Below are 288358 nucleotides of genomic sequence, written 5' to 3'. Positions count from 1 at the left end.
CTTTAGATGCCGCCCTCCATAATTTAATGAGAGGGCAGTGATTTGTTGCTACCATATAACATAATAAGTGTGTAATAGAAGACAATGGATTTTACCATACACTGTAATACATTAGTATTGCAGTGTATTGTATGAGTGATCAGTCCCCGGAAGGTTCAAGGTCCCTAGGTGGTCTAAAACTAAAACAAATAAATAATTAAAAAGTTTTTGAAAGTAACTTCCGAGTATATTGTACAGGGTTTTGAATGGTGCCTTTACAAAGTATAATTAGTCCCACAAACAGTAAGCCATCATGTGATTCTGTGAACCCCAAAAAATGTTGGATCTTGGAATGTGAGGAGGAAAAAAATTGACTGGTCCTGAAAGGGTTAAAGTGTAATAATTATACATAGTTGTATGAGTCAGATGTGTGTGCAAAGACTGTATTGTGCTTGTTTTCTGTATGTGCTGCACTTCTCTAATTTGTGTGATTTATGTATCCAGTGTGTTGCATTTGTGTGACGGGCGTGCTGCATAAGTCTGAGGTATGTATGATGTGCAGGGGACTATGACATTCTTCTTTGTTTGCCTCCGGTGCCATTTTACCCAGAATGTATTTGTCATAGTGGTTGTTTTGAGCAGCATTGTCCCATATATGTGAATAGGAAAATGATGCAATGTTTGAATAGCTGTGAAAAATATAAAATATAGCATATTGTAAAAGGCAAACGCCTTCACCCCAGGAAAATAATGAAGAGGCCATGGACTGATGCTTAAAGAGGACCTTTCATGTCCTCTGACATCGGTGGTAGAAAGCTGACAGCGCGCTGAATTCATGCACCTCTGTGCCGTTAGGTTTGGCACCAATATCCTTCCACTGTCAGAAGGGCGGGCCTTTCAGCTCAGCGTCATCGCTGAAAGAGTACTGTCAGGGGAATGTTTCTCACAGCCCAGTGATGATGCTGAGCTATAAGGCCCACCCTTATGATAGTGGAGGAATATTGGTGCCAAAACTAATGGCACAGATATCTCCGGCACTGGGGTGTTTACCGATAAAGTTGACAGTGCGCTGAATTATATGATACCACCAATGTCAGAGGACATGAATGGTCCTTTTTAAGGATAGGTCATAAATTATATTAACCTGAATAAGACTTTTAAGGTTGGTGCAAAAAAACTAATTTTGCACAGAGGCTCCCAGCTCTCAGTGTCCACCCCTGGTGCTACTCCACTGGTTCTAGCAGAATTGTAATTTTTTCTATAGTTCCTGAGCAATCGGTGCTGTTATTTTTAGCATCTAATATGCTTATGCTCTCTACTGAGAAAACAAAAAAGGAGACATCTGATTGGACACCTCCAACTGGACGAAATTTTGATCTGGATAATTGCATAGACTGTTTCAAACACATGGTCAAATCAACTATACTGGATACAAACAAAAGACTGCCATCTAACTTCAGTGCCCAGGAAAGAAGGGCCATACAATCCCTGAGAAATAACAAAGACTTCATCATTAAGCCAGCCGACAAAAGGTGGTGCCATAGTCATGATGAACACATCAGACTACATACAGGAAGCACACAGACAACTGACTGACACACACTAATACTCCAAGTTGGATTCAGACCCCACAGAGGAGTATTCCAAAAAAACTGAAAAAGGTGATCTCCGGCCTATCTGATGGAGTCAAAGGCCTAAGCGGCCTCATATCAGCAAGTGCAAGGACGGGGATCTTTTATATGCTTCCAAAACTGCCAGCCACCTTAAGGACACCACAGACCTATTAAATAAACTATCCACTATAGGTCCCCTTCCAGATGGAACCATCCTGGCCACTATGGATGTAGAATCCTTGTAATCCAACATCCCACACCAGGACGGTGTAAATGCCTGACAGTTTTTCATGGAAAAGCGAGGTATGAACGCTGAATTAGTGGTGAAACTGACAAAATTCATCCTCACCCACAAATACTTTTCTTTTGGTGACTACATCTATCTACAACAGACCGGCACCGCAATGGGGCGCAAAATGGTGCCACATTACGCTAATCTCTTCATGGCCAAGCTTGAGAGTGACTTCCTATCCACCTGCACCACCAGGCCTCTGGCCTACTATCGTTTCATTGACAATATCGTAATCATTTGGACGGGGTCTGAACAACAGCTGAAAACGTTCCATGAACAATTCAACCAGTTCCATCCCACCATCAACCTGATGCTTAATCACTCCTTCTCTGAAATAAACTTCCTGGACGCAGTCATCAAGATACAGGACAACAAAATTGAGACATTGCTGTATACGAAACCAATTGACCACCCTACCTACCTAAGATGAGATAGCTTTCATCCGAAACAGATAAAGAACTCCATTGTCTACAGCCAGGCCATCAGATATCATTGCATATGTTCAAACCCTGCAGATAAAGATAAACACCTTGGAGGCCTCAAAAACACATTCTTGAGGCAGGGTTACCATTCAAGAACAGTTGATAACCAAATCACATGGACCACCACAGGAAAACAATCGGGTGCCCCTGGTTGTCACATATAACCCACACGTGGAGACGCTGAGAGGAATCACACGCAAATTACATCCACTACTGCAAAAAGACCACCATCTAAAATCCATATTTCCAGACCCCCCTCTCCTGTGCTATAGACAGCCACCAAACCTCAGGAATATGGTTGTGAGCAGCTCACTGTCACCTCCAACTAACACAGGAACATTTCCATGTGGACAGAAAAGGTGCAAAACCTGCCCTCACATACTGACCACTGACAGGATAGAGATACCAAACTGTAACAGCGAATATAAAATCCCAGGTACATTCACCTGTAACACACCTAATGTAGTGTATTTAATAATATGCACCAAATGTTCCACTGAAAATCTGTATGTTGGAGAGATCGGCCAGAAACTCAGAATGAAAATTACTGTAATTCACATCACCATACAATTAAACAACAGAGAATAGACCTTCCCGTCCCAAAACATTTCTGCCAGGAAGATCATAATATCACCAATGACATGAAAATTTTGATTTTAAGAGGGAATTTTAAATCAAGAAAACACCGACTGATTCATGAATACAAGTGCATGACCCTATTTAAAACTCTGGATAATGGAATGAATGCATCACTTGGGTTCATGTCATTCTATATAAATCACTGAACTAAGACAACCATAAAGATAAAGGAACTGGGAATTGTTTATTTGTTTTTATCTGTATATAGTAATAAGCCTCTTCCCCCTCCCTCCTGAAATCCTATCCCTATGTTGTTATTTTTATTATTTATTTATATAGCACCATTAATTCCATGGTGCTTTACCCTATGTGTCCTATCCCTATGTGTCCAGTTGTATATAAATATGCAGCCTTTAGAAAGTGTTTTTAGATATATCTGAAGAAGAAGCCAGGAAGTTTCGTAACGTTATATTCTGTCTTCATTATGAGTTAGCAATTAAAAAAGGTATCCCCTAATGAAGATTTGCAAGTTTTTTGTTTTTTTTATATTTCATACCCACTGGCTAACACGGTACAAAAAACAAACCTTTTCCTTATACTGACAGATGGGTAGTCCTAGTGATGTGACGCACTAGTCACTGGCAGAGCAGATTGGGGTAATCATTTGAAGAGGCAGCAGCACTCACACTAGCATTGTAATTCCTTCAAAGTGCTGATCATCGCAGGCTCTGAGACCACTACTTATCTAAAATTCATGACCTCTCTTATGGATGAGCAATCAGGTTTAACCCCATTCATGATTTTCACCGTACTATTTCAGGCAGATGTGGGGTCTCTTAAAGAGGACCTTTCATGTCCTTGGGCACACACGGTTTTATATACCGCTAGAAAGCCTACAGTGCACTGAATGGTGAGGAATGCCCTCACTCCTGACTGTACTCGTCCCTTGACTAGTAGGGGGGGGGGGGCCTTCCTCACAGCTCAGTATCATACCCTCTGACAGTATAGCACTATGGGTTCTACTGTCAGGGGGGTGTTCCTCACAGACAGTCAGAAACGCCCTTCTGACAGTGAAGTGCTATGGTAACAGCACCGATAGCTCTTCACCAGGGACACATAACTGGAAAGCCTGTATTTCTAGTGATATATAAAACTGCATGTGTCCAAGGACATGAAAGGTCCTCTTTAAGATGGTGACCACTCTGCTGCAAAGTGGCCACCATAACAACCTGGTCTTCCCTGTAATGTACAGCAGAGACCCAGGGCTAATGCAGGAAACTCTGATCGTAGGCAATGCACTGCTCGGTGGCGCCCCCAAAGTAATAAAACAACCTATTCCTATGGCAGCCTGGAGCCTTATGAATGTTCCCAGGCTTGTCTTAGTAATATTACTATTGCGGCTGGTCCTTTCATGTCCTCAGGTACATGCGGTTGTATATACCACTAGAAAGCCAACAGTGCGCTGAATTGGTTTTCCTGTCATGTGCCCCGGGCTGGAGATATTGGTGCCATTAGTTTCGGTATCGATCTCTGCCCATTGTCAGAACAGAGTTTCTGAAAGTCTAGCTGGGCAGTAAGGAACACCCCCTCTGACAGTACTGGGCTATGGACGAGTACTGACTGGAGGGTAATTCCTCACAGCCCAGCTAGACTGTCAGGAACTCCATTCTGACGATGGGCAGAGATCGGTCCCGAAACTATTAGCACCGATATCAACAGCCCCGAGGCACATAACTGGAAACCTGACAGTGTGCTGAATTCAGCGCACTTTCGGCTTCCTAGTGGTATATAAAACCGCGTGTGCCTAAGGACATGAAAGGTCCTCTTTAAGTAAAAAAATAAATAAATACAAAATATATTCATACATATATTCACAGACACACACAAAGGAGACTTACCATGTCCTGTATTCCAGTTTTCTGGTGTACCAGGCATGTAAAAGTTACACAGATTTATGCTTGTGCCCCATTACATTATTTTTCTGCCTATAATATATATAATTTTCTAAAGCCGTCTTTATCCATTTCCCCCACAGGCGCTAGACGAGCCAGAAGTACAACATGCTCTGGCTCTTTAATAATGCATTTCGGGGGGGCCCTATGTACTTGTACTCAAATCTATACTAAACTGGTATAACTTGTGCCAGTTTACTGATGTGAGTTATAAACAGTCTCCTCGTCAGACCGCCATGATTCCTACTGTACTCCACACAGAAGATCAGATGCACAATTGTACACTTAAAATGCTCCAAGTTGAGGCATAGTATTAGGCTAAGGCCCCCATCATGGAAATATCTGCTTTTTTGTTGCAGATTTTGCTACTGTGTTTTTTTGAGCCAGAGCATACAGTATCTTTATCAGAAATGGGAAATATTGAAGCATCTCTTAGGCTCCATTCCCACGGAGTAACGCACTGCGCATTCAGACATGTATACACATGTCAGAGTGTGAGCGCTCAAGACAGATCCCATTCACTTCAATGTGTGCCAGGCGGTTACACATTGAAGTCAATGGGAGGTTTCTTAACCCATTGATTTCAATGTGTAGCGTGCATGAGCAGGTAGACATTGACGTCAATGGGATCTGTTTTGAGCTCTCACACTCTGACACGTGTATACGTGTCTGAATGCGCAGCGCATTACTCCGGGGGAACGGAGCCTTATACTTCCACCTTCTGCTAAATTTAGGCTTTGGCTCAAAAAATCTTAGTTAACAGGCTGAGACCCCACATTGTGGAAACGCAGCTTTCTTTGTTGCAAATTTTGCTATGTGTTTTTTTTTTTAGCCAAATCCAGGAGTGGATTGAGCAGAAGGTAGAAGTAGTGCTTCCTAAATATTGCCCATTCCTTTTGTATCTTTGGGTAAAAAAAGCAGCAAAATCTGCATCAAAGAAAGCTGCTTTTCCACAACGTGGGGCCTCGGCCTTAGACACATTTCAGGCACAGCCCGTCAGTAAATAAGGGCCTATATTTTCTTGTAACCAGAACAGAGTATTTAGTGTTTATGTTCAGATTTAAAGCTTTCAGTGTTTATGTTCAGATTTCTCATTGTCAGCGTGCAAGGATGAATACACAACATTGGAACAAATGATTATTTACCCAAGTCACCCGCACCTCCAAAACCTCACCTTAACTCAACAGTGCAATGACTAGAACATCCAAAGCAAGTATTAGCTGCTATGACCATAAATCTATGTTACAACATATAAAATCTGTTCTGAATGTAAGCGTAACACAAATGCTACTGTATATTAATGTGAGACAGTATGGTGGCAGATGGAATACTTACATTTTTGTATGTCTATCAGAATGTTGTAATACTGAGGCTCTGTCACCTGCTCCATACATTTATGGTACAGAGTAGGAAGGGTATCAAAACATATCACTGAGATATTTGACATAGAGCACTGTAATAATAAGTCATAGTGTCATGCACAACTAAATATACAACACAGAAAGTATGACAAGTATGTATAAACATTTTGTTGTTGGCTAAATACATCTAGTGTACTTATATGACAATTGAAATGTTACAAAATAAATAGTGAATGTGCGCTATTTTACCTTTACTTATGAAGAAACACTCCTACAGTCTATAGACCTTAGGTTATTGTCAGCTGAAGCCATAACAGTGATTGTCCAACTATGTAATGTTTATGGGGATGTTGCAACTTTCCCCTAAGCACAGATGCCAGAGGGGAAAAAAAAGTTCATGCATGTTAAAGATAAGCAGCCACCAGAGGTTTCTAGCAGCGGATTATTCCTATCTGCTCATTGAAAACACATCTATGCTTATATATAAAGTGTAACATTTATTGTGGGATGGGAGTTATCACTGGTAAATATATGAGTTCCCATCCTTTGTTCTTACTAGTATTTCACATACAGTACATATACTGCATTGGCATAACTAGGAATGGCAGGGGGCCCCGTGGCGAACTTTTGACATGCCCCCCCCCCCCCCCAACCGACACTGACGCCGAAGACCTCAACCGACCCCCTCCTCTGCACTCTATTATGTCCCTTAGTAAGCCCTGCACACAGTATTATGTCCATTAGTGGCCCCTGCACACAGTATTATGTCTATTAGTGGACCTGCACACAGTATTATGTCCCTTAGTGGCCCCTGCACACAGTATTATTCCCCATAGTGGCCCCTGCACACAGTATTATTCCCATAGTGGCCCCTGCACACAGTATTATGACCCATAGTGGCCCCAGTACACAGTATTATGTCCCCTAGTGGCTCTGCACACAGTATTATGGCCCATAGTGGCCCCTGCACACAGTATTATGTCCCCTAGTGGCTCTGCATACAGTATTATGACCCATAGTGGCCCCAGTACACAGTATTATGTCCCCTAGTGGCTCTGCACACAGTATTATGTCCCATAGTGGCCCCTGCACACACTATTATCCCCATAGTGGCCCCTGCACACAGTATTATGACCCATAGTGGCCCCAGTACACAGTATTATGTCCCCTAGTGGCTCTGCACACAGTATTATGTCCCTTAGTGGCCCTTGCACACAGTATTATACCCCATAGTGGCCCCTGCACACAGCATTATACCCCATAGTGGCCCCTGCACACAGCATTATACCCCATAGTGGCCCCTGCACACAGCATTATACCCCATAGTGGCCCCTGCACACAGCATTATACCCCATAGTGGCCCCTGCACACAGCATTATACCCCATAGTGGCCCCTGCACACAGTATTATACCCCATAGTGGCTACTGCACACAGTATTATCCCCCATAGTGGCCCCTGCACACAGTATTATGTCCCATAGTGGCTCCTACACACAGTATTATAAACAATTATTATACTCTGGGGTTTCAGACCCCAGAGTATAATAATCGGAGACCCGGGGGAGTAAAAACATAAAAAATTACTGTTTCTTACCTGTCCCCCGGCTCCTACGCTGACTTCTCCGCTGCCGTCCTTCTCCAGCGGAGAAGTCAGCGTAGGAGCCGGGGGACAGGTAAGAAACAGTAATCTTTTATGTTTTTACTCCCCCGGGTCTCCGATTATTATACTCTGGGGTCTGAAACCCCAGAGTATAATAATTGTTTATAATACTGTGTGTAGGAGCCATGGGCATTAGCTTCTCCAGCGCTAATGCCCATGATCACTGCCTGCACTTATTGCGGGTGTTAACGCCCCTGGTTCCTCGATGAGAGCTGACCAGCGCGCCATTTTGATCTCATGGGTGCTGCCATTTTACATGGGATTGGTAGCACCTGGAGCGAGCTCTGGGGCCAGCATCCCATCATTATTATGACAGCTGGGAGCCTTTTGAAGTCTATCAGGCCTGTCTTTTATTACTTTCTATTGTAGGCTGCTCTAAGCAGCCTGCAATGGAAGTACAGATATTTTTCAATGCATTAGCATTGTAATTCATTGCATTAATGATCAGACCCGTGGGGGGTCTATTAAAAGCAATGGAAAAAATACTTAAAAATAAAGTAAAAAAAAAATCACATATGGCACACATATAAAAGTACTTCAGTACTGTGAAACACATTAGGTATCCCTGTGAGAAAATGCCCGGTCTACAAATCTGTAAACATATTTTTGTATGGTGTATTGAAAGTGCTGAACTGTTTTGCTTCTGATAAAAGGTGGGAAAGAAAAATCTTTAGTTCTTGAAGAGGCTCTTCTGGATTTTAATATTTATGACTTATGAGGGATCAGACAATATATAGGGACCCTAAGAGCCAGGCTAGATGACAGCTTTGTACCAGTGTCATAACAAGTAACCATGGGGCCCAATTTCAGTACTTGGTATGAGGCCCCATTCCAGCATCTGCAGTAAGAAGGTAGTGAAGGACAAAGCCTATGGATATTTTGCTTTCCACTTTTTCCCCTATATGTTCTTTCTTTGATCATCTACTTATCTCCTTTCTCCATAGCCCTTTCATCCATGGCCATTTCAGACAAGGCTTCCTTTGGCAAAAATCAGTTGTTTCCTGAAGGTACCAGAAGCTGGCAACATTGCATTAAAGTTGATAAAACCCTTAAACTTTGCCTTCACCTTTGTAATACTTATGTCAGAAATGTGTGATTCATGCTCTGATGGGAAGTACAGAGTCCTTTGCAGCAATGGTGTAGTGAGACACCTATAGTTCCTTCCATTATAGTGAATGAGAGATACAAAAAGCAATACATAGTAAATTGTCAGTTTAAATAATTATCATAATATTGCTTTTCAGCTAGAAATATTTGTATCCTCTTTTATGTGAATAATTGTGTCATGATAGACTTCAGCCAGCAGAGGGCGCACAATACTAAATTACACAAAGGATACAGAAATACAGATTAACAGATTTGTGTTTTCTTTATGACTTTGTTTTTTTGCCAAGTGATTTGCATAAAAGTAAAATACTGTCATGGTGTGAAATCTTGGTTGCTAGTGTAACTATTTGGCGGCCAGGATTGGGCTGTCCACGAAGACAAAGAGGAGCACTCTTCCAGGACTGCAGAGGGCAGCACCTGCGGAAACCGAGCAGAAACCACACGGACCCATTATAGTCTATGACTTCCATGGGTAACTGATTTTTAAAGAAGATTAGGTTTCTATTTGTGGGGGTCCACAAGCGGAACCCTTGAACGGAAACCCGAATGCAGATGTGAAACTAGCGTAAGGCCCCATGCACATGATGAAGTTTTCACTTGGTTTTCACATGAAACATGTGGAGGGAAATGTGCTGCTTGCAGGATTTTTTTTTTCTGCATGTTTGGTATGGAATCCACATGGTCCCCATCATAGTCTATGGGGTCCATGGGTTTTCCTGGTAAGCACTTTTTAATGTGTATAGATTTCCGTTTGGGGGTCCCCAAGCTGACACCCCAAATAGAAACCCAAACACAGATGTGAATGGGGCCATATAGGTGATTGTATTTGGCCGTTTTGCAGATAGTCATAGCAAAAAACAAACAAAAAAACAATACTGCGAAGTGTAAAGATTCTGCTAGGGTTCACACTAAGTTTGAACGATCCTCTAAGCCGTGTGGAAGGTTCATTGATTCAGTTCGCTGACTTGGAGGTAGCAGAGCTGTGCAGCTGGCTACCAAACAAGCTGGAAAAATAGCCAAGTGGAACCAGCAGGATAGCGGAGGTGAGCCAGTGGTATAGGAGCAGTAATTATGGGCAGGGATAATACATAGCCACAAAAAATGCATATATATATAACTTTGAGATCTTTGGCATACATTTTGATGAAACTTCAAGCGTAAGTAAGTAACCGTAATTGCTTTCATGGCCCACTGAGCAGCAGTGGCTGCAGTCCAGAAACACAAGGCCAGATGCTACTGCCACCCCATCTTGTGAAGGCCCACTTCCAACGCCATCCACCGCCACAGATTCTTCCTTGCTAGACCACTCACCCCCCCTCCCCCCCAACTTTCCCCTGGTAAGCTGTTGCTTTCACTCCCCCTCCCTTGTTTCATGTACATAAGGTAAAGTAATGCCTTGCCGTTTTACAGCTAGTAAGCCTGGATCAGAATAGACACACAGTGCAGGAGTACCCTGCAGCATGTATCCTCCTGGATAGCTCACCGCCAACTTCAACTGGGGAGTATTGCCATCATCAATGGAATGAATATTGTTGCTGCATTGGAGTTGTGTAAAATAATAACTCTATTTTATTAATGCATATAATGGCTATAAGGGCAGCGCCGCACCTCCCATGAGGCGACCACTTCTACGTTGACTCCGCCCATTCCCAATCATCTTTCCATGTGCCCCCACAAAGTATAATCTTCCTACAGTCACCTGTACACTATATGCCCCCACATTATAATGTTCCCTTCCAACTGCCCCACAGTATTAAGCCCCTCTCCTGGTGCCCCAGTATAAACTGGTGAAAACTAGAGGGGACATGAAACTGGAGCAGCTGGAGGGGGACATTAAACAGTGGGGGTAGTTGGAGGGGGGCAATAAATTGACAGCTGGAGCGGGACATGAAACTGGGGGCAACTAGAGGGGGACATTAAAATCGGGAAGCAGACATTAAATCTTAGGTGTAGCTGGAGGTTGACATTAAACTGGGGGCAACTAGAGGCAGACAGGTCCCCCTACAGCTTCCTCCATGGTTTAATGTCCCCCCAGTCTAAGTGGCCTCTTCATCTACCCCCAGTTTCATGTCCCCCCCTCCATTTCTCCCTTAGTTTCATATCCCCCTTTATTTTCCCCATTTCATGTCCCCCCCTCCATCTCTCCCCCAGTTTCATGTCCCCCCTCCATCTGCCATCTCTGCCCTAGTATAACACTCCCCTTCCATCTCTGCCCCTAGGTTGCTGAGACACACAGACAGACACATATAGACACACACACATACAGACACACACACATAGACAGACACATATAGACACACACATATAGACACACATACAGACACACACATATAGACAGACACATATAGACACACATACATACAGACACACACATATAGACACACACACATACAGACACACACATATAGACAGACACATCTAGACACACACACACATACAGACACACACAAATATAGACAGACAGACACATATAGACACACACACACATATAGACACACACATATAGACACACACATACAGACACACACATACAGACAGACGTACATACAGACACACACATATAGACGCATACAGAAAGACACATACATACAGACACACTCATACAGACACACACATAGACACACATATAGACAGACAGACACATACACACACACATATAGACAGCCACATATACACACACAAACACATATAGACAGACACATATAGACCGTGGCGTAACTAGGAATGGCTAGGATTTTCACATGGGCCCCCCCCCCCCTGACCGACGCCGAAGACCTCGACCGACCCCCTCCTACGCATTTCTGCCCGTTCTATTATGCCCCATAGTGGCCCCTGCACACAGTATTATCCCCCATAGTGGCCCCTGCACACAGTATTATCCCCCATAGGGGCCCCTGCACACAGTATTATCCCCCATAGGGGCCCCTGCACACAGTATTATCCCCCATAGTGGCCCTTGCACACCGTATTATCCCCCATAGTGGCCCCTGCACACAGTATTATGTCCCACTGTGGACACCCATAAACAATTATTATACTCTGGGGTCTTTTCAGACCCCAGAGTATAAGAATCGGAGACCCAGGGGGGAGAAAAACATAAAAAAAACACTGTTACTTACCTGTCTCCGGCTCCTACGCAGTCTTCTCCGCTGCCTTCTCCTCTGCCGTCCTTGTTTAATGACGTCTGACGTCACATGACCCGGGACGCAGGCCGGGTTCATGTGACGTCAGAGACGTCAGAAAGGACGTCAGGCAGGATCGTGGAGAGGTAAGTAATGTGTTTTTTATGTTTCTTACCTCTCCCTGTTCGCCGATCATTATACTCGGGGGTCTGCAAAGACCCCCCGAGTATAATGATAGCAGCAGTAGTGGCTGTCACCGGGCCCCTAATGTCCCGGGCCCTGTGGCAGCTGCCTCCGCTGCTATGGCGGTAGTTACGCCACTGCCAGTGGCGTAACTAGGCATGGCGGGGCCCCGTGGCGAACTTTTGACATGGGGCCCCCCCGACACCGAAGATCTCGACCGAGTCCCTCCTACGCATTCCTGCGCGCTCTATTATGTCCCATAGTGGCCCCTGCACACAGTATTATGTCCCTTAGTGGCCCTTGCACACAGTATTATGTCCCTTAGTGGCCCCTGCACACAGTATTATGTCCCATAGTGGCCCCTGCACACAGTATTATGTCCCATAGTGGACCCTGCACACAGTATTATACCCCATAGTGGCCCCTGCACACAGTATTATGTCCCATAGTGGTCCCTGCACACAGTATTATCCCCCATAGTGGCCCCTGCACACAGTATTATGTCCCATAGTGGTCCCTGCACACAGTATTATCCCCCATAGTGGCCCCTGCACACAGTATTATGTCCCATAGTGGCCCCTGCACACAGTATTATACCCCATAGTGGCCCCTGCACACAGTATTATGTCCCATAGTGGCCCCTGCACACAGTATTATCCCCCATAGTGGCCCCTGCACACAGTATTATGTCCCATAGTGGCTCCTACACACAGTATTATGTCCCTTAGAGGCCCCTGCACACAGTATTATACCCAATAGTGGCCCCTGCACACAGTATTATGTCCCTTAGTGGCCCCTACAGGACTAAATACTGTCACCCGCTGACCGCTATACCAGGACAAATTGTGGATAAAAAAAAATCTGGTCCTGTGCATTACAATTTAGTAACTCCATGTGCCTCATATTAATAACAGTTAACCCCATCATCTCCCTCACATTAACCCCTGTCTGCCTCACCATAACGGTTACTGATATGTGAGAGACATGGAGGTAATAATAAAGTATCTTCATTATTATTACCCCCATATGTCTCACATATCAGTAACTCTTATGGTGAGGCAAACAGGGGTTAATGTGAGGGAGATGATGGGGTTAACTGCTATTACTATGAGGCACATGGAGTTACTAAAACACAAGTAATCCCCCCATATGCCTGATAGTAATAAGTATAGTAACCCCAGTACGTACCTGTGTATCTTCAGTTTCATTTTCCTGGAGCAGCCTCTTCCTCTTCTCTTCTGTGCTGGACGGCAGGGATAAGCCCCGCCTCCTCCTCTCATTGGTGGGCAGAGGACAGCAGAGAAAGGGAGGGGGGAGAGAGGGGGAACGTCCTGCAACGCTGACAGGAGCCAGAGATGCAGCTCCTGTGTCTCAGCCGTTGCTGCAGCTTCGGGGCCCCCTGTTGGTGGAAAGTATTCCACCAACAGGGGGCCCCGATCATTATACTCAGGGGTCCGAAAAGACCTCCGAGAATAATGATAGCAGCGGTAGCAGCTGTCACCGGGCCCCTAATGTCCCGGGCCCTGTGGCAGCTGCTACCGCTGCTATGGTGGTAGTTACGCCACTGGCCACTGCATATAGAAGGACAGACACATATAGACACACACACACTCTCCCCCCTGCATCTCACCTTACATCTTTCAGTACCTTATGACACACTCACATGTCTCCATCTTCTGCCGGCACTAATTCACGCCCCCATAGACACGCCTCCCTAGTCAAAGCTGTGCGGGCCGGACTGAATCAGTCAGAGGGCCGGATATGGCCCGGGGGCCGGACTTTGCCCAGGTCTGCTCTAAGGTCATGCAAGAGAAACTGGAGGAAGAAGTCTAGGTCATCAAGGGGGAGTCCCCGGGACTAATCCTCCTCCAACCTAGGAAGAAGACTTTCCTTTGGATGCAGAGGGGGTCCTTGATAGGGAGGCTTACCATTATTTATTTCAAGATGATGATGACAAAAAACCCCACTTGCCAAGAATACCAACCATGACTGGCCCCTGGGGTCATGCACAACCTTGCAACTATGGCCGGCTGCATGCTTCATTGCATACATAGTGACAAGTTTATTATTAGCATGAAACAGAGGAGTGAGTACTAGGGTTGAGCGATCGTGTTCGGAAAAGATCGGATTCCGATCGGCGATCGAGAAAATTTCTCAATCGTGATCGGAATTCCGAACACGATCTTTTTAGGTGGGATCGAGATCGGTGATCTTTTCCCACAATGCTTTGCTTAGCCTTCACACTGAGTATACGCTGTATACTCAGTGTGAAAGCTCCGCTGCAGGTCCATAGGAATGAATGGAAGCAGCCGACACACAGCCTTAACCCCCTGCATGCTGGCTGCCTCCATTCATTCTAATGGGAGACTAAACTAAACATCTGTAGTAACTACTTACCTGTAGAGATGGCTGGTCCGGTGCCCGGTGTGTTCTCCTTCTGCCTCTTGCTGCCGCTCCACGCTGGTCTTCTCGCTGCCCCGCCTCCTTAGTGTTTAAAGAGCTAGGAAGGCGGGGCTTGTGGCTTAGGAGAGTGTGGGCAGGTACAGGGCGGGGAGACGTGACGTCTCCCCTCTCAGTACCCGCCCACACTCTCCTAACCCACCCACACTCTCCTAACCTGGCAGGGAGGGGGCAGCGAAGCGAGAAGAACAGCGTGGAGCGGCAGCGAGAGGAAGAAGCAGAACACACCGAGCACTGGACCAGCCATCTCTACAGGTAAGTGGACACCAGGGGGGACTAAGTAGCTAGAGGATTAAAAAAAAATCCTCTGGCTACTTTAGTGATTCACTACACAGCGTGGATTCTAACAATTGTTAGATTCCATGCTGTGTAGTGAATAGGATTGCTTTTAAAATCTGATCTCCGATTAATAAAAAAATCCCATTGACTTGCATTGGGATCGGAATTGGGATCGAGATCGAGTTCAAATGAAAAATGATCGGAAATCAGATTTTAAAATCGATCCTGAAAAGTCAAGATCGGCTCAACCCCAGTGAGTACTGGATTGCAGTGCTTTTAGACCTTGTAAAACTAAACCAGGGTATTCGTCCTTGCTTCCCAGAGGAAGGAAAAATTGGCATATGAAGACCTGCTTTCCAGCAGTACATGGAACTGCCTGTGCCCAATCTGATGAAACGTCCTCTTTAAATGTTAAAAAGTATTAAAGAAAGTGGCAGGGTATTATATGGCTATACTAGGAGTTTGTATCCACAGACTGCTATCCATTTTGCTAGAGACACTTATGTCACTATAACTTTGTGTTTGCCTCATATAACTAGAAGTAAGTGAGATGGTTTTCTAGGAGCCCTGACTACGCCATACATTGTTTAAAGCTAATTTAAACTCTGGTTTGTTACAAACATATTTGATCTGAAACTGATATTGCACCGAACCACCAAAACAAAATGATTATTTAGCAGTTTCCCATCTCTATACATGTTATGCTTATACTGTTACTGAATATAATCCACTACTTGAAGGCCAATGTTACCAGTAATAACACTATGTGAGGGTCATATAATACCGCCAAGCCAATACCACCACACAGTGACTAAATATTACCACTATACTAGATAAAACACACTATATTGTTTTTTTACTATTCTAAGACTAACATTATCACCATACACAATACTGTCAGACCATGGACACAAATTACCTCCATGTGGTGACCACTACACTGCATAAAACATACAATACTGTTTTATTATTATACCAAGACCAACATTACCACCATATAGCAATTATATAGTGGTAAAGACCAGTTCTGCACAGACACTTTGAGACAAGAAAATTAATCATTGTATGGTTATATCCAGTAACTTACCCATGACAGTAAGTATAGTTATTCAGTTGTTTCTATCTTCCTCATCCAGCCCATACCTCCACGACAAGGTAATCATGACCATGACCATGACTTGTCTCTGCAGAATTTGACACACAAACAGACTTGGCCCTTTTATTTTCTAGCGTTTTCCTCATATATACCCATCTTCAACACAGAACACCCATCCATAGTGCCCAAAATTTTAATACTACCTTCAAAGCCCAACACAGTAATAGTACCCTACTTTTTGTAATGTCTATAAATCATGCACAATCAATCCTGCCCCACACAGTATAGTTTTTATAGTCTCTGGAGCAAATATCAGAAATTTGCAGGAACTAGCTGACAAAGGAGAGCAGTAGAACTGTTTAAATCTCACGCAGAGATTTTTTTCTTTAATCCACACCATTAATAATTTCTGTTAGTTTCAACATTCAATATGCTATTTAGTCTCTCTACTGTGAAATGTGTGGGCCTGGACTGGAGCAGACAGACAAGGACCATCCACCTGACAATACCGAGCCCAAATAGCATATTGGGTGCGGAAACTAACAGAAATGATTACTCAGGAATAGTAGGGGCTAGAAAAATCATCCAAGTATGGCACCTACTGAAGGATGCAAAGAGTTGGTAGATGTGGTGAAAGGTCCTCCTTAACAAACCGTGCCCATACAGCAATAATAGCCAGGAAACCATTTTGCATACACAGAATAATTTTTCCTCTAAACTGCACCTATTTTTTTACATATATTAATGCTTTCACACAATCTTTGAATAGATAGATAGATGTACTGAGATAATTAACCAGGAAGATATTTCTATCAAAAACAGTAAACTGTATGCGATTATGATTATTTGGCAAGTAAGCACAAGCTACCTTGTAATGAATGCACAATTGTGCCAAAGAAAGATTAGTGCCATTGCAACGTGTCTTTTGTGTTAAACTTCTTTATCGCCCACAGTAATTTCAGAATCCCCTCCCTCTGTTCTCTGCTGGGGTATGTATGCTGGTGGGGAGCAGGTAGGTACATGTTAGACAGTGCTTGCAAATAATGGGTGGTAGATTGAAATTACTAGAGATGAGCGAACAGTAAAATGTTTGAGATTCGATATTCGTTTCGAGTAGCCCCTCAATATTCGACTACTCGAATCGAACATCGAACCCCATTACAGTCTATGGGGGGAAAATGCTCATCTCAGGGATAGGCAACGTTCGATCAAATTACACTTACCAAGTCCACGAGTGAGGGTCGGGCTGGATCCTCCGAGAAGTCTACTCCGTGCAGCGTCCCCTGCGGCGTCTTCCGGCTCTGAATTCACTCTGCCAGGCATCGGGCCTGGGCAGAGCCGACTGCGCATGTCCGCACTACAAGCGGGCATGCGCAGTCGGCTCTGCCCAGGCCCGATGCCTGGCAGAGTGAATTCAGAGCCAGAAGACGCCGCGGGGAAGCTGCACGGAGAAGACTTCTAAAGGTAGGAGAAGAACCAGCGTTGATTGGCCGAATGCTATACAGTCGTTGGTTCTGCATCGCTGGTTCTGCATATGCTGGTTCTGCATCGAACTTTTCCATTCGAATAGCGAGTGGTACTCGATCGAGTATTTCGAATACCTTAGTATTTGATCGAATACCTACTCGATCGAGTACTACTCACTCATCTCTAGAAATTACCCTCTTCAATGTAGATAGATATAGGACAGCAGAGGTAGAGATTATAGGCCATGCAGAGTTAGCAGTCACAGCTGGGCACTGATATCTGAGGAAGACCAAATAAGATAAATAAGGACCACATAAGAAGTCACAATTATTATACATCCTACATGGTACGTGGGGCATCCTGGTTCAGACTTTAGTTTCAATAGGTTTTTATTATTCATATCTCAAAGGCACAATCCAACTAACATCCCCTTGCAGGGGAAATATAAAAAATATAAGAAAAAAAGTTACCTACAATATGGTGCATATTTCATAAAGAATATCTATTTCCTTCAGCAATTTTTAGGCTGTGCTCCTTATCTTCAATCTGTTTACATAAAATGTACAGTATCTTCCTATTCAGCCTCTTACACTGAGCTCTATGGAGAAGGGAGGGGTGGAGTAGGAGGTTACTGCCAGCTGGTTAATTGAGGTATTGCCTCATTCTGTATTGCAACAAATATTTGATGTTTGCATCCCCCTCCTCAGCCTCTTTATATCGTGAGTTCCTAGGTCCCAATGCAAAATCTGTAACAGGTCATCCATATTGCTAATACTAATAGTACTTCAACAGTAGTGTTTGCATTAGATATAGAAAAAGCTTTCCTCAGCACCTTTTCACATGGGATTGGCATACATGGCCCATTCATTTCTGCATTTGCCTCTCTTTAGTCTACTCCCACTGCTTCATTGAAAGTTCCCTCTACTGCTCCTATTTCTAGGCAGATTGCATGAGGCATAAGATTAAGGCCTCCATTTTTGAAAATGAACTTGTTGCCCAAGATCCTCTATTTATTCCTACTAGCTGGCGTTGAAGCACAAAAAAAGCATTCTCCGACTTTATATGGCTTGAGAAATGGCCCCATATGACATCCAAATTAGTGCATTATCACAAAAAAACTGGGTGGCATGTCGGTCTCACACATACTTACTATTATTATAAATGTGAAAGTTTGCGTGTTTATGTGTTTGATTCTCTTTCACGCAAAAACGGCTGAACAGATTTGGATGAAATTTGGCACATAGATGGTTTGTAACTTCGATTAACACCTAAGCTACTTTTTATCCCGGTAAATTACATGGCTTCACAAATTTTACGAATTTATGTTCACATACTATATTACACTGCCCTTGGCAGCAGCATTATCTCAGTTAATTGGAGGCTGCTGATAAAGCCAGGACTGTTACCTCTCTATATAAACACACAGCCAACCTTCAGTCCATTATGTACAAGCATCTGTGTATTATCTGATCTGCTCCAGGCATTGCTGACACACTGGATGGGAAAACACCTTTAATCCAAATTGGTAGTTTGCTACTTTTAAACATGCCTGGAAAAAGAAAATCTAATTTGATGCAAAATTCGAAAACAACGAGGGTTATGAAGGTAGCCAGAAGTCAACAGTGTTCTCCTCAAGAGGAGTTCATGGGGATCATCAATGTCAGTCGCATATGCTCATGGGATTAAGCCTCAGGTGAGGCAGAGATCAAGCTGGACCTTCAAGCTCTCTGATTGGTTATAGCTTGGATGAGGGGTGGTCCCTGGGCTTTAAAAGACTGGGCTCCTAGTTCAATGCTGATGGGGGGGGGGGGGGCTGGGGGCTATACTGAATATACAAAGCATACTCCAGTGTTAGAAAAAAAACAATAGAAATTACACCTCTGATGATGTGTACGATAGTAAAGGGACATTGAAACCAGTCAGGTGACAGATTGAGGTGGTAGAATGGACAAGATAAGAGATAAGTGTCTAGCTTTCCCTATTGTTAGTTCAATGATTCCCTGATAGGTGTGAGTCAGTAAACTTCTCTCTACTCAGCTATACAAACAAGTTAATGGCAGTGCACTATTAGCATGAGAAAAGGGTTAATACAATAGTGGTTAAGAAGGAGGAATTGGCTATCAGAGTCATATCAGAGGCATTTTTGATTTGATTTGATCAGAAAGCAAAGATTAGCCTAGCAGTACATGGATACCAGTGAACAGCCAAGTGTTAATAATATGTACACAAGTGCAGTCTTAGGAGTGTTGTGAGATTCCATACAAGTAAATCAGATTGCTCACTGTGGTTCTCTAGTAGCTGCTAGTTGTGAATGCTATACAATTGACATAGCAATTTCAGAGACACACTACTCTGTCTATTCTCCTTTCCTTTTTAATGGGAAAATTTTTGTTTGTTTGTTCCTTTGGGTATTTTAATTGAACCATTAAAGGCTATATTTTAATATGTCCCATTTTGGGTAGGTTATACTCCCCTACTCTGAGTTTACATGATAAAAAATTTTTGGGTACGCTACAAGAATATTGATAATCTAAAATAAAATAATGGATCATCAATGTCAACAACACACTCATTATATGGTGTCCCAGCGAGCTGTGAGATGCCGGAGCAATCACATGCATGGTGCAAGGAACAAGATCAGCGGCAGGCCAGCTTGAGAGCTGCTGAAATTCTGGAGCAGACAGATCATCAACACCAAAAAAACGCTCATTATATGGCATTCCAGCGAGCTGCTGAGATGCCGGAACAATCACGGGCACAGTGCGAGGAATGAGTTCAGTGGCAGGCCAGCTTGACAGCTGCTGAAACGCCGGAGCAGGTGGATCATCAATACCAACAACATGCTCATTATATGGCATCCCAGCGAGCTGCTGAGATGCCGAAACAATTACCTGCACAGTAATAAGCAATAAGTTCATCAGCAGGACAGCTTTACAGCTGCCGAAACGCCAGAGCAGGTGAACCATTGACGGCAGCAATTTGCTGAATATAGGCGTATCATCGACACCAACAACACACAGACAAAGTCATGGCAGAGGCTAGTACTTAAATATTTCCAAGCTACTTGGTTAGCCCACATGGTGGTTATAAATGTGGGATCCAACAGACCTCTTCGGGTGGACAGTGTGACTTTAGTTTTATTTCCACTCACTTTCCCCAACATATTCTGAAGCAGTAACCATGTGATACCTCGACTATGGGTTATGGTCCCATTTACCACTTATCGCTCAATTAAACTATAGAAGCAATTAAAAACTACTTACATACTGGCTATTGATCCATCTATCTTGCCTTATGTTCTCCCACATAGCGCCTTTGCCCCAGACATACACACCACTTTCTTTTGATAGTAATGTAAGGATTGGTCACATTTAAACATTTAATGACAGCTATCCAAATCATAGAGACCCACCAACCTCCAAACTCTGAAATATTCACACTCCACCAGGTCTTACATTTCTTTAGTCCCTGTCCTAACCCTTCCTTACTTCTTTTGAGCACTTAAATAGAATATTACTATTAGTCCACGGTCATATACGTGGTCTTGTATATTATATTTAACCAACCACCTCTTGAGTCTATATTGCCAAATATGATTAAGTGGGAACATGACTTTGGTTTTGAGAAGTCTTTGAGTGATTGTTCTACTACCATAGCAAAAGGTCATCAAGTGAATCTTGCTGAGACCTTAATTAAAATAAACCCAAAACTCACCTTGTTCCTTCCAGAGCATCATATATATATATATATATATATATATATATATATATATATATATATATACTACTTCCTACACTAATGCTTTGGGGCATACTGGCACCACTCTTCACATTTGGTGGATGTGTCTGTAAGCATCTACCTTATGGTCACATATCACCTTTATCATCTCATAGGTGACAGCTTGTACATTCCCAAAGAAAGCTAAGCCCCCCCCCCATATGTCCAAATCAAATACATAAACAAGCCCACTATATCTGCATCAGGACTTCCCTTGGCTATGGACGCCTAATGTGAATTCTCTATTTCAGGTAGTAACAAAGCACCTTAAAGCATACCTCCAGTTATATCATACTTAGCAACAGGCTCTTTGGAAATGGCACCGTGCACAACACAAAATTTTTTACTGGTGTAACACACTGCATTTATCACAGTCTACACCTCTTTATATGAACATAACTCTGCTCCATGAATATGGCTCCACACATAGAAAACTATGATGGCGAGTTGGTTTCCAGGTGGATTCTGGAGCCATGAGGTCTTCCCTTTTTCCATGAGCCTCTTCAATATTCCAGGAGAGTTAACAAGTGTTTGAGATAGATGGACATTAAGTACATAGACACATTGGCTGCCATAACTATGAGGTGTAAACTCATACATTGCATACACTCAGACAGAAAGATAAATGAATATGAGATAGATTAGATAGATATGTCAGATTAGATAAGACATTTCGATAAGTCTCTGCAAGTATAAAGTGTACAATAAAAAGCCTCACTTAATTTCTGCTCCAATAGAAAGTTGCACACCTCATGATGAGATTGCATTTCTTCTATGTCAGTCAGTGCCTCACAATTGTGTGACTATTATGCCAAGTAAACACGACGAGCATAGATTAATCCAGATCATCTTGGCCCCCTTCCTAAATACAGATGGGTGTATTTAGTTTCTAATTTAAACAAATGCTCAAATCACTCATTGTTGTAGCTGCCTACAAGGATAAATGGAAGAAGACATTCAGGTTTATGCGGGCAGGAATCCCATGACTGAAACAGTGACTTCTTAGTTGTTCTATTCCTACATAGCGCTCTTTCAGCTTGAGTCTGTAGAAACTCCAATGTGACGCTAAGATGTAATATAATACACACTCCAACTGCTGAAGAACCTGTTCAGAAAGCATTAGTTCTGAATGTCAGTCAGTATACTGAATGACAAAGCAGAAGAAACATCCTTTAAAATGGATGTTTCTGCAAGAAGAGAAATGGTGTTTATGTAGTACTACTCATTTCTGTATACCGGTGAAGTTCTGACATCAGAATGTGATACTTATGCATGTCATAAAAAAAGACAAGCAAATAAAATAGTTCAATTTATGAATACTGTACAATGTACTGTATGTATCCTATATACCTACAACTCTACTGAGAGTTTTTGGAATACTACTTATTTCTTAGAGTTCACAATCCAAGCAATTTATTGTACTGACATTATATATTGGGGGATGTTGGGGAAAACTGGGAATTTCAAAGTTAGTTTGGTGGTTGATTTTTATTTTTTTTTATGTAGATTGTGAGCCCCATATACATGTACATTTTTTTTTTCTTCATTTAAGTATGTCTTTGTAGAATGGGAGGAAATCCACTCAAACATGGGGAGAATATACAAACTCAATGCAGATGTTGCTCCTGGCGGGATTTGAACCCAGGATTACAGCGCTAACCAATGAGCCACCATGTTGCCCCAGTTTGGTGGTTGATCTTGTCATGTAAATATGAAACTTTGCATAAATTGATAGAACAAGTAAAAAAAAAACAAAAAAAACCTTTTTACTATATGTTATTACATATAAATGTCTCCGTGAGACTTAGAGATCTGGTTATAGTTGCTGCCCATGGAAGTCTATAGATTGGAGAGGAACAAAGAGGAAGTTATTGAGCTGTTGGCTCAAGTGTTTCACTGTCCTACCCCTGAACTGGATTCATAGTTGCATTTCTCAGTATTGCCGTATAATGTCCCATATGCTGCTGCCACTGATTCTTTTGTATGTAAAATGAGTTTGAGGAACAGGCTCTCCATTTCTCTGTCTGCTGTGTATGGGAGATATCGAGACAACTGACAAGACATACTGTGTATTCTGAAAATTCCCCTGAAAAGAAAAGTATGCTTTAAAGGGTGCCTGAGTTTTCATGAAAAGCTGCCATATCTGCAGGGTCTTGCTGGACAGTCATTTTCTATAATTGCACAGCAGAAGATGAACAGGAGAGAAGTCAGCCTTACATAGAGCAGAGACTCATCCTTCTTTCCTGTCTTATCTTATACTAGCCTCTGCCCACAACTTCGTCTGTGTGTTGTTGGCATCGATGATCCGCCTATATTCAGCAAATTGCTGCTGTCGATGGTTTGCCTGCTCCAGCGTTTCGGCAGTTCTTAAGCTGGCCTGCCGCTGAACTCATTCCTCTTGCCCGTGATTGTTCTGGCATCTCAGCAGCTCGCTGGCAAGCCATATAATGAGCGTGTTGTTGGCATTGATAATCCGCCTGCTCCGGCGTTTTGTCAGCTGTCAAGCTGGACTGCCACTAAACTCATTCCTCGCGCTGTACCCGTGAATGTTCTGGCATCTCAGCAGCGCGCCAATGATCCTGTCAGCTCCACTTGAGGAGAACTCTACCTTCATAGCCTTCGTTGTTTTAGAATTTTGCAACAAATTAGATTTTTCTTTTCCCCGGCATGTTTAAAAGTGGCAAACTGCCAATTTGGATTAAAGGTGTTTTCCCATCCAGTGTGCCAGCACTGCCTGGAGCTGATCAGATAATATGCAAATGCATGAACACAATCTACTGAGGGTTAGCATGTATTTCCATAGAGAGATAACAGACCTGGCTGAGATGAGCTGCTGCAAGAGCAGTGTAATATAGTATGTGATCATAAATTCATAACAGTCGTGAAACCATGTCATTTACCAGGATAAAAAGTAGCCTATGTGTTAATTGAGGTTACAAACTATGTGCCAAATGTCATTCAAATCCGTTCAGCCATTTTTGCGTGATTGAGGAAGAAACATCCAAAGTTTCACATTTATAATATTAGTAGGATAGGATAGTAGGATAGGCTAAGCACCAAGGAAACGTTGTGTAAACAATGGGAAGGATGATCTAACATAGCAGACAAGCAAAACAGCATTTCTAGAGCAGTGTATTTAGGAAAACTCTTAAATTTACATAAGCCAAAAGTATTGATAGGATCCTTGAAATGGGATTACTTTAACTCTGATGTATACTGTATCTAGACAGCATCTCCCTAGTAACAGCGAGAGTGAAAAGCAAATTAATTAGAAAGGAGACACCTAGTAGCAGGAACTTCACAGAGTTTTTTTTTCAGGTAGAGGGCAGTAACATTATTAATTAAAGTTAATACATTTTGGTACAAAAAATTCACATGCTCTATTAAATGAGACTAAGTTGTCTGACCACTTAAATAGATTTAAAAAAAAAAAAACATTTAACACCACAATGGTAATTTTTTATGTAAACAGGCCTTCCATTCTCAATTGTTTTATTTATATAGCCTCCTAGCAGTTGGTGCCCTGATTTTTTGTGAAAAGCTCAAAATTCTCTGCATTGGCATACAGGTGAACAATGAAATTTTTTTTTTTTTTTTAATGTAGATTGTGAGCCCCATATAGAGCTCACAATGTACATTTTTCCCTATCAGTATGTCTTTGGAATATGGGATGGAAATCCATGCAAACACGGGGAGAACATACAAACTCCTTACAGATAGTTTTACGCCCTTGGCGGGATTTGAACACCAGGACTCCAGCGCTGTAAAGCTGCAGTGCTAACCACTGAGCCACCGTGTGGCCCCTCAATGAAATTCTGTAGCAGATACCATTATGGAAGTCTAGTTGTTTACTGCTTACTTATACTTTGAGCATAGAGATATTTCCCTCACTCCTGTCTTCCTGCTGCATTCACCTTCATGAGACATTCTTAAACATCCGAGCCTCCCTGCTAGCCTACTCCCATAGATGTGAATGGCAGACATTACATCCATGGCCACATCTCAACTCACTGCAGCTGCAGGATAGTGGTTGGAGGACCCCTGTTCTTGGATATATAAAGATACTAGGGGTATATGCCATAAATATCCCAGATTGGAATTGTTGCGGACATTAAAGAGTCCTCATAGTATGTTGCAGAGCTCCAAATTAAATAATTAATTAACAGGCCTAGATGGACTGCAGCCATCTTCTTTTAAGCCTGGAGAACTGATTAATGACACAAGATGGCTGTGTATCAAGAGTTCTGATTTATTATAAGAAAAAGGTAGTTTAAATACATTACAGACAAAGAGCTGGCTTGGCTATTCTAATCAGGTACAACACGATTGGTTATAGAGATATAAGACAAGCCTGGCACATGACTATTGGCTGAGGTCTGCATATCATTATTACACTCCAACCTGGGATGACCTTTCTCATGACATGAAAAAGAATCTAAGATATTTATGTGTAAACCAACATCATACACTATTTCTAGATGTATATCACAGAAAGAGAGATAATGATCACGTACTGGTCCGCTCCGGCCTTGGGGCTAACGACCAAACAGGTTATTTGAACCTGTTTCTACACCCACCCTCAAAGATGACCACAAATAGATAAGGAGTTATAACCCAACCATTAACATTCCACACGCCTTATCCCCTAAAGGGGTCTCTTAGACTCTAAACAGACATCCTTATGAAGCTTAGAACAGAAAATGCTTACAAAATGGCTGACAGAATACAAGATGGAAGATGTGATCCTAACAGTTCCCCCATTTTGAGATAATTGGATACAGGAATTCATATTTAGGTACTTCAGTGACTTAACATCTACTGCTGGACCTTTCCAGATTCCCCTCATATGTTCCTGTATTCCAAATTAATCTCAATCATAGTTCTGGCCTGTTATTTTCAGTCTGCTTTGTATTTTTCAAACACATAAACATAAGATTATACATTCACTTGCGTATACTATGTATCATTACTTCCTGTTGTGTTATGAAAACAGCTATATAACATGACTGAGGCTAATATGGGGCTATGAGGACATATCCTACAGTCTGACACATTCAGATCTTCGTTCAAGATCATATGATGTTTAAAGAAAAAAACTTATTGTCCCACTCATCGTCAAATGTTCTATGCAGGCTTATCGCCAGAATAATCTATAACAGTAACATCAGGAGAATCTTCATCGCTGTTTGTGTAGAGACTTCTTTGCAATGTGAAGCATGGACACAATTAGGCTTTCCGTCAAGTTTCATAGAAGTATCAGTAGTTAGCAGCACTTGGAGCGAATCATCAAATCTTGTTTCAAGAGGATTTCTCACGTGTCATCAATCTCTTGGTTCAAATGAATAGGTCCCATCTACTTAACTTAAAATCTGAGAGGGAGGAGAAAACTCAAAACTATACATTAGTCAGATGTTTTTGCCAAGACATCACATAGTCAGTCAGTACACCATAATACAACCCTAACCTAGGGGCTGACCCAAAGAAAGTTTGGTATGGGCTAAAACCAATTCTTCTGTCAGGAGGGTACCTTACAGAAAATACAAATACAAGTGACACTCTACATCTTTCAATAGCCGTCTACCTGCAGCCCACTTGTGATGGCTTTCTTCACCAGATATGCCCCAGGCCATCCTGAAGAGAAATCACTATACACACAAGCACGTACTTATACCGTATCACCTTTAGTAGTTACTATAGTTATAGCATATAGTTATCCTGCAATCCCTGGAACGGGTACAAGGGCTCTGGGCATGGCTCAAAGACACTTTTCATTTACGACATGCCATGCAGGCTCAAATATATCTGTCAGTAGTGATACTAAATCCTGCAGCCGCCCATCCTCCACTCACCAGGTCACACATGGCTACTTCTACTCAAAGAAACTTTTCACTTTTCCTGAACTCTGCTCAATCCGAAATACATACATTATTTTATTCATTATTTCACCTGTGAAATGTGTCCCTCTATCAGACTCTATCATCTCAGGTATCCCCAATCTACACACAAGCTCAGATATCAATTTCTTGGCAGTTACCTGCGTCGTTACTCGGCTGATACAACCTGAGAACAAATACACAGACCAACACATTTGTACGTTCAGATTCAGGCAATTGTATGTAATGGATACAGGGGTTTTGGTGTGCATGCGGTGTGTCTTAACTACCTGCCCTGGATTGTGTAGAGCACCTATGTGACATGCTTTTACGTGATTCCCTGCAGCCCTTCCAAAAGCTGAGGCAAACTATAGTTTACCCACTCATGACTCCATGGCATTTCAAGAGGCATGCACCTTACCGTGGGCCAAACCAGCCATTTGAGGGTACACTGATCCCCCATTTTCACACTCCTTCACATTCTCTGGCACCAGCCTTTGTCCATTTCTCAATTTCCTCCCCAGTCACCTTAGAGTACAGCCCCTTGGGGTCTGCTATTTTTCTCACCTGGTTGAGACCCTTCCATGGTAGTAGTACCGCTGCTCAATCAGCCTTCTAATTTCCAATACTCTTAGGGTCTCTTCCCTTTGTGTGAGCTCTGACTTTCACAATTGCCAACTGCTTACGGAGCAATGTGGCCTCCATCAACTGACTTACTAAGTTTCCTTTCTTAATTGGTTTGCCTTGTGCCGTCAGGAAGTTCCTGGACCTCCATATTGGACCATAACCATGTGCAATGCCAAACGCATACCTGGAGTCAGTGTAAATGTTTGCTGTGCTATCAGGCTTCTATAAGGCTAGCCTCTTATACTGACATGTGTGGTGGAAGGGCTTCTTATACTATGGTGTCATGTATAATGACTACAGCATACCCTGTATTCAAATTTGCCTTTTTCTGTTAGGTACCTGGAACCGTCCACAAACATCTCATAGTCAGGATTCTCCAATGGGGCATCAGTGACATGACTGAAGCCGCCTCTTCTGAGAGGGAGTTTAAAAATATCTCATCTACTAAATATCTCATTATCTACTCCCCCCTTTTGAATCATGAACTCCTACTGGTAAAAGAGTTGCAGGATTCAAAAGTCAAATAATGCTGAAATGAGATGTTTTGAGGAGGATTGTAGAGCAAATTCCATGTTGCTCTATCTTGCCAAAGAAATATGACATCTGTCTATCTGTGTGAGGATTGCATAGATGTCATGTGGTTTGTATACCACCAGGGGGTGGTCTAGGACAATGTCTGAGCTTGTCTCAAGCAGGGCCTGTACGGAGAGTACAACCCTTGCACAAGAGGGCATTCCCCTTGCAACAGTATACAAATGTGTACTATAATATGCCTCAGGACTGCAGTAGCCTGTCCCTCCACCTCAGTGACATAGATTTGAAAAGGGTTTCTGATCTGTCAGGCAAGCCCTTGTCAAACAGGTTTTTACAAGCCCATTCACAGTTTATCTGATCCATGGCCAAAAAGGTATGTAACTGAGCATGGGGGGGTTGGCACCTGCAGCTCTCTCACCACTATGGTCTGTTCATTTGAAAGATGTTTGGTACTTTTGCTCAGACAATGACCTAAAAAACACCTCCTTTTTGCTTACAAAATTGCAGCTTGTCTTTACTGGCCTTACAACCGTTCTGGTAGAGGAAACACAGCAGGTTCATGTCTGTCTATCTGTGGCACAAAGAATAAAAATTAAAATTATCAACATATCACAATAATATTCACTTAATCTCCCATAAAACATTTGTCTAATCTTTTTCATACACTGGTGGTTTTTGCTATCACTTCTTTTGTCTAATTAGATTTCCAGTGTCTCACTTTTTAAGCAATACAGGGCAATACAATACTCTATTTGCCCTCAGCAGATATACAATAGAACTTTTGAGACCTAATTAAGACACTAATTAAGACACTGTAGTCTAAGGGTACAGCCATTGTAAGTCACTGGCTGGCTAAAACTTGCCAAACCTGTATTCAGACTTATTTATACAATCCTAAGTAAATTCAATTCTCTACAACTTCTAATTATTCCAGAATTACAACTAATTCATTAAATTCTCAAAATATATCAGCAGAGAAGGCAAAAACTTTAAGGGATCAATCTATCTCCCCCCCTCCCCCGTCATAACAAGAATTTATACACAAAAACACATTACAGAGCAGATATCCGAGTGCCTTCTGATCTACTTAGTCAGATGTCTATCACCTTGTAGCAAACAATGCCGCAGAAATACCACTTTTTGTTTTGCAAACCTACGATTTATCTTTACCTGCGTGTACATATTAAGATAGCTCTCATGCATTGCCTACCCCTTTATGGTGCCTAATCCCATATCAGAAGGATCAATCTGAATAGAAATGACCAATAACATTTTACAAGTATTAGATAAAACTTTTTCACAAAATAATTCCCGATTGTTAACATTCATGGGTTTATAGTATAAACTCATAACCAATAAACACTGATTACCTAGTACATGTACATGGTATATCAAGTACATCTCATATTCACCAGAAGACATATATACTGTATATATATATATTTTCAACGATGGAAAGGAACTCATATCTACTTGTCACCACCCTCTGTGGGACTATCAGCATTCAATTTCTTCATCTGCTCCCTGTGGAGACTAAAAATGTAACAATACAAACATGGATAAACAGAGCATGTGCGTATAGCAAATATATGTAACACATATGGGCCCATTCATTTCCATATACATGCAAACTTCACACTGGAGCTCCAGACACACACACATCCATTGAATCATATCTTGTCAATTTTCATATATTTTGTACAGTGATATCATCTTATTGTTCTTTTCCTACAAATAATCACAGGGTTAGTTATAATTCCTGCACCGCTGAATATTGAGGAAAAATAAACAAACAAATCATTAGATGGCTTCATCTTCAATGTATATAACTGAAAAATAAACATAATAATGATTATCTAACATTTATGCCATTAATCCAAATCTAAAGACATTTAATGTGATTTAAACAGCCAATACTGATACCAACATTACATATTAATATCTTTTTCTTTTCTTTCGACATACCATCTATATGACCACCTTACCCTATACAGTTACAAATTATTAAACCATATATTCATAATTCTCCATATATTATACCAATGGTGTTACAATGTTACAATCTCACTTATAGCTGACAACTTAGCCACCTGCTGTCTCCCCTTCCCCCTTCTTGCTGACACCTACCAAACCTGTATAACATGATACCTCTGCTGTGGATATACAGAGGACAATAGGAGGTGGGGGAGGGGCCTGACACTCATTGTGAATTTATCTGGTACCTGGGAAAGCTGGGTGGATTCCTCCTTAGTTAGTACAGAAACAGGAAATGACTCAGACAATGAGGCAGCCAGCATAGAAAATTCATCAATGGTAGTAGCTGATGTTTCCACTTGTACCTCCCCACTAGGATCAAATTTTATATTTGCACCAAACACCATTAACACCTCAGTACCAATAAGAGATGTTGGCACATCGTCACTAACAAGCAATTTGGTGACATTTTGCCCTCTAAATTTCACATTGAGTGGCACTGTTTCTTTTAAAATGATTCTTTTTCCTCGTAATCCAACACAAGATTGAGATTTATCAGTCCTCAGCTCATAAGATATGTGGCATCCTTTAACAACAGAAATGGCAGCCCCTGTATCCACTAAGAAGGGGATTTCTTCCCCCAATACCTCCCCTTTGTTTTATGTATTATTGCCACACCTCTTTCTGATGTTTTTGCAGGGAGGACTGGTACAGGGTTGCCAACTCCTCATTGAGGGGTGTTGGCACATTGGTCAGTGCCCTGAGCTGGGGGGTTTCTAGCTTTCAAAAATCTACAGTCTTTTCTAAAATGGCCTGGCTTCCCACAGTGATAACACTTGTAATTGTGTTTTTGTTTGCCTCCTTGTCTGTTGTGAGTTCTCTGGCCAGAATTTTTATTATTGAAGGCAAGCAATACCTTTTTCTCCTTCTCAGACCTGTGATCTAACTCAAGGCCCTTGGCAGCTTGTAATAAGGTAGGGGCTTCACTATGCTGCCATTTTGATTTACAGGCTCTTTTCTGACCACATCTAGCACATATCCACCCATCAGGATTACCTGGAGCAGATGGTGCAGAGTTTTGCCCATAGGGAGATGGGTTTTTCTCAGGGGGGGCATAATACATGACTCCCTCATGTTCCTTATTTCTATACCCCTCCCTTTCTATTTCCCTGCTTACCTGCGTCCAACTTTTCAATATCTCACCTAGCTTGTGATCCTGAACTCAGCCTCTGTATTGAGAGGCAAATCCTTCCCAATGGCTGCTGTTTAACACTCCATTTGCACTACATTTTGCTTTCTTCAACAGTTTATTGCATCCTCTTCCAACTGCTCTCTTCCCTGCTCTTTCTCTAACTATCTCTTGGGCCGATTTCCATACTGGCTGACTTTGCACTCCTCCCATTCTGTTCTGCGTGCTTTCCTACTACACACTGTCTCTTCCTGCCCCAAATTCCTATAAGACTTCCTCAGTATAACATATACTGTATCTTATTCAATGGAGACTTTCAAGATCAGTTTAGAGGATTTTTCTGCCTTTTTCTTGCCCTTTTTTTCCAAGATACTACTGTATCTAAATCAAAAGCGACTAATCAAGGTCAGATGGAGGGTTTTAGGGATCACTATGTCCCTTTGTCACGTGACTACTTACTTTCCACAGAACACAAATGAATACAATGAATGCACAACCACAATAGATCAGCTAACAATTTCAGCCCAAGTTCCTAGCTAGCAACACCCATACAACATACTGCTCTTAGGTTCTTTGCAAAAAGCTTGAGATATCTATATAAGGAACATATGTGTTTACCTCACACTCGGACAGGAGTACAAGAAGTCCTTAGGAACACAGATCAGATTGGTAAGAAAAAAAAGTTCTTACCTGCATCGCTGACTTTTGTTGGATCTGTGGTCCCAGGAACTTCTGTAATCACTGGTCGTCCGAGGGATCAGCAAACCGTCTCCTTATTTCTCAAGCCGCACGTTGGAAGCCAATTTGTTGCGGACATTAAAGAGTCCTCATAGTATGTTGCAGAGCTCCAAATTAAATAATTAATTAACAGGCCTAGATGGACTGCAACCATCTTCTTTTAAGCCTGGAGAACTGATTAATGACACAAGATGGCTGTGTATCAAGAGTTCTGATTTATTATAAGAAAAAGGTAGTTTAAATACATTACAGACAAAGAGCTGGCTTGGCTATTCTAATCAGGTACAACACGATTGGTTATAGAGATATAAGACAAGCCTGGCACATGACTATTGGCTGAGGTCTGCATATCATTATTACACTCCAACCTGGGATGACCTTTCTCATGACATGAAAAAGAATCTAAGATATTTATGTGTAAGCCAACATCATACACTAGTTCTAGATGTATATCACAGAAAGAGAGATAATGATCACATGCTGGTCCGCTCTGGCCTTGGGGCTAACGACCAAACAGGTTATTTGAACCGGTTTCTACACCCACCCTCAAAGATGACCACAAATAGATAAGGAGTTATAACCCAACCATTAACATTCCACACGCCTTATCCCCTAAAGGGGTCTCTTAGACTCTAAACAGACATCCTTATGAAGCTTAGAACAGAAAATGCTTACAAAATGGCTGACAGAATACAAGATGGAAGATGTGATCCTAACAGAATATACCTTTAATGTATACAGTATAGTTATTTAGCATTTAGCTCTGTGTCTATGGCATTTAAAACATTGCTACAAACTGCTATATATTTTTTTTTAGAAATGTGCAGATTGTTGGGCCTAAAAAAAGCCATTGTACCATAGAGTGGAGAGTCACAATTCTGGCGACAAGCACGCATAAACCAGTTGTAGCACACCTGGCCCTCAAGCTGGTTTTCATTTTGTAGATATACAGTGTACTTTCTCTGACTATCATGTCTAGAAAATCAATATTCTCTGTATGAAAAGCTAAAAATCCCTCTGTGGATCTTTTCCCGAAGAATCAGTCGAGTGCTTTTATATTGAACTCTGCTTTTTAGGATTGGTGGATCCTTTTATATAAGGCAAGAGGCTTTAAATTCAAAATACAGCCTGCTATCTTGTGTCTCGTAGGTATAATTTCATGTACGCATATATTTTATACATCTATGGCATAACTATAAGATATGTCCTTAAAGACTTATAGATGAAGCCCCACCTCTTCCCCCAGCCCACATCCTGTGGCTACACATCCAGATAGAAAATTATTTTAGGAGCATTCACACGTGTGCAGCTCTCCCCATTCTGTTCTATTGAAGTTAAGCTCTATTTACACTTGCATATTGGTTTCCATCATAAAAATGCAGCATACCTCTCTGGAATCCAGATTGGTCTATTAGAATTTACCAGTGATTCATAAATGTAAATATCTAGGCACATGTATTGCTAAAATAGCTAGTAGATTCCATGGGAAGAACATTTGCCCATTGCTCCACTATGTCGAATCTAAATGTAAAGTATGGGGGTCTTTCCCCTTATCTGCCCCAAGCTGTATTAACTTGGTCACAATGATCCTCTTTCGCAAAGGCTTATACGTATTGGCACATGCAGTGGGCCAGGTCCCCAAGTCCATCGTCATGTACGGGTCATCATAATGCGTGATGTGGGTGTGTCTAACGGGGGTCAACTCACTCCACTCCATCAATCTTGCACTTACCCATCACTCAGGCTGCAAATTAAGCAGAAAATCACACCCCAACACAGTCCACATACCCTAAATACACGCTGCCACTGACACTGATTTGGGCTCAGTGGAAACTTCGCTCACATATACATGCGTCTCTACAACAGTAAGACACAACCACACTTCTAAAAGGCAATAGGTTCACGGAGAAACACAAAGTAACCTCAAAATTAACAATTTAATAACCACAAGGTTCAGTGCTATATGTACAAGAAACAATAACAAGTTGCAAGCAGCCTACAATAAATTGGGGAAAAACAGAAAAATATTAAAATCCTTTTGTCCCAGGAGCTTGAGAATCTTCTACTGGAAATGAACACCCCCAGCTCTCTCAGCTGGCTTCCACAGATATGACATCAGTTGTAAGCTATCATTTTTTTTTTCTTTAATGTAGATCGTGAGCCCCACATAGAGCTCACAATGTACATTTTTCCCTATCAGTATGTCTTTTTTTTTTTTTTTTTTGGAATATGGGATGGAAATCCATGCAAACACGGGGAGAACATACAAACTCCTTGCAGATGTATTTTTGGAGTTTTTTGCCCTTGGCGGGATTCCAGTGGCTAACCACTGAGCCACCGTGTGGCCCCTGTTGTAAGCTATCATTGTCAGTTTAGGTTTGTGTGTAGCCACACCTCCCTGCCAGGGTGCCCACCTTCCTCTTAGTCCAGTGCTTATCTTCATCTGTGAAAAAGGAATTCCTTTCTTTGTCTTGTAGAGCTGAGTTGGGCTCTGAAGTTAGTCCAGGGTCACCAAACCCCCTTCCTCTGTCTGCTTGACCACAGCATCGTAAAACAATAAAAGACATTTGGTTGTGCACAGCCAGGAAAAGCAATTTCTCCCATGACACCCCCCCCCTCCCCTGCTTTGTATACTCGCATACCACTGAAGTGAATTGATAACGCAAACAAATCATTCACTAAAGATCTATATAACTAATATAATTAAGTAATAATACAGACAAAATAATACATTGCTTATTACATCAAATCCATCTTCGAACAACTCAATTCAGTTATTACTTCATATAGGGTAGCCTTAGACACAAGCTTAGCCTGAGTACTCTAGAGAGACCTAGAACCCAAGGTGGCATGGCACTTCCTGACTTTTACCTGTAGTTCCTGGCTGGACGTCTTTTTCTTATTCCATGGGCTCAAGAAGTGAATTCATCATCTATGGAATACTATTTAGTCTCATACTTGGGCCTTAATACACTATGGCCAGTATTGGAATGGCCATCCCTGCTTCCTCATTGCCACTTTTTACTTCATAAAGTAGTGGCACAAGTGTGAAGAGTCACTAAGAACACTACCATGTTTGCCTCCTGAGATACCTCTTTGAAGAAAACCTATGTTTCCCCACTTACAAACCATGACTTAATCTACCATATGGGTGCCTCATAATATACTCACACAGGGTGACCTATATCATGATACCACTTAAAAATCCTACTCCCAATTGCAAGACGCTTACCAACTGCCTCACACCCCATTCTATAGATATCTCCAACTGGGACACATGCTTAATAGTCAATTCCCTGCAAGGCAAGAACTAATATCAGATTACATCTTGATAGGGCTATTTACCTCCCAAGACTCACTGGGACTAATCTTGGTCCTGTACACTCACCTCCTGGGGACTAACCTGGAACGTGCAATGGAGGACAAATGGAGAACACAACTCTATGACTTCTCAGCAGGAGACTGGGACTTCTTGTGGGAATCTTTATTCCTTGCTAAAAAGGCCCTAGTCCTCAGGTGGATGAGTGACAAGCTACTGACTATGGGGCAATGGAAGAAACTAGTTAATAGTACCATCCAATATGTGACACTGATGTACATATATAGGGGCTGCTCCCAGACTTTTGCAATAATAGTGGAGGTATGGTATGATTTGCCATTAACCCATCCCTCTCCCATCTGTTGTGGACTGAACTTTCTGGCAGACTGAAAAGCTCCACATAATAGCTCATCTCCTCAGGGTCCATTCACAAGGAGGAAAATGGTGAGGAATTTGGTGTGGAATTTCAGAGCTAAAAAAAAGCCTCCCATTGACTTCAATGGGTTTCTTTTTCTGCAAGCTAAGAACTTATGTCTTTGTTAATTCCTCTAAGCGCATTGTCCATTTACTTCATTTAGTTCATTTATTACTTATGCAAAGGTTTATTACAATACCGTTACTTTTTAATTTCTTTCACCGTGTACAAAGTGCAACATGAGAATGGGGCTGATCCCTATATTCCCATACCATGTATTTTGTAACTATGTCGGGTTCCATACAAGTTTTCATTCGACTAACTTGTAAAGATGTTTCATTATGCAGTAGGTAACAAGATACTGTTTTATACAATGTATTGAGTGTTCAATAAAATGATTGAACAAAAACCCAAACAAAACAAAAAAACCATGCAGCGCTACGTTTCTCATGGAAAATAACAAAATCTGAATATAGTCTAATAGAAACAGTCAAGCACGTGTAGGAAATTTCAAGGATTACAGGATAGGGAACAACAATCTGATTCTACGGTCTAACTGCAAGGACCCCCACAATCACAAGAACGGTCCCATGTGCACTGTATGAATGGACCACAAAGTTACACATGTGCATTGTTATCTCTATAGAACTGCCAAAGATTTACCACAATACTAATCAAAGTGAAGACTGGGCATATGCATGGGCACTTCTCTATTCATTCTCTGCTTATACTAAGAGTTGTGCTTATACACAACTAAGAGTTGTGTTCTCTGGGTTTTCTGGTTTGCCAGAGGTCCAGAACAACAGGCTAATGGACTGCTAAAACAGTGGATGCATACAGAGTCTCATGGATCCCATTGACTATTATGGATTCTGTTGGGTGTCAGTTGTTTTTAACTGAAACTGCTGAACAAATGAAGTCATGCGTACTGGACTTTTTTGCCCAGCAGTTTTGGCAAAAAAAACAAGCAAACAGAAACTCCAACGCAGATGTGAAAGTAGCCTTATATGTGGCGACCAGCAGCCATGAGCAATAATCTCATTGTTTCTCATTGTACTCATTGTTTGACAACCCTATCTGAATCATAACAATCTGGTTTTGTGCAGGCCACCCAGACATTTGCTATTGGCAGATTTGGTTAACATTTCAGAGTCTGCTGTTATTCTGGATTCTAATAGTCATATTCATTCAGATGCAAGATTTTCATTTAAGCTGCAAATGTTATAATACTCACATAAAGACAGGAGTGGGTTAATATCAAATTGAAGGAAAAATAATTCATACCCGGTAAACAGGGCGTAGCTGGGTTCATGTAAGGATAGAAATTCACAAACAGTAAGGATAAAGGGAGGGGTCAAACAAAGCTGAGAATAAGTGAAATGTTTGTAGTGCCGAGAGCATAGGATACTTAGAGGGATCACTCAGAAATCTCGGCTTTCTTTCAATCCTTTTATCAGCTTGTACGTAAAGTGCAAAGTAGTCAACTATGTGCAAATGAATACTCCTCTTGGAGATACTTTTCGAGCCTGGAGAGTTAACACTCAGGTCTTGGAATGGCGAAGTGTGACCCACTGCATTGCCGCTCTCCTGGGGTTTATGAGCACTATTTCCTGGTATCTAAAGGGGTTGTCACTCTGCTTAAACCAGAAAAAAGTAATTAGGGTAATAAGCTCCAATAGTAGGAGGTGTAACAGAGGATTTTTAGTGGGGTGTGATGGTGGGATAGTGTTGGAATAAAAATATACAGTATGGATAGATTTACTAATCTTTTTGATTTGTAGACCGCACAATCTAGGAATGGACAGTAGGGTATTATGAAAAAGGTCATTTTTAGAAACCAAAGATGCCTGAATATGGAAAATGTTATACTACTTGATAGTATTTTATTGTCTAAATTTAATTTTCCTGGCTCAATATTCTACATTGCATCTGAAGTACATAACAACTTCTAAAAAGGCTTCAAGAACAAAATACTATATCAGTTTTAGAAATAGCTTGTTCCTATACACTAGGGTTGGATAGGGCACAGGTGGGACCTGCACTGCAGCCATCTCCTCGTGATGGTTTCTGGTTATCTTTTTTTGAAAATTTCCCTTGAAAAATGAAATAAGAACTAAGAGTTGCAGATTGGTATTAGAAAAATTCATGAAATATATGTATAATTGTTATCTATGTACTTCAGATGCCACTCTGGCTCAAATATTACCCATCTGCTTTCCAGAGGTGATGAGCGTCTCCCAGCTATCTTCCTCCTTCTATTTCTGTTTTTTTCAACCTCACTATAGAGAAAACAGAGTTCACCATTTTCCCCCACCACCCTCAGCTCCCCTACCTGACCTAACCATTAATACTAACGGTTCCACGCTTAACCCAATCCCACAAGCCTGTTACCTTGGGGTCATCTTTGATTTTGCCCTGTCCTTTAAACCAGGGATGTCAAACTCAGGGTACCCCGAGGGCCACATGAGTAACAAGAGGTTGTTGCGAGGGCCGCACACAGCAGGGGGGCTTCTGGATGTCTGGCCCTTCCTTGGGCCTGAGGACTGTATTTTCCCACCCACTTGCAATTCTTGCACTTGGGGGTTAATAGGAGCACTACAGACTGTAATGCTCCAATTAACCCCCAAGTGAAAGAATTACAAGGTGGGTGGGAAAAAAAACAGTCCTCAAGCCCAAGGAAGGGCCAGACAGACATCAAAAAGCCCCCCTCCCCCAGCACTCCAACCCCCCCATCATCATAAATCTAGTATTTATCCCCTATCCATAGGATAGGGGTTAAATACTTGAAAAATCACAATTTCTTCTGCAGAAGCTTACCTGCTTCTGCTCTTCAGCCTGCGCAGCGGTCTTGTGAGACCGCGTAGGACGCAGGCACATGTCGGGTGCGGGCCTGATTACGTGGCCACGTCAACCGGCGTGTGGGGAGGAGGGGGCGGAGTGGAGGGAGAAGGGGGCAGAGCGGAGGGAGGAGGGGGAGGAGCAGAGCAGGCAGAGAGCAGGCAGGGAGACCTGCTCTCTGTGAAGGGTGTGGGGCGGCCGCTAGAGCAGCGCTGCGTCCAGCAGGGCCGCCCCAATCCACCATTCACTTTCCTTGTACATCTCAAGTTTAGAGACAAAGTTTGAGACTTTTGTGCGGGCCGCAGATATGCCTGTAAAGGGCCGCATGCGGCCCGCATGTTTGACATGCCTGCTTTAAACCACACATTCAAGCTCTCAACATCTCCTGCCACCTCCAACTGAAAAACATTTATCAAATCTGCTCTTTCCTCACCCATGGCATTGCAAAAAATGCTCCCCCATGTCCTCATTATCTCCCATATAGATCACTGTAACATCCTTCTCTGAGTCCTCCCAACAAATGCTGCTCCCCTCCAATTAACCCTCAACTCTGCTTCCCAGCGAATCCACCTCTCCCCTTTGTCATTCCCTTCACTGGCTATTCATTGCCCATTGAATAGAGTCTAAAATGTTAACTGTGATGATATATACACTTTTGTATGCATTATTACTGGATTATATTGTTCAGTGGATATATTCTTAGTGAGTATATTGTTTATGCATGTGTCATCAGTTTATTCCATTGGTATGTGTGTATACAATCAAAGTTGGGGGGCAGGAGGGGTGAAATGTTTTGTCCTGCCATCAAGACCAGATACTCCAGGGCAAGTTAATTGCGTTAAAACTAGTTCCCTTTTACCAAGGTGCTGATGAAATCAGGCATTTTCCAGGCCCTCAAAATGTGGAAAGGCGATAGTTGGGGCCATCAGCAGGAGGTGCAGCTAAGCATAAACCACAAGAGATTATGTTTACTTTACATCATCTGGAGTTAGCAGGAAAGCTGGGTGTGCCCAGTCCATCAGATCCTCCAAGCTCCATGGAAACAAGGCTTGGCTCTATGAATCCATTACCTTTTTGAAGTGCATTTACTTCTTACTGTTGGAGAGATGCATGTATATGTGAGTGAGGTTTCCACTGAGCCTGTCAAGTCAGTGGTGGTGGCAGCGTGTATTTGTTGAGCGAGGACTGTGTTGAGGTGCAATATAAAACCCAGTTTGCAGCTTGAGTGAAGGGTGAATGCAAGATGAAGTTAGCATAGTGAGTTGACCCCTGACAGCTGCACCCATGTCACATGCTAAGACAACCCGTATATGACATTAATAAGGTAATCCTGTCCCAATTTGCATATCTCCGACCTATAAACCTATTCCCTCTCCACATGAAATATCTGATCCTTACAAGACCTCCTTTTTTCATCAATGTAAGTGTATTGCAGTCTAACAGTGCTCAATCTTTTTGCAACTAAAAGTCACAGTTGCTGCACCCTAAGGGATACCATGCAACTCCATTAATTTATTTACTCCATTAATTAATTTACATTAGTAAAATAGTCACTGAGTGAGAAGGGAGTGTTGGCCAAAGTCGCCAAGAAGCCCTAGCCTTATATATACTACCAAACAAGAATTAGAGGCAGAAATAGAAAATATTGTGCAGCTTGCATTACAAAACCACGCATGCTGGACCACACTACCAACTATAGCGTGCCTGACTGCTAAGGCTTGCTCACAATTTGAGAAGCGCTGAGCTAATGAATGTGACTAAACAGGAAACTGTTTATTATAGCTTATCCTTAGACTATACGCTGAAGCACTGAGTCTCTGGTCATGTGCTCCCTCCATCCACTATAGCAATCTAAAGTACTGCTATAATGCTTTGCCCTTACAGCCAATGGGATATATAGCAGTCATACAGGTACGCAGTCACTGTTCCCAATAACGTGCGTGCGTGGGCAGCCGTTCACCTATTGCAGCCGCCCCGCTCAGCCAGAATTAATGGCTGCGCACTCAACTCAGATCTGCGTCCGGAGGATGTAGATATGAGTTGAATACAGACGCGACTAAAGCAAGGAGCTGTCACAGTTCAGCTCCTTGCTTTGCCGCTGCGTGTACACTAGTCGCTGTATAGACGCGATGTGATGACGTCACATCGCGCCTACAACTGTGTGCGAGAGAGAGAGGCGCGGAGAGAGTGGCAGGGGAGCGAGGAGAAGGTAAGTTTAATGTATACACTGAGGTGGAACGTGAAACTGGGGGCAGATGAAGGAGGGGACGGCATGACACTGGGGGCAGAGATGGAGGGACATGAATCTGGGGGCAGAGATGGAGAGGACATGAATCTGGGGGCAGAGATGGAGAGGACATGAATCTGGGGGCAGAGATGGAGGGGACATGAATCTGGGGGCAGAGATGGAGGGGACATGAATCTGGGGGCAGAGATGGAGGGACATGAATCTGGGGGCAGAGATGGAGGGGGGACATGAATATGGGAGCAGAGATGGAAGGACATGAATCTGGGGGCAGAGATGGAGGGGGGACATGAATATGGGAGCAGAGATGGAGGGACATGAATCTGGGGGCAGAGATGGAGGGACATGAATCTGGGGCAGAGATGGAGGGGGGACATGAATATGGGAGCAGAGATGGAGGGGGGACATGAATCTGGGGGCAGAGATAGAGGGACATGAATCTGGGGGCAGAGATGGAGGGGGGACATGAATATGAGAGCAGAGTTGGAGGGGGGACATGAATCTGGGGGCAGAGATGGAGGGACATGAATCTGGGGGCAGAGATGGAGGGGGGACATGAATCTGGGGGCAGAGATGGAGGGAGGACATGAATCTGGGGGCAGAGATGGAGGGGGGACATGAATCTGGGGGGCAGAGATGGGGGGATATGAATCTGGGGGCAGAGATGGAGAGGACATGAATCTGGGGGCAGAGATGGAGAGGACATGAATCTGGGGGCAGAGATGAAGGGACATGAATCTGGGGGCAGAGATGGAGGGGACATGAATCTGGGGGCAGAGATGGAGGGGACATGAATCTGGGGGCAGAGATGAGGGGTATGAATATGGGGGCAGAGATGGAGGGGACATGAAACTGGGGGCAGAGATGAAGGGACATGAATCTGGGGGCAGAGATGGAGGGGACATGAATCTGGGGGCAGAGATGGAGGGGACATGAAACTGGGGGCAGAGATGGAGGGGGGACATGAAACTGAGGCAGATGAAGTGTGTATATGAAACTGGGGGAGAGTTAGAGAGGGGACATATAATTTACGGGTGACTGTAGGAGGATTATACTGTGTGGGAGCACATGAACAATGAATGAGAATAGGCGGAGTCAACATAAAAGTAGGCAGAGCAAATTTGTCGCGGCAAGTCAATTATATTTCCGGAAACGCCGGCGGCTTTCCCATAGATATAATTGTAACAGAAAGTCCGCGGAGGAAAACTCTGTGAACTTTCTGTTCAAATGCTGCGGGAAGAACCACAATGCGTTCATGCCGCGGTTGTTCCCGCAGCGCTTTAGCACAGCGGTTCCGGCCCGTGAGGCCTTAGCCTTAGGGTGCATTCACACGGAGGAAAATGATGAGGAATTTGGTGTGGAATTTCAGCACTGTAAAAAAAGCCTCCCATTGATTTCAATGGGTTCCTTTTTCTGCTACCTGGCTTTTTTTCAGCGCTGAAATTCCTCACCATTTTCCTCCATGTGAATGAATCCTAATAATTTTGCCACATCTTGCGCCAGCACCACCAATCAAAACATCTGACAACCTTAATAAATTGGCCCCCAATGTATTGCCATCTTTAGATGTTGTCTAGCTGAGGCTTGGTTCACATCTGCGTCGGTAATCCATTCAGGGAAATCCGCATGGGAACCCTCCCAAACGGACTACCGAACGCATTGGCAAGCAGTGTGCAGGGAAAGCACACGGACCCCATAGACTGTAATGGGGTCCGTGTGCTTTCCGCAAGTCCTCTGCATAGAACATGCAGACAGAAAGCAGATGAAAAGAACGGTCACTAACGCTAGGTTCACACCTGCGTTCTGGTCTCCGTTCTGTGGTTTCCGTCTTCTGCATGCAAGAAGATGGAAACCACAGACCGGGTCCGGCTGTGAGCGGCGGTGAGCGTTTTATGCTCTCTGCCGCGAAACGTTTTTTTTAAATCCGGACACAGAGTACTGCATGTCCGACTCTGTGTCCGTATTAAAAAACCCGGTTTCGCGGCGGAGAGCATAAAACGCTCACCGCTGCTCACTGCCAGACAGCTTTCTCACCCATTCAAATGAATGGGTGAGAAAGACTCCTGCAGGTTTCCGTATCCTGCTCTGTTTTATGAAGGAAACGGAAACCTGCAGAGCGGACACCTGGGCGCAGATGTGAACGAGCCCTAACTGATGCTAGTGTGTCCGTTTTTTTAACTTATCCATTAAATGACACATTAACATTAGTGTTAATTAATGCCCGTTATGATAGACATCTGTTTTTTTTATTTTAACAGACCCTATCAGAACTGACACCCAACAGTAGTGTGATGGCCCCCTTAAGCTGTAATGTGATTTTTGGATTCCTATTTGGAATAGTCTCTTTTCTCAGGTTACTTCCCCCTCTAGTTTAGGAAAACTTGATGCTAGAACCAGAAGATAACTATCCACATACCAAGGTTTTTGTAGTTAGCTTTATGCTAAGTATTGATTTGGCATAAAAATAATGTAAAATAATCTACTTTGTACTTGGACCCGTGGCGATGTTTACATGGAAATTCTTTGCTCTGAACAGCAGCCATCCATGTGTGATTTATTATCCTTATTATGCAGCATTGTTTCATTTGGACAGCAAAACATGGAAACATCTGACTTCATTACTTTAAGACATTGGCAAGGTACATTCCTGCATGGATTCGCAAGCAGTTATGGACCTCACTGTCTAGCTGTCTGAGATGAATGCTATAATACAGTTCTATAAAATAGCCTTGGTATAGATTTGCCACAAGTTTATAGACTGTTAAATATATTTGCCCACCATGTTTGTGTAAACTTTCACTGATACAATTGTTCTCTGAGTACAGCAGTTCAGTCGGTTCATCTCTCACTTGCCCAATTCATGGAGAGTGCTGTGAAAGAAGTATTATTTCGTATTTTCGTGCTCAAGATTGTGCTTTTTATCCTTTTTTCATTGCACATGCCACTTTGTATAACATGTGGGCAGGGGAGGATGGGACGCAGCATGGCTTCCATGGCCACATTCAATATAAGGGTCCATTCACATGGAGGAAAATTGTGAGGAATTTGGTGTGGAATTTCAGTGCTGAAAAAAAGCCTCCCATTGACTTCAATGGGTTCCTTTTTCTGCTAGCAGACCTTAAATGGTGTTAGAGTGCCTTCACATGGAGTTTACGCTCCGTGTATTCTGTCTACGCTACGTGTATTCTTTCCATTTTACACGTGTAAAAATACACGTGTAAAATGTAGTTAGCCATCGAGTTCAATGGCTTTTTTGTATAACGCGTCTTTTTGCGCGTGTATCTTTGCGCGCACGTCTACGCGCACGCAAAAAAAACGCTCGTTATACGAAAAAGCCATTGAACTCAATGGCTAACTACATTTTACATGTGTATTTTTACACATGTAAAATGGAAAGAATACACAAATCGTAGATAGAATACATGGAGTGTAAACTCCATGTGAAGGCACCCTCAGGCTGCGTTCAGACGGGGGTTTTTGGTCACGAATTTGGTCAGGAAAAATCCGCTTTAGGAAAATTCATGAGGTGTTTTTTGAAGCATTTTTTGTGGCATTTCTGCCTGAAAAACATCAATGCAAGTCAATGGGAGGTGGAAAAACTGCCTCAAAAACCACTAGCCGTTTTTTCCGCCTCCCATTAACTTGTATTGACTTCCTGAGGCGGAATCTGCCTAAAGAATGGACATGTCGCTTCTTTTTTCTGCTATCGGAAAATCCAATAGAGGATTTTTTCTGCTAGCGGAAAATCTGCTAGCAGAAAAAAAAATAATTACATAGAACTGTTGGTGAGGCGTTTTTTTGGCCAGGATTTTGAGGCAGATTCTGACCAAATAAACCCATGTGAACGCAGTCAACGCGCACAGAGTTTTTGGGTCAGGATTGGAGAGGAAAAAATCTGATTCAGGAATGAGGAAATGGTTTTTTGAAGCAGTTTTTGGATTGTTTTTTTTTTTAGACGTTTTTAGTTTTTTGTTTTTTTCCCACCAGCACAGTGTATGGACCTTGAAAAAACCGCTAGTGATTTTTGAAATGGTTTTTGCAAAAGAGGGAGCCTAACATAGCACGAGCCACAAGCAATACTATAGAATATAATAAGACACCACTGTCACAACCAGAGGGAGATAATTCCATAATATAAAACAACATATCGCAGAATGCAGTCACCAATTGAAAGCACCCACCCTATGTGAGAGACTAACATGTCACTGGCTGCTGCAACCACTAGAGGGAGCTCAGTTTGACACCGGCTGTCAAATTCACTGTATCTTATCTCTTCTTCCCTCAGTGGACCCTCTCTTATTCTCCCGCACAACTCAGCATTTTTGCAAAGCCTTACACTATAAGGCCGGGTTAACACGATGTCTTGTGGCATGTAATGTGCCACGTAGACACCGTGGGATCTTTTGTGGGCCGTATACGCTCCTATTGTTTTCAATGGGAGCCGGTACCGTATACGCGGCGCTATTTTGCAGCCGCCGCAAAATCACGGCCGCAAAATAGCGCCGCATATACGGTACCGGCTCCCATTGAAAACAATGGGAGAATATACGGCCCGCAAAAGCTCCAGCGGCGTCTACGTACCAAATCATCAGCCAAAATACTCCGTGTGAACCCGGCCTAAAACACGTTCAGAATCAGCGCGTATAAAGCAGTTCCCATTCATTTCAATGGGAGCGCTCGTAGTGAAAAAAAGCAGCCCATTCATTTCAATAGGGAGCGCTCGTATGCCGGCTCCCATTGAAATGAATGGGTACTGCTTTATACGCTCTGATTCTGAACGTGTTTTAACGTTCAGAATCAGGCAGCATATATCAGTAGTGTGAATGCACCTAAGGCAGCATTTTCTTTGGTGGACCTCCTGCAATTCGGCATCCATTCCCCTTCATAGGAAGCCAGAGTCTGAAGAAGGTCCTTACAGCCGAAAACATTCACATCTCTACATATTGTTGGATACTTCATTAAAACTGGACATTCATGAATGCTTTTTGGGTGTAATTCCAGATTATCACTATGTACACCAACTCTGTTGGATGCTGCACTTTTGAGTGTGAAGTTTCTTATGTACTAGTATCTCTTGAAATGATATACTTTCTATCCAGGCATCAGAGTAATTGAGGAGTGTTAATGTTCTTTATTCTACTCTCATACAAATGTGTGTTTGTCGGGTGACTATGTGTACAGTATATATATTTATATATACAAATACACACACACATATTGGCTTTCAGCTTTTTACACTATTTCTAATTAAAAGTTCTGTTTTCTGATACAGTTTACTCCATTCAGTGATACATGTTCCTGCTTGCACATGATATCCTGACCCTGGACGGTGAGCCTCAGGCTGCAGGCCTCCAAGCTCACAACAAACCCAGCTGCCAAGACAAACACTGGCAAGATGACACTGAAAAGCCGAGCCTGCTGCAAATCCGCCCGAACCGAGCAGAGAGGAGTCAGCAACCACACATCCCAATCCAGCCATTGGTTAGAGGCAGCAGGGGGCAGGGAAGTTGCCGACTCTTCTTATACCGGGCACCCTGGCAGTGCCAGCACTACAACCGTGCAGGAGTTTCGTACCAGTGCCCTAGCTTCCACCATGCCGTATGATATCAGTGAGTGGGATGGTCCTCTGCAACTCAGTGAAGTGGATATAAAACCAATGTTTCCTCTGCTTGTGAAGCATGAGAAAGTGTGCATTGATAAGCTGGGGAAAGTCCTGAAACCTTGTCAGGTAAGTACTTGGTGCTACCATCTCTGCACTGTGGTGACAGCTCCCCCTTATGTGAGTACATACGCTCAGGTTTACAGTGGGTTAATACAACTGAAATGTCCCTGTAATTATCTTAGTATTGCATTTAATTCTTAATCATTTATTATTATAGTTACAATACCCATTACCCATAGGTGCCCATAAAGATGCCCACACATAATAGTAATTTAAGCCCAGCGTCTCCCATATCTAGTGTTGGTTTGTATGTCAGTCAGATTTTAACCCCACTCTGCCGTAACTTTTGTGTTTGTGTAAGAATAAAATAGTATGCTGAACAAAACGGATGCAGAAAGTGAATCCTGTGGCTCCGTTTTTCCATTACAGCCCATCGATGCATTGTTGGATACATGTGAATACATTTTTTTTTTAGGTATTCATACAGGATCTCACAAAGGAATGCTATTAAGCAGCCAAACTAAGATGTGAACTGTGGCTTAGAAGGAAAAAACATTAATATAAGATCCTCAATCACTGAAGGATTCATAGTAAAATCTGCAACCATACTATACATTTCATGTCTTCTCTGTTGAAGTCAACTGGGAAAATCGGCAACAAATCCATGTCCATTTTGCAACATTAATTTAGAAAGCGACGTACGATTTAAGAACCTGCACTGCAAATTTGTTGCTGTGCAGAAATTTTTTTAGCCATGGGGATAAAATTGGTAAAATGTTGTCTACTTACTTTTAAATGATATCTGTTGAGGATGATGCTGAGTAAAGCCTATATAAACGTTTGATAAGTGACAGCATATCAGATGTTTTCTGTTAGGCTGAGTTGACATCTCGTCATGAGTTCAGTTTTCCTGCTTTATTATACCTGAGGAACAGAAAACTCAAATTCCAACGGGGTTGGATCTATCTTATGACTTACACAATGAGATCCTGATAGATCTTACTGACCATAATGGGGTCTATAAGGCTGCTTGCAGACAACTGTGGCCTTGGTCAGTGTGCTATCCGTGTTTCCCCCAATAAATAAAATTCTGGGTTCATCAGGAGATTCTACTAAATATAGATAGTGACAAATCTATGAAGATTTGCAGTAAAAACTGCAGTTCCCCACGCCCTGATGATGGATGTGGGTACTAATGAAACACAGCAAATGGCAGAGCGCACAGCGAATCCCTTTATACCTGGGACCAAGGTATAACTTACCTACCACAGTGCTTGTCTCTTCAGTGAGGGGTGTGTCCATCACAACTCCGCCTCCCTCCTTTGAGTGGATATTGAGAATGAGGTTGCCCTACCCAGAATTTTATTTATTGGGAGAAACACGTTGAGAGGCTATTTTTATTAGGCATGCATGTGTATATGATGTCTATATGGATGACAAAACTATCATCTGTTATGTAATTTTAGTGGCTACGCCTGAACTAGAGATTTATCTGTTATGTATCTCATATGTGAGCTACATCCTATTTTGGGACTATCGGTTCATTGTGAATGACGTCTGCTTTTGAAACTACCAATTCAGTGTTGTGGCACCCAATAATGTGATGCGTAGGTTATACTAAAGTGCATTCACGGTGGCTGCAATTGGATGACCTCTAGACATCAGCTGTGCCCTCCTTCAGATACAGACCATTACAACAATAGTGTGTTTGTATACTGTAACACACTATGATTAGAGAGGCCCATAGTGAAGGTTTTTGTTTTGAGAACCTTGTCGGTCTTGCAGAGTTATTCCTATTTGTACTCTGAAGACTGTTCATTTCTTAATCTTATACAAGCCTGTTGCAGTAAACCAGCTAGTGACACTTTATAATATTCATTATTCCTGTAGTGACCCCCAAAACAATTGCAAAAACTTATTACCGAAGATTTACTATTGTGTGTACAACATAACCCAATTATAAAATGTGGCAAAATGTGACACATTACAGTGTTTAGGATCTGAATTTTCTGATTGGCTCAGCAAGTGGGTGTGATTTTGAAGGAAAGGGGCTTGGTTTGGTGGGAAAAGGAGAAATGGCTTAAATACAATAGGGTGCACCAAAATTTGGGTGTAAAATTATCACTCAAAGTAAGTCAACCAGTAGGTGTTATAAGTTTCAGCAGTGTAAGGATGCACCAGATTTCTTATCCAGCTTCAGCTACTGTGATAAATCTGGTGTATTTTTCAGACCAAGTTTACACTTTCTGACTTTTAGTAAATGTGGGTCATTGTTTCTTTTCATCACCATTATTGTTCTAAATTTTTGTCTTTTAGATTATAGACAGACCAACTCTTGAATGGGAGAGCATGGATCCCAACAAGCTGTATACCATAATACTGACAGATCCAGATGTACCATGCAGAGATGATCGCTCACTTGCGTAAGTATGACAAACCATCTTCACATATATCTACAATATAACAGACATTGTGGAATATGTCATAGGAAATTTACAAAACTCCTGTTATACAGGGAACATATAGAAGTGTCATATGTTTGTTTTACCCACAAAATTCTGTAGAGTGTAAAGAAACACTCCAAGAAACAGTGGCCATTCAAGGAATGCCAAATAGAGAATCCCTTAGTTTTGTTCAAAAATGTCTATTGTAGATATTGTCAGATTTCAAAGCAAGAATAGCACTGCATGTAGTCCCATGGCAGAACCAAATGGAACTTCATTGTGAATGGTGTCCATCAGGAATGAATCTTGGTTAGTGTCATAAACACATGTGGTCTTTGTAATTGTGCTTCCGATCAGTCAACTTTTGTCGACCGATTATATCTATTTGTCATATCTTGTAATTTTGTATAAAATACGCAAGTTTATCGGTAGCATATCGTAGCATATGGAGAAAAACCTATTATATCTAGGGCACACTGAGTGATACATTATTTTGTTCTATGTAGTATACCATTAAGCCACACCAATAATAACACAAAACTAGAGATGAGCGAGTATTTTCTCGATCGAATACCTCCGCCGCATAGCTCCCGGCGCCAGGGAAGGTGGGAGGGGCAGTAAAAATTTGATGCCCCGGGAGTGTTTTTGCACTGGGAGCTATGCGGCGGAGGTATTCGATCGAATATACTCGCTCATCTCTACACTAAACGCTTTAAAAAAACTTGTTATACATTTTTATAAAAATTGCAATAAAAATAAACAGTGGGGGGGAATTCATGATTCCCTTCTATGCTAGTTTTCCGGCATAATGGGATGATACTGAGGTGCATGTATGAGACGTAACGGGCTTAAGTTTTGTGGAAATGAAAATATACAGATAGTGGAAAGAATGGATTCTTCCTACTGAAGAAACTGAAGCAGCTGGGTGCTATAAAATGACCAAAAAGATACTTTATAGTTGTGAAGATTTTGGAATGCGCATTCGTTACTCTCATTGATTAAAAATAATTTCGAAAATGTGTTTCCCCAAAAAATCTGGGCAGTGCAAGACAAGCAGAAAATTCTGAAGTAGGAGTATTCTGCATAGTAGAATAGGAACAACTTACTAAAACAAGAATATAAAGACTGTTAGCTGCCTATCAAGATTGTTTAGAAGGTTTTCATAAAAAATTGAGGGGGAGGGGTCAAACATTGATTGACAGGATACCCAGACATTTGCATATCCCACATTTTATGCTTCATTTTTACTTTGTGATAAATACTGTAAAAAGAATAATGCATAAAAATTTGTAGAATTATCACAGTTACTAACTGTAGATACTGTGTCACCAAACACCGCCATAGCTAAAGGCTCCCAGGCCCTGGTGCAATCGTTCAGCTTTCCATGCCTGTCATCTGCGGGTCAAAGCAGGTTCTTAGCTAGGGTCATAAAATATTACAGACACAAGTGTCAAGACATGAGTTACCTCCTCTCTCCCCCAAAAATATATTTATTGGAAACAGAATATCTAATTCTAGACAGCTTTTCTAGCTTGGCAGCCCAAGATACAGCAACTCAGGTCTGTGTGTGGTGTTTTACCTCTAGAACTCAATCACTAAATTGCCAGTTTCCTGATCTACGCAATACGAGGTGATAACCGTGCATTTACATCTGGTGACATAATCTATTTCCCCTTGTCTACTCTATCCAGGCTGCGACTGCCATGAATACTTCTTCCCCAGCCTCAACCTGTTTGTGCGCACAAGCTTCCCATCTTTGCGATCCCCAGTCAGTGTTTCCTATTGTGTCATACCTTCCTTTCTTGAGCATATCCTATCCACCTGTTCATTTTGGCATCAAAAGGTTCATTTTCTCCTTTCTGACAGGGAAAGGCTGTGTGTCATAAATCTTCTACCCCTTTCTCCTCCAAAATTTATGATTGGCAGACTGGCAGCCATCAAAGTAAATAAGAGAGGAGTTGAATGAAATACAGACAGCCTTAGCATGGGGATGGGGTCCTGTACATTCCCCTGACTTATGTGCACAGTTTCAATTGCAACCACTGTGACCCTTATAGCTATACCACTGCCATCAAGTGTGTGAGTTATATAGAGTATCTGTGTGTTCCTATGCACCTGTACAACATCATCTGATGATTTCTTTATAAATTGCTTTCTCTATAGACAATGGCATCATCTTCTGATGGTAAATGTTAAAGGTAATGACATGGACACTGGCGATGTTCTTACAGAATATGTTGGTTCAGGCGCAGGAAAAGATACAGGTATGTCATATAACTTCTGATTATCAACGTAGCCTATGGAAATGGTTTGTTTCCTATTAAAAAAGCTCTATGGCACATATAGCTCCTGCTCATTCCAGGGTCTTCATAGACCATACCTTGGTGTATGTTATGTCTGTACCTGGAACCTAGTTATTTAGGCACTTTGTAAAACATCTCATCAGAAACAGATATCCCTTTCTGCTCTTATCAGACTTTTTTCATGCTCCCTTCCCTCTGCTAAAACAACTTTCACTGTGAAAAATCACTGCTTTATCTATCTAGAGAGTCTCTACAGGTGACACGACTCAAATGACTTATGTCTATAGACTGTATTTAGAGGGGGGGAGGAAAGGGAAGGAAATAAGAGAAGAAAGATGCTGTTACTATAGCATGTAACTCACTGTACAATCAGTATAGGTCAGTACTTCTATATATGTTATGCATGGTCCTGGCATTATTTTGAATCTACAGAGCAGATTCTCCTCACGTTACTGTGTGCAGTGTATGGCAACAGAATGTAAGTCATATAATAGCCAGAAATCCTGTTACCCCCTATGCACACACATATAACAACTTTTCCTGAAAAAGTCAAATAATACGACAGGTACGATTTACAATGTAGTCTATGGGAATTCAGTTTTTCTTTAATGTAGATTGTGAGCCCCACATAGACCTCACAATGTACATTTTTTCCTATCAGTATGTCTTTTTTGGAATATGGGATGGAAATCCATGCAAACATGGGGAGAACATACAAACTCCTTGCAGATGGTTTTATGCCCTTGGTGGGATTTGAACACCAGGACTCCAGCGCTGCAAGGCTGCAGTGCTAACCACTGAGCCACCGTGTGGCCCCGAATTCAGTTTTTCAGTGGCTTCCCAGATGTTTAACCACAGTACTTTTGTATGTAAGGACATGTTTACACAATGCAGTTTTGAATGGGGGGCGGGGTTGTACCAGGATTGGGTCCAAAAAAAGAAAAGTTCCTGTGCTCTCATTAGTTTCTACCAGTTTTAGTTACATACACTGTGCTGCAATTTTACACTGCCACTTTCCCATACATACCAACTTTTCATTGGTAACTAAAAGTTATCAGTAACAAACTTTGCAAATTTGGCTTTATGGTTGAGGGAAAGATTGAGATTTTTCCAGGGTGGGGCTTAAAGTGCACCTCCAATTTTAAAGCAACATTTGATAAATGAATAGTACAGCCAAATACAAGAAATGTTGTAAAATATCTTCATTAAGATGCATTTCCTCCTCCTCCTTACCCTCACTGTTTGTTGCCATGGAATCTGCATACATGCCCAGCTCTCACACAGAAGTCTATGGAGAGGGGGAGGAGGAGGAGGCGGCAGTTGATTTATTGCCTCATGCTGTGTGCTAGTAGACTCTTATCTTGAAACATAGCAGTGTTAAAAGAGCTATCTGAGTTACAATATAGCAGAATGTAGCAGCTGTAGTTAATTGTGTGTGTTTTCTAGCAGTCTCCACCTTCCCCTCCCCTCTCCATGTATTAATATGTAAAAAGTAACTCAGCTTGATAAATGGAGAAGGAAACATATTTCTTATATAAGATATACTACAATGTTTATTATACTCACCTGTAATTATTTATTTTATGAAAATTTATTTTATAATTGGCTGTACACTTTGAGCCCCACCCTGGAAAAATCTCAATCTTTCTCTCAACCATAAAGTCTGTCCCTTCTAATAAGCCAAATTTGCCGAGATTGTTACTGATAACGCCTCCTCCTTCCTGAATATTGGGCCGAGTACTGACCTGTGATGCTGTGCTGTTCTAGTTGAAATCCCGGCCATGCACAGTATGGCTCCGGTCAGAGCCATACTGTGCATACTGTCTGAGCGGCCATTTTGGTGTGCTCAGTTCTTTTCCAAGCGCAGTACTCTGTAGTTGACCACAACAAAATGGCCACTTGGACATGCGCAGTACACTCTGACCGGAACGGTACTGTGCATGACCAAGATTTCAACTAGAACAGCGTGGCGTCAAAGGCCAGTGCTCGGTCCAATATCTGGGAAGGAGGAAAAGAGACGGAACACAAGCAGTGGAGGGGCGGTGTTAAAGGCTTGTCGCGAGGGGTGGTCGGAGGCCTTGGGGAACGCCCAGGGTGCTTCGTGAGGATCATTTGCGTAATGAAAGAAAGCGTTTTAACAAGAAACGGTGGGGACAAAACCAGAGGTGAAGGTAGTAGAAGAATAACCTTTTTAAAGGCTATTCAAATGTGTGTTTAGCTAAGTGGTATTGTGAACCCACCAAAAAAAGTACATTACATAAACTGTATTGCAGATAATCTTACCAATGGCTGTATTTGTGAGTTATCTAAAATACTTTGCCCATATGACTAGCAATAAAGCCCAGAAATGTCAAATTTTAGGTGTAGATGGGACATCAGTCTCTGTATTTATCACATTTATCACAGAAACTGACATCCACACATAAAGTACTGGGACACGTTAGACCAGGGGTCTCAAACTCGCGGCCCGCGGGCCGCATGTGGCCCCCCGAGCAATTTTGTGCGGCCCGCACAAGCCTAGGGACGCCGGATCCGCATTGAATACATTGCGAGATGATTATATCCACTAGCGGCTAGTGGATATAATCATCTCACAATGTATTCAACGCGGATCCGGCGTCCCTAGCGTGACTAGCCGCTATGTTCCGGCTAGTGGACATATAGGCGCGATGTGATGACGTCACATCATCACATCGCGCCTACAGGTCTATTAGTGAAACTGCAGCGCGCGGCGGGGGAGCGTTGGATGGTGAGTATAAGTGGTTTTTTTGTGTGTTAAAGAGGACCTTTCACCATTTTGCCGACAGGCAGTTCTATATACTGCCGGAAAGCTGACAGTGCGCTGAATTCAGCGCACTGTCGGCTTTCCCGATCTGGGCCCGGTGTGAAGAGCTTACAGTCCCGGTACCATAGCTCTTCTATGGTCAGAAGGGAGTTTCTGCCACTCAGTCAGAGACGTCCTTCTTCACAGCACAGCCAATCGCGCTGTACTGTGAGAGCCGGGAGGAACGCTCCCTCCATCTGCTCGCAGTACTCGTCCATAGACGAGCATTATCAGGGAGGGAGGGGGCGTTCCTCCCGGCTCTCACAGCACAGGGCGATTGGCTGTGCTGTGAAGAAGGATGTCTCTGGCTAACTGTCAGAAACGCCCTTCTGACCATAGAAGAGCTACGGTACCGGACCGTAAGCTCTTCACACCGGGCCCAGATCGGGAAAGCCGACAGTGTGCTGAACTCAGCGCACTGTCAGCTTTCCGGCAGTATATAGAACTGCCTGTGGGCAAAATGGTGAAAGGTCCTCTTTAAACATTAAGGTGGAATGAAGGGGCTCATGACACTGGGGGCAGACGAAGGGAGGGGGGAGAACGGCATGACACTGGGGCAGAGGTGGAGAAGACATGAATCTGGGGGCAGAGATGTGGAGACATGAATCTGGGGGCAGAGATGGGGGGACATAAAACTGGGGGCAGAGATCGGGGGACATGAAACTGGGGGCAGAGATGGGGGGACATGAATCTGGGGGCAGAGATGGAGGGACATGAATCTGGAGGCAGATGAAGGGTGTATATGTAACTGGGGGAAAGATGGAGGGGGGGCATATAGTTTACGGGTGACTGTAGGAGGATTATACAGTGTGGGAGCACATGAAAAATGAATGGGCGGAGTCAACATAAAAGTGGGTGGAGCTAAATTTGCTGCGGTGCGGCCCGCCGACTGGCTGGGATCTTGCTCTGCGGCCCACATGCTGAGTTGAGTTTGAGACCCCTGCGTTAGACACATAGAAAATTAAAGGGGTTGTCCAGTTTCAGACTAATATTGACAGACAAATGTTATTGTTATTATAATGAAAAGTTCTACAATTTTCCAATATACTTTCTGTATCAATTTTTCACAGTTTTCTAGATCTCTGCTTGCTGTCATTCATTCTGCTTACTACATGGCCATGTGATATACTCTACACACAGATCTTTATGCAGTTCTTCTGTGTAACTTCCATGTAACTTGCAAAATTAGACCTTTTTTTTTTAGACTTCTCAAAGATATTTCAAAATCTTGAGTATTACTTCATAGATGTGTGATGTTGTGATGATGGTAGATTTACCCAATACTCTGCATCTTTTTCTATGTGTGATGCAGGTCTGCATAGGTATACCTGGCTTGTATATGCACAGACAGCACCTCTCAAGTGTGATGAACCCAAAATCAATAACAGAACCGCTGAACGCCGAGAACGCTTTAATGCAGCTGCTTTTCGCAAGAAGTATTGCCTTGGTCAACCAGTCGCTGGTGCTTGTTTTCTGGCCGAGTGGGATGAATCTGTTCCTGATCTGTACAGACAGTTGGGGGTAGCATAAAACCCCGGGAACCCAGAAATAATTTCCTTCAGTGTATTTCTGTACATGTAGAAGAAATGTCTCTATTCTTGCTGTACATATGTTTAGTTTCTTGTGAGGATTTCATTGTTGTTTAATCATGTCATAGAAAGTACATCTATACAGTATGGACCAGTGAGTGCGGACCTTCACCTCCAGCCGTGTGGCCTTCCTATTGTTCTATACAGTATGTGGCCACTGTACTAAACATACCCAGCATTATAGAAGACGCTGTGCAGTGATTTACATCCGGCTGCCTATGTGAATTGTTGTTAACACAGAAAACTTGTCATAACTCTTTTTACATTTTTATCAGATATTTCATAGATATTAATAAAGATATAAAAACCTCAATTTATTACTGTGTACTATGTCTTTAAAAAGCTTCTTTATCACTATTAATACAAATATCTTCAAGAAAGGCTTGTGTCATAAATATGTGAGAAGGACAAAAAACATTCTTGTGCGGTAGCTTGCGTCATTTGTCTCTTGGTTTTGTTCATGGTTACCCTGTGGTCAATAATGAGAAATATCCCATAAATACTTATAAGTGAATTATCCTTTTTCCATGTTAGCCAGTGGATATGAAATGAAAGAATTTTTTCGAGAGAAGTCCTCAGTAGTTGATACCTTTTTTAATGGCTAACTTAAAAAGTTTTTTGATGAGATATTGAGCTTTCGAGACTCTATAGGTCTCTTCATCAGGATGGTATAACACAATTTCTGAAGGTAGGCATATATATATATATATATATATATATATATATATATATATATACAGTTATTTACATACTTCTATTCCCTCGCCTTGAAATAATAATAATAGATAGGCACCATTTCATGCAGGCTGTAAGTTCTCAGTTTCTGACATGTCAGTGTAAGGGGGAGTTCACACGATGTAACGTGCCGCGTGACGTGGCACGCATGCGGCGTCTGAGCCTTTGCGCGCCGTTAACGCTCCCATTCATTTCAATGGGAGGTAGGATCATATACGCCTCGTTATTTTGCGGCTGTGATTTTGCGGCCGCAAAGTCACGGCCGCAAAATAATGCGGTGTATACGACCCTACCTCCCATTAAAATGAATGGGAGCGTTAACGGCGCGTAAAGTCTCACACGCACACGCCGTATGCGTGCCACATCATGTTACATCGTTTGAACGCACCCTAAGGGAGCCGTCACATGGTGTAAACGCGCGTATATTTTTGCAAAATACACGTGTATAAATAAGACTCCCAATGATATTTTTTACACGTGTAAAAATACGCCTATAAAAATACACCTGTAAAATGTCATTTAAGTCAATGGGAGTCTTATTTTTACACGTGTATTTTGCAAAAATATACATGCGTTTACTCCGTGTGATAGCTCCCTAATATAGTGCAGGGAATTGCAGCAGTCTGTGTCTGCACTGCTGGGCATGCTGCTGTACCTGGCGCTTGTATTGTGCTGGTGCTACCTGCAGAGCATTGGAAGATAATACATCTTTTTATCTTCATTTGTGATTTACAGTACTATTTTGATATCAGTGTGACCGATATTACTGCTTTTACTAGAAACTGTTAACAAAGTTCTGTTAACGGATTTGTCAGTGGCTAGGTTCACACTGTGCTTTTTATATCAATAACGGCAGGATTTTTTTAATAGTAATGAGTAGCACATTTTATTAGGCATTTCAGCCAAACATCCCATTTACTATGCCAGGAAATCAGAGGTCCTCAATGTGATGGGCATTATCTTACAGGTGAAATACATAGTAACATGTGCTAGGCATTATAAAGGCACTGTATGAATCCAGCCTGCACACAATGGGGCACATTTATTAAACTACTTGAAACTTTTTGAGGTTTTTTTTTTCTGCACTACACATCATTTATGAAGCGTTTGCGCCTTTTTGCATGCTGCAATGCTGTTGTCACCAGTTTTGCTTTTTGTCAAGAAAAAGGGGTGTACATGAAGATCCTTTTCACACTGTATTTATGATTTGCGCCTTAAAGAGCCCATCAGGTTAGAACACATTAGAAAGGGGCAATTGCCCCTTTTTTGTGCCTTTTTGACCAAAAATGGGCAAAGTGCTCATGGCCAAAAAAAAGGTGATTTTTTTTTTTTTTTTAATGTAGATTGTGAGCCCCATAGAGGGATCACAATGTACATTTTTGTTTTTCATTTAAGTATGTCTTTGTAGAATGGGAGGAAATCCACGCAAACACAAAAAGCAGGTTTTCAGCAACGTGGGGCTTAGCCTTAGGCTTTATTTACATGATGATGACACTTTTGATGGCTGTTTTGCACCTATTACGTTTTTTGATGCTTCAGTGTGTCATCTGTTTTGCATCAGTTTTTTTTGTTTTTTTTAATGGGCTGATGAAATTCATTGGTTTCTCTTTTTTGACCCGGTCCATATAACTCAGACGACAATCCGTTTTACATCTGTGACATACAGACAAAGATAGTTGACTTTTTCTGTCCATCAATAAACCCAGGCGTGAATACACTCAATCTCACTGTTTCCTTGTTTTTCATATGTGAATACGGCCTTTGCTTTAGGACATGGTAACATCTAGCCAAAAGATATATTGCTAAACAAAGGAAGACCTTCACTAATAAAACACAGCACAGAGCGCTATCTACTGGCTATTAGGTGGTAATGCTTGTAGAGATAGAGCACATAGAGATAAAAAACAGACTGAAAACACAGTAGACAAGAACTATGGAATAAAACAAAAGGGCACACAAAACTCAAAACCGCCCAACAGGACATACAGACACCAAACTAACACAGAATGTAAGCATGGCATAGACACAACACACAAAGTCCTCAACCCTTCTCAGAGAAGTGGGGATGATCTTGAGGTGGGCAGAGAAGAATTTAACTCATCTCTCTGCCGTTCATACCAAAGGGTCACTGAACATAATAGCAGAACAATTGAGTGGAACTCTATATTCCAATGGTTTCTCCATCCATAAATCTTCCAAGCCATCAGCCAGAAGTGGGTGGGATTTGTCTACAGTTCTAAAAGGGTTGTGCAAACCTACGTTTGAGCCTCTGGAAAAAGTGGAACCTAAGTTTCTTACTTATAAGACTGTGTGTCTGCTGGCAGTAACTTTCACTAAAAGATTAGGGGAGTTTTTTCCCCAATCCATCAACTCCTCTCCAGACTTCACTCTTTAGATCAGGGGTCTCAAACTCAATTTACCCCGGGGCCGCTGGAGGTAGAGTCTGGGTGAGGCTGGGCCGCATCAGATTTTCCCCCAATTTTTTTTTTCTAAAAGTCGCCATATTCTGACACCCGTAAATTTTGGTATACTTCCGTGTACGGGGATGCATAGGGCGTCTTCTTTTGCGAGGCTGGGTGTACTTTTTAGTTCTACTATTTTGGGGAATTGCTTTTGCTTTGATCGCTTTTTATTAAAAATTTTATCAGAGGCAAAACAGTGAAAAAATGACACTTTTGACTTTTTTTCCCACTACGGTGTTTACCGTACAGGAAAAATATTTTTATTGATTTGTAGAGCGGGTGTTTTCGGACACAGGAATACCTTGCAATATGTACTTGCAATACATTGTAAAAAAATGTCATTTCTTTTGCAGACTGCATAGAGCAGCCTGCAAAAGAAAATCACTGCAGCCTTGTAAAGGCTCCCAGCTGTCAGGCCAATGTGACGTCGGCCATGGAGCATGCCTCATGCGCCGCCGGGAAAATCGTGCCTCGGTCAGTTTTGACCAAGGCGCCGGAGGGGTTAATGCCTCCGATTGGTGTAAACTGTAAAACAGTAGACACCCAGCAGCTATGGTGGCCGTCTGACTCTCGGGCAGCCGCCATAGTTAAACACCCGGCGTCCGCAAACTATTGTCCCAAGGGCCGCAGTTGGTCGGCGGGCCGCGAGTTTCAGACCCCTGCCTTAGTTATTGCAAGGTGCCTGAGGATCTATATTTATTATTATTAATTATTATTATTATTATCATCATTATCATCTTCATTAATAATAACTTTCTTTATATAGCGCCGACATATTCTGCAGCACTTTACACGTCAGAGGACACATGACCAGATAATGTGAGACATTAGAATGTGACAAAGAAATAAACATATCAAACAATAAGAGGGCCTTTCTAGGAAGCGCTTCCATTCTATGAGGAGATAGGGGGACACAAGAGGTCAGAGGGCTTGTTTGAAAAATATGGAACGCTTATCTTTGCCCTTCAGACAGGCAGAAAATCTGTTTCTCTCTTTTTTAGGGAAAAACAAGGGACTTAGAGCTTCCAAGACATCCCTGTCTAGAGGATCAAAGATACCATTAGATTGGCCTCCTTGATTTTGTTAAGGCGAATTCCATCAGATCTGTCGCAACGTCCTGGACCAAAAGAAATTTGGTACCTTTGGAACAGATATGTTCCACTGCTTCCTGGAGTTCACATCAGACCTTTGTGAATCATTATGGGTTGAATACTTCAGGGTTCAGAGGCCATACTGTACTTAATTGTGTCCTTCAAAAGGGCCCTCCCTAGGGGGTTCTTCTTGCTAAATTCCCATTTTATTGTGTTGCTGGTGGGACATCCCAGCAGCAACACAAGGCTCTCTCCATATATATATATATATATATATATATATATATATATATATATATATATATATATATATATATATATATATGCACACATATACACAGTACAGACCAAAAGTTTGGACACACCTCCTCATTTAAAGAGTTTTCTGTATTTTCATGACTATGAAAATTGTAGATTCACACTGAAGGCATCAAAACTATGAATTAACTCATGTGGAATTATATACTTAAAGGGGCTCTATCACTAGGAAAAGTCATTTTTAACTAATCACATCCTTGCATAGGCTTTAGAAAGGCTATTCCACACCTACCTTTAGTATATAGATTGCCTCAGTGGTTTCTGAATAAGTCAGTTTTTATTCATATGCTAATTAGACTGTTGCACGATACATCGTGCACTCCTCTCCTGTTGTTTCCTATGGGAGACTGCTGCTGCTGATGATGACTCAGCTTCCTGTTTGCCTCACACACATAGGAGAATAACACATAATAGGAGAGAGGAGGCTGCTGGGAATTTCCTGTGCTGGCTGGAGGCTCATTAGCATATGAATAAAAACGGACTTATTAAGAAACCACTGAGGCAATCTATATACTAAAGGTAGGTGTGGAGTAGCATTTCTAAAGACTATGCAAGGATGTGATTAGTTAAAAATGACTTTTCCCAGCCCCTTTAACAAAAAAATGTAAAACAACTGAAAATCTGTCTTATATTCTAGGTTTTTCAAAGTAGCCACTTTTTACTTTGATTACTGCTTTGCAAACTCTTGGCATTCTCTTGATGAACTTCAAGAGGTAGTCACCTGAAATGGTCTTCCAACAGCCTTGAAGGAGTTCCCAGAGATGCTTAGCACTTGTTGGCCCTTTTGCCTTCACTCTGTGGTCCAGCTCACCACAAACCCTCTCGATTGGGTTCAGGTCTGGTGACTGTGGAGGCCAGGTCATCTGGCATAGCACCCCATCACTCTCCTTCTTGGTCAAATAGCCCTTACACAGCCTGGAGGTGTGTTTGGGGTCATTGTCCTGTTGAAAAATAAATGATGGTCCAACTAAACGTAAACCGGATGGAATAGCATGCCGCTGCAAGATGCTGTGGTAGCCATGCTGGTTCAGTATGCCTTTAACTTTGAATAATTCCCCAACAGTGTCACCAGCAAAGCGCCCCCACACCATCACACCTCCTCCTCCATGCTTCACGGTGGGAACCAGGCATCTAGGGTTCATCCGTTCACCTTTTCTGCGTCGCACAAAGACATGGTGGTTGGAACCAAATAGCTCAAATTTGGACTTATCATACCAAAGCACAGATTTCCACTGGTCTGATGTCCATTCTTTGAGTTCTTTAGCCCAAACAAGTCTCTTCTGCTTGTTGCCTGTCCTTAGCAGTGGTTTTCTAGCAGCTATTTTACCATGATGGGCTGCTGCACAAAGTCTCCTCTTAACAGTTGTTGTAGAGATGTGTCTGCTTCTAGAACTCTGTGTGGAATTCACCTGGTCTCTAATCTGAGCTGCTGTTAACCTGCGATTTCTGAGGCTGGTGACTAAGATGAACTTATCCTCTGCAGCAGAGGTGACTCTTGGTCTTCCTTTCCTGGGGTGGTCCTCATGTAAGCCAGTTTCTTTGTAGCACTTGTTGGTTTTTGCAACTGCACTTGGGGACACTTACAAAGTTTCCCAATTTTTCAGACTGACTGGCCGACATACTACAGGTAAGTGCAGTGGGTACAGGGGGTTGGGGTGACCTGGGGAAGGGGGTGTCCCGGGGGGGGGCAACCACATTCCCCAGCTTCATGCCCCCCCTTCATTGGCCCCAGTGTAGTTGGACTCACCTTGCCACGCTCCGCCGACACTCTCTCCGCTCGCTCGCTGCACATAGGTGTCCGGCGGCTGGCTGCGTATGGCAGGTACCCTGCAATACAGGCGCCGGTATTCGGCAATGCACTGTATGATACCGGCGCCTGGATTGCAGTCTACCTGCCTAGGCTGCAATACAAGCGCACGCCTGACAGGCCAAGGAGGCAGAGCGAGGCTCCGGGTGTCATAGCAACCTGACGCCCTCGCTCTGCCTCCTATACGGCACACGCAGCCAGCCGCCTGACACTGATGTGCAGCAAGCAAGCGGAGAGAGCAGCGGTGGAGCGTGGCAAGGTAAGTCCAACTACACTGGGGACAATGTGGGGGGGGGGGGGCATGAGGCTGGGAGCAGAGATGGGGGGACAAAAAATTGGGGGCAGATGAATGGGGGACAAGAAACTGGTGGCAGATGAAGGGGGGACAACAAACTGGGGGCAGAGATAGGGGGGGACAACAAACTGGAGGCAGAAAAAGGGGGGCAACAAACTGGGGGCAGAGATGAGGGGGAACAAGAAACTGGGGTCAGATGAAGGAGGGACAAGAAACTGGGGGAAGAGATAGGGGACAAGCAACTGGAGGCAGAGATGGGGGGACAACAAACTGGAGGCAGAGATAGGGGGGACAAGAAACTGGGGGCAGGGATGGGGGGGACAAGAAATATAAGCGGTTCAGCGCCACCGCCAACCCGCAGACGAAGTCGCGGGTAACTGCTAGTAAGACATATTTTCAGCTGTTTCACACTTTTTTTGTTAAGTATATAATTCCACATGTGTTAATTCATAGTTCTGATGCCTTCAGTGTGAATCTACAATTTTCATAGTCATGAAAAATACAGAAAACTCTTTGAATGATAAGGTGTGTCAGAACTTTTGGTCTGTACTGTATATATATAAAATTGACTTTATAATCACACAGTTGGGGGTTGCTTTCTTCCTTATATTGAGGAACAGGAGGGTCTTATTAATATAACAATTTTATTTATTAAAAATTCCATTCTGTCCTACCAGCACACAGAGGCAGAAATACCCATTGTCAATATCCCTGTGAATCCGTGCCTCCATTGCTGAAATATCACCTTTTTGTCAATATGCAAATGAGGTCTTTGCTCCAAAAAGGTAAGCATTAACTCCCTTGTTGCTCCAAACAGCTCATTACATATTGACATAAACAGTGATATTTCTGCAACAAAGGCATCAATTTACTAGGGGTTGACCACATTGACTATAATTTTGAAGCTGAAAACGCTACAGAAAAAAGTGCTGTGTGCAGGACATTTTTCTCCACTGATTTTCAACAGACTCTGCAACGGAGACTCTATGACACCGACCTAGCGTAAGTCAGTTGATCCTAGCCTATCTATCTTAGTTGGGGTGATATTCTGGTTGCTGATTACAGACTCCCTTTAAGGTTTGAGTGAAGGTTAAGTTTCAGTAGTTCACCCATTTAATTTTTCTATTGAGTTTTGTATAGCTTTGGATTAGAGTCACAAAAAGATGTCTAACGTGACCCATGGCTCATATGCTGGATAGGAGCTATGAGGTCCGTCCAAAATTAACAATCATAGTCAGCATGTGATGGACCATGGCCCATCTCTCGACTTTAGTCAACAGACTGTCTACCTAAGCACTAACTCCAACTTACACTACTGTTGAGGGTTGTATCAACTGCTCAGCTTCATTCAAATACTATGTTCATCTTAAAGCTACATAGTTACATAATATGCATGACAGTAAGAAATATATGCAATTAGACCTGTTTCCTAGTGTTCCAATGGAATGCTACAAATACAATTGTCATGCGGGTTCCCTGTTGTGTTATGTGATCAGCAGCCTGATCTACCTATTCATACAGCATCTACTGTGTGGACTCAAAGATATTTTCTCTGTGCAAGTCTATGAATATGGGTTTCTCTTCCTCACTTTTAGTCAATCCTTTGAGCTGTTTGTATTTTTAGTTCTTTTTAACTTTCACTTTTAGACTTCTCCTAGGGGACTTGAATAGGTCAAACAAGTAGGAACTACACAATATTATAATATTTCAATATGATGGCCGATATATATTTTACAGTTAGTATTTGACGTGTTCAGTATCAAGCAAATGATGGTGTAACTGATGCCTTGTGTGATCATGTTCCAGCCTCATCTAATATACCACTAGTTAACCACATGTTGTTTCCTAACACAGCACATACTGTTACATGCTTGGGGTGTAATTGTCACTAAATAAATAATTTAGTAACCTCCTATAGGCTGGCAACAGTAACCATACATTGACATTAGTCAGTACTTGTGTTGAGATTATAAGTAGAACCTCAAGATGGCGTACATGCACTGCAGAGCACCTATCTATACTCAAGATGTACCGCGAAAATGTGAAACGAGGAGATCCCATGACATCAGAATGGTGACAAAATTACAAATTTCCCCATTATGGAGAAAACCTTAATGTTTACAGTACTTGGGAAATAAAGGATCACATATTAGTTTCTGATAAAAGGTAGACAATTGTGCATTTACATAGAATTTTTCCTAAAATAAGTGAAAATTATCTGAACATCTTGAACCATAAACCATGTTACTGGCAAAGCTGGGTGACAACAAAGACATCATTACAGTTCCATCAAGGGAGTTGTAATCCAGCTGTTCTACACTGGTAAATTGGACTAGTTATTAGTCAATGACATATACCAGGATTCTGTAGGATTGGCTGAATATTATTCAGTCCTATAATAAAGCTAGGAGACAGCTAGACCTGTGATCTGTCACCCATCTTCTAGAAAAAATAAATATATTTTTAACAACCTGAAAAAAAAAAGGCTGTCTCAGTGGCTTATACAGAGAAACCTCTACAGACCACTCCTATGAGAAGATCCCCCTTGAGGGTCCATTCACACGGAGTAAACGCGCTCATTTTGGCAAAATACATGTGTAAACAATACACGTGTAAAAATAAGACTCCCATTGACTTTAATGAAATTTTTTACATGTGTAAAAAACGCGACGCGTTTTTGACGCGTTTTTTGGCACATTTTTTACACGTGTAAAAAATGTCATTGAAGTCAATGGGAGTCTTATTTTTACACGTGTATTCTTTACACTTGTATTTTGCCAAAATAAGCGCACGTTTACTCCGTGTGAATGGACCCTTAAGGAGTGATTCTTTTCTTTTACCTCCCATTATTCTTTAGAAGCTACTTCTTTATAAGTAGACCACCCACTTATCCAACCAAAGATGACTTATTTGATCTAATTTTTCAGTGGAAACCTATTTGAGAAAAGACAACAAATTGGACTTCCAAATAATAGGGGACCAATATGGATGCTGTTCTGTGCTGTGCCGCATCACTAGATAGCAGCAAGCAGGAGCATGAAAACTATAAGCAGTGGATAAATTGGTCCGGAACGCCCTGAAACTCAGTTCCAGCAGAATTGCACAATGTCTTTCAGCTTTCCGGTAAAAATATGTCTGAAGCGGAACTTAAAAAACAGTTTTACTTACCTCTCCTGGCTCCAGAAGGCTTCGGGCTTACTTAGTGAAGTCCCAGACTTCACATGGGCTGGGGCTTGCATCCTCATGCATTGCGAAGCAAGCCCTTGCTCACGTGATGTCCTGTATGTCATTGAAGATGGCCGACATCTGCAGGGAGTGTGCCAGAGCCAGGGAGAGGTAAGTAACAGTGTTTATTATGTTTGTATCCTCCCCTGGGTCTCTGATTATCTGAACAGACCCCAGAGTATAATAATTGTTCATGGGTGGTCCATAATGGGGCATAATACTGTGTGCAGGGTCCATTATGGGTCATAATACTGTGCGCAGGGGCCACTATGGGGCATAATACTGTGTGCAGGGTCCATTATGGGGCAATAAAAATGACCACTTTCACACTAGAGTAGAGAGACCATGTCATAGTCAATGCACTCATCTGCCACTGAGGAGCCAAACATATAGTACATATCAACAGTGGAAATTTTGCCAGGACAAACTTGGGAACTGGGCCACAGAAGGGAATGGTTTTATGTATTCCTCATATCAAAATGTGTCAATTACATTTTTTCTCTGCTGCATATTTGGCTGAGGCATATTTTTTGCAGCTTTTTTTGGCAGAAAAATCCAGCATCTAGATGTTACATATTTATCTACATTAAATATAAAAAAATCTCTACATACATTGCTGGGTTTTTTTGGCATTTTTTTACATAATGATTTTTTTTTTATGCAGCATGATCTAAGTCTCTGTTTTTGTTCCAATGTTTACCTACTAATGTCAATCCAGGAAAAAAAAATACATTCAAAAAATGCTGGAAAATACACCAATGGGAAAAAATGCCCTAAAAACTGCATAAAGTACTGTCAATGCAGGTGGTTTTCTGGCATTTTTTATTTTAAGAAAAAACACACATGCAAAAACTAAACTAAGGTCTGGACCCTACGTATTGTATATGCCACAATTTTGGTGCGAAGAAAATACCACAGCAAAAACCGAGGCGTTTTACAGTCCCTACCAGCACACAGGGGCAGAAATTCCCTAATATTGTGCTGCTGTTGGGACTAAGATAAAACAGATTAACATCATAATCTCTGCTAATCATTTTACGTCCATCAATGAACATTGGTACGGAAGTGTGGCATCGTGACTTTTGTCTGTACATTCAATAAGAGCATGGTTTGCATAGATAATATACATATATAATAATCTGCTGTATGTTTCTAACACATGTATGTGCTTGTAGGAAATAATTCAGTTGGGGCAAAGGAATAAATGCTACTGATGCTTCAGATCAGCAACACCATTAAACAATGCTTACAACAATGGTGAAAGCTAGACAGATAACATGATTCCACCGCGCCAACAATAGTTGCCTATCAACTATAATCAATTCTGCACCGGAAAGTGTTTACACATTTACTACTATTGGGAATGTACTTGTGGCTGGGGTCTCAAGTTGCGAAAACATGGCGTTTTACAGTACCTGGAAATTGGATGGGATTTTGGCTAATTCCATCTACACATTGCAGAAAATAATCTGCAGCAGAAATTCTGCGATTTGAAAACACTTGTGGTTTTTGTACATTGCAGCATGTCAATTATACTTATAGAAATGCTGGTGGTTTGTAATGGAAGCAGAAAGTCCACATAGGAAAACTGCAATTTTTTTGGTACATGGGGCTATTGCCTGCAGTGGTTTTTGAAGACATCAGAATCAACTGGCCTTACCCTTATTATTTAGTTTTGGTCTACTCTTTATAAACCTATCAAATTTAGGTCAATTTGTAGGTTTGTATGCCATAATAATACAGCAAGTATGATAGTTACACCAGTATGCAACAAAAACTGCAGAACATCTTATACTGTGGAAATAACCCATGATTTCCTAACACAGGTAAAAATATGGGAACTTTGATCTTGAACCGTGGCTAATTCCCAAACTGAAAGGTCACTGCTCTCATTTTAGCACATCCTAACACCTAACTCTCTGACAGCATTCATTCCCATGTATTTTTTTGGCTGAGGTCACACATTACAGGATCGCGGGGGATAAAAACACACAGTCCATGCAAAGTGAATGAGATTTCATTTATTCTTATGCATTCATTGCAGAAAAAACACTGCGGAAAATGCCATGTGTAGAAAAACACAGCATGTCAGTTTTACCTGTGGAACTGCTGCTTTTTCTCCATATAATTATGGGGGGAGGCATAAGAATGAAATACAAAGGGGGCGTGGCTTAAGACATGGCCGCGTGAAGATGCTTTTTGGAAGAGCTCCCGGACCCCAGCAGCAACCTATCCTCCTAACCTGGGTCACACCGCTCACCTCTCCAGCGATGGTCTGTCGCCTGGGGCGCTGAGCAGCTTCCTCCTCCCATGTGGAGCCCCAGCTGGCACGATACCTCCTCTCTGCAGCGTTCTCTTCCTCTCCAGTCTGAAGCCCCAAGATGGCGGCGGCCCCCCCTTAGTTGCCTCCCTCCCTCACTCCTCTGCTAACAGCCAGGCTCTGGCGGACCTCCATCTCCCTCCTGCTGACACCATGTCCCTGTCTGGGATGACATCTACTGAGGCTGTGCCTCTTCCTCCCTGTGTTCACTAGTGGTCCCTCCTTCTGCAGCCCCCCACAGCCAGTGTTACAGGGCCCCTGTTCCCTCATGGGGGATATGTCAGCTCAGGTCCAGGATATGTATGTCTCTACTCGGCCCCTTCTGATGGACTCTACCCCCTCCTCCAAGGAGGGTCCCATCCCTTGGGGCTCTAGACCTACTGCCACTCCTTGTCAGCCCCCAACCTCTCCCTCAAAGGGGCTCTGCCCCTATGACTGTTGCACCTCTTACCCAGGATCTGGACTTTTCTGCCACCCCAGCAGCACTGCGCACCCAACATTCCTCTGATTCCTCCAATTCTTCTCATCAAAACGCCTCTTCGCTGCCTCATCGCTCCAAACGTCCTAAGTTGTCTGATATCTGGCAGCTCCTTCACACTATGCCTACTAAAATGGACTTGGAGGCCACGGTCTGCAGAGTTGAGGAGAGACAAGAGAACATCCTGTCGGGCTTTAAATCGGAACTCCAGTCTCTGACAGCGCAAGTTACGGCCCAACAGCAATATACCGCTTTTATTGACCAATGCTTGGTGGCTGTTGAACAGTCCCTGTCCACCCAACGCACATTCAATCAACATTTTTTACTTCAGGTCAACGACCAGGAGAATAGAGGTCGCCGGAACAATATCAAATTATGTGGTGTTCCGGATACTATCCCTACTGCCGAGCTCCGGTCTATCGCTACCTCCATCTTTAACACAGTTCTCTCCAGACCATTGGACACTGAGATCAATATTGACAGAGTTCACCGGGTGTCTGGCCCCAAGAGATCCACTGCCACGGAGCCCCGCGACATCCGCTGCAGAGTGCATTTCTACAAGGAGAAGGAGGACATCCTTCGTGCTGCTTGGTTTCAGGGTCCAGTTCCTTTCCTGGATAGATCTGTGTCTCTTCTCCCTGATGTCTCTCGTCGCACCCTGGCTATGTGGCGCCTCCTGAAGCCTGTTCTCCAGCTGATCCTGGACTCGGGTGCCACGTATAGATGGGATCACCCTTTCCATCTCCAGATCTGCCATAATGGGGCAGTGTTCACCCTTCACTCACCGGACCAGGCAGCCTCTCTGGCACGATTTCAGGACTTGGCCGATCTGCTCCTCCCAGACTGGATCGAGTACCCGCTTCTATCCGCTCCGCCTCCTGCTGCTTGCTCTCCCTCTCCTTCCCTGACCCGCCGGCGGCGCTGGGCGGTGGACTTTCTCCCGATACCTTCATGACGTGGAATATCCTTGCAGTATCTGTTTCCCCCTTGGGATTTATTCTAATGGATGTACTTCTATGTGCCTTATTTTTCTTGAGGTTTCCCTTTATCTCTTTTCTCTTTGCTTGAGGAATGGGTAGCTTTCCATTTCTGAATTACCACGCCCCCCTGCAGGGGTGAACCTACCACTTTCACCACCCGAGGCGAACGACAGAAAGCCCCCCCCCCCCCCCGGAGGAGGGGGCGGAGCAGAGGGGGGGGGTGTCGGAGCAAAGGGGGCGGGGTGAAGCAAGGGGGCGGGGCTGAGCGCCGTTCACAGGCAGAGAACAGGCACGGAGAGGACCTGCTCTCTGCCTGAGCGTGAGGGGAGGCTGCTGGAGCAGCGCTGCTCCAGTGGCCTCCCCAATCCACCGCTCGGTGCTTAGGAAAGCAAAAATGCCGCCCTCCCTGGGGCCCTGACATAGCGCCGCCTGAAGCGCTCGCTTCAGGTCGCCTCATGGGAGGTGCGGCGCTGCCCCCCTGCTAGTTTGGTTTGGCAGCTCTCTGAGCGTATACTGCAGTGTGCCTCTGAGACCTGCATTAGTGGGTTTGCCCACTGTTTAGAGTTGTCCGGACCCGGGCTAGCTGGATTCAGTTTTTCTTAATTGTTCTATTGATTACTCCTGTGTATATTAATTCTCCTTCCTTATGGGCCTACTTTTTTCTGCCTACTTCTCTTCTTCTTTCTTCTCCTCCCCCCCTCCCCCCTTTTTTTTTTATCTTCCTCTTTGCCTTCCTCTTTGCCTTCTTCCTCCCAGGGTTCCGCCCGTCCGTCATTGATCCCCTTGTTCTCTCTTCCATTAATTTCAGACGCATTTCTGCGAGGGAGCGGCCTCTGCTTTCTCCCCTCACAGGTGCCCTGTTGCGCATCATACAGTAGTTGCTCCCGATCCCTCACTTCCTCTTTGACTTCCCGCGGCTCTGGGTTTCCCCTCCTTCGTGCTACAGACCATCCTCCATTGCCAAATGGAGGGCGAGAATGGACTTGTGTTTCTCTGACTCCCGGCGTTCTAGGATCCTCGAGTTTGCTCATACGAGTCAGGTCGCTACTAAGTACCAGGAGGTGGGTTACAAGCTCTTGACCCTGCGGTATCATGTTTCCTCTAAACTGCATAAATTTTGCTCTGCCTCCTCCCCTACCCACTAGTACTGTGGCTCTGAGGTGGGGACTCTTCTTCTACTCTTCTACTCTTCTACTTTTGTGAGCGCGCTGATCTGAGGGATCCCTGGGAAGGGGTTTACAGGGTGCTCTGACAGGTTTTCCAATTTCCCCTCCCTCCCTCTCCGGACTCCATCTCCCACCCCCTCTTTTTTTTTCTCCCTCTCTCTTTCCTTTCTCTCTTCCTCTTCTCCCTTTCTCTCCCTCTCTTCTGTCCCCCTTTCCCTCCTTGGGCCCCGCCTTGTTTTTAGTATGTACTGTTAAGTAGCTGTTTATTATGTTTCTTTCCGTCCTTGTGGACGGGTATCGTTTCTGTTTTGGGCATGCTGGTCCTGGTTTCCTGGTCTGGTCTCGTTCTTGTTTTGTGTCTTTTGTTTTTCTTTCTTGTTTTGTGTTTACTTATAAATAAAGAATTTATTTAAAAAAAATGAAATAAAAAGTGGAAAAACCACAAAAAAATTTCCACCTTCATTTTTTTCCGTCATGGTTTTTAGTTACATTTCATGACTTGGGGCCATAGCCACCATTGCATTTTGCCTTTCTGCTGTTTGCAATTTATTGGTCACTGATCTTTTTATAGGTCGCTCGAATGTTATATTCCCAAATACCTCTCTCCTTATAAGAGACTTTCCTTTCAGAATAACTCATGTTCATATACCCTTTTATACCATATGGAACTCATAGAGTGGGGGTCCTCTACTGAGGAGCTCCTCATTGACCAGAGTAGCAGGATGGCTCATGCAGTTTTATGTTTGTGCAATGACAGTAACCTCTATTGTCTGGTCACTGTATAAGCAATGCCGCCCCTGCTACCTCTTGTGTCACCCAGGGGCGTAACTACCGTAGAGGCAGCGGAGGCGGCTGCCACAGGGCCCGGGCCATTAGGGGGCCCGGTGACAGTCGCTACCGCTGCGTTTTTTTTTAAATAGGCTGTTACAGGCCCTATTCACTTGCCGATCCTGGCTGGGCCGGGATCGGCAAGTGACACTGCGGGCCCCACAGGAGCTATCATTATACTCGGGGGTCTTTGCAGACCCCCGAGTATAATGACCGGCGGATCGGAAGAGGTAATAAACATAAAAAACTGTTACTTACCTCTCCGCGATCCTGCCAGGCGTCAGTCCTACTGTTGTCTGACGTCTCTGACGTCACATGAACCCGGCATGCTTCCCGGGTCACGTGACATCCGACGTCATTAACGAAGGACGCAAGCGGTGGTCAGCACGGGAGGACAGCACAGCACAGGAGCCGGGGAACAGGTAAGAAGCAAAGGGTTTTTTTTAATGTTTTTATTCCTCGGGTCTCAGATTATTATACTCTGGGGTCTGAAAAGACCCCAGAGTATAATAATTGTTTATGGGTGTCCACAGAGGGACACTATTGGGGTTAATACTGTGTGCAGGGGCCACTATTGGGGTTAATACTGTGTGCAGGGGCCACTATTGGGGTTAATACTGTGTGCAGGGGCCACTATTGGGGTTAATACTGTGTGCAGGGGACACTATTGGGGTTAATACTGTGTGCAGGGGACACTATTGGGGTTAATACTGTGTGCAGGGGAAACTATTGGGGTTAATACTGTGTGCAGGGGACACTATTGGGGATAATACTGTGTGCAGGGGACACTATGGGGGATAATACTGTGTGCAGGGGTCACTATGGGGGATAATACTGTGTGCAGGGGACACTATTGGGGTTAATACTGTGTGCAGGGGACACTATGGGGGATAATACTGTGTGCAGGGGACACTATGGGGGTTAATACTGTGTGCAGGGGCCACTATTGGGGTTAATACTGTGTGCAGGGGCCAGTAAGGGACATAATAGAGTGCGGAGGAGGGGGTCGGTCGAGGTCTTCGGCGTCAGTTGGGATGGGGGGGGCCCCATGTCAAAAGTTCGCCACGGGGCCCCGCCATTCCTAGTTATGCCACTGGTGTCACCCCCTCTACCTCATAGATTGTAAGCTCTTGCGAGCAGGGCGCTCAGTCCCATTGTGTGAATTGACTATATTTTGTAATGTATCTTTTTGTCAGTACTTGAACCCTACAAATTGTACAGTACTGTGGAATATGTTGGCGCTATATAAATAAAATCTTTCTTTTTCTTTCTTTTTTATTTCAGCATTTCAAAACCCATAACATTATTATATCCCTGTTAACATAGTCATATGTGGACTAGATATTTGGGGGACGAGTTATATTTTTAGCACTGTATTGGGGGACATATAATTTAGTGTCTCTCTTTTATGAATGTCTTTGGGTGATGGCTTAACACCCCCCCCCCCCCCCAGTTCTCCCACTATGGAGTTCACTTTTCGGTATAGATGGCATAATAACTTTATTCTGCAGGTCAGTATGAGAACAAGGATACCAAAATTATATGTTTTTATGTAGCTATGTTACTTTTGTGCAATAACTTTTTAAATGTGGCTGATTGAGGACTTTTTTTTGCAAAGTGACTTGTTTTTATTGGTGCCATTTGGGATACATAAGGCTTTTTGGTCACGTTTTATTGCAATTTTGTTAGGAGTAATAAAAATATAGCAATTATTTTTTCTGTAAATAAGGACATCAGGTGAGAAAAAAACAGGCATATTTGGAGCTCCCGTGGAAGTGAATGAGATTCATGCATACATGGCCTCCTCTCCTCTTACTTCCAATGGTAGAGCATGATGGTGACCCCCATTCTTGTGATAGATGTGTGCACCACAGATAAAACCTATTATCTATCAGACATTAATGGAAAATCCTTTAAGAAACAATAAGACCACATTTGACAAAAAGTCATATCACAAACGTATTACGAATCTGTATTAAAGGGGTTGTGCAGGCAAAAATGGACTACCCTTTTAAAGGTTAAATAAGCTGGGTGCAGTGGAAAAAAAAAAGCATACTCACCTGTTCCCGTTGCTCTGGTGTCCTCCTGCACCTCCCGGTTCATCTGTTCCTGCGGCGTCTTCCAGCATTGTGCTGAAGCCACTGATTGGCCTCAGCGGTCAAGTGACCACTGAGGCCAATCAGCAAAGGGCTTCAATGTCCTCTTCTTGAGGCCTGATGAGGCTGCTTATTGGCTTGAGAGGTCACGTGGCCGCTGAGGCCAATCACCAGCTTAAGCACAATGCTGAAAGAGACAAGGGAGAGCAGATGAACTGGGAGGCATGGGATGCCAATGGAGCAACAGGGACAGGTGAATATGTTTTTTTGGGGGGGAGGTTTCACTGCCTCAGCAGATTTAAACTTTAGAAATTTAGCCTGGACAATCCCTTTAAGTTTGTGTGTATTTCTGCAGTTTTTATCATCCATATTTCAGCAACATTACAAAAAGAGCAAAAAAGAAATGCATCCTTTACCAGAAAAAATTATCAATATGGAAAACAGTACCAAACAGACATACAATGCAGGGGCAAAAAAGAAACTAACTGTAAAGAAAAATACATAACTTACACTGCTGTATATGAGCAATAATTTCAAGTGCAAGTGTGTACAAGCCTTAAAGGGGTTTTCCAGGCAAAAAAACTTTTTTTTTTTTAAATGGTCTGTTTAATGCTATTAATGGGTTAATAAGTGCACCCTCATACCTTTAGCTGTGTTTTGAGTGACTTCTGGGTTTCTCTGGAAGCTCCTGGTATCCTTTTTTTGCAACGGTAGCTTTAGATTTCATGATGGCTTGCACCCAGTCAAGGCTCCCAGTGCCAGAGGCAGCAAAACAACCCCCCGACATCTTTAAGGGTCCATTCACACAGAGGAAAATAGTGAGGAATTTGATGTGGAATTTCAGTGCTGAAAAAAATAAGGAAAAAAGAAGCGACCTGCCCTTTCTTCAGGCGGATTCTGCGGCCAAATCAGCCACGGCGTCCGCCTCGCGACACCTCCCTCCTGACTAGGCCCATTCATTTGGGCCTAATCCGGAGCAGAAAGCCGTAATGGCAGCCGCGACGGAATATGTTCACGCGGACCTCCGTATGAACTAGTCCTTAGAGATGAGCTGAACCCGAACATTAGTACTGATGTTCAGATTCGGGTACCTGAACCCACAGTGTTCAGCATGGACCTGAACTATGCAGTTCAGGTTCGCTCATCACTAATTGTGAGCTAACCCTTGAGTATAGACTACATATAGGTAATGTAAAATGTGCCTATTTTGTGTCTCGAGCTGCTCCTGGTTTTGGCACACAATCACTGATGCATATCACTGTGTGAATAAGGCTTTATGCAAGACCAAGAAGGACAAGCTGTTAGATTATGCAAATCAAGGAAGTAGGAGAACCTCTGCACAGATCATATCATTGGTAGAATGGCGTGTAGTGATCCATTCTGTACTGCAAGTGATACTGCATGTCACATCCCGATCCAAAGGTGGCAAACAGTGTTTACACAAGCCATTAGAGGTTATGTGACTGGCATTGGACTACAAGATATACATCAACTACAGGTGTTCCCTTGACCTCACGCTGCCGATTTCAAAGGCTATTTGGTGCACAGCAAGACAGCACTGTAGGCTGGGATGGAGATCTCTCCTCTTCAGGATCCAGCTTTTTTGCCTTGGATGCAATTATATCCAGAGCATGTGGGCTATACCATGAAGAGGCCTTCACACCAGTTGTACACCTAGGATTATGGTGTTGGGTGGCATAATGTATGGTAGCCGGACGCTCTAGTCTTTATTTCAGGTGCACTCGTAGCTCAGTGTTACATTGATTCAGTTGTAAAACCAGGGTTATGGCCATTTTTCCAAAGTGTCTCAGGACAATGCCAGCCTGCCTGGTGCTCGTGCTACTTGTTTCCTTTCAAGCACTTCTGGGACTTCATTGGTCAGCAATTGTAAAAGGAGCTGCCAGCAGACAATCTTGATGATTTGTGTGCCCAAGTGCATTCAGCATGGCATAACATTCCCTAGACATACAAATAACATTGTAATGTGCACATGGGCCTGACAAGCTACAGATTTTTCACAGTGGAAAATCTACAGTGGCAATTCATAAAACAATTTCTGTGGGTCTGCTGCGGATGTCACTCTATGCATTGCAAAGGGGGAAACCCACAGTGAAACCCTGCAATGTAAATTGATACATAGACAATATTAAGTTTGCACAGCAGATCAAATTATTAGTAGATTTGTTAAAACGCCATTCACTTTGCAGGTACTGATATATGCTGAGGCTTTTCTGCATACAATTCTTTAGTAGAAAATCTGTGACATATCTTCTATTTCTGAGCAGTGTTGTATCCAGGCTGCTTCCACTTGCACCGGACCCTATAGTAGTGGGGGCTCCCTTTGGACAATGGGACAATCCTGCATTTGCTGTTCTGCAGTCCTCTGGATGCCGATGAGTTGAAGACAGTGATGAAGTGGAGAACCGTCTGCTCCCTGCTTCACTACGCGACTGCACTGTTTGCTCTCAGTGTTCTAGGAGCAGGTGGCACGATGTAGTGACATCACTTACACTGCGTCTATTGCTCCTTAAAGACTCCAGTACCAGGGAGAGGAGTGAATTGTCAGTGACCAACTGATTCACCCCAAGTGTGAGAAGGAGCGCTATCAAAGATACTTCCTCCCATTCGCGGTCAGGCTGTATAATCAACATTGGGCTAAGTGAACATCACTCCACACAGAGAACTAAATGATCCTGAGTCTTTCTTTTCTTTTTAGTTGCTATGACTCCTAGTATCTTTTCTATCTGCTATTCTGAGCTTTTATGTGTTTTTTCTTGTAATATATTACTGTACAAGACTCTTCCTGTGACTTCATCTGCGTGTTGTTGGCGTCGATGATTCACCTATATTCAGCAAATTGCTACCATCGATGGTTTGCCTGCTACAGCATTTTGGCAGCTCTCAAGCTGGCCTGATGCATAACTTGTTCCTCACGCCGTGCCTGTGATTGTTCCGGTATCTCAGCAGCTCGCGGGGAAGCCATTTAATGAGTGCGTTGTTGTCATTGATGATCCACATGCTTCGGCATTTCAGGAGCTCTCAAGCTGCCCTGCCGCTGAACTCATTCCTCGCACTGTGCCCGTGATTGTTCTGGCATCTCAGCAGCTCGCTAGGATACCATTTAATGAGTGTGTTGTTGGTGTCGATGATCCCCCTGATCTCCGCGTGAGGCAAACTCTGTGACTTCTGGCTACCTTCATATCTCTCGTTGTTTTACAATTTTAAGACAAATTAGATTTTCTTTTTCCCGCCATGTTTAAAATTGGCAAACTGCCAATTTGGATTAAAGGTCATTTCCCATCCAGTGTGTCAGCACTGCCTGGAGAAGATCAGATAATATGCAAATGCAAGTACACAATGGACTGAGGGTTAGCTGAGTGTTTACACAGAGATATAACAGACCTGGCTTTATCAGCAGCCTCCAATTAACTGAGATAATGCTGCCGCCAAGAGCAGTTTAATATAATATGTGGACATAAATTCATAACAGTTGTGAAGCCATGTAATTTACCGTGATAAAAAGTAGCCTATGTTTTAATCGACATTACAAACTATCTATGTGCCAAATTTTATCCAAATCCGTTCAGCGTGAAAGAGTAACAAACCTCCAAACTTTCACATTTATAATATTAGTAAGACTATCCATGCTGCTGTAACACACTGAATTTCCCCATGGTGGGACTATTAAAGGATTATCTTATCTTAACATGGTAACAGGGAAAGGGGAGTATTAAGATTTGTTTTTTTCTTTGATATATAATGGGGGACATGAAAGTATCGGGGGCAACATGAACTGTGTGGGACATGAAACCGGGGAGGCAACCTGGGAGGGACATGACACTATGGGGGCAACCTGGGGGGTTGGGGGACATGACACTGTGGAGGCAACCTGGGAGGTGGCGAGACATGATACTGTGGGGGGCAACCTGGAGAAAATGACACTGTAGGGCAGCCTGAGGGGGACATAACAGTGTGGTAGTAGCTTGAGGGGGCACATGACCCTGTAGGGGCAACCAGTGGGGTGGGGGAAAAAATCTATGGGAGCAACATGGAAGGGGCACGAAAATGTGGGACATTGTGCGGGCCATAAATTGTGCAGGTCGGGTAATTCGAAATGGTGGTGATGGGGTGGAGGGGGGGGGGGGGTCAGTTATGAAACCTTGGTACAGGGCCCACCAATGTGTTAAAACAGTCCTAGCCTACGATGGCAGACCTCTCAGCTGCTATGGGGCCTGGCTCCACTGTTCCCAATAACGTGCGCGTGTGGGCGGCCGCTCACCTATTGCAGCCACCCCGCTCAGCCAGAATTAATGGCCGTGCACTCAACTCAGATCTGCGTCCAGAGGACGCAGATCTGAGTTGAATACAGACACGACTACAGCAAGGAGCTGTCACAGCTCAGCTCCTTGCTTTACCACTGCGTCTACACTAGTCGCTGTGTAGATGCGATGTGATGACGTCACATCGCGCCTACAACTTTGTGCGAGAGAGAGAGAGGCGCGGAGAGAGCGGCGGGGGAGCGAGGAGAAGGTAAGTTTAATGTGTACACTGAGGTGGAACTTGAAACTGGGGGCAGATGAAGGAGGGGACGGCATGACACTGGGGGCAAAGATGGGGGGACATGAATATGGGGGAAGAGATGGAGAGGACATGAATCTGGGGGGCAGAGATGGAGGGACATGAATCTGGGGGGCAGAGATGGAGGGACATGAATCTGGGGGGCAGAGATGGAGGGACATGAATATGGGGGCAGAGATGGAGAGGACATGAATCTGGGGGCAGAGATGGAGAGGACATGAATCTGGGGGCAGAGATGGAGGGGGGACATGAATCTGGTGGCAGAGATGGAGGGACATGAATCTGGGGGCAGAGATGGAGGGGACATGAATCTGGGGGCAGAGATGGGGGGACATGAATCTAGGGGCAGAGATGGGGGGACATGAATCTGGAGGCAGAGATGGAGGGACATGAATCTGGGGGCAGAGATGGAGGGGACATGAATTTGGGGGCAGAGATGGGGGGACATGAATCTGGGGGCAGAGATGGGGGGACATGAATCTGGGGGCAGAGATGGGGACATGAATCTGGGGCAGAGATGGGGGACATGAATCTGGGGGCAGAGATGGGGGGACATGAATCTGGGGGGCAGAGATGGGGAACATGAATCTGGGGGCAGAGATGGGGGGACGTGAATCTGGGGGAAGAGATGGGGGGACATGAATCTGGGGGGCAGAGATGGGGGATATGAATCTGGGGGCAGAGATGGAGGGGACATGAAACTGGGGACAGAGATGGAGGGGGACATGAAACTGGGGGCAGATGAAGGGTGTATATGAAACTGGGGGAGAGATAGAGGGGGGACATATAATTTACGGGTGACTGTAGGAGGATTATACTGTGTGGGAGCACATGAAAAATGAATGAGAATGGGCGGAGTCAACATAAAAGTGGGCGGAACTAAATTTGCCGCGGCGCGCACCGCACATTTTGTCCCTCTTTCAACTTTTCAAAAGTTGGGAGGTATGCACTCAGGAAGAAAGGCAGCAACCAACGGTTGTTTAATATGGCACCCGCCTTATTGCTGTCTGTCCTCCTGAGCCCTGAGTGCCGGGTCGGCCCGTCACTTTCCTCAGCACCAATCTGTGTGTGGGGGAGGGGGTGACTAAGGAAGGATCATTATACTATCTATACACTAGATTAGCGTTTTCTTCTTTACTACTGGTGGTACTGTTTGGCCATCAGGTCGCCCATCATTGACGGAGCCTTGCCCAGCTCACTAGCTGTTCTGCTCAGCAGCTTCCAGGGCTTAGAGGGAACATTGCCTGGCTCCGATGTTCTATTGATTTAGGACACGGGGAGACACTAACCTCCTGTATATGGAGAGCAGAGATCAGGCGCATGCATACAAAACACTGGTGCTGTAAAGCAGTGTCCATCGGAGAAGGCCGGGTTCACACAGAGTTTTTTGGTCAGGATTTTGAAGCCGTATCCGCCTCAAAATCCTGACCAAAAAGACAGCTCCCATTGATTTCAATGGTTGCTGGTCGTTTCTTTTTTCCAGGAGCCATTTGTTCTGGCTCATGGAAAAAAAGAAGCGATATGCTCATTCTTCAGGTCGTTTTAACTCGCGAATCCACCTAAAGACACTCCCAACTAGTCTCGCTCATTTGAGCCTAATCCGGATTGCAGTGTACCTGCATCGAGTTGTGGCTTCCCCGTATTTTGGACTGGAACCTGAGGCGACCTCCACGTCAAATTCCGATCCAAAATACTCCATCTGAACTGAGCCTTAGGGTGCATTCAAATTGAGGAAAATGGCGCTTAATTTGGTGTGGAATTTCAGCGTTGAAAAAGGCCTCCCATTGAAGTCAATGGGAGACTTTTCTTGGTCAGGAATTTGGTCAGGAAACTGACTCAAATTCCTCCTCCTAAAAACGCCTCACCATAGGACAGTATGGTGAGGCGTTTTTTTTTTTTTTAGAAGAAATTAGAGTCAGTTTCCTGACCAAAAAACTCTGTGAACTCAGGTTAGCCCACACCAGGGAATTCTGATCCTGTGCCAGGAGAATGAGGCATGGGATGTGAGAGGGTACATGCATCATCACAGAAATCACTGCCAGCGATCATGTGACCACATCAGGAATGGGACAAACAAAGTTATTATTTTAGTAATAAAGTATATTACATAATTGTTTTGGCTGGTGTAACTATGTAATTGGTGCAGTAAATAGAAAATGTCTGAGTCCTGGACAGATCCTTTAACTCCTATGCACTAATTTCCGCTGCCTCAGGGTCATGTTTGGCGCAGACCTTTCCTTCACTCCCCATATTGAATCACTTGCACGCTCATGTCACCGCTACCTCAAAAATTCAGAATACATCCTCCACCTTCAGAATACACCCTTTCCTTACCAGAGATACACTAAAGACACTTATTGTCTCTCTGATTCATTCTTGCCTTGACTACTGTAACTCCTTACTAATCGGTCTTCCCCTCACTAAACTCTCCCCTCTACATTCTATTCTGAATGCAGCGGCCAGGCTCATCTATCAGTCTAGACCAGGGGTGGGCAATTAATTTTCCCATGGAGCCACATGAGAAATCGTAACGGTTCTAGACGGCCATGCACGTCGTGGCAAATTTAGCTCCACCCACTTCTCCACTGACTCCGCCCATTCTCAATAATTTTACCATGTGCCCCTCAAAGTAAAATCCTCCTACAGTCACCCTAACATTATACCCCCCGCATTATAACGTTTCCCTCCAAATGTCCCACAGTATTAAGTCCCTCTCCTGGTGCCCCAGTATAAACTAGAGGGGACAGTAAACTGGGGCAGCTGGAGGGGGACATTAAACTGGGGGTAACTAGAGGCAGACATGTCCCCCTCCACTACCCCCCACGGTTTAATATCCTCCTCCAGCTGCCCCAGTTTAATGTCACCCTTAATCTGCCCCCTAGTTTAATGTCCCCCCTACATGTGCATTAAGTTTAACTGCCCCTAGTTCCCCCCTTTTGCCCACACATGCTGTCTCTTCTCTATCATCCAGTAGCCCCCATTGCCTGCAGCTTGCATCAAGCACACAGTCCCATGTGGCTCCGCCCTCTAACGAGTCATAGCCTATCCTGGTGATAGGCTGTGATGACATCATCACAGGTCATTGAAAAACCTTTCACTAGCTATGCGGGCCAGATAGAAGCAGTCATAGGGCTGGATGTGGCCCGCGGGCCACACATTGCCCAGGTCTGGTCTAGACGCTACAGTGATACCTCGGGTCTGTGCCAGTCATACATTGGCTGCCTATTCATTATAGAATAAAATATAAAGTTATCACCCTCATCCACAAGGCTCTCCATAATGCAGCACCTCCCTACATTTCCTCCCTCATCTCTTTCTACCGCCCATCCCGTGTTCTCCGTTCACTCAATGACCTAACACTTACATCCTCTATTATCAGAACCTCCCACGCTCGTATACAAGACTTCTCCCAAGCTGCACCACTTCTCTGGTATACTCTATCCCAGACAATCAGATTAACTCCCAATTTCTACAGTTTCTTTTCTTTTTTTTTTTTTTTTATAAATTCTTTATTTATAAATTGACAGAGAGTAGGCAAAACAAAACAGGTAAATGACACGGCTAAGGCACAGCAGCCCTAAACAGCAAAACATACGAATGAACACGTCCAGACGGACAAAACAAAGACCGAACACACACAAGATAGCCTACAATGATAAACAAGGCAGGCAAAGACAGGACGAAGAACCAAATTAGGAGAAGGGGAGAAGGGAAACAGAGGTAAAGGAAAAAGAGGTAAGGGAAAAAAGGGAAGGAGGAATTGGGGGGCGGCTCCGAGCACCGACCAAGCAACCAGATGGCATTAAGGGTACAGCAACCAGCCAGGCCGCGACAGCAGAGGGTACCCTGATAGAGAAACCATGGGGAACTAGAATCCATACAGACCTCTCCTTCTGATAACTAGGAGAACTCAAACTGGGAATGAGGAGATGCGACACAAGAAACTAGAAGACATCCCAAGGCCTCCAGGAAGGCCAAAGCATCTATCAGGAGGTGGAAGGGCGAAGAAGCCACAAACCGGACCCCCAGAACGAAAAGTCAGGGAAGTAGCCAAGGTACAAAACAAGGGATGGAGGCCGAACCTTCCCTAAAACGAGAGTCTGGAATAGAAGCTACGAGGGATCCTATATCCCATAGCAATAAAGTGAGGAACGCTGCACCAGAGTAAAAGCCGCTGGAACCAAGGACGGCAGCGGGAGCAGGGAGGAATGGAGGAAGGGAGGAGAAAAAGGGAGAGAAAAAGAAAGAAAAGAAGGAGGGACAGAACGAACATTGGGTAACTAGACAAAGCAATGGGAGAGACAAACAGGAAAGGAAAAAGAAGGGGGAACGCAAAGCTATTAAAAACAAACAATAAGGGGGCGTTCACACTACCGTCGGTGTCCGACATGCAGTGTCCGCTCAAAATCTGTCACGGACACTAGGAGCGGACACTTGCTGTGTCCGTGACACCTGTCATTCACTTGAATGGGCATCGGGTGCGTTCTTTTGCACTCCGTGCCCGTCCTTTCCTGTCCGCAAGAGAAGATGTCCGACTTCTCAAGCGGACAGAAGAACCCTGCATGCAGGGTTAGAGGAAGAAAACAGGGGGTATCAGCATGAATTTCTACAGTTTCAAGCGCAAATTAAAGACACATCTTTTCAGACAGGCCTATCACAATTCCTAATGTAAACCCTTCCATACTGTCATTAGAATCCCTAAAATTTAACCCTCCTCTGTCCCTGCTCCCACATTACCCCACATGATGTGATGCCATTTCAGGCTAACTTTATATGTCCAAGCTCCATCCACATTAACATGGTCACGACTGGTGACGGCTCATAAAGTTTTATGTTTGTGTAATGACAGTCACCTCTATTACAATATTGTCTGACCACTGTATAAGCAATGCCGCCCCTGCTACCTCTTGTGTCACCCCCTCTACCTCATAGATTGTAAGCTCTTGCGAGCAGGGCCCTCAGTCCCATTGTGTGAAAAGACTTTCTTTGTAATGTATCTTTCTGTCTGTATCTGAACCCTACAAATTGTACAGCGCTGCGGAATATGTTGGCGCTATATAAATAAAATGTATTATTATATTAATTCCCGTTAGTGGTGATAAGTTTTATCCCTCAGTCACACAGACAACCTGAGCACCATAGATATAAAGCAATGATGCAGAGTAAACTGTTATATATTTTTTTAATTGCAAAAAACTTTCTCAACTGCATAAAAACATCATATAGGGGCCCTATGAGCTCTGTGTATGCCCCTGTGTGTGAACATACACTAAGAGTCTTCTAAGGTCAGTGGATGGAGGCGGTGTGTAAGTGGGGCGGACATAATAACCATGTCTAGGTACAGGAGTGGGATTGTTGCTGCACAGATTCAGAGTGTGGGCTCATCCTGATCATTCATGGGGCAGCTGGTAATTTGGGATGGAGGAGGCGCAATCTACAGATAAATAGACGCACGTTTAGCGCACTGCACTCAGTAATACTGCGATGCGTGTTGTTCTAGCTGATACAAGGGGCACATGAGGGGATTATACGGGATCACTGTATATGTCAGGGTCACGGAGCTCCTCCTGGGAATAACGGAAGAATGTGAGGATGAGAAACAAGAGAGGGAGGATCCATGCAGCAGTGAATGGCGCACATTACTGTCTCGTCTCTGCCCCAGCAGCGTTCAGCTCAGGCACTGGAGCGGCTTCTGCAGCGTCTAGCGCGGGTGACCATACACCTCGCTGCAGCTGTCACTCCGTGTATGCAGCCTGCGCGCTCATTGGTCCATTCACACGGGTGATCCCCACCCGCCAATAGGATGGCAGCGCTAATCTCCGCCCCTTGTTTCATTGGCTGGCTTTGACGTTGGGGCGGAGCTTTGAGAAGCGTACTTTTGGTGCGAGTAGAGTGGCGCAGACTTAGTGCAGAATGCCGGTGGACGTGTCCCAGTGGTGCGGGGCCCTGGCCCTGGACGAAGTAGACGAAAAGCCCGCGCTCCCGCTCAGTGTCAGCTACGGTCCTGTGGCGATAGACGAGCTGGGCCAAGTGGTCACCCCTACCCAGGTAGTGATTGTGTAGGCCTGGCATGAGCGCCACGCCCACTCTGCTAGCACGCTGCTGGGGAAGCGCATCACGCCTTCCATTACTGGGGGTGGATGCTGGCTGCACGATAAATATAGCAGCCGCGGGGTATATGCGGTGTTATATTATCACTGCTGTCTACTCAGCCTCTCCCTCCTAATAGGTCAGCCCCACGTGTGCCTAAAGTTCACCCATATCTGCTGCATAGTATATACTGTAATATATACAGTACCTGCTGCATCGTATATACTATAATATATACAGTGCCTGCTGCATAGTATATATTTACAGTGCCTGCTACATAGTATATACTGTAGTATATACAGTGCCTGCTGCATAGTATATATACAGTGCCTGCTGCATAATATATACTGTAGTATATACAGTGCCTGCTGCATAGTATATACTGTAATACATACAGTGCCTGCTGCATAGTATATACTGTATTATATACAGTGCCTGCTGCATAGTATATACTGTAATACATACAGTGCCTGCTGCATAGTATATACTGTAATACATACAGTGCCTGCTGCATAGTATATACTGTAATACATACAGTGCCTGCTGCATAGTATATACTGTAATACATACAGTGCCTGCTGCACAGTATATACTGTAATACATACAGTGCCTGCTGCACAGTATATACTGTAATACATACAGTGCCTGCTGCACAGTATATACTGTAATACATACAGTGCCTGCTGCACAGTATATACTGTAATACATACAGTGCCTGCTGCACAGTATATACTGTAATACATACAGTGCCTGCTGCACAGTATATACTGTAATACATACAGTGCCTGCTGCACAGTATATACTGTAATACATACAGTGCCTGCTGCACAGTATATACTGTAATACATACAGTGCCTGCTGCACAGTATATACTGTAATACATACAGTGCCTGCTGCACAGTATATACTGTAATACATACAGTGCCTGCTGCACAGTATATACTGTAATATATACAGTGCCTGCTGCACAGTATATACTGTAATACATACAGTGCCTGCTGCACAGTATATACTGTAATACATACAGTGCCTGCTGCACAGTATATACTGTAATATATACAGTGCCTGCTGCACAGTATATACTGTAATACATACAGTGCCTGCTGCATAGTATATACTGTAATATATACAGTGCCTGCTGCATAGTATATACTGTAATACATACAGTGCCTGCTGCATAGTATATACTGTAATATATACAGTGCCTGCTGCATAGTATATACTGTAATATATACAGTGCCTGCTGCATAGTATATACTGTAATATATACAGTGCCTGCTGCATAGTATATACTGTAATACAGTGCCTGCTGCATAGTATATACTGTACTATATACAGTACCTGCTGCATAGTATATATATACAGTGCCTGCTGCATAGTATATACTGTAATATATACAGTACCTGCTGCATAGTGTATATACTGTAATATATACAGTGCCTGCTGCATAGTATATACTGTAATATATACAGTGCCTGCTGCGTAGTATATACTGTACTATATACAGTACCTGCTGCATAGTATATATTGTATATACAGTGCCTGCTGCATAGTATATACTGTAATATATATACAGTACCTGCTGCATAGTATATACTGCGATATATACAGTGCCTGCTGCATAGTATATACTGTACTATATACAGTACCTGCTGCATAGTATATACTGTAATACATACAGTGCCTGCTGCATAGTATATACTGTAATATATACAGTACCTGCTGCACAGTATATACTGTAATATATACAGTACCTGCTGCATAGTATATACTGCGATATATACAGTGCCTGCTGCATAGTATATACTGTACTATATACAGTACCTGCTGCATAGTATATACTGTAATACATACAGTGCCTGCTGCATAGTATATACTGTAATACATACAGTGCCTGCACATAGTGTACTGTAATATATATTGTGCCTGCAGAATAGTATATACTGTAATATATACAGTACCTGCTGCATAGTATATACTGTAATACATACAGTGCCTGCTGCATAGTATATACTGTAATATATACAGTACCTGCTGCGTAGTATATACTGTACTATATACAGTACCTGCTGCGTAGTATATATTGTATATACAGTGCCTGCTGCATAGTATATACTGTAATATATATACAGTACCTGCTGCATAGTATATACTGCGATATATACAGTGCCTGCTGCATAGTATATACTGTACTATATACAGTACCTGCTGCATAGTATATACTGTAATACATACAGTGCCTGCTGCATAGTATATACTGTAATATATACAGTACCTGCTGCACAGTATATACTGTAATATATACAGTACCTGCTGCATAGTATATACTGCGATATATACAGTGCCTGCTGCATAGTATATACTGTACTATATACAGTACCTGCTGCATAGTATATACTGTAATACATACAGTGCCTGCTGCATAGTATATACTGTAATACATACAGTGCCTGCACATAGTGTACTGTAATATATATTGTGCCTGCAGAATAGTATATACTGTAATATATACAGTACCTGCTGCATAGTATATACTATATTTACAGTGCCTACTGCTTGGTATATACTGTAATATATACTGTACTTGCTGCATAGTATATACTGTAATATATACAGTGCCTGCTGCATAGTGTATACTGTAATATATACTGTACACTAGGTGTTACCAATACAGTACCTGCTGTATAGTATGTACTGTAATATATAGTGTACACTTAATACGGTACCTGCTGCATAGTATATACTGTACATTTACTTATATAGTACCAGCTGCATAGTATATATTGTAATATACACTCACCGGCCACTTTATTAGGTACACCTGTCCAACTGCTCGTTAACACTTAATTTCTAATCAGCCAATCACATGGCGGCAACTCAGTGCATTTAGGCATGTAGACATGGTCAAGACAATCTCCTGCATGGGGAAGAAAGGTGATTTGAGTGCCTTTGAACGTGGCATGGTTGTTGGTGCCAGAAGGGCTGGTCTGAGTATTTCAGAAACTGCTGATCTACTGGGATTTTCACGCACAACCATCTCTAGGGTTTACAGAGAATGGTCCGAAAAAGAAAAAACATCCAGTGAGCGGCAGTTCTGGGGGCGGAAATGCGTTGTTGATGCCAGAGGTCAGAGGAGAATGGCCAGACTGGTTCGAGCTGATAGAAAGGCAACAGTGACTCAAATAGCCACCCGTTACAACCAAGGTAGCCAGAAGAGCTTCTCTGAATGCACAGTACGTCGAACTTTGAGGCAGATGGGCTACAGCAGCAGAAGACCACACCGGGTGCCACTCCTTTCAGCTAAGAACAGGAAACTGAGGCTACAATTTGCACAAGCTCATCGAAATTGGACAATTGAAGATTGGAAAAACGTTGCCTGGTCTGATGAGTCTCGATTTCTGCTGCGACATTCGGATGGTAGGGTCAGAATTTGGCGTCAACAACATGAAAGCATGGATCCATCCTGCCTTGTATCAACGGTTCAGGCTGGTGGTGGTGGTGTCATGGTGTGGGGAATATTTTCTTGGCACTCTTTGGGCCCCTTGGTACCAATTGAGCATCGTTGCAACGCCAAAGCCTACTTGAGTATTGTTGCTGACCATGTCCATCCCTTTATGACCACAATGTACCCAACATCTGATGGCTACTTTCAGCAGGATAATGCGCCATGTCATAAAGCTGGAATCATCTCAGACTGGTTTCTTGAACATGACAATGAGTTCACTGTACTCCAATGGCCTCCACAGTCACCAGATCTCAATCCAATAGAGCATCTTTGGGATGTGGTGGAACGGGAGATTCGCATCATGGATGTGCAGCCGACAAATCTGCGGCAACTGTGTGATGCCATCATGTCAATATGGACCAAAATCTCTGAGGAATGCTTCCAGCACCTTGTTGAATCTATGCCACGAAGAATTGAGGCAGTTCTGAAGGCAAAAGGGGGTCCAACCCGTTACTAGCATGGTGTACCTAATAAAGTGGCCGGTGAGTGTATACTGTACACTGTTACCAATACAGTACCTGCTGCATAGTATATATTGTAATATATACTGTACACTGTTACCAATACAGTACCTGCTGCATAGTATATATTGTAATATATACTGTACACTGTTACCAATACAGTTCCTGCTCCATAGTATATATTGTAATATATGCTGTACACTAGGTATTGTCAATATAGTACCTACTACATAATATATACTGTAATCCTATTAATATTATAAATGTGAAAGTTTGTGAGTTTGGATGTTCGGATGTTTGTTCCTCAATCACGCAAAAACCGCTCGACCGATTTGGCTGAAATTTTCCACAAACATAGTTAATACACCCGATTGCGCAATAGGCTACTTTTCGTCACAATAGCGCACATACGTTTGTGCCAGGACCCCCACAAAACCCAAACTCACACCACCATCTCTGCAATCTCACACACTTTGGACCATAGCAAGCCACAAAATTCATATTGCCCTCTACAGCCTAGCCCCTAACCCCACACAATCTCATACACATATACTTTACCACTTTGCCCCTCACCTTAACGATACTCCAGGAGGCGCTCTATAACGCTCCGGAGCAGCCATGTTTGCCGACCCCCACCGCTCTGACAATCCGCAACACCGCCCACCCATGTCAATACCCCTAGGCAGTCTAATAAATGCAAAAAAAAAGTTTAAAAAAAAAAAAAAAATTATATATATATATATATATATATATATATATATATATATATATATATATATATATATCTATATATATATATATATATATATATATATATATATCAAATAAAAAGGATTAAAAATTCAAATCACCCCCTTTCCCTAGAACACATATAAAAGTAGTTAAAAACTGTGAAACACATACATGTTAGGTATCCCCGCATCCGAAATCGCCCGCTCTACAAAGCTATACAAATATTTTTCCTGTTCGGTAAACGCCGTAGCGGGAAAAATGGTCAAAAGTGCCAAACCGCCGTTTTTTCACTGTTTGGATTCTGATAAAAATTTGAATAAAAAGTGATCAAAGCAATAACATTTCCCGAAAATGGTAGAACTACAAAGTACACCCGGTCCCGCAAAAAAAAACACCCTACGCATCCCCGTACACTTACGTATAAAAAAGTTACGGCTGTCGGAATATGGTGACTTTTCAAAAAAAAATTTTTTAACATAGTTTTGGATTTTTTTATGGGGTCAAAATGTAAATAAAACCATATAACTTTGGTATCCCCGGAATCGTAACGAAACACAGAATACAGGGGACATGTCATTTTGGTTGCACAGTGAACGCCGTAAAACCAAAGCCCGTAAGAAAGTCGCAGAAATGCATTTTTTCTTCAAATCCACCCCATTCTGAATTTTTTCCCTGCTTCCCAGTACATTATATAGAATAAATAATGGTGGCATCATGAAGAAAAACTTGTCCCAAAAAAATTAAGACCTCATATGACTCTGGGAGCGGAGAAATAAAAAAGTTATGGGGTTTAGAAGGAGGGGAGTGCAAAACTAAAAACCAAAATCAAAAAATGCCATCGGCGGGAAAGGGTTAACTTCAAATACTTCTGTCCCAAAGTCACTATGTAAAGTTTCTCACAACACCGTATATATAGCAGCTCAAATACAAGTTACCTTCAACACAACAGTCTCACGTATTCTCTGAATTACAGAAACAACAAGATACAAGCTTACATTTCATATCCCATACCTTATACACACTACGAAAACCTTACCCGCGCCTGTATATACCCACTTCTACAATCACTGCAGACGAAGTCGCGGGTACCAGCTAGTGCACATATATAATAGAATAATACTTGATTGGTATGTGGGGGAAATTTGGAATTCGGCAGCTCCTTTTTGAACAAACAGGTGATGCAACAAATACTTGTAATATTTTCAGTAGGGATTGGAGGGTGGCGGGATACTGAGGCAGAGGGGTGTCCATACTGGGTAATGTGTAGTATGGTCATTATGTCACAGGTGAATACTCAGGAGACTGAACACTGACTGCCTCAAAACCTGCAGACAAAAATGGCTTCCATTGACTTCAGTGGGAGTCATTCGCTTTGTTTTCCGCTAGTTAGTAGTGGGAAAAAAAAAAGTGAGCTCCTCTATCTCGCCGCTGAATCAGCTGCGGCGCGAGGCTCCGGCCCATTCATTTGGGCCTAATCCGGAGCGGGATGCCAGTGCACTGCACCAGCCAGCCGCGACGGAATGTTCACACGCGGAGTTCATGTAACTCTGTGTGACCTAACCTGAAGTGGTCTGAGTTTGTCTGTTAGGTCAACAGAGAGTCTGAAGGATAGCCTATTCTAAGTGGAGTGTGAGATTGCAGACCGAATGAATGCCCTCATCTTCTCCCTTCCACAAAGCAACTGGATAAACCTGTCACTAAAGGAGCTGCGTTGATTCATAGTGACATTGTATAGAGGATGCGATGGCTTGCTACAGAATTTCCTTGAAGTTCTCATTTTCAGGGAGACATCCCAAGCCTCAAGCTTGCAGCCACTCAGAGTTCTTCTTTTTAATCACTTTGTTAAGCTTTGCAGCATCTCTTTTTCTGTCATTGCAACCTCAGGCTTCTCCTTGGTATAACAAGACCTCTGCTAGCACCGATTGGAAGACAATACCTAGTAGTTCATCACACACTTCAAATGATCGGACCTATCTAAGAAAGAATAGTCTGCTGGCACCCTTCTTAGTGTTTTCCGTGCATTCTACTTTGTTGGAAAGGTGAAGGCCTAGATATTTGTAGGACGTCACCATTTCGACTTCCTGATCGTCTATAGCAATTGGGGTTATGTCCTTCCTGGATGATAAGGTCAATAATCAACTCTTTGGTCTTTGCTACACTTTTATTTATATAGCGCCATCATATTCCACAGCGCTTTACAGACATTCAGTCACTGTCCCATATAGGGCTCACAATCTGAATTCTCTATCATTCTATTGACAGATCCATGAAAACGGGCAACAATACGGTATGTCCTGTTTGGTTGTTTTTTTAAATAAATATACTGCTCAAAAAAATAAAGGGAACACTAACACATCCTAGATCTGAATGAATGAAATATTCTCATTGAATACTTTGTTCTGTACGAATTTGAATGTGATGACCACAAAATCACATAAAAATCATCAATGGAAATAAAATTTATTAACCAATGGAGGCCTGGATTTGGAGTCGCCCCAAAATTTAATGAGGAAAAACACACTACATGCTGATCTAACTTTGTAATGTCCTTAAAACTTGTCACAATGAGGCTCAGTAGTGTGTGTAGCCTCCACATGCCTGTATGACCTCCCTACAACGCCTGGGCATGCTGCTGATGAGGTTGTGGATGGTCTCCTGAGGGATCTCCTCCCAGACATGGACTAAAGCATCTGCCAACTCCTGGGCAGTCTGTGGAACAAAGACAAGCATTTCTTAATAAATATGATTAGTTGCTTTGGCAGTCTTTGTAAATCAAAGTGCAACTTTGATGAATGGCCTAAACTATTATGTACTGTGATCCACTAAGATCTGGACCCTAGTTTCTTACCATAGCGCCTTATTTCCAGGCCCCCTTACTGCTCATGGTGTCACTGTGTCAACCAGGGTTGCCAAGTCTACTGGGTCCATAGCTGACAGCAGTCACGTAATGTACCTACATGGCTGCCTCCTGTCAATGTCCTTGAGTCAGCTTTAATAGTGTTTAATAGAGATGAGCGAACACTAAAATGTTCGAGGTTCGAAATTCGATTCGAACAGCCGCTCAATGTTCGTGTGTTCGAACGGGTTTCGAACCCCATTATAGTCTATGGGGAACAGATACTCGTTAAGGGGGAAACCCAAATCCGTGTCTGGAGGGTCACCAAGTCCACTATGACACCCCAGGAAATGATGCCAACACCTCTGGAATGACACTGGGACAGCAGGGGAAGCATGTCTGGGGGCATCTAACACACCAAAGACCCTCTATTACCCCAACATCACAGCCTAACAACTACACACTTTACACACTCAATACCACCTCTCTGACAGTAGGAAAACACCTTGAAACATGTGTATTTGGCACTTGCAGTGAGGAGAGCTTGTCACCAGCAGTGAATTTGGCCCTTGTAGTAAGTTGAGGTTGGCACCAACATTTGTTTTGAAAATCAGGGTGGATTGAGCCTCTAACCAGCAGAGTTTGGGCAAATTCATGGTGGAGGGAGCCTCTAAAAACCCCAGTTTGGACCAATTCATGGTGGAGGGAGCCTCTAACCAGCCCAGTTTGGGCAAATTCATGGTGGAGGGAGCCTCTAAAAAACCCAGTTTGGACCAATTCATGGTGGAGGGAGCCTCTAACCAGCCCAGTTTGGGCAAATTCATGGTGGAGGGAGCCTCTAACCAGCCCAGTTTGGACCAATTAATGGTGGAGGGAGCCTCTAACCAGCCCAGTTTGGACCAATTAATGGTGGAGGGAGCCTCTAACCACCCCAGTTTGGACCAATTCATGGTGGAGGGAGCCTCTAACCAGCCCAGTTTGGACCAATTCATGGTGGAGGGAGCCTCTAAAAAACCCAGTTTGGACCAATTCATGGTGGAGGGAGCCTCTAAACAGCCCAGTTTGGGCAAATTCATGGTGGAGGGAGCCTCTAAAAAACCCAGTTTGGACCAATTCATGGTGGAGGGAGCCTCTAACCAGCCCAGTTTGGACCAATTAATGGTGGAGGGAGCCTCTAAACAGCCAAGTTTGGACCAATTCATGGTGGAGGGAGCCTCTAAAAAACCCAGTTTGGACCAATTCATGGTGGAGGGAGCCTCTAAACAGCCCAGTTTGGGCAAATTCATGGTGGAGGGAGCCTCTAAAAAACCCAGTTTGGACCAATTCATGGTGGAGGGAGCCTCTAACCAGCCCAGTTTGGACCAATTAATGGTGGAGGGAGCCTCTAAACAGCCAAGTTTGGACCAATTCATGGTGGAGGGAGCCTCTAAAAACCCCAGTTTGGACCAATTCATGGTGGAGGGAGCCTCTAACCAGCCCAGTTTGGACCAATTAATGGTGGAGGGAGCCTCTAACCACCCCAGTTTGGACCAATTCATGGTGGAGGGAGCCTCTAAAAACCCCAGTTTGGACCAATTCATGGTGGAGGGAGCCTCTAACCAGCCCAGTTTGGGCAAATTCATGGTGGAGGGAGCCTCTAAACAGCCCAGTTTGGGCAAATTCATGGTGGAGGGAGCCTCTAACCAGCCCAGTTTGGACCAATTAATGGTGGAGGGAGCCTCTAACCAGCCCAGTTTGGACCAATTAATGGTGGAGGGAGCCTCTAACCACCCCAGTTTGGACCAATTCATGGTGGAGGGAGCCTCTAAAAACCCCAGTTTGGACCAATTCATGGTGGAGGGAGCCTCTAAAAACCCCAGTTTGGACCAATTCATGGTGGAGGGAGCCTCTAATCAGCCCAGTTTGGGCAAATTCATGGTGGAGGGAGCCTCTAAACAGCCCAGTTTGGGCAAATTCATGGTGGAGGGAGCCTCTAACCAGCCCAGTTTGGACCAATTAATGGTGGAGGGAGCCTCTAACCAGCCCAGTTTGGACCAATTAATGGTGGAGGGAGCCTCTAACCACCCCAGTTTGGACCAATTCATGGTGGAGGGAGCCTCTAACCAGCCCAGTTTGGGCAAATTCATGGTGGAGGGAGCCTCTAAACAGCCCAGTTTGGGCAAATTCATGGTGGAGGGAGCCTCTAACCAGCCCAGTTTGGACCAATTAATGGTGGAGGGAGCCTCTAACCAGCCCAGTTTGGACCAATTAATGGTGGAGGGAGCCTCTAACCAGCCCAGTTTGGACCAATTAATGGTGGAGGGAGCCTCTAACCACCCCAGTTTGGACCAATTCATGGTGGAGGGAGCCTCTAACCAGCCCAGTTTGGGCAAATTCATGGTGGAGGGAGCCTCTAACCAGCCCAGTTTGGACCAATTAATGGTGGAGGGAGCCTCTAACCAGCCCAGTTTGGACCAATTAATGGTGGAGGGAGCCTCTAACCACCCCAGTTTGGACCAATTCATGGTGGAGGGAGCCTCTAACCAGCCCAGTTTGGACCAATTCATGGTGGAGGGAGCCTCTAAAAAACCCAGTTTGGACCAATTCATGGTGGAGGGAGCCTCTAAACAGCCCAGTTTGGGCAAATTCATGGTGGAGGGAGCCTCTAAAAAACCCAGTTTGGACCAATTCATGGTGGAGGGAGCCTCTAACCAGCCCAGTTTGGACCAATTAATGGTGGAGGGAGCCTCTAAACAGCCAAGTTTGGACCAATTCATGGTGGAGGGAGCCTCTAAAAACCCCAGTTTGGACCAATTCATGGTGGAGGGAGCCTCTAACCAGCCCAGTTTGGACCAATTAATGGTGGAGGGAGCCTCTAACCAGCCCAGTTTGGACCAATTAATGGTGGAGGGAGCCTCTAACCACCCCAGTTTGGACCAATTCATGGTGGAGGGAGCCTCTAAACAGCCAAGTTTGGACCAATTCATGGTGAAGGGAGCCTCTAAAAACCCGTTTGGACCAATTCATGGTGGAGAGAGCCTCTAACCAGCCCAGTTTGGGCAAATTCATGGTGGAGGGAGCCTCTAAACAGCCCAGTTTGGGCAAATTCATGGTGGAGGGAGCCTCTAACCAGCCCAGTTTGGACCAATTAATGGTGGAGGGAGCCTCTAACCAGCCCAGTTTGGACCAATTCATGGTGGAGGGAGCCTCTAAACAGCCAAGTTTTGGGAAATTCATGGTGGAGGGAGCCTCTAACCAGCCCAGTTTGGACCAATTCATGGTGGAGGGAGCCTCTAAAAAACCCAGTTTGGACCAATTCATGGTGGAGGGAGCCTCTAAACAGCCCAGTTTGGGCAAATTCATGGTGGAGGGAGCCTCTAACCAGCCCAGTTTGGGCAAATTCATGGTGGAGGGAGCCTCTAACCAGCCCAGTTTGGACCAATTAATGGTGGAGGGAGCCTCTAACCAGCCCAGTTTGGACCAATTAATGGTGGAGGGAGCCTCTAACCAGCCCAGTTTGGACCAATTAATGGTGGAGGGAGCCTCTAACCACCCCAGTTTGGACCAATTCATGGTGGAGGGAGCCTCTAACCAGCCCAGTTTGGGCAAATTCATGGTGGAGGGAGCCTCTAACCAGCCCAGTTTGGACCAATTAATGGTGGAGGGAGCCTCTAACCAGCCCAGTTTGGACCAATTAATGGTGGAGGGAGCCTCTAACCACCCCAGTTTGGACCAATTCATGGTGGAGGGAGCCTCTAAACAGCCAAGTTTGGACCAATTCATGGTGAAGGGAGCCTCTAAAAACCCGTTTGGACCAATTCATGGTGGAGGGAGCCTCTAACCAGCCCAGTTTGGGCAAATTCATGGTGGAGGGAGCCTCTAAACAGCCCAGTTTGGGCAAATTCATGGTGGAGGGAGCCTCTAACCAGCCCAGTTTGGACCAATTAATGGTGGAGGGAGCCTCTAACCAGCCCAGTTTGGACCAATTAATGGTGGAGGGAGCCTCTAAACAGCCAAGTTTTGGGAAATTCATGGTGGAGGGAGCCTCTAACCAGCCCAGTTTGGACCAATTAATGGTGGAGGGAGCCTCTAACCAGCCCAGTTTGGACCAATTCATGGTGGAGGGAGCCTCTAAACAGCCCAGTTTGGGCAAATTCATGGTGGAAGGAGCCTCTAACCAGCAGAGTTGTGGGAAAGCAGGGTGGAGGGAGCCTCTAACCAGCAGAGTTGGTGGAAATCAGGGTGGAGGGAGCCTCTAACCAGCAGAGTTGGGGGAAATCATGTTGGAGGGAGCCTAGTATTAGCAGAATTGTGCAACGCTTATGGTGGATGAGTATGAGGATGCGGAGGAATTGGAGAGGTTGAGTACAGACATGGAGTTTCATGTTGGGGTGCTTTACACAGGTGGGCACAAAAATGACGGCTCTACCCAGTGGTGGTTCATTTTTATCAAAGTGAGCCGGTCGGCACTCTCAGCTGACAGACGGGTGCGCTTGTCAGTGATGATGCCACCGGCTGCACTGAACACCCTCTCAGATAGGACGCTGGCGGCAGGACAGGACAGCACCTCCAAGGCATATAGGGCAAGTTCAAGCCACAGGTCCAACTTCGACACCCAATACGTGTAGGGCGCAGAGGGGTCGGAGAGGACAGGGCTGTGGTCGGAAAGGTATTCCCGCAACATGCGCCTATACTTCTCACGCCTGGTGACACTAGGACCCTCCGTGGCGGCACTTTGGCGAGGGGGTGCCATCAAGGTGTCCCAGACCTTAGACAGTGTGCCCCTCGTTTGTGTGGACCGGTGAGAACTTGGTTGCCTACTGGAGGAACTGCCCTCCCTGCCGCCACTGTCACATGCTGGAAACATCTCCATCATATTCTGCACCAATTGCCTGTGGCAAGCATTGATGCGATTGGCCCTCCCCTCTACCGGAATAAAAGACGAGATGTTGTTTTTATACCGGGGGTCAAGGATAGCAAAGATCCAGTACTGGTTGTCCTCCATGATTTTGACAATACGCTTGTCGGTTGTAAAGCACCCCAACATGAACTCAGCCATGTCTGCCACAGTGTTAGTTGGCATGACTCCTCTGGCCCCACCGGAAAGTTCAATCTCCATTTCCTCCTCATCCTCCATGTCTACCCATCCGCGCTGCAACAATGGGACGATTCGAAGTTGCCCGGAAGCCTCCTGTATCACCATCACATCATCGGACAACTCTTCTTCCTCCTCCTCCTCCTCCTCCTCCTCCTCCTCCTCCTCCATTAAACGCAGTGAAGCGGACAGATGTGTGGACCTACTCTCCAGCTGTGACGGATCGGATGCTATCCCTAACTCCTCTGTGTGATCTGAGTTATCCCTGATGTCAATCAGGGATTCTCTCAGAACACACAAGAGCGGGATTGTAAGGCTCACCATCGCATCCTCAGAGCTCACCCTCCTTGTGGACTCCTCAAAGACCCGTAGGATGTCACAAAGGTCTCTCATCCATGGCCACTCATGGATGTGAAACTGAGGCAGCTGACTTTGTGGCACCCTAGGGTTTTGTAGCTGGTATTCCATCAAAGGTCTCTGCTGCTCAACCACTCTATTCAACATCTGAAACGTTGAGTTCCAGCGTGTGGGGACGTCGCACAAAAGCCGGTGTTGTGGCACATGCAGGCGTTGCTGGAGAGATTTTAAGCTAGCAGCGGCTACTGTCGACTTGCGAAAGTGGGCGCACATGCGCCGCACTTTCACCAGTAGCTCTGGAACATTGGGGTAGCTCTTTAGGAAACGTTGCACCACTAGGTTGAAGACGTGGGCCAGGCATGGAACATGTTGGAGTCCAGCAAGCTCCAGAGCTGCTACCAGGTTCCGGCCGTTATCACAAACGACCATGCCTGGGCCCAGGTGCAGCGGCTCAAACCATATTGCCGTCTCATCGAGGAGGGCATCCCTCACCTCGGAGGCAGTGTGCTGTCTGTCCCCCAAGCTGATCAGCTTCAGCACAGCCTGCTGACGTCTACCAACGCCAGTGCTGCAACGTTTCCAACTCGTAGCTGGGGTCAATCTAACAGCGGAGGAGGAGGCGGTGGCGGAGGAGGAGGCGGTGGCGGAGGAGGAGGCGGTAGAGGAGGAGGAGGAGGGGGGTGTTCTTCTCGTGTCCCTGCCAGGAATGTTAGGCGGGGAGACGAGGTACACCGGGCCAGTTTGGGAAGCAGTCCCAGCCTCAACTACATTCACCCAGTGTGCCGTCAGTGAAATGTAGCGTCCCTGTCCGCATGCACTTGTCCACGCGTCGGTGGTCAAGTGGACCTTTGTGCAAAGCGCGGAACTAAGGGCCCGCCTGATGTTGAGTGACACGTGCTGGTGCAAGGCGGGGACGGCACACCGGGAGAAGTAGTGACGGCTAGGGACGGCATAGCGAGGTGCCGCAGTTGCCATCAGGTCCAGGAAGGCGGGAGTTTCAACAAGCCGGAACGCCAACATCTCCTGGGCCAGCAGTTTAGCGATGTTGGCGTTCAAGGCTTGCGCGTGTGGGTGGTTAGCAGTGTATTTCTGCCGCCGCTCCAATGTCTGAGAGATGGTGGGTTGTTGTAAAGAAACGCCTGATGGTGCCTTTGATGGTGCAGGAGAAGGAGATAAGACAGGACCAGGGGAGGATGAGGTAGAAGTCAACAAAGTGGCGGAGGCAGATGAAGTGGTGTCCTGGCTCGTCCTCTGGAGTGCATCGCCAGCACAGTCAGCAGTGGCAGTGGCAGAGGCAGAGGCAGTGGCAGTGGCGTGAACGGCAGGCGGCCTTTGTCCTGCCGTTGCTGCCTGCCACTGATTCCAGTGCTTGGATTCCAAATGACGGCGCATTGAAGTGGTGGACAGGTTGCTCTTCTCAGAGCCCCTAATCAATTTCGAGAGGCAAATTGTGCAGACAACACTATATCTGTCCTCGGCGCATTCCTTGAAAAAACTCCACACCTTCGAGAAACGTGCCCTCGAGGTGGGAGTTTTTCGGGGCTGGGTACGAACTGGAACATCTTGGGAGATTCCGGGTGTGGCCTGGCTTCGCCTAAGCTGCTGACCTCTGCCTCTGCCTCTAGCTACCCTTTTTGGTGCTGCACCTGCCTCAACATCCACACTACTTTCCCCGCTTGACATCCCCCCTGTCCAGGTCGGGTCAGTGTCCTCATCATCCACCACTTCCTCTTCCAACTCCTGTCTCATCTCCTCCTCCCGCACAATGCGCCAGTCAACTGGATGCCCTGACGGCAACTGCGTCACATCATCGTCGATGAGGGTGGGTTGCTGGTCATCCACCACCAAATCGAACGGAGATGGAGGAGACTCTAGTGTTTGAGCATCTGGACACAGATGCTCCTCTGTTAGGTTCGTGGAATCGTGACGTGGAGAGGCAGGTTGAGGGACAATGAAAGGAGCGGAGAACAGCTCTGGGGAGCAGGGACAGTTTGGGTTATTGTTCTGTAAAGCTTCGGAATTTTGGGAGGAAGGAAGACAAGACTGTTGGGTAATAGGAGGAGAGGAGGCAGAGTCTGACTGGCTGCTGGACAATGTGCTGTAAGCGTTCTCTGACAGCCATTGCAAGACCTGTTCCTGGTTCTCGGGCCTACTAAGGTTTGTACCCTGCAGTTTAGTTAATGTGGCAAGCAACCCTGGCACTGTGGAGTGGCGCAATGCTTGCTGCCCCACAGGAGTAGGCACGGGACGCCCTGTGGCTTCACTGCTACCTTGCTCCCCAGAACCATTCCCCCGACCTCGCCCACGGCCTCGTCCACGTCCCTTTCCGGGAGCCTTGCGCATTTTGAATTCCTAGTTAGAAATTGGCACTGTATACCAGTAGTAAAAATTGTGGGTGCACGTAACCCCAATATATTCTTTGAATTCCCAGTCAGACACTGGCACTATATGGCAGTAGCAAGAAATGAGGGTATTTGTATTCCCAATATACTCTTTGAATTCCCAGTCAGACAATGGCACTGTATACCAGTAGTAAAAATTGTGGGTGCACGTAACCCCAATATATTCTTTGAATTCCCAGTCAGACACTGGCACTATATGGCAGTAGCAAGAAATGAGGGTATTTGTATTCCCAATATATTCTTTGAATTCCCAGTCAGACAATGGCACTGTATACCAGTAGTAAAAATTGTGGGTGCACGTAACCCCAATATATTCTTTGAATTCCCAGTCAGACACTGGCACTATATGGCAGTAGCAAGAAATGAGGGTATTTGTATTCCCAATATATTCTTTGAATTCCCAGTCAGACAATGGCACTGTATACCAGTAGTAAAAATTGTGGGTGCACGTAACCCCAATATATTCTTTGAATTCCCAGTCAGACACTGGCACTATATGGCAGTAGCAAGAAATGAGGGTATTTGTATTCCCAATATATTCTTTGAATTCCCAGTCAGACAATGGCACTGTATACCAGTAGTAAAAATTGTGGGTGCACGTAACCCCAATATATTCTTTGAATTCCCAGTCAGACACTGGCACTATATGGCAGTAGCAAGAAATGAGGGTATTTGTATTCCCAATATATTCTTTGAATTCCCAGTCAGACAATGGCACTGTATACCAGTAGTAAAAATTGTGGGTGCACGTAACCCCAATATATTCTTTGAATTCCCAGTCAGACACTGGCACTATATGGCAGTAGCAAGAAATGAGGGTATTTGTATTCCCAATATATTCTTTGAATTCCCAGTCAGACAATGGCACTGTATACCAGTAGTAAAAATTGTGGGTGCACGTAACCCCAATATATTCTTTGAATTCCCAGTCAGACACTGGCACTATATGGCAGTAGCAAGAAATGAGGGTATTTGTATTCCCAATATATTCTTTGAATTCCCAGTCAGACAATGGCACTGTATACCAGTAGTAAAAATTGTGGGTGCACGTAACCCCAATATATTCTTTGAATTCCCAGTCAGACACTGGCACTATATGGCAGTAGCAAGAAATGAGGGTATTTGTATTCCCAATATATTCTTTGAATTCCCAGTCAGACAATGGCACTGTATACCAGTAGTAAAAATTGTGGGTGCACGTAACCCCAATATATTCTTTGAATTCCCAGTCAGACACTGGCACTATATGGCAGTAGCAAGAAATGAGGGTATTTGTATTCCCAATATATTCTTTGAATTCCCAGTCAGACAATGGCACTGTATACCAGTAGTAAAAATTGTGGGTGCACGTAACCCCAATATATTCTTTGAATTACCAGTCAGACACTGGCACTATATGGCAGTAGCAAGAAATGAGGGTATTTGTATTCCCAATATATTCTTTGAATTCCCAGTCAGACAATGGCACTGTATACCAGTAGTAAAAATTGTGGGTGCACGTAACCCCAATATATTCTTTGAATTCCCAGTCAGACACTGGCACTATATGGCAGTAGCAAGAAATGAGGGTATTTGTATTCCCAATATATTCTTTGAATTCCCAGTCAGACAATGGCACTGTATACCAGTAGTAAAAATTGTGGGTGCACGTAACCCCAATATATTCTTTGAATTCCCAGTCAGACACTGGCACTATATGGCAGTAGCAAGAAATGAGGGTATTTGTATTCCCAATATATTCTTTGAATTCCCAGTCAGACAATGGCACTGTATACCAGTAGTAAAAATTGTGGGTGCACGTAACCCCAATATATTCTTTGAATTCCCAGTCAGACACTGGCACTATATGGCAGTAGCAAGAAATGAGGGTATTTGTATTCCCAATATATTCTTTGAATTCCCAGTCAGACAATGGCACTGTATACCAGTAGTAAAAATTGTGGGTGCACGTAACCCCAATATATTCTTTGAATTCCCAGTCAGACACTGGCACTATATGGCAGTAGCAAGAAATGAGGGTATTTGTATTCCCAATATATTCTTTGAATTCCCAGTCAGACAATGGCACTGTATACCAGTAGTAAAAATTGTGGGTGCACGTAACCCCAATATATTCTTTGAATTCCCAGTCAGACACTGGCACTATATGGCAGTAGCAAGAAATGAGGGTATTTGTATTCCCAATATATTCTTTGAATTCCCAGTCAGACAATGGCACTGTATACCAGTAGTAAAAATTGTGGGTGCACGTAACCCCAATATATTCTTTGAATTCCCAGTCAGACACTGGCACTATATGGCAGTAGCAAGAAATGAGGGTATTTGTATTCCCAATATATTCTTTGAATTCCCAGTCAGACAATGGCACTGTATACCAGTAGTAAAAATTGTGGGTGCACGTAACCCCAATATATTCTTTGAATTCCCAGTCAGACACTGGCACTATATGGCAGTAGCAAGAAATGAGGGTATTTGTATTCCCAATATATTCTTTGAATTCCCAGTCAGACAATGGCACTGTATACCAGTAGTAAAAATTGTGGGTGCACGTAACCCCAATATATTCTTTGAATTCCCAGTCAGACACTGGCACTATATGGCAGTAGCAAGAAATGAGGGTATTTGTATTCCCAATATATTCTTTGAATTCCCAGTCAGACAATGGCACTGTATACCAGTAGTAAAAATTGTGGGTGCACGTAACCCCAATATATTCTTTGAATTACCAGTCAGACACTGGCACTATATGGCAGTAGCAAGAAATGAGGGTATTTGTATTCCCAATATATTCTTTGAATTCCCAGTCAGACAATGGCACTGTATACCAGTAGTAAAAATTGTGGGTGCACGTAACCCCAATATATTCTTTGAATTCCCAGTCAGACACTGGCACTATATGGCAGTAGCAAGAAATGAGGGTATTTGTATTCCCAATATATTCTTTGAATTCCCAGTCAGACAATGGCACTGTATACCAGTAGTAAAAATTGTGGGTGCACGTAACCCCAATATATTCTTTGAATTACCAGTCAGAAACTGGCACTATATGGCAGTAGCAAGAAATGAGGGTATTTGTATTCCCAATATATTCTTTGAATTCCCAGTCAGACAATGGCACTGTATACCAGTAGTAAAAATTGTGGGTGTATATAGCCCCAATTCTATTGCTAGGGGACTTGCAGGGTATTTCTGGGGTGAAGGTGGGGGGGCACACCGTTGGAACGGGTATCGGGGTATATATCGGGTATACGGGAATACACTGACAGTGTATTCCATTCAGGATCCTGGGAAAGCTGGGTTGCGGCGATTGAGCCCGTCAGTGCCACGTTACACTGACAAGCTTCTCCCTGGAATTTAGCTCTTACAAGAGCTGTTGGTTGTCTTCTCCTTCCTATCCTAGCCTGTCCCTGCCTACCCAGAATCTAAGCCCTAGCTAGCTGGACGGAAACCTCCGTCCTCGGTGAATTGCAAGCTCAGAATGACGCGAACCTGGGCGGCGCTGTTCTTTTAAATTAGAGGTCACATGTTTTCGGCAGCCAATGGGTTTTGCCTACTTTTTTCAACGTCACCGGTGTCGTAGTTCCTGTCCCACCTACCCTGCGCTGTTATTGGAGCAAAAAAGGCGCCAGGGAAGGTGGGAGGGGAATCGAGTAATGGCGCACTTTACCACGCGGTGTTCGATTCGATTCGAACATGCCGAACAGCCTAATATCCGATCGAACATGAGTTCGATAGAACACTGTTCGCTCATCTCTAGTGTTTAATAATCTTGGTATAAGACACTGAACAATTTTTGCTGTAGATATACAATCTGTGGCCTGTAAAAGAACACCCTCCAGGAATTAGATGTAATAGCAAAAGCTGAAAACACAAAAACATAGTGGAGCTTCTAGTTTGCTCTTTTCACCAATGTTCTTTGGAGCAGCTGATTCATTTCCATCCTGCTATGGGCATTGTGTGTAGAATAGTATTATACAATGATTTATAGTCATGTGAGTTGTAATATCCTGGATCGCAGACGTATTGATTATCCAAGAAACCATATGCAAAACCCAGGGAGGGTCGCAGCATCAACTCCCCAGGAAAGGCGCATAAGGCACACAAAATAATGGGTGGGAAGGGAAAAGAGGGCGCAAGACATGAAGAAACAGGAAAGTGGAAGAGAGAGAGGATGAGGGAAAGAAAAAAAAAAACAAAAAAAAAAATGTCCCATCCCCCCAGTGCAAACCTCTCCATCCAAGGAACAAGTTATGATCTCAGGGGGGCCTTGAATCATACATATAATTTTTTTTTTAAAATATGTGTACAGGAGTTAAATCTCCATTTTGTCTATTTACCACTTATTTGGTTTGTGCTGGATGTTGTGTTTTGTTTTTTTTAAATTAATGATTACTACTATTTCTTTACTCTTGACAAATAGGTCCAGAACCGTCCGACCAGCATTTCATGGGAGGGAATGGATAGCAGCAAGCTGTATACTCTTGTGCTTACAGACCCTGATGCACCCAGCCGGAAAACTCCAAAATTCAGGTACATGGGGATTTACTGTCTGGCAGCGGCCTCGTTCATGTGCATGCTACACCTAAAATCTTCAACCGAATACGATACTTTGGTATAGTTTGTATAAACCTAACTTACCTGCAGCAGAACCCATCTGTGGAGAATTTGGACCTGCTGCATAATTCCAAATCCTCAGCATGTTCTAGCCTGCTGCACAGTATGTAGTGGTAGCAGTCTATATTCAAGGGTAACATAACCGGTACTCAACATTTAGACTTGGACTGTCTCCAAGCAAGTGGGGACAATATTGACAATGGCAAAATGCCAGAAATGTGTGCAGTTATGGATTGTAAAATGTTTTTGCTTCTTAGGGAATGGCATCACTTCCTTGTTATAAATATGAAGGGAAATGACATCAGCAGTGGTTGTGTTCTGTCCGATTATGTTGGTGCAGGTCCACCCAAAGGAACTGGTAAGTGTAACCATGGTGTCCTGTAGATGTTGTGTAGGTGTGGGTCAGCCCTCTAAAGAATTCAGGTTAAGGCTGCTTTCACACTACAGAGTCTCAGACATGAGAAGGGGAAAGAACAACCTGGACAGGCTTCAGAAGAAAAAGCAAACCTTCAACATAGAATAAGAGATCATGCTGCAAAATTCAAGGTTATCTTTGCTACAGCCATACTTGTGTTATTGGGAGGTTCATGGAAATGGAACAGGGACTCGGGCAAGCAGGTTTTCATCTGCTGATCCTATGTGCAAAATAGTGTTTGCTGTATATGGTAACTTGTATTCTGCTAAATTCAGCAGTTGGGATTTTGATTCTTGCCTCCTCTATTAACAGCTGCCAGACTACAAACATAACACAGTGAATCATTTCTATATTGTATATTTGAAACACTATTCAGGAATAGAGATGAGCGAGTAGTATTCGATTGAATACCTCGCCGCCATAGGTATGCGTGTAAGCGGCCGAACACTAAGGGGTTAAGCGCATCGACTACTACTCGCTCATCTCTATTCAGGAACATTGACGCTCTTATACTATGAAACTATGTACTATGGGAGACCGAGAAAACCATTTTGGTAGTTAGATGATACTGGCGGGGTCTTTCAAGTGTCAGTTTTCAAACTGACATTTCTGAATGGAAAAACTGCTTTCAGGACTTTTTTGTCCACAATTTTAGACTGACTGTATTGGAGGAACCGAGACTCCAATTCATGTGTGAACATGGCCTAAACCTTAAAATGTGTCTAAGTCAAATACCACTGCATATGTGACCAAATGATACCGTATAAGAGCACTAATGACTTTACTGACTTAAGAAACTACTTTGGTTTTGCTAGATGTGTAAACTACGTATACTATCTTTGTTGTTTTCCAGGTCTTCATCGTTACGTCTGGTTAGTCTACGAGCAGAAAGAACCACTGAAATGTGATGAGAAGATTCTGACCAACCGATGTGGAGAGCACAGAGGGTTGTTCAAGGTCCTTTCATTCCGCAAGAAATATGGCCTGGAAGGCCCAGTTGCAGGAAATTGCTTCCAGGCAGAGTGGGATGATTATGTCCCCAAGCTGTATGAACAGCTGTCATCCTAAAACGTAGAAGTTGCCCCTTAACTGTACTTCTACTTTGTAGTGGCATAGTGGTTTGTTTGTTTTTTTTTTTTTACTTTTCTTGCTCAAGAACCCTGCACATTGTCAATACTTCCAGTGTTAAATCTCACTTGCCAGTTATAGTATGGTATTATATCTGTGCAACAATTCAACACTCTACCAGTATCCTACTTTCTGCAACATGGATTATGGTATGTTTTGGTGTAAAACTTATTCCATGAGTAGTTCATTTGCTTGAAATAAAAGTGAAACTTGAGTTTATGAATTGCATGACTGTGTCTTATTTGCTGCATATATTTCAATTCAGTGGACATATTTTAAAATGGTAAATTAACTTGAGTGCTTTGTGTGCCTGAGATGAGGAAGGTGGATTGCTATAGAGTCAGAATGAAATCATCTTTTAATTCAGAAAAAAAATCCTGATACCAGTGGCACCGTCCAAGGAAAACCAGAGGCTTCTGTTCACCAGTTAAAAAAACCCAACTTGATCTGCAGTAAACCTGCTAACACAAGATTGCTAGATGGCGTTGCTGGATTGAGGATTGCCTTCAAGACACCATATGATGTCCATCACTTCAAGGTTCAGGCGCTTCTTTTTGGCATTTGTGCAGCTTTGAGGATTTTCACAAAAATCTGGGAAGAAGTCTCAAGTTTTTTGCACCTAAAGAACACACTGATAATGCCTTACCTAGATGACTTCCATCAATAGAACTTCTGTCTTCCCAACTACAGACTTGTTCTGAAAACAGTCTTGAACCTGGGCTGGATTATCAACATATAAAAAAATCAAACCTTATCCAAGGTCCCCAGAACATATTCCTAGGTAATCTTTCAGATTCCCACCTGATAACCGACTTCCTTCCCTATAAGCAGGTATCTATTCATGCATTAGATCTGAAACTTTTGCTGTTCCCCTCAAGTTTCCATTACCATCAGAGACTGAGAATGTTGGGAACAATGACTTTCACCGTCTTAGAAATCCTTTGAGCCCAAGCCCATGCAGAGTTTTCTTCTGTGCATTTGGGACAATAGACAACGATCATTGAACAAGAAAATAAACATTCCACAATTAAGAACTCCCTTTTGGTAGTAGGCATCTAGTTAAGACCACATCATACTCCTGCTCTAACCCACGTCAACCTATCTCTAGCAAAAGGTACCTTTCCTTCTGCCTTTAAACACACTACTGTAACACCCATTTAAAAAAATAAATAAATAAAAAATCCTGACAGCCAATTATCACCTTATCTCACTCCTATATGTCTTACTACTGTGTTTTTCTGAAAATAAGACACAGACCTGTATTCTTTTGACAAAAAAGGGGATAGGGCTTATTTTCAGGGTAAGGTTTATTTTTGAGGCAATGGAGCAAATCAGAATTTTTCTGATCTGCCTCAGACGAATCTTGTAAAATGGTTAGGGGTTAGTAACCCTAACTTACATTCAAAATTGATGGTGCAGCGTCAGAGGGTCTTAAACTTACTGGCACGCTCTATCTTTCTAAAGCTCTGTGTGGCAGTGGCCATGTGCCCTCTGTATCTCCTCACTTTTACCCTAAAAAGGAGGTGCTGTAGTGGAATGGCCATGTCTGTGGGAGTAAGCAGGTGTGGCATGTGACGTCTTGTCCTGTAGGTAGCCAAGCCCACAGCATAGGAGCAGGCAGGAGGCATTACTTGGGAGCGGGTGAGAAGATTTTGCCCTGTTGGATTGCCCTGACAGTTGGGAGCTAGGGTATGCCTATTCTCTGTGATGTCAGTGACATAACCTAGCGCTGGAGGCACTGATTGTAACTAGAGCTCATGTTTGGAGTAGGATTATAGTTCAAGCCTACTCCAAAAACCCTGCAAAATCAAGGCAGGGATTTTTTTTCAGGGTAGGGCTTATTTGTGGAGAAACGATATCAGAATTACCTACAGTGCCTTGCGAAAGTATTCGGCCCCCTTGGACCTTTTCAACCTTTCGCCACATTTCAGGCTTCAAACATAAAGATATAACATTTTTTTGGGGAAGAATTAACAAGTGGGACACAATTGTGAGGTGGAATGAAATTTATTGGATATTTTAAACTTTAACAAAGAAAAAGCTGAAAAGTGGGGCGTGCAATATTATTCAGCCCCTTTACTTTCAGTGGAGCAAACTCAAGAAGTTTAGTGAGGATCTCTGAATGATCCAATGTTGTCCTAAATGACTGATGATGGTAAATAGAATCCACCTGTGTGTAACCAAGTCTCCGTATAAATGCACCTGCTCTGTGATAGTCTCAGGGTTCTGTTTAAAGCGCAGAGAGCATCATGAAGACCAAGGAACACACCAGGCAGGTCCGAGATACTGTTGTGGAGAAGTTTAAAGCCAGATTTGGATACAAAAAGGATTTCACTGTGCAAGCAATCATATTGAAATGGAAGGAGTATCAGACCACTGGAAATCTACCAAGACCCGGTCGTCCCTCTAAACTTTCATCTCAAACAAGGAGAAGACTGATCAGAGATGCAGCCAAGAGGCCCATGATCACTCTGGATGTACTGCAGAGATCTACAGCTGAGGTGGGAGAGTCTGTCCATAGGACAACAGTCAGTCGTACACTGCACAAATCTGGCCTTTATGGAAGAGTGGCAATAAGAAAGCCATTTCTCAAAGATACCCATAAAAAGTCTCATTAAAAGTTTGCCACAATCCACCTGGGAGACACCAAACAGGTGGAAGAAGGTGCTCTGGTCAGATGAAACCAAAATCCAACTTTTTGGGCACAATGCAAAATGATATGTTTGGCGTAAAAGCAACAAAGCTCATCACCCTGAACACACCATCCCCACTGTCACACATGGTGGTGGCAGCATCATGGTTTGGGCCTGCTTTTCTTCAGCAGGGACAGGCAAGATGGTTAAAATTGATGCGAAGATGGATGGAGCCAAATACAAGACCATTCTGGAAGAAAACCTGTTGGAATCTGCAAAAGACTTCAGACTGGGACGCAGATTTCTCTTCCAACAAGACAATGATCCAAAACATAAAGCAAAATCCACAATGGAATGGTTCACAAATAAACGTATCCAGGCGTTAGAATGGCCAAGACAAAGTCCAGACCTGAATCCAATCAAGAATCTGTGGAAAGAGCTGAAAACTGCTGTTCACAAACGTCTCCATCCAACCTCACTGAGCTCCAGCTGTTTTGCAAGGAAGAATGGGCAAGAATTTCAGTCTCTCGATGTGCAAAACTGATAGAGACATACCCCAAGCGACTTGCAGCTGTAATCACAGCAAAAGGTGGCGCTACAAAGTATTAACGCAAGGGGGCCGAATAATTTTGCACGCCCCACTTTTCAGGGTTTTTTTTTCTTAAAGTTTACAATATCCAATAAATTTCGTTCCACTTCACAATTGTGTCCCACTTGTTGATTCTTCCCCCCCCAAAATTAAATTTGATACCTTTATGTTTGAAGCCTAAAATGTGGAAAAAGGTTGAAAAGTTCAAGAGGGCCGAATACTTTTGCATGGCATTGTATCTTTGAAAGATTTGTAAATACAACCAGTTTCTCACTCATCATTTCAACCTGGGGATCTTCTTTATGTTGTCAGGTCTTCTTTAGCCACGCATCCTTCTGAAACCTTGGATGAAGTCTGAGATTCCAAACCCCTAAGACCACCTTTCTTCTTGCTATTGCTACAGCTAGAATGATTGAGAAGATCCAAACTTTCTTCTGTAAGCCTCTGTATCTTACAGTCTTCAGGATAGAATTGTTCTCAAATACCAAGCTTTGTTTCTTCCTAAAGTAGTAACTATATTTGATTGTCGATAAGAAATCTGTCTGCCAGCCTTCGCCAAACCCTTCCTCCAAGAAGGAAGAAAAATTTTATAGGCTGGATGTAAGAAGAAGTGTTCTAGCTTAAATTTAAAAAAAAATGAATTCAGATCCTCAAATTACCATCTCATCCAGTTTCAAGGGAAAGGGAACAAGCAAAGTTACAACTGCACGCTGGATCAAACAAGAGATCTCCATTTGCTTACCAGTCTAATCTCTTACCAGTTTCATTGGGACTCAAAGACCTTTCTACCAGGGCTGTAGCAACCTCATGAGTTGAATATGTGCAGCTTCTGTGGACTAAAACTCTCACGCCATTACCTGGGCCCAACCCTTCTACTTTCTTTATACATTATAAATTGTAACTATTCAGGATGTTTGGCTGTAAAGTTCTCCCCGCAGTTATCCCACCCTAATCGGTTGCTCTGTTATTCCTCCCGTCAGTGCCAGTAGAGGGGAAAGATGATCATTACACTTACCAGTAATCTCCTCAACAGCATGGCGCTTTTCTCTCCCTATGTTTGGATGGCGATTTGCCATTGTGAAAGTCCACCATTGATATATTTCTTTCTGTAGTTATTTGTCTGTATATTTAAATAGTTTTTCTTTTGAGCACTTCATGTTCCTCTTTAAATACTGAAGCAGGTGTCTAGTTCACAAGATGGCACAGACCCCCAGTTTGACTTCACAGACACAATCTGACAGATAATGACCTCTGCTGGCGCACACATCTACACATATGGTGGACTTGTGAGAAGATCAGTTTGTACTGGCCTCAAATTGAAAAGCAAATTAAGCGTATCATTGGGACATGCCCCTATTTAACTCCAGAACCAGAGCTCCTATCCTTAACACAAGACCAACTACACCCCTCCTCCCGTGATTTGACCACAATACTATTGGAAGCAGCAAAAACTCTAATTCCCCTTTTTTGGCTTAGACAAGACATACCTCCAGTGAGTCTATGGCTGGAAAAAGTTTTTCAAATATACAGATTTGAAGAAATCATAAGCTGGGGGAACAGGTCCCAGAGACAAATTCCTCAAAACTTGGCGACCCTGGTCCTCCTTTGTCAATAGCCAGAGATATCTGAAACAATTGATCCTCTCTGGTTGATGTCACTCAATCCAGTACCTACTACATCCCCTTCCTGACTCTTCTTCCCCCCCCCCCCCTTTTCCATTTTTCTTGCCCTGTCATATCTTTCACAGCCCTCATAATTCTATACCAACCTCATGTTACAATCCTATTACTGGTTGTATCTCACTGCAAATTGATATTATCTTCTTTACATACATTAGAAGTGTATTGTATTCTGCTGAGTTGTATATGTTTCACTCATTGTTTTATCACTTTTTGCAATATATTCCTTTTGTACCTATTTTTTGATTGTACAAATGTAAAATTGAAAAACTTGAATAAATAATTAAAAAATAATAAAAAATACTGAAGCAGGTCTGAGGAGGGGCTATTTTAAGTGCTTCCATATTGTCCAGGGTTGTTGGATCCCTCCTGTTAGTACTTTTGTGGATGTTGAAGGGAAATCAGATTACAGATGTGTCATTAAAAAGATAAAAAAGTTTAACTATGTCCTACTGTACGATTATAAACTGAAGGTGAAATGGACACAATGCAGATGCTTCAAAAATGGAAATTCCAAAATCTAAATGTATGTAAAAGAGCTGTATTACCATATCTGGATAAAAAGAAGAAAATGTTTGTTTTTGTACCAAGCCAGTGGGTATGAAGTATAAAAAAACAAAAAACTTGAGAGTTAGCCATTAAAAAAGGTATCATCTACTGAAGACTCAAGTTTTTTGTTTTTTATATTTCATATCTGGATAGACAATGTGAAAGAGTTTCAGCTTCTCACCTTGCTATATGGGATCTTTTTCACCTCAAAGGGCATTTAGAAATGTGATCGTAAAAGTGGTCACTATATTAATTAAAGGGTATTCTTATTGCTCCTTAATGGACAATTTTTGCTAATTGTAGACTTAAACCCTTCTTTCCACAACTTCCAAGTATCTACAAAAATTAAGGTGACTTATAAACAAGGAAAAATCTTGAGTTTATTCCACCAAAAACTCCTAGGGGTCCTTCTAGACTCCAGGAACCCAAATCCATTCTACAAGAAACGACTCAAATTCTAACCCAGAAAATTCTCATCTGCCAGAAGGAAACTTTCTATCCCACCACAAAATCATGAGCCTAGGTGCAACACGGTGGCACCGTAGCACAAGGAACGAGTATATATTTCCCCACCTTCCCTAGCCTCCTTATCAAAAACAGGTAATCTTGGACAACCCCTTTAACAAAGAGAGTAGCCCGTCATCTAGGCCCAGTAGTCAAGACGCTGACTGATGTCAGAAGGACTGGGGAGCTTCTCCCCTAGGACAGGTATTTTCAGGGTTCATAAAGTAAAAATGTAAGTCAGAAGTCTTCATGTTACACTTTTAGCTGTAAAGGGGAACCAAGCCCATATTAAAAGGTCCATTGATTTACAACCCCAGTTTCAAAATAGTTGGGACACTGTTTAAAATGTAAAAAAAACAAAAAAACAAAAACAAGAATGCAATGTTTTATAAATCCCTTATAACCATAATTTATTAACAATGGAAAATAGAACACATCATAAGTTGGAAAATTATATTTTAAACTAAGTTGGAACACAATCATGTCTACCCTTGTGTAGCTTTTTTTTTTTTTCTTTTCTTGAAGTGAAAAAAACCCAAACGCTGACGTAGAGGAATGTTGTCCCATTCTTGGTTGATGTAGGAGTCTAGCTGCAAAAAAGTACACAGCTTTACCAATTTACTTGCATTGAAAAAGTTAAAATTGCTTAACCACTTCAGTACCGGGCCAATTTGTGGTTGAGGACCAGACACATTTTAGTTTTTTTTTTTGTATGTGCAGTTTAGAGGGCTGTAACATTTTTCTCATACGCCTCATTCAACTAATTTCTGTGTCTTTTTTTTCGGGGACACATAGGGTTTTATTTTTATGTTGTTTTTATTTTCTAATGTGTTTTAATTTCTGTTATATCTGGGAAAATATAAACAAAATATGAGGGAAATTGTGTCTGGTTTTCACTTTTTTTTTTTTTTTTTTTAATTTAATAGCACAAAGTGCCACTGAAAAAACTTTATAAAATAGTTTTTCCTCTCCATTACGGTAATTTTTATTTTGTATGGTGTTGTCAGGGGGTGGGGCTATAACTTTTAATAACGGCATTTTATTGGCATATTATTTTACTTATTTTTAATTATTTTATTTTATTTTTTTTTTTAAACTTTATTAATTTTTTTTTAATTTTTTTTCAGATGGTGTCCCCATAAGGTCATAAGAGACCTTTGGGGACATCTGATTACTTTTTTCTTTGTTAGAGAGGCTGATTTCCCCTGCAACTGGGGCAGGTACATTTAGCCCCAGTTGTAGGAGGAATCCAGCCTCCTGCACGCTGTATACACAGTATACAGAACTGATCAGTGGAATGCAGCCTAAAGCATTGCACTAAATGCTGTTAACAGAGCAGAGGAAAAGCTCAGGAAAGATGGTAACCCCCATAGTTATACTCATAAAATTGTATTTTTTTTCCTAAAATTCTAACAGTAGAAAAATTATATTTCACTGGTTTTAATAAATACAATTTAAAAATTGACTATATATTTTCATAATTATTTTATAAACAATTTAAATTAATTAAATGTCAGGAATTCGGGTACTTTAGACTGGACATCTTGGTTTCAGAGTGTTTGACCTTGAGTATTAGAAGAAAGTGGAGGTTGACAACCAAACTGCGGAATTATAAAGTTGGCTCTACACAGCTGTGGTAAATAAGATCTCAAGATATTGCTGTTATAGTAGTCAAATGGGTCAGCACATCTGGGGAGTGATCCAGTACTTACAGTACGTAGCACTCCAGTATGAGTATGGTACTCTTGACCAAGTTAACTAATGAGGATTTGTTGGCTATATTCTCTTGCTGATATTTTCCTTTCTCCAGCCCCCAAACCTGTTCTTCTGACAAAGTAGATGGAAGTTTATCAGGATTAAAACAGTCTTTGAGTTGCTTTAATGTAAGCTCTTCACCAATTACCTGGAGGACGTGATCACCAGAAAACAAGCATTCCAGGTGAGAAGTGGAAACTTCCTGCATAGGCTCATGAGGGTAAAGCCTGAGATGTTTGAGAATAATCGAAAAGTCCCAAAATGGAATGGAACTCCAGAATGCAGGTCTTAAAGGGAGTCTATGTTTAGAAAATCACCTTTTGAACTAATGGCATGTTGAAGTAGCCTTGAAAAAGCCTATTCTACTCCAAACTTCCATTCTTTTCTGCTCCCCGCAGTTTCTTCCGTTATGCTAATTATGGTCACGGAGTACCGCGGACATTCTCCTCCATGCTCAGAGTTTTTCACACTTCAAACTTTCCAATGCCCGGGCCACCATTTTCCGTTGGTCTGTTACAGCGCTACTTCCGATATCTGTGAAAAGTTATGACGTGGGGGGTACTCAGAGCTAAGGGGGGACGTCCGTGGTGCTCTGTGACTGTAATTAGCATGACAGAAGAAACAGATTCTTATTAGAAACGGTGGGGAGAAGAAAATAGTAGAAGGTAGGAGTAGAATAGCCTTTTTAAAGGCTATTCCAACGTGCCATTAGATAAAAAGGTTTTTTTCTAATGATAGATTTCCTTTAAATTCTTAATTCCATTGGAGAATCTGCATTGTGTTTCTTGCAAAACCATCCTCCAGAGTGGACAATGATATCATACTGAATTTTCATTTCTCGGCTAAGTGTAAGACTGTTTTGAAAACCTTTGTGGAAGAAAAGAAGGACAGGACAGAGGAAATATCTTTGGAGTGCAGAAATTTTTTGATCAATTGAGTTGTTTTTTTGTTTTTTTTTGGTGACTCTGATGTTTATCAACTGACTTTAAGATGGTTCATCAACATCAGGCAAAAGGCCTGGATTTACTGATCTAAAATTCATGGTCCAAGAATCAATATAGTCCCAGGAAAATAGTTTAATAGAGCAGAGTCTTCTGGATAAAGGGCCTTCTCTTTTAGGTTCAGCCTGTAAGTTCCTAGGCTTTCAGGTCGAACCTGGTTGGACAAGGATGGAAGTTTTCTCTGGAGAAGTAAATCTGGAAGCTTCTAGAAAGTAGCCTTGGGAAGGGCTTACAAGGAACCAGCAGACACCCTCTCCACCTTCCTTGTCTGGAGCATGCATTGTATCAACTGAATGGGGGAAAGACATTTGTTCATTGTACCTGCTGCAAGACAGTCTAACAACATTAGATTGTATGATATGAGGTAGCCAAAGGTGAGTATTTGCGCATTCTCACTGGAAAAAAGGACATCTATTCTTGGATTTCCCCATAAGAGGTCCATCTACAAGACTGATTGAAGCCCCTCCCCCTTCCTATGTGAAGAACAAGAATGTTGGCTAAATTCTCTTCTATTTAGATTATCTTGTGTTCAAAGACAGATATAAAAGATAGCTGGAAAGTTGTGAGGCTCAATGGTGACTGACATATTTTGTAACAGAAGCTGAAAGTGGAGAATAGGTATAACTTACAACCCCTAGGCTGCAATACAAAATCTATAATGGGGTTCCTACCTACTATGTATTATTTACAATAGTGGTAAACTGACCACACTCAGTTCTTTTTTTATCACTCTTGTCTGGAAACTTTCTCCTGGTTGCAATTAGTCTAGACCAGTGGTTTCCAAACCTTTTGGAAGCAAGACCCACTTTTGTATGAAAATATTACCAGGGACCCCCCTCTACCATACTTGGTCAATTTTGAAGAAAAAAAAAAGACCCTACCTGTATTCCCCTTAGTCCACTGTAATCTTCCATGTATTGTGTCCTTTATTACTGTACTCTGTCCTTTATTCTACTCTGCCATCAGGAATTTGTGGGTCCCCAATATCATGTATACATCTCGCGGTTTCCTGTCTTGTGGCCCCATTACAGTATATATAACGTTCCTCAGTGCTCTCCACACTATATAAAATGCTCCACAGTGGCCCCTCACAGTATACTGCCTCAGGCCGCTTCAGTAGTAGAGATGGGCAAACCCCACAAGATTAGTTTTGACAAACATTCATGAAGTTTTCTCCTAGGCATCCTCTCAGCAGCATCTTGTGGTCTTCGTGTGTCTCTTTAGGTCTATAACCCAGTGTTGTGAAGCCAGTTGGTCCCATGTGACCACTGAGGCCCAATAAAAAGCCTCATAGGTGACATCATTCCCCCTTCCGGGTATATAACATCACAAGAGTCTTGAAGAAGACACCAGAACTTTACCCAAAGCTCAGGAGAGGAGAATACAATGGTGTTATTTTTACTCACCTCTCTGGGCTCATTGCTGAAGGTATTGCAGTGCTCCGCTACAGATATGGCTACTGATCAGTCTCCATATTGGGACTGTATATCGGCTTAATTATCAATATCTTTCAGATTAAATTTTATGAGCTATAAAGAGATTCCTTGACAGTCCATATGTATCTAGCGAAAAAGATGTAAAAATGGGTTGAAGGAAGGGGGATGCGATTATAACGTAAATGTTTTAGGTGAGTTTTTAACCCTACCCAAGGATAATACATATGGAATTAACCATCTATAGATTATGTGGTAGGTTCGACAAGGAAGGAATATCATGAATCAGGCACATCCTCTACCAGGCTATGCACCTTCTGTCACTATTTATACCACAAAAATGGTATAAGTCAGAGGTTCCCAATGGCTGTACCACTGACCAGTACTGGGCCATGGATCATTTTAGCAATGGACCAGCCCGGTTATTGGCGACCTCTGTAGCCTGCACCAGCAGATCACTCTCCATAATTGGTCCTGCAGACACCTTCCATTTACCAGGTTAGTAATGCAGGTCCAGGAATCTGTCTTTGTACACAGGAGTTGTGCATTTTCTATTCTGCTCCCAGAACCTTGACTATAGTGCCGCTGGGACCCTGCAGCAGAATGTGCACGGATCTTGTCTGCAAAAACATGTCCCAAGAGCTGGATTAGTGATCTGTAATCCTACTAATATTATAAATGTGAAAGTTTGGATGCAGACGAAGTCGCGGGCAGAGGCTAGTGGTAATATAATTATAGTTACATTATGTGGGGGGAGGGAGAACTGTAACCAATGGGGAAAGGGGGGGGGGCTATCACAGTAATAGCACCCCCTTACAGTTAAGAACATTACTTGTGTGTGTGTGGGACTATAGCCTGTGGGGGGAGGGGTGCACTGTTACAGTAGTAATGCCCCCAGACAGGTAATAATATTGTAGGATCTGATCAAGGGTATTAACTCTTTCATTTTTTGGCCCCCAAGGAGGAAGGGAGGCTAAAGACAAAAACAACCCATTTTTAAAGTTTCAAATGCCTGGTCTGTAAACATAGAAACATTTTTTCTGACACACAGGATATTGGATATCCCTGGAATCGTATCAACCCATAGAATTCAAGCTCAACGGTGAACGTGTAAAAATGAAGTCTGGAAGAAAGTTGCACAAATGCAGTTTTTCTCCAAATCCTCCCAATTCTTATTTTTTTTTCCCCCAGTACATTGCTACCATTACAAAGCACACTTGGTCCCACAACATTAATCCCTCATATAGCTTTGTGAATGGAAAAATGAAAACTGCTCTTGGAAGACGGAGTCAAAAACGAAAATTGCCTTCAGCAGGAAGGGCTTCAGGCAGACTTCCACATTAGATTCATATTCATTTTTTGGTCACCCCATCCCCACCTTTCAATTGCGAATTAATTTCAGATGAATGTGGCTAACCGACGAAGTGGCTTGCGTTACGGGTTCTGTGTGTGTTCAGTGGTAGAATCCACGGAAAGATTGTGCAAGCTCATTTTTCTATTTCTCCTAGTGGAGAGAGTATTCCGATGGGGAGGGGGGACATGCAGAGAGCTCCTTAATACAAGTATAGTTAGTGCAGTAAAGGCCCTCCCTGATGTGCTGGTCTCCTCTGCCCAATCTATACTTTTTATTTTTTAATTAAGGGAGCTCTCTCCCTACCGCGCCTAATTGACTTTGACAATCAAATTCAAATAACTAGACAGAACAGGAACATGAAGCACTGGAGGAAGGTGCATCAAGGTGCATTGTGGAAGAAAGACTCAGTGGATTGCTGCGGGCAATGATCTGTTGGAAACATTGAGCCCTAATATTTATTTGGATGTTCCTTTGCAACAATGTTTAAGTAGGTGGTGTAACACTACTGTCTATTGCTCTGATCGGAACAGTGCACAAGACTAACTGTAGTATACAGACAGATTATGCTCTTTCTGCATACAAGACATGATAAAGTCACAATAATTTTTGTGCACTTTTTTTTTTTTTTTTTGATCTTTCATGCCGCCCTCACCAATTTTCTGAAAGAGATTATAGAGTGGGCAGATTTATTGCCATTTACACCATTAATGATGCCTGGAAGCTATGCCGCCTATGAATTGGTTTGCATTGCAGGTTTTACAGACAGTTTCAGTGGCTAGTCCAGGTGTCAAAATTGCAATGGTTGAAACCTGTGGCGAACATGCAGCAATTTTTGACACCTGGTGCTGTGGAATTTTTCTACAGTGGGTGGGATTTATTTAATTCCCATCCACTACTCTTGTACTGTACTTGCTGTCCACTAAAGCTAAGCTGCAGTAAACTTGCAGCATGTGGCCTTACCCTAAATGGGGTTCTGAGATTTCTATAATAACCACCACCTATCATTAGGATAGGTCATCTATATTAGGTTAGTACAGGTCTGAATCCCTATACCATCACACTAGTAAGGGCACCCTTAGGATATTCCAGCTGCAAAAAAACCCCAAAACATTTATGCATGGAGATTACATGTTAGACATTCTTGGGCACTTTCTGCAAGCTACCTTCAAGGTGGCCTTACACTTGCGTTAAACAACACTTATTTAGCTGATGTTTTTCCTCCCAACTTCCCGAGATCAGCATGTTTGGCCAAATTTCATCTGACGTTTGCAGACACTTAACTCTTCCAAAAAATAGATTTAGGCCTCAAACAGATGCCTGTAGTGCAGGTACATTTTAACCTCCATTTTAAAGCAAGAAGCGCATTGTCTTCCTACAGCTTCAAACGTGCTTGAGTTTTCATGAATAGCTGAGATACATGCAGGGTAGTTTGTTCTCATACACTGTATCCTATAAATTTTGTTGCTACTTATATTCACATTATGGCTGAAGAGCATTTTGCCTTTATCACTGTAGTTGTGTACAATAAAGAGCAGTATGCTCCCCCCCACTTTATCCATTACAGATACTACTGGTTTCTTTATATGTAAGGGGCGGTTCACACTTGCACCCGTCTCCACCCGCTGGGTCTCCTTCCTATTCCTCAGAGAAACTGCATAGTGGACGGCTTCCCGGCGGTCAGTTTTAAAACCCATTCATTTGAATGGGTTTTAAAAGAAAACCGCCAGTGTTCGTATGCAGCTTCACTGCAAAGTCCTGCATGTCCGACCAATGAAAACAGGTTTTCCCGCGGAGAGGCTGCATATGGTCACTGGCGGTTTGCTTTTAAAACCCATTCAAATAAATGGGTTTAAAACGGACCGTCGGGAAGCCGTCCCCTATGCAGTTTCTCTGGGGAATAGGATGGAGACCCAGTGGGCAGACACGGGCGCAACTGTGAATGTCACCTAATTCTGCCTGGAGTAACTGTACAACAGCAAATAGCTGAGAAAAGCCCAACTGACCATAATATCCCATCTGTAATCACACAACCAACCAGAAATAGACAAGATCACATAGAAGACATTTCTTCAATGTAAGGCTTGGTTCACATCAACGCTTGCATTCCATTCCCCGCTTCACATGAAAAATAAGGTGCGAAAAGTGGTGCAAGCAGCACTTTTTCTCTCTCTGCAATTTTTGCCCTTTTCAGGCAGAAACCAAACGGAAACCACATGGACCCCATTATAGTTTACTGCGTGAAGACAAAACATACCCCCCCACTTACGGTAAAGACATCTTGCTTATATAATGTATCTATGGATGGACCTTGGACAGCAACAGGAAGGAAAATTGCAGATTGGCTAGATGGGAGACATCAAGTGGCAGGAACTTTAGAGAGGTTTTCCAGGAAGAAAACAGCCTTTTTTTTCCCATTAAACCACTTAATTTCCTAAGGGGTAGGCAACTTTTTTTTGTACGGCATGCAGATTTAAAATTGAACAAAAAAACAAAACAACAATAAGGTACTCTGTGTGCCATAGGTAGTTGATCCCTATATGCAAGTCATTATAACCAAACTTACAGCTATAGAGTGTAGATTACCTCAGAATTGGTTGTGTGAACATGGCCAAATTTGTGCTCATACAGTGACTTGCAAAAGTATTCATACCCCTCGATCTTTGTCACCTTACAACCAGAATCTTAAATGTATTTTATTGAGATTTTAAGTGATAGACCAACACAAAGCAGCACATAATTGTGAAGTGGAATGAAAATGACACATGGTTTTCTAAACTTTAATCAAATAAAAATCTGAAAGGTGCGACGTCCTAAAGTATTCAGCCCCATGTACTCACAGTGTAAATACACCTGTTCTATGATGGTCTCATCGGTTTGTTAGAGAATAGAGATGAGCGAACACTGTTCGGATTAGCCGATCCGAACAGCACGCTCCCATAGAAATGAATGGAAGCACCTGGCACGCAGACTTTGCCGGCGGCCAGCCGCTTAACCCCCCGCGTGCCGGCCGCTTCCATTCATTTCTATGGGAGTGTGCTGTGAGCGTGCTGTTCGGAACGGCTGTTCCGAACAGTGTTCGCTCATCTCTATTAGAGAACGCTAGTGAACAAACAGCATCATGAAGATCAAGTAACCCACCAGACAGGTCTAAGATAAAGCTGTGGAGAAATTTAAAACAGGGTTAGGCTATAAAAACATATCCCAAGGAGCACTGTTCAATCCATCATCAAAAAATGGAAAAAGTATTCTACAACTGCAAACCTCCAAAGACATGGTTGTCCACCTAAGGTAACAGATCACGCAAAGAGAACACTGGTCAGAGAAGCAGACAAGAGGTCCATGGTCACTCCAGAGGAGCTGCATAAATCTCCATAGCTCAGGAGGGAGAATCTGTCCACAGGACAACTATAAAAGTCATGCACTCCACAAATCTGGCCTTTATGGAAGAGTGGCAAGAAGAAAACCCTTGTTGAAAGAAAAACATAAGAAGTGCCATTTACAGTTTGCCACAAGCCATATAGGGGAAACAGGAAAAATGTGGAAGGTGGTGCTCTGGGCAGATGAGACCAAAGTTCAACTTTTGGGCCTAAATACAAAGCGCTATGTGTGAGAGAAAAGTAACAGTGCTGATCACCCTGAACACACCATCCCCACTGTGAAACATGCTGTGGAGAGGCTTTTCTTCAGCAGGGACAGGGAAGTTGGTCAGAGTTGATGGAGTTAAATACAGGGCAGTCTTAGAAGAAAACCTGTTGGAGGCTGCAAAAGACTTGAGACTGGGAAGGAGATTCACCTTCCAGCAAGGCAGACCCTAAACATACAGCCAGAGCTACAGTGGAATGGTTTAGATCAAAGAATATTCATGTGTTAGAATGGCCCAGTCAAAGCTCAGACCTAAATCCCTTTGAGCATCTGTGGCAAGAACTAAAAATTGCTGTTCACAGACGCTCTGTTCAATCTGGTTGAGCTATTTTACAATGAAGATTGGGCAAAAATCTTAGTCTCTAGATGCGCAAAGCTGGTAGAAACATACCCCAAAAGACTTGCGGTTATAATTGCAGCGAAAGGTGACCCTACAAAGTATTGATATGGGGAAGGGGGTGTGTGAGGGCTAAATACTTTTGAATGTCCCACTTTTCACATATTTAAAATTTTGAAAACCATGTATCATTTTTGTGTCACTTCACAATTATCTGCTACTTTGTGTTTATCATTTAAAAACTCAAATACATTTAAAGGGGTTTTCCCATCTCAGTGTTTCAACAGCTTTGTCTGCAGTCCGCTCTTCTCACTTCCTGTATTTTCCCCTCCACCCTCTTGCTGAATGGGACACACAACACTTATGCAGATAAGATTATATGCAGATGCTTGTATAGAATGGACTGTTATCTGTGTGTATGGCTTTATCAGCAAACTGCAATTAACTGAAGGATTGTCTTGCTGGCACTAAGTGACATCACTTGTTCTATGTCACAGATCTGTGGTTATAGCAACGCTGTGTTGGAAGCAATAAGGTCACATAGCATGCAAAAGCAGAATTTCTAAAGCAATATATTTAGGAAAAGTCTTCAATTTACATAAGCTACTAGTATAGATAGGATCCTTGACATGGGACAATCCCTTTAAGTTTGTGGCTGTAAGGTGACAAAATCTGAAAAAGTTCAAGAGGCTCAAAATAAAAACAAGAAAAAACACCGAGCAGCCTATAGTGTAATATTTCTGGATCCCAGTAGCAAATGTTACAAAAGACAGGTTCTCACCTGACAAGGTTGTGTTCACACAACCCTTTGGAGGCGTTGGAACCGATCAACAGAGGGTTCCCTCTCTGTGTGGGCAAGGTTACAGCTGCAAAAATTCCAAGACACCCCAAGGTGTATACTAGTAGTATGGATAAGGACCAGACATGGACCCGCCGGGAGACCCAAGCCTCAAGAATTGTGCTTCCACCACAATGAGATTCAAAACGGCTTTATTTGGCAAAACAACACTACAGGTTTCGGGCTTAGCACAGCCCTTCATCAAGTGTAATAAGCTATTTAGCCGTGCCAGATGCACGGGGTATGAATACTTTTAAAAGGCATTGTATGTCCATTGGATGCTGTGTTACACTAGGCTCACATTTGTGTCCTCCTTTCCATTCCCTTGGTCGGTCGGAGGAGCAAAACAGAAAAACTGACAAACCCATTAAAGGGATTCTACCATTAAACAACCTTTTTTTTTTTCTAATGAACACGTCGGAATAGCCTTAAGAAAGGCTATTTGTCTCCTATCTTTAGACGTGGTCTCCGCCGCGCCGTTCCGTAGAAATACATCACTCACCCGAGTGTATAGTAACATGCAACACGCTGCACTCTGCAAACTAATGCAGGCACGATGGAGGCGGCCATATGACATGTGCAGGCACATAACCCACCCAGTAGACGCTTCAGTAGGGCACTCGGTCACTATGATAACACATTGGATCCCTGTGATCGCGTTCTGTCAAGGGTTTCAAAAACCTGTAGCAATGATGATCTAATAATGGTAATAAAGAATGTAGAGGAACCTTGAGAGAAGGGTTACACTGAAAAATGTCAGATTTATCAAATTATGGCAGCCTTCGGCAAAACAAACTTTAAAAAATAACCAGTGACTTTTCCAAACAACCTCTTTTGTAAGATACCTTTACCTGCCCTTTCTGCTTACATGGCCGTTGGTTTACAAGGTCCCCACAGTCGGGTAATCCCTTCCTCACAATCCATACCTCCCAACCGTCCCGATTTCCACTGGACATTCACGATTCCGGTGACGTGTCCCGCGGTCTCGGTTGGAGGGAGGTATGTCCCGATTTCAACTCAGATCTGCGTCCAGAGGATGCAGATCTGAGTTGAACACATACGCGGCTGAAGCAAGGACCTGTCACAATTCAGCTCTTTGCTTCACCGCCGCACGCCGCCTACTGGCTGTGTAGACGCGATGTGATGACGCCACATCGCGTCTACAACTGTGCATGAGAGAGAGCGGCGAGGGAACGAGGAGAAGGTAAGTGTAATGTGTACACTGAGGTGGAACGTGAAACTGGGGGCAGATGAAGGAGAGGACGGCATGACACTGGGGGCAGAGATGTGGGGACATGAATCTGGGGGCAGCGATGGAGGGACATGAATCTGGGGGCAGAGATGGAGGGGACATGAATCTGGGGGCAGAGATGGAGGGGACATGAATCTGGGGGAAAGAGATGGAGGGGACATGAATCTGGGGCAGAGATGTGGGGACATGAATCTGGGGACAGAGATGAGGGGGGACATGAATCTGGGGGCAGAGATGGAGGGGGGGGACATATAATTTACGGGTGACTGTAGGAGGATTATACTGTGTGCGGGCACATGAAAAATTAATGAGAATGTGAGGAGTCAACACAAAAGTGGGCGGGGCTAAATTTGCCATGGCGCACGTAGCACATTTTGTCCCTCTTTCGGTTCTTCAAAAGTTGGGAGGTATGCACAATCTCATGTACATGTACTGTGCTGCCTCTAAAGTCCTGGAAAACAGTTGTAGTGTCTAATGAAACTGATCAGGTAACAATTTGCTGCAGTTCAGGACAGCAGAAAATAATTAGTCTTTGCCTAGGGAATTCTGACATTTCCCTCACATCTGGAAATCAAGGCAACTGGCTTGTCAATTTAGACCAACCAATTGCAGCATTTGTGGCTGATAGTCCAGTTACTGTGCATGGTAGCAGACCAAATGTCGGCATTTACTGCCATGCAGGATCGCACCAATCACCACATTTACATAAGGGACTGACCAATCACAGGACAAGCAGGCATTTCAAAATGGAGATCCACTCTGTGCTCTGATCTGTGCTGGGACATGTGGTGCTCCACTGCAACTTGATTGTTTTGTAATTGTAGCTGCATCTCTTGGATCCCTGTCACTGCAGATCTGTAATGTACATGTGTATGCACCTTACCTACCAGTGTGCATCCTGCAGTCACCGAGCTTGGATTAGTGAAGCACATCACTGATCAGTATTTTGGCACAAGAGGGGTTTTCTTTTTTTTACACCTGCACCATCTCCAGTCAGATAAATCCAGGACTTCAGTGTTGACTTGTTTGGGACCTTTTCCATGAGAGAGACATGAAGCCGCATTTCTATGCCTGTAGTTAAGGAGTTTAGTCTTTATGATGGGGGGGGGGGGGGGGCTGGCCGTCCTGAGGTTATCACTTAAAATCAATTATTAAAGGATCCAGAGAAGTAGAATAATATAAAAAGAAAGGAATCTAGTTTGCTCAACAGCCACAGTGCTTGGATCCGTCACAGTATCTGTGCTCAATTTTGTTGGCACAGGTTTAGTAGAGGTTAGTAATTCTATATTAAGTTTGGAAAGAACTGCATTAACTTTGCAAAACGCACCCCATACCAATTTTTGGAGTCTCTGTTCCTCTGAACATGTGAGTCATACAACTGTGTTAATGACGTTAGGGCCTGCTCCATTCCACCTATCTTAATGCACCATCAAAACAATAATGAAAAACAAAACACAAAACCCTTTTGACATTGACATACCCCATACACATGTATAAACACTAAATGCAAACCCCTATGAATACATTTTATACAAGTGCTAAATCACACCCCTCTCTATCCCTGCCATACATAAAAATGTTCCATTGTTTCCAAAGACTGTATTCAGCATATGTCTACCTAGCGTCAGACATGGATATAGATAGTCAGCCTCCAACTCGCGCTTTTATTGGTAGGGCAAGAACCCAGTTGGAGACTGTTGGCCTCAGAACTTAGTCTTTTTCTCTGAAGATTTTGTAAATTTCAAATGTGTATGGCCCAGAAGTTTTTAGCCCCAAACCCAATGTCATTACATGCTACAAGGAAACACCACTTTGGGGTCTTGTACCACATATGGGCCTTGTTAAAAAAAAAACCAAAAAAAAAAAACCCTAAAACTTAGGAAATATTCGATTGCAGAGGTATTCTATAAGACTACAATTTACAACCTGGCCATGACCAAAAATTTATTTTAGTCAATTCTGAAATTTTTGCAAGACAATTATAAAACACAATGCCCACCCTAAAATGACGAGAGATTTGACAATTTACACAAAATTAAAGAGGACCTTTCATGTCCTCGGGCACACTCCGTTTTATATATTGCTAGAAAGCCAATGATGCTGAATGGTGAGGAATGCTACCCCCCCCCCCCTCCCGACAATACATATCCATAGACTAGTACTGGGAGGGGGCGGTCCTCACCACTCAGCGTCAACGCTGCGCGGTAAGGAACACCCCCTCTGACAGTATAGCGCTATGGGTTCTACTGTCAGGAGGGGTGTTCCTCACAGACGGTCAGAAACGCCCTTTTGACAGTGAAGAGCTATGGTACTAGCACCGATAGCTCTTCACCAGGGGCACATAACTGGAAAGCCCTTTTTTTCTTTTTAACCAAAAATCAAAAAAGCAGACAGGGTCTCCCACCTTTCAGGTCCGTTGGGTTAATGCTAGTGTTAACCCAACATAAAAAGGAAAGTCATCAAAAATGGCCTATTTTTAAACATTATGTTCAATTTTTGATGGTTTTAATTTTCCATGCCATTATCTGTATGTCAAATAGGATTATAATCCTGAACTTTTCAGTCTGGTCACTAAACCTAATAACAGACTGAAAGTTAATTATTTTGTAGGGGTTTTCATTACAGCAGTGAATAAAAAATAAATAAATCTTGAAATCGGAAAATAAAAACAGATGAGCTCAAAGTGATATTTCACTATATATGGTTTTAATAAATGAAAAATTGGAAAAGCTTTCCTCTTAAAAATTCAATACCTGCTCAGCAAAAGTATGTATTAAAATGTATAGTGTGTGCAAAAGTACATCATAGTACAGTCAGGAATTTTGGGAGAGAACTTCCCAGTGTGTACATCATCCTAGGAGTTAGTGAGATGCTGGTGTGGATGTTACATACAGCAATGGGTCCACCAAATCTCAATTTTCCACTAAGTTCTTTCTTCTAGAGGTGCTGCTGTTTGTGGCACTCTGACTAAGCAGCAATGCCCCACAGATTTGTTATTCTTTTTTTCCTTAGAGACTCCGAGGGAAAGACAGCAGGGACCTCTACAATAAGAATATGGTGAAGTACAAAGACTAGAGATGAGCGAGTACTATTCGGATCAGCCGATCCGAACAACACGCTCCATAGAAATGAATGGATGCACCTGGTACTTCCGCTTTGACGGCGGCCGGCCGCTTAACTCCCCGCGTGCCAGCTACGTCCATTCATTTCTATGCGAGCGTGGTGTTCGGATCGGCTGATCCGAACAGTACTCGCTCATCTCTAATAAAGACTAGAGTAGAGTGAACAGTGAAATATTCGAGATTCGCTTCGAGTAGAGCCTCAATATTCGACTACTAGATCGAATATCGAATCCCGTTATAGTCTATAGGAAAAAAATGCTCGTTTCAGGGGAAACCACTATTCGACTAAAGGAGAGTCACCAAGTCCACAAGTAGCAGGAGGTTAGTGTTTGGGAGGCGCGCTGTGCAGTTAAAGCGCACGGACCCCATTATAGTCTATGGGGTCCGTGCGCTTTAACTGCACAGCGCTTGCAGTTGCGCTGATAAAAAGTTCCCTCGTAACTGCAAGCTGCCCACTCTCCCAACGAGCCTGCGGCAAATCAACGCTGGTTCTGCAGCAGGCTCATCCTTTTGCTAGTTGGGAGAGCTGGCAGCTTGCTGTTACGAGGGAGCTTACTTTTTCTCATAGGAATGAATTGACCAGCGTTGATTGGCTAGTGTACAGCATTCGGCCAATTAACGCTGGTTCTGCCGGAGGCTCGTCTATGAGGAGGCGGAGTCTAAAATCAGACCACAATGGAGACTGCTGTGGTCCGATCTTAAACTCCGCCTCCTCACAGACGAGCCTCCGGCAGAACCAGCGTTGACTGGCCGACTGCTGTACACTGGCCAATCAACACTGGTCAATGCATTCCTATGAGAAAAAGTCAGCTCCCGCATACCCACAAGCTGCCAGCTCTCCTGACTAGCAAGGATGAGCCTACTGCAGAACCAGCGTTGATTTGCCGAATGCTATACACTGTATGTTATTCGGCCAATCAACGCTGGCTCTGAATCGAATATTTACTGCGAATAGCTAGTAGTATTTGATAGAATACAAATATTTCGAATACTGTAGTATTTGATCGAATACCTACTCGATTGAATACTACTCGCTCATCTCTAATAAGGACCAAATGCATGAAATATACACACAGGGAGGAAGTGTGAATTTTCAGATCAAGTGCTGAAGCCATACGGTACCATGCAGATAAAAAGAAATGTGGGACAAGAAGTTGGCCATGCAAGGAACAAAAGGACCTTATCGGTGGCTTCCTTGTACTTTAATTTCCCCACATAACCCCTAACATATGTCACAATCAACTATTGAAGCATTTGATGAAACAAACTCACAGGTTACTGTAGGCTTGTTGAAATTGGACTTTCTGAATCTAAAAAAAAAAAAGCTGGTTACATGCAAACAATCCATGTCTTATCTTAAACCATATTATTAAACTAAGGTCCCATTTTTTCTACGTTGGAGGTTTTGCAGCGTTTTTTTGAGCCACAGCCAGAAGTAGACTGAGAAGGTAGATGTATAGGAACTTCCCAGGGGCGTAACTACCGTGGTAGCAGCAGTAGAAGCTGCCACAGGGCCCGGGCCATTAGGGGGCCCGGTGATAGCCGCTACCGCTGCTTTTTTTTTTTTTTTTTAAATAGTCCGTTACGGGCCCCATTCACTTGCTGATCCTGACTGGGCCGGGATCGGCAAGTGACACCGCGGGCCCCACAAACACTATCATTATACTCGGGGGTCTTTGCAGACCCCCGAGTATAATGATCAGCGGACCGGGAGACGTAAGGAACATAAACAGTGTTACTTACCTCTCCACGATCCTGCCTCCGGCCTCCCTCATTCGTGTCTGACGTCACATGACCCGGGTCTGCTTCCTGGGTCATGTGACGTCCGACGTCATTAATGCAGGACAAGAGCGGCAGCCGGCAGCCTAGGAGCCGGGCACAGGTAAGCAACTGTTTTTTTTTTTTTTTTTAAATGTTTTTATTCCCCTGGGTCTCCGATTATTATACTCTGGGGTCTGAAAAGACCCCAGAGTATAATAATTGTTTATGGATGTCCACAGTGGGACATAATACTGTGTGCAGGGGACACTATGGGGGTTAATACTGTGTGCAGGGGTCACTATTGGGGTTAATACTGTGTGCAGGGGTCACTATTGGGGTTAATACTGTGTGCAGGGGCCACTATTGGGGTTAATTCTGTGTGCAGGGGTCACTATTGGGGTTAATACTGTGTGCAGGGGCCACTATTGGGGTTAATTCTGTGTGCAGGGGCCACTATTGGGGTTAATACTTTGTGCAGGGGCCACTATTGGGGTTAATACTGTGTGCAGGGGCCACTATTGGGGTTAATTCTGTGTGCAGGGGCCACTATTGGGGTTAATTCTGTGTGGAGGGGACACTATTGGGGTTAATTCTGTGTGCAGGGGACACTATTGGGGTTAATACTGTGTGCAGGGGACACTATTGGGGTTAATACTGTGTGCAGGGGACACTATTGGGGTTAATACTGTGTGCAGGGGACACTATTGGGGTTAATACTGTGTGCAGGGGACACTAATGGACATAATACTGTGTGCAGGGGACACTAATGGACATAATACTGTGTGCAGGGGACACTAATGGACATAATACTGTGTGCAGGGGACACTAATGGACATAATACTGTGTGCAGGGGACACTAATGGACATAATACTGTGTGCAGGGGACACTAATGGACATAATACTGTGTGCAGGGGACACTAATGGACATAATACTGTGTGCAGGGGACACTAATGGACATAATACTGTGTGCAGGGGACACTAATGGACATAATACTGTGTGCAGGGGACACTAATGGACATAATACTGTGTGCAGGGGACACTAATGGACATAATACTGTGTGCAGGGGACACTAATGGACATAATACTGTGTGCAGGGGACACTAATGGACATAATACTGTGTGCAGGGGACACTAATGGACATAATAGAGTTCTGAGGAGGGGGTCGGTTGAGGTCTTCGGCGTCGGTTTGGGGGGGGGGGCCCCATGTCAAAAGTTCGCCACGGGGCCCCGCCATTCCTAGTTACGCCACTGGAACTTCCTATAGGTTTCCCACTCTTGGCTTTAGCTCAAAAAATTGCAACAAAAAAAGCTGAGCTTCCACAATGTGGTGTCTCAACCTTAAGGGTCCGTTCCCACGGAGTAACGCGCCGCTCATTTAGACACGTAAACACGTGTCAGAGTGAGGCGATTCAAAACAGATCCCATTGAAATCAATGTGTATTAATCCAGGTTACAAACTATCTATGTGCCAAATTTCATCCAAATCCGTTCAGCCGTTTTTGCGTGAAACAGTAAGGGGGCATTCACACTAACGTTGGTGTCCGCTCAGCAGTGTCCATAGCTATTGTCCGTACAAGAGTTTAGCAATGGACACTAGCTGGTCCGTTTGCAATTTCCATTCATTTCAAATGGATTTTAGCTTGTCTCCTTTAGTGTCCATTTCCAACCATGTCCGGTTTTTCAAGTGGACAAAAAAAATCCTACATGTAGGACTGTTCTGTCCATTTGAAAAAAATGGACAAGTGTTTTTTTTTTTTTTTACATAGGAACATTGAAGTCTATGGGCAATGTAACATAGGCATATGGACATATAACGGACAGTATCTGATAGCCATCAGTTACTGTCTGTGTGTCAGTTATGATAGGTGTCTGTTTTTCTTTTCTTTTTAATGGACACCACCTGAGCAGACACCAATAGTAGTGTGAACCCTACCTAACAAACACACACAATTTCACATTTATAATATTAGTAGGATACTTAAACTGCTTTTGCCAGCAGGACACTCTCAGCTAATTGGAGTTTGCTGATAAAGCCGGGTCTGTTATATCACTATGTAAATACACAGCTAACACTGAGTCCATTGTGTACAAGCATTTTCATATTATCTCATCTGCTCCTCTGCTGAGAAACTGACATGCGAAAAGACCTTTAATCCAAATTGGCAGTTTGCCAATTTTAAACATGTCGGGAAAAAGAAAATCTAATTTGTTGCAAAATTCTAAGACAACAAGAGCTATGAAGTCAACAGAGTTCTCCTCAAGCAGACCTGAGAAGGATTCAATAAGCTAGGCATCAAGCAGCTCTTAGAGTAGCTGAAATGCTGGAACAGTCGGATAATCAATGCTGGAGAAGGCATATCATCAGCAATTTGCTGAATATAGGTGGATCATCAACGCCAACACACAGATGAAGTTGCGGGCAGAAGCTAGTGGGAATATATAGCAAGCCCTTATATTTTTACCTTCTGCTTAATCCACTACTGGCTTTGGCTCATAAAAGCCCAACAAAATCTGCAAAAAAAAAAAAAAGTGCAATGTGGAGCCTTAGCCTAAAGGGATTTTCCCACAAAACACTTATAGCTCACTGTTCTACACAGTTTCTGCAACGTCCATTCTATTCTATGGGAGTTATAGGAACAGTGTAGCTCTGAGCTATACTGCTTTTGTACACCACAACCATAGCTGAAAGTCTTTTCAGGGAGTTTGCGGTCAGGTAAGCACAGATACAGGCGTTGGGGTGATGGTGCTCATTTTACAGATAGGCGTCGGTCCTGGAGGTGAGACCCGCATTTATCAAACATTTTTGGCACGTTTTGTGGATATGCCATAAATGTCTTTCGTGGGAATCCCACTTTAAATTTTGCTGCAATGTGAACAATTTTCTATGAACGTGAGTAGTTTAAAAGAGGTGGACGAATAAATGTAAAGGTTTTAGAACTTTGTCACATTTGAGTGTTTATCGGTGTGCATGTGTATGGCTCTGGCAGAGGTTTTACACATGATAAAATCAGTTCTGAAATAAAGCGGTTTTAAGTCAGATGCATTTATTACCTGTAAACTGTCTTGGTGATAAATACTAGACTGAGGAGGTCACCAACCTATCACTCGAGAATGGAACCCTGACGCCCCAGTACGCCCAAGCCTGAGGGTTGCACTAACAAAGTGTTGTTTGCTCCCTTTTCCCCCCAACGTACCAAGGTTGCGGACTCCTCTTCTTTGTGACGTTGCTTGAAAGTTAGGACTTACCTTTGAAGACAAAGTACAAAACAGCTATAAAAAAAAAATTAAAAAGATTTTATGACAATACATATATACTTTTTTTTTTTTTTTAACCTAAATTCTTACGTTCCAAATGGCACAAAATTGGCTTACAAATGAAATCCTCATTACAAATGATGAGACAGGCAGGTGATGAACATTTTTTTATTTACAAATATACTAAAATATCTCCGACAGTGAGTCACACCTGCTCCCACCCTCACCAAGGACCTGAAACGCATTTTCTTGTTTAAAGTGCATGCAAAAAAGAATTAAAAGCCTTTGTTTTCTTTCATCGATTTTTTTAAACGTTTCTTTTTATTGTAAGAAAATACACAGCTTGAAAACGTGGATAATGTAATATTTAAAAGACCAAAAAGACAGGAGGGGACAGGGCAGAGGAAAAAAAAAATATTAAAAAAGACTGGGCTGATTGCGTTAAGATTTCCCATCTTTAAATACTGAACTGGAAAAGGATCCCTCGTCCCGTTTGAAAAAAATAAAAATAAAAAAGCAAAAAAAAAAAATAAAAAAAAAATTACATAAATTAATAAATCTATAAATAATAAAACAAAAGAGGGAGAGAGAGATAAAGGTTAAATTTTTTGATCTGAATAACAGCTGTTAAAATACAATAAGAAAATATGTAAAATCTCTCCTTAAATTCATTCTATACAGAAAATACATGATTTTTGGCCACAGTCCCTGTGTGGTTTTTGTGCTAGTGGGACAGTGGGCGCTGGGATGCTGTGTGCACACACCCTCTGCTTAACAACTGTTACAGCAGCAAAACCAGTGGAGCAGAGCATTGCTTTGAATGGGCTGTGCTTATTCAGAGTCCACTCTCTGGCCAATTCAAAGGCGGAGTACTTTCAGGAAAAAGAAAAATCTTTATGCTGTGCTGTAGAAGCCTACACACTGAGGCTCTGCCAGAAGCATAAAAATTAAATATGTTTTTGCTTCAAGAAATTTTTGAGGCTGCAGACCATACAGACAATAAGCACCATCACACCCCCAGAACACTACTTTCTGCACTGCTCCAGAGGCGTGTAATGAGAGAACATGTACAGCATATACAAAAAAACAGTGAGGCATCAGTCCATTGTATCCCACAAAGCCACCTTAAAGGTACTTTATGTACAGAAAAACTTCACAGCAAAGAACAGCAGTACAACTTCTTTAGAACAGGAAGTGCAAAAATACACTTAATAAAAGCACAATTAAAAGCTCCTTCATGGACTCAGTAGTATTTAGAGCAAGGTCTTTCGGCAGTGATATAACATTTGCCCGAAGAGGCAGAGTTCTTAGAACACGCAACACAATGCATAGTAATGACACACACACACACACACACAAACACGCACCACGTTATCAGAAAATATAAAGGTAACCAATTTGTATTTGTAGGTGTTGAAATAGGTTTAATAAAAGTCCTGGAAGTCCAAAAACAAACAAAAAAACCCAAAACAAAACAAAAAAACACAAGGATGTGGTACATTCTAATAAATGCATCAGTAGATGGCAATCCATTCAATCACCATACGTAAAGAGAACACTGGAAATAATAGACTGCCAAAGAGACTGAAAGAGCTTCTGAGAATGCTTTACTGCCACACAAGTGTATGCTTCAGTGTTTCACACTGTATGTAACAGTAAAGTCTTTTCATCACTATACGGCAGAAATTCCGTAGTAATAAAACGGAAAGAGGGCACAACGGTCTGACCAATGCCACCTGTACACTGCTTGGTTTCAGTTGCAAAAGGCATCACAAAAAAGAGCAAAAAAAACAATCATTCTTCCACCCAATGTTAGCACCTTTACTTCAGAACAGGTTTATTCGACAAAGTGATACTTTTCCTTTGCTATAGAGAAAAAGCACTGCTGCGTCACTAGTCATATGTCCCAATAGCAGCAACAAAATTACAGTACCATTATTCATTTAAAGCAATGAACTATTGAGAGCTGCTTGGGAAAGGTAAAAAGCCTGCAGCCACAAAGGTTTGTTTTTTTTGTTTTTCCAAAGAGAGTGGGGCCCAAATGAGCACAGTTTATGTTACAGGTGTGAACATGTTCTAGAAGTGCATGAAATCATGCACTGCAGAAAGCACACTGAACTTGTGAATATAGATTTACGTACCCAGTCCTGGTTTTACATTTCTATTCCAGCTCCTAGGTGATCTGTCTATATATTGCACTTACAATTCCCAGGCTTAGTTAATACATCATCATACACAAAATACCACCAATTAGAGGTTGGTCAAGAAATTTCCTTTTTTTTTTTTTTCAAATTCATCATTTAGCACAAATACTGATTCCATCTGTATCAATTTTCAGGTTTATTTGTGTATTGTTGTGCCAATTCCCAAAAACTAAATACTGCAAAATATTGTATATGCTTCACCTTCATTTCATCATTACAAGGATGCACTCAAATGATGAAAACAATCTGATTATTATTATTTTTTTCAGATACTGGCTTTGGTGTCCAAAAATCATCATCATCAATATAATGGTCAAATTTCCGTATAAAATATTCTGTCAATAGATTCGTTCTATGAACTTAAAGCAAATGGTCATGAAATAAGTAAAACACAAAACAAAATTCAACTATTCGGAGTTTCAAAATTGTACACTTTTTATGTGACAGGTGCAGTGTTGCAAAAAGGTGTCTTTGTGATCATACAGTTACATATATCCATAAAGAACAGACGATTCTATGAATTAGTAACTGAATTGATTATGTACCGAAAATGTAAATTCCAGAGGACGTCTTCCCATCTAATTCATGAGGACCAAGATGTACTAAGCCAGAGTAGAGGTAAATAATCATTAGGAATTTGAGCAATTGAAAGCCAAACAGGATAAAGTTATAATTGTCACTCCAAATGGCGGTGAATGGATGTCTTTAAAAAAAAGAAAAAAAAAAAAAAACTGTGAGAAAAATACCCTAATAATTTTTTTTTTGATTGAGACTTTCAATAATTTTTTTTTTTCCGATTCAAATTTGTAACAATAGTAATAAAGTCTCCAACTCTTTTGTGGCAAAAATACTCAGCAAAGTTTGTTTTTTTTTTTCCTTTTTTTTAATAATATTCTTGAACAAATACAATACATTAATTGTCTAACAGCATTTTCTTTACATACTTTTCATCTTCAAAAATATTTTCTCTATAGAAGATGTTTTATTTTTTGTATTTTTGATAATTTTTATGAATGCCTTAAAACGCTGCTCTTTGAGGAAACACTGACTCAGTACATCACAGCCATCGTCTATTAAATTTTAATGCCCCTTCCCAAAACGGAAAAAAAAAAAAAAAAAAAAAGGGGGAAAAAAATAGTATTTTAAAAAAAAATAAAAAAAAAAGAAAAGAAAAGAGAAAGAACAAAAGCATTGATAACATAGATATATATATATATATATATATGAAAAGGAAAGAAAAAAACAAACTTCAAAACATCCATCCCTCTTGTCCTCACAGCTTTGAAACTTCCAAATAAAATTTTTGGTGGGCCACAACTAGTACTGAACAAGTGCTCTCGAATAGATAGGGTAATGCCTGCCAAGCTTCAGATCAAAAAGAAATGGAGGGAATAGGGTATATACAAAAAGTACGTGAAGAGGCATATCTATTCACAGTTTGTTAATATCTTAAAATTAGGAGTCCAAATCAGAACTTGGGAAGGAATAGCCGTAAACCTTCACCTTGAGTACTCTTTTCAAGTCCAGTTTTATAAGGGTTGTGTCTATACCTAGGCACACGAACTGACACTGTGCTCCGGCAAGGACACTTAAATACAACCTATTACCGGCATTGGAGGAGAGGGATGAAAAATACAATCATTTTTTTTTTTTTTAACCAATGTTCAAACTGCTGTATTACCAGATACACAGTGTAAATAAACATTTTTTTTTTATCTTTTTACATCCTGGTATACATTAGCAATATATTGCAAAGGTTTAGCAAAAGTTATCCTTTGGCACAATAAAGTACCAAAGCCTTTGAGTAAAGTGTATTTTGGTCTTAATTTCCCAGCTGCCTTATGTCAGTAAAGAATACATCTGGTATATACATATAAGAAAACCAGGACTGGAGTAGAAAGTACCGCTGATTTAGAGGCAAAAGTGCATTGAAAATTCAAAGTCAATTTCTGCTCCTGCCAGCAAAAGTCTTCAAAATAATAATTAAAAAAAAAAAGAAAACAAAAAAAAAAAAAAAAAAAAAAAAATGAAAGAAAAAAAAATTATATATTTTCACAAGACATTCTACCCACCCCATCTGCCCAAACAACCCCACCCCAGTTCTGCTTCTCCCCCCCCAACAATATGTCTATATATATATACAACATGATTGGTTTCTGTAAAATGTATCAAACCTCAATAGTTTAATAAAATCTCTTCTTTTTTTATTCCTGACGAACAAATACCAAAAAAACAACAATGTTTAACGCAGCAGCAGTAACCTTAAGGCTGCAGTTTTATGCTTCTCTCTCTCTTTTATGTATTAAATTGTATATATATTTGTTTTTTGCTTGTACTTTAACAGAACAAAATGTTTGTTGAAACCAACAGATATTCACATTTTTGTTGGTTTGTCATTGAGTTGATCTCCTCTTTTCTCTCTAGTCTCTCAAATGTGTTATTGAACATCAATAAATTAATCTCTTCATCCCTGAGTTTTAGTTTGAAGTGTGAGGCACTTTAGAAGATTGGAAGGTTCTGTCTTCACTGGATACTGACCCAGCATAAAAGAGGTGTTTTCCTGGTAACCAAACTTCTGAAAGTGCCAAAAATGACCCCGCTGTTAAGACAAGGTAAAAGTCATAACCAGATCTTACTTAAACACCACCACTAAACTGGCTCAGGGCTGAAGGGGTTAATCACAGACTTTAACAACTGTTGTGCATCATGGGTTATGAAACCGACTAAATTTGTGGGCAGCCATCTTCCACAAAGTAGGACTTTCCACTGTACTGCAGGACACATAAGTTAGTCCCAGCAGAGGAACTTGGGAACACAAAGCTTTCACCCCTCCGAGTACTCAAAGACACCAGGGACTCGCACCTCTCACCTTCGTCCAAATACAGGCTATTAGACACATAACCCTCACAAGCCCTCCGACAGAGGCATAGGAAATACATACCTCTCAATCCTCACACTGAGATAAAAGCACATACCTCTGACCATCTTCCCCAAGGAACATCATGGACAAAACTTTGAATAATCAAGTTCTCTCTTTCCACAAAAGGGGTTATGAATAAAGGAAGAGTTTCGACACAAAACACAACTGTTACTTCAAGACTCCTTCCCGCTGTTTGAATCTTCGGTTTGTATAACAAGCACCAATGTTCTGATGGAGTGAAAATTTGAGTGACAATCAGGGACACTTGAGAGGTATGCCAGGGAGCTTGCTCCGTGCTCAGATTTGCCCAGAGGCACCCTGGTGAGTAAAAAGAATTACAGGCACTAGTGTCCGACGGACGTCAGAGATAGATAGAGACAGAGAGAGAGAAAGAGAGAGAAAGAGAGGGAGAGAGAAGAGAGAGAGAGAGCACGCCCGTTAAAATGGGGAATGTACGTTTTGCAGGTTCTCCTTGCTGTCATTGTTAATAATATTATTGTTCTTTTATTTGAATGGCAAAAACTGGCCTCTCTCATCTATAGTCCTCCTTGGGATATTCTAACGTCACCAGATTTCCAAAGCCCATCCGTAAACTTTCCATATCGAAGGTTTCAATTTCTCTTTCTTGGCGTTCAAATAGATGCTTGATCCTCTCGCTGCGCTCCTTTTGAAGGGCTGCCAACTCTTCTTCAATCTAGAACAAATAAGATGCCGCCCTGTCATGCTATAGAAAAAGAACTCAGCATTTTGCTCCTCTTATTTTATTCCATGCACAATAACACATTACATTCTGTAAAGCTGCATAAAGCTTTTCTCTAGGTTATTTAAGTATAATACTTTATTTCTCCTCCACACATGTAAGAGAGTCCACGGAGAAGGATGCTAAGTACTGCACCAGACAAAGTCATGGGCTGCAATGAACTGCAGCGACAGCACATTGTTTGGCATAGCTGGGAATTCTGGCCTTCAGTGATTGGCTGAAGCGATCCAGCCAGTCAGATGAGGCCACTGATGACATCACCTGTTGCTAGGAGTTTCCAGTACAGGATTGTTGGTGAAGATGAGTAGCAGATTTTAAGAGTATGTACATTAATATAAATCCTTCACTAGAGGATTGCATGAGCGTGCACTGCAATGTCTCGTATTCTCTATACTAGAATATTTATTACACAAGGCATTTATCACACCATAACACTATTAAGATGTCCTGATATATTAGGCACATGCCTTTATTTATTACTACAGATATACAAAACTGCTTTATATATCAAATGCAACCAGAAAACAGGGATTCATGTCTGAAGCAGGAATGACAGATTTACTGTGGGTCAACTAATTCTTAAGAGATTAAGTTTATGCCAAATATTATTTTACTATGGTAAAATAGGTGCTATAGCAGTCAAATACGTCATGTTACTGGTACCAGTGGTGATCACGTGACTATGTAGACCCCTGAGGTTCACTGGTAGGCAGTGGTAAGGACTAGAGATGAGGGAGTACTGTTCGGATCAGCCGATCCGAACAGCACACTCCATAGAAATGAATGGATGCACCTGGTACTTCCGCTTTGACGGCGACCGGCCGCTTAACCCCCCGTGTGCCGGCTACGTCCATACATGTAGGTGATAGGTCATTACTAGAGATGAGCGAGTACTGTTCGGATCAGCCGATCTGAACAGCACGCTCGCATAGAAATGAATGGACGTAGCCGGCACACGGGGGGGTTAAGCGGCCGGTCGCCGTCAAAGCGGAAGTACCAGATGCATCCATTCATTTCTATGGAGTGTGCTGTTCAGATCGGCTGATCCGAACAGTACTCGCTCATCTCTAGTAATGACCTATCACCTACATGTATCAATGCCTCAGTTTTAGGAAGCAGATATGCAGGTGGGGATAGAGAAAAGGAAAGGGAAGTAAGTCTGGGCTGCACGGATGAAGGGGGGCAGTTTAGGAGAAGTGTATTTATACAGGGCTTAGAGACCCACACACATCATTGGCCAGAAGCTTAGAGACATAGTGCCATGGTCACGAGAAAGCTGCAGCAAACAGTGCAGCCTTGTATCTGACCATTGCAAGTAAGTTGTTCTCATACATATACTATATATAGGGAAAACTCCAGATTTTGCAATTTTATTACAGGTGTTTCCCACAAGACAACTTATTCTCCATCCACAGGGAATATCTCTGCTTTCTCTATCTGAATTGAGCAGCAGTTGTGCAGGCACTTGGCTGTCTCTTTGTGTCTGCACGACCACTGCTCAATCAGAGGGCAGACTGACGATCCTGTGAGATCAGTGGTCAGTCCCTCAAGCAATCGGACACTTATTCCCTATACTAAGAATAAGGGATTAGCTGTCCTTGTGGCTAAACCTCTTAATAAAAGTTAGAGAAACAAAATAAGGCCTGGCGATAGTTCACACTGTCTGCAGTTGTCATTCTATTGCACTATACTGCACAACTGAAGTTTTGTGTATACACACAACCAAAAATCTGAAACAAGTCCATCAGACCTTGAATGTGCCTTGTGGCCAATACAAAAGTTCAAAGTTGTCCTCATTCCCATAAAAATTAGATGAAAAATGTAATTTTTTTGAGAATAAATATGGTGAGAGCTGTAGCAGATTACAGTCTTATATAGGACATACTAAAAATTAAACCTTATAATGGCGCCATGGAGCACATCTTAATTTAGCTGCAGAAAATATTTGTACCTTCTGTTCCAGGTGCGCTCTGCGAAGGGACACCCTCTGTTCCAACTTTTGCAGTTCACGCTCATGCTGTGCCTCCGTCTGCATCTTGATCTTGCTCTGGTAGGCATTCAGTAGCTCCATTTCCTGTTGAAGCTGTTGCCTTAGAGCCTGGCATTCTGCTTCTTGGGCCTCATCCAAGCGCAACTGTAACAGGATAGTAACATGACAAACGTCAAACAACAAAAGGAAGGTCCACAAAGATTAGATATAGTAGATATGATGATACAAGACCTGGTTAAATTGACCAATTCAAACAGTAGACCAAGTTATTCATCAAGCTACAATTTTATGGGACACCCTATGGGAGCTGAAAATATTGGAACTTGAGAGCATAATTCTATGGAAATTTAGTAACCGGTTACAAATCCCAAAATGTCCAAAAGGTCATCTCAGTATAAGAAAAGCATGACCATTAGAAGACCAATACAAAGAAAGAAAGCCCTTACATATAAAAGTATCTGCTGAAAGATGTAGAGGACTTTCTATGTAGGAGACAGGAAAAAGAACTGAAAAATAGCATGGAGCCATTCACACTTGGTTCATCACAGGTAAAGCGTAGCACAGTGCATGCAGTACCGCACTGTACTGTAGAGAGGCACTACCACACTGCCAATCAATACATGTACATCTATAATACAGTAGCTTTACTAGGGAAATGTCCAACTCTTTTTACTCTAAGGCTAAGGCCCCACGTTGTAGAAAAACTTTTTTATACTTCAGAATTTGCTGCAGTTTTTTGAGTCAAAGTCAGGAGTGCACTGAGCAGAAGGGAGATGTACAAGAGTTTCCTTTATATTTACTATTTCTTTTGTAGCCATTCCTCGGTTTGGCATCAAAAAACCGCAGCAAAATCTGCAACAACAAAAGCTGCTTTTCCACAATGTGGGGCTTTAGCGCAAAGGGGTTTTCTGAGCGTTAAATATTAATGACCTACCCTTAAAACAGGTCAATAATATCTGATAGCTTGGGGTCTGACACCTGGGGGCCATACAGCGTCATATGTTGTGTAGGGGATGTGCTTGGTATTACAGTTCTACCCCATTCCCTTGCAAATGAGTCAGGTGACGAATAAATGTGATAGCAACTGGCCTGTGATGGGGCGTAGCACTTGCCTAAGTGCTGCTGCTGCTTCGAACTGCTAATCTGTGGGGATCCCGGGTGTCAGACCCCTACCAATCAGATATTGATAACCTATGAAATATTAAACTCTTGGAATCCCTTTTAACTAATTGCTTGGTATGCATAGACTTGGACCTGCTGCCAGCATACATTTCTGGCAGTATAACAGTAGTGGGGTGGGAAAACATTAAGCTAGTTGCTGGCTACATATTACTCATAAAACCATAACCTCTAGACAAATGACAATAATGTTTGTAATCCAGTTGAGGAACCCAACACATCTGATCATACAATAAATGTAAATTCAGTTAAATTATTCAAATGCAAAATATATATTAAATAATTATATTAAATATTTTTTATATGTATGTCTGAGTCTGCTGTATGTGTCTGCACAAGTGTTGTGAATAGTACACCAAAAAGGCTATGCTTAAATCTGCATCAGAGGCTCTATTAGAAGCCTCAATCACAGATTCCATTAAAAGTCATCGACATAAACAAAATGGAACAGTGATGGGCTTGCTTTCTGTTATAGGAACAGAAGGCCCTGACAGAGATATGAATCCAACCTTAGTGTAATAGGACTGTGACAATTTTCTGCAATGAGTGATGGTGCTGGCATGACAGCGGCTGATTGCACATGTAAATGTGACTCAGTGAGTGACAATGCAAACAGTGACAGGCAGTAGCTAAGAGGGAAAGCAAGGTTATGCGTAAAACTAATATAGAGTGATGAAAAACGTGACATTTAGGCTAAGGCCACATAGGACAGGTCCGGAGTGGCTCTCATGATTCCCAGGCAGCTGGAGCGGCTTTCAACCATTGCACTGCAAATGTTGAAAACCATGACTGAACAGCCAGCAATAAATTACATACCTTGTGTTATAAACCCCCAGTGATAGACAGTCTGTGTTTGCTGCAGGATTTTGTCTACACAGTTACTGTACAATGTAGCATGTACATCAACCAGCACGGACACAAGAAGTGATAAATGGGAGGAACAGCAAAACTGAACAGAATTCTTAGATTATACAAGTAATTTAAGATCCAGTCACATACTAGTGTTTTCATTCATCATCACTAAGTGAAACATTTATGGCCTGGTACTTGTTACCTTCAACACATTTTTGCATGTTGATGCATGTTCAGTAAGGGCTTGTTCACACTGATTTTTTTGCCTACAGATTTTGATGCGGAATCTGCTTAGACAGTAGCGGGGGAAAAAAAAAAAGCGAGATGACCCTTCTTGCCGCAGATTCATCTCACCTTGTGCACAGTAACACGCCCTACTCATTGCAATTAAAAAACTGCACGCAGCTCTTCAGTAAAATAGTGCTGTGTAAACCCAGTCTTATAGGACAGGTACAGGTGACTTTATTTGTGAATTAAGTCAATACCTGAATAGAACAAAGCACGGTAATGAAAAAACTATTTAAAGACTCGCTTACCGCTTGGGAGGCCATCATTTCATTGATGCTTTGCTCATACTGCTCAGCAAGGATGGCCAATTTGCGTGTCTGCTCGTCCTTCAGGGACTTGAGTATTGTCTTGTGCTCACACTTTGGGGATACCTCCAGCTGGTGATTCTTCAGGGCCTTGTACTGCTTGGTCTGCACTTTGCATGTGTCCTGAAACTGTTTCTTAATCTGCATTTCCATGACCTGTATAATTAAAATTCAAATAAAATTGCACATCAGGTTAAAATGGTGATCTATGCATGAAGTACAGCTATATTTTTAGACAAGCAAATAACCTGCACACATCATGTGTGGAGTAGGAAAAAAATTTTATAATCTAGTCATTGAGACAATGCAATTTTATTACATAGTTTTTATGAACTAAATAACACAGTAAGGAGAATAAAACAATATATCAGAGCTAAAACAAGCAAGTGAAGCCAAAATTCACTTAAAGAGGACAATTCATGTCCTCTATGATAGGGTATGTTATATACTGTTACAAAGCTAAAGGTACACTAAATTCAGCACACTTTCAGTTTTGTAAGCCACCCCTCTGAACCTTATGGTAAGCCAAAACTATCTGCACTGGATCTCTGGAACCAGGGCTGGTATTGGCAAAGCTGAAAGTGTGCTGAGGCAAGTGCAGTCAGCTTTGAAACAGCATCAAACATCCCCTATATGTGAAAGGTCCTCTTTAAGATCCATAGAACTTCTCGCTGAACAAGTCAGTTCTCTCAGTTGTTGTAATTACATATAGTATATTGTTCCCCTAATTTGTGTGGGACCATACTGATGGCATATATGCATAGAGTTCAATGGGACACCACTGCAGTACCTAAACCTGCCGCTACATATTACACAGCGAGTTAGCAGTGTGGCTCCCAGAATATAATCACCAGGAACCGTCAACACAAACCATTCAAAGGTATGTGAAACACATTGAGCTATAAGCCAGATGACCGGCTACAGGTGTTCCACTGACCTCATGCCACCACTCTCAAAAATGGTGTTGGGGACAGGCCCCTTTAATACTCATTTCAGGTACACTAACAGATTGGCTTTATACTGATTTAGTTGTGGAACCAGTAGTACAGCCATTTTTGAACACCAGGGCACATGTTTTTGCTATTGTGTTGCCTAAACATACCATGATGGCCTAAAGCATCTCCGAATTCGCCTAGGAAAATCTAGACATTGGCCGGCTATGGCAGAGGGAGCTGTCAGCAGCCACGTGTTCTCAGTGCAGCAGATCATTCTACAGACATCCATTGACACCCTAATTGATGGCATGCCAATACATGTAGGGGATTGTATATCTGTGGGTATTTCTACAGTATATACTGAATAAATCAAGATGCTTATAATATAATTTTTTAATCATCTTCGTATCATTAACATATCTATTGATCATTTTCAAAACGCCGAGACTTTTCGTCTTTGGTGTTACAATTTCAATGTCAAACTAACAGAGTTTGACTAAGTAGAGTCAAACTAACTCTACTGAAACAAACAGTAATGCAGAAATATGGGGAACTGTGACAATTGTGCTTAACCCCTTAATGATCGTCCTAAGTTACTGACTGCAGTGCAGGTCCAGAGTTTGCAGAGATATCTTTTCACATTGCTGCACTAGGTTTGTTCGACATTGCTTTTCACATGAGTAGCAGAACAAGGTCAGCTCTGAAACCTACTAATGTTTCAACAGGGGGCTGTATTGACCTTTAATTGTCACTTCTATGAATGCCACATTTACAGGGTAAAACTGAATAATAAGCCCCATGTCTTTTTTGATGGAAAACTTTCACAGAGAAATAGAAGAATGTCCATGTATATATTCTTTATCAATCGTTTAAAAATTATATATCGAATAAAACAAAAAACTGAAAAACAGCTCAAACATAAACCATCAGCGTAGAAGCCCTCCTGCCCCCCCCCAGGGGAGAAATGTGCATGTGCATAAACTACTACTTTGTCTGGCCAACGAAGCTGACCCTACAAGGCAAAAAAACCCCGAAACAGAGCCTAGTCAGTAATGTCCTTTTCTGTTGTCCATTAAAGGAGTTTTCAGGGCTAAACATATTGATGGCAGTGCCGCACCTCCCATGAGGCGACCTGAAGCGACCGCTTCAGGCGGCGCTATGCCAGGGCCCTGGGGAGGGCGGCATTTTTGCTGACCTAAGCCAGTCCAGGACAAGCTGTCCGCGCTGCTCCAGCGGCCGCCCCTCACGCTCAGGCAGAGAGCAGGTCCTCTCCCTGCCTGCTCTCTGCTAGTTAAGACGCTCGCTCTGCTCGACCCCAGCTCGACCCCGCCCCCTCTGTGTGGCCCGCCCCCTTCCGCTGTCCCGGAGGGGGGGGGCGGCGCAGCGGCTTTCTGACGTCTGCCTCAGGCGGCAGAAACAAATGGTTCACCCCTGATTGATGGTCTGGCCACTACACAAAACAGAGCTGTCTGCTTCTTGCTCCATCCTTCTTGTGCCCACTGCTGAGAACTGCTGATTGGTGAGGGTGCGGTGTATTAGATCCTCACTGATCTAATACGGACAACCTATCCTGATGATAGGCTATCAATATTTTTAGCTTGAAAAACCCCTCTAAGTGGTTAAACAGTATTAATAAATAAAAACTCTGAGATCTAAAGGGGTCATTAAACAGAGGAGACTATAAGAACTGGTTTTCACCCCCCCCCCCCATTAAAACATTGTATGCACACAGATTTAGAAGACTGAAAATACCTTGAGATTCTTGGGTTGCTGCCGGAGTTCCATCACATGTTTCCGATGCAACTCCCTTTCCCTGCGCTTGTTGTATTCCAGCTGATTCTCCAGTTCAGTCTGATGCTGCAGACGTATAAGGTCCATCCGAAGTTTCTGCAACATGTGCAGCTGCCGGTACTCCAGCTCCCGAGTAGACTCGTCGTGCCGGATTAACATGGCATGCTCCATTTCTTTCTGGGTTCGCTTTTTATTGAGCTCCTGGGAAAGATGATATAGTTCAATGCAGTGCTAACCATTGAGGAGAGTGGAAACCAAATGCCAGGGGATTTCCTATTCTCAACAAATAAGGAATACGTTCCCAAATAGCTGCACTACTCCCATTATTAATGTTGAGAAGACTGAATATTAAGCACTGGAAAAATCTGTGGGACCTCCTCCTTACAGATTACACAAGACTAAAAAATTGATGAACCTCTTGTATTATTTAATATTATTTGTGGTCACTGACTGTTCTAAACTACTTACTGACTTTTCTACTCCACTTTTGGACTGTTCTAGGCCACTTATTCATCTATCCTTCTGTAGCATACTGCGGTTTATCTACTTTGACTACAGTAAACCTACAAAGATCTGTGGAAACTATTCGTAAACTGCAAAGAAATAATGTGCAACACAAATCCAGCTTTAATACTCTGATCATTTACAATCAATTCACTGCTAAAATTTGCCTTGAGATAGAAAATGCAGGATCAGGATATTCTGTCCTCAGACATCTCCAATATAGAGAGAATGAAGGAGGCGGAAGCTGCTGGAGTGGAGGACATGTCTGCAGCTTTAAGTAAGTGTTTTATCTCACCTCAGACACTGCTACACTGATCAGCACTGCTGTATAATGTCCTCCACACTGCTGCTTCGGTTTGTGTGTGCAGTGCATTGGACACATCACGGCAGCTAGTCTCTACCCACCTGCTCATGGGTAACTGACAACGGGATGTAGAACCTACAGAAGGGGAAAACTTGTGAAAATTGCAAAGTATATGATGTATGAGGTATCCTTATGTATATACCCGACAACTTGAGTTGAAAAAGCACCTGAAATTATATTTACACCTTAATTTTCCAATTGTGGGATAAAACTTTACAACTGAAACAACAGACCCCTTTCTTAAGTTTGAAAACTGCAAATAAGTAGACCGCACATACACCTGTAGTGCTCATAATATTCATGACAAAGCCTTCAGAGACACATGCAGCTACAAAGTAAAGTATTTCACCTCACGGATGTGCTGCTGCTCAACTTCATGCCTTTTAATCATTATCTTCCTCTTGAAGAGTCGGCAATTTTTCTCATAGTACAGTCTCTGTTGGCTAAGGAGTTGAGCTTCTTCCTCAGCCTGAGTGTGCTGGAGGTTCTCTTTATGCTTTGATATGCGTTCCTGTTTTTCTTTCTTGGGCGTGCTATGGTCCTCATTCATTTCCTGGATGTAAGAGGTGACCAGTCACTATCATCAAATTTGATATTTTTACATTTCTAAAACACTATATAGAAGTAAGACTAGTATTTTATGATTAGTTGGGGGCATTCACTAGGTCATATTGGTGTTATGTTTATATATTTCTTGCTATACATCTAAGCAAGTCTCTAAATGAGAAAACATGTCCAACCTAATAGCAACCATCTGCTGTCTTTTGACGGCAGGCGGTGCAGGTGCCGAGTCTGACGCAATGTCTTTCAGCGTCTTTTCAGTTTACCCTTCTGCAATCTAGCAGGAGCACAATGGGTATCACAAATGGAGACGGTGGGGTGGAAAATAATATTAAAAAATTGTTCATTCCAGTTTCACTTCTCCTTTCCACACTACATAGTGCTAAACGGCCAGTTGTTGTAGTGAGTCGCTGCCTCTACTAGTCCTGGTGGTCATGTGATTTCCAGAATAGCAGAGCTCCAGGGTCTTAGGCTAGGTTCACCTCTGCGTTGGGCTTCAGTTCTCTGAGTCTGCTCAAAAAGCAGTTACCAGTGAACTCCATAGATATAGGTTTGCAGGACTTTTCTATCCACATTTTTCAAGCGGAACGGGCAACAGAATCCCAAAATGGTCACACAACGCAAGTGTGAACCTAGCCTTAGTCAGATCAGCTCTGCCTGTGACTATGGTCATTATGGAGGCTATAACTGAAGCTCCTCTGGCTACTCCAATGACAGTGGAAAAAATTAAGTGCATACATTAAAAAAATAAAAATTACACTATATATATATATATATATATATATATATATATATATATATATATATATATATATATATATATATATATACACACACACACACACACACACGTTTTCATTATATTTTTGCATGTATGCGTTACATTATATAAAAATAATTACTTTTGGTGCAGTTTACCATAAATAAATAACACACATAAAAGTTTGTTAGTGGCCAGTCCTAGCAAACTTAAATACTAAAAGACGCAAAAATTACTTTGATAGCTCAACAATTAAAGTAAGGTCCGTTAAAACAATGCATGTACGAAAACACTAAACTATGACTCATCATTAACTGTTTAGTGACCAGTATTCTGCAGGTTGTTAGGATTACAACGATGCCAATTGCATAGTTTTTGTGAAAATCCCCAAACTTACAATATGGGGATTTTGAATATGGTGACATTTATATTTCCATATACAGGGTTGTGTAACGTGTCATTTTTTCTTCTGGGGCCAGATGTACTTTTAATTTACATAATTTTACCTGAAGTTTTGATAATTTTTTATTCAAGTTTCTTTGGAGGTGAAACAGCGAAAAGCATGGCGGTTCTGCCATTTTGATATTTTCAGCTACTGTTCATTACATGGGAAAAATAATTTTATAAGTCTGTACCTTGGCCATTTTCGCATGCAGAAAAACTTAGTTAATTTTTATTTGAAACCAAAAAACGGGGGATTTTAATTTTTTTTGACACATTTTAATAAACTTTTGCTTTTTCTTTAGACCTTCTTGCAGTCTATGGTGAAAACACATTTGGGCTTGGGATTTGGGCTTGCAACAGGCACTATTTTGGGGTACACAGAATTAATTGACTAACTTATTTAAAACTGTCTGGAAGGGAATGGAAAAAACACAGCAATTATGATTATATAGATAATAAATTTCTCCTTTTTTTTGTCAATTCAACAATTTTTGCATAATAAAATAATTTTCTCTACTAAAAAAAAAATAAAAATTTTATATTGCATTGCTAGGTTAACAGACATTTTTTTCTTAACTTTTCTGTAAAGAGAATTATGCAGGGATTTTATTTTTGTGGGATGACCTGACATTTTTATTGATGCCATTTTGAGAAAAAAACAACACTTTTTGATTGCTTTTTAGAATGTTTTTTTTTTCAGTGACAGACAGAAATGGCAATTCTGGCATTTTTTTTTTTTTTTTTTTAACTGTCATATTGCTCGGGTCATTATGGACGTGGTAACATTTGCACTATGTTGTTTATGTTTGATTTTTTTTTAGTTACAAAACTAATTTTTTTAAAATAAAATTATTTTTTAGTCCCAATAGGGAGCTTAAATCTGCAGTCTTTTGATCACTAACACTGTTAATGCAATGCAATGCATGACTCAGTCAATCCAGAAATGTTGGCATGATGAGCATGTAGGGAACCTTCATTATTAGTCCCTTGGCTACCATACACTGGCATTGGTCCTCCGTGAATTCACTTGCAAAGGTGCCAATGCTTGTGGGAAGTGAGAGGGTGAGAAAGGAGAAGCCCCCACCCGGAAATTGTGTGTGTGTGTGGGGTGAGACTTTTCAAACAACTTTTTATTACAAGTATATTCTGCAAAAGGGCCAGTGAAATGTAAGCTTTTAATCCTGATTGTTTGTTATACTGTACAAGTACAGTGACCAGACAATCATCTGCCAGCAGCAGTATACAGGTTTAATTCTAGGATGGACTTCATCTTACCATCAAGATAGGAGACAGATTTCACTTAGATAGGCTTGTTTACATTGGGTGTTATGTGGCAAACACTCAACTATAAGGGCTAGTTCCCACAGGGGAAGTTGGCATCGGATTTTGACATGGAATCCACATCAAAATCTGCTGCCAAAAATGGCTCCCATTGACTTCAATGGGAGCCGCTCGCTTCTTTTTTCCGCTAGCTAGTAGCGGAAAAAAGAAGCAAGCTATCCTATCTTGCCGCGGACCCCGCGGCTGAATCAGCCGTGGCGTCCACCGCACGAGTCTCTGGAATGCCGCAACAGGATGCCAATGCACTGCATCAGCATCTGTGTACACGTGGAGTTCATTTAACTCCGTGTGAACTAGCCCTAAGAAATATGAATATAGGAAAAAGCATGGTGGATTCTGCACCACAATAGCACATGGAAATCAGCATGGTACAGATTTTTATATTAGCAGCATGCTTAATCTGTTGCAGAAATGCTACAGATCTTTGCAAACAATAGTTACGCAGTATTTACTTAAAGGGGTTGGCCACTTTCAGACCAATATTGACAAACAAATGTACAATAAAAAGATATACAATTTTCCAATATACTTTCTGTATCAATTCCTTATGGTTTTCTAGATTTCGGCTTGCTGTCTGTCATTCATTCTGTTACTTCTAGAGGAAAGTCTGACCATGGTCATGTGATTTACGGTCCATGGTCATGTGATGAGCACACAGGTGCACAGCTGATTACCAGGCAGATGTCTGATTATTGTACTGTGACTATAACGAGCGGCACCTCGGAATATTTTTTTTATTTTTTACAGCCACACAAGGGGGCTTAAAGAGAACATTTCACCATTAACAAGTCCTTTAATAGACAACATCCTTTAATGGACGTTACTTCACCGATTCCAAATAATTTTTTTTTTTTGTTAAAGCCCCCACCGCACCCAAGCAATGAATGCAGTTAGTACAGAGCCTAAATAGCAGATCGGGCACCAAAATGGTCAGGAGGGTGGTCTCAGGCAGTAGGCGAGCTCTGTCACTGGCTACTTCTGATTGGAGCATAATCGAGCCCCCTTACCTGTGCCTGTCTGACACTGACCCCGATAGTACAGAGCCTAAAAAACACATCAGGCACCAAAACTAATTGCGTTTGTGTTTGCTAACAGCAATACTTCTATACTGCAGCACATTGTACATTTCAGAAGATGCCTACTAGACCCTGTTCATGCAGGACCTAACAGATTCATATATGACAACCTATAGGACATTACTAGTCCACTGGGCTGCAATGGCTACCCCTCAGCAACTTGTAATTTAATCATATGGACCAAAGGAATAAAGAGAAGGTTACATGCATGATCAAGCCTTTAAGAGGTTAAACTCCAGCTGTATAATACTGCTCTGCATCAAATATATGCTAAAGCATAAAACCGTACACCACAGAGTGAGAACATGTTTTATGGCGACAACCCCTTTTAAAATAGAAGTTGGGAAAGACACTCTCATGCAGGTGTTTGTTCAGGTTCATGGGATTAACCCCCTTTACTACTTGATAATTCTGCATTGCTCTGTCACTTGATTGTAAAGCTTGTATACAGGTTTATAAAGTGCCTGTAAAGGGGCGTTCTTTCTCTGCAAAAAATAAAGTGGCTGCATGGAGAATCGTTCGGCTGCAGGTCAGAGAAATCCAGTAGTTAAAGTTAAAACTTTTTCTAATGTCTCGATCTTTGTATAAATAGCACTAAGTGAGAAGTCTATCTGTTTTTGACCAAAAAGGAAGACAATCTGTTAAAAGACGTCCTATACAAGCACTACTGGGTAAAGGTTTGTGGAGGCATCTGGGAAAAAAAAAAAAAAAAGACCAAAGTCCAAAAAGGTTTTCTCAAACACATGGTGGGAAAACAGCACATTGGCAAACTACATTAAACCACAGCAATAAAGAAAGAATTAATGCAGTAGAAGTGGTAAGAATGGGTCAGCAAGCATAGTAGAAGGGAATACTGAGGACCGCACTGGACTACTACAGTAACCAGCACTTACGGACTGTAATGATCTCATTGTTGAACTGAAGTCGCCCATACACTCTGGGTGACTGCTTGTGGGACTGGCCAACCATTTAATGTCTATGGCAGCCTCTTCAGTGCCTCATCCATTTGTTCCGGGGGAGATAAACCTCTACCACTCCCAAATCAGAAGATATGGTCCACTCAGAAGAGCATGCATGAAACTGTGTCGACCACACCGTTTTCCGGTTAGCAATAACGTATAGAAGCTTAACATGTACAATTTCACTTTTGACTACAGTCCTTCTTCTAGTATATAATCCCGTTTCATAAAAACCATACAAAACAAGCCATCAACAAAGTGACTTGAGTTCAACCTAAAAGAGATTTCTTGACATTCTGTACGAAGATGGCAAACCTTTAAAAAGCTAAATAGGTTAGGTTACTAAATGCTTGTATTGACCATGACAGAATACTGGAGCACCATTTTTTTTTCTTTTTAAATAAAGATACTTGCACATGTAAGGGGGCGTTCACTCTTACGCCTGGTGTCTGGTGTGTGCATTCCGCCAGGTTTCCGTCCTCAGCCCTGGCAAAACTGGACAGGGGATGGAAACGCTCAGGTTGTGTCCCCAATGCAGTTCTACTCAGGAAAGTGGCACCACCCCCCCCCCCCCCCACATATTCTAAAAATGACAGACATTTTTTCAGTCGTGTGCATGAGGCTTACCTTACTCTGCAACATATTGTTCCTGTTACACCTACTAAAAATTTATGAATAAGCTCTCTATTTGGATTTAGTATTGTGCCCTATCAGCACAAACTAGACAGTGGGAGACTGTGCAGGGACAAACCCCAAACTGGTAACACCCAACTGTCAATTTACTCAGATTTCTAATAGGAATAACAGAGATGTGGCAAAATTATATAATGGGCAATACAAGCATTGACTAAAACTGATATGTCAGGAGAGCCAAGTACATCCACAGAAGATTACAGTATGCTTCTTACACATCACATATTACCTTTCCTTAGAGGTTTCATGAATCTGATTAAAACCCAGAATAAAAGGAGAAGACCTGACATATATAAAGACTAGAGATGAGCGAGTAGTATTCGATCGAGTAGGTATTCGATCGAATACTACGGTATTCGAGATACTCGTACTCGATTCAGTACCACTCGCTATTCGAATGGAAAAATCCGATGCAGAACCAATGTTGATTGGCCGAATGCTATACAGTCGGCCAATCAATGCTGGTTCTTCTCCTACCTTTAGAAGTCTTCTCCTTGCTACGTCCCCGCGGCGTCTTCCGGCTCTGAATTCACTCTGCTAGGCATCGGGTATGGGCAGAGCTGACTGCACATGCCCGCGCTACAAGAAAATGGCCGCTTTGACTGTAAGCGGCCATTTTCTTGTTGTGCGGGCATGCGCAGTCGGCTCTGCTCAGGTCCGATGCCTAGCATAGTGAATTCATTGCCGGATGACGATGCGCGGAGAAGACTTCTCGGAGAATCCAGCCCGACCCTCATTCGTGGACTTGGTAAGTTCAGTTTGATCAAATGTTACCTACCCCTGAAACGAGCATTTCCCCCCAGAGAGTATAATAGGATTCGATATTCGATTCGAGTAGTCGAATATTAAGGGGCTACTCGAAACGAATATTTAACTACTCGCTCATCTCATCTCTAATAAAGATCTTTTTGAACAGATCAACTATTTTAGCTCAAAAATCCTTGGAGCCAGTCTAGTACACGAACAGACAAATACTAACAGAATTCACCAATTCAGTGCATAACTCAATGTTACTACGATACTGCGTACCAGCAGCAATATATTCTGGCTGAATTTACTATGAGATGATCTACATTATCTAGAGGTTGACACTCATCCTTATATTTAAAACAAGATAACAGTACCAGTGCACCTTTGCCTTACTAATATGTTTGATTAAAAAAAAAAGACGACTTAGTATTTGTTGCATTTAAAAGCCGAAAATTAACCCTTAAAAAGGGAGACCTTTTCCTTCAGACCATAAACTCCAGTGACAACAGCCTAAGAAAAAGGCCAGGAATGATGTGCGATAGGTGCGGTGCCATCAATCTTCTGAAGTAAAAACCAAGAAAACCCATTTTAAACATTCTGCTGATGCTTCCCAGAGCCAAGTTTACTTCTGCACATGCCTCTTTAATCTTTTCCTTGCAAATCTTGTACTGCTTTTTCTGACTTTCTAAGAAGGATGTTAAGTCTTTCTTTTGTTGGGCTATGATCTGTTGCTGAAATCTCCTTTCATCCGCTGCAGCCAACTTTGCCTATGGAGAAAGTAAAGATAAATTTATTAGATTTCTTTCTATATACATTTGTGATTAATAAATCGTATATACACATTACATGATTCTCTAAATAGCTTTTTCAATCTTAGTTCCTGATGCATTTATGGTCCCAGCCATTAAGTAAACTGAAAGTAAGGAGATCTCCAAATCTGAGGGATCTCCACTTCTTATTACTGCTCTATATAGACATTACAAAATAAACTGCACCTACCAAACGGTCTCGGAAAAAAAGTTCTCTCTTAGGAAACCAGTACAGGTTTCATTCTCCAATATTGTTCAGAAAATTAACACTAACTGTGACTGCTTGTAAAGATATTCTACAATTTATAAAATGTTTGGGTGAACTGTAGCAAATTAATATTTTCCTTTAGATATAGAAAAGACAGTAGATATAGTATAGAGATGTTATGGTGCTGGTTAACATATACACAGGTACATTCTTTAAGACAAAAAAATTCAGATACTGTGACCCTTAAGCAAGATTCAAGTAAAATGAACCCAAATGTGTGAGAGGCGAACATCTCTTACGTTACGATCACATCTGCGTTTAGGTTTCCCGAACGGAAACCCAATCTGTTTAAAAAAGTTGTTACCCTCAGACCCCATAAACTATAATGGGTCCGCTGAGTTCCACCCCTTTAGAGCGGAAACAATGCAGAGAGAAAAGACCTATTTGGGGGATGGAAACCCCGAGTGGAGATTGAATGCTAGTGTGAACCTAGCCTTAAAGGGATGTACAGATTCCTATAACCGCTGCAGCCAAACACAGGCCTTAGTGGTGAGCTCTTTCAAAACAGCATGTGATTTATGTGATATGTAGTTTCTGAAGTTGTGACCTATGTGGCCTGTGGAGTGGCTGCAATGGTTACCTGTCACAAAAGGCCCAGGGACCTGTAAACAAGTTTTTTTTTTTTTGTGTTTAGTTTATGACTCCTCAGCAGCACTATGGAATAACTTTAAAAAAAAAAAAAAAAAAAAAAAAGGGAGTCTAACATCCCTTCAATACATTTGACACATTTTTGCTTGTCTGTGCACTGCAAAATGAAATCTATGCCAGTTATGATGTAAACCAAAGTCAGTCAGGTGTTTGCACAAAATGCTAGCAAACTGGTGCAAAGCTCTTGATATGTTCTGCTAGAAGACAACTTTTGGTTAAGGCCCCACGGAGCGAGCTGCAGTGAAAAAGAGATGCAGGAAAAACCTGTGAAGGATATACATTGCGAATTTTCACGCAGCGCTTTTCCTGGAAAGTCCACAAAATTTTCCTCTACAGAATTTTTGTTTCAATTATACCTATAGGGAAACCACTGGTGTTTCCACAGTTATAATTGACATGCTGCAATTTATAAAAACATAGCGTTTTTTGGAAATTGCAGTATTTCCACTGTGCGTATTTTTCTACAATGTGCGAATGGCATTTGCTAGAATCCCACCCACCTTGCAGGGACTGTAAAACCAAGGTGTTTATGCCATGTGGGGCCCTGGCCTTTATCATGAAACGCATACATTTGCATGACTCAATAGGGGTGGGAGAATTTATGAAAACCCAAGCACTGTGCACCAGTCTTAATTCTGGCATATTGTCAGAGCTCATAATATTAAGAGACTCTGAATGTCCTGTGCACCAGAATTAATGTCTATACCAGTTAGAGCCGACCCTGCCTGCTTTGGCGCGTTTTCTTTGCAGCAAACAACTGTGTACTAAAAATTGCACTATTTCACCAGAAAACAATTATTTAAAATGTTATTAATTGCCCCCAACATTTCTGTGATATAATGCTACAGCTATCCAAATATCTTTGAATTGATCATCATGTTACGAACATTTATGCTGTAAAGCACTTCGTTTTATTGAAGTACGGTAAATAGTTAGTAGCCTTAGAGAAATAAACAACTGGCCTAGGTTACCCATCTGCAGCCATTCAGCTGCCTGTAGAGCTCATTGTGGTCCTTGAATCGCAGCTTACTTCCCATGATCCCTCACAGTGGAGCGCAAGTGGCTTAAGTCTCCACATACCTATACGGTGGTCTCTCCCTAAGGAGTGACAATATTCCCTTAACCTGGTCTAGAAGCCTCTCACCTCTGCCAAGTCAGTCTTCTCTACGCCGGGCTGAAGAGATCCAAACAGATCGAAACAGCTGTCCTCAGCTGAGAGACTGACTTGGTAAAATCCTACATCATTGCAGCAAAGGCCTCTGGGAAAGTCGGGCATGATGTTAAAGGGAGCACCCCCTAATGGGCTGCATGACTGAGGCACTGTCTCCATATATTAACATCATGGGAGACAGATTTGCATATTCTTCCCATGATCTCTCACAGTGGAGCGCAAATGGCTTAAGTCTCCACACACCTACATGGTGGTCTCTCCCTAAGGAGTGACAATATCCCCTTAGCTGACGCTAGGTTCACACTAGTGTTCGGCAGTCCGTTCTGTGGTTTCCGTCTTCTGCATGCAGAAGACGGAAACCTGTCAGACCGGGTCCGGCCGTGAGCGCCCGTGAGTGTTTTATGCTCTCCGCCGCGAAACCGTTTTTTTTAAAAAAATCGGACACAGAGTACTGCAGGTCTGACTTCTAATGAAAGGATCCGAGTTGCAATACCAAACACAGTCACTATGAGTCAGATCTAAATGGATTGGCCCATCCCAATGATACACCTCTACTATTTTAGTTTCCCCAATTTTACAGCAGAGATGGCAAAACGGTTTTACAGCAGTCTACCTTGGGGGCATCAGGAACCACCCTTGATGTAAGTGCACAGTGTTTCATTTCTGACCTGTTTAGTATTTTTAGGTTAGTACAGAATGTTATCAATATCATAGCTCTGGAAGACTCCGTTAAAGAGATTACACCCTATTCACTTCTCCAGGTGACTGAAACAAGTGAGTTTCAGGATTGGCGTTTCATTCACTTCCTTGTGGGCTTGTGGGACAGCAATCTCAGGAAGCCCCAAAGAAGTGAATCGAGTGCAAGTAACACTAGGGCACTGATGCTGCATTGTCATAGGGGACTTTCAGGCCCCTGTTCCTCTGATCGCGATCTGACAGTTAAGTATCTTTAATAACCAGTACCCTAGTTTAGCATAATACAATGCTAAGTAAACATATATAAACCAAACCACATACTTTAAAAAGGGAGATACAACTAAAAACAGGCACCCAACATATTGTGAACCCAATTTTTTTTTAAGCTAAAGTTAATCATCTTCAACTACGTTTTAGTGTGCCATCACTTGACAACTCTGACAAACCAATCATCAGCTCATTAGCACATGTCCCATGCCAGCAAAAAAAAAAAGAAGCCATTTGTGGAAGCTTGCATCTGTGATCATCTTGCATCTTGTCTCTTTAAGTAACAAATTACAGTGGGAAAACTACTTAAAGGATGTCCATCTTAATTTCTGAACCCACAAACCTACTGACCATGCTATGTGGAAGATGGGGACAGCATTGTGAACATAACTGGGGGTAAAGGTAATGAAGGTTGCATGACTGAGAAAACCCACTAATACCCAAAGTTTCATGACTGCAAATGCATAGACAGCGGCCCCTTGCTATGCAGTGCATCCTCTCCACCTAGTTTCTGCTTGGCAATGGCTGGATGCTAGAGCAGTCAGTGAAAGCAGAGAGCGAGTATGAGGCCAGGGAGTGCTCAGAGCTCTGATCATTGCACATAAAGGCACCTCCTTCTGGGCACATACAACTTGCAGGACCACAAACTCCAGGTATGCCTACACAGCTCTCATCTTCCTCTACATTGTGCCAGGGGTCCCAACAGCTTTTGTAGCAGAATACGGAAGCTACTGCAATAATGCTATGGTATATATTATACTGAAATAGATTCAGTGGTGAATACATTTGAACTTGTAGTAGCAAAATATATGTCATGTGAATAGCTGCAAACATTCACATATGTAGAGAGACACGACAATGACATGTCTATCCCCTCTCTAGAACCACTACAATGGAGTGTGCAGAAATTATAAGCGGGGATCCAAACAAAATGGCCCCCTGCCTTCCACAGTACACAGGCAGATGCAGCTTTAGTTCACCACAATATCAGTAAACTCTTCACCATCTTGTGTGCTAGTAACAAAAACATAAAATAAATGATAGTGATGAATTGAAAGACCCCCAAGGTTAAAGTGACTAAAACACACACCTCCCCCACCCCCCTATGGTTGATAGAGAGGTGCACCCATCAGCGCATGATGTGCTCTTCTGTAATGCTTGCTATATATGGCTAGATGTATTCTACAGACGGTGTCAGCAATGAATCTGCACATACTATATATTTCAGTTACAACACCAGGGATGTGGCACAGACCATTTGAGGGCCGTTCTCATTCTCCTGCACTATGGCGAAGACATTCACCTCTGCAGAGCAAAGTCACTGTTTTTGTAACATTTGGCATCATAAAGGCTAACAAGGTTGCTAGAACATTCACTGTGCACCATAAAGGGTTACATAGCATATGCAGCCATTACAGTGAGCTATGCCTTTGACATTGATAATGCAGAATATTCTAAAGATCAGTGACCAAATCTATAGCCAAAACGACTGAACCTGTAAAAGCTACATGTAAGCTATACAGATAACAGGGAAAAAAAACATTCCCCCCTAAAACTGCAGATGAATGGTAAAGTCTAAGAGCTGTTTGACAGCTGAGTGGGGAGACAGGTTCAGTGTATCCATGACAACAGCCTGAGCCCGATTGCTCCATTTCTGAACATCGTGTGCATAAGACACCTATGGTAGCAGGATAATAGGGTGTGCAAGTTTTGCTGAGTGGAGCATTCGTTTCACAACCATCATTTATCATATAAGGAAGGGGGCTCGTCTTGCTTCATTTTGTTGGAATGAAAGCTGCAGAGACATGCATCACACAACACCAATGCAGCAGGGAAGACAGGTGTCTGGATCTCATTCTCTCACCGCTACTCCCATGGATTCATAGGCAGAAAACAGCTCCAGATGCAAGCTTAGTCTTTCCTCCACATCAATGCTTTATGGTTGATGGGGAGTGGGGACTCTGCATCCTGAGAATGGGAAAGCATGCACTATAGGATCACTCTGCTCGCCATGTATTATAGAAGAGAGCACCTCTCAAAACATTATTTACCCCGCTTAATGGTTTAAAAACCGTCAGTCTATCATACCGTCTACTAAGATAGTGTTAACACTACAGTATTCTGTCTACCAGGATATTTATACTATATACAGTACTAGGCAGTCCAAGGGAACACAAACTATAGCACTATATACTGGGACATATACACTATAGCATGCAGAGTACTCATTTACACTAGATATCCTCCAGTTACCCACAGACAGGGTGTCGAGCCTTGTGTCACCTACTGTCACTGCCACACACCTAACAGGCTGCTGCAGTGTCCTCCACGTGCCGCCCTACCTTGCACACCTCCATGTCACTGACCATCTTCTCTAAGGCTTTGGTTAGGAGCAGGTTACTTGGGGTGCCTCGGGGACAGGTTATATACCAGCTAATGTAAGACAGTCCCTTGGGTTTTAGGCAGAGGTTGTGCAATCACATTATTTAGCCATACAATGCTCCAGACCACTGACCAACTGGAATAACCTTCTTGTTACCTCATCAAATTAGAAGGAAACCTGTTACAAGGCCATAATGGACCACAGACTATGGTAGAAAGAACGCTATAGTAGCACACTTTAGTCCATGGAGCCTGATCAAAAGCAAATGCAGAACTCAACCTCCCCTACCTTCTCCCCTAGCCCTGACTGTCAGCAAACTTTCTGTATCCAACGCCTACATTTTAACAGTTTAGGGATACCATGTTAAAGAAACCTAATTTAAATGTGCCTTTCCCAAGAGCCTCTTATGATTTACTGCTCGTGAAGAAAAAGAAAACAACATACACAAAAAGGCAGAAACTAAAACTAATTTTGGCAGAAATATATCAGACTGACAGACACCAATAAGATGTCCAAAGTGTTGCCTTTAAACATGGCTGCAACGTAACGTTTCGACTTTTCTTCCACTATTGCAGCTGCATTAAAGGGGGTTTTAGGATTACAATAGCGATGATCTATCCCTAAAGGGGTTGTCCAGGTAAAAAATTAAATTTTTCAATTAGGCCAGAGGAGATGGAAACAAAACCAAACAAAACCACAAGGGGAAGGAGAAGAAGGGGGAAAGGAAGGAAGGCGGGGGGTGTGTGTGTGTGTGTGTGTGTGTGTGTGTCATTTATCTGCGGGTATATGCATGTATTCACTTACCTATTACATTTGATGTAGTTACATGGTCATTTTTGCATTTTATTATACCACTACATTGTTGATATATTGTATCATTGGGACTTTCCGCCATGCAATTCTGTATTCATGTCCTAGTACCCCTCACCCTCTGATCAGGGTATTATCTGGTTCCCTATGTACGTTACTTATATTATGTGAGATTATTGTCCATTTTGTTATATTCACTATTTTTTAATAGCATTAATAAAAATTAAAATGTTACTATATTTTGCTGGCTGGTATTTCTTGGCATGTTTATTAATATACATCCGCACTTTATTTATTGTTTTGTGTTTTACAAAAGTCAGATGTGTCTCGAAAAGGAATGGAAAATAGAAAAGGAAGTGCTTAGACATTTCCCTTCTGTTCAATCCACTCCTGACTTTGGCTCAAAAAACAGCAGTATGATCTGCAACAAAAATGCTGTGTTTCCTTAAAGAGGACATTTCATGTCAGATCTTTGAGGTCCTCTTTTACAGTGGTGATATATTCAAGTTATAAACTAAGAAGAAACACAACATATGGAATAAATAAAAAAATAAAATATGGAAGACCTATCCTAAACATAAATCAGTAATATCAATTCTAGGGGGGGTGTGGAATGACTTGTGCCACCCTCATTGATTAGCTGTTTTGAGTGGCGGATACACAGAGAAGAGGACAGCTCTGTTCTCTGCTTTGATGACATCTTTGCATACTCTGTCAGCATCATGAAGTAGTCACCTGACATGGTTTGCAATTAACCTGGGTTTACACAATGCTATTTTACTGAAAAACTGCGTATATATTTTAACTGCAGTCATGTTAGGTTTTTTTTTTCAGTTCAATGATCATTATCATACTGATGAAATGTATAATAACATGGGGCTGACAAAAAGTAAACCCATCTTTAGCTGGTATGCCTTGTAAAGAGTTAAATTTGTGGATTTTTTGACTTCATAACATGTTTGAGGCCATCAGCTGTATTGTGCAGAGGTAAGACTGGTATACAGTGTTTAGCCCTTTTCAGGTACTGATCTAGTCCACAGTATGGCAAGAATTACTCAACTAATAGAAACAATAGCCTAGAATTACTGTAAAACATGAAAGGCAGTCCGTCAATCTAGGAAATTTCAAGAACTTTGAAGGTGTCCTCAAGTGCAGTTATGACATCCATCCAACACGGTGATGAAACCTCAGTGGAATATTTGACTAAAGTTTTCATGGAGTGCCAGACAGATTCTCATATTCATGATCGAATGTGTATGTCTATTGCAATATGTGGGGTGTACTACACAGGCACTGCATAATCGGCGAATAAACAAAGAGAATATTACAAAGGGATTTTTATTACACGGGTTGTCTAAACATTGTGCTAACCAGCACAACAGAACATCTGACCCTATATAGGGTGTCCCTAAAACCACACACTAGATTTTAAGCCTTAAGTAGGAGAGAATTTTTTTTAGACGTACAGATTAAACACAATGCAAACTTTTGGTTGAAATAAAGTAGTGAAGACTACTCTGACTCTAGGTTCACACTTACGCTCGGGTTTCTGTTCTTAGGGTCCACTTATAAATTGGTTACCCGCAGACCCATAGACTATAATGGGGTCCTTCGGATTTTCAACCAAAAATTTTTTAGTAGTTAAGAGGGTTGTTCACATGCAGCTTAGATTGGATTTATAGGGGCCGCAAATATATTAGGAGGTGATCTTGAAGGTGCAGGGACCTGAATGAGGTTGAACATTCTAGTAGGTTGGTCCATTTCTGCATCTCTAGTTAGCAGCTGCAGAATAGAGGACCAGCTTGGCGTTCGTGACACGTTAATACAAAATATGTAATATACAAAGGGAAGTGATTTAGTCTATATTGCATAAACAGAATGTCAAGAATTCACCAGTGCATATATTGCATTGTTGTATATGAGCTTTATCAAGAAAAAAATAAATAAATAATTGCTCATTGCTTTGAAAAGTCTGGATACTTTTGTGGCGATTTTATTTGTATATGAGATTTCTGGTGCACCACAACTAAAATGCTGATGTCACTTGATAGATGTAACTCATCACTAATTTTGGTGGTGTGCCTTTATTTGCCTGATGAAGAAGCTTTCGGTGAGGACATGAAACGCATTGCATTTAGGGATTTTCTTGGATTTTAATTATTTTACTGTATTTAACATTATTTCAGCAATAATAAATAGTTTATATACCAATTCAGGCTTGATAGTTCAATCAATGATCAGCACTGAATGGATTCCAGGAGTGCGATTTTGATATTTTATTGGCGATTATTGGATTTTAGGGCTAAAGCTTAATCCCATCTGGCCAAGGTTACAGATTACGAGTGAATTATGATTTTTAGCTCAGCTATTATACTTGGATTTCACATACCTAGGTAAATTTATTGGCTTTACCAGTCTCAGAAACTGCAAATTATTAGCACCTCAGATTAGAGCCCACATGAATGCTTAACAGAGATCAAGTAGCAGACATCTTCATATCAATTTTTTGGAGGAAACTGAGGATCAGGCCTTTTGAAATGATATGAACTACTGAGGAACAGCAGCAAGAAGACAATTGATTGGGCCAAGAAACACACGTAAAGGAGGTTAGATAGTGTAAATCTGTACTTCAGACTGACAAGTGTAAATGTAAGATTTTGGCTCCAACCACCATAAGCTTATGAGATGCAGAAGAGGTGGGGGGATGGTTTCTATAAGAGTTCTCACTGTGAAAAATGCAAGAGAAGGTGTGAGGACGTGGGGGTGCTTAGAAGGCGACATTGTTGGTGATGTAGTCATAATTCAAGGAACATTTAACAAGCAGGGCAACCCCAACATTCTGCTGAGAAATGCCATTCCATGTGGTTCATGCTTAACCTGGCAATCATTTGAGGTCATTGTCCTGTTAGGGCCCGTTCACACAGGCACCGAGGGGGCGGATTATGGCGCGGAATCCACGTCATAATCCGCCCTCCCTCACAATGGTGGTCTATGGAGACCGCTAGCGTTCACTTTTCTGCTAGCGGGTTTTTGCCGCTAGCGGAAAAAAGAAGCGACATGACCTTTCTTGAGGCAGATTCCGCCTCAGGAAGTCAATAGAAGTGAATGGGAGGTGGCAACTGCGTCATGTTTTTTTCCGTAAAAAAACAAGCCTTTTTTTTTTTTTTTTTTTTTTTTACAGTTCATTCACTGTCCGGGAGGGAAAAACTGCCTGGCGTTTTCTGAAGCAGTTTTTATAACCAAAACCTGCTCCAGAAAATGCCTCAAGGTCCAAAACCCGCTTCCTAATTAGGAAGCGTTTTTTTTTTCCAGACCAAATTACGCCACACGTAATTCACGTGTGAACTTAGCCTTAGAAGCAAACACCTCCAGGCTATGTAATGGCTATCTGATCATGAAGAAAAATGAATAAGTGCTTTGCGAAATGACATGGCTTCTACAATCACCACACCTAAACCAAAAAGAGATTGGATGGATACCTTGGAAGAGTTGAAAAACAAAGTGAAGGAAAAGTAGCCAACAAATGTTCAGCACTCCTGCAAACGTCTTCAAATCCGCTTGAATACCATTCCAGATGACTACCTCGTGAAGAGGATTGATCGACTACCAAAAAAGCATAATACTGAAAACTTTTGACTGTTACAGTACATAAAAGTTGACTGAACCTAGAATTACTTGTAGAGCTAATGTGAATGGTGGTCACAAGCGTGACCACCATACAAAAGTAATGCTCTAAAGAAAAAGGTTTGTGGTGTGAATAATACATATTCACTACAAGGCTTGAGGCAGGATTACATATTTCCATTTTATGCAGAATCCTACAAACATCGTTATTAAGTATTTGACGGAAGACATTCACCTAGCTGGGAACAATTTTAAGATCGAAAAGAAAAATTTTATTACTATGGGAAGAAAACCACCCATTACAGTCCCCCTAACCAGTTCTTACAGAACTATAACCTTTAATGCTTCACACAAGTATGCAGTCCACATGTGTTCCGACAAAGTTCAGTTATATAATAGGACCTGCTTTATACAAATCGGAATTAAATGGAACACACATGGACTGCACAAAGGCAGAAATGGCACCCAAAAATTATTAGAAATAGGTCATATACCCATATGATGGATCCCAGAGTTTTGTTCACTGACACAAACAGTGGCAAGCAAAAAAGCTACCTAGTCTAAAGCTAGTCAAACAGACCAGATGAAAGTCGAGTGAATAGTTGGCTAGTTAGCCAAGAAGTACATTGCAGAACCAAATTTGCAATGGATCCAGTTTACTTATAATTGGTCAGTAAAGTTTCTAATAATTTCTATATTCTGGAAAGACGACCACATTTATTCTGTCCGTCAAAAAGCAACTGAACAGAAATAACGTGTGAACTTTACAGGAAAAGTAAAGTTCACACATGTATCATAAGATATACATGTATCATAAGATATAAGCACCATCATACCATGTGCTAGCACCGAATAACATGTATCATAAGATATAAGCACCATTATACCTTTAGTTTTTGGAATAGTAGCTCTATTTAGCAGAAAACTGCATTTTTATCAATATGCAAATCAGCTTAAGAGTGAAATGTGGTGATGTGTGCTTTTTAATATTACTGTTCAGGGGCTCCAATGTCACGCCTGCTTACCTAACACAAAACCCTGTACAGTTAACAAGCATTTCTTCCCATTCTTAGCATTCAAAGCCAGGCATGAGCATTCCCTGCCATGCTCAGTAGAGCCCCAGAAAGCAGCAGAACTATACTGCACATGTACATGACGGAGTACTTGTATCCAACTTTAGATTTTGGGAAGAGGAAGAACTGCACTGCACAGGAAGAGGCTTGTGCTCAGGAGGAAGGGATCACAATGGAGTGCCTTGAGCTAATTTGCTTATTAATAAAACTGCGATTTTCTAGAAAATGGAGCAACCATCCCACAAATAAGAAGATATGAGGGTGCTTGATCTTTTTCTACACTATGTGGTACGGGTTTAATACCCATTTTGCTACTAACAGATTCCCTTTAAACCCTCCCCAACATCATAACATAAAAGTATGTCTACTTTCTGGCAGGGGTTATTGAGAGAGCTCAGGAGTTGAGCTCTTCCTATGTAAGACATGTGGAAGCTGTATTACACAGCAGAAACCCAATGCTAAAAGCTGAAATTGATTTCTGAACTGATCACGGGTATTTACACATTAGATAACCCAGGCACCTAAACAATAATGGCACATGGGCACAGCTATATTTAGTCCTGATCATTGCCCCACTGATGACGAATCAGGGGGTGTTCACACCTGCGCCTGTTGTCTGCCCATGGCTTGCCGGTGGTCAGTTTTAAAACCCATTCATTGGAATGGGTTTTTACAGCAAACCACCGGTGTCCGTATGCAGCCTCTCCATAGGGAAACAGTTTTTTTTTTTTTTTTTGACGAACACAAAGACGTGCATGTCTGACTTTGTGCCCATGCTTTATAATAAATAAATAAATAAAATAAATAAATAATTTCCCTGTGGAGAGGCTGCATACGGACACCAGTCGTTTGCTTTAAAAACCCATTCAAATGAATGGGTTTTAAAACTGACCACTGGCAAGTTGTCCCCTATCCAGTTTCGCTAGGGATTAGGACAGAAACCCCTGGATGGACAGCATAGGCTGGTGTGAACACCACATCAGAGGCAGCAAATAGCTACTATGACAACCAAAAGCCTAAAATTGGATTTTTTGATTAGGCTGGGGGAGGTTTACACAACAAAAAACCCCAAACATATTCATCCATCCCTGCTGCCTCTCAGTGCGGTCCGGTTATGCAGCTCTGTTTTGTTTCCGCGGAAGTCCCTTCCATATGTCACCACTGAGGCCAATCAGTGGCCTAAGAAAGGGACCTGGGGATATCACGTCCCTACCTTAGGCCGTTGATTGGCCCCAACAGTCAAATGACATGAAGGGGCCAGGGTTGTCACACCCGACAAGGTCTTCAGCAAAAGACAGCAGCCAAGCAGCAGGACCGGACTGCGGTGGGAGGAGAAAAGAGCACTATGGATAGGAGAGGATTTATTTTTTTTTACCCCTTACCTCCCTGGCCCAATTAAAAAAATACAATTTTAGTCTGGAGAATCTCTTTAAAGCCGGGGCCCCACAGGCCGGAAACGCTGCAATTGGGCTGTGGCAGAAATGCCACAGTAAAAATTGTGGCGTTTTACAGTACTTGCAAAGTGGATGGGATCCATGCGAATCCCATGCCCACTTTGCGGAGAAAAAAAAAAAAAAAAAAGAAAAATCGTAGCACGGACACACTGTGATTTCCAAAACTTTAGTGGTTTTGAAAACCGCAGCATGACAATTATATCTACGGAAACACCGGCGGCTTTCCCATAGATACAATTGTAACAGAAAGTCAGCGGAGGAAAACTCTGAACTTTCTGTTCAAAGCGCTGCAGGAAGAACCGCAATGCGTTTACGCCGCGGTTGTTCCCGCAGCGCTTTGGCGCGGCAGTTCTAGCTCGTGGAGCCTAAGACGACAAAATTAACCCATTCCTTAGAATAAAAATAGACAAAAACTAGGCATTTTTGCAACAAAAAATACCACAATTCTAAAATATTAATCTCCTATTATTAACGCTATCCACTTACACCACCAGATAAGGGCCTTAAAGGGGTATTCCCACGTCGCATACTCACCAGTCTTCACTGCTGTAAAATCTTTTTTTCCTGGTTTCTTGCATCATTTGGTGGGCGGGGTTTCACATGCAACCTGCCGTTTAGCTCCACCCCCAAATTAGTGTGTAGCTCCGCCCACCACATAGCATGATCCTATGGGGCGGCTGAAGGGCTTGTGATGTCATCAAAGGTCCTTAAACACTATATGCACAATATTGGACTATGAAGTACAGGCAGGAGCAACTCCATTCTGTGTTACATACAGAGACTGCCTGTCTCTGCCATAATGAACACAATTGTATTAGCTAGCCTGATAACTGGGAGAACAGAAGACGAGTTCAGAAATGAAAGCAGCTCCTCTCCCCTATCTGATAGCAGGAAGCTAGGTCACGTGGTGCAGACAAAGGAATAGCTAGAAACACAGGCTCGCTCCCTGCACTTAGCCCCTCCTCCCTCCCCCCTGAGAGCAGCAGATACATCACTTGACTTTTGAGCAGATAAGTCAAGGGCTGTGTCAACAATGAATTGAAATAAGTAAGACAGTGGCCAAACAAAGCAGTTTTGCTGAAGCAGTGTATTTAGGAAAAGTCTTACATCCAGATTAACAAGCAGTATAGCTAGGATCCTTGTGATGGGACAACTCCTTTAATAGAAGCAGAGACATATCTTTGTGGCCAAAAAACAATGCAGAAAATCATATTTTTATAGACTAGCAAATCAGATGGCAAATCCATCCACATTCATTTTTTTTCTTTTGGGTTATTCAAATCATTATGTCTTTTTTTGGTGACAGGGAATTATTTTTCAGTTTTTATTTTTGCATGTTTTTCATTTATTTTAACATCTAAGAAAATGTGAAACAAAAGAGGAAGGAGGGAAAATATAATTTTTCTATTTTTTAAATAGCACTAAGTGCTACTAAATTTATTTATTTTTAATAGTTTTCCCTCTCCATTACATACATTTTTTATGAAGACAACATATTGTTGTCGGCGGGTTAGAACCTATGACATGGGCATAGTAGTGGCACTCTCCCCCCCCCCCCCTTATATTTCTTTTATACATTGCCCCTAATAATTAATAATAATAAACTTAACTTTTTTTTTATGATTCCTCCTGTAACTGGTGCTGTCCATTAGAAATGCAAGCTCCTATGCTATACTGTAGAACGGTCCTGTGTCCGCTAAGACCAAGCAGTTCACACAGTTCCAGGTCCCTAGCGCTCATGTGATCAATTGGCTGCATCATGGCAGTTCCCACAGCTGTGAAAAAAATTGCTTATTTGAGCACTGTATACACAGCAATCATGACAGAAGGTATGGTAATAAACCATACCTGCCTTCCTTATTAAGGTCTGACTGTTTAACCTTGCAAGGACGTGTATATAGATCCTTGCACGGTTCAATGTGGATTGCCCAGACATATATAGTCAACAGGCAGTTCAGAGCAAAGTTTAAAAATATATAAATTATACATATACATTTAATATATATACCGTATATACTCGAGTATAAGCCGACCCGAATATAAGCTGAGGCGAGGCCCCTAATTTTACCACAAAAAAACTGGGAAAACTTACTGACTTGAGTGTAAGCCTAGGGGGGGAATGCAGCAGCTACTGGAAAATTTCAAAAATTAAAATGGCCGGAGTTTTTGGGTGCAGTAGATGCTGGGTGCTGGGAAAGGGGAGGGAGTGTTTTGGATGTCTGTCTGCCCCTTCCCTGAGCTTGAGGACTGTTTTTTTTTACTCCCACTTGGAATTCAGCCTGGCTGAATATAGGGTATCTGCAGTGCTCCTATTAACCCCTTCATGACGGAACAGGAGCACTGCAGATACCCTATATTCAGTAGACCGGGCACTTTCAGACACAGGGATACCTAATGTGTATGTGTTTCACAGTCATTTTCTACTTTTGTATGTATTCTAGGGAAAGGAGTGATTTACAACATTTAAAATTTTTTTTTTAAAGCTTCTCTTTCCCCCCCCCCCACTATTTTATGGGAGATTCTATCATTGATGTTGTGGCTGACCATAGACCACACAGTCGAAAAACACACTAGATTTTCAATCAGCATCAAACACTAACTAAAAGCTACACAGTAGTGGTTTATCTGCTGCAGTGTGTCCACCACCTCCCAGCTGCAGGTGGTCATTACTATGGCAGTCAGCTATATACCCCTTTAATCTCTGATGGACATCTCACAATTTTTTGTATCGTTAAACCTTCCTGGATCAAATTGCTGCATTTGACATAGATGATGGTATTTCTTCTTTGCACACCATCCAGTCCTAGCTTTGCACTTTCAGGGCCTCTTCTACTTGTCAGGGTTACCACGGGATTAGAGGTGGGACCCATCCTACTATTAGTTGACACAATCAGAGTTGAGAAGACTATCGTGGTTTTCAGATCACTTTCAAACTGATGATACTATATACCTCCTTCCAGGATATAAACACCAATCGCTGGAGAGAGACCAGTAACGTCACTCACATATGTGACTAGTTCCTTACCAGCGATCCCTAAAGGCATGGATTGGTCTCAGTGGTAACATGACCCTCTCAATTTCCAATGCTGGTAGCCCAGATACGCAGTGGAAAGAGGACCACGAGTGAACATTGGACAGAATGGGACAGGAGATTTTTTTTAATTTTTGCCTCAAATTTTGGACAATACCACCTCTGTAGAGAACATCACACAACAATTTTCATTGCATCTACTACTAACAATAGATGAAGTCAAATTTTGAAATCACAACTCTCCCATAGACCTCAATGAGTCGACTCCAGTCTATTGCTAAACCTTATAACCAGGTATAGAAAAATAGCAATAAACCTACAATCTGAGAATAACAGATGGAAATATAGCCTTTTTTTTTTTCTAACGTCTGGTTTTAATGAACAAACAAAAATTGGTGATACATTCCTTTCAACCATTCTAAAACAGATTTATATTCACCTTCTATATCTAGAACACCATCCTCTCTAGACTTGAAGCAGTGTGCTCAGATCTTTTTGTCTCTCTTTACAGTCAACGTTAAATCTGGTCACTTTTACATCACAACCACCTCCCCCTATTGAATAACTATTGCTAAAACACTAGTCTAAGCCCTTATGATTCCTTACCTAGTCCAGAGATTCTCAACCTTTTCAAGCCAAGTATCCCCTAGTCAGAAAACGTTCCAATCCAGAATCCCCAAATTAGTGATCACTTACAAATGGTAATAAAATAAGGTTTTATTTAGAGCCTTCATTAAGTTATGTGACATCCCCTTACAGTGCCCCCACATGTAGTATAATGGCCGTCGCACTGCCTCAATATGGAAGGACACCCATGCTCAGTGATGTTTAACCTATTAGTGACTGGCATATGAGCTTTCAATTCACATGTCAGTCACTAATGGGCCTTATTTTGCCACAATTGATTTAAGTCAGTTGTAGCAGGATAACCACCCCTTAGGTGCCAGTGTCAATATTTTGGAAAGGGCTCCTTTCTAGAGGAATCAGAATGCCTGCGAACAAGATCACAACGGCCAGTTTATGGTATGTTGTGACAGAAAAACGTAAAAAAAAAATGGTTTGATCATCGAAGCCTAGAACAGACCAGTCGCAAAGGGGTTAAACAGCAAGTGCTAAGCTGCATTCATTATTACCATGGATATTAGTGCCATGGACCTTGGGATGTTCAAAAAAATAAATAAATGCCGCCAAAACATGTCAAATATCCCCGTGACAGAAAAATTTCCCACAGTGGCCCCTCCAAACAGTATAACATCCCACAGTGATCCTTTGGAAACAATTAAAAAGATAAAATAAATTCCACATACATGGGGATGGCAGCTGATTCTCAACAATTTTGAGTTTAACTGAACTTGAATTTTTTGGGGGTTCGACACCCACAAACTACCATTATATGCTGGGATTTCTTTAGACCCGCGGAATATAATTAGTCTAGGTTTTAACCTGTGTTTGGCACTCAGGGAAGGTTTATAAACCATTTAAAATAAAACAAAACCAAAAAGGTAACTCATTTACTTAAGGAAAAAAGATATTTCTAAGGAAAGGTGGTGCGGATCAGAATAATAAAGTTAAGACAAGAATAGCTTTTCTTAAGGCTATTCCTATGTGTAGTTAGTTTAAAAAGGTTTTCTAAATGATAGAATCCCTTTAAAGAGTATCAACAAAAACCAATTTCATATAACCATAGTACATCCACAACTTGACCTGGTCATAAGCATCTTCAATTTTCTCTCTGACTATATCAGTATAAAATTGGTGGAAAGCCGGTAGACCCCATTATAGTTTATGTCACACAGAGTGCTAGTGTAAAGCCCGCCTCAAAAGGCTTTGTCCAGTTTCAGAAAATAAATTATTACTGCTTGTATAAAGAGAAGTTAAACTATTTTCCAATACACTTCCAGTATTAATTCTTCATTGTTTTCTAAATCTCTGATTATTGCCAATCTTTGTTTACTTCCACTGGATAAAAATTAGTCCATGGTCATGTGATATACAGTCCATGGTCATGTGATATACAGTCCATGGTCATGTGATGCACCTGTGTCCATCACATGACCATGGACTGATTTGTATCCACTGAAAGTAAGCAAAGAACAACATCAGAGATCTAGAACACTGAGGAACTGATACAGAAAGTATATTGGAAAATTGTCTAACTTTACATTATACAAGCAAAAACAATATGTATTTGCTGAAACTGGACAACCACTTTGACACCCCATAGTGGTACAGCTTACCATATCAGGTTTGTACTCAGCCATGATTATGAGCACTTGCTGTTTGAAATAAATTGGCTTTTAACCAGTGTTGCAGGACTTTGTGCTTTAGATCAAAGAGTGTGTATTTGTATTCTCTGATGCCAACACATGGGGCTTGTTTCCCATTTAAAATTAACAACATGTAGTGAATGTGTCAATCCTATCAATCAGTTTAGACTAAGCTCTTCTGTCAACTCCGCTCTCATTTGTTTTCACATTGATGTGTCATTTTACTATTTGCTACTTTCTCAAAAGTAAAGTGCTACAAAATGCTGGGGTTATAGAAGGCTATTATTAATAACACAATAACCTCCCACAGATCTCTCAAATTGTATTAATTTTTTTTTCTTTTTTTTTTCTAAAAAAACACTTCTTCATTAACTTACAAAACATATATAATGCATATGCAACATGTAGATGACAAAAACGCTGTCCTTTACCTCTTTATCCATGCCTACGATTTGCCTCTTGGAAAGCTTTTCCAGCTCGATGGACGCGTTGTTGGCATGAGTCTCCACCTCCTTCTGCAGCTTAAGGCGGTGCTCGTCCATCTCAGCCTTCAGCTTATTCTCCAGGGCGATCAGCTGCTTCTGGTGCTGGCGCCGCATCCGCTTATATCCTGACATCTGTTCCCGCAACTCGTTCTCCTGCTCATGCTCATGGATCTGCCTTGTAACCTATGAAGAGAACCAGAGTTTGCAACTTTTTAGAATTTTAAGGTAGCACAAATAACAGAGGAACTCTGCGATTAGCACCTCCTTAAAACATGGGGGCAAAAGCTTAAAGGGAGTTTGAAAGCCAAAGCCAAACCAGGAATGGCTGAACAGTCAGCAAAACAAAGCAAAAAAAAAAAAAAAAGAAAAAAAAAAAGACATTTTCTGTCCCATGGTTTAAGAGGAGGAAAGGTTTACAATGGTAAAACAGTAGGGGGGGGGGGGGGGTGTCAACCATTGGAACAAGAACAAAATCTTAGGCACAAAAAAATGTAAAAATCCAATACAGAAAGCCCACTTATACCCATTTGGTACAATCTTGTGGCTTCAATAAACTTTCTCTAAGGCGGACTTAAAACAATACGGTTTTTCATTTACTTTCAGCAAGTCATAAGACACCTCACAACTTCAGCAACTGTACTAGGAATCAAACAAGCACACAACTGTGCACACATCTACAGAAATCACTATCCTAAATCAGTACAAAGAAAGTAGGGAAAATATTTGCATAAAAATTGTCACAAGTTGGCTGCATGGGATTTTAGATACATGCACATTCAACTCAACTCAATGTATTCATATGGACTGAACCTGTCAAACACTCTAAAGATGTGTGTGTGGCCCAAACCTAAAATCACAACCATACAACATGAAATTCCTATATTACCTATTACCATTCTAGCAAAATCTGTGTGTAAAAGTAGATTTAGAACTAGTAGTAATAGCGATCTCTACTTGACTGAATCTTATACAGCACTATGAAGATTTTATTCCTGTCTTGGGGTTGAGCTGAAATTACAAACTCCTATAATGGACACAACTCAATATCACAGTGTACAACAGAGGAAAAACTTTAAAGACACACTCTGGAGATAGAGATTTTTTTTTTTTTTTTTTTATATTACTCATTGACAGTCCCCCTCAAGGTAACCTGATTTGACCTTCCTCAAGTGTGACCTGTTTTTCTACCATGCAGTACTTTGCACAGGTTGCGCCTCTCCACAAAGTCCCAATCCCTGTTCTTTTGACAAAATGCCTCCCTGCTTCTCTTCATTTCACTTGATCTGTCCTTCTAGCCCTTCTTTCTCACATACTGCCCATAGAAAAGTCACCATGCCCACATTGCCTTCCCAGGATTGGTGCAGATATACAAAGACTTTTCAAGACCTTTGGTGGACCACATCTTTACAGTTTAAGGTCCGGAAAAGTCCATTGTATTATTAGTTCTGCAGTATTTTGAAGAAACAAGAACTATCAGCAATATGATATTTGATTCTACATAAATGACTACCCTGCATAGCTAATTAGAAAAAAAAAATTATAATTATTATTATTTTTTTTTTCTACATACTGGAATGACAGTCTCACTAATTTGTAGTAAGAAGAGCGGCCATGTTTTTATTTTCTGGCCAATTCCCATTTGTTCTCCTACACAAGATGAGCAATGCCTTTTACCTTTCCTGCACTCACAGGAATAAGAGAAGCACATTTCATTGGCACATTTTGTAAATATTTTAACCTCCTCCCTGAAAATAATTAATATGTACTTCAACTATATGTTCACACTATTTGCTATATATGCTGGAAAAAGTTCCCAACATATACCTTCAGTGGAAGCCTAAAAGCTATCCCATTTTACTGACATGGAGTTAGACAAGCTGCTCAGGCCCGATGCACATCTGCGTTCAGGCCATTCTATTTGCCTATCCGCATGAAAAATGCAGGGAGAACAGTCCTGCAAGCAACAGTTTTCTCTCCGCATTTTTCGTGTGGTTTGGTAAAGGATTCAAGTCATCCTGTCTGTTCTTCTGGTTCATTGCAGGACCAGAAGAATGGAAATATGTTCCATCTAAATGTTTTACTTGCAGGACTTTTATCTGTGATCTCTGACTTTATGCTGGATGGACGTGCAGAACAATTGCAAACATAGCCTTATGGATACACTTAGCATGTACATCAGAAGCTTACACATTAAATATACATATGCAATGATAACAGAGCCTAACTGGATTGAATAAAAAAAAAAAAAAAAGAAAAACTTGACGCAACCCACATGCTGAAATTTGGAAAGGTGCGTGGTCTTTGCATTCAGTGAGGTATCTAAAATATATATATAGCATTCAACAACAAATCTAGCTGTAGTTCTTTTATGGGCTGTATCCTTAGAAGTAAAAGAGACGATAGTAAACCAAGCACTCAGTCACCAACTATTGGGAGGCAAAGAGAATGACAAACTTTACAAGTCACATGCATACCTCCGGCATGCGTCTATCTGCTGTGATCTTGAGCATGCATGAATGATCAGTGTACTGTAGTGAAACTAAAAGTTTGCCAACTTCCAATGGATGAATGCAGGAATCCATGACGTCACAAAAAAATAAAATTAAAAAAAAGGCTAAATTTTATGTTGCCACACCCTTTCCACTTGCAGTCAGGAAATCAATATGTTGGTGAAGGGGTGCCAAGAAGTGAATAGTCTCTAAACCTCTTATGTTTACATGGATGAAGCACAAATGTAAAATACATTATTTGCTCTTACCCTGACTCTCCACTGCAGCTTTGAGGAGGGAGAAAAAAACAAAATAACTGAGCATTACCATGCCACAGCAATAAGAAGGTCTGAAGAAAGAACTATGCTAAACAACAAGCTCAAGTTAGAAAGAATAAATGATCCAAAACAGAATAGAATTCAGATTTTACCTAACTTGGAATCCCCGAACCAAGAAATCTCAAAATCTAACAGTCTGTACACGTACCATCAAATAATACTGGTGGACAGCGAGACAGCATGCAGCAGTACTGACAGCACAACAGATCATTACATACTGCCATACTGAGGAACATGGCGCCCACTGGGTGTGAGTGTTACAAATGAAATGGCACTGGAATGAGAGAGGACGGTAAGCCTTACAATGGCACAATTTCATTAAATCTAGATTTCTTCTGTAAATGCAGCATACAAGAGAAGATCAGGAGTCTGTCCGGTCATTTAACAGAAACCTTAGTTATCCATTTTTTAACCTCATTTCTACTTAATGTTCCGCTATCCCCCTTTTATTATTAGCCATGTCGTAGTATTCACCTCAGAAATCAAAGACGGGGAGGACTGCAGCCTCAATTACACATTCAGATGACACCTTAAAGACTGCCCCATTTCATGTAGACTTTATTACAATGATTATTTCCTTGGACTTCGATAATATTAATGAGTTTGTCAATTCTATATCACACCCATAAAATATCAACTACATTTTGCCACAAGCAGGCAACCGACAAAACAGGAGCAACATTTTATAGGTAAGTATATGTGAGCAGAAGCGTCACTTTATCAAGTATGAGAAGATAGGTACACTAGGCATGTAACGGAAGGAAGAAATCTAAGGCACGACTCAGACTATTAATGTTCAAAGGGGCTCTATCAGCAAAATCATGCTGATAGAGCCCCACATATGCGTGAATAGCCTTTAAAAAGGCTATTCAGGCACCGTAAATGTTATATTAAACTACCCCCCAGTTTTAAAATAAAACCCTAAAAAAGAATGTTATCATCTACTTATGCATCGTGCATGCTGGGCAGGCATTCAGGGTTTGTCTTCTTCTTCATCCACGCCTCCTCTTCCTCCGATGTCCTTCGGCGCTCGCTAACTGACACTGATATAAAAAAAATGGCCTGGGCGCATGCGCAGTAGAATGCGGCTTCTACTATGGCTACTGCGCAGGCGCCCAGGCCATTTTTTTTTTTTTTATCAGTGTTAGTTCACGAGCGCCGGAGGAGGATGGGACAGGAGGACATCGCAAGAAGAGGAGGCGTGGATGAAGAAGACGGCAGACCCTGAATGCCTGCCCAGCGTGCACGATGCGTAAGTAGATAACATTCTTTTTTAGGGTTTTATTTTAAAACTGGGGGGTAGTTTAATATAACTTTTACGGTGCCTGAATAGCCTTTTTAAAGGCTATTCACGCATATGTGGGGCTCTATCAGCATGATTTTGCTGATAGAGCCCCTTTAAGCTGCAGCAGTCTCTAGCTCCCGTTTCCTCCTAAGCCCTGCCCTCTTGTCAAGCAAGTTATATGAAGTATCTAAAATGTCTCACTCAAATAACCCTGCATACAGACCTGACTCTTAATCAGAACTGACCACTGGACTCTTAAGCACCCCCCCCCCACACACACACACACAGATCCACAGCTTATAGAAGTGGATCCCACCTATGGAAGAGGCACCAAATTGGTATACCGAGGCCTCCTGATCTGCCTGGCGAAGCAGAAGCCATATGGCACAGTGTTCTCAGTTCACTATGATAGAAATAAGAGTAAACAGCCAAGTAGAACTGACAGAAGGCCCCTGTTGGTGGGAGCAATAGCTACTGGACATAACCGGTGGGTGCGTCATAAATATTTGTATTAGGAATACCCCTGAACCTGTACAACGTTTATCATCTACATCTGGGGACATCATTTAAAGAAGTTGCTCTCTTTCCCACTTCCAGTTAATATGGAATTGATATGTCTGTACAGATTGCATTGCATTAACTAGAACTGAAAAGCAGCAAGTAGTTTTACTATAAAGGCAAAGGACTCTAAATGTATAGTGAAGAGTGACTTATGAACTATCTGAGCTGGTTACCAAGGATTGCTGACTCACCTGCAGTGGGTAGATGACATCTCAAGCATTACACAACCTTATATTACCCATCCAACATTCAACAGTGCCAAGGATGTCTAATATCACAATCCATACAGATCATTTGCCAACCTGGACTGTAAACAGTATATGTAAAAATAAGTAGTTTGGTGTGTAAACGGGGTTAAACATAATTCCAATTCTTTTAATATATGTTGATCAATATATAATAAATTGCAGATGGGCATGGGCTGTGGCCCCTCACACATTCTTGTACATGGGTCTGTATGAGGAAGTTTCCCCCTGACACCATTTCATTGAACACATGCACACATCATATATACTATGGCAATTCTTACTGAGAGCAATGCCCTGAAGGAATCAGTTCCACTGGATAAATACTGTGGGGGTCAACAGATCAGATATTGAAGACCTATTCTGTAGATAGGAATCAAAGATTGCATTTGGTACTGGAAAACCCCTTTAAGAATTGGAAGCTCACAGGCAAGAATGCAAGATTCATGATTGATGCAATTCATGATTTTAATAACTTTCTTACTGTAAATGTGTGTGTATATGATACACAACTTTCAGCTGACTTGTGAGAAGATGCTGTCCATAAAGAAGACATGTGACATCAGCAGGGGTAACACTCCTCTGCACCAGCCTGACAGGCTAAGTACACCCACAAGACACACACTGAAATGTAAATGCTTATGGTTGTGGACAACAGTGAAAGTGAAGATTTTCAAAGCAGAATTTTGCAATCTTAGCACTTGGTCTTATTTTGGTTATTTAAAGGGGTTGTACAAGATTCCAAAAAACATGGCTGATTTCTTTCAAAAACTCTCCATGGGTTGTGGCAGTTATTGCAGATCAGCTTCACTGAAGTGAATGGTGCTGGGCTGCAATACCATACACAAACCAGAATCCAATGTGGTGCCCATTTTTTTTTTTTTTGGTTGTGCACAGCCCCTTTTAAACAAGCCCTTTAAAAGCCGATAAGATCACAGTCTTGGATCTTTGCAGGCTGCATTATAACCAGCTGTCTTTCCATACAACTATTACATCAAATGTTCTCTTTATTAGAAGGAGTGTTTCAATAGGAGTACAGCAGTGGGGACCATATATTCCCTGCAGCTGCTTTCCTGCAGCATACATGCACCATTTATGGTGCTTTTATTTTGTGAAGGTAGACAGCAGAGGGCTGACGCAGTGTGCTGTCAGCCATCACAACAGCCCCTCTGTTCTCTCCATTCACAGAACACGGGCACTGTAAACACCACCTGTATTTTGCTGACAGCGCTTGAAGAGCAGCTGCGCAGAATTTTAACTATCTGCTTCTCCATTCTCCTATATTACCCAAATCAGTCCCACTCACAAAGAAGGATTTACATAGTACATGTCATAATGTTACGCACTAAACTGGCTCTAAAAGATGGAATCTCATTTGTTTTTCTCTCTTTGTTCAATGAAGTCATTTGATTTGCTCAGAACTTCATCAGGAGGCGGATTTATTTTCATGCAATATTCTCGGAGCCCAAGAAGAAGGTTATTGGGCCACAGAACTTCAGATTCTAAGGTGCTGCACTGCCATTCCCTCAGCAAACTATAGTCTTCTATCAAAGTATGTCTACAGTTACTAGAAGACTGGAAGATGCAGGCAGTCCTAGATGGGCTGAAAGGAAATCTAAAGCAAAGATGCTTGCAACCTGTGGCTCAGGGAACACACATAGGCCACGATGCCAGTCTCTGAGGCCCCTAACCAACTGAGCTCATGCATATTTGTGTGTTCACACGTCATTTCTGTCTAAGGCTGTATTCACACCAGCACTTAAATTCCATTTGGGGATTCCATACTTGAATCTGGTTGAAAAATCTGTAGTTAAAAGTCCTGCAAGCATGGCTTTTCTCTCCGTATTTTTCGGGGAGAAACCAGGCAGAAACCCAGGGGACCCCATTATACTCTATGGGCTCCATGGCTTGCCGCGAGTAACAACTTTTGAACCGGACTGGTTTTCTGTTTTAACGGAAATATGAGCACAAGTGTGAAGTTGGAGTAAGAGAAGATATCCGGCAGGTATGAGTAAGTAATAGTGGTATACTGTGTGGCCATCTCTGGGACCCTCATATATTGGCAGAATTAGTGCATGTACACACATACCAGAACATTTCTGTAGTCAATTCCATTCCATTAAAAAGGTTGAAAGTTCACAGAAAGAATGGAAATGCTGCAGAATTAAAGGGACTGTACTGAGTTGTGAAATTATCCCCCATGAATAGATCAAGGGGACAGATTCATGATTTGTGGGGGTCAGATTCTGCCATCCTGATGATGTCCCCCTCCTCTCCATCCATTCCCTATAGGATATATCTAAGCACTGTATTTGGCCATATCTAATGCTCCCATAAAGAATGAATGAAGAACCAAGGCACATGCTTGCCTTGCCGCTCTATCCGGATGGAGAGAATCAGACCCTCACCGATCATTGATATATTAAACTGCTGCTTACTGGATTATTGTGCCGACCTACTGCCTCTGTGCTAGGCCATGCAGTCAGTGGAAAAAGTGTCGTCAAACAGAGAACTAAAATTTCACTGTCCAGAGTGTTTGGTCACGTGACCATTTGAGGTGCAGATGAAAGTCCTGTTATACAAGGATTCAGGAAGGGGCGTTCCTCACAGCCTGGCTAGACTGTCAGAAACGCCCTTTTGACAGTGAAGTGATAGCAGTAACTTTACTGATATCTCTTGCCCCGAGGCACATAACGGGAAAGACGATCAGCGCAATGTCTGCTTTCTAGTGGTTATATAAAACCACGAGTGACCAAGGACATGAAAGGTCTTTTTTAAACCAAAAAAGTTGCTATAGTGTATCCTTAAGACTAGTCTCATTCTTAAAGGCACATCAGCACATCTAGTTAAGTAAACACTTGTATTCCCAATTATATAACAAATCTGAAGAATTTTTCATATATAATTTTACTTTGTGGAATTCCTGTTACTCCTCCTACACATATATTACTGTAATAAATCCAACAACTGGGCGTTTCCATCTCCTAATTACAGAGGACCTTTCAGGTCCTCTAACATCGATATGGTTATATATTGCAGTAGAGAGGGGGAGTTCAGCTCTGACAGTGCAGAGATACTGGTACCGAAACTAATGACACCGATCTCTCTGCGACTGGGCCAGATACTGGAAAAACTAACAGTGTGCTGAATTCAATGCACTGTGAGCTTCTCAGTGCAGCCATAGAAATAAATGGGTCAGTGTGCTTGCCGTGAAATTCATGGCTAGCACACTATGCACACGATTGTGTGCATGAGGCTTAAAGGGGGGTTCCTCTATAAAGTAAGCACAGACTGGACAGCATCAGACTGTGTAGTGACAGACCTCAAAATAGTAACGCACAGTTGTCAACTTTTTCATAAATTTCTAGAGATCAGCACACTGCAGAAATATAAGAACATGTCTCTTCAATTGTTATTTATCGGGGGAATACAAGTATTTTATAGACCTGCCTTTCTTTCATAAGGATTCTTTGTACAAAAAAAAAAAAAAAAAAAAAAAGACATTTCTCATCAAATAAGTTGCAAGTATGAAGGAAGCACAACACTGGTTTCACAGTCAACAAATGTCTAGCACACCATGGCTGAAACCACACATACTCGTGATGGCCAATAGTCACACAATTTTCTGGTAAAATGGACGTTTTATCTTCCTCCAAACTATATGGTTAGCAACCAGCACTGGCAGGTAGAGTCTTGCAGCAGATGGAACACGATCTATTACTCTAAAATACTACCAGTCTTTTCTTCCCAACTTTTTCCTTAAAACTATCCAACCAATATACGGTATGTTAAGTGGATAGTACAGCTAAAGTACACAATGAATTCTGGTTGCTATATTTACAGCTAAGAATTGCACAGCATAGATTTCTGTAACAGATTAAAGGGGATTTTCAGTTTCAGCAAATAAATGTTAAAGCTTGCATAATAAAGCATTAAGTGAAAAGTTCTATAGTTTTCTAGACCTTTGCTTGCTGTGATTCGTTGTTTACCTCGAATGGATAAGACAGTCCATGGTTATGTGATGGACAAACAGGTGCATGGTTTGTTACAAGACAGATGTCCAATTACTGTGCTGTGACCACTGAATTGTGCATCATCACATGACCATGGACGCTACATTACATACATGTAGTGGAGAAATGGAAAACTTTTCATTGTACACCCAATAACAATAGGTATTTGCTAAAAGCAGACAACTCCTTTAAGGAAAAAATTGTCAAGGTAAGCTCACCCTTCAGAAGAAATATCCGTTAAGTCCATATAACGTTGCCTAGGTGCACGACCCTTCCTCCCGACTCCACGGAGCAGTGTTTCCAATGACATACAAAAAAGATGCGGGTCCGCAACACTGAGGTACGTATAAAGTAAGTTTTATTCCATCAGATTAAAAATAGGTCGGAGTGACCATCCAGACAGAGCGCTGGTTACATAGACAAGTGCAAAAAGACTAGAAAAAGTGAAGAAACAACATGCTGCCACAGGTCTGATGCGTTTCGGGGTTAAATATGCCCCTTAATCATAGCCCTGATTAAGGGGCATATTTAACCCCGAAATGCGTCAGACCTGTGGCAGCATGTTGTTTCTTCACTTTTTCTAGTCTTTTTGCACTTGTCTATGTAACCAGCGCTCTGTCTGGATGGTCACTCCAACCTATTTTTAATCTGATGGAATAAAACTTACTTTATACGTACCTCAGTGTTGCGGACCCGCATCTTTTTTGTATGTCATTGGAAACTCCTTTAAGGCTACAGGGCCAGGTTCACTTTGGGGTGGATTTCACAATAAATACATCATGAGGAATAGAAGGGTTTACGAAATGATTTGTAACAATTCAGGAGCCGCAACTTTTGTTATTCCTCTTTAGGAATTCATGAATAAATTGACCAATGCGCAGGGACACACCCCTTCAGAAGAGAAGGCATGGTAGTGCCCAGTTGTCACTGAATTCATAAATGCCTACAACTGTTATTTCACTGTTAGACATAAACAGACATGTCTGCAGAAGGCACAGGTCTTCCAAAATGGAGTCTGTCACCAGAAAAGTAAGGGTCATCTGAATCAATTGGCGTTTTTCCCTTTGTGAGTCAGCGCCTCAACTGCCGACATATTGCTGCTTTTCTCGATACAAATAAGATCTTTGGAGCAACAAAGGCATTGCTACAAGGGCTTGCATATTGACAAAATTGCTCCAAAGAGGTAAGCGGCAAGTGTAATGCTCTCATTGCCCAAAAACCAATATTGCACCATTGACAAAAACAGCAATAACGTCTATTCAAATCCCCAGCAATGAACATCGAGGTAAGTGCACAGTCACTAATATATAAAATAGATAGATGCTCTCTTACAGTAGCTCACCACAACCTATTAAAGGCGACCTTTTATGTACACAGGCACACGCGGTTTTTTATACCGCTAGAAAGCCAACAGTGTGCTGAATTCAGTGCCCTGTCAGCTTTCCCGTTATGTGCCCCGGTTCAGGAGATATCAGTGCAGTTATCTCCAGCCCCGGGGAACATAATGGGAAAGCAGACAGGGCGCTGAATTCAGCACACTGTTGGCTTTCTAGTGGTATATAAAACTACATGTGCTCGAGGACATGAGAGGTTGCCTTTAAATCAAAAGTTAACTAAAGGTAAAATAAAAGATGCGAGCATTATATTTGTGTTATACAACCAATGTTAGTCCAAGAAGAGCAGCTTCACTCAAAAGCAGGGCTTCTCAAACTTTTTTTTTTTTTTTTTTTTTTGACACTGGCCTTACAGTCAGTCTGTCATGATGCTGTCCCTCACCAGCAAAGATACTGCCATGTTGTACCAAACATATGCCACTGTGCTGTACACATAATATTCTTACCAGCGGCAATCACAGTAAAGAATAGAACCTGTAGCAACACCAGATACCACATTGCAGAACTAAACACCTCCCTAGCAGTGCTACATATCAGTGTCCAGCAGAAAGTAATCCCCAGAAGAGCCAAACACCATGAGCAGTACAAAACACTTCTACAAACATCTCAACCTAGAAGCGCCAAATACCTTCACAGAAAAGCCAAACCCCACAATAAAGCATCACTGGTAGTAGTACCCAAGTCTTCTCCTCTCCTCAGCCTTTCCACGGCTAACCCATTGGATAAAGCATTCCCTCACAAGAAAATCTCAAACTTGAAGCCAATAAATCCCCAAGTCCACCCTTCTATCAGAGTCAGGAGCACCCTCATCACAGGAAGAAATAAGACCTCTCTCTAGTACCAGTTTATGCCGGATTAGATGATTCAACCTGCAGGCTCTGGCTGAACTGCTCCTAGGTAAAGGGCTGGTAGACTATTGGTGATGAGGACAGCACAGGAACTTCTGCCTTTCTAGCCATGGAGATTGCACTGCTAACAGGATTATCTATGCAGTTTCTCCTTTAGAGTTCCTGCTTTGGTAGAGACCCGTCGTGCACCAGCTAGTGCGCTGCACCTCACTGTTTGAGAAGGACTGCTCTAAAAGAATATGTTCCCCAATGTGCACAAATACAGTTACCGTGTTTCTCTGAAAATAAGACAGGGTATATATATTTTTTTATTCTCTTAAAAACAAAACAAAAAAACAAACAAAACAAAACTAGGGCTTATTTTCAGGATACGTCTTATTTTCAGGCACTGGAGTAAATCAGAATCTTTTCTGATTCGCTCAGGCAAATCTTGTGAAATGGTTAGGGTTAGTAACCATAACTTACATTCACAATTGATGGTGCAGAGTCAGTGGCACTGGTTACTGCCACTGTCTCTATATACACTGTGAGGCAGTGGCACCATGCCTCCTCCATCTCCTTTAATGCTAAGGGGGAGGTGCTATAGTGGAATGGCTGAATCTGTGGGAGAGAGCAGGGGTGGCACTTGACATCTGATCACGTAGGTAGCCAAGCCCACAGCATAATAGCGGCTGGGAGGTGGGACCCAGGAGGTGGCATCTGAAAAGCAGGAGCTGGGACTCTCGAGCTGGTGAGAGGATATTGCTCTGTTGTGGCAGGGAGTAGCAGGGCACCTGTCCAGGACAGCTGGGAGCTACGGGCTTATATTTCAAGCTTACTCCAAAAACCCCAGGGCTAGGGCTTATTTTTGGAAAAACAGGGCACTAGTAAATGAATACTAGATATAGCAATAACATAACACAACCATTTGGTACTGAAACTCTATTTCATTAACATTGCATTGTAGTTATAAAGGAACACCAAATCCAAAAATGAAAGCTAAAACTACAAAAGAAATAACGTAGTCCTCACTATTGCTAGTCTGAAGAATGTTCTCCATGATCCTAACACAAACAGTGCTATAGAAAACCTGAAGAGGTATATTCATCTCCTGATTGACAAATGGGGTGGGGTTTAAAGGCGCTCTATCATTGGGAAAAGTCATTTTTAACTAATCACATCCTTGCATAGGCTTCAGAAAGGCTGTTCCACACCTACCTTTAGTATGTAAATTGCCTCAGTGGTTTCTGAATAATGATATATCGTGCACTCTCTTTGCTATTGTTTCCTATGGGAGTATATGCACAGGCTGCTGCTGCTGATGTCTCAGCTTCCTGGTTGCACGCACACACAGGAGATAATAGGAGAGAGGAGGCTGCTGGGAACTTCCTGAGCTGGGTGGAAGCTCATTAGCATATGAACAAGAACAGACTTACTCAGAAACCACTGAGGCAATTTACATACTAAAGGTAGGTGTGGAATAGACTTTCTAAAGGCTACGCAAGGATGTGATTAGTTAAAAATTACTTTTCCCAATGATAGAGCCCCTTTAAATGGGTTTTCCCAACACACAAATTTACATATTGAAAACAAAACAAAAAAAACCTTGAGCAAACATGGATATATTTGCACATTATCTATAACTTCTCATACCTCTTATTCACAGTTTCATGACATTTTCAACCTACGATGGCAAATGGACAATATGATCTATACAGCATGTGACTGGCTACCTCACTAGTGAAAACTAAGGTTCACCTTGCACTGGCCATTCCTTGTAATAAAAGCTACTAATGCCCTGTTCAAAAGCTGTGGCCCCAAGCAGGTGATGTGTGAATGAGCTCTTATTCTCCAAGTGGGTGGCATTTTCTCAGAGGAAATAAAAGGTCACTGCCTACTGGAGAGTAAGTTCTAATTTACATATAACCTACTGGGGGTGTAAACTGATCAGGGGCACAGCAAAATGCTATGGGGATGTTGATGGGTACCTGAAAGAGATCTCTGTAGACCTATTAAAATCAGATGTTGGTATCAGATGCTGCAGTTACATTTGGCTGCTTACTCTGTACATCTAACCCAATATCTAATTGTGTCTAATATTTAGACTATGTAAGTTATTCTATAAAGACATGGCAAATTTTTCACAATCATTAACAATGGGTAATAAATTCAGGTCTCTTCATAAAACCAGGAGTAAGACAGCATGATAGAATAGATATGATAGATATGTACACTGCTTAGAAATATGGCCCGAGTTAAATAAATACGTCAAACCAAGGTGTCCCTGCATGTTCCACTCATATTCACGCAGTATGGTGACCAAGAAGCAGAACGGAAGGTTGTGCCTCAAGTTTGGTGCAAGAAGACTGGCAAAGTGGGGCTGATAAATTAGCCCAATGTGTGCTAAAAACAGCCATGTGACCACCATTACACAGCCATGTGACCGCCATTACACAGCTGTATTTGCCATTTGTTTGAATAAGGCCTTAGCAAATACAGTAGTGTACATAAGGCATAAGATAGAACCAGACAGTCTCTATTGTTCGCAGTTACAGATTGACCCATCCACATCTATAGTCCCATACAGGTTTGTATTTCTTTACTGATCATTATCCAGACCATAGAAACTATTGCAGAGCATGGAGCAGGTCCTATTCCGCTCTTTATCTGCGACACAGACTCACCCATTCAAGCATAGAGGATTGTACAAGTCTTTTTATGGAAGACACACTGATGACATTGTAAACATGTTTTTTTGCAGAAAATACATATCAGTTTTTTGTGGACAGTAAGATCTACTATGGGGTAGATTTACTGATCCTGTGTAATATTTAGACTACATGCACACGACCAGTGTGGAAATAAAATTACATACATAAGCACATTTTATCTAAGTATTGTAAATTCAGAAAGTAAAGAGCAGCTACAAAAGATAACCCTGCCAGGAAGACCTGGCAAATCTTTATATTAAATGGACAGCTCACAAACCTCAATGGTTACTGCATAATAATACTTCACAGCAGTGACCATGTAGGCGATACGGTGGTGCTGGGTCATTTCGTCAGGAGGAGGATTTTGGTTTTTTGCTGCTATTAAGTACCATTCAAGGGTCTTTTAGCATGGTCAGACCACAAACTGTATTTAGTGCTCCCTATTCTACTACAAGGAATGTCACCATGGGGTCTATGGACCTGTAGACAGAAAATCCACTGAACTGTACAGTAGCAGTAATTACAAATAAAGAAAGTGACACCACTGTAGGTTTGATAAAAACACTTGTAGTTCAGATAAATATATATTTATTATTAGATGTTCTCCATTGGATGTGTGCAGTAGCAGTAAAGTGGAAAACATTAAAATAAATATCCTCCACGCACTGCTCAAAAATCCTGCAGCCGGGGGTAACACGGTGGCTATGTGGAGTCCTGGGTTCGAATCCTGCCATGGACAAAACATCTGCAAGGAGATTGTATATTCACCCTGTATGGAGTATGGGAGGAAACCCACGCACAAAGACATACTGATAGGAAAAATGTGCATTTGTGAGCCCTATATGGGGATCACAATCTACATTAAAAGAGGAAAAAAAAAATTCTGCAGCCTTACTTGACCTGTGGTGAAGGTTTTCTACCTGTTGTAATGTAAAGTATGAAAGCCGCAGCATACTAGCAACGGTAACCCTATGAAATCCTACAACAGAAATCAGCTTTGGATACACCCTACTTGAGAATGCCCTTAAGAAAGAAGATACATGCTCTCTAATATTTGAGAACTGCCTAGTAGAAGTAGGCTACATGATCTGCAAATCAGTGCCTTGGATGCAGAGAGGCAAAATTATATTTATAGAAATTTCATGGGATAACACATTCTAAGTAACATTTTCCAGATAATTAAAAGATTCTCTCTTACCATCTTAGTGCAGAATGTCTTATCTTGTTCGATTGTCAATGACTATGGCTATGAATGCATCAGCTTTCAACGGCCTGGCCTCTGTCAGAATCCTGACCATAATTTACTTACGTCTCATTGCCGGTTTCCCTTCTCATACATGTAGAGTCCACAGTAAGAAAATCATGGCTGGGTTTCTGACAAATGCCAGACTATATACAGTTTATGTATTTATGGTTGGATCCACTGGCCACTGATCAAGACAAAAGACTGTCACCACTAAGAGTTAGAATAAGGAACTCTACAATTTAAATTCCTAGATTTATAAAAACATTGGTCTACAAGTTTAAATATGGCCCTTTAAAAAGGGAACCTGTCATCATGAAAATGCAGACAGCATGTTATGGAACAGAAGGAACTGAACAGATTGATGTATAGTTATGTGGGAAAAGATTCAGTATAACCTGTCATCTATTTCTCTGTTTTTTCAATGTCCAGTGGGCGGTCCTATCAGAGATTGTATATACAGAGATAGCTGTCAATCACTGTTAGGACCGCCCACCAGACTCATAGAAAGAACAAAGCAATAAATGGCAAGTTATTCTGCATCTATTCCCCAACATTATCTATCAATCTGCTCTTTAACCTCAAAGCTATAGATTGGGCTACCTGTACCTGGTGACAGGATCCTTTTAAGGCGTGAATCCACAAATAACACACCACACATTGATACTATAGTACTGCTCTTGGTTTCTATATCTGAGGCTACAAAGCAGCGAAAAGTTGCACGATCCATGGGAATTGTAATATGAAGAAGTTGAAAGCACTACCTTAAAATTCCCTTAATGGTGAACATCCCTATACACTAATATTATTCAATTAATCCAGAGTGAGTGAGTGTAAGTGTGTGTGTGTGTGTGTGTGTGTGTGTGTGTGTGTGTGTAGACCCTATTAACAAGGGAAATGGTAACTCATCAGACTAGTTAAGTTAGGACTAAACAGTAACTTGTGGTTGTGTGACATCAAGACTAAAAATATCACACTGACTACATTTACCATCATTGGTTATCATGACCAGACTGAAACCCACAGCAGGTTTGGATTTTCGACGTCTGCCGAGTCATGATGTAAGGCTGGGTTCACTTCAGTGCTTGAAGTCCGTTTGGGATTTCCGTCCCTGAACCCATTTAAAAAATGCGGAGGGGAAAGCGCTCCAAACAGAGCTTTTCTTTCCGCCCCTTTCAGGCGGATACCCGGAAGACTCCATTATAGTCTATGGGGCCTGAGGGTTACCACTTTAAGCAGATTAGGTTTCCGTTCAGGGGGGATCCCCAAGCAGACCCCTACCCTCCCCCTCAAATAGAAACCCAAACGCAGGTGTGAACCTAGTGTTACACAACAAGACTCACCATCATCAGTTGTGATATAATAGTGAGCTTATGTCACATGTACCGCTAGCCACAGCAGCACTTTTCCAGAATAATTAACAGACAGCACAATTTTAGGAAAAAGTGCATCTTTACGATTCTATGCCACAAGTATTTTTTCTGCAGCGCTTTTCACTAATTCTGCAGCATTTTCCTCTGCTGGCTTTGTCCTTATTATACCTATATGGAAAATGCCATCATTTCCGTACATATAATTGACATATTGCGATTTGCAAAAGCACTTGCATTTTTGAAATCGCAGGATTTTCGCTGTGGATTTTTTTGTGCAATGTGTGGATGGGATTAGGCGGAATCCCATCAACTTTGCGAGTACTGGGGAGCCCAGGAAATATATGGCATTTTTGGGGAAAGTGTCAACAGGAACAGTTTCTTTGGACATGCTTTTCAAAATAGTAGTTAAAATGAGTCTGTCAGAGGTCTTACACCTAGCGAACAAAAACTAGGTAGCACACATGGAAATAAATCTGTGAAAAACTTTATTGACATATGCAATTGAGCTTGCAAGTGTCCCCAGGTTGGTCCCAAGCCCTGCTAGTATTCTCCAGTAAATTTTTCTCAATGACACCCCCTTCCCCTTTTTGCTGCTGACTGCTCTACCTGGTTCAACAGTCATTGAAGTAGATGCCTACAGCAGGGATAGGACTGCCTAGGTCCACACAGAGTTGTAGATTACATATGGGCTGTACTTGATATAACTGCTCAACCCCACCAAAATGAGTCAGTTTCAGCCGCAAACTGGTCATTCAATGACTGAATGTGATGTCACTGGCCAAAAAGGCTTCAAGCTGACAATCTGTAGGGGTCCCTGGTGTGAGACCTCCAAGGAAAACCCTTTAGGTCAGGGCCCAATGTTGTGAACACAGAGTGTTTTGGCCGCGGCAAAAAAAATGAGTATTACAGTACCTGTAAAGTGGAGGGGATTCTGGCTAATCCCATCCACACATTGCAAAAAGCAATCCGCAGTAGAAATGTTGAGATTTCAAAAGCAGTTACGTTTTTGTAAATCACAGCAAGTCAATTATACCCATGGACACTGTAGGTATAAATAGGGACAGAAGGTTTGCAGAGGAAAACTTTGTGGGGGAACAAAAAAAAATGATGCGTTTCCGCCGTGGTCTCTTCCACAGCGATTTTTTTTTTTAGCTATGGCTCACTGCGTTTATATTCTCTGCAATGCCATCTGCTACCACAAAGGTCGTTGAATAGGGAGCCTGTCACTATGAATATGCCATGTAATCTGCAGGCAGAATGGTATCAAGCAAAAAGAGCTTAACAGATTGATCTTTAGTTATTTAGAAGATTCTATATATTTATTTCTCTGTTCTTTCTAGTCTTAGTAGGAGTAATCCTGGCAGATTTATTAAAAAGGTCTGAAAGCAAAACGGTCTTTGTTGCCCATAGTGACCAATCATAGAACAGCTTTCATTTTGTACTCAAAGGGACAGATTTATTAAGCCTTCATCAGTTTTCAGGGGAAAAAACAAACAAAAAAAAAAGGCGTTTCAAAATCTGGGTTTTCACACAAAAATAAATACGAATTTCTTTTGTGCAGCTCTTGCCACTTTCCCCATAAAGGGGGCTCCCCATACGTGGGCTTTAAAAGTCTTCTTTTATGGAGTCTGTTTTGACGTGAAGAATACTGCTGCATGCTGCTCCATACTTTCCAATAAGTCTGATGAAATCTGCAATGGAGTCATCATTTGCAGACTTGAAAGTACCTCAAATTTGTACATATGACCTAATTCAAAGGTAAAATCTTATTTAACGCCCCCTCTTACAGTACAAGTCTATGGACGTTCCTCACAGTCCAGCGATGACACTAGACTGTCAGGAATGCTCTTCTGATGGTGGGCAGAGATTGGTGCTGAAATTAACAGCACCGATATCTCCAGCCCCGGGGCTAAATAATGGGAAAGCTGACAGTGCACTGTCAGCTTTCTAGCACTATATAAATCCGCATGTGCATGAGGACATGAAAGGTACTCTTTAAAGAGGACCTTTCATGGTTCGGGGCACAGGCAGTTCTATATACTGTTGGAAAGCCTACAGTGCACTGAATTCAGCTCACTGTCGGCTTTCCCGATCTGTGCCCCGGGTAAAGAGCTATCGGTCCCGGTACCGTAGCTCTTTACAGTCAGAAGGGCGTTTCTGACAGTCAGGTACGTCCTTCTCCACAACAGCGCCTATCGTGCTGTACTGTGAGCGGGGAGGAACGTGTTCCTCCCCGCTCACACTGTACAGCGCGATAGGCACTGCTGTGAAGAAGGACGTACCTGACAGTACCGGGACCAATAGCTCTTTACCTGGGGCACAGATCAGGAAATGGGGCACAGATCGGGAAAGCCGACAGTGCGCTGAATTCAGCGCACTGTCGGCTTTCCAGCAGTATATAGAACTGCCTGTGCCCCAAACCATGAAAGGTCCTCTTTAAATCCCCCTCCCAACTCAAAACAGTAGTGCTTAAAGAGGATTTCATGTCCTCTAAGATGGGTTATGTTGTATGTCCCTGGAAAGCTGACAGTCCACTGAAGTCTATGCTCTTCAATTTTGCCAATATTTGTCCAGACATCAGTAACGCTAGTTTTGGCTACCGATATCACTGCACTATTGAGGGGGTAGCACCTCTTCACAGTACAAAACTATAGAAAAGCACTGTTAGGGGGATGTTCCTCACCACCCTGTGATGGTGCTAAGCTGTAAGGCCTTTCCCTCTACAGTGATAGCAGAAGTTAAAACTAAAGGCATTGATATCTCTGGAATCAGGACAGATACCTGAACTGTATTCAGCTTTGCAATGGTATATAACATGGCTTACGTACCCAAATTAGCATACATGCTTGGCGACATGTCTATTATGTGCTTTGGACACTTGGACCACATAGCCATGTGTGGAGCGATGCAGGAAAGGAGTATGGCTTACAATGCACCAACCTCCATCAAATATTTGTCACAAAGAAAGTCCACCAATAGGTGGTGTAAATTAGACACCGTATTTATCACCCAGCATGAGCCATTGTGATAAATTTGGCACACCTCTAAATTGCCTGGTCTAAACTTATCCGATCTAAATATAGAGAAGATTTTTAAATAAAATAAAAAATCTACCCCAATGTGTGCAAGTCAATGACACTTTTTTTTATTATTATTATTGTTAGGTTTGCCTTGTTTGAGAGGTTTGTTTATTGCCCAAGAGTGTGACGACAAATGGCATTCGACAGGTTTTTGTAGAAAGTCATTTGTATTAGTGACAACCTTATTCCATTTAATGGCTATTACAGTGACCGGATTTGGTCACTTTCACAAGAGGCTGATCTTTGACTACACTAGCTAACAAAACGTGGATACAGCGCACCATAGGAACGACCACCCAAAAATCTTAATTTTAAGCCACTGCTGATTAGCTGCCATAATGCGCCTGTATTATAGACAGAGAGCACATCCTGGCCATTGGTTTCATAGCCAAATGGCAGCATCATAGAGATCTATGGGGTTGTATGTTTGGGAGATGCATTAGGACTGTATGATGGAAGCTCCATCTGTCATGCCCTGAATAAAGCATTCCTCTGATAGTACCTGGTGACCATTTTTAATCTTTCTGGGTTGCTTCTTCTGAATCCCAACCCCTTTAAATTCCTGTAAGATTTTCACAAGCTTCTCAGACGACTTTGTGCTTTGATAGTCTGCGGCAATGGCACATGTTCTTTAGCTTTTGTTGAATTAATGGCACTTCTTATTGACTACTTTATATACTTTTCAGGTTTATTTTATTAACATTGAGTTAAATACAGACGTTTCTACTGGCAAGTTCCACACACACAGGTGCTAAAGTTTTAAAGGGATTCTACCACTAAAATATGTAGGGTTTTGCTGTCCGCTTGAAAAGTCGGCCATCTTTAGGTACGGACACTTAAGGACAGGCACGGAGTGCAAAAGAACACGCCCGATCGCCATTTAAATGAATGAAAAATGTCACGGACACAGCTAGTGTCCATGCAAGATTTTGGACACTAGCAGCTGACACTACCTGTCGGACAATGACGGTAGTGTGAACACCCCCTAATTGCCACGTCGGAATAGCCTTAAGAAAGGCTATTCGTCTCCTACCTTTAGACGTGGTCTCCGCAGCGCGGTTCCTTAGAAATACAGTTTTTAACCGGTATGCAGCAATGAGGGCGGGCCCAAGCGCTCAAATGGCGATGAACGCATCCCCATTGCTGCCCGAGAACTCTTTCCAGCGCCGCCTCTATCTTCAGCTGCAACCTCGCCTCTTCTGTCTTCCGACACGGTCCAACTTCCGACGCCTGCGCAGTAAGCTCCTGTATTGAACTACAAAAGCAAGATCGGCCTCCCAAAAATGGCCGCTGTAGGCTCCTGTATTGAACTGTATACAGGAGCCTACTGCACAGGCGTCGGAAGTTGGACCGCGTCGGAAGATAGAAGAGGCGGGGTTGCAGTTGAAGATGGAGGCGGCGCTGGAAAGAGCTCTCGGGCAGCAATGGGGATATGCTCATCGCCGTTTGAGCGATGGGGCCTGCCCTCATTGCTGTGGAGAACTAATTTGCATACCGGTTAAAACCGGTATTTCCAAGGAACGGCTCCATGGAGACCACGTCTAAAGGTAAGAGACGAATAGCCTTTCTTAAGGCTATTCCAACGTGGTAATTAGAAAAAAAATGTTAGTTTAGTGGTAGAATCCCTTTAAAGGGGTTGTCCACTTGCAGACCAATATTGACAAACAAATGTACAATAAAAAGATATACAATTTTCCAATATACTTTCTGTATCAATTCCTCACGGTTTTCTAGATTTCAGCTTGCTGTCATTCATTCCGTTACTTCTAGAGGATAAAACTCTGACCATGGTCATGTGATTTACGGTCCATGGTCATGTGATGAGCACACAGGTGCATAGCTCGTTACAGTCACAGCACAGTAATCAGACATCTGCCTGGTAACGAGCTGTGCACCTGTGTCCTAATCACATGACCATGGACCGGAAATCACATGACCATGGACCGGAAATCACATGACCATGGACCGGAAATCACATGACCATGGTCAGACTTTTATCCTCTAGAAGTAACAGAATGAATGACAGCAAGCAGAGATCTAGAAACTGTGAGGAATTGATACAGAAAATATATTGGAAAATTGTATATCTTTTTATTGTACATTTGTTTGCAAATATTGGTCTGAAAGTGGCCAACCCCTTTAAGGGTATGTTTACCGGTTTTTTTTTGTTTTTTTTGCAGGGGGATTTTGAGGTGGAATTCGCCTTAAAATCTGCCTCAAGAAACACCTCCCAACTCTCCCTTTCATTTCAAATGGGATTTAGAAGCAAATTTTTTTTCTCTAGTAATTTTTCTGCTCAAAGGAAAAAGGAAGTGGATTCTACTTTGCAAACCCCTTTAAAGGGATTCTATCATTAAAAAAACTGTTTTTAAACTTAAAACACTTCAGAATACCCCTTAGAAGGATTATTCATCTCTTACCTTTATTTCGATGGTCTGCCCCACTGTTTTGTAACCTCTCTTCATTATGGCAATTGTGTTCAAAAAGCACAGGAGGCGTTCCCAGTGTTCAGCGAACACTGTGTTATCCATTCCAGTGCACCTCTTTTTTCTTTACTTCTCTTCTTACACGAGACCACCACAAAATGGCGACAAAATATGTGCAGTTGACTGCTCTGTTGGCCATTTTGTGGTGGTCTCGTGCAAGAAGAGAAATGAAGAGGAGACGCAGAAGACAGAGGCGGCATTGAAATGGAAAACACCGCTGTGCTCTGAACACAGGGGGAACGCCTCTTCTGCTTTCTAAGCACAATTGCCATAATGAGGAGAAGCTCAAAAACAGTGGCGCGGACCTTCAAAATAAAGGTAAGATGAATAGTCTTTCCAAAGGCTATTCCGACGTGCTTTTAGTTTAAAAACTGTTTTTTAATGCTAAAATCCGTTTATAAAAGTAAATGGGAGGTTTAAAAAAAACAAACAAAAAAAACACTCAAAAATACAAAAACTAGCTGAAAAAGAACAAAAAACAAGAGAATCAAGACGTGAATGGGAGAGTTGAGAGGAAGGCAAGATTCCACCTGCAAAAAGCTATGAACTTACCATAATGTTGCCTAGATTTTTAAAAGGCATTGTTCAAGTAGAAATTGATGGCCTATCCAACATAAAATCGGTGAGGATCGAACATCTGGTAACCCCACCGATCAGCTGCTATGGCCACTAGTTTTGCACAGTGTACAATTCCAGAAGCAGGTATACTGTGTAGTGTACATGTCAAGATATTGCCACTCAGATCCCACTCAAGTGCATGGGAGCAGAACTGCAACAGTGCAGCAAGCCATTACCATCTTCAAGGACTGTGGAGATCTGGTGGTAGCAGCTGCTGATCGGTGGGGGACTCCAGTATTAGACCCACATAAGTATGATAATCTATATTAAAGAACTGGTTATCAGTATCAACTCTTGAAAAAAACCTTGATAACATTTGCTGTAGTCTTCAAATGAAGGGTGCTAGAAATCTGTTATGTATGTATAGCCACAATAATTGGCAGAACCAGTAGTGGTTCTACAGATATTTCATAACTAGAGATGAGCAAGTAGTATTTGATCGAATACTCGTATCGGTCGAATATGACGCGGGAAAATTCCATTGAATTCAATGCAAAAACCTCCTCGTCCTGCTACTTCCGGAACTTGGAGGATCCAATGTGTCGAACTTTGGTTTCCATGGAAACCGGAACAACATTCCTGTTTTTTCCCATAGACTATAATATTATTCGATATAATACTACTCGCTCATCTCTATTCATAACCATTACCCAGACTGTAGATTGCTTCAGTAACCTGCATTTCTATGCCATGCACCACCAAACACCACGGAACCATTTGTGGTGTATTAAACCTAAATTTATAGGGTGAAACAATGAAAACGAAAATCCAACAATTGACAAATATCATGCTAATGTTATTTTTAATCAAGTTTACCCCAACTTTGTAATGTATGGTGGTAAGAGTGGCCTACTCTGTAAAATATGTAATATATATTACATACAAACACGCGTATATAAACTCTGTCCTGCCTCAAGTTAATTTTATTGGGGAGCCCAGAAAACCCTTTAATTCAATGCGAATAGAGACTGAGCGATAAAAACACAGTTTCAATACAGGGTACAGAAGGGCTTTACTAACCAAAAAGATAGGCAGCTGAGTGGTGGTTGGTAAAGACTTGGTATGAAGAGGGCTAACTGATTTTGTAATAACAGACTTGCATAGTAGATGTTGTTTATTGATTAAATAAAAGGTCAATAACTACACCGAAATAACGCCGCAAGCTGCAATAAAACATTGTGTGGTTTTCATATGCGGCTCTCAGTGACTCAGTTTGCTTTACTTGTGCAATATAACTACAACTGTGTCCTTATGGAACAAAGCAACCAAGCTAATACTTAGGTAGAGTTTACAATCTGGGCCTGACATGCGCCCTGGATCAGATGAGCGTGGCTAAAAGCACTTTTATCTTCCATAGCCTTGGTTATGCAGCTACAGTTCACTGAGCAGGTACTAAAAATGAAGGTGCTTTCAAGCTTAACTCAATTGCATCCAGCAATGATCTTCATGTCAGCGCATGTACAGGTGGGCTCTTATTAATGGGCAATGGGGAGCACAACATCAGCTATTGGGAAATATAGGTAAAGGGGCATGGCTGTAATGTCCATTAGGGGACTGGCAAATTATAGTATAGGCTGAGATTCTGTACTCAAGAGGTTACTCAAGGTCACCAGGAGTCGCACACATTACCCATTCATACTATGGTGTAACTCTACATGTTATGTTGTCAAATAAGGCGTGCAATACATTGGGTGGGTTTTTAAAGGAGTCTGTCAGAAGAAAAAAAATGGTATCAAACTAATGACAGTACCTTGTAGGGCGGCTACTACACTTACCAAAGAGGCTTTTCTTATTCTGCACTGCAGATCCGTTTTCATGAAAATATGTGTTTTATTCTTATACAAATTAGCTGAAACAGGCTTTAGGGGCATTTCTTCTCCTGCAGAGGCTTCACTCTCTGCTCTACATACCCCCAATTGCCACCTAGATCAACCTGCCCTGGCTTGGCTGACATCTGCCGATTTGTCTGCTGTTGGGGATGGTTATCTGGGGTGGAGAGTGAAGCCCCAGCAGAAGAAACATCCCTAAAGCCCTATTCAGCTAACTTGCTTAAAAATAAAATGCTGATTTTCCTGAAAACAGAGCCAATGTAGAATAATCGTGCCATCTTTGGAAAATGTAGGAGTAGCCCTACAAGGTACTGCCAATTAGTTTGATACCCGTTTTCCTACAGACAGATTCTCCTTAATACTTAGGTGTATTTTGTACTATTGGCAGGATCGTTTCAACATACACAAATGTATCAAAGAAATCCAAAGTGTTGGCAAAGAAACAAACCACAGTATTAGAGGGACTGACTGGCTTCATAGGGCTACTAAACCTACACAATAGCAAACAGAACAAAACTCCAATAACCAATGAAACTAACTTTATTAGGGTGAATTTCACTAAATTACAGGCATCAGAGACTGCATATATTTTACAATACAGCAAACAGTAGAAGGGAAAACTATAGAAACGCGTGTTGGAAAGTAGTACCGACCCAAATAGCCAAAGACAAAGGTAGCTGAAGAAAACCTGTTACTAGGGCCACGAAACCACCAGCATGACCATATGCAGCCAAGTTCCAACAGTATTAAACTGGGCTGTGAATGAGCTGTACCATGCCCTGCTCTGTGCAATGTACATGTGCCCAGACCACTGAGGAGGAGTCCAAGACTAATTTCCTGTACACTCTAAGTCATTTACCTTAAAGAGCACCTTTCACGTTCTCCTAGATGTACGGTATTATATACGGATAAAAAACTGACAGTGTACTGAATTCAGCACATACTGCAGCTTTCTCAGTATGCATCCCGTTGCTGGAGATATCGGTGCCATATATTTCAGCACCAGTATCTCCTTGTTATCAGAAGGACAGGCTTATAGCTCAGTGCACCCCCACCCCAGACAATACAAGTCTTTGAAAGAGTAGTTGTGGGGTTGGGGTGTTCCCATGACACTGAACTGTAAGGCCCAGCCTTTTGACAGTGGGGAAATAACGGAGCAGTTATTTTCGGCATGGATATCTCCACACTGGGGCTCATACCGAGTAAGCAGACAGTGTGCTGGCCAAATAGAATACAGCACATCAATGAGGATGCGAAAGGCCTTCTTTAAAAGGACTGTGTCATCAGAAATTGACCTATTTTGTTAGCCAAGTTTTTATGTTAAATCTAGTGACAGGTTTTCTTTAAGTATTAAAAAAAAAAAAAAAAAAAAAAAAAAAGAACCCTAGAAGGTTAAAAGGTAAGGAATGCCAAAAAGCCGTATAATTAAAAAAAAAAAAAAAAAAAAAAAAAAAAAAAAAAAAAAAGAAAAAAAGAAAAGGATAAGAGCCCAGGATGGCAGTCATGCCCTAATATACATTTTTCCATTGCTTCACCTGGGGGAATATTTTAATCCCTGTTTTTAAGGCTAAGTTTACATCTGCGTTGGAGTCGCTATAGGACTGCGCTTAAAGTCAGGAGAGAGAAAAGTCCTGCAAGACTTTTCTCTCCATCGGTTTCAGTATGAAACCAACAGAAACAGTGTGGAAACCTATTGGATCTCATTATAGTCTATGACATCTATGGTTTTCCACAGGTAACCCTGCTTTTTAAGCAGACAGGGTCTCTGAGATCTGTAGAATGTTTCAAACTGTAGCAAGGGAGGACAGGCTCAGTGCACTGTATAATGCAGGGATGCTGAGGTTTGTGGCATTGGGGGGATGTTTGGGGCACTTCAAACAGATATATCTTGAGCATTTTATAACATAGAACAGCTATTCTGGTGTTAAATGAAAGAGGAGATGGCAGTTTCACCTAATCTCACCATTTGGAAATCTAATCAGAATTGGCATATCTATATGTAGCCTTTCTCAATCCAGACTGTTATTTTAACTGGGGAAGCCATAATATAGGTGTAACAGGATCTGATGACTACTTCATCTTTCATATGACACCAGAAAAGAATTTTTTTTTTTTTTTTTTTTTAAATACATTGGCATTTACACAGGTTGGGTGCCACAATGAGTTTAACACATCTGCCAGGAGCTATCCCGTCCATTTGTTAAACTGATAGATATACTATTTTGCAGAAGCACCCTTAGGGTGCATTCACACTGAGTAAACGCTAGCTTATTCTGAACGTAAAACACGTTCAGAATAAGCGGCGTCTAAAGCAGCTCCATTCATTTCTATGGGAGCGGGGATACGAGCGCTCCCCATAGAAATGAATGGGCTGCTTCTTTCACTCCGTGCAGTCCCATTGAAGTGAATGAGAAGTGCCGGCTTATACGGCAAGCTCTGCTCATGCCGGAGCGTACACGCCGGCACTCCCCATTCACTTCAATGGGACTGCACGGAGTGAAAGAAGCAGCCCATTCATTTCTATGGGGAGCGCTCGTATGCCCGCTCCCATAGAAATGAATGGAGCTGCTTTAGACGCCGCTTATTCTGAACGTGTTTTAAGTTCAGAATAAGCTAGCGTTTACTCAGTGTGAATGCACCCTTAGGCTGAGATCCAACTTGCGGAAAAGCTTTTTTTTTTTTTGTTGCAGATTTTGCTGCTTTTTTTTTTTTTTTTTTTTTTTTTTTTTTATAACAAAAGCCAGGAATAGATTGAGCAGTAACAGTACCTATGACTTTTGTAGCCAGTTTTAGCTTTGGCTTAAAAAATAAAAAAAATAAAAAAAATAATAAAATTGCAGCAAAATCTTCTAAACAAAAAACCCCAAAACAACAACAACAACAAAGCCCCACTGTGCATCTGCAACGTGGGGCCTCATCCTTGAAGGGTTCTGCAGAAGTACAAAAATAAATAACTATTCACCCTCACCAATCCCTTTGCAGACTGGTTTGCGAAACTTCCTGACGCTCTCTGATCCTGCTCAACACAAATCGGAGACATCTCCAGACACACTCTGCCACGTACAGGCTGAGGAGAGTCACTACTTTGGCCACCTCTAGGCATTTCCTGTATATTGAGCAGCACCAGGAATCAGGGAACAGTGGAAACCCAAGCAATATCAGAACTGGAACACAGATTGGTGAAGGTGGCTATTATTCTTATTTATTTTACTATGCCATACTCGATTACTTAGCAGAATTTTTCCGCCCAGGAAATCCCTGTAAATGTTACTGCCCCATTTTTACATAACAAAATGTAAAAAGTTTTAAGATTCCCCCATATCTGGCTCTAATTGACATTAAGCAATAAAGCCTATACAGAAAATGTGAATACGCACATGTTCCTGACAAAGCTAGCCATCAACATACAAGCGACCAAGCCACTAACATGTTTTTGATGCAGTAAGCAGAAACGAAAAATCCTGCAGCCTATTACAAAAAGCAGCTATTCTGTCTACAAGACTGTGCAAGAAGCAGGAGCTGTCCAGCATACTTCAGCAAGACAATGACCACAGCAACCCAGAATTTCCTCAGTAGGTATTGCACCTACTTTACTTCAGATTAACGGCTGCAGAAGCATCTTTTACCAAGTCATGCGATGTAGGGATCAAAGTAGGTTTAGCAAAGAGGAAAACATTCTCCCTTGACCATCTGTTGATGTCCCTCAATACTCACTATATTGGGAACTGGGAGGCAAAACCTGCCTGTGATGGTTACATTACCACTTCGGTGTGCAGGGAGACTGATCTATCTACACTGAGTGGAGTGTGCAGTTTGATAACCTGTTTGAGGATCGCTTTATCTTACTAATGGATGCATCAGGCTAAATTAGCGAGCCAAAAGATTACTAATGTCATTATATTAAGGTGAAAATTCTGTGTGGAGTAGAAGTGGACAGGGCATGGAATATTGGAGCTCTTCTCCATTTCTAATTATTGCAATGACATTTACCTCAAGTAATAGTCAGTGGCCATGAGGCTCCAGTTCTGTTCTCCAAAACAAATGGATGGATGTTGTTGTGTTTTGCTACGGATACTGAAATTACGCTATGTTCATATCTACACCAGAGTCTCCATTGGAGACTCAGTTGTAGCGTCCATCTTAAATGTGAGAAGGAAATAAATCACAGAGGATTTTTCCTTCCCCGATTTTAGTTTACAAATGATGGACACCCAATGGACACCATTATAGTCAATGGGGTTAGCCAGGCTGTGAGTGTCCCCACTATTTTAGCAGTCAACCTCTCCATCGTTTTGGTCACCTCAATGAACTGAACAACAGAGAAGTGACGCTAGTGTGCACCTAGCGTAAGGGAATTAAGTGTTCAGGATTTAATATTTTTTATATTTGTTATTTAATTTTGCAAGTTCTTATTTTTCCTTATTTACACACACTAAATATTACCAAAACATAAATAGTGGGACTTTCCTTTTCCTGGACAATTATTATGGTTATTCTGGTGTTCACAATAAATGGTTAAAAGGGGTAATGGGGTTGATGGCCTATCTGTGGGACATCACTGCAGTACCTACACCCGCCGCTACAGTTTGTACGGCCAGTGAGCAGCACGGCTCGCAGTATGTAAACATTCCCGAGAGCCATTCTGTCTCTGTAAAGGTGACCCTTTTGAATTCCACTTGTGTCCATCATTCTAAACATCCAGCTGCTCCTATATAATTTTCTGAGAAATATTCTTGTAATATCTATATCTCTGACCATTCAGTGGGCGGTCCTATCAGTTCTGCACAGCAATACATGGAGGGCTGTCAATCACATATTAGGACCACCCACCATCACAAATATAAAGGAATAAAATATAATTTATACTAAAATCTATCCTTCCATAGTCATGCGCGCTAGAAACCATCACATAAAATATTTAATAAGGTTAAACTATATTGTACATTAAACCATGACCATCCTAAGGCTGCCAAGTCTATAGGCATAATTCCATTACAATAAAACGGCTGTGGAAAACCAAACACACAAACCGTGTTTAGTGGGAAATTGATGTGAAACCAATAAAGAAATAAAAAAAATATCTGTATTTTAGGCAAGATCTCACGTTAAACTGTTTACACCGAGAATTACTTCCAAAGGATGTGCAAGACTTAACTCAACCATAGAACTGGACAACACACCAGAAAAATGGTTATTGAGGACCATCTAACTACTCGGGACTGGCCCGCACAATATGAACATTACACTACACCATTTGTATATGGAAATGCCAATTACTACTAAAGGGGTGTGCAGAAAAAGCAACAAACCATCCTGACTGCCAAAGTCAGACTCTCTTTCCTTTCTTGAAGTTAGTTCCTATGACTTTATTTTTCTATATCTTTACTAGACCACTGTTTTAGGACACCATAAAGATGGATATTAAATTAAAAGCAAGCAAGTCTCAAAACCGAATTCAACAAGCCAGTTAGGGGTCTGACTCCCGGTCACTTGTTCTCCATCCTCACCTTCCTAGTCTATTCACATTGGCTAATCAAGTCATGATTTTCTGCTACATTTATGGCAAAATTTCAGCAAAATGCTTAGTGGCTTCGTCATTTTTTAACACATTGTTTTTCTTTACCTTAACCAATGTAACAGATTGTGAATTGACTGCAAAATGTGAAGAAGACCCCACAGTTTGAGAAATTACAAATGACTCTTACATAAACTTCACAGATAGTAGCATACAAGAAACATGAAGCCATCACCGTGAGTGAAATCATTAGGAAACCACTTTATTTCACTAGATTTTCCAGTTCTTTAAGGTAAAAATTATCCAATAGGAGACAACATAAAATAACTAAAGAACAATTGCTCACTTGTTAAATATGCGCTGCTCAATTACCATTGCTCCAAGCCAGTTGTTTGGCTGCAACGATGAGTTACCCATCTATACCCATGATCATCACATCCAATCACTGACTTTAGCTGTGTATAGCACAAGTTTGCTAAAGCCACTGATTGCAGGATTGGTCTCAGGTACAAACTGGCATGTCAAAAAAGGGCACTGGAGCAGCAGTGCTGGAAGTGCAGGAGAACTAACATGTAATGCAGGGGTCAGCAACCTTCAGCACTCCAGCTGCTGTGAGACTACAACTCCCAGCATGCTCCATTCACTTTCATGGGAGTTACAAGAACAGCAGAGCAAGTATGCATGCTGGGAGTTGTAGTTTGACAACAGCTGGAGTACCAAAGGTTGCCTGTCCCTGATGCAATGGATGTTCTGCAATGCCTACAAAAACGATAAAGAAAATGTACATATGTTTTCATCTGATATAGATTTATTTCCTTCCTTCTGCCCCATAAACCTGCATGAAGAGAAGATGGAAATGCCACCTAGGGCAACAACTCATCTCCAGGTTAAAATCCAGCATGTCGAATCCATCTTTTGCCTGACATCTGCATTCTGGGGATCATCAACGAATCCCACCACAATCTAATGAGTTTAGATGACCTTAAAATATGGTCTCTATTAGACCTGTGGTGCAATGTGTTGAGGAAAATGGTTGGGTCTCCTGTCATACAGGAACAGGATTTGCATTTGGTATTCTGGTTGGTCATTCCCACTAATTCTTGTTTCAAAAATGAGCAACATGCCAGCCATTGCAATGCCACAAATCAGAGAAAGGCAGAAGTGTTCCATAGATGTAAGAATACTTCAAAATAACCAGTTATCAATGCAACATATGTAAGAAAACTTCTGAGACATCTTTTTATTCAACAGATTTCATCAAAAAGGAAAATGCAATTCAGATTGAAAAATGGGTTTACTGTGAACATGTTCTACATACCTTTTATACTAGATCCTATGCGGGGACCATTACAGACAAACTGAACTTAGTACAGCAATGGTATTCATCCTGTGACTCTTCAATTTCACAAAACCAGATCCGTTTCTTTATACCAACATAACACAGGATGCCTCTACATCATTGTTGCTACCATAAGAAAACTGGATAACATGTATACCTATAACTGGACTCAACCACTCAATACTTATAGGGTATATTATTCTAAAAAAACATACTTCTCAAGTGCTTAAATGCCTAAAAAAACAATGAAAAGGTCAACCACATAACAACTAGATCAACAGATAGCCACGGCCTCCAGTGGGAGCCTTGGGGAAATTGTTGGCAGCAGTGTCTTTAGTAGATCATGGGAGAACCCAAGGTTACATCATGGTGTGAAGTAACTTCTGTATACAAAAGGGGCACCAGGGATTACTCTTGGCAAAAAATATAGTCTCATGGGATTTTTGAGATTATAAAGGAAGATATATAAATAAATAAAATAAAAAAAGCATAAATGGGCCTCATACCAGATATCGCCCCACAAATCCAATGTCCTAATTCTGTATATTTACATACATAATATTTTTGGGACAAGAGGCCTACAATTTATATTTCTTTTTAGAACAGGATAAGCACAAGTCAATGTTAACAGGTCTACACTATTGCAATTTATTTCCACAATGTGCATAAAAAGAGCCAATAAAAAGAATAACGATCACATCCACCTTACTATGTCAGGTCAGTGGACATGTCTTGTGATTCAGGCCAATGCCAAAAAAATGGAGCAAAAGAGGGTCAAAAATGGCAGTATTCATGAGCCATTGTTTATCCACATACCACATATACATGGCTGTTTACACACAATTATCATGGCAATATAAGCCACCAAGCAATGCTTGTCTAGGATGTGTTGGCTTATTACCATGTGTATTGTAACAGAATATTCATCTCTGCTAAAAATTTGGTGTTTTTGACATGAGTAAGCATTTTGCACAAAACCCATAATTGCCTTTCATGTCAGAAAAGGAGAGGGCTGCTGAACAGTAACTTTAGAGGACTGCAGAATAGGGACAATTAAAAATGGTTCCTCTTCTATGATGATCATATTGCTATTGCAAAGAGAAAAAAAAAAAAAAAAAAGGAAAAAAAAACCCTCTTGCAGTTATGTTAGAGGACTACAAATGCAGTATGTATAGGCAAAAAAAAAACAACAACCAGCTTTCATGTCTTATCAGAGACTCGGAAAAACTATGCAATATGGCATTTGCCAGGCTTGTGGTGGAACCAGCAACAATTCTAGAATTGGATTTGTACTCTGGTGCCAGCAGCATCAGTACATGTCGACAGAACCTGGCTCTGCCCCTTATCCATAAATGTAGCAATGACTATCTACACAGCCAAATAGTGGACTGGAAAATAAATAAATAATGTATGTGTAAATGTTCTATATATAAAATATATATGTATACAGACACCTAAATCCTATATGTATGTATGTATGTATGTGTGTGCAGATATGTGCATGTGTAAAAGGGGTGTGACGTGCCCCCCTCCTCTTTTTTTTTTTTTTTCCCTTCTTTTTTGCAAGGACACCCATCTATTTAAGAGGGAATATCTGGAGGATTATGCAATTGATAGCTCCATAAATATCCACATTTTATGTTTGCAACACAGCTGACCCCTGCTCAGAGACGGTGGGATAGCCTGACAGTAATGAGAAGAAAGCCATGGTTATTCTGTCTTATCACAACACAAACATGTAGGATGCCTTGGTATAGCCCTTCTCCATACACTAGACATACACCACCCGTCACCAGCCAGGGAGGGTCAAGCAACGAAAAGCTCGCCACCCATCAGTAAAGGGAAAGCTATACATGGAGAAAAAGGTTTAACGGAGGGCATCTATACTACACACAGGTGACATTACAGGAGGAAAGGGGAGAGGGAGGGAAAAAAAAAAAAAAAAAAAAGGAGAGAAAAAAAAAAAAAAAAAAAAGGAAGCCCTCCACACACAAAGAGATCCATCTTTCCAGAGCCATCTCCCTGCCCAGCTTGTATTTAATATTGCAGTATTCTCAGCACCACCTCTGTGCCACACAGCACACACAAGACATTAGAGCCCAGCTTTTCTATACACGGTCTAGGACAATATGAGAGGGGGATTTTTGTATTCCATGCACAGGGCTAGAATTCCTCCTTTGCAAGCCCTGGTTGCTATGCCAACAAACATTAAAACATGAACGACAGATAGGGGACGGGGGAGGGTAACCAGGAGATGCAAATCTCTTTTTATGGAGGGAGGGGTGATGGGGTTGAGGGTGCCAGGATGAGGTGAGGGGAAGGTGCAACACAAGACGGTGGGGGGGTACTGGGAGGAGGAGGTGGAGGGGGGGGGGGATGGGTGATGGCAGCAGCAATGGGAGAACATGTACCCGGCAGGGAGATAATAAATACGAGGCAGCCGCTCGTCGCTTCTTACCAAAGATGCTGATTTGATTGTAGCGAATCGCTCGCGGGTCCGGTAATGAAGTGCCTGACTTTGCACTGACGGGGTAGGCCGCAGCTCAGGCCTGGGATCCCTGTGGTCCGCCTCATCCCTTATGAATGCATGATCCTGCAGGAAGGGGTGAAAAGCAGGAGAGAGGAGTGTGCTGTGGCCCCGGCTGCGGCAGCGTGTCTCTCAGCCCTCCGTCCGCGCCAGCACGGCTCTATGAGATGCATAGTTTAACGTGATTCCCCCACCCTCCCTCCCTCCCGCCCCCCCGGCCGTCTCTCCCCTCTCTCCCGCTGTCTCACTCCCCGTTGTCCCCCCTCTGGTGTTTTGCTCGGTGATCGCCGATGTCTGTGTGGCGCCCCGGGCTCAGTCCGTGCGGCTGCCACCGGCCGAGGGGCGACAGGAGAGGCAGCAGCGGCGGCGGCAGCCCATTGCAGCTGGAGCTCGGTGGGGTCAGCTGATCCTTTTAAAGAGACGCTTGTGTGGTGGCTCCAGCACGGCAGCAGCAGCAGCAGCGGCAGCAGCTTCCCTAGCTCCACAATCCCATCCAGCCGGAGGAGGAGGCAGAGGAGGAGGGGACGGGGAGGGAATCTATGGAGATATATTTATTTATATCGCACACGTACACACTCACACACTCGCACACACACTAAATACACGGCAGCGATGAGGCGGCTGCAGCGAACCCCACACACGGCAGCAGCAGCAGGGCAGCTGCGGGGGGAGCCGTGCCTGGCATGCTCCCACCGATCAGGCGGCAGATCCCCCTCCCTCTGTGCCTCCTTTTGTCTTTTAGATGATGCTGCCGCCGCCGCCGCTACTGCTGCTCTATTTTTGGGCTTAGCTTGTGCAGTCTCCGCCCCTTCTGGCTGCAATAGATCTAGGTGTTATTTGCTATCTCTCTCTATGTATGCTGTGGCCCCCGTGTCCGCCGCTCAGGCAGGGTGTGAGGGTGTACGGCAGCGGGCACTGCTCCTCCAGACCCTGCTCCGTTCTAGCACTTTCCAGCCTCGCTGAGGAGGGATCACTGGGATTTTTTTTTCTCTTTTAAAGAGACAGAACGAGCACTAAATATATGACATTTCCACAGCTGTGAGAGGCAGGGAACACCCCCAAAATGGTGGCAGCACAGTGATGTACATGACACACAGGCCTGCACAGCAGGTGCACCAGCCAGCACACACTACATCAGCTGTCATACAGGACAAGTGTGACCCCAGGATTATTCAGCCCGCTCAGTCACCTGTACCCACACATGAAGCAGAGAGGACACTTCTCCTGCCTACAAGGCTGTGTTCACATCTGTGTCAAAGGCCTCCACTAAAAATCACAGCAAGCTGCGCCATTCCACCACCAGTAAAAGGACAGGAACCCAACACATGCCATTAAAGTCAATGGGGCCTGTTAGACACGGTTGGTGTTCATCAGATGGATCTTTGCCCAGCTTACTTTCCATTTTCCTAATGGACATGTGCGCCTGGCCTATCTAAGGTGAGGACACTGTAGCCAACTATAATGGGTGCTATGGTCATGGAGAAGCAACTGCATGCTACATCCATGATGGGTGCTGCATTATGGCAGCGCCATGAAGACATTCAGCTAACGGTAGTCTACATACGAGAGTTTATTAGTTATCACTATTCCTTGGTCAGTAAGGATCTGTTCACATCTGTATTGGAACCATTTACTAGCATGCAGCACTATTTTTTTTAATAAAATGAAGGGCACTATGATAGATGTAGGTGGATCTCATTAGAAGTCATTGGTGTCCCTCAGACTTCATGTGACCTTGGTTACAGCTTAAATTCAGATTTTCTGCTCCCATCATGGAACATAAAAACCAATCCAAACACAAAGGTGAACTGAGTCTTAAATCCAACAACCCGGTTCCACTTCTTTTTCTACAAGCGTCATTTCTATCACATTGTGATGGGCATTATATTTTATTGAGAAATGTCCTGGTCAGTTTTAACCCATCAAAAGGGTTACTTGGTAAGTGACCGGGGCACGACTATTGTTTGTTGCTTTGACCCTTACAACTAATGACTACAATACATTTACATGTGTACTGGTGTCCAAACAACAATGAACTATGCCAAAAAATGGACTTGGCTGAATGAAAGCGATTGTCACCATTGATGATCTCCCACATGAATCGCACCATTCAGCCAATTAACTGGGATTTGTCACAGGACACTGTTGTCGCAGTAAAGGTCCACCCTCACTAAAAGCTTTTTGTTGTATCCCGTCCACCTCAGTGACCATTACTAGGACTGTGTGTGATATTTACACTTACAAATGTTACACTGAAACATGTGCTATTGTTACATTGCCGGGGCTCCACTAATGGCTAATCTACAATCTGAAAGGTTGTTTTTGTTGTTTTTTTTTAAATTTGATATACTCCTTTTTTCACTTTTTCTTTTTAATAACATTAAATGTATTTTTGTATTAAAGCCATTTTATTAATTAGTCTTGCATTGTACCTTCAAAGCAAAAGGAAGGTATAAAAAAAAACAAAAAAAACCCCAAAACAAACCAACTACTTTTTAGCGTTTTCAGAGGCCAAATATTCGGCAATAAGTATACATTTATAAACAGCTCATTATGGGGCAAATAAACACTTGCTATACTAAAAAAAAAAAAAAAAATTAATTTATACCGTAGTTTCTATATTCATAGCACTTGACACACACACACACACACACACACACACACCATAGTAAAAAATGGAATAATCTCCTCATCCTCCTCCTTCAGTTGTACGGCAGTATTAGCTATGCAAAGATATGTTCATACATTACAGAACTTTTGCGGCTGAAAATCTTTTCTATTTATCTGAATAGGTCTTAAAAAAAAAATTAAATATGCCATGTTTTAAGGTATAATAAGAAAGAATTAAAAAAAAAAAAAAAACAGAACAGGAGGCAACAAGGTGACAGCTGCTTGAGAAGATTGCTAGGTCTTCTTTGCTGCCTGGTACAATGCTGGAGCCACACAGCAGGCATGACAACACTTTATATATTTGTGGGAATTTTTTTTTTTTTTTTTTTTTTTTTTTTACTAAGGCCAAGTTATGTCACCACATAGAAAACGGTGGTAAGAAAAACTAGAGACTAGGGGTCTTTATAACAAAGTATACAACTGCAGTTAAAACAAAATTAAACAAAAATATAATGGTTCTAAAACCGCATGATATCAGGGCTCTTGCGCCTGCTACTTTATTTTTTCTGTCAAAAATTTGGAAAGCTGATGGAAGGGAATATCTGTTTAAATATTTATATTAAATTGAACAAGGGTAAGTAAAGCAAAGGCTTCCAAATCTGTTTTGTGTCATCGGACGGTCACCGGCAGTGTGAACCTAACCTAATACTTTTGCGTGTAGCTAAAATGTATCACTGGTTTTCATGGAAGCATATAGGTTATTGTTTCTACAGTATACCTAGTACTAGTATGTGTAAGACTCTCCAGCTTCTAGATCTGACATACCCCACTGAATAGGCTTTCTTACCTTTTTGGGAACCAAGGAGGAGGTTGAATCAAAAGTGCAGCTGTAACTCTGCATCAAGCTCAGGTCTGGGCTCATGTCATCAATGACTTCCTGCATACTATTGACACTGCTGCTCTGGCTACCCGTACTGACTGACATACTTGGTATGGAATGGTTGCTGCCGAGGCTGTCCATTTTTCGGGTCAAGTTTGCCATGTGCTCGCTGTCCTATAGGGGGATATACAGTGATATCATTATTAACAGTCACATACATTTCTCACATGCTTTTCACATTTGCAGAAATTAAGATACAGTAAAAGAAGAAAAAAAGTATTTTAAAGTAATTTGTGATATATATATATTTATATACATACACACACACACAAATATATATGTATGTGTGTATATGTATTATATGAAAGAAATTTTTTGAGAGAAGTCCTCAGTAGTTGATACCTTTTTTAATGGCTAACTCAAAAAGTTTTTTGATGACATATCAAGCTTTCGAGACTCTATAGAGGTCTCTTCATCAGGATGATACCATCCTGATGAAGAGACCTCTATAGAGTCTCGAAAGCTTGATATGTCATCAAAAAACTTTTTGAGTTAGCCATTAAAAAAGGTATCAACTACTGAGGACTTCTCTCAAAAAATTTCTTTCATTTCATATCCACTGGCTAACACGGTACAAGGATATATATTTTTTCTTATGTATTATATATCACACATATAGATCCATACATACCCCCTAATTGCTCACAGACCATGTAGCTAGGATGTGTATATATATAAATCCACCAATTCAATGGAGAGTTTCACTGTACACTGCTCTGCCATCAACTTTATTATTTTTATTTATTTATTTATTTTTAAAATCAACCAAGTATATCAAACAAGCCCTTATAGTGAGCCCAAAAAGCAGCTGATCATGAGATTTAGACAACAGGCACTTTTGTCCTCATGTAATATAGCAATGATGAAGGGTAAACAAAGGATACATATTTAGCATATTATACTTGGGAGATTGAAAGTATTAATTTTTTGTATCAATTTATTTTGCCCATTTCATACCATCAAATTACAAATGGAAACTACAAATGGGAATGTGATTTTTATACTATATTTGACAAAACTAAAAGTAAATACAAGGGTCCAATCTGCTACAAAAATAAAATGCAACTAAAAGCAAAAAAATATTTTTATAAAATTAAAAACTAAAAAAAAATTGATGCAAGACTTTGGTCATCAGGAAAAAAGGTTCCGGCAATGATATGAAATATTCTAGAAAGCCTACAAAGTAAATAACAGTAAGCAGCTAAGGTAATTACAACCCACTAATATGTACAGGTCTATAACTCTCATGCAAGGACTACTATTTATATCAAGTTATGATTGTGGATTATATTACACACATAGAGCCACAATGTACAATATGTGCTATAACTAGTCTACCGGCAGCACCTTTTTGTAATATGCAACTGATATCAGTTTTGGCAGTCTCATATTTTTGTCATAGTCAAAATAAGGAAACCCGACTGGGCTGGTCCCTCGTTGGTTAAATCCCTACACAAACATATATGCAATAAAGCAAGATAGGAAATGGAAACTAAACATGCAGACAGGAAGTTGTACTATTGTCACCAATTATCTATCTAGAAGCATCTGTTTGCATAGGGCACACATTTTGGTACCAGCAAATCTCTGCCATACATCTGGAATTTTTACAAACCCTATTTGTATGTATAGAACAGTTGCAGCAATTTGCTACAAGAAATATGTGCATGTGTGAACATACCATAAAGGAAACAGAAAAATACTATAATATTAGGAAACTAAAAATACCAAATGAAATCTAGAATATGTACATCATAAGGTGTTTGGGAAGTTCTAATCAGGTACTTTTGTCCTAAATACAAACCTAACTATAGTAACAATAGGAATATACGCACAAACTAGGGTACTGTATAAATAGCCAGAATTACTGAAAATTAATGTTTTATATTAAAACAGCAGTTACACAGAAAGGTAATAATTTCCATCTACAGATGATATAAAGATCAAACCCTAAATATCTGGCTGTAGCACAGGCCAATCATTGCTTTAGGACTGCTGGTATACAGACTTCTTGCTCCAAGGTTGTTTAACATATTACAGATATATTGTAATAAGACTTTTGATACATATGATAGAAGTCCTTAAATGAAAAGAGGGCGGCCTGCATACTATTCCCTAGAGAGCCCATTTCTTGTACAGTCTGTACTAAAATATCTAATTAAATGGTCAACAGCCTATACTACATAATGGCAGAGAGCCAGGCCCATAAGTAATCTTGCAAACACATCTTGTGACCAATCAATAAGAATGGTGCCAGTATCTTGGACATAACACTAAACAATGTCACAGGCAGCATGTACATTTGTTACTGTCGTTTTATTACCTTTGAATAAAATAGGTAAACTATACATTGACATAGTTCTATCTGCACCACATGCAGGACAGTTCGTCACATTTTCATAGATTGTAAGCCCTTGCGGGCAGGGCCCTCCCTCCCACTGTGCCAGCTGGTCATTGTCTGTATTATATTTGTCTAGTATATTTTATGTACTGTATGAAAACTCTCAAATGTAAAGCACCATGGAATTAATGGTGCTACAGTATATAAACAAACAATAATAAAAAAATTATTTTTAAACAAAGTTTCCTAAAAGAAGCAAGGGGGGGGGATGCAAGTTATCACTTAAATAAATACAAGCAAGGTGGGCTTTCTATCATTATTGGGCTTTGTGCAAGAGAGATATCATAGCACTGTGAAGTAGACTGTTCTATTTGTTTGTGTGTGCATATTATACATATATAAAAGTTATATATATATGTTACACACATTTTTTTTTTATATATCACAGATCATCATACTTCAGGAGTTTGCAAGACACCTTACCTCATCATCTTCCTGAGACTCATTCAGTGGGCCATTTCGTGATTCTTGGAAGAGTATTTTTTTCATTTTCCTGTACTGTAAGTTGTCCAGCTCCCTTACGGCATCCTTAGTCCTTTGGATCAGGTCGATAAGCACTCGTGCTGGCCTCTCCCTGCGCACAAAGTCATGCTAGAAGCCAAAAAGAAAGCAGGTTACTTATCTGCAAAGTAACATTTCTTATTGCTTTCATCAACAAACCAAACTATTTTAATAGAGGTATTGTGAGATTTACTTTCACATTTCTCTATTTCTTCATTGGTGGATGGAGGTAGAAATTCTAAACATTGTTCTATAGACTGTAGGAATGAACAACACAATGAAACCAGTGCATGGTAAATATACACCGGGCACCGCTATAGTAGATTTCTACATAGTTTTAAAAAATCAGAAATTTTAACAGATTCCCATAGAATAAATATATATATTACTAACTGTAATAAAGAACAGATTCAACCAGGCAGACAATACATAAGTCTAGAAATTAACCTCGTAACCAAAAAAAAAAAAAAAAATACATGGAAAATTTGGAATCTTCAAAAATACAGCAATATCTGTTTTCCAGGTACAGCTCATATCTATTTGCATCTATTACTCTTCTTTCTATCTACTATTCTTTATGATGCCTAGCCATCATTCACCTACTTTGCTAGTATATTTAACATACAAATTTCTGTAATGAATAGAAGACTGGAATTAGTTGTTTGAATGCATGAAAAGTATGCAGTGTGTTTATTTTTTTTCTATATATTGATATTGTAATAAAAGCCATTCATTCCATCATCAGAAATAACTACACGTGACATAAATGGTCACCAAAACTCTTAGACATAAATATTTATCAAATATGTATAAAATTGCTTAAGAACAATATAACTTTGCAACTTCTGTCTGTGGAATGTAATTGTATTTTAAAGGAAAAAAAAACCCTAAAACACATTTTAAATACAAATTATTAAAACAAAACAAAATTCTAAAAACAAGCATCTTGGGGGTGGGGAGGTTGTGCCTAAAAATGAGGATTTTTTTTTTCCCTCCAAAAATCAAACCATCAGGCCCAAGTCAGTCAGAAATTTATAAAATGCTTAGGCCTTGTTTACACAGTGCAGTCTTTCATCTACTATTATAAGCCAAAGCCAGGAATTGATCCAACACAAGTATACAAGGTAAGAAATATACTAGACCTGCTGATTTAAAGCAATGTACTTATGTACAATTCAGATAATCTGCACTGTGTAAGCATGGTTTGATAAACACACACCATAAAATTCAGCAAAAACTGTCGTTTTTGCTTCTAGTATGGCTAAACAATTGATGTTTTTCCTCATATGGACTTTTACACAAATAAACTGCAGCATAAATTCTGTAATAACCTAAATAACAATACATAGAAAAAATAGAATTCTATCCCTATGTGTCCTGTGCATAAATATGCATCCTTCAGAAATGGTTTTTAAATTTACTTAAAGGATCCTAGCGTTCCGAAACGTTGTAACCTGTCATCATTATTAGTTAGCCATTAAAAAGGTATCAACTACTGAAGACTATCAAGGTTGTTTTTTTTTTTATAAATTTTTAGACCAGCATTTACCATGCCTGACACTGCCACTCTAGCAGCCTTGGTTTGGCCAACAAAGCTTATCTTCTGATTGGGGAGGAGGGTGTAGTTGATGAGAGATCTGTGGCCGCAACATATCTATATAAAGTCCAACGGCTCAATCCTCATCTCTCCCAACATCTGCTATTAAATCAATTTATGGGAAGACCCCATACACATTAAATGGTCAGCCAATTCCACTGAAAACGTCTAGGAGAGAAAAAAAAACAAACCAAAAACTGCATTGTGTTTTAAATTGAATTTTTGCTGTGTTTTTTTTCCTTCCCCTATTAAATTTGGAGGGCAATCTGCTCACGATTCGGCAGCTAAAATGAACATGCTTTTGATTCCAACGTGTGTGGATCAAAATAACCAGAATCTCATTGACATTGCTGGTACGGTAAAACAGGTTTTTTTTTTCTGCAGAACCAAAAATGCTACGTATCCACATGAACCTTAGCCGTAAACATGAAAATGCATAGCAGAAACGCATTGTCAACCTAGCCTTAAGGTTTCTCAATGCATCACAACCAAAGCTTGGTGTAGTTTACCTTTCACATAGCACTGGTTATTTAGAAATCTATACACACATTTACTGGTGTTGCCTTCCATTGTACTGCACAATAAGAAGTTTAGGTAATTGGCATCAAAGCTTGTTTTTACAAGATTCATAAAGGAAAAGACTATCTGCTCCTCCCATTTATTTATTTTATTACTACTACTACTACTACAGAGAATGGTTTCTTTGCTTTGTAACTTGTTCATCACTCAGAATGTAAGAGAACTACAATGCCTGCAACAGCGTCTCTGCCAGTCTGAGATACCCATTGGAGTGTAGTGAAATAAACCATTAGGCTGCGGCCCCACGTGGCGTATTGCAGAATATGAGCAATGGAAATGCTGTGGTTTCCAAAAAAGCGACGGTTTTGGAAATCACAGCATGTCAATTATACCTATGGAAACGCTGGCAGTTTCACTATAGGTATAACTGAAGCAGAAAGTCCCCAGAGGAAACCTCTACGTACTTTGTCAAAAGCGTTATGGGAAAAAAGGCAATGCGTTTCCGTTGTACCACTTTTTTGCAGCAGCCCGCTACGTGGGGCCTTAGCCCAAAAGGCGTTTGCCCGACGTCAAATATATATATTTTTTTATCTACTGGATAGATCATCAGTATATGATCTTTGGGGGTCCAACACCCATATCCAGCACAGACCTCAGCTGTTCCAGCAGCCGCTGGGTTCCTGCCAGAAGTTTCTAGCAGAGAAGGAGTACAAGTAAGCTGCTCCTATTCAAGTAATAGCTGCGTCCACTGCATAGCGATGGTTCTGGAAGATTACCTGAATAGGAGTGGTGCTACACACATTCCCCATCCAATAAGCAGCTGATGGAAAGACTGATCTGTGAGGGGTCCGGGTGTGGATTCCCACAGATCATAAACTGATGACCTATCCTGTAGACCCTTCACTTTAATTCAGTATATGCAATGAAAAATAATTTGTTTTAAAAAAACCTGCTTTAGGCCAAAGCCCCACATTGCAGAAATAAGCGATGCATTACACAGTATCAGCAAAGTGAATGAGATTTTGTCTAAATCCCACACACATTGCAGGAAAAAAAAATTGCTGCATTTTTGAAAAAGGCAGCATGTTATTTAGCTGCAGAACCCAAAGCTTTATCCCCTATAGATTTAACAGGGGAAAAATAAATGCAGGGGAAAATGACAAAAAAACTAAATAATAAAACTCACCGCTAAAAACCCAAAGCATTTTTGTTTTGCTGTATTGTGCTATGTGGGGCCTTACCATTGGACTGGTGTCTATTTGTGACAGTTTTTGCAGCTGATTTTTTTTTTTTTTCCACCAATGCCAGAAGTGTTTCCAGCATGAGATGTGAAATAGTTTTATACTTCCCCCATAATTACCGAATTCTTTTTCACCAGAAACTGCTACAAAAAGACATTACCAGCACAATACTATTCTCGTTTTTAATGCAGTATTTTTATGGGTCAAAACCAGAAGTGGGCCCAGGACGAAGGAGAAGTACAAGTCTCCCATTCAATTTACTTCTGGCTCGCTTCAAAGACTCCTGTTTTTTTTAATCAAAATGCTTTGTGTGAATCCATCCTTAGCATACTTTGTTGTCCAGATCGGTCCGGATTTCTTTAATGCTCAATGTTAAATAAAAACAGGCCAATTGAGACCAGCAGACATAGTAAGGTGAAATGACAATGAACCCATGTGTATGTTTACTAGACAGCAAAAGGTTGGCAGACAGATGACTCAACCCCCAGAATGAATCATCATAAACCTATGAGCCTGTTAAGAGATTATCTGTGGGTCTTGTATGTAGAACAAGCTAGCTACGGGATAGGTGGGATACTATGTTGTACTACAGCATATAAACCTTTAGATAAAACTCATATGGATATGGATCACCCAAAATATTAAAATTAGGTAGTATTCACAGAAAACTTAAAAAACCAAAACATTAAAAAAAAATTCTTATATTTCTGTAAAGTGTCGGGGGAGGGAGAAAACCATGCATAGCAATTTCACCATTGTGGTTTATGTTTTAAATGTTGTCATTTTTATACTCCTCGTCTATGTACAGAGTTTGTGTTACAATTACAGCCATCCCAAATATGTATAAGCTTTATTGTGTCACAATAAAATCCTTTTTAAAAATTTAATTGTGTGTTTGTTTCCAGTTTCTAAAGCTAGGTTCACATCTATGTCAGGGTCTCCGTTGGAGATTCAAAAAGACTGACCCCCCCAAAAAAAGATTTATTTTTTTTTGTATGCTGCTTTCATTTTCAAAACGGTGGGTACCCAACAGACCCCATTATAGTCAACCATGTTATGTGTAACCAATGTTTTTTGCAGTCCAGCTCTCCATTGAGCTGTAATTTTTCTTTTTTCAGTCAAACAAACAAAAATCCCACATTTCTTCAGGGGCACAGCGGCAATTAGATGACGTATGTTATTCAGCATTTTGTACTCTGCAAGTTGACATTTTTTTTAGATTTTCTTGCACATTTTGCACCACATTGCAAAATGGATTTGGGCACATGCAGTGCTATATACCGCTGGAAAGCAGACAATGCGCTGAAATCAGCACCGATAGCTCTTCACCCGGGGCACAGATCGTGAAAGCCGACAGTGCATTGAATTCAGCGCACTGTCAGCTTTCCAGCGGTATATAACACCGCATGTGCCCAAATCCATGAAAGGTCCTCTTTAACTGCAACTGGATAATCCCATTCAAACATTGCATCTGCAGTGGAAGTGCAGCGATTTAAAAACCACTTGAGTTGTTGCAAATCGCAGCATGCCTATTATACCTACGGAAAAGCTGGCAGTTTCCAAAAGTCCACAGAAGAACGCTCTGCAAACTTTTTGTGTAAAAACGCTGTGCAAAAAACTGCAATGCGTTTCTGCTGTGGTCTTTTCCACAGCATTTTTTTCAGAAAACGGCTCCCGGAAAAAGCTCCTGAGCGGCTCCTATTGATTTCAATGGGAGCGGTCTTTTTTCTCAAGATTTTCAAGCGATTACGGCCTCAAATCCCTGACCAAAAAACTCAGTGTGAACTTACCCTTAGGGCCATATTTTGTGAATGGGTGGACAGATTTAAAGCAACAACAATGCCAAATTGTTTAGAGGCACCATGACATAAGGTGTGACATTTAGCAGTTGGTACTTTGTGACAGGTCCTCTTTAAAAGTGAGAGTGGTGTATAGTTCCTGTTAGCTTATGGCTTCTGGATAATAACTTTGCCCATACAAGTATATTGAATGTACTTATCCATGCTCTCTCAAGTCACCAGCCTCCAGTTTATGCTGGATTACTAGATGCTTTAAATAGCACAATGGGAAGTAAAAGGTCCTACAAGGTTATGAAGACTGCACAAATTATTTGTTAACTGGAAAATTAATAAAAAAAAGTTAGTTTCTAAAATACTATTGCTTCTCTACCACATTAAGGGGGTGGTCTAGTTTCAGCAAATAAATATAGTTTGTAGAATAAGAATTTATACTCTTTTCAAATATACTTTCTGTACCAATTCCTTAAAATTTTCTAGACCTCTACTTGCTTTAATTCAGCTTTCAGTGGATAGAGATCAATCCATTGGCATGTGATGTGGCGTGCTTGCCATCTTTCATTGTTTACTTCTTGAGGAGAAAAATCAGTCCATGGTCATGTGATGGACACAGGTGCACAGCTCGTTATAGTCACAGCACAGTAATCTGACATCTGCCTGGTAACGAGCTGTGCACCTGTATACTCATCACATGACCATGGACTGATTTTTCTCCTCTGAAAGTAAACAATGAAAGACAGCAAGCAGAGATCTAGAAAACTGTGGGGAATTCATACAGAAAGTACATTGGAAAACAATAGAACGTTACATTATACAAATAACATTACCTGAAAATGGACAACCCCTTTAATAAACCCACACATAAAAATGTGTGCGTGTGTGTGTATTTAGCTGCAGTGAGGTACGGTACGAATACAAAAGTAAAATGCAGTTTTCCTTACTAATTACCCGTTCCATCGAGTGATATTCTATAATGAGTGATTTCTTGTTTTGTGCATATTAGGACTTAAAAGGAAGGAACCCTTTGCAGCCATAGCTTAGCTGTAAGTCAGTAAGGAATGAAGCATGTTCAACACATCTTCTGAGTTTGCACTTTTTTTAAATTAAAAAAATATTTTAAAAAGCATGTAAAAAAAATAAAAAAAAAAAAAAAAAAAATCGGTGAAAATAAAAGCCACATTTTTATTTTTTTTGGTACAAGCCGAAAATGTATGTCCCAAAAAACAGTACATAAAGGAAGACTAATACCTGCTTTGCTTTATGTATTTTATACAATATACGTGCCATGCTTGTGCCCATATATTGTATGCAAAATGAAGAAGAGGAACCTCAAATGTTCTAAAATAAAATTACAAACTGCCAGTGATGGCATGCCACCTTGGCATGTGATAGCTGAAACCAATAAGAAGTCACATTCTATATTACTGGCATTATATCAGTTTAGAATTTCAAAACCACCAGGGAACAGATCTGTACAAAATAAAAATAAAAAAATCCCATCATGCTTTATTACCCGCAGCAGCTCTGCTGATGTGGGCCGTTCCTGAGGTATTTTCTGCAAGCAGTAGTCCACAAATCCCCTGAATGAGTCTGACCTGAAAAGATAAGAACATACATAGTAGAATGCACAGAAATAAGTAGAGGGCTAAAGACAGCCATACATATAGAAGTAATATGGTAGGTCAAAGCAATTATTCCCTCTGGTATTTAGACACTCTGATCTGCAGTAGTGTCAAACTTTACTTAAATAGGGATTTTCCCATGAACATACCCAGATTTATTTTTAAAGGGGCTTTGTCATTGGGAAGTGTCATTTTTAGCCAAGCACATCCTTGCGTAGCCTTTAGAAAGGCTATTTCACACCTACCCTTTGTATGTAAATTGCCTCAGTAGTTTTTGAATAAGTAAATTTTTATTAATATGCTAATTAGCCTCCTCTGTGCACTCTGGAAGTGTCTGTGTGCACCCTCTATTCTCCATGTGTATGAGAGCAGAGAGGCTGATGAATCATCTCTCTGCTCTCATAACAGAGACTTCCAGGGTGCACAGAGAAGGCTAATTAGCATATTAATAAAAATGGACTTATTCAAAAACTACTGAGGCAATTTATATACAAAAGGTAGGTGTGGGATAGCCTTTCTAAAGGCTATGCAAGGATGTGCTTAGCTAAAAATGACTTTTCCCAGTGATAGAGCCCCTTTAAATATATAGACCATAAAAAGTTTAAACATTTTTGCAATTATTAAGGTTGGATTCACATCTGCGTTGGAGTCTCCACCACAGTGTCCACTTAAAATTGGTGGAGAGAAAAGTCCTGCAAGAAGGACTTTTCTCTCTAAGGGTGCATTCAGACTACGTAACGCCGGGCGTGTATGAGAGCCGTACACGCCGGCATTACGGCAGACTGCCGAACACTTCCCATTCACTTCAATGGGAGCGCTCGTAAACGCCGCTGTTACGAGCGCTCCCATTGAAGTGAATGGGAAGTGTTCGGCAGCCCTGCTGTAACGCCGGCGTGTACGGCTCTGATACACGCCCGGCGTTACGTAGTGTGCATGCACCCTAACAGTTTTTTTTTTTTTTTTTTTTTTTTACTGAAAACCAGGTGGAAACCCAGTGGACCCATTTATAGTCTTTGGGGTTTGCGGCTAAACGCTTTTTAGGCAGACTGGATTTCTGTCTTTCGGGTCTCCATGCAGACAAAACTGACGGAGACCCAAACGTTAGTGTGAACCAGAGTTACTGCTAAGAGAATATTTTTAAAAACTTGTAATTTAGATTTACAAAAATGTTAAACTTTTAATTTAAAAATATATAAATATGTTTATGGGAAAACTCAAAGCAATCATAACTTCTATTCGCAAAAAGATTGAGCATTGTCCAGTCTTATTGCAAGTAGAAGTTGCGGTACCCTCAGGGTTGCAATGTGACTTTATACTCGAATATTAGTTATAGGGCAACACAGCAATCTTTGGTCATGTGTTGTGGCCCAAATCACTGAATAGCACTAGCCATATACTCGCACTGTGTGGTGACACAACCTATTGACAAAGAGAGCAGAAACAACCAGTTGTCAAGTTTGTTATACATTTGTTATATATTTCCTTAGGGAATATTTTAAAAATAGCACAAAAAACACAGGAGATGCTTCAGTGTGGCTACATTTATGAAAATTGTAAGTATTTACTAAAAACAGAAGAGCTAAATAGGTCCTATTTAAATAATGGGTAATTCTATCAAAACGGAGTCTACTGAGGGAAAGAAATACATGAAAATCAAAGAATATATTTTAGAAGGTCTATCCTGACAGGAGTCTGATATTTACAATGCCTACTAAGGCCACGTCCAATGTACTAAAGACAAGATATTGGGCAAACAAAAGCACAAGTTTCACAATCATTTGACTAAAATCTGCAGTTGTACATGACCGTATCATCTGCTGAAACCACACTGTATTCATTGATCAAACCCCACCCTGCTCACTTCCGGGTGTCTGTAGCTTTAGGTTTAGCATGCTTCACTTTCTATACCTTGTATGTCTTGCAGACTGAAAAATTTATGACACGTGGATGCTATTCCCCCCCCCCCCAATTGTTTTTAAAGGTGAGGCGCTTTATATTTCATTGACAAAAACTGATGCAATATGGACATTAAAAAAGTGACAAACTGATGAAAAATAAGTGACACACTGATAGAAAACTGACATGTGCATGTAGCCTTATTTGACCCATACACGTCAGATCTAATAATGTAATGAGTCTGGAGAAAACCCAACTTAGCCATGAACTCAGCTGCCATCAACAGGGAATGTTGAATTTTAACACTCCCAATCTTTAGGTGCCAAGCACACAACCAACTGTGCTGTCCAAGGGAATATTCTCTACTCTTTTTCATTGAGTAGGATCGCACCTGCTATATTGATAAGAGAAACCCTCAGACTGCAGCATGAGACCTTGCCTTGGTTCTACCAAGTCCTTTCCTCCACTGGAATAAACAAAAGGTTAGGCATGTTCTACTAAGCTTACTGAAGTGCCAGACAAGATGGTGGTCAAATTGGACATAAACTCCAAAAATGGGCAGTACAAAATTGTTTACACCTTTTCAAAATTAAATGGGTAAATAACTTTGTTTCAAGCATGTAATGCCCGTACAAACTCACCTATGGCAAGTAACAGGTGTGGGCAATATAAAAAAAAAAATAAATCACACCTGAAACCAGATAAAAAGGGGAGAAATTGACTTACTCTTTGCATTGTGTGTCTGTGTGTGCCACACTAAGTATGGAGAACAGAAAAGGAAAAGAGAACTGTCTGGAGGATATTTTTCCAGAATTTTGGTCTCAACAATTGTCCATAGTGCGCAACATAATCTAGAAGTTTACAACCCATGGCACTGTAGCTAATCTCCCTGGATGTGGACAGTAGAGAAAAACTGATGAAAGTTTGCAATGCAGGATAGGCCGGATGGTGGATAAGCAGCTCCAATCAAGTTCCAAAGACATTCAAGCTGTCATGCAGGTTTAGGGTGCATCAGTGTCAGTGCAAACTATTTGTTAACATTTCAATGAACTGAAATGCTATGGCAGGAGACGCAGAAGAACCCCACTGCTGAGACACATTTAAAAAAAAAAAAAAAAAAAAAAAAAGTGGTTGAGATTTTGTAAATCCCATCCAGATAATGGTGAGGTTCTCTCCTCAATTAAAAGAACAAACAAACAAAAAAAAAACAAACAAAAAAAAAACAAAAAAAAAAACAGGCTTGCTGAGAATTTTAGACCCAAACAACAGAGATACAAACCACCAAAACAGTGGTTTGACCACAACTGGATCCGTAGGGTGTCTGTAGCTTTTCTAAACTAAAAGCTGAACAGGAAAAGAAATCCCCTGTGCAGGACTTTTTCCTCTGCCGATTTTTGGCAGCCTCCAATGGAAATGTTGGCGCAGATTGAACATAGCCTAACCAAAACTTGTTGGATGTTCCCAGGGAGGCATGGGCAAGCCGTGAAGTGCTTATGTTTGGACTGTATGGATGTGTATGTAACCGGTACTAATATATAATGTGGTGGCAGGTTGTACTTGCCATCACTAAAATAAGATTCCGTGGCATTCCTTGGTCTGAATTATTGCAAACATGCAAACTGTCATTTCATATCTGCTTCTGTCTCATTTCTGCTTGTATTCTAATTGTTTCTATTTATTAATAGAACAAATAAAACCATTGTGCGCTGCATGGACTAAGATCACACACGACTATTTTGCCACCACAAAAACTGCAGAATATCCAGAGCAATTCCGTAGCATACCAATTCTTTCAATTTACATATTAATGTGACTTACAAAACATGTATTATGCTATAATTTGAAGTGGAACCCTCAATACAAATCTGCTTTGTCTGAATTCACCCTAATAATGAAAGCTTAGATAAAATGAATTTAAAGTATGGACATTTCACAATATGTTCATAAAGTTATTTACTTTCAAATCCTGCAACCAATTGTCATAAAATTTTAAGATTTTCAAGCATTGCAACTATAAATCTCAAAGCCAGCAACATTTTGTTGAGAGGGCATTGACTACATACAAGGTGACATTTGCTACGTTCCGTTATTGCTGGGGTGCTAATTCAGGGCGTAACACTCAGAAAACTTCAGTACAGATAATCTCAACAAACAAAAACTTAATATACTAAACTTACCATTCATTAGACTGTAGTGTTGGGGACTCATTCTGGGCTATGTGATATAAGGCACTCATTGCGTTCATGTTAAATAGTGGAGGCTTCCTTTCAGCTGCACATGCAAAAGTAAGAGGAAAGTAGTGATTAATATGAGTAGAACTAAGCACGCAGGAACAATAATGTGATGCATATGTAAAGGAGAGTTGTTTCATGCTGTCATACAGTCTAATCCAATTATTTTAATCTCTCAGGTCATTCTAGGGAAGTAAGCTTTCCCTGGATCCAGTGAGCACCTCAGGTAACAACTTAATGGGAGGCATTTACTATTTGTGCAATTTTTTAGCATGTACTTTTTATGCTTCAGGATTCCTAAATCTTGCACAAAATTTACCGCATTGAAACTGATGAGATAATGGAGTTATTTTTCTACACTACACAGGTACTGAAGTGGAGTTGTTGCCTTTTATAAAGGACATGCCGTAAATGCATCGTAGAATGTTGCTAAATACATAAACCACACCCACTTTCCTTGTCCAAAAAAAGCAAAGTGACAACCCTTCAAAATATGCAAAAACAGTGGAAATCAGCATGGTTAGGACTGTGAGTGGAAAAGGACATACCCTTTATTCAGTTTTTAGGGTGAGGCCCCACGTTGCGGAAATGCAGCTTTTTTTTTATTGCTGAATTTGTAGCAGTATTTTGAGCCAAAGCCAGGAGTGGATTGAATATAAGGTAAAACCATTGCATCCACTCTTGGCGGTTCTTCCCACAGCGCTTTAGACAGAAAGTCTGCAGAGGTTTCCTCTGCGGACTTTGTTACAATTATACCTATGGGGAAACCGCCAGTGTTTCCGTAGGTATAATTGACATGCTGCGATTTCCAAAACCGCGCCGGGTTTTGGAAATCGTGGCATGTCCGCACTCTGATTTTTACTGCAAAGTGGGCATGAGATTCGCTAGAATCCCATCCACTTTGCCCCGACTGTAAAACGCCAAGACTTTTCCTGCGGCGTTTAGACCGCTGGCAAATCATAGCGTTTCTGTCCCGTGGGGCCCTGGTCTTAAGGGGATTTACTAATTGATGACCAATTCTTTGGATAGGTCATCAATTACAGATTGCCAGGAACCTGGCTGATAAGCTGTTTGTAGAGGCCACAGCCTCCCCAGTACTTACAAAGTAGAATGCCGTACATTTGTGCTGTACATAGCGGCTGTGCTAGGTATCGCAGCGCATCCCTTTCACATGAATGTGACTGAGCTGAGATCAGGCCATATGATTGATGAACTGGACATCATATGGCCTGTGAATCGGAAGCAGCCATTGTCATGGAGGTTCCAGGTGTCAGATCACCACAGATCTTTAATTGATGTGCCCAAAGATAGGTCATCAATTAAAGGGAGTCTACCACATCCTTCTGCTAGCAGAAAAAGAGCCCATTGAAGTCAATGGGAGGCTTTTTTTCAACGCTGAAATTCCACACCAAATTCCTCACCATTTTCCTCCGTGTGAACGAATCCTAAAGGTTTTTCGAACAAGATATTACGTTCACCACATTTAAAAGGGTATTCCAATCAGGATGGCACATTATATGCCATAATTATCCCCTTAATATAGGTCTCCCCTATATGATCTGAGATTATATTGAGAATGGGGGTCCCTGAACCCTACATCTGTTGTGATCAGAAATCTAACCGCACACATGAGCTCTCTTCACTTGTACGACACTTCCAAAAAGCTGTTCTTGAAAGTTCCAGACAAATGAAAAGAGAAACGTGCCAAGTCTCTGCTTACTGTAGCGGTGAGATAGAGACAAGCTACCCCTGTTCTTGAGATGGGAATACCCAGTTAAGAGTATATCTGTTATACTCACCTAATTCAATGCAAGTGATACCAAGAGACCAAATATCAACTTTGCCTTCATACTGCCCCTCGTCCATTGCTAAAATAACTTCTGGGGCCATCCTGAAAATACACACACAGCACTGAGCACCAATGAAATATGTCATACAAAGTAAATTCTACATTTTTTTTCCCCTCCATGGACTGACGTAAAACAAATAGCTCAGCAGTGCATTAGTAGTCAGCAGCTAAGGACTGAAGAAGATAAAAAAAAAATAGTTTTTTTTCCCAAAGCACTACTGCAGTGTTTCACTAAGGGCGGTCTCAAAAACTTTTTTTTTTTTTTCAGAAAATCACCTAATTTTTTGCAACAGTTTTGAGGTTTTTATGTTGTGGAAAAGTTGCTTTTTGCTGCAGATTTTGCAGCTTCATTTGAAGAAAAAACAGGAGTGGCATGAACAGAAGATATACGTTCACATGCAGATTTTTGGTCAGGAAACTGACTCAAATTCTTCCTCCAAAAAAACACCTCACCATACAGTCCTATGGTGAGGCATTTTTAGGAGGAGGAATTTGAGTCAGTTTCCTGACCAAAAAAAAAACTCAGTGTGAACACAGCCTAAGTCCATTCTTTATATTTTCTATTCCATTTGTAACTCGTGGATTAGGCTCAAAAACCTCAGCTTTTTTTTGCAACATAAGGCTTGAGGGTAAGGCCCCACATTGCGGAAAAGCAGCTTTTTTTATGCAGATTTTGTTGCATTTTTTTGGGCCAAAGCCAAGAGTGGATTGAGCAGAAGGTAGAAGTATAAGAACTTCCTATGTATTTCCCATTCCTTTTGTAGCCATTCTTGGCTCTTGCTCAAAAAACCGCAACAAAATCTGTAAAAAAAAAAAAAAGCTGCGTTTCCGCAATGTGGGGCCTCAGCCTTAAAGTGGAAACTTTTTCCTACCGTTACAGATATCTAATAATATATATCCTTTTTAAAATATGCATCCTCAAAAATATATAGAAAATGCTAGTTAAATAGTGAACAAATTAATGATTGCAATGCCAGTTTTACTAGCAAGACCTACTAAAATGCTGCCAATCCATCCCCCACCTCTGTCTAGAGCAGGGGTCAGCAACCTTTTAAGTCTGGGGTACCAATTTGGAAGAAAAAAAAAATCTGAAAAGATTGAAGTACTCAGTGCGCCATGCAATAATTATCAGGGTGTCACCTTCCCAAATTGGTGATTACCACCGGGGGGCCTCAACATTGTAGAAGGATTTAGAAGGACGATCGCATGTCTTTATGCAATGTTATCTGTGTCCTTAGAATGCTTTTTGTCTTTTGGTAAACATTATTTGATAGAGGTGCCTCAAGGATTTTTTTTTTCCCAGATGGAAAAGGTTGAGAAACTCTGTCCTTCATGAAAGTCATATAATGTAAATCATAACTGCAACCAGTTAGTCGACTGAACTTACATTTCACTGTGTTCATTTAGCAAAATGATTCATATTCTAAGTGTAATGGGGTTAAGTGTAATCTGCAGTAAGCCTGCTTTGTGGGGGCAGAGGGTGCCCATCACACATCATAGTCTTTGTTGAAGAAATCCAAATAAATTTTTACAGTCTTATTGAAATGAATGAGGAGAAATTAGGCTGCCATATTATACTTTGCACAGGTAATTGCTGTCCTTTGACTAGACTACTGGCCTGGACACCTAGACATTGTGCCTCATGTTCCCACCATCTCCCAGTGCATCTTTCCATTCAACTGCATTTACATGGTCGGTTACAGAGAGATTGCCACTGGCAGAGAGTTCTGTGCTAGGTAGATATGCCTTGGGTGCTAACTCTGGCACCAGTTCCGGGGGTTGCTGACCCCTGGTCTCGAGTATCACTGTGATATGGTCACACTGCCCATTACTCTAACATACTTACATATCAATAGAGGTCCTACCCCTCTATATACTCTTTTGTACCAGTAGGGATATTCTCAAATGTGTACTGCAAATTCCAAATGAGCTAAGAATGTTTTAGATGCCACAACATTGTGCCAGATCCAGTGTGATTGAACAGCACAGAGGGCACATGAATGCCATCTACTGTAGGTGTCACCAATGCTTCAGCTGCCCCATTCACTGGGACCAGAGAGCACGGTCTGCAAAACAGACAGGAATAGTACCTGTCCAGAATATTTCTCATGGCCGCATACGCTGGACTTTAAAAATACGGTTGTGTGCATGAGGTCATAGAAATAAATGGATTAGCTAACTGTGAAAAACACAGCTAGCACAAAGATTGTGTACACAGTCGTGTGCATGAGGCCTTATAAAGGTGACCATCATTTTGGCCAAACAAATACCACAACTTGCTCATGCAGAATAGAACTAAAATAGTGATGGCAATGAGGTCCCCAAAAAGAAACAGCCACATTCCACCCCACCTCCCCATAAGTGTGAAAAACCACAGAGCATGCATACTTTATGACATGAGAACTGTATATATCTTACCAATATGGGGTTCCCACGAAGGAGTTGGCAGGTGATGCTATAGATGCAGAACCGAAGTCCGCTAATTTTACTTGACCAGGCTCAGTAAGCAAGATATTTCCAGCTTTAATATCCCTTGAAAATATATATCAAACATAGATCACACTAGATTTATGACCATATATACTATGCGGCTATCATACTATACGTTACTGACTAAAGCAGACATCATGAATATCTAGTTCTATATGCATAGGATTTTGCTTACTCAGATCTTCACAGACACCAAGTAATATTATCAATGTAGTTTGCAATTGGTAATGGGTAACTATATTATAAGGAACAGAATCATTATTGTTCAGTTTAATACTTTTCATTGTTCATCAAGCTGTCATAGTATTAGTATATAAAAACTAAACAAGCTAAGCAAAGTATCTCTTGTAATTGGAGCAAGCTATCCTATCATAATGTAGCATATGCCCCAGACACTAAAAGAATATTTCCACTAGAGGGGGTTGTAGTCATGTCTATTTCCAATACTTCTCTAATTTGACTATTTTCAGCAGTACTGATAAAACATTTCGTCAGTGCCTTGCATCCACGTATGATCACTGTAAATGGTGGACAGCAGTATAAATCTAGAAAACTGAGATTTTTCAATTCCACACATAAAAATGAATGTCACTGCACAGGTACTATGTCAAAGGTTATTTAGTCATCTCTATTTATACAGAATGGTATGAAGAATACCACATTCCTAAACATCAGGCCAAACTGAGTTTACCATCAAACTTCCTTACACATGAAACAGAAAATACAGTTTTATGCAGAACATCTTTCTATATTCGGTGACCACTTATGATATTAAGTATCTACCTTATACAGACCGCAAAGAATACATAATACTATTTAGCATTATGCCTTGTAGTAAGCAAGATACAATTAACAGGAAGCCACTAATATGCATTCAGAAATGAGAACAAGGCCTAAAAAGGCTTAAGAGACATACTGATAGGGAATGTAGACTGGGAGCCCTATAAAGGACAGTGGATGACAATGTCTGTAATGCGCTGCGGAATATGATGGCGCTTTACATCTGGGACACTTACATCGACAGTTAATGACAGAGGCCCAAGAGATGAGTGTCCCAACTCTGGGATCCATGCCCATCTCAAGAATTAAGTGTCCCAAGTTAGTTTTTTTTTTTTTTCTTTTAAGACTGCTGTGAATGGAAAGATGGCTTTCTTCATTCACTTCTTTGGAAGAAGCAGACAGATGAGAAACTGAATTAGACAACCTTTAATCTTCAGATAGGAATAACTAATTTTATATTAGAAAGCTGTTTACACTAGAATATAGCAGCAATTCATTAAAAAAAAAAAAAAAAAAAAGTCTTCAAAGGGATCTGGAATGAATCTGGACAGATCCTATTAGGATCTCCAGAATGGAAAATTTCCCAAGTAAAAAAAAAAAAAAGTCACTAAATAAAATAATGCTGACACAAATATACCTTTATACCAATGCCTGTCAGGTTGTAGTGTATTTTACATCGAGAACAGCACAGTAGACTGCTCTATTTAAAAAAAAAAAAAAAAAAAAAAAAAAAAAAAAACAGTCTATCAAAGACCCAAACAATGGGGGGGATGGACCGCTGAAACAGCAGTAACAAGTAGAGCCTGGGAGACCTCTGACTATAATGGAGTCCGCAAGACAACTGGGTTTTGAATGGAAAGCAATGGAGGAAAAAGTCCTCACTGCAGGATGTTTTCCTCTGCTGACTTTTGTTAGACATTGCAGTGGCGTCTGTGAATGTAGCTTAGTAGGTGAAACAAAGTTAAAGGAATATTATTTGTGGCTTGTGATTAGGAATGAATGACATGGCAAACGAAAACACTTACCAGTGCTAGACATTTACATTCACCTGAAAACCCTGAAAAATATTACTTACCTGTGAATCATATTGCGTGAATGCAGGTAGTCCAGCCCCTGCAAGGCACCATGAGTAATGGCAGCTATCTCCACTTCCTGAAGTGGCTTCTTGTGAACTATAGAAAGAAAAAAAAAATCCATTTCAGTTTAAAGGGTTACATTTCCATCCTCTAATATGGAATTCCCTTCAGAGTAAATCTATTCATCTTGCATTTCAATTAGTTAGTCCATTGAGAACAACAACTGCAAAATGCAAAAAAAAAAAGCAAAAAAAAAAATGTTTGAACAGCAACTTTTTAAAATTTAGAGTATAAATTGAAGAAATATCTCCAAACATATTAAAGATGCAACAACTTTATGTGTATTTGTTGTAACAGACGATAATGCTACCTCCAGCAAAACTTACGTAGATAAGTTTTGCTTGAGGTAGCATTCTCGTCTTGTCTCATCTGTGGAAGCAGGTAAGAGAGCTGGATGTGTCCACTTCACTACAGAAGATAGGCTAAGCTTCCTGGAACCAAAAACTTTTAAGTATTATTCTGCTTTAGCTTAATTTGCAGCCTGAGTGAAGGGTAAGGCCTGGTTCACATCTGCGTTCAGGGAGTCCACTTGGGGACCCCCAGAACGGAAACCTATCCACATAAAAAAAAAAAAAAATTACCTAAGGAAACCTGTGGACCCCATAGCACTTTTCCACACAAAATATGTGGAGAGAAAAGTGCTGCTTGCAGGACTTCTCTCTGCATATTTCATGCATATAGGGGAACAGAACGGCCAGAACGCAGATGTGAATCAGGCCTGAATGAGTTATTGAATGAGCAGAGTTGAGTCGACCCGCTGACACGTGCTGGAAGGCCCATACGTGACAGCTACTTCAACAGGTAGGTGTTGGGGCCATAGCAGGAGTTACCAGGTAAGAACGGTCTTTTATACCATACTGCTCTCTCACACTAGCATATTATATTAGGAAACTTAAGGTTTTGTACATTTGCTTTGCAATCCCAGCATTTCTAACAAATTCAACAAATATTTAGCTTAAAAAAAAAAAAAAAAAAAAGCTCCAAAGGTGACAAACTGGTTAGATGTTAAACCATGGATGGGATTACACAGGAAATGCAATACTATGTTCTAGGGATTGTTTGGTTTCTGGTGGTTGATGCTATCTGCATCAGATAGCTCTGATTTTCAACTTGGCAATCATTTGCAACTTTCTTGGATTATGGGCACTTGCATGCATATTCTTCCCTAGAATGACAAAGTCAGTAAGACATATATAAAATATAAAGTGGGTCAAAAACACAAACTAAATTAATTGGCTCTGTATGGAAATAGTTAAAGTTGCTCAAGCAGCTGTGGTAGCTGTAATATAAAACCTATAATTTATGTGCTACATGTTACAATAGTAAAATTAGATGCTTGAGAAGTCCAGTGCTGTTACACAGCTTTTTGGCTTATGTCGCAGATTATGTTACTGGTAAATCACAAAGTATTTGAGAGAATAAAGCAAACAATTATATATATATATATATATATATATATATATATATATATATATATATAATATACACACACACATACGTAACATAACATAAAGCATTATCTGTTTAGATAATAATACATTTTAATAATAGGTCTCATTCCCCTTACCCTCGAGTAAATCTGATGCAGATCCCAGGCAATATTCCATTACCAGCTGGAAGGAGGGAGGGAAAGAAGCAAGGAAGGAAGAAATAAAGAAAGAAAGCAATGAATGCATTAACATCTGCAGGTGTAACATGGCACAAAGTTGACCAATATAACAACCAAGTAACAAGGCTAGTAGATTTATATTAAAAAAAAAAAAAAAAAGTAGGTAGTTCAATCATAGCCCAGCAATGGGGGGGGGGGGAAGGAATGCTACAGTTACTTCTTGATGCTTAATACACAACAGAATGCATTGGTGAGTCTGAGACTCATCTCTAGTATTCTAGAATATATAGGACTGTAGTAATTTCAATTATTGCAAACAGTAAGGAAATCTCACAGTGAGACATCTTCTCTATCTATGAAAACACAGCCTGGCAATTCTTGGGCATATTCAATGACCAGGTTGTATATATGTACTATTGCTTCCTCTGGAAAGTACAGGTGCACAGCAGCAAATGTGGCAGAGATGTATCTATTATCCTTTACATTTTGTGGTCGGGGATCATTCATTAACATGTATGGGACCATGAAGAAGAGGGATGGCACACGCATGGCATCAATGTGCCATATATTTCATTTTTCATAGACTTCCTTTCACATCACTTACCCATGCGGTATGTTCTTTCAAGTAGCACCCCTTGTACTCTATTGTGTTTGGGTGTTTCAGCTGCTGTAAAAACCTAACCTCCTTGAGTATGTCCTGCCATTTCTGCGAGACAGAAGAAGTAATGTCAAATTACCAAAATCACCAACGGCACTCATGCAGTTTGCATTTTAGCCATCCCATAAAGTCTTCTATGGACAATTCCAGCCAAAAACATTGCAACCATAGAGGTCTTACCTCATTCATTTGCTTTCCACTGTAGGACATCTTCTTAACAGCCACCACTTCACTCGTTGTGGAATTTGTAGCCTAAGTAAAACAAGAGATTAATCTTTATAGTCACTTCCACATAGCTGTCTTTTAGGACAGGTATTTAGAAGAACGCTTGCAAATATTTTTCCTAGGCTGATAGACAGTATAGGTCATTATTGAAGAAAACCAAAAGGCTCTTGAAATATTATATATATATATTTATTTTATTTAACCCCATATCACTCAATTGTACAGTTACATTAAACTTACCATGCAGTTTAAGAGGTTGACAGGGCAAAACAAATATTTTTAAAATACACTGGGGGGGGGGGGGGGGAGGAGGTTATTTTAAAAACAAAAACACCTCATCCCCAGTGCTCCGGTGTCCTCCAGCACAGTCCAGTCCTTCAGCTTTGCTTTCTTCTCAAAGTGAAACTGCTTGATGGCAGACCAGATCCGTCCACTGAAGTCAAGAAGTCACAGGTGGTTACGTCGCATGCCCTTCGCTGAGGCTGCTGACTGACCTCAGTACATGTACGACAGGGACTTCCACTGAAGACAACGTTAGACTGGCAGGACCAGACCGTGCTGTGAAGCACTGGAGCATCAGGGAAAGGACAGTATGATTTATTTTTTTTCCAGCTTCCCTGAATTTTTTCTTTTTGCCTGGGCAACCCCTTTAAGGCTCAGAACTGTAATTGTGCAGCCAGCTACTTCCATGGGCTGTAATGAGTGTACATTCATTTTGTAGCGGTCTGATATCAGGACCCCTACATCCTTCTGTTCTGAAGTCCTTCCAATCCAATACTCAGAGGATAACGCCACCTACTGGATCCCTGGTATCAGGCAGCACCTGATTTTACCCACTCCATTCTAGCATCTATCATTTTCTTACAGGCTTTGTTTTTCCGACACTTACAAGTATGGTAAAAATGACAAGTTACCATATCAGTACCATCATAAATTATACCAAAATTGTATTGTTCTTTGAGTTTTAATACTATAAAAACAATTAAAAACTTTTTAATAATAGGAACATTTCTTTTCATCATCATAATGTGACACCCATAACTTAATTTAGGTTTCTACGTATAGACCTATGCAAAGTGTGGAACAAGATGTAACTGATATAATATTGTATTGATAAAATATTATATATATATATATATTTTATTATAAGTTTTAAAAACAAACAAACAAAAAAAAAAGAACAACAACTTTCTTTAATTGCCATTTTACACCCATATACTCTACGGCAGTATATTGTAGAATTCCTTCCCTTCTATTATATGCTGCCTATGGCGGCATGTAGTAGAGGTTCAGTAGTGACAAGCCTGAGAGCATTCAATAGGCTCCCAGCTGTCATGCAGACTGATCACTGCCTCAAGATGACACTCAGGAGTGTAGGGACACAATCTGTGGCAATTTGGCAATGCCCATAAACTGTTGCCTTTAGATGCTTTCTCCATATGCCTCTTCTGCCAAAATGGCACAGATTTACATCAGTTTGCAAGAAAGGGTTAAAGTAGTTATATGCTCTGGTTAGTCATAAGTCTTGTCCATTTAGAACTATATAAAGTATCAATGTACACAGAATGGACCTTTATTAAATGGCTTCATTTAGCTATTCCATAACTTCCTGGAATGTCAGTCCTATTTAAGTAAATGACAGAAGAGAGACCACACCATAACCAATGGAAAATACATTAACTGCTACTTATGGAAAGTCTTACAAAGTAAACTGCTCCAAAGCTGCCATGTCCAATCTCATGTAGATCGACAAATATAGACTCTGGATCATCTTTGCAAAAGAGGTCCGCTATGTCTGGATCCTTCAACAGTCCCTTCTTCATCTTGGATGGGATCGGAATGTCACTCATCCCTTCAGCTCCTGATCTGGATTATGCAACATGGAATGTTGAAGGTTGGTACCTAAAATTGAAATCATCACCGTATGATTAGAACAGGAGTAAAATATATATCCATCCATAGTCTTCAAATGTAGAGCCCCGAAAACCAAAACATGAGCAGTTGTAACATGATCCAACATCAGCAATGGGAGGAGAGGCAGGAAGCCCCATTAAATTTTAGATGGTTCGACGATGTTACTGCAATTGAGGAGTTTGGGTGATACACATCAAATGTGCATGGCCTGTTTTAGGACAATCTAGCACTGTCTAGACAAGCGAGCACTGTCTCTCCTCCCTCTGCCTGTGCTGTACACACAGGAGAGAGACAGTGCTCGATGAGACTTCCGGTGCTCGCTGGAGACTAATTAACATATAAACAACAACAGGATTATTCAAAAACTACTGAGGCGATTTACATACAAAAGGTAGGAGTGGAATAGCCTTTCTAAAGGCTATGCAAGAATGTGCTTTGTTTAAAAAAGGACTTTTCCCAATGATAGGGCCCCTTTAAGAATAGGGCAACAAAGAGTCAGCATGCATAGTAGTATGTAAGTTTATTCAGAGCAGTGAATGACTTGAAACTTTTTATTTCCCCACATAACCCTTTTTCAGTGTCATAACTCCAAAATGACAAGCACGAATATAAAATAGATCCATACCTGGAATATGTGTGGCACAAAGCATTATTAGGTTTTCAAAAGAAACATAACAAAATTTCTTCTATTCTCCAAACAGTGATGACATGCACATCTGTAAGAAGAACAAAAATTAATGCTGTAGTATTTTATAAAAAGCCCCCAAAATAAATGTGCATAGGTGTCTATCTAGGATAACAATACTGCATGTACACCATGACAAAACAAACTCCACCATTTACTGGCTAATTACCCAAACAGCAAGTACACAACATAGTAAGTTGTAGAAAAAAAAAATACACTACATGGACAGAAAGGTATATGGACTGTCCTTTTATTTTGTGGGTTTTGCCATTTCTGTCACAACCACTGTTCACATGTGCATTTACCCCATTAACCAATAAATGCACAGAAGCTAAATGCAAGATATTAAAACGGCAATCCAATCCCAAAGAAGTTTCCACTGTGTGAACGGGCCCTAAAGGAGATTATTATATTACAAAATATATTGTGACCACCTAATTAGGACAGCAGATATGTGGCGATACAGCTAAACACTGTACTTCTGTCATCACACAAAAATTATACTACATTGGCTGGGTCTTACAGGGACTGTCTCTTCGGGTGTCTCCGGCTCGCTTTGTCTGGTTTGCAGATTTGTATTTAATGTCTGTTTCAGACCTTGTTGTAATATCAAAAGTCCCGATTCTTTAGTCCAAAACAAAAGTAGAGTTTGTTTTCACTCAAAAATATAGATCAGCAACAAAAGGAAACAATACAAAAATAAATCCTTGCCCGGCTAGGCTCTAACTAAACATAAGAATAGGTTATGCTAGGTTCACACCTACCTGCGTTCAGGGTCTCCGTTCTATGGTTTCCGTCTTCTGCATGCCAAAAGACGGAAACCATAGACCGGGTCCGGCCGTGAGCGTTTTAGGCTCTCCGCCGCGAAACCGTTTTTTTTTAATCTGGACACAGAGTACTGCATGTCCGACTGTGTCCAGATTATAAAACCTGGTTTCGTGGCGGAGAGCATAAAACGCTCACCGCCGCTTACGGCCGGACAGCTTTCTCACCCATTCAAATGTATGGGTGAGAAAGACTCCTGCAGGTTTCCGTCTCCTGCCTCTGTTTTAGGCAGGAAACGGAAACCTGAAGTACGGAGTGCCGGCGCAGATGTGAACGAGCCCATACCTCACCTAGACTAACAAAAATCCAAAAGCCAGTAGAATCATTCAGGACACAGCTCCAAAAATATGACCTCTCTGTCAGCTCTCCAGCCAAACTCTATCTCTCCTTGATGAGGAGACTCCCTGCAGCTGAGTCGCTGTCGGAACATCCCCAGTGTGGACTGGAGGGAGGTGGAATGACAGATCCCACTACCAATCCTACCTGCCATTCCTAAAAATCTAGGCCAATACGAAAAAATCTAGGCAGACGAAAATTGTCTGCCGAGAACAAACATTCCTGGAGTTTTCTCATCTCACCCACCTGAGTAGTCTGGGCGAGATGTACACCCCCTCCATTACCTGACCAGCCTTACAATACTATATATATATATATATATATATATATATATATATATATATATATATATATATATATATATATATATATATATACATATATACATACACACACACACACACACACTCACCGGCCACTTTATTAGGTACACCTGTCCAACTGCTCGTTAACACTTAATTTCTAATCAGCCAAACACATGGCGGCAACTCAGTGCATTTAGGCATGTAGACATGGTCAAGACAATCTCCTGCAGTTCAAACCGAGCATCAGTATGGGGAAGAAAGGTGATTTGAGTGCCTTTGAACGTGGCATGGTTGTTGGTGCCAGAAGGGCTGGTCTGAGTATTTCAGAAACTGCTGATCTACTGGGATTTTCACGCACAACCATCTCTAGGGTTTACAGAGAATGGTCCGAAAAAGAAAAAAACATCCAGTGAGCGGCAGTTCTGTGGGCGGAAATGCGTTGTTGATGCCAGAGGTCAGAGGAGAATGGCCAGACTGGTTCGAGCTGATAGAAAGGCAACAGTGACTCAAATAGCCACCCGTTACAACCAAGGTAGCCAGAAGAGCATCTCTGAACGCACAGTACGTCGAACTTTGAGGCAGATGGGCTACAGCAGCAGAAGACCACACCGGGTGCCACTCCTTTCAGCTAAGAACAGGAAACTGAGGCTACAATTTGCACAAGCTCATCGAAATTGGACAATTGAAGATTGGAAAAACGTTGCCTGGTCTGATGAATCTCGATTTCTGCTGCGACATTCGGATGGTAGGGTCAGAATTTGGCGTCAACAACATGAAAGCATGGATCCATCCTGCCTTGTATCAACGGTTTAGGCTGGTGGTGGTGGTGTCATGGTGTGGGGAATATTTTCTTGGCACTCTTTGGGCCCCTTGGTACCAATTGAGCATCGTTGCAACACCAAAGCCTACCTGAGTATTGTTGCTGACCATGTCCATCCCTTTATGACCACAATGTACCCAACATCTGATGGTTACTTTCAGCAGGATAATGCGCCATGTCATAAAGCTGGAATCATCTCGGACTGGTTTCTTGAACATGACAATGAGTTCACTGTACTCCAATGGCCTCCACAGTCACCAGATCTCAATCCAATAGAGCATCTTTGGGATGTGGTGGAACGGGAGATTCGCATCATGGATGTGCAGCCGACAAATCTGCGGCAACTGTGTGATGCCATCATGTCAATATGGACCAAAATCTCTGAGGAATGCTTCCAGCACCTTGTTGAATCTATGCCACGAAGAATTGAGGCAGTTCTGAAGGCAAAAGGGGGTCCAACCCGTTACTAGCATGGTGTACCTAATAAATTGGCCGGTGAGTGTATATATGTGTGTGTGTGTGTGTGTGTGTGTGTGTGTGTGTGTGTGTGTGTGTATACACACACACACACACACACACACACACACAGTGGGTGCCAAAAAAAAAAAAAGCACCACCAGTGGATTTTGTCAAATGTATGTGATGCATATAAATTGAGTCCCTGCAGTTGATATGTATACCTCCTACTACGAAATCGACTGAAAAATGTCACGTGACAATCTACAAAATTGCCAAATACATCCAGGAGAGAAGAGGATAGAAAAGGAAAAAGACAATCATTACATTGTGTGAAAGGGTGCCGTTTTTTGGGCTGCCACTGGGTCGTATGAATGATTCCCAGCTTAAAGCCTCATGCACACATTCGTAGTATATCATCCACAGTTACGAGCCTGCAATAGTGAGTTATATACAGGCACATACACACATCCGTAGTTTTTGTGGGTGTGTTTCTGGGCCATAGAAAAGAGATGCAAAAGCAAGGAGCAGGTCATACATCTGCTCATTCATACAAATGTATGGGTCAGTGAAAATCACAGCACATGGATTCTATTCAGTCTTCAGTGACCCGTACAGTGAACACTTGTGTTCATGGAGTCTAAAATGGCCAGATACCTATATAGGTCCTCCAACATATGGTTAATTAAAACTTTTCCTCAGCTATATCAGCTCATCACCAGGAGTTCGGGGGGGGGGGGGGGATCTAGAATGGCAGTGATAAATGGATTGCCGTGGGTCCAGAGTCATACATTTCTAGTCTTTAGCCAAATTGCCATGGTAAGAAATTGTGTTCCTGAAAAACCTCACTTATAATGGCAATGCAAAGGGATTTGCTCTGAAGAATCTATAGGTTCTCTTGTAGTACATAACTATAATTATGCCCGATAATTTTACATTTTATTCCCATACTGAAAGATCAGAATTTAAACCTAACATCAAGGTCTGCAAAACCTCCCAAGTCACTGTCAGTGACGGAGATAAGAATGTGGCACTTCAAGATCTGTAAGTCATGTAGACAGGAAATGTGATCATTCACATGAGGAAGAAGCGAAATATGTCACAGAAAACAAACCTTATACATGATGACAAGAATATTACACTGAGCTGCAATGCATGTATCAATTCTTAGCGCCTGAGATGGACTAGAGAGGAGCATGAGGTTCCTACCATCAGTTTGAGACGTCGCTGTCACCAGGAACGGGATCTGCTAGGCCGCCCCAAGTTTTTCTTAAGGGAGTTTTGCTTTGTATAATTAGCATAAAAGGGAAGGACTGTATCGGCTCCCTTATGAACAAGTCTAGGGGAGGTGACATGGGTGTGTGTGTGAGGTCTTTCTAAACTAGCAGCACATTCTGCTATAAATTCCCAGGTTATAGTATACTGAATGTCTGTATTATCAGGGTCATCACCAATACTTTTTAGACTGAGATTTATATATACACACACACACACACACACACACACACACACACACACAGATCTATTGCCACCATTTCTATAAATCTTAGCTAAAGTTCTACTATTACGCCTCAATTTAACTGAACAGGATCCTAACTAACAACATTATTGCTAGTTAATTTACCAAGCTGGCAGGAACACAGTCTTGCTGGGTATCAGACCCCTGCAGATCTGATATATATGGCCCATCCTAAAATAAATCAGTCCGAGGTCTGGGTGTTGGATCACAATCAAATCAGTTACACTGGAAAACACTCTGTGGATATCTTAAATGTCTTTAAGTGTTTCTTTATACCAATTTCAAATCTGAAAACAGTTTTACTCTATCAGGTCAAATTGTTAAGGTATTGTCGAATAAATGTTTTTATTTTGCTTAAATAGGACTACAAGCTTCTGACAGTATACAAAATTATATAATATACATTCTTTAGTTGGCAATTGCATTATAATTGGTGCAATATCTTATAAAAATGATTATGTTGCGGTTTTATACAGTATAAAACCTGAAGGAGTGGTTAATGTGGCAATTCGTTAAAAATATTGCGACCAGAGGATACGTAAATTCACCCGATCATTTTTGCTATGTGTGCGGCTTTGTAACAGACAAGTCACATCGGAAGACTTTCACGCTGCTACTAAAGAAAGCATACGAACTGTACTTTGATTCGAAGGTGGAATGTGGTAAGTTGTGGGCACCAAAGTTCATCTGTTTGACGTGTTCACGCAACTTTCATGGTTGGATCAGAAAGGCAAAGAAAAACAATCACATGGCATTCGGAGTTCCTATGATATGGTCGTAAGCAAAGCAATCACTCATTGTTATTTTTGTATGGCAAACATAATGAAGGATTAGGACGATAATCTTGTTTCCCTTAGTCCTAACAGCGGCACCATACGGGCCTTGTGCCGCTGGTGGGACGACAGGGAAGAGGAATTTCCTATAAAACTCGTTCATCTATTAAGAGGAAGTCCACAGCCAAGAAATTTAAACCATGAATATATTTAACGAATTGTTGCACATATTTTACAGATATTAGACCTCAAACTGAATTTTTGTTTATCATACAATTATGTATGTTATATATAATTTCAGTAGGTATAGCCACGTTCATGTTTAAAATTCACGTAGCAATAACTTTTAAAATACAAGTTTTTGTACAGAAATTACATCTCTTATCTTTTACCGTATATACTCTAGTATAATCCAAGTTTTTCAGCACAGTTTTTGTCCTGAAAAAGTGCTCCTCCTCTCTCGTCAATACTGCAATTGAAAATGTCACATGTCTGGTCCACAGTGAAAGACATTTGTGGGAGGCTGCTAGAGCAGCGATAGGTGAGTGGTGAGGCAGCGCTGCCTCCAGGACCACCCCAAGATTTTCCAGAGCATCTTCTCTGCCTTGGAAACATCTTAAGGCGGCCCTGGAGACAGCGCTGCCTCACCGACCACCTATCGGCAGCAGCGCTGTTCCAGCGGACTCCCAGAGATATAATTTAACTGGTCCGCAGTAAAAGACCACTCGAGTCAATATGTCCCGGCCCCCCTCCCCCCAGCTACAACATATGCCGGGTGACGTGGCCACGTTAGCTCAGGCCCGCACCCGGCGTGTAGATGACGTCTTACTGCGTCTCAGCACAGGTGGCGTCATCTCGCCCCCTACGCTGAGACGCAGGAGCAGCCGCGGGAAGACAAGCAGCCGCGGGAGATGAGCAGTGTCGGCAGCAGCGCGAGGTCAGTAAGTATGAGAACTTAATGTTTGTTTTCTAATAGGCCGCTACCTGCTGAATTATTCCCAGCAGGTATCAGCCTATTTACCAACCTCCCCAGGCCTGCTCACTGCCGACCCCCATGTCACCTTATACTATAGGCTGCGGAGGCCAGCAGTGAGTGGGCCCGAGCCCCAGCCGCGATCCCACTGCCGCTATTATACTCGGGGGTCTTTTCAGACCCCAGAGTATAATAATCGGAGCCCCAGGGGAGTTGAGAGAAAATAAACAGTTTTACTCACCTCTCTAGGATCTGATGTTAATCCTAGCCGGATTCAGGCCTATATGGTAATATACCAGATGTCACGTGGTCTGGGATATAACCATATAGGCCCAAAGCCTGTGGTAGTAGTAATAGCCTGTTACGGCTAGCACAGGTTTTGGGCCTGTATGGCAACAGGCTGCTACTGCTACCATAAGGCTTTGGGCCTGTATGATAATGCCCCAGAATGTCATGCATTTTCCCCCCTCAGCTTATACTCGAGTCAATAAATTTTCCCCGTTTTTTGTGGTAAAATTAGGGGGGGGGGGGGCTTATATTCGGGTCAACTTATACTCGAGTATATACGGTAATTAGTTGAAATATAAAATTTAAGATTGTGGATATTTCAATAATGGAGGGTGATAGAGAAAAACGGTTTGCATATTCGAGATCAGCATTTTAAAATTGACTAAGATCGATTATTGTATGCCCAGATAGCCGCAGAAAGTTTTTTGTTTTTTTTTCATAGCCAGGTGTATCCAATCATGAGAAAAGGTATTTAAGATGGCCAATTGCAAGTTGTTCTCCTATTTGAATCTCCTCTGAAGAGTGGAATCATGGGCTACTCAAAACAACTCTCAAATGATTTGAAAACAAAGATTGTTCAACATAGTTGTTCAGGGGAAGGATACAAAAAGTTGTCTCAGAGATTTAACCTGTCAGTTTCCACTGTGAGGAACATAGTAAGGAAATGGAAGACCACAGGGACAGTTCTTGTTAAGCCCAGAAGTGGCAGGCCAAGAAAAATATCAGAAAGGCAGAGAAGAAGAATGGTGAGAACAGTCAAGGACAATCCACAGACCACCTCCAAAGAGCTGCAGTATCATCTTGCTGCAGATAGTGTCACTGTTCATCGGTCAACAATACAGCGCACTTTGCACAAAGAGAAGCTGTATGGGAGAGTGATGAGAAAGAAGCAGTTTCTGCAAGCATGCCACAAACAGTCGCCTGAGGTATGCAAAAGCACATTTGGACAAGCCAGCTTCATTTTGGTAGAAGGTCCTGTGGACTGATGAAACAAAGATTGAGTTGTTTGGTCATACAAAAAGGCGTTATGCATGGCGTCCAAAATAAAACAGCATTCCAAGAAAAACACTTGCTACCCACTGTAAAATTTGGTGGAGGTTCCATCATGCTTTGGGGCTTTGTGACCAATGCCGGCACCGGGAATCTTGTTAAAGTTGAGGGTCGCATGGATTCCACTCAGTATCAGCAGATTCTTGAGAATAATGTTCAAGAATCAGTGACGAAGTTGAAGTTACGCCGGGGGATGGATATTTCAGCAAGACAATGATCCAAAACACCGCTCCAAATCGACTCAGGCATTCATGCAGAGGAACAATTACAATGTTCTGGAATGGCCATCCCAGTCCCCAGACCTGAATATCATTGGACATCTGTGGGATGATTTGAAGCGGGCTGTCCATGCTCGGCAACCATCAAACTTAACTGAACTTGAATTGTTTTGTAAAGAGCAATGGTCCAAAATCCCTTCATCCAGGATCTGATTAAAAGCTACAGGAAGAGACTAGAGGCTGTTATCTTTGCAAAAGGAGGATCTACTAAATATTAATGTCACTTTTCTGTTGAGGTGCTCATACTTTTGCACCGGTCAAATATTGCACATTTTCTGTTAGTACAATAAACCTCATTTCAATCCTGAAATATTACTGTGTCCATCAGTTATTAGATATATCAAACTAAAATGGCTGTTGCAAACACCAAAATATTTAGAACTAAAAATTATTAAGATCAATAGGGGTGCCTAAACTTTTTCATAGGACTGTATATATTATTATCTAATAGTAATAGTGTTGTTAATAATAATTAATAGATACTTGATAAGATTGAGATCTCTTTGTCACTTACACGAATTCCATGAACCAAGGTTTCCCAGCAGAATACCAAATTACAATGCCTGCACTGACATGTCCTCTTCCTAGAATACACCCTGGTGCCAACACCAGGTTAAGTGAAGAGCATGCACCCACATACAGCAAGCCATGAGATACTATGGGGAAATTTATATTATTTATGCCAGTTTTCTGGCGGTAAAAACATAAAATAAGTGTGATTTTTGGCAAAATCCGCAGGTGTTGTAAACATGACTTTTTTATGCCACAAAAAAAAAAAAAGTTGACATGGCATAGATGAGACTTTTAACATTATTTGCAAAAAGAAAAGTGGGGCAAAATAAAAGCTGCAATCTTGACCAGCACCTAGAATTGCCAAAATTCTTAAGAGTTGTGCGCTTCTGAAGTCAGTGTGGAATAAATGAAAACAGGTATATTAAACACAGGTTTTAATAGATTCCCACCATTCTGTGTTGTTACAGACACTTTTCACATATAGTACAATTTCATGTTCCTCTCTCTTGACTGTCCCACTTCTGCTGAGCTATAATTTGATATAAATAAAGTACAGCTCATCCCTCTTTTCCAGTACTTTGCAATTAAACTCTACGGAGAAGCCCCCACCCCCCCACCCCCCCACCCCCGGCTGTGGTATTCTGGCAAACACTTCTATACAGCAGCAGTATGAAGCCTAACCTTATGGTTACCTCAGCATTCCACCGTATTACTCCGCCTGTCATTTCACAGCAAATACTGTACTTTGACACGTGCAGAATTTGGGCGTTTTCAGTCTTAAGACAAGTTCACTCAGTACTGGAAATGCTACATTACTACATACATGGTGCCTTTTAATTTCCCTATTAATTCTGTCAGTACTGTTTATATGTCATTGGATATAACATCCTACTGTATAGACAAGGATTTACATACCTGGCAAAGTAGTGTGAATAGACAGCAGGAGGCCAAGTGGCCACAGTCCATATTAGCAGCTCATGTCACTCTGTGTGCAGCTATATATAGCCTCTGAAGCACTGTACTGTCTCCTACAAGCACACTTCTCAATGAAGCAGTTGTTCGAAGGTGGATAACCCCTACAAGTAGTTACAGTTCTTACTGGTATATGATTTACTTACTTAGACCAGGAAGACAAGCCACCCATTGACCTTGGAACTTCCGAAAATGTAAAGCAGCCCATTAACGCAAAGAAAAAAAAAAAAAAAAATCTCCCTATATTAGCAAAATCAGGTCTCTTTTCCTTATAGAAACCATGCCATTTTTTATACTCAATCCTTGTACTAACAGCAGTTTTCTCGTAATATTTCACTGGGGGACACAGAAACCATGGGTATAGACCTGGTCATTAGGAGGCGGACACTGGGAACATAAAAAGTGGTTGGCTCCGCCTACGCAGGCTATACCCTCTCATTGGCAGAATGCTCAGGCAGTTTTTTCCTAGTGTCGTAGGAGGCAGTCATGACCTGAGTCAGGTCTTTCTGTCTTGCATCGTTTTTATTTGTTTTTTCTTTCAGGGGCAGGGGGTTGTCAGTGTATACATTACACTAGTCTATCTCCTGCGGGCGCAAGCGCTCAGTTTATGAACGCACCGCAGTCACCCAGTACCCTGTCGGTTGCTGCATCAGTGGTTGGATTCCGGTGACCCCACTTAGGTGAGAGGTATCACCGAGGGGGAGAGTCTATGGCGCCTGAATGTGCCGGACGGTAAGTATTTCTCCCTTTTCCCCCCTCCTTTTCCTTCTCCCTCCCTTCTACTTACCTTGTATTGTGGATAGAGGGGATGGCTCTTTTTCTGCTGCCGTGGCTTCTTGAGGCACGGACCAGAAGAGGAGGTCGGGCGGCCGTGGCTTCTAATCGAGGCCGCGGCTTTGCCTGCGTGTAGGCCGCAATAGGTCCATAGGTCCGGCGGGACCCAGCGTCTCCTGGCCGCGCGCGGCGATTCTGCGCCAGCCACAGCTGCTACCCGAGGCTTCACCAGTAGTGTAGGCCGTGCGGGGGATTGCGGCTTTTCCTGTTCAGGTATGTTGTAGGCCCCGCCTCGTCCCTGGGCATTCCTTTGCCCTGGGGCCACCCTGCTATCCCACTGGACAGGCAGGGGCGGTCCTGGGCGGGCCCTTCCTGTTTTTTGGCGGGAGTCTGGGGGAGGAAGGCCTTATTTAAGACACTTCCTTTTTTTCTGAGACTTGTGTTCCTGGCATGGCAGTCTCAGTTTGGATCCTTTGGCAGCTTGTTCGAGGAAGTGGGGGGTCGGTCTTCTTTCAGTAGTACGGAAGGCTGCCCCTTGAAGGTCGTTTTTTGGGCCATGTCCTCTCATGAGGAGGCTTCCTGGGTCCAGGCACCCCCTGTTATTGTTACGTTTTATGCGTGCTCCAGCTGTAAAGAAAAGTTTCCTTGCGGGCAGTCTGTGTCTATCTGTTCACTCTGCAGTGCCGGCCTTTGCAGCAGCAGGGTCTGCCTTGCGGCCCGCTTTTGCGGCATCCTGGGTTAGTAAGGCTTGTATTGCCTGGGGCAAACAGGTGAGAGCTGGTTTGGCCGATGAATCTGCTCTGCAGGACAATCAGTTTCTGGTGGACCAGATAATTAATGCGTCTAAATATCTATGTGATGCTTCCCTTGAAGCGGCTCGCCGCTCAGCTAAAGCAGCGGGCAATGCGTCGGACGGTTTAGATCCGTTCCTGGAACACTGAGCCTGCCTCTAAAAAGGTGCTGTTTGCTTTACCTTTTTCTCATGGTGAACAAGGCTGTCTCTTTGGGAAAGGTTTGGAGCAACTTATTTCTGAAGCTACTGGAGGCAAAAGCTCTCTGTTACCTCAGAGGCGTTCTAGGCGGCAGCCTACTTTGTCTTCTAGCCGTTCCCAGCGGTTTCGTTTTTTTCAGGGCTCTTCGTCCTGCTTCAGTGAACAATCTCTTAGGGAGTCACGCTCTAAGAAGCCCTCCTTTAAGCCCAGACCTGCCTGGCATCCCCGATCTAAGCCTGCAAGGTCGGGAGTTGCCAAGCCTCCCTCTGCATGAAGGGCTGCCCCCATCCGGGAATTCTCGGGTGCGGGGGGGACGTCTGCTTGCCTTCCAGGACATGTGGCTTTCCTGGGTCGACGACGCCTGGGTTCGGGAGGTGGTCTCGAACGGCTACTCCATAGAGTTTTCCGCCCTCCCAGAAGAAAGGTTTTTTCGTTCCTCTTTACCTTCTTGCCCCACTCAGGCGGCCGCTTTACTCAAGGCAATCGCCAGGCTTCAGGAGCAAGGGGTAATTGTGCCCATGCCCATTTCTCAACGGTTCCAGGGGTTCTATTGAAACCTATTTACTGTTCCAAAGGACGGCTCCCTCCGCCCCGTCCTGGACTTGAAGATGCTCAACAAGTTTGTTTGAGTTCGAAATCTCCTTATGGAGTCTCCACGTTCGGTGATCGCCTCTATGGAACTGGGGGAATTTCTAGTGTCCTCGATATCCGAGACGCATATCTCCATTTCCCAATATTCGGAGCCATCAGCGTTTTCTACGGTTTGCGGTGGGTTCACGACATTTCCAGTTCGTCGCTCTCCCTTTTCTGGAATCAAAAATTCTGAATCTTCGGTCCAATGTTTCACACCTGCAGAGGAGGTTCCCATGTATCATACGATTCTGCATGCGTGTTCTGGGCCTGATGGTTTCCTCCTTTAAGGCCGTCCCTTATGCCCAGTTCCATTCAAGGCCCCTTCTGTTGGCAATCCTGGCACGTTGGGACCCGTGTCAGTTCAGCCTTGACTGCCGAATCCTATTACCGCCTCTGGTCCATCTCATTCTTCGTTGGTGGCTATCCTCCCCAGGGTTCATCTGGGGGAGATCTTTTCTTCCCATTCATTGGCAGCTTGTCACCACGGATGCCAGCCTCTCAGGCTGGTGGGCGGTGTTTGGGGTCCGGACTGTTCAGGGCAGATGGTCTCCGGAGGAAGCCTCGCTTCAGATCAATCTGCTGGAGTTGAGAGCCATCTTTTGGGCTCTGTGTCATTGGACCCCTCTTCTCCATGAATCCAAGCCAACCTTTGAAAAACAATGTAAAACGGACAACACTGAATGCAGAATATGTCATGTGCATGAAGACTTAGAAGTAATGACTGATGTTCTACCAAAGTGACAAGTTTACCAGGAGCGGCCAAAAAGCCCAAAATCTGCTCATTCAGAACAGTAAATTGTGAAAACACTGTCTGTGGTTGTAGCAAACTGGATGAAGTTGGTACCATCAGCACAAACCGTCAGAGAGAGAACTCCAGTATCATGAGACCCACAAACACCACTAAAACTGAGGAGGAAGAAAAATAAATAAAAAAAATCTTGGCAGGATCTGAACCACACAGTATCTCCCTCCATTTTTTTATTCCTAAACGGATTACTAAATATATAAAACTTAAAAAAAAATTAAATTAAAAATAAAACAAAACTACAATTAAAATGAATACTACAAGTAGACATTAATTCACAGAAGCCACCAGGTTAGAATTCCTTAACATAACATAATCCACTCTTAATTCTGTGGTTGCCCTTGGTATAGTCCCTATAGCTGGTACATCATTTATTTTACTGGCTGGGGAATGCTTTCTTAGCCAGTGGTTAGAGGTCAGCTTATGTAACAGCTTACATAAAAGTGCAGCAAATTCACGAGCATAAAAATGCTTGACCTGACAGTTTTCTCATGCACAAGTTTTATATTACTACTAAAAGTATGGTGTTCTGAGTAGAAAGAGTATCTAGACACTACATAAGCAAAGAAGAGGTTGTAGCTGAGGGCTGGATTCTCACAATGCAATACTGATGGTATATTAATTTGGATTATCCTTTTATGACCTATCAATTATATAGATCATTGAAATTATCCTAGGTATGGTTCTCACTGACCTATGGGTTACTGACTAGTTTGTTAGAAACCAAGGAAATCTTTTGTTATTGGTGAATTAACCGGTTTCTATGGTCGACACCCACAGAAAACTAGATTATTATTTTTATATTTCTATTTAGGGGATAAACTAACAACTCGCTCCTCAATGTAGCAAAAAAAAAAATGAAAGTAATATGCTCTAAATTCTGCACCATGCACCAGATTCTGTATTGCAGTCCTCAGCTTCTTGGATCATTACTCTGGGTGAAGAGTTCATGTAGATGCAGGGACAGAAGTATGTAACAAAAACACATACGAGAATGTATTCGGCTCAATGTTTGTGTCACCAAAGGCAGGGTTTGTGTCCACAGGATGAAAGAGGTTTCTTCTTTACGATGAAGGCTTGTACATAGCAGTTATCATCCAGGTCTGACCCACAGTGTTCATAAATAGCCCCATGAGCAGAATGAATACAAAAAAAACCTTGTTCATAGCTGACAAAACTGATCGTTCATACATAAAAAATGTGAACGGCTGCCCATGCATGCATGAAAGTTTATTGTTCCGCTTGTTAGGTAAAAACAGAAGTCTTGAGGAATGGAGTGATATCACTACTCAGCAATCGCTATGGATCATCACTGTGTGCAAACTTGCTTTGGCCATAAATAACCCACCCTGAGCTGCTCACTATCTAAAGTGTTTACTAATACAAGGATATTGGTTAATAAAAATCAAGTCATCAGCTGCCAACAAGCCTAGTTTACGATTGGCGGTGGCAAATTTCACTAATTTGTGAATTTAACATATGATCACTCAAACTACATAAATAAACAATACAAACAAAATAAATACTCTGAATTTTAACCCTTTCCCATCAGAGCCAGTTTAGGGCGCTCTGACAGAGGGTCACTTAGGACATTTTTTTGATTATACAAACTTAGTAAACTATGGTCAATATTTGTTGAATTTATAGAAAAAAAAAAAAAAGGAAACTGAAAATTAGGAAAAATTAATTTTCAAAATGTGAAATGGTATGCTTTTCAGACAGTACAAACTGGGTTTTGTTTTTTTTAAATGTAGATTGTGAGCCCCGCATAGAGCTCACAATGTACATTTTTCCCTATCAGTATGTCTTTTGGAATATGGGATGGAAATCCATGCAAACACGGGGAGAACATACAAACTCCTTGCAGATGGTTTTATGCCCTTGGCGGGATTTGAGCACCAGGACTCCAGCGCTGCAAGGCTGCAGTGCTAGCCACTGAGCCACCGTGTGGCCCCCTAGACAGTGCAAACTGTGACAAGTATGGATACTGCAGTGCTGTCCCATAGACTACAACCACTGCTACAATACAAGATCAAAACATTAGTACCATCCCAAACGGGGGTGAAGAGAGATCTTGGAATCTAAGGGGTTAACACCTGCAATTAGAACTCAGACTCAACTCCGACTGAGGGTCTTTCAGGGCTTAGGCTTGGTGCACATCTGCATTCGGTATACCGTTCGGGGAGTCGATTCCCCCCCCCCCCTGAACGGAACACCAAACACATTAAAAAGCAGCTAAGAAACTAAAAACGGACCCCATAGACTATAATGGGGTTGGTGTGTTTTCTGTATGAAACATGCGGAGAGATAGGTTTTGCTTGCATTACTTTTCTCTCCGCATGATTCGTGTGGACACCACACGAACCCCATTAGAGTCTATGGGGTTCGTGTGGCTTCTTAGATAACCACTTTTCAATGTGCTTGGTATTCTGTTTGGGTGGGCCCCAAGCAGACTTCCTGATTGGAATACTGAATGCAGATGTGAACCAGGCTTTAGCAAGGATTTTTAAAACTGTTCACCTATCCTAGGATAGGGCTAAAGAATCAGTGTCATAAATCCCTATGGAGTCCATTACCTCTCGATGCAATAACATAAAATAAAACTTAACATTTATTGAAGCTTGATAAAACAACCCAAACACAGCGATCAAAATAATGAAAACTTGTGAAATGAAAATGAGGAGATTCAAATTCACAAAGACACCTCTTATTGTTGAGGGAGCATTTGGAACAAACAGATTGGCCAAATAACTGCACCAGTAGAAGTCTCAGTAACAAAACGGGGCTAGAAAAATACTTTAAGTTCAAAAAGCTCTGACCTCTAGAGATACCCTCTGATGGTGAGAGGACCCTAGGAATAGACAAGCTGATAACAGTGCCCATGTACTGAGAACCTTCCCTATAGTAAAAGATGACTATGAATTCAATGTCATCTAATACAAAATAACAAAAAAATATTTGTGAAAGTCCTGAAGTGGGGTATGCTGGCAGCAACCTATGTAGGTAAATTAGCAAAGAGTCCCAAATACTACAGTATTGTATTTGTATTGTATGGTAAAATCCTTCTGTAACCAAACAGGAGACTGAAAGTGAAAGTAACATCTCACATGACATAGTTGTATTTGACCACAGCATTTAAGTGGTTAAATGTCCACGATTGGAGTGGTCATAGCAACCAATAATATTTGAGCTATCATTTGTCAAAGGGCCCTTTGAAAATGAAAGCATTAATGTGACTGGTTGGTATAGACAACTGCTCCCCTGTCCCGTCACATGTAGTATTATACAGTAACGCGCACTACCTGCTACTGGCAGATAAAAATTATATCATAAAAAACATCTAAATTAGGAGCTGCGGATCTTGGAAACTGCAACAGGAGGATTTTCTACTGGTATAATGCAGCCATATTTGTGACGATATTATGAGCAAAAATTCTGCACAGAAAAAAAAACCTGTCTGCATATAAATCTCTGATAATGGCTGATAACAGAGACCAACAGTAAAAAGAAAACTATTAGCGTGCGTGCGGGTGGTGATATGATGGGAAGGGAAGAAGACAAAGACAGGAGGGAAGATTTATTAAAATGGTTTAAAAGCAAAACTATTCAAATCAACAAGTCACAAAGTAAATAGTTTTTCAACAACAGAATACAAAATGGGTTTGGTCACTATGGGCAACTCACAGTTTTTCTTTCAGATAGTTTTAAAAAAAGATCTAATATATTGTAATTGTGACTAGAAGTGGAGCCTACCTGTCACTCCTACAACGGCCTCCTGACCTGCAGCAAGGACGGGACCTTTACAAAAACTTTCCTGGACAGACAGTATTCGTATGTGCCAATTGTGCGCTCAAGTCGTTCCGGTCTTTGTAGGCCTATAAAAAGGGCAGAGACATTTCAATTAAATTATATTGCATTGTCTTGAGTAATTACTATGAAACAAGAAAATAAATAAATATATATGTGGAAAAATTAAAATATGTTTCATGAAAACATGTTTAGCAGTACTGTGCAAAAGTAAGAATGCTTCAGAACTAGAAGAGGTAATAGTTTTGCTTTTTTTGTCAATTAACAACATGCAAAGTGAACTAAAGATAAATCTAAATCACATCCATATTTGGTGCAACAGCTCTTTGAATGTGCAATCTGCAAGTGATAATATGGCCCGCACAGAGCCCTGATCTCAACATCATCATCCAGTCTGTCTGGAAATACATGAGGAGTCAAAAGGATTTGAGCAAGCGGTTAATTCTCCAAGATATCTGGACAACCTTCACTCCGAGTTCCAACTAAAATGACGTGCAAGTCCCAGTTCACATCTGCGTTCAGGCCATTGCGGAGAGAAAAGTCCTGCAATCAGCACTTTTCTCTCCGCATTTTCCGTGCAGAAACCACATGGACTCCATTAGTCTATGGGGTCCGCGGGTTTCCTTAGGAAACCGCTTTTTTTTTTTTGATCTGGATAGGTTTCCGTTCTGGGTGTCCCCACGCAGACTCCCTGAATGGAAACCTGAACGCAGATGTAAACCGGGCCAAAGTGTACATAGAAAAACTGATGACATTTTGCAGGTAAAGGGCGGTCACACTAAATCTTGATGTGACTTCAATTTTGTTCATTCACTTCTATTTCTGAAAGCACTCTTCATTTATAATATTTTTTTAGCCTGAAACTTCTGCACAATACTCAATATTGGTATATTAGCAGGAACTAGGGGCTGTAAGCCTAAAGAATCAGTTATAGAAGGTTGGTTTGTTGTTATAAGTGCAATGGGGACATGTCAGAGCCTCCAAAATAGTCAGATTTGAAAACATTGCACTTAAAAGGATTTTGTCAGAGGTTTAGGAGAACATGGACCCAAAAGTCTCCTCTCTCAAAGAGGGTTCACTGTATATAGCCAGTGGGTCTCAGGTGACAGATTTATTCTTGCAACTAGTTACAAGACCACTAATGCATGTTACCTAATATTAGTGGGTTTCCTTAATGTTATATCACATACTCTTATATTTAAACAATCTTTAAAAATTATTTAAAAAAAAAACAAAAAACAAAAACACACAAACAAAAGTGACATTTTGCCCTGTCATCTTCTAAACAAAATGTGTAGTCACAAAGCGGACACAGTCTAGTACAAGTGGAATTACCCAGAGAATAACATTACAATACATGATGTCCTGAAGAGAAAAAACCAAATGCTTTCAGAAGCCGTCCACCTACAATTCCCTGAAGAGATGCTACAGTTTGGCAGTGGTATCTGTTTTGGGAATGAGTCAGCACATCAGATGGATTTGATACGAATGGAGTAAACGTTCAGAGGCCGCCAATGAGTCAGCTGGAATGGCTTTATTTTTTGTCACAGAGAATAAGAATTTGAGATAGAGAGCAATGATGCATGAGAGAGAGAGAGAGAGAGAGAGAGAGAGAGAGAGAGAGAGAGAGTACAGCCCCATTACATTGTACACAAGTGAGAGAGCGTACAGCCCCATTACACTGTACACAAGTGAGAGAGAGTACAGCCCCATTACACTGTACACAAGTGAGAGAGCGTACAGCCCCATTACATTGTACACAAGGGAGAGAGAGTACAGCCCCATTACATTGTACACAAGTGAGAGAAAGTACAGCCCCATTACACTGTACACAAGGGAGAGAGAGTACAGCCCCATTACACTGTACACAAGGGAGAGAGAGTACAGCCCCATTACACTGTACACAAGGGAGAGAGAGTACAGCCCCATTACACTGTACACAGGTGAGAGAGTAAAGCCCCATTACACTGTACACAGGTGAGAGAGTAAAGCCCCATTACACTGTACACAAGTGAGAGAGAGTACAGCTCCATTACACTGTACACAAGTGAGAGAGAGTACAGCTCCATTACACTGTACACAAGTGAGAGAGACCTGTGGCCTCCAGCTATTAGAGAAGGGCAGCTTTACCACAGCAGAGTAGCTGCAGACCTTGGGCAACCATCATATTATTGACACACGAGGGCGGGATTTTTTGTATTTTTAAAAACTTTAAGGCTTAACTCACATGGGCACGTAATAGCATCAGTCGCGGCTTCCCGCTCCGGCATAGACCCAAAATGAATGGACCTAGTCCGGAAGGTGCTGCTGTGAGGCCATCTACATAGACGGTCTACATAGACCTCTATTGTGAGGGGGCAGATTATGAAGTGGATTCCGCGCCACAATCCGCCCCCTCTGTGCTCGTGCGAACGAGCCCTAAATATTTCCCCCCAAGCCCTATGGGGCTTCAACCTGTAATCATTACATTGCTTATACCACAGACTATAATCCTACTATGATAAAACCTCTGTATTACTAATGAGCCTAATCCCCTGTGTGACTGGAGCGATTGAGAGCATATATCACCAATCTATTCACTTATATAACTGTTATTAGTAAGAAACCCCCTTCAAATACAACCAACGATCTATACTGACCGCAACAGTGCATTGTGCCATTTCTATTTTCCTTCTAGTGTATGAATGGACATATTGGTGTTACCAGTTGGTCCACACATTGCTAACTGTGTGAGGACACAGTAGTCTGACAAGGAGAACAGTCATACTTCGTTGTCCATTTATAAAACTTACTAGTTGGTATAGCAGAAGAACTGAACAATGCAGAGAAGGGCTATGATCACATTTGCACCAGAGTATCCGTTGCCACCAATGGACCACAACAACAGAGAGGCAATGCTAGTGTGAACCTCGCATTTTAAGAAAAGTTGCTCCAAAATGGTTATTTCATGGGGCAAACACGATTTTGCAAATGGGCATTTCAGAAGAGGATGCAAGTTGTCTTTCAAGGAACCCTCAGCTAAAGGGCCAGCATGACATTAGGCACTAAGGTTTAGATTCCTTGCCCCTGGAACATGGTGTGGTTTATATTTGGAGTAAATTTTTTAAATCCATGGTAGTACTGTCAGTGAACCTGGTGGATGGGGTCTTTAAAAGTTATACCATCAACTAGACAGATTTGGCATCACACCATTAACAACTGCTTAGCAACATCTGAGACACAATGCACGAGTGTATTTGAGCTCCATATTACTGATGGATGCTAAGCCATGCCCCTACCCTCCACCACTCACCACCTGCTGTTGTGAAACACAAACTAAGCTGATTCGTGTCGGCAGCTCTTGTACTGGGCACATTCACTTGACTGACTCAAAAGATAGGGCCGTCCCGCTGACCAATTCAGCCTTCATAAGTAAATCTATAGAAACTAGACAATGACAGGCAGCAGGGCAAGATCTGGGCCGCTTCTGCTTTATCATATTTAAAGGAATTGCCGTCAAAATCAAATAATGTCAGACAAGCGTACAAGTAGTTGACATGTTCTTCTATAGCAATTGAGGAGGGGGAGGAACAAAACCCATTGACACCATCGTTAAAGATATTTTCTGGATTCACAAATCTTCAGCTAAGGAAACTTTTACTGGAAAGGTAGACTTGGATCCCATAGATCTTGCTTGGGTTTTTTTTTTTTTTTCAGAAGTTCAAAGTCAATTGTCATCTGAAGGTGTTTCACTAGAACTTAAAGTATGTGAGGAATTTGCACACAGAGCAGATTCTTAAGAGGCCTTTTAAAGTTTAAAAGGGGTTGTCACACTGTGGAGAAAAAAAACAAAAAAAACATGCTTTCGGAGTCTAAAATTTCTTTATTTCTTCCCTATTCATATGGCTTTTCAACCTGTTCCTGGATTCAGGAAATGCACTTCAAACTCCTCTCAAGATGGTATAAGACCCCTGAGTGGCTTTTCGCTAAAAAACTGGCACCCTCCCCTGAGTGTTGGAGATGCTGTAAGGAACGAGGATCGTATCTTCATATATGGTGGCAGTGTGAACTGGGAAGAAGTGCAGAAGACCATACGACTAGTCACAGCCTCGTCTCTAACCCTGACCCCAGCCTTGGTATGTCTCTCTGTCCCCCAGCCAGGATTTATTCCTTCAAAATTATACTTCTCTACTCACCTTGTTGAAACCGTAAAGTCTTTGATCCCGCTTCAATGGTGCCAACTGACAGCACTATCAGTTACAGAATGGATGGCCAAGGTAGACCAATTCGCTAGATTTGAGGAACTACTGAGTTGGTACAGATTCTCTCATGACCGTTATCTCAAGCTTTGGTCACCCTGGCTCAAGCTCAGGAATTCCTGACTCCCGAGGGACTAATCAATTCTAATACTACTTTGGCTTGTTCCCCTTCAGGGTGCATTCACACTGAGTAAACGCTAGCTTATTCTGAACGTAAAACACGTTCAGAATAAGCGGCGTCTAAAGCAGCTCCATTCATCTCTATGGGAGCCGGCATACGAGCGCTCCCCATAGAAATGAATGGGCTGCTTCTTTCACTCCGTGCAGTCCCATTGAAGTGAATGGGGAGTGCCGGCGTGTACGCTCCGGCATGAGCAGAGCTTGCCGTATACGCCGGCACTCCCCATTCACTTCAATGGGACTGCACGGAGTGAAAGAAGCAGCCCATTCATTTCTATGGGGAGCGCTCGTATGCCGGCTCCCATAGAGATGAATGGAGCTGCTTTAGACGCCGCTTATTCTGAACGTGTTTTACGTTCAGAATAAGCTAGCGTTTACTCAGTGTGAATTCACCCTCACACTCTCAGGATCTCACCTGTACTCTTTGTTTTTGAAGTCGAGCAGAGATGGCCCCACCAATTCACCAACCAACGGAGCTCATCCCTCTAATTCCTTTTTCTCTCTTTCCCGCTCAACACAGGACAGTTGGCGTTTGTTACTCCCTAGCATTGTTTGTATATGTACTTTTGACGTACTCTGTTATTTACTACCCATTTTTAACTTTTTGTTTGCTGTAAAATTTGAAAAATATGTTAATAAAATTTGGATAAAAAAAAAAAAAAAAAAAAAAAAAAAAAAAAAAACACACCGCAACATAAAAGCCACAAATGTTATAAGATAAGCAAAAGAAAAAAAAGGGTTTAAAAACAGGTTCACCCTTCCAATCCTTTGCTAATGCACCAGCAGCTGCCAATAAGGATGTAACTATAGCTGTAGGTGACTAATGCAGGCAGACAGAAGCCACAAGGGTCAAAAGCTACAATATGGGCAACACTGCTTGGCATCATGGTAGTTACAACATTAAAACCTTGTACAATACACAAAATGTCAGTTCTGTGAAGGAAGACCTCAAATGTTTTAGCTGGAAATGGGATGGCATATATGTGGCGTTTGAGGTTTTGTTAAGTCCTGTTGAACGAAGGCCAATAAAAACGTACATATCCATTGGGTTTCATTTATTACTGTACAGCACCTGGCCATGTAGTCTGGTGAAAGTATGGCTTGTACTAGAGAGCTCAAGGCATTCCAGGGTGGTAATGTAATAGGATGACACTGTTATACAAAGTCAGCTTCTTCTTTCCTAGATATTCCACAATCACCTGTAAGTGCTGTTAGGGTCACAAAATGCTGAGGCAAACAGTGCATATAAGTCATAAATCACCAATGTTCTGCTGACTTATCTGGCATGAACTTCAGCACAAAACACTCTGCCCCCCTGGGCACTTCATGGCGTGGGTTTCCATGGTGGAGCAGGGGCATCCAAGCTGTACATCTCCATGCACAAAGCCAAGTATTGGATGCCACTACTGGACTCATGTGCTTTGCTCTTCTGTTGGCAGTCTGATATAAGAGTCAGGTTGGGCACATGTAGAAGAACGTTACCACCTTGACTGCACTGTGGCAAAGGTAAAGTTTGGTGCAAGAGGGATACCATCATGGGATTGTTTTCAGGTGTTAACCAGGTCCCTTAGTTCTGCTGAAGGGAGTTTTTAATGTTTCAACATGCCAAGAGAGTTTGGTCCATTATAAGAGTCCAACTTTGTGGGAACAGTTTGGGAAAGATTTTCTTCTCTTTCAGCATGACTATATCCCAGGGCACACAAACCACAGTCCATAGAGGCATAGTTGGGTAAATCTGATGTGAAACCTCAACCACTTCAAACACCTTTAGAAGGAACCAAAACAGAATGATGCTGGACAAGAAGGCATGCACAGTGTCAGACCTCACATATGATTCACATATCAAAATGTTGTAGAACGCTTGAAAGAGTCGAAGTTGTTTTAGCTGATGAGGATGGACCAACGTGATATTAATGTCTAAGGATTTACAATAGTATGCCATAAGGGCTAGTTCACACGGGGCTATGGAGGCTGATTTTGCCGGCGGATTTCGCCTTCAAAATCTGCCTCCATACAATGGTGTATAAAATATTATGGTATAAGGAACAATTGTAGCATAGTTACCCAATGGTATGTTCCCAGTGAGTAGGTCCCAGTAAAGAGCTCTATCATTCACAATAGAAACACTACTAAACACTAAGAAACGTGAGTAGAGCAAGGAGTAATACAAAATTACAGACGTTTTGATTGAATAGTCATATAAAATTACAACAAGCAAAAGGGAGACAGAAATGCTGTCAGATACAAAAGAAGCCCGGCAAGAGCAGGTAAGTATCACATATTGTATATCAAAAACTGTCTAAGTGGCTGACATGTTAATACAACAATAAGTAAAAAATGCAAAGCAAACATGCATATGTAAACATATTATAAATGGAGGCACAATTGACCAGCCCTATAGTATGTGTCATAAATCACAAAATGCCTATATAATACATATGTAACAACATGAGACCACGCAACTAGCATAATAGAATGTATACCAGAAACATTGTCCACAAGTAATAAGTAAGAAAGGGGTCTGGATGGATAATATCCTTAATAGACAGAGATCATGCTCGTATAAATATATGCGGACAAAGTCAAATCCTGGAAATATAATGTAGAGCTGTATACAGGGCTAAAGATAACCCATGCAACAGATCTCTAGGTTGCATGAACACACGTGCAGCAGGAGGGAAGGTGGAACAGATCTATAAGCTGCAAGAAAAGTAATGACACAGAGGGCAAGTAGACAGTGTATTAGATAAGTAAAGAGAACATACCCATGATGGCAGTATAAGGGTGCATTCACACTGAGTAAACGCTAGCTTATTTTGTAGAGTAAAATTACACTTGTAAATTTTGCTATCCCATTGACTTCAATGATATTTTTTTACAAGTGTAAAAATACGCCTGTAAAAAATACGCCTGTAAAAAGTCATTGAAGTCAATGGGATAGCAAAATTTACAAGTGTAATTTTACTCTACAAAATAAGCTAGCGTTTACTCAGTGTGAATGCACCCTAAGGGTGCATGCACACTGAGTAACGCCGGGCGTGTATGAGAGCCGTACACGCCGGCATTACAGCAGACTGCCGAACACTTCCCATTCACTTCAATGGGAGCGCTCGTAACAGCGGCGTTTACGAGCGCTCCCATTGAAGTGAATGGGAAGTGTTCGGCAGCCCTGCTGTAACGCCAGCGTGTACGGCTCTCATACACGCCCGGCGTTACGTAGTGTGCATGCACCCTTAGGGTGCATTCACACTGAGTAAACGCTAGCTTATTTTGTAGAGTAAAATTACACTTGTAAATTTTGCTATCCCATTGACTTCAATGATATTTTTTTACAAGTGTAAAAATACGCCTGTAAAAAATACACCTGTAAAAATACGCCTGTAAAAATACGCCTGTAAAATGTCATTGAAGTCAATGGGATAGCAAAATTTACAAGTGTAATTTTACTCTACAAAATAAGCTAGCGTTTACTCAGTGTGAATGCACCCTTACAGTGTTATTCTTGACAGAGGCCAGGCTGTCAAGGTCCCCTACGTGCGTTTCGGCGCAAAAATGCCTTTTTCTATCCAGACCCCTTTCTTACTTGTGGACAATGTTTCTGGTATACATTCTATTATGCTAGTTGCGTGGTCTCATGTTGTTACATATGTATTTTATTTGCATTTTGTGATTTAAGACATATACTATAGGGCTGGTGAATTGTGCCTCCATTTATAATATTTTTACATATGCATGTTTACTTTGCATTTTTTACTTATTGTCGTATTAACATGTGAGCCACTAACGCTAGGTTCACACCTGCGTTCAGGGTCTCCGTTCTGTGGTTTCCGTCTTCTGCATGCCAGAAGACGGAAACCACAGACCGGGTCCGGCCGTGAGCGTTTTATGCTCTCTGCCGCGAAACCGTTTTTTTTTTTTTTTTTTATCCGGACACAGAGTACTGCATGTCCGACTGTGTCCGGATTATAAAACCCGGTTTCGCGGCAGAGAGCATAAAACGCTCACTGCCGCTCACGGCCGGACAGCTTTCTCACCCATTCAAATGAATGGGTGAGAAAGCCTCCTGCAGGTTTCCGTCTCCTGCCTGTTTTATGCAGGAAACGGAAACCTGCAGTACGGAGAGGAGAACACAGATGTGAACGAGCCCTTAGACAGTTTTCTTATATACAATATGTGATACTTACCCACATTTTGATACTTACCTGCTCTTGCCGGGCTTCTTTTGTATCCAACAGCATTTCTCTGTCTCCCTTTATCTTGTTGTAATTTGATATGGCTATTCAATAAAATCTTTTGTAATTTTGTATTACTCCTTGCTCTACTCACGTTTCTTAGGGAGCGTTCACACTACCGTCGGTGTCCGACATGTAGTGTCCACTCCTAGTGTCCGCTCAAAATCTGTCACGGACACTAGGAGCGGACACTAGATGTGTCCGTGACACCTGTCATTCAAATGAATGGGCATCGGGTGCGTTCTTTTGCACTCCGTGCCCGTCCTTCTCTGTCCGCAAGAGAAGATGTCCGACTTCTCCAGCGGACAGAGGAACCCTGCATGCAGGGTTCCTCTGTCCGCTGGAGAAGTCGGACATCTTCTCTTGCGGACAGAGAAGGACGGGCACGGAGTGCAAAAGAACGCACCCGATGCCCATTCATTTGAATGACAGGTGTCACGGACACATCTAGTGTCCGCTCCTAGTGTCCGTGACAGATTTTGAGCGGACACTAGGAGCGGACACTACATGTCGGACACCGACGGTAGTGTGAACGCCCCCTTAGTGTTTAGAACTCCATACAATGGTGGTCTATGTAGACTGCTAGCTTTTTTTTTCTGCAGTCTAGAGGAGGAGTGGAAAACCACCTGGCGTTTTTTTGAAGCGGTTTTGGTAAAAACTGACGGCAAATTAGGAAGAGTTTTTTTTCCGGACCAAAACAAGCCACACGTAATTTACGTGTGAACTAGCCCTAAGAGTTCCTGTAGGTGTTCCAATGTCTTCATCCATATAGTATGAGACAAACACGATATGGCTGAATTCCTAATTTAAATCCTTAAATATTTGCAATTAGCTGGTTATTAGAATTTCTGAGAGGTCAGAATATTTACAAATATTAGATTCTTGCTGGTCAGGCCGCATATCACTTTTTGGCTGAGTGGTTCATATTCTAGTAGAACAAAGCAGGATCCCATAGGATGTCGATAAGACGTTAATATATAACCACTGGATACACATAGCAGAGGTGGATATTTTGTAGACCAAGCAAACATTCACGAGAATGCAACCACCCCACGATCTAGTGACAATACTGACAGCACAATGACTCTTGCAGAATACCAGTCTCTAGCATTTGGCTTATTAACCGTTTTTCCTAGCCAAAATATATTGCAGACTCTGTTTGTTTGTATTTTCGTCTTGTCAGGTCTATAATAGTATATAAAAAGTTGCTTAGATGCCTGAAAAATCTCTGAAACTTTACCATAGAATACATATGAATGGGTGGCGGTCACTATTCTAGACTATATGTAACAGCAGCATGCCTACAGACACAATTTATTAGGCAGCAGAATTCTGGCTTTATATGCATAAGAAAAGCTGGATTATGTGTTTTAGACGTTTTCTGTTCCATTCTCGACCAGGGCTATGTCTTAGAAGAAAAAGGGGATGTGACTTGGCAGGAAAAGAACCAACGCTTAAGGGGCTGGTATGTCAAAAATAAGTTTGCCTGGTCCTGGCTGTTTTTTACTTCCTGATGTCGATGGAGACATAGAACAGCGATTAAAGGGATTCTACTATTGAAATGAGTGAAGATGTCCACTCAGTTAAAGGGATTCTACCGTTGAAATGAATTTTTTTGACGATCACACGTTGGAATAGCCTTTTGAAAGGCTAATTTGCATACGGTAAAAATCGGTATTTCTAAGGAACGGCGCAGCGGAGACCACGTCTAAAGGTAAGAGACGAATAGCCTTTCTAAAGGCTATTCCGACGTGTGATCGTCAAAAAAAATTCATTTCAACGGTAGAATCCCTTTAACTGAGTGGACATCTCCAAGTACAGTATTTCCTGTGTGTCTGCCTGGACAACAGAAAGTAAAGACCAGGTGGGGGATTTGAGTGAAGAATGCATAATTTATTTATTTTTTTACATATAATTTATTTTATATACTGTAGTGTCAGACCATACAATTCAACTAGGTTCCATCCAATAGAAAGGATGCTTATAAGTATGGCTTCCAATCAGAATTACTATACACACACAGCCTGATGGCTACTTTTGGTCATTCCGCCACCACCACCACCACGCCACCACCACAAAAAAAAAGATATTAAGAGACCTCAGCATATGCCAAAAAGTGATGGAAAGTAAGCTACCAAATAGGTGGTGTAAAGTTAGACAAAAATTTGGTTTATGTTAGACACATACAGCATTAACCACTGTGATAAATCTGGTAGTTAGACCCGTCTAGCCCAGCTTTAACTTTAGTCCATATAAAATGGACAGCACACAGATCAATAATAGTGCCTGGTAAAATATCCACGACCACAGCATGTAGTACTTCAGTCTGTTTTGTGAAGTACACAGACTTAGAGACCACTGGCGACAAAAGTTGGAGATGGTCTCATGGTCAGTTTTCAAAATGGTCATATGCACTGAATATACGTGTGTATGGGAGAGTGGGTAGAGGCTGTTATGTATCAGAGGAACAAGGCCTTAGGCTGGTGAATTTACCCCACTACTGAAATCGTATCTGCAGCACGTAGAAAGGCAGGCAGACATTTCTGACCATACATTCACTACATATCAGTCACAGTTTCCACTTGATGTGTTGCAGTTTACTGTTGATACAACATATCAGTAAGGAATGCTTATGGTAAAGCCAATGCTATAAACTCAGCATGAAAGATAGATTTTGGAGGAGTCAGTCAGGGACTAGCACATAACAGTCATATGGTACGGTTGGTATTGTGCCAATTTCTTATGGGAAACAAAGAGCTTCATTAAACTTCAGTGAGCAGTCAAACCTGTTTAGGAGCAGAGCAAAGAGAAACAACTTGATTTGCAGTGACAGCTTAGCATGCTTTCTCAAAGTGTATAGGAGGAAATTGACCCAGGGGACCAGAGACGACCATTTTACTTAATAATTAAGCAGAGTCCTTCCGTAGGTTGTACACCGTGTACGTAAGTGCAGGGAGAGAGCATAGATGTAGCAAGACAAGTTCTACTGTCAGACAGAAAGTGGATGACAGATACAACTCTAGAAAATGACACTTGATAAATACCAAGTGCACCACACATATAAATATATGTACTAAGGAACGTGTTGGATTTAACAGCTCTCCATGGCTTCCAATGAAAAGATAGTGGTTAAATATAAATGAAGGCTAGACAGTAAGTGTAGGAAGCCAGATGAGCAACATTAACTCTTTACTCGACAATTAGGTCTTTAGAGAACATATTCATAGATTTACTGTGACACCCTCAATAATATGTGTCATTACAGATTCGCACAAGCCATTCGAGTAGGGTATTTTTAACCACTTATGGACTGCCTTCCATATATATATATACACACACACACACACACACACATATATAGACATTGCTATCTGGGTGCATTATTTTTTGTTAGATTGCTGCAACATTCAGCATACATGTAAATGGTTACAGGTGTGGTCCTGCCACAAGAAGACAGAAAAGTACTTCCCTTACTCAACTAGTAAAAGGCTCTCAGAGGCTGGCTCAGAAGAGGGGGCAGTGCGGCTGCAGTCATACAGTAGCCAGAGCCAGGAGGACCTTAGTATTCATCAGACGATAGTCAAGTTATTGCATAATTGGTCAGTCATATGTGTTGTAAAGGAAATAAAGAACCAATGCAAATCCCCAAAATCCTATTTAAAAGGTCATAAGTTGATACAAAGCTAACTAGCTGAGTGGGATAAGGGAGTGAATATACTGGTTTATGCAGAGATGCAAATAACTGTCAAGTGTGTATTCTCTCTGATCACACTCCACAAAACTTCAAAGAACATCACTGCTCTAAGACGCTGGATATTAGAAGTGAAGTGTTGTCTGCTGATGTCTAAGCCGCAGAAAACAGATCAGCTAATAGAAAAAAAAAAAAAATGACATTATTAATGGCAACAGATTTACTATCATAATAACTGACTGATTTCACCAACAACAGCCTACATACGGACATGGAATCAATGGCCCCAATATAGTATTGTTGTTATGACTTGATACTGGCATAAACATGGTGCATCTCTTTTGAGCAAACAAATTTCGACATGCTAGACGTGTGGATAAACAGACGTGGCTAAATTGTCCTAAAAAAGTGACGAAAAATATAGGCAATATAGATAATATAAACAGACTAGATGGTCTAGACTCTAAAGAAATGCTAGATCCATCACCCAACATGAGCCACTGTGATAAATCTCAGGTAGTGTCAGACAACCTAAATTTGCACTATCTAACCACGTGGCTTAAACAGTCACTACAAAGTGGATGGGATTCTAGCAAATTCCATCCACACATTGCAGAAACACTGTGATTTGCAGAACAGTTGTGGTTTTGGAAGTTGCAGCATTTCAGTTATACCTATGGGTATACTGAAGGTTTCTCCATGTGTAAAATTGAAGCAAAAAGTCCACAGAGACTTTCTTTGAATAGTGCTGCGGGTAAAAACACAATGCTTTGCCGCCAAGATTTTTCCCACAACACTTGCTGCAGCCTGCTACATGGGGCCTGAGCCTAAGCCAGCATTTAAAGGGGATCTCCCAAGTTTGCAACTTATTAACTATCCATGGGATAGGTTATAAGTGGCCAATGGGTAGGGGTTCAGACACAAGAAAGGGAATCCATGTCCATCATTAGAATAGAAGGTTTCAGCGTAGCCACTGTTGCTCCATTCAGACTATAGTGGACTGCTGGAGATAGAGTGGCAGCCAACACACGTCATCTGATTCACTACCTACTGAAATACAAAAGATATGAAAGGTGATATAAGGCTAAATCCAGCTATCATTACTGTAATTACCATACAGGACCTTAGGTCATTTATTGTATACACACACTAGCAATACATGTATATCTAATGTACACATAAAGGGGCTTTTAATACTAAATGTTAAAAACAGTGGCTCTGCAATATTAACTATTTAAAGAGGCCACTGCATTTGGACCAAGGTTGTAAAAACAAACAACTGATTTGTGGGGGTCATGGGTGTCTGCAGGGCTTTTAACATGTCCCTGAAACCCCTTTAAGAACGCTACAGACGTTAGACACATGGCAGCATAAAGGAAGTAAAAGCAAGGTCTCTATGTCCAAAGGGTACTAGTACACAGACTCAGCATTTTTTTTCTAGTAAAGTACAAGAGATGCCCTTGACACTCAGAACAAGATATACAGTATATACTAGGAAAGCTAAAGAATACAAACCCCTTGAAGGTGCAGAAATGCTCATCATAAAAGTCTACTTGTTTAGCAAGTAACATTTTAGGTACTCTTCTGATATAGAAATGGACAGGGAGAATTTTAAGTGTCCTTTCACTAGTGACAACAGTTTTCTAAGGATTTGCTCCATGATTAAATATTACCCAGTGTCTAGAAATTGCTGCTACATAAAGGCCCTCTCAGAAAGTCCTTGCATATGTTCAGTGCTACAAAGAAAGAAGTAACTGTCCAATAGAAGAGATTACTGCACTACTCGTGTACAAGGGGACCCAAATGGTGATGAACAGAAGGGGGCACCATCACAAATATGTAACAGCAATAGGTTGCCATTGAAGAATTTAAAACATAGCGTAAATCATTTAAATTGAAATAAAATGTACAACAGTTTATTTTATTGCACTGTGCTAGATATTACACTGAGAAGGATATAAAGAGCAACTGGGATGGAGTCGACAAGGACATTTAAAGCTTTCCATAGAAGCAGTTCTCAGAGAACAGTCGCCTATCCTGAGTAATAGGCTCTTTGGTGTAATGTGCGGGGTGTGATATCTTCATTGCACCAAAGAAATTGTGGCGTATCAGGGACAAAAGTCTACAACCCAGCAACTGAGCACCGATCGTAAAGCACGAAAATGAGTTTTATTTACGTGAACCAGGACTATCAGCCTGTGCTTATAGTTCAATGGGGACTATTATGGTAAGGGACTTCCTTTAAGGCTCATATGAAGCAGGGGATATTTTGGTTCCATTGCATGGTACAATTCACGTTAGGTTAGATCCACACAGTAATTTGGAGCCGATTTGAGGTGGTTACTGCCACAAACCGTCACCCACTGTATTAAATAGGAGTTAGCAACGAATACTTTTTTCAGGATGCTTAAAAACAGATGTGTCCTGCTGAATAATGCCACAGAATATATAGAACAAAGTTTAGGCTGATAAACCCCATCATCTATAGGATTTACAGGGATGAAATTCAGACAGGAATCTAAGCAGGAAGACCACCTCAAATTGCTCTGCCAGTTCTGCCATGCAACCCTGCCCCAATTTTTTTTCGTATGTGTGCAGTTGGGTATGTGGCTGGATAAATTTTTATATGTACAGCATACAATAAAAGTTGTCAATAGCAAGTAGCTCCTTACAGTCTAAAAATAATAGAAATAGTCTTGCAGACAAGGTGGAAATATTTGTTGTACACATCAGCAGAATGTATGTGACACACCCAGAGAAGTAAAGCAGCTGCAAGTATCTTACAGCTGTGAGTAAAACCTCCATCTTGGAGAAGTAATGGCTAGAAACACATTAGAAAGTAACTAAAGGCAATAAACACTAGTCACCATGTAAAAAAACAAATAAAAACTTGCAGAAACAAATAACATAATTGTCACAAGAATCATATTAGCCAATGAATCAACAGCATGTACTTTTTTACATCCATGATCATAAAGGGCTGACTAAATGTGACACCGTACACAAACAGCACATACTCCAATCTTATCAGAATCTGCAGGCCTGTTCTGTCGGGCAATGTCTTACATACCAGAAAGGAAGTGCTATGAATCCAGCAAGCAGCCACACCTTACTTCATGTTCCTTTATTTCTGCACTCAAGCAGCTGCAGGGTCTTCCCTCTAGACTCTGTAGAGCTGCAGCGAGAGGTCAGCCAGCCTGAAGTTTCAGTACAGTTTTACTTTGATGCTCCGTTTCCCCCACTTCAGTCAACTTCCTGCATGTTACTTTCTTTCCTCTTTTTACTATGTAGAAAGTTACTACTCAGTGACTCTGCACACAGACTGTGGGCATTGCCATTACTAAAACTATACAAGGAGAAAAAATATATATACAAAACTATACAAATAAAAAGTCTGAGCTACTATATATAATTCAGAAATAATAGAAAGATACAAATAATCTAGTTCCGATACAAGCAACAAATACCACTGTGTACTTACCATATATACTCGACTATAAGCAGTTTTTCAGCACAGTTTTTGTGCTGAAAATGTCCCCCTAGGCTTCTGGGGTTTCTATGACCAGCCGCAATAGTAATGTATAGAATCTCACATAAAATAGTGGGGGGGGGGGGGGGAAGAAAAAAAAAAAAAAAAAAAAAGGAAGAAGCTTTAAATAAAAAGATAAAAATATAATAAAAAAATAAAATAAAAGTTCTAATTCACTCCTTTCCCTAGAATACATATAAAAGTAGAAAATTACTGTAAAACACATACACATTAGGTATCCCTGTGTCTGAAAGTGCCCGGTCTACTGAATATAGGGTACCTGCAGGGGTTAATAGGAGCACTGCAGGTACCCTATATATTCAACCAGGCTGAATTCCAAGTGGGGGGGGGGGGGAGAGAAACAGTCCTCTGGCTCAGGGAAGGGGCAGACAGACAACCAAAACACCCCCTCCCCTTCCTCAGCATCTACTGCACTCAAAAACTCCGACCATGTTAATTTTTGAAATTTTCCAGTAGATGCTGCATTTCCCCCCCTCAGCGTATACTCAAGTCAATAAGTTTTCCCAGTTTTTTTGTGGTAAAATTAGGGGCCTCAGCTTATATTCGGGTCGGCTTATACTCGCGTATATTTGCATTGCAAAGTCTGAAAACAACAACAAGAAATTGATCTGTTGCAGGATTAAAACCTGAAACTCAAGGAATTTTATTAGAGATGAGCGAACAGTGTTCTATCGAACTCATGTTCGATCGGATATTAGGCTGTTCGGCATGTTCGAATCGAAACGAACACCGCGTGGTAAAGTGCGCCATTACTCGATTCCCCTCCCACCTTCCCTGGCGCCTTTTTTGCTCCAATAACAGCGCAGGGTAGGTGGGACAGGAACTACGACACCGGTGACGTTGAAAAAAGTAGGCAAAACCCATTGGCTGCCGAAAACATGTGACCTCTAATTTAAAAGAACAGCGACGCCCAGCTTCGCGTCATTCTGAGCTTGCAATTCACCGGGGACGGGTGTTTCCGTCCAGTTAGCTAGGGGTTAGATTCTGGGTAGGCAGGGACAGGCTAGGATAGGAAGGAGAAGACAACCAACAGTTCTTATAAGAGCTAAATTCCAGGGAGAAGCTTGTCAGTGTAACGTGGCACTGACGGGCTCAATCGCCGCAACCCAGCTTTCCCAGCATCCTGAATGGAATACACTGACAGTGTATTCCCGTATACCCCATATATACACCCCAAATCCCCGTTCCAACGGTGTGCCCCCCCACCTTCACCCCAGAAATACCCTGCAAGTCCCCTAGCAATAGAATTGGGGCTATATACACCCACTATTTTTGCTACTGCCATATAGTGCCATTGTCTGACTGGGAATTCAAAGAATATATTGGGGTTATAAATACCCAAATTTATTGCTACTGCCATATAGTGCCATTGTCTGACTGGGAATTCAAAGAATATATTGGGGTTATAAATACCCTAATTTCTTGCTACTGGTATATAGTGCCAGTTTCTGACTGGTGATTCAAAGAATATATTGGGGTTATAAATACCCTCATTTCTTGCTACTGGTATATAGTGCCATTGTCTGACTGGGAATTCAAAGAATATATTGGGGTTATAAATACCCTCATTTCTTGCTACTGCCATATAGTGCCAGTTTCTGACTGGTAATTCAAAGAATATATTGGGGTTACGTGCACCCACAATTTTTGCTACTGGCATATAGTGCCATTGTCTGACTGGGAATTCAAAGAATATATTGGGGTTACAAATACCCTCATTTCTTGCTACTGGTATATAGTGCCAGTTTCTGACTGGTAATTCAAAGAATATATTGGGGTTACGTGCACCCACAATTTTTGCTACTGGTATATAGTGCCATTGTCTGACTGGGAATTCAAAGAATATATTGGGGTTACAAATACCCTCATTTCTTGCTACTGGTATATAGTGCCAGTTTCTGACTGGGAATTCAAAGAATATATTGGGGTTATAAATACCCTCATTTCTTGCTACTGGTATATAGTGCCATTGTCTGACTGGGAATTCAAAGAATATATTGGGGTTACAAATACCCTCATTTCTTGCTACTGCCATATAGTGCCAGTTTCTGACTGGTAATTCAAAGAATATATAAACCTTAGTAGGCCCGAGAACCAGGAACAGGTCTTGCAATGGCTGTCAGAGAACGCTTACAGCACATTGTCCAGCAGCCAGTCAGACTCTGCCTCCTCTCCTCCTATTACCCAACAGTCTTGTCCTCCTTCCTCCCAAAATTCCCAAGCTTCACAGAACAATAACCCCAACTGTCCCTGCTCCCCAGAGCTGTTCTCCGCTCCTTTCATTGTCCCTCAACCTGCCCCTCCACGTCACGATTCCACGAACCTAACAGAGGTCCATCTGTGTCCAGATGCTCAAACACTAGAGTCTCCTCCATCTCCGTTCGATTCGGTGGTGGATGACCAGCAACCCACCCTCATCGACGATGATGTGACGCAGTTGCCGTCAGGGCATCCAGTTGACCGGCACATTGTGCGGGAGGAGGAGATGAGACAGGAGTTGGAAGAGGAAGTGGTGGATGATGAGGACACTGACCCGACCTGGACAGGGGGGATGTCAAGCGGGGAAAGTAGTGTGGATGTTGAGGCAGGTGCAGCACCAAAAAGGGTAGCTAGAGGCAGAGGCAGAGGTCAGCAGCTTAGGCGAAGCCAGGCCACACCCGGAATCTCCCAAGATGTTCCAGTTCGTACCCAGCCCCGAAAAACTCCCACCTCGAGGGCACGTTTCTCGAAGGTGTGGAGTTTTTTCAAGGAATGCGCCGAGGACAGATATAGTGTTGTCTGCACAATTTGCCTCTCGAAATTGATTAGGGGCTCTGAGAAGAGCAACCTGTCCACCACTTCAATGCGCCGTCATTTGGAATCCAAGCACTGGAATCAGTGGCAGGCAGCAACGGCAGGACAAAGGCCGCCTGCCGTTCACGCCACTGCCACTGCCTCTGCCACTGCCACTGCTGACTGTGCTGGCGATGCACTCCAGAGGACGAGCCAGGACACCACTTCATCTGCCTCCACCACTTTGTTGACTTCTTCCTCATCCTCCCCTGTTCCTGTCTTATCTCCTTCTCCTGCACCATCAAAGGCACCATCAGGCGCTTCTTTACAACAACCCACCATCTCTCAGACATTGGAGCGGCGGCAGAAATACACTGCTAACCACCCACACGCGCAAGCCTTGAACGCCAACATCGCTAAACTGCTGGCCCAGGAGATGTTGGCGTTCCGGCTTGTTGAAACTCCCGCCTTCCTGGACCTGATGGCAACTGCGGCACCTCGCTATGCCGTCCCTAGCCGTCACTACTTCTCCCGGTGTGCTGTCCCCGCCTTGCACCAGCACGTGTCACTCAACATCAGGCAGGCCCTTAGTTCCGCGCTTTGCACAAAGGTCCACTTGACCACCGGCGCGTGGACAAGTGCATGCGGACAGGGACGCTACATTTCACTGACGGCACACTGGGTGAATGTAGTTGAGGCTGGGACTGCTTCCCAAACTGGCCCGGTGTACCTCGTCTCCCCGCCTAACATTCCTGGCAGGGACACGAGAAGAACACCCCCCTCCTCCTCCTCCACCGCCTCCTCCTCCGCCACCGCCTCCTCCTCCGCTTTTATTCCGGTAGAGGGGAGGGCCAATCGCATCAATGCTTGCCACAGGCAATTGGTGCAGAATATGATGGAGATGTTTCCAGCATGTGACGTTGGCGGCAGGAAGGGCAGTTCCTCCAGTAGGCAACCAAGTTCTCACCGGTCCACACAAACGAGGGGCACACTGTCTAAGGTCTGGGACACCTTGATGGCACCCCCTTGCCAAAGTGCCGCCACGGAGGGTCCTAGTGTCACCAGGCGTGAGAAGTATAGGCGCATGTTGCGGGAATACCTTTCCGACCACAGCCCTGTCCTCTCTGACCCCTCTGCGCCCTACACGTATTGGGTGTCGAAGTTGGACCTGTGGCTTGAACTTGCCCTATATGCCTTGGAGGTGCTGTCCTGTCCTGCCGCCAGCGTCCTGAGAGGGTGTTCAGTGCAGCCGGTGGCATCATCACTGACAAGCACACCCGTCTGTCAGCTGAGAGTGCCGACCGGCTCACTTTGATAAAAATGAACCACCACTGGATAGAGCCTTCATTTTTGGGCCCACCTGTGTAAAGCACCCCAACATGAAACTCCATGTCTGTTCTCAACCTCTCCAATTCCTCCGCATCCTCATACTCATCCACCATAAGCGTTGCACAATTCTGCTAATACTAGGCTCCCTCCACCCCGATTTCCCCCAACTCTGCTGGTTAGAGGCTCCCTCCACCCTGCTTTCCCACAACTCTGCTGGTTAGAGGCTCCCTCCACCCTGCTTTCCCACAACTCTGCTGGTTAGAGGCTCCCTCCACCCTGCTTTCCCACAACTCTGCTGGTTAGAGGCTCCCTCCACCCTGATTTCCACCAACTCTGCTGGTTAGAGGCTCCCTCCACCCTGCTTTCCCACAACTCTGCTGGTTAGAGGCTCCCTCCACCCTGATTTCCACCAACTCTGCTGGTTAGAGGCTCCCTCCACCATGAATTGGTCCAAACTGGGGTTTTTAGAGGCTCCCTCCACCATGAATTGGTGCAAACTGGGCTGGTTAGAGGCTCCCTCCACCATGAATTGGTCCAAACTGGGGTTTTAGAGGCTCCCTCCACCATGAATTGGTCCAAAATGGGTTTTTTAGAGACTCCCTCCACCATGAATTTGCCCAAACTGGGCTGTTTAGAGGCTCCCTCCACCATGAATTGGTCCAAACTGGGTTTTTTAGAGGCTCCCTCCACCATGAATTAGTCCAAACTGGGCTGGTTAGAGGCTCCCTCTATCATGAATTGGTCCAAACTGGGCTGGTTAGAGGCTCCCTCCACCATGAATTTGCCCAAACTGGGCTGGTTAGAGGCTCCCTCCACCATGAATTTGCCCAAACTGGGCTGGTTAGAGGCTCCCTCCACCATGAATTTGCCCAAACTGGGCTGGTTAGAGGCTCCCTCCACCATGAATTTGCCCAAACTGGGCTGGTTAGAGGCTCCCTCCACCATGAATTTGCCCAAACTGGGCTGTTTAGAGGCTCCCTCCATCATGAATTGGTCCAAACTGGGGTTTTAGAGGCTCCCTCCACCATGAATTGGTCCAAAATGGGTTTTTTTAGAGACTCCCTCCACCATGAATTTGCCCAAACTGGGCTGGTTAGAGGCTCCCTCCACCATTAATTGGTCCAAACTGGGCTGGTTAGAGGCTCCCTCCACCATGAATTTGCCCAAACTGGGCTGGTTAGAGGCTCCCTCCACCATGAATTGGTCCAAACTGGGTTTTTTAGAGGCTCCCTCCACCATGAATTGGTCCAAACTGGGCTGGTTAGAGGCTCCCTCCACCATGAATTGGTCCAAACTGGGTTTTTTAGAGGCTCCCTCCACCATGAATTTGCCCAAACTGGGCTGGTTAGAGGCTCCCTCCACCATGAATTTGCCCAAACTGGGCTGTTTAGAGGCTCCCTCCATCATGAATTGGTCCAAACTGGGGTTTTAGAGGCTCCCTCCACCATGAATTGGTCCAAAATGGGTTTTTTAGAGACTCCCTCCACCATGAATTTGCCCAAACTGGGCTGGTTAGAGGCTCCCTCCACCATTAATTGGTCCAAACTGGGCTGGTTAGAGGCTCCCTCCACCATGAATTGGTCCAAACTGGGTTTTTTAGAGGCTCCCTCCACCATGAATTGGTCCAAACTGGGCTGGTTAGAGGCTCCCTCCACCATGAATTGGTCCAAACTGGGTTTTTTAGAGGCTCCCTCCACCATGAATTGGTCCAAACTGGGCTGGTTAGAGGCTCCCTCCACCATGAATTGGTCCAAACTGGGCTGGTTAGAGGCTCCCTCCACCATGAATTGGTCCAAACTGGGGTTTTTAGAGGCTCCCTCCACCATGAATTTGCCCAAACTCTGCTGGTTAGAGGCTCAATCCACCCTGATTTTCAAAACAAATGTTGGTGCCAACCTCAACTTACTACAAGGGCCAAATTCACTGCTGGTGACAAGCTCTCCTCACTCCAAGTGCCAAATACACATGTTTCAAGGTGTTTTCCTACTGTCAGAGAGGTGGTATTGAGTGTGTAAAGTGTGTAGTTGTTAGGCTGTGATGTTGGGGTAATAGAGGGTCTTTGGTGTGTTAGATGCCCCCAGACATGCTTCCCCTGCTGTCCCAGTGTCATTCCAGAGGTGTTGGCATCATTTCCTGGGGTGTCATAGTGGACTTGGTGACCCTCCAGACACGGATTTGGGTTTCCCCCTTAACGAGTATCTGTTCCCCATAGACTATAATGGGGTTCGAAACCCGTTCGAACACATGAACATTGAGCGGCTGTTCGAATCGAATTTCGAACCTCGAACATTTTAGTGTTCGCTCATCTCTAAATTTTATGCCTTGTGCATTTTGAGGTACTGTGTCAAACTCCAAGAACCTCATGGTGATCCAAATTTGATTCCCTTAAATGGTCACTAACTTCAGACAACTTAGCTTCATTTCATAGAAAAATGTAACGGAAAAGTTTCTGATACTAGGGGTCTCCTTTCCAGCTAACGTGCAATTCACTCTTTGCTGCTAGCAAGGTAGGTCCCTTCCATAGATACATTAGATAAGCAAGACAGGATCACAGTGAGTGGACGGAAAGGGTTCTTTTCCCTTTTCACACAGTGAAGGCAGGTGGGAAGGGTTGATTTTCCTCACAGCATGCACATAAACTTCTGCTCTGTATAAAGGACTGAACATTCTGCAAATCTCACAGCTTACAATACACCTACTTCTGTGAGCTTGTGTTATTACAGATGAGATATTACAGACAGCAAGCAGAGTTCCTGATTATACTCACTGATTGATTTTTTTTTTTTTCCTTTTTTAGCTGCTTGTCTGAGTGCATTTACAGCCCGGTGTTCCTGGATATCCTATATCATACTTTTGTACAGTTACTTATAGCCGAACAGTATACGTATTGGATAGGGGATGGGGTAGATTGAGGTTGTGGTCATGTACGACCAGAGACAAAAGCAAAATGTGATACAGCCATAACGTGATTAATAACAGCAGAAAATCTGATTGGACATTATTTATGACTGCTTATACAGTCAGAACATACTACTCATCAAGACCCTGCACATTTTCAAATTTTCATGAATCCCAAAATACCCTTTAAATCACAAAGGAAGGGAAGGTTGGGGTCTTATGGACACTAAAATGCAGCCACATATTAGCCATCTGAATAAAGCCTAAAGGTGCAAACACATGCTCAGATTTTGTAATGCATTTTCTAAAGTAGTGGACTGAAAAAAGTTGGAGTAGCATCTATCCTCGTATTTTCTCTCAAATTATGACCTACACCTGGTTTTGGCTTCAGAGATAGCAAGAAAAAAAAAACCTGAATATGTAAATGAACCCTAAGGCTCCATAAGAACATGAAATTGTGCACATTTCTTTAATCTTTTTACTATTTTATGGCAAACAAAATTCACATTGCTCGTTGCCACTGGAGTCTTAAAGGGGTTGTCCCATCACAAAGATCCTATCTATACTGCTTGTTAATGTTGATGTAAGACTTTTCCTAAATACACTGCTTCAGCAAAACTGTTTTGTTTGTCCACTATCTTACTTTATTCAATTCATTGTTGACACAGCCCTTGACTTATCTGCTCAAAAGTCAAGTGATTTATCTGCCTGCTCTCAGGGGGGAGGGAGGAGGGGCTAAGTGCACATGAGCGAGCCTGTGTTTCTAGCTATTCCTGTGTCTGCACCACGTGACCTACCTCCCTGCTCTCAGATAGGGGAGAGGAGCTGATTTCATTTCTGAACTCGTCTTCTGTTCTCCCAGTTATCAGGTTAGCTAATTCAATTGTGTTCATTATGGCAGACACAGGCAGTCTCTGTATGTAACACAGAATGGAGTTGCTCCTGCCTGTACTTCATAGTCCAATATTGTGCATATAGTGTTGTTTGAGGACCTTTGATAATATCACAGGCCCTTCAGCCGCCCCATAGGATCACGCTATGCGGTGGGCGGAGCTATATGCTAATTTGGGGGCGGGGATAAACAGCAGGTTGTATATGAAACCCCGCCCAACAAGTGACGCAAGAAACCAGGAAGAAAGAAGATTTTACAGCCGTGAAGACTGGTGAGTATGCGACGTGGAAATACCCCTTTAACCTGAGAAACATAGATAGTCCTTAAAGAGGACCTTTCATGTCCTCAGAGATATGCAGTTTTACATACCGCTAGAAAGCCTCTTTCCCAGTATGTGCCACAGTTCTGGAGATATCAGTGCCATAAGCACCAGTATCTCTCCACTGTCAGAAAGGCTGTGTGGAACGCCCTTCCTGACAGTATTCTTCCATAGCATTGTACTGTCAGGTGGTAGTGGTAAACATGGTACACAATGAAAGCACAAATTTGTGTGGAAGAAGCCGAAACACTAGCTCCAGTCTGTACTAGTCACTGCTCTTGTTGCTTGTCCACTCTAGAGCAACATGTAAATAGATTACACTCATCCACAAATCTCTCCATACCGGTAGTACTTCACCTCGCTTTATCTACTCCCTTGTCTAACACCCTAGTCTCTCCGTTAAGCCAATTACCTGAGACTAACATCCACTAAAGTCAGTACATCCCACTCCAGTCTTCCATACTACTTCCCAAATTGCACCAGTTCTCTGCAATGGTCTGCCCCAGACAATGAGGTAAATACCCAACTTCCACAGCTTAAAGCACAGCCTAGAAGCACATCTGTTTAGGCAGGGCTCTAACATTTCCTAACCTAATACTTCTGCACATATACTCCTCAAATAACCCTCCACAGTTGACTCAGCCCCAAGGCACTTTGTATATTTATCTATCTATCTATCTATCTATCTATAAAAGAGACAAGCTAGTGACCGCATCAGCGATTTGTGTAACTGTACCTCACTAAAATGGCTGAACCACTGTATCATATATCCGTAAGGGCCCACACTCCCATTGTGTAATGTCGCACTTTGTATATGAACCCTATGATTTGTAAAGTGCTGAAGAATACACTGATGCTATATAAAATACAAAGTACCACTGAAAAATCCCTAAAAACTAAAATGTAACCTTTATTATATTTTAACAATAAAAAAGATGGCGTGCAGCCAAACCAGACCCTACGGTCTATGAAATTGAAAATGTAGCGAACGTATAGTATATACTCACTACCCTCTATTATTGGGTTTCCCACCCTTTTGTATACAAAACGCTGCCATACTATACATTCCTACATTAGAGCAGTTGCTGGTTAGTGTGTTTCCCGCTGTGCAATTAAAGGGATACACACTTTTGTTTTGGCACCGTCTTGCACTTCCACAGTGGTGTTTATGGTCCACTGGGGGTGTATAATAAAGGGATACAAGACTTCCAATTGAGATAGTGTGTTGCAATCACATGCCATTGGGGAATATTTATTCTTTTTTACAATTAGGTGGGATCCTTATTTTGAGTATCTGGGTTTCCCTATACGTTCACTACATTTTCAATTTTATAGACCGTAGGGTCTGGTTTGGCTGCACGCCATCTGTTTTATTGTTAAAATATAATAATAATAAAAGTTACGTTTTAGCTGTTAGGGATTTTTCAGTGAGTCTTTGGTTTATGCAATCCCTTCCACCCTCTGTGAATTGATAAATAGAAAGTACTACCAATTCTGGCCGCTAATCTTGCCGGCTGACTAAAGATTGCTGGGTCGCCTAGCAATTCCTTTGCTCATGTCAGTGAAAGGAATTGCACTGGGACCCTAAGAGTGCCACAACACACTGCGGTTTATAACAAGACTCCATTCACTTACATTAGTGAAGTAATTGAAGAGCGACCTGGCGATGTTTGAATGCTTGATAGGAATTGTTGCCAAGATCGTCGTGTAGGCCTAGCCTGAATAGAAGCTGTCATAACCAAAAGCAGTTTACACACATCAGATCTTCCCTATTAAAGTTCCATACATGGAGGCTATAGAGCAGATTTCCCTTTACCTAGTGTGTGTAGAGTATGACAGCCAGTCACCACCAGCTCAGGGAAAGATGAAAATTACAGATACAGCACACACACTTTTATATTATAGAAAAAAAAAAAAAAAAAAAAAGCAAGTCACATTATGACCAGACATAGCACTATATGTATACATAGTGAATCAGTGTATTCATGGACTAGCAGAAGGTAGGATTGTAAAAGTGCTTAGTACCAATTGTGATAAATATATATTGTTTGTGCAAAAAAACTAATTATTTCTGATATGAAAATATCTAGTAAAAACAATAAAAAAAAAATGAATATGTTAAATAGATGCAAGAAGTGATACAAGATGACTTAGAATGGCAGCTGTTAGAAGTCAAGTATGGCGATATCACGCGACTATTTTCAGCCACCAATTCAAATTAACACGTTCACAAGTGAGATTTCTGTTACTAAGTGAAAAACAATTCCACTTTGTTTCACACATTGACTAAATGCATTTTCATGAGCATCTTTCCAGGCTTCCCAAGTCATTGTCATAGCGTTCAATATATCGAGAGAATTCCTTGTCCTCCTATGTATACCAACCCTGGCAAACAAAAAGAGAAGCAATCTCTGGTCAGATGGAAAAAAGAATATGACAGAAATTATGGACCGCACATAGGCTAGAGCTTAATGGGGTTTTCTGGGATACATTTTTTTTATTTATTTATTTATTTTTTTAAAGGTCTGCTATTGCTGTTAATGGGTTAATAAATACATCCAAATACCTTTAGCAATGTTTTGAGTGATTTCTGGGCGTCTCTTGGAGCTCCTGGCATCTTCTACATTTGTTTACTTGGTGCAGCTTCCTGCTATGTAGCTTCCACTCTAGCTCCCTCTCACCTCACTCCTCCCCGTTCCTCCCAGTTTCTCTAGCTATCCTGCCCACTATTAGCCCTTCCCAACTAACTCACCCCACCCCCTGACCCCATTATACTTACCTCTCTTCCTCCCAGGCTTCCTCCTGCAGAACGGCTCCTCCCTCTTTTCTGACTGCCGGCATGCGCAATAGCCCGAGCGTTGCTCTGTGCTCTACAGCCGATAATCCACCTCTACTGCACAGGCAGTAATAATATCCTAGCACATACAGACATGATTCTGATATAGTTCAAAGGCATCTGCAATGACACAGTCTCTCGGGAGTGTGTGAGGTCCGAAATGCCTCTGAAACCAATAACAGTGCTATGTAGGAGCCTTTACTAAGAGAAGGAAAATAACTTTGTGGACACAAACCAATATCCATCCAAATCCATAGAAACACTTTATTATCTCATTGGTTTGTGGCCACAAACAAGGTACGGTATGTTTCTGCTACTATTAAAGACCACTACATGGCAATACTATTGATCTGAGATCCATTTTGGACCAACCAACATTACTCAAGTAATGGCATTTACTGGGCTACCCTCTTCCCCATCAAAGCACACCATAGAAGAGGGGTAGTCAACCTTTCTCCGCACAGTGTTCTGGTTAAAAAAAAAAAATCTATCTGATGAGTACTTTGCAATAATTAATGTTATCGACCCCTACATACAAGTTATTATAACATGACTTTCAGAGAGAGTAGGATTACCTCAGTATTACAACCTGTGCATCAGATGCTCTGTTAAAAGCTTTAATAGCAAGTAGAACTAAAAAAAATAAATAAATTCTAACATGCAGCACACGCTATTTTGTTCAGGAGAATGCTAGGACCCCTATATACAGTATAAAGCCCCTTTGTGTCAGCTACCTTATTGCCCCCTATACACAATATAATGTACCAGTATAAGTTTCACAGACAGTTTGATGCCCCATTTATGCCCTTCCCATAGAGTATAAAGCCCATTAGTGGCCCTGCATAAATTAATGTTCCACGAGTCCCCACACAGTATTTACCACCTCACTGTCATATGCTTTACTACAGACGATAGCTCCGCCCCCGTCCTCCCCATGTGCGCATACCTGTTCCATTCATAACTTGGCCATCAGTGGAGGAACCTGTGACTGTACACATCACTCAGCCTCCTCCAATGCTCCTGCTTTAGTTTGCAGATTGTAGTGTGGTACTATAGAGGAGGCTGAGTGATGTGTACAGTCACATGGTTCTCGTATGTGCAAGTGAAGCAGGACTGACCGGATGGGACTGGAGTAGTCATCAGCAATAAAGAACCAGGGAGTTATGGCTGACGTCTACACATCAGGGGGCTTGGTGACTCCTACCATAGACGTCAAATTCTCCATCATAGGTCTTACCTATAATCAGGTCAGAGTATTTTGTGTATACAAATCCATTCAGTCACATCAACACCCAATTAACTAGTATACCCTAGCCTGCACCATAACGGAGGCCCCATGTAGCGACACACAGCAAAAGAAAAAAAAAAAAAAACACAGCAGAAACACATTGTGGTTTTTTCCACATCATTTTCGCAGAGTTTTTTTCTCTGTAGACTTTCTGCCCTTATTATGCCTATATGGAAACCGCTGGCGTTTCTGCAGGTATGATTGACATGCTGCGACATGAAAATGTATAAGTTTTTGAAAACTCAGCTTTTCCGCTGTGGATTATTTCTCTGCGATGTGTGGGTGGGATTAGCCAGGATCCTATTCACTTTGCGGGTACTGTAAAATGCAGTGTTTTTTGCCATGGCGTTTCTGCAACGTTAGGCTTCAGCCTAAAAGGTCTTATATCTGTGGTATGACTGAATGGATTTGGATGAACAAAACACCAAAATGTTCATGTAACAACACCATCAGATGAGGTAAGTCATTGTGCTTTCCAGATCTGGTGAGTGATCCTCTAACTTTCACATGCTCTAATGTATTGCATCTGTATTTATAAGCCAAAACCGGAAGTTTAGTGGAAAGATCTGTACCCCTTACATGTCTTGGACACCCTCCTAGTTTTGCCTTACTAGAAATGATGCAATATACTGAAAGTGGCCTTAAAAAACTATTCTGGTAATATGAAATTATCCACTGGAAAATGACAGGTGCTCGTGGTCCGACTTATAGGAATCCCACCTCATAACCAGAAGGTTATGTGTCCCCCACCTGAATCAGGTGACAGTTGTGAATGACCACCGCTGCCAAATACAAAGGTCTATGGCATAGATAACTGACTGCTGTATTAGGTCATCTGTCTGTTGCATAGAATTGGCATGGAGCAGCAACGTGAATGCATGCAAGATCACATCTGCCTCAGGCAGCATATTACCGAGTCCCTGAGGTACACCCAGTGGTTTCATGCATACAGAACATGTCCGAAATGTAACTATTGTGGGGTGTCTTCGGGCCCCAGAGTATAATGAGTGGAGTCCCAGGTGAGGTGATTAAACATAACAGCGTTAGTCATCTTCTTTGGGCACCATTTCAATTTTTACCCCAGGCAGCAGAAAAGCGAAACTCAGCCCTGCATGCACGACAGCCACTCCATTCAAAAAGGGGGACATGAGAGCAGCAGTCAGGCCTCCGCTGATCAAGTGCATAGGTGATAATTTGGTTTTACAGAATATCTCTTAAAGGGATTTATGCACAAATCATTGATTTTATTACAGTTTGAAATCCAAAATCAGGAGTGGGTTGAAAACTGGAGAAAAAACAAACAAACAAAAACCTAGGTATGTCTCCAGTCCTTGACTGTGCTTACAAACACCAATGTAAAAAACTTGCACGTGAATAAAGCCCAACGCTGAGGGCTCACATCGTTTCATTCCATACCATGTTCTACAGGCCAGACCCAATAAAAGTAACACTAAAAGAAGTCACCTTTAGCAGCATAAACCCTTGAACATATTTTTTATTTAACGCTGAACTCTTCATAATTTGTACATAAGTAACAGTGTACCAAGAAATAAGAGGAGAAATCATATTAGATAAGAGCGTTGTCTGAGGAAATGTATAATCCAGATGGATCAGAAAGGATGCTCCAGAATTAGGGGGACACAAATATTTACTAACACAGACATGTCAGGAGAGGAGACAGCTCGTCTATATACACTCTCAGGACATGTGAATGAATGCTACCCTAGCTCCAGCACAGTCCATGCAGAAAAGAACATTATTCTAACCTCAATGAAGAAGAACTGCCTCTCTTCAGCCTGATAACAGAGGACAATAGATAATATGGCCACAATTTCTGTAAACGCCAGACTGAAAAGATCAGGATCTCTCCATAAGAGATGTAAATGTTACTCACCCTGGAGTGGAGGAGTATTTGGTGCTCTCTGCTCATCTCCTTCCTTCTAGTCAGCTAATTCTAATGGGAGTCACAGTCTCCTACAGAGAACTCTTGTAAGAGATGAAGTCATCTTTGGAGCCAGTATCATTATGCATATGAGGAGGCTCCATCGGCGAAGACACACAGGCAGCCCCTCCACTTGTGTATACAAAAACAAGCAGCAGCCCGGGGTGACACGTCCTACACACATGTACACAGGGCACCTAGCAGGCGGCAGCCCGATCCTGCCTGCATCCCAGCGGAGGAGGCTGGCAGCACGGATGGATGGCACCTGAGTGACTCATTCAGTCTATAATTGGTAAATTCCTCACTTCCAATCCCATGACTATGAGCCACCCTCACACTGTGATGCAGAGAGATGAGTAAGCCCGGCTGCAGCGCGGCAGGCGAGGGGTTAATGTCCGCGGGGAGCCCCGGGCAGCGCGACACGGACTGAATCGTCACCGGCACTGGGGCACGAGCCCAGCACACCGCCAAGTCTTACCTGAGTCCCGGATAAGACAAGCAGCACAATGGGCGCAACTCTGAAAGAAAGTCCGGCTGGAAGACGAGGGCGGGGGTCCCGGGCAAGGAGGGAGGAGAACTCTAGTCCTGTCAGAGTGACTGCCGGCCAGCGGGAAGGGGAGGACTCCTGTCAGAGAAAAGTGCGGGGCGGGAGACACCTGTCAAGTGAGTTGGCAAGAGTCGTGGGGAAGACGGTTGCGGGGACTGTGGACTCCTCTCGAAGAAAGTGCTAGGGGGTGTCCTCGTTAATGTATGGGAGGGACTCCTGTCACAGAGAGTAGGGGGCAGGACCCCACATGAGGCACTTCCCGCTTATCTCCTGCTTGCGCTGTCTTTCACTTCTGTCAGTGCTCCGCGCGCGACTCAAGCACACCTTTCTGACCCCTCACGGCCCCCATCCCTCCTCAGGGAGAGTTTACTGATAAAGAAAAAAAAATGGAACCTCCAGCGCACGGAGAACAGTCTCTCCAGGCAGAAGAAGCCGAATGCCGAGAGACGGTTCGTATGTTAGATCGCTAGTAATCCATGCCTGCACGCTCGATTCATCTGGTCATGTACAATAGGGAAGTGCGTGCTTCTTATGTTATTACATTTTTGGAGACCACGTGAGGCCGCTGACTCCTCCCCGTTCAGTGACATTCTGAAGTCTATACGCTATTTTTAGCCCATTGGTTATTTGTTAACCCGATAACTGCCGGAGGTCGAGGTAAACTGGTCACAGCTTGTGAAGCCGTCTGCGCTGTGACATAGCTACTATGTAGAAGTAGGCAGGACGCCGTGTAAAGTACTGCTGGCAGTAAAGTGCTCTTTAGTCACCCGGAATGTCGTACACGGCGGATTCATTGGGGCTTCTCCACGGAATAAGGGGATTTGCTTTGATGCAGTGCAGACGAGCGGAGCACATGCGATACTTGTAATTATAGAGCCGCTAAAGCTGTGGGGGCGGCTGATGAGAAATTGGGTCATGTAATAAAGGCAGAATCGTCCTGATTTCTACTCCTGACATGTGTCAGCCCTCTGCTCTGCTGCCCCCTGCCTGTCAAATGGTGAAATAGCGCACTTTTAATAATAGCCTCTTCATAAATAATACATCACTGTGTACTGACTCATTACTAAGCTGTGTCAAGATGTGTCTACACCGAAACAAAGAGCAGCATCTCAGGGGTTAATAGATTAAAGCCTCATGCACACAACTTAAACTGTTAGTGAGGTTTTTAACCAGGGATGCACACTGCAGGTTTATACGTGCTGCAAAATACATTACACATTATGGGATGGTTTTGCTGACCATATAACCGTATTATTGTGAACTACGTTCCCTTGAAAAATCTGTGTGTTTGGAAAAATAAGCTTCAGTCACATACTGCAGCTTTAGGACTCACAGGACACATATTACTATATTACACTAGGTTCACATTTGCATCTGGTACCCATCTGCTTGCAAATCATTTTAAGAGAAAAATGGTTTTGCACAAAAAGGATCCAAAACACAGCGGACACCTGAATCCGTCTTTTTAGACAGTTACTCAATGGGTGTCTGTTCAAAAAAACTGATAGTTTGTGTTCTATTTGTGTCCTTTTTGACCAATATGTGTCCCCCCCCCCTCATTCTAAGCATATGCTGAGGGAAAAATTGATTGCAAATCAGATACAAACTGATTGCTATCTGTTTGTAATCCGCCTTCTATAGACCTCAATGTTAAAAAAACAAAAAACAAACTCAGATCAGTTGTTGTCCTTCTGGTATCTTTATTTTTTGACATGAGAAAAAGTTCTGCAAGACCGACTTTTTTCTCCCTTTAAAAGAGCTGATACCAGAAGGAGATGCTCCAAACGCTCACCTACAGATGGTTTTTATATCCCATTGAAATCAATGGGTTATAAAACGAACCATTTGAAGATTTTGAGGCAGTTTCAAAAACTAATTTCGGGCAGAGAGCCAAACGCAGATGTGAACCCAGCCTAAGGCTAAGGCCCCACTGGGCGGAAACGCAGCACTAAAGAGCTGGGGGAAGAACCTCAGAGTGAATGCATTGCGGTTCATCCCACAGCGCTTTCAACAGAAAGTTCACAGAGTTTTCCTCCGCGGACTTTCTGTTACAATTATATCTATAGGAAAGCCGCTGGCGTTTCCGTAGATATAATTGACATGCTGCGATTTTCAAAACCGCAACGGTTTTGGAAATCGCAGCGTGTCCGCACTGTGATTTTTTCCGCAAAGTGGGCATCGGATTAGCATGGATCCCATCCACTTTGCAAGTACTGTAAAACGCTGCGATTTTTACTGCGGCATTTCCAGCCAGTGAGGCCCCAACCTTAGGGTGAGTTTGCACTACGATTATCTAATGTCCATTGTTCTCATCCATCACAGGATGAAAGCAACGGACTTTAAATGACAGCTGCAGGTGAGCCCCGTCCATTGGGTGTCTATCTGCATTCACCCACATGTAGAAGCATGATAGAAGCTCTCTTCCTGCATGCTGGACTCTTTCTTCCACATCATGGTACGTCATGTTGTTTACACTATAGTCAGTAGGAAAAGGCACAGACAGAGGGAATTCTATCTGTGTCCTTTACTCTACTACCATTAATGTCCTTTTCAGTCATCCTATGACAGATCAGAGTAACGCACTGCAATATACTAAACTAGATAAACAAAGAAATGGTTCTCTGGGAGCTCCTGCCATGGATTTGTTTACATGGATAGCATCCTGTTCTATTTTCCTACAACTACCATGATGTCTCACCCTGGGGTACTGTCCTAAACCCCAGAGAAAATGGACAGGGGACGGCTTGCCGACGGTCAGCTTTAAAACCCATTCATTTGGGTTTTTAAAGGTGACTGCTGGTGTCTGTGCGCCTCTCCATCTGGAAACCATTTTTTTTTTTTTTTTTTTGCATGGGCACAAAGTCCTGCATGTAGGACTACGTGGCTGTGCGAAAAAAATAAAATAAAAAGGTTTCCAGACGGAGAGGCCGCATACGGACACCAGCGGTTACCTTTAACCCTTTCCCGCCGATGGCATTTTTTTGATTTTCGTCTTTCGTTTTTGACTCCCCTCCTTCTAAACCCCATAACTTTTTATTTCTCCGCTCCCAGAGCCATATGAGGTCTTAATTTTTGCAGAACAAATTTCTCTTCATGATGCCACCATTAATTATTCTGTAGAATGTACTGGGAACCTGGAAAAAAATTCAGAATGGGATGCATTTGAAGAAAAAATGCATTTCAGCGACTTTATTACGGGCTTTGGTTTTACGGCATTCACTGTGCAGCCAAAATGACATGTATTCTGTGTTTCGGTACAGTTCCAGGGATACCAAATTTATATGGTTTATTTACATTTTGACCCCTTAAAAAAGATCCAAAACTGTGTTAAAAAATTTTTTTTCTAAAAGTCGCCATATTCCGACAGCCGTAACTTTTTTATATGTCAGTGTACGGGGATGTATAGGTCGTCTTTTTTTGCGGGGCCGGGTGTACTTTTTAGTTCTACCATTTTAGGGAAATGCTATTGCTTTGATCACTTTTTATTCAAATTTTTATCAGAATCAAAACCGTGAAAAAAACGGCGGTTTGGCACTTTAGACTATTTTCACCGCTATGGCGTTTACGGAACAGGAATTTTTTTTTTATAGATTTGTAGAGCGGGCGATTTTGGACACGGGGATACCTAACATGTATATGTTTCACAGTTTTTAACTACTTTCATATGTGTTCTAGCGAAAGGGGGGTGATTTGAATTTTTAATACTTTTTATATTTTTTTATATATTTTTTTTTACTTTTTTTTTAAAAAAAATTTGCATTAATTAGACCCCTAGGGGTGTTGAACCCCAGGGGTTCTGATCACTAATGCAATGTATTACAATGCTAATGCATTGCAATGCATTGCAAAAAATCATCCTGTCTTTTGCAGGCTGCATAGACCAGCCTGCAAAAGAAAGAGATTGCAGACCGGCCGGGGAGTGTTGTAAAGGCTCCTGGCTGTCATGCCAACGTGACGTCGGCCCTGGAGTATGCTCCAGGAGCTGGCGATCACCGGCAAAATGGCGACGCGCACGCGCCGCTGAGAAAATGGCACCGGAGGCGCCTTTGACCGTGGCGCCAGAGGGGTTAATGCCTCCGATCGGTCCGGGAACTGATCGGAGGCATTAGAGCCAGTTGTCTACTGCTTAAAGCTTAAAGCAGTAGACACCTGGATGCTATGGCGGATGTCAGGAAGGGGTTAAAAACCCATTCAAATGAATGGGTTTTAAAGCTGACCGCCGACAAGCCATCCCCTGTCCAGTCTCCCCGGAATTTCGGACGGAAACACCCGGGGCAGACAGCAGCGGTAGTGTGAACACTGCTTTACGCTTCACTCGAAGCTGATACCCTCTCACCTCCCTTTCTCACTCACATCCGCTCCCTATTTCCCTAGCTAGCCCGCCCACTACTAAGCCTTCCTAACACCCTCCCACCCCATCATAGTTACTTGTCTTCAGGCAGGGGCTTCTGGGCACGGGACTTCACTTGTTCACTTGACTTCACTCCTTGGAGTCAGCTGGCCACCCACACCGGCGCAATAGGGCCAGAGTCCTATTGGAAATGTATAGAATGTCCATCCCCTGGTTGAACTTGATGGACATATGTCTCTTTTCATCCTTAATAACTATGTAACTGTAGTTTGAACATAGCCTTAAAGCACCACACTTTCTCCACGTTATCTCCCAGAAGTCCTACTGTACCTCAGATTTCATATGTATTGACATATTGTATAGATGTGACAGAAAATTAAGTCATGCATAGTTGTATTTTGGGGGTATTCTCTAAAAGATTTGCTGTTAATGGAATGTCTCCATGACAGCATATGAAGTCCTCATATGGCGACACATTTAGAATGAGTTTACACTGGGTATTTTGGTCAGGATTTTGAGTCCGAATCCGCCTCAAAATCCTGACCAAAAAAATTGGCTCCCAGAAAAAAAGAAACGAGATGCTCATTTCATTCTTCAGGCAGATTCGCCTCGCAAATCCGCCTGAAGACACTCCCTCCTCCCAACTAGGCCCATTCATTTGGGCCTAATCCGGATCGGAGTGCCTGTATTTTGGAACGGAACCTGAGGCGGCATCCATGTCAAATTCTGTTCCAAAATACCCAGTCTGAACCCAGGCTTAGTCTCTATGGCTTCATAGCACAGATTTGCTAGATATGTGTCTCAATACAGGCTTTGTGCCCACAACTCTGCCATATGCAAAATGAGAATGTTGGGACTGGGGGAAAACATATACATTTGGGTTAGCAACTGGCTCACTGATAGGAAACAGAGGGTACTTGTTAATGGTAAATATTCAGACTGGGCCACAGTCAACAGTGGGGTGCCGCAAAGGTCAGTATTAGGTCCTCTCTTGTTTAATATCTTTATTAATGACCTGGTAGAGGGTTTACAAAGCAGGGTGTCCATATTTGCAGAAGATAATAAATTTTGTAAGGTAATCAATAATGAGGAGGATAGTAGAATAATACATGGGAATCTAAGGAAACTGGAAGCATGGGCGGAGACTTGGCAAATGAAGTTTAATGTTGACAAATGTAAGGTAATGCACTTTGGTCGACATAATAAAATGTATGACTATGAACTTAATAGTAAATTACTGGGTAAGACTGCCATTGAAAAAGACTTAGGGATTTTGGTGGACAGCAAGCTTACCTTTAATGACCAGTGCCAGGCAGCTGCTGCCAAGGCAAATAAAATTATGGGATGCATCAAAAGAGATTCTCATGACAAGGGCATAGTTATGCCTCTATACAAATCACTGGTACGGCCACACTTAGAATATTGTGCGCAATTTTGGGCCCCAATATACAAGAAAGACATAAGTGAACTTGAAAAAGTGCAAAGACGGGCAACCAAAATGATTAGGGGAATGGTGGACTGGAGTACAACGATAGATTAACAAACTTGGGGTTATTTAGCTTAGAGAAAAGATGTCTACGGGGAGATCTAATAACAATGTACAAATACATGAAGGGACAATACAAAGAACTTTCTAAGGATATTTTTACTCCTAGGACAGTGACGAGGACATTCTCTACATCTGGAGGAGAGAAGGTTTCACTAGAAACATAGAAGGGAATTCTTCACAGTAAGAACAGCGAGGCTCTGGAACTCTCTGCCCCAGGAAGTGGTGATGGTGGATTCATTAAACAAGTTCAAAGAGGGCCTGGATGTCTTTCTTGAAGAGAAAAGTATAACAGGTTATGGACTCTAGATTTTAAGGACACGTTGATCCAGGGTTTTTATACTGACTGCCAGATTTGGAGTCGGGAAGGAATTTTTTCCCCTGAAATAGGGAAATTGGCATAAGCCTCATGGGGTTTTTTGCCTACCCCTGGATCAACACTGTAGGGATTGTAGGGTTATACGTTGGACTTGATGGACTGATGTCTTTATCCAACCTCATCTACTATGTAACTATGATAATATAAGTTGAGCTTCACAACTTTCTTTTGAGCTATGCTTGATAGGAGTCAATTTATATGATCTATGCTGATTTCTGTCGCAGTATAAATATTTTATATTATAAGTGTCTGTCATTGCATAGTTTTCACATCCGGTTGTGTACCTATTCACATAACTGGCACTCCAGTTTGTTTAGTCCTAGCTTATTACACATATAAATAAACTTACTCTCAGATGTAGCTCATGTAATAAGTAACAAGCAAAATGTACAATACAAATATGTACTGTACAAATAATACTTAACAGTAATTTAGCACATGATAAACAAGATTTTCTTCCACCAAAAACTTAAATTACAAAGAGTCTTGGAGGTTCTTCTTGCACTTGACACCCTTACCACCTTCACACAATGGTGTTATGTTCTCCTCAGCTTATGTATAAATAAGTACTCTCTTGTTTTACTGTATCCAGGAAGTATTTATTTATACTGATTACAGGGCACAGAAGGCCATGTAGATGTCAGGCAGATCCACCTTCATAGCTTTTTGCCTTCACACAATTAAATGGTCAGGACTAGAGATGAGCGAGTAGCATTCGATCGAATACTACGGTATTAGAAATATTCGTACTCGATTGAATACTACTAGCTATTCGCAGTAAATATTCGATTCAGAACCAACGTTGATTGGCCGAATGCTATATTTTTGAATCTCAACCTCAGGCCGAGAGGCTCTTAAATCCGTGCAACTCCCAAACTTCATCACCCACGGAGTGGATAGATTTCCACATTTGGGACACATGAGTAAGCTGTTGCTTTATAAGAAACTTTTGTGCTATATTACTAACAATGACCGACTGGCACAGTGGGGTAGAGGGCCCTGCCCGCAAGGGCTTACAATCTATGAGGGAAGAGGGATAGAGACAGAAAGTGAGGGGGGAGACTTTTTAGATGGTGGTATGGTGATAGTGTTATCGGAGGTTGTAGGCCTTCTTGAATAGGTGAGTCTTCAGGGCCTTCTTGAAGCCTGTGATTGTGGGGGTCAGTCTTATGTGTCTTGGTAAGGAGTTCCAGAGTATGGGGGATGCACGGGAGAAATCTTGGAGCCGGTTGTGTGAGGAGCGGATGAGAGCAGAGCGGAGTAGTAGGTCATTGGAGGATCTGAGGTGGGCAGGTAGCAGGGGATTAGTTCAGAGATATATGGAGGGGA

At 42.1% G+C, this 288358-nt stretch overlaps 3 protein-coding genes across 6 annotated transcripts; 2 read left to right on the top strand and 1 right to left on the bottom strand.

The window, feature by feature from the left end:
- Positions 1-46711: 46711 nt before the first annotated feature.
- On the top strand, positions 46712-56247 carry LOC142193055 (phosphatidylethanolamine-binding protein 1-like). Its single transcript, XM_075262454.1, has 4 exons — positions 46712-46889; positions 49140-49246; positions 51431-51531; positions 55707-56247. The coding sequence occupies exons 1-4, from the start codon at positions 46755-46757 to the stop codon at positions 55922-55924; spliced, it is 561 nt and encodes a 186-aa protein (XP_075118555.1). The 5' UTR covers positions 46712-46754; the 3' UTR covers positions 55925-56247.
- A 27967-nt stretch (positions 56248-84214) lies between these two features.
- Positions 84215-106195, top strand: PEBP1 (phosphatidylethanolamine binding protein 1). The gene is made up of 4 exons (XM_075272748.1): positions 84215-84410; positions 104240-104349; positions 104691-104791; positions 105702-106195. The coding sequence occupies exons 1-4, from the start codon at positions 84276-84278 to the stop codon at positions 105914-105916; spliced, it is 561 nt and encodes a 186-aa protein (XP_075128849.1). The 5' UTR covers positions 84215-84275; the 3' UTR covers positions 105917-106195.
- Positions 106196-136085: 29890 nt separating this feature from the next.
- On the bottom strand, positions 136086-281094 carry TAOK3 (TAO kinase 3). 4 transcript variants are annotated; one of them, XM_075273338.1, is made up of 23 exons: positions 280685-281094; positions 249986-250107; positions 233861-233951; positions 233025-233223; positions 231277-231348; positions 231043-231144; positions 230397-230442; positions 228769-228865; positions 226842-226955; positions 224374-224465; positions 222521-222614; positions 218339-218420; positions 211595-211762; positions 208678-208884; positions 205152-205286; positions 174106-174123; positions 171294-171530; positions 153000-153128; positions 146127-146330; positions 144871-145110; positions 142127-142339; positions 139521-139703; positions 136086-137503 (listed from the first exon to the last, which is right to left on the bottom strand). In XM_075273338.1, exons 4-23 carry the CDS (start codon positions 233169-233171, stop codon positions 137342-137344), a joined length of 2742 nt encoding a protein of 913 aa, XP_075129439.1. In that variant the 5' UTR covers positions 233172-233223; positions 233861-233951; positions 249986-250107; positions 280685-281094; the 3' UTR covers positions 136086-137341. The 4 variants fall into 4 exon arrangements, with proteins under 4 accessions (XP_075129439.1, XP_075129465.1, XP_075129455.1 ...); XM_075273364.1 differs by lacking the exon at positions 174106-174123; XM_075273354.1 differs by lacking the exon at positions 233861-233951.
- Between the last annotated feature and the right edge of the window lie 7264 nt (positions 281095-288358).

This window comes from Leptodactylus fuscus, chromosome 1 (genome assembly GCF_031893055.1).
Source record: "Leptodactylus fuscus isolate aLepFus1 chromosome 1, aLepFus1.hap2, whole genome shotgun sequence".
NCBI classification, from domain to species: domain Eukaryota; kingdom Metazoa; phylum Chordata; class Amphibia; order Anura; family Leptodactylidae; genus Leptodactylus; species Leptodactylus fuscus.
The sequence above is the reverse complement of the archived record's forward strand: the minus strand, read 5'-3'. Positions and strand labels throughout refer to the sequence as shown.

Coding starts and splice junctions, on each gene's coding strand:
- TAOK3 (XM_075273338.1), bottom strand. CDS start 233,171: ATGAGTGACATTCCGATCCCATCCAAGATGAAGAAGGGACTGTTGAAG. Junction 211,763..218,338: donor CATCAGCAGAGCTGCTGCGG/GTAATAAAGCAT, acceptor TTTGGCTTCTAG/CATGACTTTGTGCGCAGGGA. Junction 145,111..146,126: donor AGCAGCAGCACATCCGTGAG/GTGAAATACTTT, acceptor CATCTTTCCCAG/GAGCTCAATAAAAAGCGAAC.
- PEBP1 (XM_075272748.1), top strand. CDS start 84,276: ATGCCGGTGGACGTGTCCCAGTGGTGCGGGGCCCTGGCCCTGGACGAA. Junction 104,350..104,690: donor CGGAAAACTCCAAAATTCAG/GTACATGGGGAT, acceptor TTTGCTTCTTAG/GGAATGGCATCACTTCCTTG. Junction 104,792..105,701: donor AGGTCCACCCAAAGGAACTG/GTAAGTGTAACC, acceptor GTTGTTTTCCAG/GTCTTCATCGTTACGTCTGG.
- LOC142193055 (XM_075262454.1), top strand. CDS start 46,755: ATGCCGTATGATATCAGTGAGTGGGATGGTCCTCTGCAACTCAGTGAA. Junction 46,890..49,139: donor AAGTCCTGAAACCTTGTCAG/GTAAGTACTTGG, acceptor TTTGTCTTTTAG/ATTATAGACAGACCAACTCT. Junction 51,532..55,706: donor AGGCGCAGGAAAAGATACAG/GTATGTCATATA, acceptor TGTGTGATGCAG/GTCTGCATAGGTATACCTGG.